A 253,547-nucleotide genomic window follows, 5' to 3' on the forward strand; every position below is an offset into this window, starting at 1 on the left:
CTGCCAAAAACTAAATAAATAATTAAATAAATTAAATGTTAAAAAAAAAATCCTTAGTAAGAAAAGAGAAGCAGGAGGCATCACAATACCAGACCTCAAACTATACTACAGAGCTATGGTAACAAAAACGGCATGGTATTGGCACCAAAATAGACCTGTAGACCAATGATACAGAATAGAGGACACAGAGACAAGTCCATATAAATATAGTTATCTTATAGTAGACAAAGGCACCAAAAACATACATTGGAGAAAAGATAGCCTCTTCAATTAATGGTGCTGGAAACCCCGGAAATCCATATGAAGCAAAATGAAATTAAACCCTTATCTCTCATCCTGCACCAAAAAAATCAACCCAAAGTGGGTCAAGAACTTATGCACTATTAACAGAGACCCTATTCCTACCAGAAGAAAAAGTAGTCCCAAATCTCCACCATGTCAGCTTACAAACTGACTTTCTTTACAATTCCTAAAGCACTGGAAGTAAAACCAAGAATCAATAAATGGGATGGAGTCAAACTAAAAAGTTTCTGCATAGCAAAGGAAACAATAATGTGAAGAGAATCTACAGAATGGGAGAAAATCTTTACCATGTGCACCTCAGGTAGAGCATTAATCTCCAGGATATATAAGAACTCAAAAAACTTAACACCAGAAAAAAAAAAACCCAATCAATAAATGGGCTAAGGAAAGGACACTTCACAGAAGATGAAATAAAATCAGTCAACAAATGTAGGAAAAAATGTTCAACCTCTCTAGCAATTAGAGAAATGAAAATTAAAACTACACTGAGATTTCATCTCTCTCTAGTCAGAATGGCAATTATCCAGAACACAAGCAACAGTAAATGTTGGTGAGGATGCAAGGGGAAAGGTACACTTGTATATGGCTGGTGGGACTGCAAATTGGTACAACCACTCTGGAAAGCAGTATGGAGATTCATCAGAAAACTTGAAACAGAACCACCATTTGACCCAGTTATCCCACTCCTAGATTTATACCCAAAGGACTTAAAATCAGCATACTACAGTGACACAGCCACATCAATGTTTATGGCAGCTCAATTCCAAAAGCTAAGCTATGGAATCAATCAAAGTGCCCTTCAACAGATGAATGGATAAAGAAAATATGGTATATATGCCCAATAGAATACTACTCGGCCTTAAAGAAGAATGAAACTATGGCATTTGCTGGTAAATGGATGGAACTGGAGGACATTATGCTAAGCGAAATAAACCAATCCAAAGAACCAAAGGATGAATGTTTTCTCTGATATGTGGATGCTAATTCACAATAAGGGGTGGGAGAGAATAGAGGTACTTTGCGTTAGACAGAGAGGAGTGAAAGGAGGGAAGGGGATTGGGATTTATATTCATAGGGATTGGGATTTATATTTGATACAGACAATCATCCCATTTTTCCCATCACCTTTGAGAATAAGAAGCAAGTGATGGGGCTGGGGATGTGGCTCAAGTGGTAGCGCGCTCGCCTGGCATGCGTGCGGCCCGGGTTCGATCCTCAGCACCACATACCAACAAAGATGTTGTGTCCGCCGAGAACTAAAAAATAAATATTAAAAAAAAAAAATTCTCTCTCTCTCTCTCTCTCTCTCTCTCTCTCTCTCTCTCTCTCTCTCTCTCTTCTCTAAAAGAAAAAAAAAAGAAAGAAAGCATTCCCTCTAAAAAAAACTGAATCAAGACAGGAATGCCCTCTTTAAAAAAAAAAAAAAAAAGAAGCAAGTGATAAATCATTTTAAGGCCTTTAAGTACCCACTTGACTCACTCACATATGCCAGACTCTTCCTCCCTTCTGCAGGGTGGGAAGGATAGGAGAAAGAATCAGACATTATGACCCTATGTGTGTATGTGACAACACGACCTGTGTAACTCTGCGTCCAGTACAACCAGAAGAATGAGAAGTTATGCTCCATTTATATGATGGGTCAAAATGCACTCTACTGCATGTATAACTAAGTAGAACAAAATAAAATAAAATAGACCTCTTTTGATACGGTGCCCACCCCAGTAGATAGCAAAATTCCCCATGTATAATTGGTATGCAAAAAAAGTATGTTAAATTCTTATTTCTCACTTTAAGTCTGTGACAAAATATACATGCCTATATTAGTAACTATATCTGTGTAACAGTGTTACTATAAACCTTGTGTCTCAAAATAACTCATCTATTGTTACTCTGTGGGTCAGGAGTCCCATGGCTTATCTGAAGGGCTCATTGCTTGCACCTCACATGGCTGTAGTCAGTGTGTGCTTAGGGCTGTGGTCTCATCCGAGGCTCTACTGGGGAAAGTTCCACTTCCAAGCTCACTTGGACTTAATTCCTTGTGATCCTAGGACTAAGGCTGCATTGTTTTGCTGGCTTTCAGCTAGAGGCTGCCTTCAACACCCAGAGGCCACCAATAGTTACTTGCCACTTGGGATTCCCAACCTCATCAAAGCAGGCAGGCCAAGAAGGCAACAGAGGGTCCAAAGGCGAGAAATAAGTCATGGTCTTACATAAGGTAATCACAAAAGTGACATCCCGTCACCTCTGAGAACCCTTGAGGGGTGAGGAATTTACAAGGCCACAGAGATCAAGGGAGGGTCTCTGATATGTCTGATAATCATGTTAAGGCCTTCACCTACCCGCTGGACCCACGCATATGCCAAACTCCTCCTCCCTCACCAGCCTTGCAGGGACTCCTGGGCTCCTCCCTGCCACGCCTGCACAGGGGCCACCACCAACGCCATCACACCCCTCCTTCACGACGACCTAAACACCTCAGAAACTACTCAAATGACTGTTGTTAAAGCAAAGTCTTGGGGGTTTTAACTGCAAAGGAGAGGGAGGAGGCAAAACAGGGTGTTTCACGTACACTGAAATCATCCTGGATTTTTAAAAAAATATTTCTTTTAGTTGTCAAAGAACCTTTATTTTATTTATTGATACGTGGTGTGAGAATCAAACCCAGTGCCTCACACATGCTAGGCAAGTGCTCTGCCACTGAGCCACTGTCCAGCTCCATCCTTGATTTTTATAGGATGGGGAAAAAGGACCAAAGAATTGGAGGACAAAAAGGGGGGGAAATGAAGGAGTTTACTACAAGTTTATTTACATAGTAAGTGTTAACAGTGCAGTGGATGAACTATAACATCATTTTATGGATTTATTCCATTTTCAGTACATGATCTACAAACTTGAATTCAACTCACTCATAGGGATTGGGAATTGTATTTGAAATAGACCAACCATCCTATTTCCCCCATAAGTAAGGCTTTCCAGAACATGAGGTTTTCAGTTACCCATAACTGCACTTTTAAGTAATAAAAGACAGGCTTTATATACCACCAAGCAAACTCCAAGACCGTGGGTATTGGGACATTTAAGAGAAATAACCTATAAGTGTCCACTTACAGAAAAGCAGCCTAAAATAGAGTGAATGAAGGTTTCAGGGGTGATTTCTTTGGGAAGATAAAATTAACAATATTTTTGAAATATTTGTCTGGAGTGAAGATTGAATCCAATGAAGAGATGAGGATAGGATTAGTGAGAAATCTGAGAAAACACACAATCCAAGGTCATTCCCAGCCCGGGTAAAACTGGAGAGTACAGGGAAGAAGCAGTAGCACATTTAGAGAACTCCTGCCGCTGATTCCAAGAGGTGCTATTAAGGGGCTGGGTTGTGGCTTAGCGATAGCGCGCTCTCCTAGCCCGTGCGAGGCCCTGGGTTCGATCCTCAGCACCACATAAAAATAAATAAATGAAATAAAGGCATTGTGTCCAATTACACCTGATATATATATATATATATATATATATATAGATAGATAGATAGATAGATATAGATATAGATATATAGATATAGATATATAGATGTATGTGTGTGTGTATATATATATACACACACACACATATATATATTTATTTATTTTTAAAGAGGAGGTACTATTAAACTATAGTTATCAAGTGAGTGGTTTATAGGAGAAAAATTCACAAATTCATGTAGCATATAGAGCTGAGGAATAAATAACACAAATGTGACTAATTCATGTTTTCAAATAAACTTTGTTTTGAAAGTTAGATTTACAGAGATATTGCAAAGATGGTTTAAAGAGTTCTCATATACACGCAGCCTGTCACCCCTCACCCTTGTTTTTCCTTTTGTACTGGGGATTGAATCCAGAAGCACTAATCCACTGAGCCACATCCCCATTCCTTTTTATTTTTTATATTGAGACAGGGTCTTGCTGAGTTGCTTAGGGTCTCATTAAGTTGCTGAGGCTGGCTTTGAGCTTGTGATCCTCCTGCCCGAGCCTCTGGAGCTGCTGGGATTACCTTATGTTTACATTAGTATGATATATTTGTCAAAATTAATGAACCAGCGGGACATGGTGGTGGATGCCTGAAATCCCAGCCATTCAAGACAGAGACAGAAGGATCACAAGTTCAAGTGTAATCTCAGCAATTTCTTGAGACCCTGTCTTAAAATAAAAAGGACTGAAGGGGATAGCTCAGTGGTGGAGACTTCATGAGTTCAATCTAAAGTACCAAAAAGATTTACAAAATGAATTAACAAACCAATACCAATGCCTTATTTTTTTAAAAAAAAAATTTTAAAGAGAGAGAGAGAAAGAGAAAGAGAGAATTTTAATATTTATTTTTTAGTTTTCGGCGGACACAACATCTTTGTATGTGGTGCTGAGGATCAAACCCGGGCTGCACGCATGCCAGGCGAGCGCGCTACCACTTGAGCCACATCCCCAGCCCCCCCAATGCCTTATTATTGATTAAAATCAGATCTCATTAGTTATTTCTTAGTGTTCTTTTTCCATTTCAGGATCCTGAAGATCCTTCAGGACGCACCACAGTGACTCATCTTGTATCCCTAGGCTCCTCTTGGTTTTTTTTTAGTTGTTGATGCACCTTTATTTTATTCATTTATTTATATGCGGTGCTGAGAATTGAACCCAGTGCCTCACACATGTGAGGCCCTCGCTCTGCCACTGAGCCATGATCCCAGCTCTCCTCTTGTTTTTGATGAACTTGAGAGTCTTGAGAAACACTGCTGAGGTATTTCGTGGAATGTCCCTTCTCTGGAATTCGCCTGACGTTTGTGTCATGGTTAGGTGGGCCATCTGGACCTCGGGGAGGAAGACCACAGAGGTAAAGGCCCTTCCACCCCATCATATCGAGGGCAGATACCAGGAGCATGACGTTGCCCTGGAGATTTTTTTTTTTTTTTTTTTGGTAACGAACTTGCTAAAGTAATTCAATGGCAGAAAGCAGTCTTTTCTGGAAGACTTGGGAATCCAAATGCATGTCAGAGCTAGAGGAAGTGAATGTGAATATGTAAAACAAAACAGAACAGAAAGAAAATCTCAACCCGCACCTCACACAAAAATTAAAATTGATCTGAGACCTGAGTGTAAAACTATAAAACACATAGAAGAAAACAGTGTCAATCTTCACGACTTCATGATCTTGGATGTGGTTTGCAAAGCATGAAAAATGAAGGAAAACATGGATAAGCTGGAATTTACAAAGAAAATTTAAATTTTGTGCTTCAAAAAATTATTAAGAAAGTGAAAGATAACTCACATTAATAAGGCAGGAAATATTTGCAAATCACATATTTGATGTGTCTATTATTCAGAATATATAAAGAATTCCTAAAACTCAACACAAAAAAATCCCAGTTTATAAACGAACAAAGGATTTGAATAGACATTTCACCAAAGATATACAAATGACCAAAAAAAAAAAAAAAAGGAGAAAAAAATACGTAAAGATGACAAACATCACTAGTCATCAGAAAATTCCTAATTAAAAACTAGAATGAGCCTGGAACAAAGATGCCTATATGTAATCCCAACGGCTTAGGAAGCTGAGGCAGGAGGATCACAAGTTTAAGGCCAGCCTCAGCAACTTAGTGAGACTCTGTTTCAAAATAAAAAGTGAAAAAAGTTGGGGGTGTATCTCAGTGATAGAACACCCCTGGGTTTGAAGCCCAGGACAGTGAAAAAAAATTGTGTGTGTGTGTGTGTGTGTGTGTGTAATGAGACAATATATATAATATGAATTTATTTATATATAATCTTACTTATATTATGATAAATATATATTATTATAATTGAAACAGCTTATATATTATTTATATAACAATTTATTTTATATATATATACAAATATATATAAATAATAAGCATTGTCCAAGTGTTAATGAAGATGTGGAATCTTTGTACCTTACTGACGAAAATGTAAAAAGTTGTGGTGACTTGGTAAAACAGTCTGACAGACGCTCAAAAAGTTAAAGACACAGTTACCATAAGACCCACTGTTACTCTCCTGGGTATCTACCAAGGGAACTGGAAAGGTTCACACAGCACTTGTACATGAGTGTTTACAGCAGCATTTCTGGTTATTATTCATATACTAAATATTCGTGTATCCATCAACTGATGGGTGGATAAAATAGATTTCCAACTGAGGAGTGTGGCATATCATGGAAATGTATCTAGCTATAGACAGGAACCAAGTACTGACCTGTGCTGCAGCATGCATACACATAAACATTCTAGGTGAAAGAAGCCAGTCACAAAAGGCCACATATTAGTCGGGTGCTGTAATCCCAACAGAGGAGGGAGAGGCTCAGGAGGCTGAGGCAGGAGGATCTTAAGTTCAAGACCAGCCTCAGCAACTTAGAGAGGCCCTCAGCAACTTAGTGAGACCCTGTCTCTAAAGAAAATATAAAAAGGGCTGAGGATGTGGCTCAGTGATTAAGTATCCAGAACATTCAATTCTCCCAGCAAAAAGTGGGTGGGGTGGGCATATCACGTATGATTCCATTTATATGGAGTACCACAGAGTCAGAGGGAAGCCGATGGACCAATGGCAGCTCATAGTTGCAAGGTGGGGTTTGACTGCTCCTGGGCACAGGGTTTCTTTGGGGGATGCTGAAAATGTTCTAAAATTAGATAGTGGGATGGGTGGCTCCACAGGTCTGCAACTATACTAAAAACAGCTGAATGAATTGTGGGGTTTGCTTTTTCTTTTCTTTTTTATTGTTGTTTTGGGGGTGTTTGTTTTGTGGAACTGGGGATTGAACCCTGGGGCGCTTTATCACTGGGTTACATTCCCAATTTTTCTTTTCTTTCTTTCTTTTTTCTTTTTCTTTTTTTTTTTTTTTTTGAGACAGGGTCTCTCCAACTTGCTCAGGGCCTTGCTATGTTGCTGAGGCTGGCCTTGAACTGGTGATCCTCCTTTCTCAAAACCTCCCAAGTCACTGGGATCATAAGTGTGCGCCACTAAACTGTTGAATTGTACGCTTTTATTTAAAAGGGACTAGGGTTGTGACTCAGTGGTAGAGCTTGCCTAGCATGTGTGAAACACTGGGTTCGATTCTCAGCACCGCATATAAATAAATAAAATAAAGGTCCATTGACAAACAGAGAGAGAGAGAGAGAGAGAGAGAGAGAGAGAGAGAGCGTGCACACACACTAGGGCCTCGCTAAATGGCTGACACTGGCTTTGAACTTGCAATCCTCCTGCCTCAGCTTCCCCAGCTATTGGGATTACAGGCGTGCGCCACCACACCTGGCTTCACTAAATTCTTTACTACTGGATAGAGTGTCTTTCAAGGAAGTAAAACATACAAAAGACAAGCTCTATCCCTTTCAGGTTCATGGTGCTAGATGCAGTCTTTCACTTAAACCATTTCATTTTGCAACAATTGTAAAAACTATTGTGCTGTGAGGATTAATTCTAGTAGACCTGGAATTAGCCTGAGCTGTTGTGCTCAAGTTCCTGCATGGCTCTGACTCATTGCCAAGGCCATGAAGCACACAGATGAATATTGTTGCCTTTTAATCATGGATTTGAGGAGGTTCAGGGAGATCTGTACTAGCTTGTCAGTAGTTTCTATTAAAAACAGTGAGATAGATACTTTGCACCTGGTCTCAGTGAGCCCCTCAGAGAGCTCTGTGGATAGAGCTGATTATGCCGTAGGTATATGCTGTGAGGCTAGCAAAATGTAAAAATCCTCAACTGAAGCTGGGCATGCCTATGATCCAGCAACTAGGAAGGCTGAGGCAGGAGGATCACAAGTTTGAGGTCAACCTCAGTAATTTAGTGAGGCCCTTAGCAACTTAGTGAGACCCTGTCTTAAAAAATAAAAAGGACTGGGATCTAGCTCCATTGTAAAGTCCCCCCGGGGTTAAAGATTCAGTACCAATAAATAAATAAATAAATAAAAATTTTTAAGAATCTCAGCTGAGCCTCCCTCTTGGACTCCCAATTTCCAAAGTGCTTCATGCACACATCAGTGATTTCTGATCCAAGGGGTAAAATGTGTCAAGGCATATTCCTTACAGAAGGGAGAACAAGGGGTCCTATGCCTGGCCTCTCTAGATCCCTTATGTGAATTGTCTTTGATAATGACGCACAATCTCACTTTATAGCTGTTTGCCATATTGTATCCTTTTCTTAATACAAACTATAGATTTCGGATTTGGTGAATCTTTAGCCATGGAGACCTCTTCTACTTCATAGGACTATGACTGCCGTTGGACACTTGTGTTCAATTCAATAGTCCAAATGGACTGTTTTTCTATGACCTAGTCCCCAAGAACCATACAGCTGTACTCTCAGTATGTTCTTTAGAACATTGAATGGAGTCTCTTCCAGACACCATCTACATTATCTAGGAAACTACAAGATACTTACAATTCCCCTATGATTTTGGCCTTCTGATGAGTTGATTCTCTCTTTTTTTTTTTTTTCCTGGTACAAGAGATTGACCCACTGAGTCACATTCCCAGCCTTTTTTATTTTTTATTTTGAGACAGAGTCTCACTAAGTTGCTTAGGGCCTCACTAAGTTGCTGAGGCTGGCCTCGAACTTGTGATCCTCCTGCCTCAGCCTCCCTGGGATTACAGGCATGTATCACAGAGCCCAGCTGAGTTGACTCTTATTGGCACCATCCCAGTTTCCCAGCAAACTTCAGAACTTGTCGTTTTTCTTTATAACATGTTGCTTAGCACACTGGGGAACAAGAAGGGCACAGAGGCTGTGGTGTTGGAAATCACTCATCTGGAACTGAAACCACCAAGAATTATGACAAGGATAGTGAAGGTAGTGTCTGTAATGCAGGAGCAAGAGGGGCCCCAACGCCTGTAGATGACGGCAGTGAGCAGGGCTGGTCCACTCCAGTGACGGAAGATTTCAAGTCAGAGGCTTAAAGAAGAGAGAAGAGAATGGTCTTGAGGCAAGGTGAACCCTCGCTCCAGGTTCAGGGGCAGGAGGGAGTGAGTGTGGGAGCCACGATTCACCAAAGGAAAACCAGGATGCAGTCATTGGAGGGCTCAAGTATAGATGCTGGTGGGTGACAGCCAGAGTGGTGCAGGCCTTGAAGGGACAGGCACCAGGGTTCATGAGACCGAGGCTCCCTGGTGGAGGGGCCATGTATTGTCTCAGTGACGCATCTCATGCATCCCTCTTGTACCTGGAATTGAGCAGGTGCTCAGTCCATTTCTGTGCAAAGATAAACGAACAAGTGACTCTCTAGCACTGAAACTGGAACAGAGCCATTTCATGCACACTGCCATTCTTAGTCTCCTGAGCCAATCCAGGTGTCTGAATGTCAGGTCATCCGTCTGTACTATGAAAAAGTGGAATCGGTGGACTGGAAGCAGGAGTCAATTACAGGCCACGGCTGGGGACAGGTGGGTAGGAGAGGGGCAGGAGACAGTGGGTAGGAGGACAAAGAAGAGCAGGGTGTGGGTTTAGAATGGGGTCATAGAGGAGACTATCATTTCACGTATGATGTGGTGTGCTCCCATGGATCTTTCAATGGGAAGTCTAAAGTCCTGTCACTGATGTGCTGGACACGCTGACTCATGGACTGAGATCTCAATGCCATTTCATTTTAGTTACAGACCTCTGCACTTGAATCAGCAGGGATAATCTTCCCCACCCCTGGATGAACACTACTCCCGGCCCTTGCCATCCCTCTTCCTTAGCTAAGGAACAGCAGGTGCTCCCACATGTGACATACAGTTCTAAGCTGGTACAGAACATGGTGGGCCTTGTAGTGTTGATTCAGGGGAGTGCCAGGTGTCGCTCTGGGGGCAGAGATCCTGTACACATAGAAAGAGTTGTGTAATATGGAGTCTGTTTTTCCCCCTCCCATTTCCTTTCACATATTTTGATCACTGGCATGATTAGGACGTTAAGTTGACACGTAAGGGCGTATGGCAAAGATGAAACTACAGCTGCAGAGATGAGGTCCCACATTTATTCAGTTTTTGGTATTTGTGGAGATTTTACAACAGAGCTACAAATTCTTTGGCACACCTCTAATAAGGAATTTGGGGTGTAGGGCTCCTCCCCCTGAGGGTAGGTATATGACTGCTTCCACCAAAGAGCGTGGTACTGTGGAGCTTTGTCACATGAGGTCACACAGCCTCTGCCTCACTCACTGGAAGCTGGCTCTGGGAGCCACAGCTGCCGTGCCACGTAGCCACCTTGGCCTCATTCAGACCCTCAACCGAGAGCCCTGTGTCTCATCATCCAGTGAAGTGGGCACAATGCAGATGAACAGACCTGGGTTGGCCAGCTAGGAGAAGGCCATACCACATGGGTTTGTGGGCTATGCAACATCACGACTGCTTGGTTTTGCTGCTGTAGCACAAAAACAGCCATAGGTGATACTCACATGGGTGACTCTTCCTGCAGGGCACGATGGCACATGCCTATAATCCCAGCAGCTCCAGAGGCTGAGGCAGGAGAATCAACAAGTTCAAAGCCAGCCTCAGCAACAGTGAGGCATTATACAATTCAGCCAGACCCTATATAATATATTTTGAGAAAATATATTATAAAAAAGGGCTGGGGATGTGGCTCAGTGGTTAAGTGCTCCTGGGTTCCATCCCCGGTACAAAAAACAGCAGCAACAACAACAAAAAAACCCACCAACTATATTCCAAAACCACTGACACATAAGAACAGGCCACAGACTCTCTAGTTTGATGACTCCTGTGTTAGATAACTCTAGATACCAGCATTTGAGCTTAAGGCTTCCTGGAGGACATCTCTGTGCTCTGTCCATATCTCTGACCCACAGAATGCTTGAATCTCATAAAGTGACTGATGCTTTACTCTTACTATGTTTGGGGTGGCATGTCACATAATGACAGAAAACTAGAAGAGCACTGTATAAAGCAAGCCTCATTAAGAAAGTGAGATTTGAGTATCTGCATGTATATACTCCCTGCTACTTGAAGGCTAAGGCAGCAAGATCTCTGGAGCCCAGGAGTTCAAGGCCAGCCTAAAGTAACATTGGGAGACACTATCTCTAAAAAATAAGAAATAATAATAATAATTTTTCAAAATGTACTTAGATGAAAGAGTGCCTGGTGTGCAGAGGCGAGGAAATGACAGATCAGCTCTGCTAAGAGGCGCTGGAGACCTGGTGATCTCCTCCAAGGCCACACAGATAGGTCTGGCCACAGTCTGATCCAGGCTCGCTGCACTGCAAGGCCATTTGCCCTCCTCCAAAGCGTCAGCACAGCACTTCCCGCACCTTCCCTCGGTGTCCATCTCAGCCAAGGCCAAAGCGGCAGCATCCTGAGGAGTCTGTAAGGCTGCGTGGCTCCAGAGCTCTGCTCCACAGCACAGCCGCCGACACCTCCTGTGGTGGGTTCCTCTGGCTCCTGGTTTGGTGTCAACCCGAAGGACTAGGGTCACAGGGAGCTGACACCACACTGGCTTTCCCCTGCTGTCAGTGTCATGATAAACCATGGAGCTCCCTCTGGGCAGCTTGTCTCCTTACCTCCAAATCTACAGGACGTGGCCAGGGCCTGGAGGTGGAGGACTGCTTGAGAGGCCAGTATCACTGAAAGTGGAGTAACACGAAGCCAGAGAGGAGAGGGGACCCGGTCGTGTAGGGCCCCTGGGCCACCCACAGGACTTTCACGCCGAGACAAAGCAGAAGCCTGAGAGTATTGGGGAGTTTTAAGCGGTGACATGACCTGGCTCTTTGCTGGCCAAAGGCTCACAAAGACATTCTACCTGTGTTCATTTTAGGAAGTACTGTAGAAATGTGAGGCACTGTTGCCATGTTGGCAAAAGCCGTTCTCGTCTCCGTCACCACTTTCCCCGCTGCGGCGCTCGCGAACCTTCAAACTTTGCCGCCACGATGCGCCGCTACACCTTTCCAGGGACTCTCCGAACCTCCACGAGTGTCACTTCTCTTAGACTCGTTGCTGGGGCGCTGCGACCGGCCCTTCCCCGCGGCGCGTCTAGGTCCCCAGTCCTGGACCCTCCTGATGGGTCTGGGGGCTGCTTCCGGCGTCCTCCCCTCACCTCCTCTTCTTGCCTAGGCACACGTGGGAAGCGGGGCCCGCGGGGCACCCGGCGCCCCTCTCCTCCCACCTCCGATATGCCCCTTCTTTTATTTCTCTGGATCTCGCTCCCTCCTCAGCCCCTCCCTCCGCCCTCCGCTTGCGCTCCGCCCTGCGGGTGGCCCGCCCCCGCTCCAGCCCCCTCCCCTTCCTTCCCCTTCCCGCCCCTCCCCCAGGCCTCGAGCTCCGCAACCTGCCTGGGTGAAACCCGGATCGGCCCCCGCCGGCACCTCCCCTCCGCCCGCACCCGTCGCTCGGGGCTCGGCCCCGGACCCGCCCCTCCCCGCCCGGTCTCCAGCTTGCTCCTTCCCTTTCCCAGCCAGCGCGGCCCCCTTCCCGCCCCTTTTCCACCCCAACCTGCTCCGGTCCGCCCCTTCCAGCCTCCGGCGCCTTAGGTCGGCGGCTCAAATCTGCCACTCCGGCGCCTGCTGCCCGGGCCGCCGGGACTGGGGCGCTTCGCTGGCGCGCCTGGCTGGCGACTGAACAAGTTCGGAGCGTCCCTCCTCCCGGAGAGAACTTCCAGATCCGCGGCCCCAGGATGGGGCTGGCCCCGCTGCGGCTGCTGCTGGGGCTCTTGCTCCCGGCGCTCTGGAGTGGAGGTGAGAGCTCGGGACCCGGGCCAGGCGGGCGCTCGAGTCGGCAGCGCGTCCACCGCGGCGCTCGGGCTGCCCGACGAGTTTGCAAACATCCCGCAGCCCCACCGGGCCCGAAGTGGGGAGCGGTCGAGGCCACTCACTCGCTGACCGCACGCAGTCCCTTAGAGAGCCTTCGGAGTGTCCCGAGGGCTTCCAGGCCAGGTCCGGGTGCTTGTCCTAGTAGAATCGGTGTGGGTACTGGGGGAGCGGGTGCAGAGCTCCCCTTCAGCGCAGAGGAGGGAATCGAGCTCGGCGGGGCGAGCTTCGAGTCCCCGAGGTTTTGTTTGTTTGTTTGTATTTAGTTGTAGGTGGACACAATACCTTTGTTGTATTTTTATGTGGTGCTGAGGGTCGAACCCAGTGCTCACACGTGCCAGGCGAGCGCCCTACCACTGAGCCCCAGCCCAAGTCCCAAAGTTTTTGGCGGAGAGGAGCGTGGGACGCAAGTCTGGTCTGGACCGAGGCAAGAACTTTCCCCTAGCCCGCGTTGCGCAGTTGGGCCCTGTTCTGGCGGGATTTGTGGAAGCTGCAGACCTGGTCTCCCGGGGGACCCGCGCCCAGCGAGCGAGCTGGCTGCCGGTGTTGGAGTCGCCGGACTGGGAGGTCGCGATCGGCCGAGCCTGGGCGTCAGGCCAGTGGTGTTCTGGCGACTTCCACTGGGCCCTTACCTGCCCCGCTGGCCCGCTTTCGCACGCCCCCCTGTGATGGTGGGGGCCAGGGAAAGGGGGAGCATCCTTTTCACCCCTGTTGCGGCAGAGGAGGATCTATTGTGCTCGGGCGGCGTCCGGGTCCAGAGTGTCTCGGGCGTTTCAGTAAAGCTTTGCGTTAGTAAGCGGAGCCAGGCAAGCCAGGTTCCAGCGGAGCCGACGGCTGGTTTGGAGGGTACGTGATTGACAGATTTCAAAGGATCGCTGATGCTCTTCCGAGGAAGCTGGAAGAAACTTACCAGGCTTTACCCAAAAGAAAAAGAAATGGAAGGGGTGGAGGAGGACTAAACAAACACATCCCTCGGATTTTCCCTTCCCTAAAAGGTTTTATTTCCATTCAGCTTGCGGTTTTTGTCTCATTTAATCATGCATATGGTTGGCTAACCTATTATTCTCAGCGATGCCTTTTAAGAATACCTGGAAAGTTTCCATTTATAGTCGAGCAACTAAGTTTTTTCCTTTGAGGGTTCAGTTGCTTAAATGAAAATGTCTTTCTTTCTTTTTTTAATACTAGGAATTGAACCCAGGGGTGCTTAACCACTGAGCCACATCCCTAGACATATATATATTTTTTTTTTCTTTTTTTTTTTTTTAAGGCAGGTTCCCCCTAAGTTGCTTAGGATCTTGCTAAGTTGCTGAGGCTGGCTTTGAACTCAAGATCCTCCTGCCTCAGCCTCCCAAGCCCCCTGGGTTACAGGTGTGTGCCACCACGCCCAGGTTAAATGAAAAATTCAACAACACATTCTTCTTATGCACATTCAATTACATAAGCTTTTCATAATACAAGGCAAGAGAGCAATTTGAAACAAACATCAAGAGCCAGAACCAGGCAAAGAACTGAGGCACTTCTGTTCTCCACCCCCTGCCCCCACCAAATCCTCAAAAATTCCTCTGCGTTTCTGCCACATCCATTTTCTCATAATCTGCTGCAAATATGGTGTATTTTGCTTCTAACCATGACTGGCCGTGAACAGTCTTGGAGGTAGTGAATGTGGTAGACATAACGGAAAATGTAATAGAAACAGTAGTTTTTTTGTGTGTAAAGATATTTTAAAAATTGGATGTTCTTCTTTCCTAAATTTTTAAAAAGCTGTAATGAGGAATTTTTGTGGCCTATGATCAGTGTTAGGCAGGTAATCATAGTTCTTTTAAGATCCACCCATCAGGAGAACAAAAAGGCTTTCCAATTTCTCTGATCTTTTGATATTTTTTTATCTTGAAGTTTACCTGTGAGATTTCTGAGTAATCCAGCTCATCTTGTGCAAAGCATGAAGACTGGGATTTATTTATTTATTCATTCTTTTTTGAGGCGCTAGAGATAGAACCCAGGTCCCCCAGTATGCCGGGCAACTGCTCTACCACTGAGCTATACCCAGTTCCAGGATGGGACCCTCATGGGCTGGGTTAGAACAGAGGGAAGAGTGTCCTAGAACAAGATTAAGAATGGAAATTAGACTCTGTCTAGTTGTAAGACTTTCAGATTGCATATTGTGGGCCTGCATGGTTTGCTGACTCAACAGGAAAAAAGCAAGGTGTGAATGTGTTCAGAGTCTACATTGTACAGGAATGGATGGATAATTTTTTTTTTATTGGTTGTTCACAACATTACAAAGCTCTTGACATATCATATTTCATACATTAGATTGAAGTGGGTTATGAACTCCCAATTTTACCCCAAATGCAGATTGCAGAATCATGTCGGTTACACATCCACAATTTTACATAATGCCCTATTAGTAACTGTTGTATTCTGCTACCTTTCCTATCCCCTACTATCCCCCCTCCACTTCCCTCACATCTTCTCTCTCTACCCCATCTACTGTAATTAATTTCTCTCCTTGTTTATTTTCCCATTCCCCTCACAACCTCTTATATGTAATTTTGTATAGCAGTGAGGGTCTCCCTTCATTTCCATGCAATTTCCTTTTTCTCTCTCTTTCCCTCCCATCTCATGTCTCTGTTTAAATTTAATCTTTTCTTCCTGCTCTTCCTCCCTACTCTGTTCATAGTTGCTCTCATTATATCAAAGAAGACATTTGGTATTTGTTTTTTAGGGATTGGCTAGCTTCACTAAGCATAATCTGCACTAGTGCCAATGGATGGATAATTAAAACTTAAGCATCACTTTAACCCAGAAACCTCCCCCCATCTGCAAACACAGACATAAACACAACCCACAAGAACCTGAACAATGCAGACCTTAAAACTTCTCATCCCCTGGCATTGCCAATCCTGCCAACACTTCCTTTCTGCTTACTCTCTCTTGGGGGCGCCAGTGAGCAGCAAACCCAAGTACCAGGAGGCTTCAGGGGAGGGCCCCAGAGAGGACGGAGGAGAAAGAATAAACTGGACAAAAGTGAAGAAATGGTGAAGACCTAGCCCGAGATGGAGCTGTGCGAACTCTTAGAGAAAATTAGACTTTCATAACTGTTTAGTTAATAATAATTCTCTCCCAAGTTGATATTCCAATATATTTGTAAACATTTTCCCAGGGATAACTTTTAGTTATCATGTTGCTTATGGGCTTCATCCCAATGGCCTCAAATGCCACTCAAATGCTTTTTTGGAATAAGCAGACCTTTTCTTTCCTTCTTTTGCCGTGTTGGAGAGGGAACCCAGGGCCTTGCTCATGTTAGGCTAGTGCTCTACCTCTGAGCTATATCCCCAGCCTTGCAGGCCATATTTTCATGAATGGATGAATTTAAAAAATTTACTCTGACCCATTTTCTTAAAGTGCTGAGTGGAACATAGTTATTTTTTTTTTTTTTTAAAGAAAGGAAGACTTTTTTTTTTTTTTTTAAAGAGAGAGTGAGAGAGGAGAGAGAGAGAATTTTTTAATATTTATTTTTTAGTTCTCGGCGGACACAACATCTTCGTTGGTATGCAGTGCTGAGGATCGAACCCGGGCCGCACGCATGCCAGGCGAACGCGCTACCGCTTGAGCCACATCCCCAGCCCGAACATAGTTATTTTTTTAAATTGACAATAATTATGTTTGTAAATCTTCTTCTTATTATTATTTTTTTTTTGTGGTGCTGGTGATTCAACCCAGGGCCTTGTGCATAGGAGGCAAGCACTCTACCAACTGAGCTACATCCCCAGCCCTGTAAATCTTATTTTTTGAAATAATTTCTAGATAATTCCTGGAGAAGGGCCAGTGAGTAACTGTGTCGTCTGTCGCAGGAACTAGTTGGTGTTGGTGATGAAGAGGTTGGCTCTGAATTGCCAGTGAATTGGGAACAGGCTGCCTGGTAGCAAAGCTGAGCTGGGACCTTGGCCACACATCTGTCCCAACCAGTGCTCACATCATAGCCAAAATGGGATCTTTGAAAATGAATCTGCTGGTTTAAACATCCCCAATAGCTTCCCTTTCCTTCCCCCAGGCAAAGACTTTGACTCATTTCTAGTCATTTCCCCCTGTTCCTGCTGCTGGGCCACCTGGGAGGGTACATGCCTTCACCTGGTACTTGGACGGATCCTCCGCCAGGGCTCAGTGTGCTGGCTCCTTCTGGACCTTTGAATTTCAGCTCAGAGTTCACCTGAGAGCGTTCCCACTGTCCGTCACAGTTACTAACCCTTCTTCTCCAACTAGATTTAACTTGCTGGTGACAGTAATCTGTACCTGATTTGTTGCTACTTGCTCTTCTCTTGATTGGCTTTTCTTCCACTGTCCCCCCACTACGAGATCAGCTCTGAGGGCAGGGGCATCCACCCGGTATCCACCCTTCCCTCCCAGCACAGTGCAGGCCAACAGGGGCTGGGGGGACACAGGAGTCTCGTTAGGTGCTTCTTCCTGGTCTCTCCCTACCGACTTTTCCAGAAACAAAATCACTGAATCTCTTGCCTGAAAGCTTTTAGCTTGATTCACAGGAAATTCTTATTTTACCTACACCTCCCCACCCGGCATCGAAGTGATTGCATTACGGGAGAAGTTAGGTAATGAAGAGAACGTAGATCTTCAGACTACAGAAACCCCCAAAGTATTTTGTATTCTAACCATTCCACCTAGGAAAGTAAGTCAAAAACTGGTGTGTGTGTGTGTGTGTGTGTGTAAAGCAGTTTTTACAGCTCCTTGGCCAGGGGCACTTTGCCTTGAGTGCCTTGATTCTGACCCATGATCACTAGTTTAATCTTAATCCACAGCACATGGCTATGGGTTGGTATGCGTCTCTGCAGAGGAGTTTAATTATTATAAACACTGAAAAAGAGCCTTCCCATATGTGCTTCTCGGAACTGGAATCAAAACACTGAGAGGCCTGACCTCTGTGGGCCCTGGGGAACCAGCTGACCCTTAGGACCTCCAGTTTATTTTTGGTGCAATGGGATCCATTTCATGCTGTCAAGAAGGATGAATTGAGCTAAGGATATATAGTAAGTGCTCAAAAAATATTAGCCATAATTTCCCTCTCCATTTCTGAACTCAAATTAGAGGTAATCGCTTTTCCTAGACAAAAGGTGTTCGGCAGAAGGCTTTTTGTTTTGTTTTGTATCAGGGATTGAACCCAGGAGCGCTTAGCATCCCCAGCCCTTTATGTTTTTTTATTATTTATTTATTTCATACCAGGGATTGAACTCAGGAGCACTTAACCACTGAGCCACATCCCCAGCCCTGTTTTTATATTTTATTTAGAGACAGGGTCTCACCAAGTTGCTTAGCAGCCTTGCTTTTGCTGAGGCTGGCTTTGAACTTGCGATCCTCCTTTCTCCGCTTCTAGAGCCGCTGGGATTACAGGCGTGCGTCACTGTGCCCAGCCATGTTTTTTATTTTGAGACAGGATCTCACTGAATTGCCAAGGACCTCCCTAAATCGCTGAGGCTGTCCTCGAACTTGCAATCCTCATGCCTCAGCTTCCAGAGCGACAGGGATTACAGGAGTGTGCCACCATGCCCTGCTTAAGGGTTCTTTTCTCACTGAAATGTATCCTAAATTAAATCTTGAACTATGAAGGCACAACTGGGGGCCACCCTCTACTGTCCACAGTGCTTTGATGAAGGGTTTTTGGGGTGCCCACCCCCTACTGCTGATGCTGTTGCTGTAGCTCTTTAGGAATCTGTTTCCTGGTAATTCTGCCAGCAAAGCCCACCCAGGACTGGACAGTTCTCGATGCCACTGGCTCTCCCCATCCTCCATATCTTCCCCTTGACATGGTGCAGGAATAGCTTCCTGTCACGTGCCTCTCAGGAAGGTATAAAAATAAGGTCCAATTCCTGCCCGGCTTTTCCCACACAGCCCCACTCTGGAGGGGGTGTGGTGGTTTTGTTTTTGTTTTCTGGGGGCCTTTTGAGCCTGGGCATTCCACATCCTTCCTCTCCTTTCAACGAGCTCCAACTCGTTTACCAGTGCAGTCTTCTGGCCGCAGAGGGGGGAAAATGAGCCCTGTTTGTCAGGGGGCACTCTGGGCGTGTATGAGTTGTGTGCAGGGTGGGCTCGCAGGAAGTGCACGGGGCGGGGTGCCCCGAAACACGCCTGTTCCCTGAACTTCCTGCCTGGAGCTGGCCAAGTATCAGGGACACCGGGGGACTCCTCTCTTCTCATTGGGCTTTCCTGGCCCTTGCCTGAGGGTAACCTGTTCCTTCTCCATACTCCTTCCTTGTCACCAGCCTCCAGCTAAGATGCTGAAAGTGCAGTCTGGCAGGGGTGGAGAATTCCTTCAGGGACGGGGGCCCCTTAGGGAGAGCAGGAGTCCTGGGGGGACCCTCCAGCCCAGCACTTTCTCCCTCCTGGGCTTTAGTGCTCTCTATCTGAACTGCGGCTCTTGTACTGTGCGGAAGGTTGTTAACCACAGCCCCCAGGAGCATCCGGGGCAGGTGGCAGCTCCGTGTCCTTGGGTGTGCACCCCTTACACTCTGGCTGGGCTTGTGGGGCAGCAGGATCCAGAGGATATGGCCTGAGTGGAGGGAGCCCGGAGCTGCCCTGACCTGGCTGCCCTCGCAGGCTGCCGTGTTTTAAAATGATAAAAGAAGAAGGGTGATTTATTAGCATTTCGTTGAGAAGCCTGCGCTGAAGTCCCCTTCATCCTTGCTCTTCATCTCTCTCTGCCTTCAGAGCTTTTTTTTTTTTTGCTTAAGGAAAACATGGATTTTCCCTGAGTCTTGAGGGTGGCAGGATGGGGAAGAGGCAAAGGGACAGGGGAAGGGGATCAGAGAGGTATTGGCTTCATGTTTGGACCAAACTCATGCTGAGAAGTTTTCCACCCAAAGCTGAGGCTATTGGGCAGACGAATGCGCCAGAGAAAATCCATCTTCTTGTGTGAATTAGGGTGGCACTCCAGTTCACACCTGTACATTCTCTTTGTACTTGGGGTCTGCTACATGTTTCTCACCTTCCGATATCTTCTAGATATTTCTCACTTGGCATCTGCCGAGTTAAGCCATGGTCCTGGGCGAGCTCTGATCAGCCAGGGTTAGTTTCCTGCTGGCCCTGCCCAGGAGAGGCCCGTCCTCCGTCCTGGGTCTCAGGTTGGCACTTAACCAGGCAAACGCACTCTGACAGACCCCTTTTCTGCGTGAACTGCTTTTTCTTGGGGACTCTGGTTACCTCAGCCTTCAGGGGCCGCAAACATCTTAGAACAGCCTCAGCTGTGGTCTGGCCTCTCATTAGTTGCACAAAGGAAAGCCTTGTTTGTTTTGGAGCAGGGGCTGTTCAGCTATTTTAAGCCTTGGGGGCTTCTCCTTGAAGCTCCTAATGGGAGCCGGGCTTCATTACCGTTTTGAAAAACAATCATTTTCACAAGTAAGAACAGGCTGTCTTCCTAGAGAATATTAGGAGGGAGACCCAAACTTGCTGAAAGCTGCTTTCTGAGACTCCGCTGCTTCTAGAACCCTCCGGGGAGGTGATGAATATTCATGACCTCCCCAGCGCTGTGTGCATCCACAGGCTGCCCTTCCGTGGCACAGTGAATGGCAGGCTGCCCCAGCGAAGGAAGTGAGGCCAGCCTCCAAGCCTTTTTTACAATTCTGGCACGTGATCTGGAGACCTGAAGATGAAAGCGGGGTTCTTTCAAAATTTGGGAGCAAAGAAAAAAATAAAGAAAAGGAAAAAAAAAAGGAAGCTCATTCGATGTAGCATTTGTTTAAAATAAATAAATAACCACTGTGGGAGAAGGAAGAAGGAAGATCTCCCTCCAGTTTAGATGTTACCCTGCACCCCTGGGGTGGTGCCTCAAGTAGGAGAGCAGATGGATGATTCTGGGGCTCTTCTGGGCAAGGACTCCTCCGCCTGAAGGGGAAAGGAGGGGACACTTGTTCACAGAGAGGCTCCATACCCGGTGCCTGAGCCCCGTCCCTCATTCTGGATGTGAACAGCCTTGGGCATCAGCCTAGAATGGGGGCAGAGGCTGAGCAGAGTGTGTCTTAAGAAATGCATCGTGCCCCACCTGGGCTGTCCGTGCCCACAATGAAGTGTCTGCCAGCTCTGGCTGGATCAGTAGAATAGAGTAGAAATGCAGGGATCTTTTTGAGAATGGTGGACATCCTCAGGTTATGGCCCCTTCCTGTCCAGTCTGCTGGGAACCTGGACTCTGGGGTTCTGGGAGGCAGGGAGATGCACTAAGTCTTCCTGGGGGGGGTGTGTCCCCCAGGGGCCGCAGCCATATGGGGAGAATGATGTCAGGTTTTTGTGGGTTTTTTTTGTACCAGGGATTGAACTCAGGAGCACTTGACTACTGAACCACATCCCCAGCCCTTTTTATGTTTCATTTTGAGACAGGAACCTGCTAAGTTGCTGAGGTTGGTTTGAACTTGCAATCCTCCTGCTTCAGTCTCCTGAGCTGCTGGGATTAAAGGCATGCACCACCAGGCCTAGCTCATTTTTTAAAAGTCTGTTCATTCAATGTTATGATATAATTTTATATTTGAAAATTTAAGAATCTGTATTTTGTGATACACATTGCAGCATGTACACCTCCTAAGTCCTTTGGCAGGAGGATAAGCACACAGACAGCTATAACGGGGGTCTCAATAGGGGGTGTGCTCTGGACCCACCTGGGAAGCTTTTTCAAAACCCAGAGGCTGCCAGGTACAGTGGTGCACTCCTGTAATCCCAGCTACTGAGGAGGTTGAGGCAGGAGAATTGAAAGTTTGAGACCAGCCTCAGCCAATCAGCAAGATCCTTGACAATTTATCAAGACCCTCAAAATAAAAAATAAAAAGCTCAGTGGTAAAGTGCTTCTGGGTTAATGCCAAAAAAAAAAAAATGGGGGCTGTACCAGAGGGTACAACAGTTAATAGAATTCACATGTGTGATCATCACTCAGCAGGAGAAGTCAGACATGAGCCACATAGTTGAAGTACTCCATGGCTTCCCGCCAGGCTTATCCCCTCAGCCCACCCAAAGACAACTGCTACCTGACATTGGGTGTTTTAGTTCCTGTGCATTTCTTTCTTTGGGGACAGGGTGGTACCAGGAATTGAACACAAGAGTGCTCTTCTACTGAGCCCCAACCCCCCCCACCCCACCCCCCTTTTAAAATAACTTTATTTTTTTTATGTGGTGCTGAGGATTGAACTCAGTGCCTCACAAATACTAGGCAAGCGCTCTACCACTGAGCTACAGCTACAGCCCTCCCCAGTCCTTTTTATTTTTATTATTATTATTTTTTTGAGACAGGGCTTTGCTACGTTGCTGAGTTGAACTTGCAATCCTCCTGCCTCAGCCTCCTGAGTTGCTGGGATTATAGATATGCATGACCGTGCCCACAGATTCCCCTGCATTTCTTTATCTTTTGGCCACATGTGGGTGTTGAGAACACTCTAGTATTGTCCTGTACTGTGTCACTTAGGGTATACATTTAGCTCCCTGTAACAGAATACCTCACTTTGGTTTCTTAACCAAGGAGTCTGAGGGCATCCAGGCCCCGTTGAGACAGTAGCTCCATGTTGGAGTCAGAGAACGGGCTCTTTACTCAGCTGTCTTTAGTGATGGTTTTAGAATTCATTGTCTCAAGATGGCTGCTGTGTCTCCAGGCATTTTGTTTGCCTTCCAGGCAGAAGTAAGCCAGAAGGACAAAAGACTAACCATCTCCTACCAGCTGAGTCTGGTGATAGCTTTATGTGATGTTCCATGCTGCAGACTTCTGCTTACATTTCCCTGGTTACCCCCAAACAAGGAAGGGCAGCAAAGCAAAGTTTTAGTGGGTCAGATGGCTCCTATTTAAGGAAGAAAGGGAAAGGGGTATTGAGGATGCTTACAGGAGCTTGCAACATGCACGTTATAAAATTGCATGTACAAAGGGAGCGTTCTTCAGTTTGCTTTTTTAATATATATACATATATATTAAATATAAAATATATATATATTTTTAAGTTGTTGATAGACCTTTATTTATTTATTTTATTTATTTATATGTGGTGCTGAGAATTGAGCCTAAGTGCCTCACACATGCCAGGCAAGTGCACTAACCGCTGAGCTATGATCCCAGCCCCTCAGTTTGCTTTTTTTTTTTTTTTAAAGAGAGAGTGAGAGAGGAGAGAGAGAGAATTTTTAATATTTATTTTTTAGTTCTCGGCGGACACAACATCTTTGTTGGTATGTGGTGCTGAGGATCGAACCCGGGCCGCTTGAGCCACATCCCCAGCCCCTCAGTTTGCTTTTTTTAATCCATGTTGAGTTCACTAGATTCATCTAGTTTGAAAAGGGTAGCCCTGGTTCATTATCTTCATAATCAAAAAGGTCACTGTACCATAGCTTTGTTCATCTTATCTCTAGGACGCACTTGGGTTTTCCCCCAGGGTTTTTTTCATAAGCCGTGTGGACATGAATGTTCTTCTCATCTTTTCTGTCCAGAGGTTCCATCTGTTGTAATAAAATATTGTAATAAAGTGTGGGGTTTGATGAGTTTTGTCAAATGCGTGTGGCAAAAGCATGACCTGAATCGAGGTGACCCTGCCTTCCCGCGGGTTGCCTTGTGGACAGGGGTGGGAATGCCGGGTTGCGGGTTGTGCAATTCCAGCTCCTGTTGCTAGTGCTGCTCCACATCTGGGATTTCTCCCGGAGAATGCTCTGGGCAGGTCCGGAGATGCTCTAGGGCAGGTCACAGCTGGTGTGTAGCTGTCCTTCTGCCCTGAAGACCCCCTGTTCAGCTCTCAGGACCAGCTGAGCATCTGGAGCCTGTGTGTGGACATCAGGCAAGGCAAGGGGGGGCTGGCCCGGGGACTCCCCTCCACTCCTTCCTAGCCATGCAGACCTGGGCAGGTCCCTTAGCACCTGTGAGCCACACAGTCCTCCCCTGTGAAGCAGGGACAGGATTTTCCCTTCACAGGATTAGAGATGACTGTGTAGGTGAGAGGGCTGAAGGAGAGTGAGCGAGTGTATGTGTGTGTATGAGTGTGTGTGAGTGTGTATGTGTATGTGTATGAGTGTGTGTGTGTGTATGAGTGTGTGTGAGTGTGTATGTGTATGAGTGTGTGTGTGTGTGTGTGTGTGTGTGTTGGGGAATGCTGGGTCCTTTGTCTGTTTCTAAGTGGAAGAGAGGGGCCATCCAGAGGTTCTTTGATGTATCAGTGTAGGTCCTGATAAACTCATCGTTAAGTTGGAAACATGGTCAGTTGGCAATGCACGTGACAACAGACCAAACACCTGGCTTGGCCCCAGCACCCCAGAGCAGCTTGTGGCTGATGGTGGCAGAGGTGCCGCTGCCCCACATCGTGATAGGAGGATCGTGCTGCACACCACCATCCTGGGAAGCATCGAAAGCCAGAATTTAAAGCAAGGTTTCTACTGAATGTGTGTCACTTTCACCTCATCTAAAGCCACACAGTCCTAAGTCCAGAATCTGTGGCGGGGTGCCATCTCTTCTACTTCCTGGAAGAGCGTATGTGGAATTGGTGCTGCTTCTTCTGTAAGCATTGGGTATAATTCTCCAGTGAAACCATATGGGCCTGAAGACTGGGTTTTGGAGTGCATTTTTTAAATTATGAATTCCATTTCCTAATTCCACTGGAGTAGCCCTGGAGCTTAATAGTTACTTACTAGTTACCGGCTATTTGGCAGCTTACCTGTTCCGTGTTACTAGGTTGTGGTAGTTTGTGTTTGTGGAGGACTTAGTCCATCTCCCCTGACTTCAGATTTGGGTGTAGAATTCCTCATATTTGCTCATCACCCCTTTCTTCTTCTTCTTCTTCTACTGTGATGCAGGGGTGGAACCCAGGGCCTTGGATGTGCCAACTAGGCACTCTGCCACTGAGCCACACCCCAGCCCTCCCTCATCCTTTTGCAGCCCAAAGAGACTCTAGTGATGTCCCCCCTCCCCTCCTAATGCTGATCGTTTGTGTCTTCTCTCTGTTTGTTTGCGCATCTTGCTAGAGATTTGTCAATTTTATCAATCCTTTAAAGCAATCAGCTCTTTGTTCCATTGCTATCCTTTTCAGTTTCCTTCCTTCCATATTTCCTTCCTTCTGCCTGTTTCGGTTTGTTTTGCTGTTTCTGGGTCCCGAGCTCAGAGCACGGGCTGCAGACTTTTCCCTTTTCCTGTTGTATTCATTTGGTGCTATCACTTTCCCCCTTCACGCTGCTTTAGCTGCATCCACAAAGTTCTGTATGCTGTGTTTTCATTCAGTTCAATGTATTTTTAAAAATTTCCCTTGAGAGTTCTTCTCTGATCCATTGATTATTTAGACATTTAGTTTAAAAATATTTGGGCAGTTTCTAGTTACCTTCTCTCATTGGTTTCTAATTATGTCCATTGTGGTCAGGGAACACAACGACATGATTTCCATCTGTCGAGATTTGCTTTATGGTCCAACAGACTGCTTGCCTTTGTTTGTGTCCCATTGTCCTCTGGAGAAAATATATGTTCTCTTGTTGGGTGGAATGTTCTGCAAAGGTAGATTATTTCCCTTAGCCATGTTGTTGAGTTCTTCTATGTCCTTGATTATTCTCCATCTCGTTGACCTATCACTGTTGAGAGGTGGTACCACCTATAACTATAATTATTGATCTATTTGCTTCTTTCAGCACTGTCAGTTTTTGATTCACATAATTTGCAACTCTTTGCTTAGGTTCATAATTATTTAGGAGTTCTTTGTCTTCTTCACAGATTAACTCTCTCATCATTGTATCATGTACCTCTTTGCCTCTGATAGTTTTCTTTGCTTTGAAATCTACTTTACCTGATATTGATGTAATTATCCCATTTTTCTTTTGATTAATGATTACATGATACATCTTCTCTTTTTAATTTCAACTTGCCATTTCATGGAGTGAATTTCATATAAACAGCAAATAGAATGTTTATAAATCTACTCTGCCAATCTGTCTTTTTAATAGGTGTGTTTAGGCCATTTACATTTAGTGTAATTATTGGTATGTGGGGTGTTGATATTTTGCCATCTGAAAGGAATGATAGAATCCCTTCCTCCTTTCGACTCCCTTTACCTCCCCCCACCCACCGTTTGTGATGTGATTGTCTTCAATATTATCATCTCATGTAGAGAACCACATCTGTGTTGCAACGTTTCTTCAACCATCACATATAATTTAGAAAACGCAGAAGGAGTCTGAGTATTTATTTGTATTTTAGCTTCCTGTGTTTTTCCTCCCTCCTGAGATTTCAACCTTCCTTCTTTTACTGTTTGGTTTGTGTCTGGAGGACCTCCTCTGGCTGTCCATAGCAGATCTGCTGTTAGGTTTCTTCATCTTGGAATACTTTTATCCCCCCTCGCTTTGCGGATAGAGTTTGAGTTGATGGTTCTTCATTTCAGCATTTGAGAATCACTGTGACTCCCTTTTCTCTCCTTCTGTGTTTTGTTTTGTTTTGTTTTTTAGAAAGAGGGAGAGAGAGAGAGAGAGAGAGAGAATTTTTAATATTTATTTTTTAGTATTTGGCGGACACAACATCTTTGTCTGTATGTGGTGCTGAGGATCGAACCCGGGCCACACGCATGCCAGGCGAGCGCGCTACCGCTTGAGCCACATCTCCAGCCCTGTGTTTTTTTTTTAATACTTATTTTTTAGGTGTAGATGGACACAACACAATGCCTTTATTTTTATGTGGTGCTGAGGATCGAACCCGGGTCCCGCCTGTGCTAGGCGAGCACTCTACCGCTGAGCCACAATCCCAGCCCCTCTCCTTCTGTGGTTTCTAATGAGAAATTCATGGTCTTTCAATTGCTTCACCCCTGTAGCAAGGTGTTTTTTCTGCCTCAGTACTTTCAAAATGTTTTGTCTTTAGTTTTCAGATGTTTGACTCTGATGTATCTTGGTGTGGATTTGGAGGGGGGGGCTTTATCCTATTTGAGGTTCACACAGATTCTTGAATCTAGGTTTGTGTCATATTTCTTTCTTAATGTACTCTTTCAGCTTGCCCTTCCCAACAACATCATGAATGTTAGATCTTTAGTAATAAAGATCTAAAGGTCCCAGAGACTATTTTGTTATTGTTCTTGTTTGTTTGTTTGTTCTCTTTTTTCTTTTTTGTTCAGATTGGATAATTTTCTCTTCTTTCATTTTCCAGCACACAGATTCTTTCCTGTACCCACTTCCTTCTGCTGTCCAACCCATGTGTTGTGTTTTTTATTTTGGTTATTGTATTTTCCAGTTCTAAAACTCCCACTTGGTCCTTTTCTGTATCTTCTGTTTATTTACTGAGACTTGGTGTTTCTTTTCTGAGGCTTTCTATTTTTCTCATGTGTTTCAAGCACATTCATAACTGCTCATGGAAATACTTCTATGATTGCATCATTAAAAGCTTTTTCTGGTTGGCTTAGGCGGTGTAATCCTGTAATCCCAGCTTCTCAGGAGGCTGAAGCAGGAGGATTGCAAGTTGGAGGCCAGCCTGGGCTATTTAGCAAGACCCTGCCTCAAAATAAAAATGGCAGGGGCCTAGGGATGTAGCTCATTGGTAGAACACCCCTGGATTCAATTCCGGGTACCCTTGAATTAATTAATTAATTAAAAGGTTTTCCAGGGCTGGGGATGTGGCTCAAGCGGTAGCGCGCTTGCCTGGCGTGCATGCGGCCCGGGTTCGATCCTCAGCACCACATACAAAGATGTTGTGTCCGCCGAGAACTAAAAAATAAATATTAAAAAAAAATTCTCTCTCTCTCTCTCCCCCCCCCACTCTATCTTAAAAAAAAAAAAAAGGTTTTCCAGATAATTCTGTCATCTTGGCATTGACATTTCATTTGGTTTGCGATCAGAATGTTACTGTAACTTGGCTACTAGGGGTATTATGTTACCAGGCTCTGGATCTTATTTAAATCTTGTTCCACCTGGTTCCCTCTAGCTGTTCTGGCTGGAGATCATCTGCTGCCTTGGTCTTGCTGCCTTGGTCTTGCTGCCTGGTCAGGACAGGTAGGAGTGCCTCCTGGCTATTCTGCTGACTTGAGGAGAGGGATGACTTCACTGGTTCATAGGGAAAGCTGATTCTGGACTCTCCAGGAGGCCTCAGATTCTCCCCCCCCCCAGTGTGAGGAGGGGTGGTTTCATTGTCCTTTGATGTTAGTAGGGCAGAAGTCAAGGATCCCGCAGGTTCTTTGCTATCAGCCTCTGGGGTGACCTCCAGGCCCTGGCTGCTCCTGCTCCCTTCGGTGTGGCTGTGGCACCCTGTACTTTTAACCCTTGCTGATATGGGTGGAGACTGAGCCCGGGGGCTTTTCTGGGTGGGGGCTTTTCTAGGTTCCTCTTCTGGCCGAGCTTTCCCTGGGTTTTCTGTCTGGCTAAGCCCCCCTTTTCCTGGTCTTTAGAAAGGGCAGGCTTTTGCTATTTGATTGATTTGGTTTGGTCTTTGCCTCTTAGCATTTCCAGCTTGCTGACTTTTGGCTCCAAGGGTGGAATATGTGGGGCAAAAAATAAAATCCAGACCCAGTTGTTCTTGGGCCCCCGAGGTCTCTAGCTGGTGCACTTTGTTTTCTCTCCACCCTTCATCTATTTTTTTTTTTTAAATTGTGGTAAAGTACGCCTGACGTAAATTTTACCGTCCTCCCCTTGTTTAAGGGTACAGTTAGTTCTGTGGTGTTAAATACACTCAAGATGTCCCACTGTGGCCACCGTCCAGTCCCAGAGCTCTCTTCATCTTGTAAAATTGAAACTTGACTCCCATTAAATAACAGCTCCCAAGGTTTTGGCAGACACCACCTACTTTCTGGTCTCCAAGTCTTTCAGAATTTGAAGAGAATGTTTATCTTATATGTAACCCAGTGTCTTAAAGTTACACTTTGTGGGGGGGGAGGAAATAGAGAAAAGTGCACCTATTGTGCTGTTGGAGGGGATTTCTTTACCTTCCATCACTTAGCAGATTTTTGCTAGGTGGTTTGGTCTTCCAGAGATACTCAAATTTTACAAGGAAATAATTATTTTTCTTTAAAAAAAAAAGAATGGCATTTTAGTCCTAGGAATTCAGGTATCAGTGGGCTGGAGGATACATTTGTGGGGGCAGCGAGATGGAGGTGGTAAACTTGTAGGCTGAGTCTTTCCTGGGACTCCTGAGGCTGCAAGTGGACCCTGAAGAGAACCAGCCCCAGACCTCTGCCTCCTGACCCCAGCCAAAGTGTTGTCACAGCTCCACTCCTGACACTTGGCAGCCTGCCAGGGGAGAGCGCAGGAACACCCCCTGTTAAGTAAACACTGCGTGTTCACATTTCACTGCCGGGGGTTGGAGGGCTCAGTCAGTGTAATGTGTTCCATATGTTGGCCTTGCTGGTCCAGGCGTGACTAGCTGCACCTCTGATCAGATGTCTCATCTCGTGTGATGGAAATAATAACTGCCATTCATTGTGTGTCTGTGCAGGCCAGACCTTGTGCACGGTGTGTTTTATTTGCAAGTCTTGCAGAATACTTGTATGCATTTAAGAATGTTTACACCAAATTTATAATTATTCCTATATCACCAGGTCAGCACATTGAGAAAAGGTTTAATTTTTTACGAGAGCACTTTCTATTCATCATTCCAACATAGATAGGAAATCTATAAGTACAATCTTGGCATGCTCTCTTGGCAGGTGCATTGGAATTTAGAATACTTTTCCACTTGCCTTATTCTGCCCAGTCCTACTTTGGAGTGGTTGCAGATCCCGTTTGCACATTTGTAAGTTCTTTTTGAGGATGAAGACAGAGCTAGATGATGCTGGCAGTCTTGCACCCAGGACCTAGCAGAGCACTGTAGCAAGCAGCAGTGTTTGTCAATGTGTTCACATGGTCCTTGCTTCATTTTGGTTTCGGTGCTGTTATCTGCAGTGCGTGGCTCTTCTCTCCAAGAGGAGGTGTCGTTGATCTCCCTTCGTGATGAGGACACTCAGTCTTGGATGGACAGGTGACTTACACAAGGTCGTCTGGCTTCTGCATGGCTGAGCTGGGGCTCACCTTTGCCCCTCCGACTCTGGGGTCCTTGTTCTCACCCCACCCCTCCTACAGCCCCCATCGCCCAAGTCACACCAGTCAGACCCGAGCCTTCTGGGTAGAGATTCTCGGGCTTAATCCAGGACCCTCAGGACCAGCTGGGGGTGCTTGGTGCCTCTGTACCCGTTCCCTAGAGCAGAGGCCTGATCCTGGCTGCATAGCAGAATCACCAGAGGAGAGTTTTAAAAATCCCAGTGCCCAAACTGCACCCCAGGCCAATAAACTCAAGCTCTGGGTGGGATCCAGACATCAAAAGCTTAAAAACCTCCCCTGGAAGATTCCAGTGTTCTCTCAGTTTGAGGTCATGGCGGAGAGTTGGAGCAGGCTGGTGAAAAGTCATGGATTCTGGAATGCTCTTTCAGTTCCCTGGGTGACCCCCTACAGCAGGGGCCTGGGGGCTGTAGGCTGCTTTGGGAAGCTTCTTTTTTAAAGTACTTATTTGGAAAAAAAGCCAAATACCTGTGTTGAAAAGTAGGGTGCAGGCTGAAGGGGGCGGCAGGGGCTGCCTATGGCTCTGAGGTTCCTGGTTTCCGCTGTTGAAGAGTGTGCCCAAGGTCAAGGGGAGGGGCGTCTGCTCTTTTATTTTTTTTATTTTTTAGCCAAAATGGATAAGTGGGGTCAGGGCAGTAAGGAAGAAGGCGCCACCTGAGAGGCCCAGGCCCCTTCAGACCCTCCCAGCCAGGGCTCAGAGAGGCAGGACAGCTTGTCTGCTGTGGGGCCCCCCTGTGCCCTCCAGACCCCTCCTCCTGCTCCAGGGCCCAGAGGCTGACCTGTGGCCACAGTGGTCTGCCATGAACTCCTTGGCGCTCGGGCTCCAGCTGGTTTCCTGCGCCACATAATCATTGTTTATCTGGAATTTCACTGAAAAGAGGTGTCCTGGTTTTATCTGGCAGCTCTGTGGCAGCTGTGATCCACATGAAGCATCTGCCCGGCCAACACCAAGTCTTGTCATTTTTTTTTCTCTGTGTTCGGTATTGGGGTTTGAACCTGGGGTGGGGTAGGTCTTAGCCACTGAGCTACATCTCCAGTCCTTTTTTATTTTATTTTGAAAGAGGGTCTTGCTAAGTTGCTGAGGGTGGCCTCAAACTTGCAATCCTCCCTCCTGGGTCTCCTGAGTTGCTGGGATCTTCGGCATGTGCCACGGGGCCAGGCCCATACTTCACCCTTTGTCCACTGTGCCTGGGCCTTTGCCTCCTGTTGCACCTCAGCTGAGACCTCTTGGGGCACGCATGGCCCCGCCACCTCTCCCCTTCCTGTGCCCTCAGCTGGCCCTGCTTGCCCGCGCAGCATTTTTCTGCTGGGCCCTGGTGCACTTGTGCACACGCCAGCCGGGTCCCTTTCCTCCTACAGTGGCCTTCATTTCTTTTGCTTTCTCCAGGTGTTCTGAGGGCATTGGCTCCAGCCAAGTTAATGATTTACAGTTTAGGACTGGTCATTCAGGTCAAGTGATGGACGGTGGTATTTTTCCTCTCTGGATCAGTCCAGAACCTTTGCATTTATACAAACTCTGACTCTACTAATAGAACAATGCCAGTCTAGCTGGTCTAGCTATTAACCTGGGTAACAGGGAAGCCGCCCTGGGACAGAATCCACATAGTGGCCTGGTGGTGAAAGTGAAACAGAGGTAAGGCCACCCAGGGTCTGGCCCTTTCTCCTAGGGAAGGTGGGGCACAGGGCCTTCCTGTAGACCGCAGCACACCCCCCAGGCAGGCCCTCCTCCCCCCAACCACAGGGGTGCTTGGTAGCCAGAGGCTACACCCGGTGAGACCCAGCAGGGTGCCGCCCCTCCCCTCTGACTAGTGCAGTGACTGGGGACCTGCACCCAGAGGCTCATCCGATCCTCTTCACCTCCTGAGGAGCCCACCACCAAACACCATCTGCAGAGGAGATCAAAGATTCAGTTTGGGAGCCATTGCTCCTCCGTTCTGCATTCAGCCTGTAGCCAACTCCCGTCTCCGCTTTAACCCCTGCGGCTCTGCGCCTGGGACAGACCTTACTTTACCTATTGGACTATCGGGAACCTGGGGATGCTCTGTAAATAATCATTGGCAGTTGAATCATTCAACCAAGTTCTGGCCCATGGAATGCGAGGATGAGTCGTCTTTCAGGCCATCCCTAGTGCTGGGTGCCCAGGGGTGAATTGTCCACTCAGGACTTCAGGGACCTCCTGAGGGCTGGTCTTCCCAAGGCAGCTAGCTCCTTGGCGGCTGGACTCCTATGGATCTGAGAGTTAGACCCCAGTTTGTAAAGAGGGGTTGGTTGTCTTGCAGGGCTGGGACTGCTGCCATTTTATCTAAGCACTTTGATACATATTTGCATTTTTAGTATAACCAGTTACCTTATCTTTATAATCAGAAAGGTTTAGTGTTTTTTTTTGTTTGGTACTGGGGATTGAACCCAGGGGCACTTACACTGAGTCACATCCTCAACCCTTTTTTATTTTTTATTTTGAAACAGAGTATCACTAAGTTGCTTAGGGCCTCACCAAGTTGCCAAAACTGGCCTCAAATTTGCAAACCTCCTGTCTCAGCCTCCCAAATCGCTGGTATTACTGGCCTGCACCATTGTAATCCCAGTTTTCCTGGGTTTTTGCACTGAAATCTCTTGTCCTCTCCCTGGCATTCATCCTGCCTCCCTAAGGAGATAGGTCCCAAAGGCACCGCCCTGAGAGTGGGCCCCAGCAGGGGGGGAGCAGTTCCACAGTGCCTTACTGAGAGCTCCTATGCAGGGATGCCCAGGCTGAGAGATGCTGGCCTGTCCTGAGTGACAGGGCATAGAGGATGCCAGAGGAGAAGTCCCCAGGTCCCCTCTCTGCCTCTAGGTCTCTTGCTCCTCTCTTCCTTGGTCTGCTATCTACTGGCTGACACTGACACTAGCAGTTATTTGTTATTCATTGGAAACTCCAGTTTGGGGGGGGGTGGAGGGGTGGAGGGGGTGTGTGTGTCCTTGTTCTTATTCACCAACTCTGGCGTGACCCAGGGCTGAGGCCAGCTGCTCCCTCAGGCGCCTCGGGAGCCCAGCAGGTATGAGGTTCTGAGCTGAGTGAGTCAGAGGCACAGCCCTAGGGCAGGTATGGACCCTCTCTGTGCTCCACCTCACTAACCCAGGGTGCGATGCGTGGCCCTGCATTTCCCTCATCTTTTTGCTTGAACCAATAACAACCAGCTTAGAATGGACGTTCCAAACGTGCCTTTCAAAAAACCTAAAGTACAACTAATGTGAGCCTATATTTTTAGAAACAGTTGTGAGCCAGATGAAATGAAAACATCTCCCGGCTCATTCCCGCAGGCAGGCATTTTCTGGAGGCTCCAGCTCTGGTAACATAAGCACTCCTCTCCCCCGCCCTCCCCCCAAAACCCATAAACTCATCTCTTTGGACCAGTCAGTCTCTTCAAGACTGTTGGCAGGATTCATAGCACAGTCTGAGATGGAGCAGACAGCAAGAAAAGGGATCTTGGCTCTCCTTGCTGGCCCCTTCCTGTTGAGCTGGTATGAAGGGCTTGGAATGAGTCACCTTTTAAAAGATTTTTTTTTTCTTTGCGGTACTAGGGGCTGAACCCAGGGCCCTGTGATGCTCTACCACCGAGCTCCATCCCCAGCAAGATTTTTTTTGGGGGGTGGGGGTTTCTTTTCCTTCCTTCCTCCCTCCCTTCCTTTCTCCATCACCCCAGTTCTCCCTGGGGATTGAACCAGGGCCTTGTGAGTGCCAGGCTAGCGCTCTACCACTGAGCCCCATCCCAAGCCTCTGTCTTATTCCTGAAGCTGTCTTCAGAAGGGGGCTGTGAACAAGTGCATGAACTTGGACATGAGACCTATGCTGAGCTGCGTGTTGAGTGATGGCTGCGCATCTTGCTGAAGGCACTGAGGATGCCCTGCTTCTTCCCATCCAGCTGGGAGGTGGAGCATCTTTCCCAGACTAAAGACTAACACTCAGGCTCTCTGCTTTTCAGCCATTGCTGAGGTGCAGGAAGACACCAAGCTGTCCCCAGGACCTTTCCCCAGGAACCTGCCAGCTGACCGCGTGCCACTGTCCTCTGTCCACCGCCGCGGGGTCCAGCCTGCCTGGATGTTTTCACCAACCCAGGCTGGAATACCACATCCGGGGAACACGGCTGTCCCCCAGGCGACCTCAGCTGCGTCAAAGCTGCCACCTATTGCCTTTAATCACACGGTTGGACACATAATACTTTCTGAACACAAAGATGTCAAGTTCAATTGCTCCATCAGTGTACCTAATATCTACCAGGACGTTGCCATTACTTGGTGGAAAGACGGGAAGGAGCTTGGAGCCCATCATTCCATCACCCAGTTTTACCCAGATGACGAAGTCACATCCATAATTGCATCCTTCAGGTGTGTGTGCTTTCTGTTTTTCTTTTTAGATGTTATTATATTGAAACAAAGCCTCCTAATTTAAAACAACAAACCAAACAGCCTTTCTATTCCTTCGGTTGTCTCAAATAGGTGAGCACCTGTATTGTTGACTTCTTTTAAACTGAGCCCCACTAGGATTGTTAGCGGATAATTGGGGGTGGGGGATGGTGGCTACCTGTCCCCTGAGCTATAGGTCAGCGTCCAGTGCAGCTAGGACAAGAGCTCACCAGTGCCAGGAGCAGTGGTGCACACCTGTAATCCCAGAGACCCGGGAGGCTGAGGCAAGAGGCTCCAAAAATTTGAGGCCAACCTCAGCAACTTAGCAAGGCCCTAAGAACTCAGCAAGACCCTGTCTCAAAAAATAAATAAAAATAAAAAGAGCTGGGGATGTGGTTTGGAGGTTAAGCACACCTGGGTTCAATCCTCTGTCCTGTAGGGGAAAAAAACAGACAAACAAAAAACTTCCACTAGTGAGCAGAAATAGTGCTTGTTTCTTTGCCGTGGTGGGGATCAATCCCAAGACCCTGGGCATACTAAGCACAGGTTCTGCCCCAGCTCATGGGAAGGTGTTTTTCAAGGAGCTTTAGAAGGTATCAAGGTCACCATTAGTGGAGAATTTAAAACAGTTGGCCCTCCCATTCCCTGTATTCACCACATTGCCCTGCCCTCCTCCCCCAAGGATCTGTGTGCTGCAACCCTCAGGCAGGCAGGCAGAGGAGGTGGAGGGTCAGCAGCCTAGGACATGAGGCAGGTCTTTGGCTGCCCCTCACACCTCAGTTTTCCACTTTGTTCAGCAAGAGCTAGCAGGAGGAGCTGGGGAGCCAGGGAGCCACCAAGGCGGGAGGTGTGTCGGGACTGCTTCATTCTACTAGAGATGGAGCTGCCCGGTTCATGAGCCAGCTGCTGCTTTCTCATCCACCCTGTGGTATCGTGCGCTTCTTCTGTTATGCTCGAATTCGGGACCCCCAAAAGACCACCAGAGACCCAAGATCGATGTAAACAGCAAAGAGGTGTTTATTGCGAGCTAGCTCGGTCCTCCGCGCGCACACACAGCAACTGGTGGCGCTGAGAGGCCCCGAGCCCAGGGTTTGCAGCAGTTTTATACACTCTTTGGGGAAGGCAGGGATCCCAAATACATCCTAGCATCTCTTAGCAAATCATCACACACCACGGGAAAATCATAAAACAACTCTTAACGTTGATTAGCACATTCACTGGCGGAACAAGTGATTGGTCAGTACAAGAGAGGGATTCCTTTGAACTGATTGGTTTAGGCCACAAGGGGTGTACGTGCTGAACTACATGGTTTCCCAACATGTTATCAACCACCATAAACTACTGGGGGGTCATCTGGCATCCCAGGTATTTTCCCTGTCTCATGCTGATGGGTGGTTGCTAGGGGGTTGCTATGGGTCCTCACCTAGCCTGACTGAGTCAGGGATACCTGGGGCAGCAGATCTCTCCTGTTATTTGTAGATAAACAACTCATCAGGGTGGATATGTGCCTAGGAGTGCTCTGTGGGTTTTTCCAAGGACAAGGGTCACGCCCCCTTCCTTGGACAGGCTTTGCTCTGAGACAGAGGCTGGTATTTCACTTCCTCTGAAGTGCTGGGTTGTTGGTTTGCTTCTCCCCACTTCTCTTTTGTGTCTTAGCTTTATTTATTAGCATGTATTAATTTTACATTTGTGTGTGTGTGTGTGTGTGTGTGTAACTGGGGATTGAGCTCAGGGGTGTTATAACACTGAATTATCTACCAGCCCTTTTAAAATTTTACTTTTTTGGGCTGGGGATGTGGCTCAAACGGTAGTGTGCTCGCCTGGCATTCGCGGGGCGCTGGCCTCGATCCTCAGAACCACATTAAAAAAAAAAAGATGTTGTGTCCATCAAAAACTAAAACATAAATATTAAAAAATTCTCTCTCTCAAAAAAAAATCTTCTCTCTCTCTTAAATTTTTTTTTAACTTATTTATTGTAGCTGGGATTAAACCAGGGTTACTTAACCACTGAGCCACATTCCCAGCCCTTTTTATTTTTTATTTTGAGATAGGGTCTCACTAAGTTGCTTACAGTCTCCTAAATTGCTGAGGCTGGTTGAACCTGCGATCCTCCTGAGATCACAGGCCTGTGCCACCGTGCCAGGTCCTTTTTTAAATTTTTGGAACAAGTCTAGTCTCACTGGGTTGCTCAACACAGCCTTCAACTTTTGGTCCTCCCGCCTTAGCCTCCTGAGTAGCTGGGATTACTGGCGGGGACTGTGCCCAGGTTAATCTGACATCTGGATGAGGTGCAGGGTGATGTTTCAGCAGCACACAGTGCACTGTCCAATCACTTAGTTAACATTTCCATTTCCTCATGTGTTTGCGGTCTTGGAGCCTCTCCTAGGTCGTCCTCAAATGGACCACAGGTTATTGTGACCTGTAGCCTCCCCGCTGCGCTGCAGGCGGTAGAACCCCTCCTCCAGCCTCATTTAGGTTTTGGTGCCTGCTCTCCGGGTACAGTGGGAGCGCCCGCCAACCTTCCGGGGATCCCCAACCTTCCGGGGATCCCCCCTCCCCAGCGTAGCTGCTTGGACGTGTCTTGTTTTCACTTTCCCTGACCTGTCGCTTGGCAGCGTCCCGCACTGGGTCATGCCTTTCGGTGAATCATTTTGTTTCCTTTTCAGAAAGCCACCTTGCACAGGGTTGAGTCACTGTCAGTTTAGTCTGTCAATACTTGCATGGAGAGGTACTTCTCTGCCCTCTTGGCCCAGGTCATAGCTTGCTCCTGGGTCTGCCGAGGTCCCCAGGCAAACAACATGATTCCATGTCTCCCCTTAGTTGTCTTAACTCTGGGTTTTTTATTTTCTATTGTTTTGTTTTGGAACTAGGGATTGAAACCAGGGGCACTTAACCAGTGACCCACATCCCCAGCCCTATTTTATTTTTAATTTTGAGACAGGGTCTCACTAAGTTGCTTAGAGTCTCACTGAATTGTCAAGGCTGGTTGGTCTCGAACTTCTGATCCTCCTGCCTCAGCCTCCTGAGCTGCTGGAATTACAGGATTACAGGTGTGTGCCAGTCCACCCAGCCACGCGCGACATTGGACTTTTTATTTTTTATTTTTTTGCGTTGACTACAGAATGCAGATGCTTTACTGCTGATAGATGCAACTTCCGATGAGAAAAGTGAAATCATCATTTAGTTATAAATGAGGGAGGAGTTGTTTACAGGCTTAAAGAAAGAGAAGGCTGGCACATGGGTCTCACTGGGTGTCATCTGGGGGGAGTGCACCCCTGTGGCCTCTCTGGGTATGGCCAGCCATGTGTCCCTGGGTCCCTGGGTCAGCTGCCACATCTCCCAGCCTTCTTTCTATAGTGATGGACCAGTGCCTGGCAGCTGTGGGAGGGTTCCAAGGATCCAGTTGAAGAACATTTGAGTGGGAGAGTTTTGAAGCTCAGCATAGGTCAGGGTCTTAGTTGTTAGGGCTCAAAAGGAACTGGGTGATGTTTTGAGATACTTAGAATTAATTTTGTTGCTTGTATTCAACTTACTATGTGTACACTCCATTCTAAAGGAGAATAATCTTATCTACCTCAAAACCAAGCCTTAAAGCAGGTTTCCTGGTCAGAAGTCATAGGAATGATGAACACTCAGCTGAACTGGGTGGCATTCATGACATCAAATCCATCTTTATGATATACTCCAACTTTATGAAGGTCGGGTTCAGGTGCCCCAGTGTCTGTCCAGTGTGATTCCAGGAAGTCAGTTAGAGTGACGTAATCAAAATTATAAATGTGTATGTCATTGCTCGGCATTGAAGGACATTGAAGACCCTAAACTTGCTATCCTTCAATTGAGATCTCTGAAGTCCCCATTTGTAGGGTGACTTGCCTAAGGTCAGGAGACAGCCAGCTGGTTATGAAATCATAGGAAGAGGACACAAAATGGAGAGTATGTCTTGGCAAGGGTTAGGGGACCCAGCAGAGAAACACAGCCTACAGAGCTGGTCAGGGGCTGTTCTCCTATGAGATGTCACTGTCATGTATGGCAGTCCCTGTAGGTAGGTGTGGGTGGAGTTTGCTGGATTTTGGAAATGATGAGGTCTCCAGACTGAGGGCCCCACAGTTTGTATCTGCACTCATCTTTTAAGCACCAAGACGTTGTAGGTGGCTGACCAGCGGCTGCAGCTGGGCCTCTGCCCGGGATCACAAGAGTTATCAATCACAATGCTATTGCTGTTACCAGCCTGGAGAAAAGGTCAAGATCCAAACCAAAGTGCGGGTCTCACTGAGTGAGAATTGCTTTCACACCATCCTGCAGTCAGAAAAATCCCAAGTCCAGGGCCGTCCCTATTTAACCTTCTTAGCTGCACTGGTCCCTGGTTGTGGCTGCAGATGGACCGGAGGGAAGGGGATCCCGCTGCAAGGGCAGGGATGGTGAGGTCCTGTTAGTGTGCTGAGGTGGAGTGCCCTGGGACTTCAAGTCTGGCCATGAAGTGTCATTTTAAGGGAGAAGGGCCCAGCCTGAGGACCAGGGGGAAGGAGCTTCTGACCCTGAGTGACCGCATCCTGCAGTCAGAACTCCGTTCACTGGAGGGGAAGAAAGATGGATAGGTCAGGAGTTCAAGAGCATTTAAGTACAAATCCCACATTCTCTGGAAAGATTAGAGATTGGGTACTTCTTCATGAGATGATTCCTGAAAGATTTTCACAACTACTTGGGCTTAGCGTGTGTGTGTGTGAGTGTGTGTGTGTGCGCGTGTGTGTGTGTGTGTGTGTGTTATATTTTTTGAAAATGATAACATGTATATTTTAAAAATCCTTGGTGGGACCGCAAATTGGTGCAAACACTCTGAAAAGCAGTATGGAGATCCCTCAAAAAATTAGAAATGGGCCAGGCTCAGTAGCACACACCTGTAATCCCAGTGGCTCAGGAGGCTGAGGTAGGAGGATCCTGAGTTCAAAGCCAGCTTCAGCAAAAAGCTGAATGGGACCCTGTCTCTAAATAAAATACAAATTAGGGCTGAGGTTGTGGCTCAGTAGTCGAGTGCCCCTGAGTTCAATCCCTGGTACCCCTGCACCCCCCAAAAATTAGGAATGGAATCACCATTTGATCCACTTATCCCACTCCTTGGTATATACCCAAAGGAGTTAAAATCAACATACTACAGTGAGATAGCCATATCAATGTTTACAGCAGCTCAATTTACAATAGCTAAGCTATAGAACCAACCTAGGTGCCCTTTTACAGATGAATGGATAAAGAAATTATGGTATATATAAAGAGTGAAATATTACTCAGCCATAAAGAAGAGTGACTTCATGACATTTGCCAGTGAATGGAACGATCTGGATCTGGAGACTCTCATGCTAAGTGAAATAAGACAATCTCCAAAACCCAAAGGTCAAATGCTTTTACTGATGTGTGAAAACTAAACCACAATAAAGGGTAAAGGGAAGGAGAGAAGTTCAGTAGATCAGACAAAGGGGAACAAAATGAAGGACGGGATAGGAATAGGAAAGATGGTAGAAAGAATCTAACATAAACTGGGCATGGTGGTGCACGCCTGTAATCCCAGCGGCTCTGGAGGCTGAGGCAGGAGGGTTGCGAGTTCAAAGCCAGCCTCAGCAACAGCGAGGCACTAAGCAACTCAGTGAGATCCTGTCTCTAAATAAAATATAAAATAGGGCTGGGGATGTGGCTCAGTGGTTGAGTGCCCGAGTTCAATCCCCAGTACCAAAAAAAAAAAAAAAAGAATCTAACATAATTTTCCTATGTACACATATGAAATATACCTAAGTGCCCATCCACAAGAATGGGGTCTTAACTAGAATAAGGTATATCCCATGCTTGTATAATTTTATTGAAATGCTTTCTCCTATCATGTATAACTAAAAAGAACCAATAAAAAAATAGGGTGATGTAAAAAAAATTTTAAAAGCAATCACCAGGAAAAAAATATATATAGGGCATTATATATATATATATATATCTCCATAATCTTACACCCCCCCAAAATCTTTTCAAGCATATATGTTTAGTGTTCTTTTTTTTTTAAGAGAGAGTGAGAGAGGAGAGAGAGAGAGAGAGAGAGAGAGAGAGAGAGAGAATTATTTTTAATATTTATTTTTTAGTTTTCGGCAGACACAACATCTTTGTTGGTATGTGGTGCTGAGGATCGAACCCGGGCCGCATGCACACCAGGCGAGCGCGCTACCGCTTGAGCCACATCCCCAGCCCCTGTTTAGTGTTCTTGAAATAAATTAGTCTTTTATTATATAGATGATTTTATATAGCCTCTTTCATTCAGTTTGTTATTAACATAATCTTATAATGTCATATTCATTATACTCGTTAACATAAACATTTCCCTAGATTATTAAAAGTTTTCAAAATACTTTAATGGCTGCCCTTATGCCTCTGTATTTTGTGATTGTAAAACAGAAGCAAATATAGAATAATGCAAATAAAATTAAAAAGGGAAAGCAGTAAGTTATGTTCCAAATGCCAAGGTCAAGGGCATATCCATGGGAGGAAGTAACTAATGCGCTACTTCCTGCCAAGTGCCCCCTGAGCTGAGTCTACTTTATGCTAATAATTCACCTTTCATTTGTCTTTTTCCTGTTGATCGTGGATGTCTGGTGGTGACTGGTGGTGACGGAGCCAGGAGTCATCTTCCTGGGGTCGGGGTACTGCATTATAATGGATGGCTTGGTGATTAAGGCTGAAAGCCCACCCCGTTCTCTCCTGTCCAGTCCTGGTCCATGTGAACTCCAGCTGCAAACTCTCCCTTACCAGCCTCCTTTGCCTGAGTCACTGGGATGAGCTTCCTCCTGGGTTCTCTGGCCCGTTACGCTCCTCATCTGCATCCAGTGCCAGCTGGGCGGGTAGGGTGTCTTTCAGCCAGGCCCCGGATGCTGCTTGGCCCAGACCTCTTCCTGGAGTCTCCAAGGGAGGGTGTAGTTTGTGGAATAATTAGCCCTGAACTCTAGTATAGCACATAGAAGGGCTCTAGCTTAGATGGAAAGGCCCCTTTCCAGAGTCAGCATTCTAGAAAGGCAGAGGCCACCAGACAGCAAGACCGGGGATACCTCAGTCTCTCAAGTGCAAACAGGAACCAAGGTTCTAGGAATGGGCAGATCTGGCTGCTGGGGGACATGTGGTGAGGGGGAGTGTTTGCTTTCTGTTTGGTCGGGGGTCTGCTGCAGTCCCAGTGCTAAAGAATTATACTTTCTCAGTTTTCTTTGTTAAGATGTCAAGTGGGTAGTTTGGGTCCCCTGAATCCTGATTCCCTTGGGGTCCCCTGTGTCCGAGCAGGCTCTTGGCTGCATGAGACTCCCAGTGCTGTGCTAAGCCCTCCTGCGCTTGGCCTTTGTGACTGATTGGTGCGTCGTGACAGGTCTTCATCTTGATGCTTTTGGTAGTGGTATTGTACATGAGCAATCAGCAGAGGTCTAGAAAATGAGAACTGAGCCAAACCAGTGGCAGGCAGGTGGCCGCAGAGGCCCGATGGTCACCGACTCACTTCACACCCCCGAGATCCTTGGCCCAAAGCCCTTGCCTGGCTTCTCTGGCATCTCTCATCAGCCCTGTTCCAGAAGCAGGAAGCTTCTCAGTGGGTCTTTGTGCTTCTTTATTACATCATTTTTATTTTTTTGTTTTTTATCATGGTGAACGACCCAGAACATTCCACCCCTTTTTGACCGCGTAAGTCACCCCCATCCACACTGATGTGCCGCCAGCCAACCATAGAACTTTTCCACCTTCCCAAACTGAAACTCTGCCCCCCTTGAACATGAGCTCCTCATTCTTCCCTCCCACGGCCCCTGGGATCCACCTTTCCTTCCCTCTCTAGAAGCATATAGGTGACATCGTACATTACCCCCCTGCCCCTTCTCATTGCTTTTAGAGATTCCAGAGCTTAGCAACTACTTAGGAGCCTTTTCCCAGCAGAGCAGCCCAGCGTGGCAAGACCGAGGTCCAGGGACTGCTGTGAGTTAGCAGAAGGTCCTGGAGCCACCAGCCGGACTGCCCTGAGTGAGCGGTGCAGCTACCAGGTGGTTCCTGTTTAGACACCGTGGCTGAGTCCATCGTCCCTCTTCTCCTCCCTGGTTCACATGTCTGAATTTGACCAAAGCCTGATGAGATTTCTGTGTCATTTTTTTTTTTTAATGCAGCGTGTACATATAATAAAACAGTCTGACTTTTTAGAATTTCTCTCCTCTGCTCCAGCCCCCAGCCACCTCCCCATGGAGAGCTGAGGTTGCCCCTCCCTTGGGTGTCTTTCCAAAGATGGTTGATGCCATCCCAGGCATGTTTGTGTGTATGTGCCAGTCCCAGGAGGGGTGTTAATCTAATATGGTGTTACTCATAGCTGTGGTTGAATCAATACCCAAGGGTCACATTTTTGGGTGGCTATGGAAGTTCTGTTTTTGGCTGAGTCATGCACTGTGCTATAATTATATTTTACTTCTTGAATGGCTTTTTTTCTTTGTGGTTTTCATTTTGATTATTGAGTAGCGTCTTGATTTCCCTGAATGCAGCAGTTTCCTTGCTTGCTGGTTTGTTCAATACTGATGGCTCATTCTTCCCCAAATTGGAGAGGGAAGTCCTACGTCCTGTCCTGTCACAGTCGCAGAACTCTCAGCTCTGATTTCCTCCTGGGAGACACCTGTCCTGGCTGCCTGCCATCTCAGGCTTCAGTGTGGAAAGGATCCCCTCCCGCGGGGGCCCAGCTGTGCCTCCTCTGTGCTGTCCCCCGGGACCCCACTCCTCCTGTGTTCCTTGTGCTGCTGCCCTGAGCCCAGGTCCTCCTCTTCCTGGCTTTCCCTCTGGCATCTCCAGCCCTTATCCACTAACTTTTGGGGACACACGTGTCCAGAAATGCCCCTTTCTCCATTCTGACCTTAGGGTCATTTGGATAGATACGGAATTCAAATAGGAAAATCACTTCCTGTTGTAATTTTTTTTTGGGGGGGGTACTGGGGATTGAATTCAGGGGTACTCAACTACTGAGCCACATCCCCAACCCTATTTTATTTTTTTTTTATTTTTTAGTTGTAGAGGGACACACAATATCTTTATTTATTAATTTATTTTTTACGTGGTGCTGAGGATTGAACCAATGCCTCACACATGCTACTGTGGCAAGCACTCTGCCACTGAGCCACATCCCCAGCCCTATTTTTTTAATATTTTATTTGGAGTCAGAGTCTCACTGAGTTGCTTAGCACCTTGCTTTTGCCGAGGCTGGCTTTGAACTTGAGATCCTCCTGCCTCAACCTCCCAAGCGGCTGCACCTGGCACTAAGTTCTTTTTTTTTTTTTTTTAATTTTTTTAAAGAGAGAGTGAGAGAGAGAGAGAGAATTTTTAATATTTATTTTTTAGTTCTCGGCGGACACAACATCTTTGTTGGTATGTGGTGCTGAGGATCAAACCCGGGCCGCATGCATGCCAGGCGAGCGCGCTACCGCTTGAGCCACATCCCCAGCCCTGGCACTAAGTTCTTAAAGGCAAAGTTTGGATCGGTTTCCCTTTGTGCTCTGCATCCTGGTTTTCATTCCTGGGCTGGATTTCCTTGGTGGTTGGCTTCAGGTATTCCTGGGCATTTTGTGTAGTCTGATTCCTACAGTCCCAGGTGTGTGGCCAAACTGACACTTAGATCTAATGGTTTTTCGGGCTCTCAGAGGCTCTGCACAGGTGTGCTCCGCATCCCGGACTGGGTGTACCCCATTTCAGCAGCCTTCCTGGTGCCATGCCCTGTGTCCCCCAAGAGCTCCTGTGTGAAGGCAGGAAGATTCAGAGGCGATGGGACAGGTCAGGAGAGCTGTAACCTAACTGTGCATCCTAGTTTGAATGAACTCACTGGCTGGTCACTGTAGGCAGGTAGGGCGTGGCCAGAGGAGGTGGGTCCCTGTGGGTGCGCCTTGGAAGGGAGCCCCTGCCCTGTGGCCCCTTCCTTCTAACCCCTACTTCCCGCTGCCATATGTGAGCAGCTTTTCTCCACCACGTCTTTCCGCCATGATGCTGTGCTTCACCTTGGGCCCAGAGCAATGCACTTGGCTGACCATGGGCTGAGACCCCTGAGTTGTGAACTAAAATAGACTTCTTCAAGTTGTTCTGTTGGATGTTTTGGTCACAGCGAGACAATGCTGACTGAAGCACTTTCTCGCTGGGTCATATGATAAGCTTGTTGCTGCTGTGAGGCCCCCAGCTTTGGCAGAGCCAGTTTTCCAAGGCCTAGGTGTCCTCTGCCTGTGCCATCCCCCAGTGGGCTCCGTCAAGCCCTGGGCCCTGCCTGGAGAGCAGGATGGGTGGGGTGTGGAGTCTGTGGGAACCATGCCTCTTCAGTGCCATGGTTTGCCTTGGAGCTGCAAAGCCTAGACTGGTCAGCTGTACAGAACCCTCCGGAACTGCTGAAAGGCAGGGTTGCTGAGCAGCCAGTGGTTTTCACCCTCAGTGGCCAGGTGCCATGAGACAGGAGCCTCCGTGCCTCCTGCTTCAGCCCCTTCCCATCACCATGACATGTAGGGACTTACGGGGACTCAGCTAGCCCCTACTTGGAGGAACTTGGCCTGCAAGGTCTCTTTCGTCTCTGGTACCCTCTAGGTATTGGGATATGCAGCTACAGCCCTAAAGCATGGCAGGATCTCGCCTTTCCTTGACCCTGACCCCCCACATGTGCACGATGCCGTCACCTCACCTGGTGCACTCCAAAATCATGCTCCCACTGGAAGGGGAGGGAAAGGAAGACAGAGCATCCCAAGACAGAAGAGTACTGCTGGGGCCTGTTCATCAGGCAGTGCAGGCAAGAGCCCTGTGGTGCTGCTGGACACCAGGAACGAGAAGGAGGTGCCACAGTGGCCCTGACACCCCACACCCACCCCAGTCCTCACTGATGCTATTTTTTTGTTCAGTTTGGTTTTTTGCACTGTGGATTAAACCCAGGGGCACTCAGCCACTGAGCCACATCCCCAGGATTTCTTAATTTTTTATTTCTCACTAAGTTGCTTAGGGCCTCACTAAATTGCTGAGGCTGGCCTTGAACTTGCAATCCTCCTGCCTCAGCCTCTCCTTTACTCAGAGGCTGCCAATTCAAATGTTCATGACATCTGAGAAATACCTTATAGCAGCCTCTGGAGGTGTGAACCAGACAGCTGGGTACCACCGCCCAGCCAAGCTGACGCATCAAGTCAACCATCACAGCACGCGGCAAAGAAGTTCAGGAACTGCATGTTCCTATAATAGGGGCTCAAAATAATCCTGCAAATATCTTGATGTATTTTTCTTTGCAGTATAATCAGTGTTCAGCGTTCAGACAATGGGTCGTATGTCTGTAAGATGAAGATAAACAATGATGAGATTGTGTCCGACCCCATCTACATCGAGGTACAAGGTAAGGCCAGAGGCCGGGGGTCCCATTGCCCAAGAGCTGTTTGTTTTAAGGCTTATAATAAACATTTTGTGTGCAATGTCTGGCGTTTAGCCTATCTCCCCCACCTTTTTCTTCTTCTTCTTTTTTTTTAGTTGTAGATGGACACAAATATCTTTATTTACTTATTTTTATGTGGTGCTGAGGATTGAACCCAGGGCCTCATACCTGCAAGGCAAGTAAGTGCTCTACCACTGAGCCACAGCCCCAGCCCCTGGCCTATCCCCTTTTTGACTCTGTAAACTTTGCAAATCCGTCAGCAACGAAATTTCACAAGATCTTCTTTTTGGACTTTAAATCATAGTGAAATTAATTCAGTCATTAAAAGCCTGAGCTTTATACTAGCACCAGAGGAGAAATCAAAAGGGACTGTGGGCCTCCTTGTCCACAGTTGTTTACATTTTTAAAAACCTGAGGTTGTCTAGGCGTAGTGGGGCACACCTCTAATCCCAGCAGCTTGGGAGGCGAGACAGGAGCATTGAGAGTTCAAAGCCAGCCTCGGCAACTTAGTGAGGCCTTAAGCAACTCAGTAAGACCCTGTTAAACACCTTTGGGTTCAATCCCTGGTACCAAAAAAAAAAAAAAAAAAAAAAAGGCTGAGGACTTTTTTCGTTGCTGTCCACTTCTTGGAGCTGGCACAGGTACTGCCCCCCTGGGCAAGTGGCCCTTTGCGTGCTACTCGGCATTCTTTCCTGTCTTGCTTGTGTTTTGGTCTAACACTGGAGGGTGACTGGCTAGACTGGGTTAGCAGCTGAGCCTGGACTATTCTTGGGGCTTCAGGCCCCCACAAGTTTCTCTAGGTACATAGCTTGAAGAAATTCCATGCCCTATTTCACAACATCACATGGGGGTTGTCGGACACCAGATAAGGAACAGCCCGTGTCTGCCTTTGAGGAACCTGACTGTGGTGGGAAAGATGGGCACAGGTGACCCTGGGGTCCTACATGTAGGGTTGGCATGTCTGGGTCTGCAGGGGCATGCTGCTCCCCTGGGTGCTCCCCTCCCAAGCATCTGCATCCCTGCCCTCAAAAGTGCCCGGCCAGCAGAGCCATCAGGTCCCCTCTGTCTTTTCTACTTTTTCCTGAGCCTCCCCGTCGCAGGCTGTAGAACAGGCTTTTCAGCCACAAGCGTTTCCCACTAAAGGCTCAAAGTCTCCTCCGCTACCCATTCTTTTGTGAACCTGAACTTGATACCCACTAGTGCCGCAGGAGGGAGGCAGGAAAGAGGAATGGGTAGAGGGTGGGAGAGGTGGAGACCGGGAGGGGGCTCCTCTGGGAAGTCCCTTTGGACCGCTGCACTGGTCTGGCTGTTAGCGCACCAACTAAAGGGGAGGGGGTCTCCTAGATTTGCTGCTAATCTAGGGGAAAAAATTCAGAGGACATTTTACTTATTAGAATCCCAGGGGGTGGGGGGAAACCCAGGACAGAAACACATTAAGTTTTGGAAAACCTTGAAACAGGAAAAGGAATCCTATTTCACAAATGTCCCACCTCAGATCTGTGAGATTCCAGCTCCCAAAGAACACGATTTGAATGCCTGGGGACAGTGGGTTTGATCTGCTAACATTTTAGACCCATGCCCCCAGATGGTACTCACCGCCTTCTCAGAGATATTTTCCAAGCTTCCTTGTAGCCCTGAGTCTCGAGTCACGGTAGGAATCTCAGGATCACAAAACCACGGAGCTGTGTCTGTCCTGTTTACCTGAGAACGTGCTTTGGAAAGTGTGCTGCCTTACACAACTGTCTGAATTTTGTGGGGTGCATGTGCTGAAGCGCCAGCCCAGGGCCTGAGTGTGCCAACCACTGTCCGGTCTGGATTTCAAAATCCGTTTTCACACACAGGAGACTGGCCTCCACACTCGGCCGCTGTATTATGTAGCTTCTCTGTTTGTTCTGGTGAGAAACCTGCCAACTGGTCCAGGCTTCAGAACAACACTTAAGAACTGTCCCCTGCTGGTCAAATCAGTTCTGAGTCACCTTTGGGGACTGTCCTAGAAAGCCAGCTAGAGACGGACTGGCAAGAATGACCCTCTGGGCTTTCTTATCCAAATTTAGGGAGGCCATTTCAGCCTCAAAGTGGGACACAAGTCTCCTGTCCCAAGTGCTGGTCAGTTGGGAACCCCCATGGGCTCTGCTTCTGATCTGGGTGGGAAACATGCTGTGGTCTGAACTCTGTCTGCAGGACTTCCTCACTTCACCAAGCAGCCCGAGAGCATGAACGTCACCAGGAACACCGCCTTCAACCTCACCTGTCAGGCCGTGGGCCCCCCTGAGCCCGTCAACATTTTCTGGGTGCAAAACAGCAGCCGCATTAATGAACAGCCCGAAAAATCCCCCTCCATTCTCACCGTGCCTGGTAAGCCCAAGCAGGTGCTCGTGTATTCATTCATTATTATTACTTTTCTTTAATTTATGTATTTATTTGACCTCGGGCAGAAGAGATCAAAAGCTTGGTGACCTGGTGGCTCACCATCCATCGGCAGGACATAAGGGTGAGAGGCGCGGGTATGGCCACCGAGGTTAGGGGGCCAGGTGGATGGGCAGGCAGGTAGGGACCACTGTGGGAGGGTATCAGGGGCTGGGCTTGGGAGTGGGCGAGCGCACTGCTCCCGTGGTCAGGTGGCCAAGCAGGTGACTTTGAGCATGGGCGAGCCATGCCCAAGTCCTGCTCACCACCCCGTGGGAGACGGCAGCCCTGGTCCTGCTGCCCCTGTAGGAGCTGCACCTGCAAAGCCACCAAGGTGAGGACCTCACTGAGATCAATAGCAAGAAAGTGGCCACTGGGCTCTGCAGGGGCAGGAATCTGAGTTGCTGAGGGACTGGGGCTGACCTGCCTGCCACTCCTCCATAGGCTGGATTTCCACGCAAATGAGGGTGCCTCAGCTTTGTTCCCCATCCTGGGGACAAGGCTGTTCACAGAGTTGGTCCCCTTGCCCCTGACTGCCCCTTTCAACAGCATCTGGAAGTCCCCTCCCTGCTGAGCCTAAGGGTGTGCTGGGCATTGGGGACACCCTCCTCCTCTGTATTAAGCCTCCTTCTGGGCGGGGGCTGGGGGTGGGGGGAGTTCTGGATGTTAGCACCCTCCCCCCCATCCTGGCCCTGCTGCTTCTCCCACAATGGCCTTGAACTTGAGTCTCCAGCCCCAACCCCCTGGCATTTCTGCTTGCTGAGTATGTGGACATCTTAAAATGCAACCCTCCATCACCCCAGACTTGTTCCGCCCCAAATTCCCCTTCTGGGTAAATAATGTCACCCACCGCCCCTGCTTTCTTCCCTTTCCTCTTTTGTCACGTTGAGTGCCATCAGCAGTTCTGAGTTCTGCCTGCACAGTACAGCTGACTCGGCCCTTTCTCCAGCCTTACTGCTGATCCTGTGATCCCGGTCACCGCCAGCTCTCCCGCACTGGCCTGTCCCCACTCCTGTCCTCTCTCCTTAGCAGTAGACCATGTCGGTCAGCCATTTGCTGAAAACCCTGCCGTGGCTTTAGTTGTCTTGACTGTCGACCAGAGCCCCTCCTGCCTTGCTCCTGTACCCGGCTCCTCCCTCTCTCCTCTACCCTGTCATGTTCCTTTCTGCCCCAGGACCTTTGCACCCTCTCCTTTCTGCCTCAAGTGTCCTCCCCTCTGCCCTTCCTTCCATCCACAACTGGAGACTCCCTCTCTGATTACCCATCCCCACCCTCCACTGACTCCTCCTCTCAGATTCTTCCATTGCAGCTGTCCAAGTCCTAGGTCTCCTTATGGGTCCTCTCCAGGAGTTCACCTGTGTACCCAGGGCCTGAGGCAGGGCCAGGCCTGCAGCAGGGCTCAGCGGCTCCTTAGGCTGTGGGTGGTCAGCAGGGGAATGCCAGCCCTGGGGACAGCCCCTGCGGTGGGCTTTTCCAACCCTGACTGCAGGAGGAACTGAGGGGTTTTTCTCCCTTCATCTGAGTTTGAGTTTCTCCAGGTGGTTGATAACTAAGGAAATTCTGTGCTCAAAATCTACTTAACATCAGGCTCTCTGCCCTCTGTAGGGTGACTGCTCTGAAGTCCCCTAAGAGACACTTTGTCCATCCAGGTAAAGTTGACATACAACGCAGTGTACGCATTCCACACGGCGAGCGCAGAAACCGGGTAACCAGCAGCTCAGTGTCACTGTCCTCTCCAAACGTCCTCGCGGTCCCTGCTGGGCAGTCACAGGCAGCACTGCCCCATGTCTGTCATCTTGGGCTGGTTTTGCTTCCTCTTGAACTTCACGCAGGCTTCCCTCCCAGGCACGGTTCTGTGACCATGTTCCTTGCTGTGGCACTGTGTTGTCGGTGACCCCATTCCTTGCTGTGGCGCCGTGAGGGTTATTTTTTACTGCTGGTAGTCATCCACTGTATCATGCGTGGACTGGCTTATCCATTGGTTGAGAGAAGCTCGGGCTGATAGTGCCTGTTGGCTGTGATGGATACTCGAGCCAAGCGCATTCATTTGTAAGTCTTTTGGTGACTTGTGGTTTTTACTTGTTCTTAGCAAACACCTAGGAACAGAGTGGCAGGGTCACACGGTGGGTGGGTGCGTGTTGAACATCTGAAGAAACCACCAAACTGGTTTCCCAAGCGACCGTACCATGTTCCATTCCCTGACACAGAGGGTGAGATCCGGTTGCCCCCGCTGTCACAGAGCCAAAGCCACCCGGCTGGTCCCTTCCCACCAGTTCTTGTGGTCCCTGTAAAGATCAAATGTGTTGCACATAGTAGGTGGCATGAGTTTATTCAAGGGATAGGAACAAAGGAAAAGGGGACACTCTTGAGGGAGAGAGTGGATCCTCCCAGGGAGGAGAGGGATGACTTGCCCTCTACCCTCCAGTTTTATTGACTTTTGGTTCTGGGGATTGAACTCACGGGCACTCCACCACTGAGCCACATCCCCAGCCCGATTTTTTGTTTTTATTTATTTATTTATAAATTTTTTTTTTTAGAGAGAGTGAGAGAGGGGAGAGAGAGAGAGAGAGAATTTTTAATATTTATTTTTTAGTTCTCGGCGGACACAACATCTTTGTTGGTATGTGGTGCTGAGGATCGAACCCGGGCCGCACGCATGCCAGGCGAGCGCGCTACCGCTTGAGCCACATCCCCAGCCCCCGATTTTTTATTTTGAGACAGGGTCTCACTAAGCTTCTCAGTACCTTGCTAAGTTGCTGAGTTTGGCTTTGAACTCTCGATCCTCCTGCTTCAGCCTCTAAACTGCTGGGATTACAGGTGTGCCCTGTAAAGCAGAAACCAGGGAACAAGAATGAGGCACCAAGAAGGTTTATTGGGGGGCGTTCCCGGGCAAGGTTCACTGGGAGGTAGGAGGCCCAGGCCATCTAAATTGCAGCTATGGACAGCAGGTTGGCTGAGCCGAGTTTAGGGTCATCGTGTCTGTTGCAGGTTGGTCAGGGCTGATGCAAGTTGACAGGGCGATGGCTTCAGCCATGAACTGTGGTGGTAGGGGGTCCGTTGCCATGTCAGCTTCTGATTGGCCATTTCGGGTCTCCTCCACCAGGTGGAAAGTCCCTGGCCACAGCCCCCTTGAAAGGGAGGGGGAAGGGAAGGCTGCAGTCCGCGTGCACCACCACCACATCCAGCTTGCCCTCCAGTTTTATTGGGGGGTCCCAGGGACGTTTCCCAGGAGTCCCACTCAGATCCACTCCTTGGCTTTGACTGACAGCAGGATTGCCGCAGACTTCAGAGACCCCACAGCGAGACCCCATTGCACAAGGTCTTACCCAAGGAGGGGAGGCTTTCCTATTACACGCGAAAATCCAGGACTCTGCCTAAACTGGGCCTAGAACTCCTTCTTACAGGTGTTGTGGTTGAGGGCTTGGCTCTGAATTACCCCTACTCCCTGAGTCCCAGAAGCTGGGCTGAATAAAGGTCACAGAGGTGCCCCCTGTAGGGTACCTTTTGTGCTGCTCATTTGGGAGGAGCCTGGGCCTGCATTTCCCTACCTACCCCCTGCAGATAGGGGTACTTGGGTGAGGAATGCAGCCTTAAACCAGGCTGCAGGGAATTTGCCCTTTCAAAGAAAGCACATGCAGGTCGGCACCGGCACCTGGGTCCACTCTGGGCTCATCCCCTCACCTCAAATTCCTGCTGCTCCTAGTTGTCTGTTCCCTGTCACCACCACATCCTTGGTGACACTAGATATGGTCAGTCATCTTAATCCTAGACATCCTAGTGGATGTCAGGTCATCCTGTATTGTGATTTTAATTTATTTTCTTGACATCTGATTCTAGATTAGACTTAGAAAAGATTTCTGATCTTGTGCCCTCCTTTCTTTCTTTTCTTTCCTCCCTCCCTCCCTCCCTCCCTCCCTCCCTTCCTTCCTTCCTTCCTTCCTTCCTTCCTTCCTTCCTTCCTTCCTTCCTTTCGGATTGAACCCAGGGGTACTTAACCACTGAGTCTCATCCCCAGCCCTATTTAGTTTTTATTTTGAGACGGTCTCAATAAAGTGCTTAAGGCCTCACTAAGGTGCTGAGGCTGGCTTTGAACTTGTGATCCTCCTGCCTCAGCTTCCCAAGCTTCTGGGATTACAGGCATGGGCCATCCCGCCCGGCACAAGATGAAGTTTTGAGATATGTGTACGTTGTATAATGCTATTGAGTTAACCAAGGCTTTACCTTATACAATTACCAATTTTTGTGTGTGTGTGTGTGTGTGGAAAACCATCTGTGTATAGGAAAGATTTCTGAAAGAGTTCAAGGACAACGTGGGCATATTTTAAACTCCTCCTCAAAGGACCTTGGCCGTTTTGCACTTTCCTAGAATAATACATGCAACGGTAACAGCCTTTGGGTTTTGCCAGTCTGATAACTGTCTCAGAATGCACTAGTTCCCCCTTCCCTGAGGTTTTGCTTTCTATGGTTTCTGTTATCCATGGTTAACCAAGGTCCAAAAATACCACATGGAAATTTTCAGAAATGTGAGGGAGAGAAAGACAGAGAGACCACACTCACATAGTTTTTATTGTAGTACATTGTGGTAATCCTCCTATTTTGCTGTTAGTTGCCATTGTTAAGCTTGCAGTGTGTCTAAGTGGTAAATGAAGCTTTACGATCAGTATATATTCTAGGAAACCCCAGTGTAGCAGGGGGCAGTACTGTCCACGGTTCCTCGCATCCCCTGCAGCGCTGAGATCTCTCCCGCTGGTAAGGGGCACTTCTGCATCAGATTCACCCCTCCATCTATTTCCAGGAGATGTCTTTGAGGCAGGACCTGAGATGATTCTGGGCACATCCTCAAGAGCTAGTTCAGTGGCTGGTGCAGGGAGGGCAGCAGTGACCAGCCGGAGGGCTCACAGGGCAGCATCGGCAAGAAGACACCTGCCCGGCACCAGGTGGAAGTGGTCACTAGCATTTCATAGAGAGCTGGACTCAGCTGTTGTAGAATTTCCAGGGTAGAGACAGATGTGACCTAAATGAAGAACTCTTACTGAAACCACTGAGTGGACGTTCTGCCCTGGTTTCTAAATGAACAGCACCCGTTGCTCAAGCACCCTTCCTAGTTGTGAGGCCGGTGAGTAGCTGGCTGCTGACTTCTCAGCAAGAGTATTTTTTTTAAGAAGGGAGACCAGGAGAGGATGGGGACAGGGGATCAGGGTGGAGGGGAGGGAAGGAAGAGGTAACAGAAAACAGAATTCACCAAATTATGTTATGTGCAAATACAAATATATCATGGAATCCCATTATTTTGTATGATTATAATGCACCAATAAAAAAGCATTTTGTTGTTGTTTTTTTTTTTTAGAAAAGAATACTTTTACTAGGATTCAGATTAATGATATCAAAAGAACTTGTTAAATGTACATTTCGATCAATTCTATTTTATGACAATTTCCATCACAATTCATATGGCCTGGGCCAGGCATGGTGTTGCAGGCCTGGAAACCTAACGGCTCTAGAGGCTGAGGCAGGAGGATCAGGAGTTCAAAGCCAGCCTCAGCAAAAGCAAGGCCCTAAGCAACTCAGTTTTGTAAATAAAATACAAAACAGGGCCGGATATATGGCTCAGTGGCCAAGTGATATGTGATATGTGTACGTTGTATAATGCTATTGAGTTAACCAAGGCTTTACCTTATACAATTACCAATTTTTGAGTTCTTTCTCCAGTGCCCCACACCCCCTCAAAAAAAAAAATTGCCTGAGCATGAGGCTGTGCGCCTTTGCTTTGGCTCCTTGGGAAGGGGGGTGATTCAGCCGGCCCAGAATCCCACAGCTCTCATCAAATGCCCGTTTACTGCAGAACGGGTAACTGGTGCTCTGCTGTGAAGGTCGGGTGATGTGATCTTGCAGCCATGGTAGACACCTGAGGCATCACCAGGTTCTTCCCTCTTCCCAGACACCTGGCAGTCACCAAGATCTGCACGTCATCGTTCTCAGATGCCAGCTCAGCCCCTCCCTCCCTCCCTCTGCTTCTGCACACTGTGGCCTTGATTCAGACTTTCCTGGCTCCTCGCCAAGACTTTTGCTGTCACATCCTAACCACGGTCCTGGGCTGCATGTCCTCGTGCCCTGTGCCGCCAGCCACCTATATAGTGAGTCATTCTCTGCTTCAGCAGAGGGATTCCTCTAAAATACCAGGTTATCGTTTCTGGCTGGACTTCCCAGTACCTGCGGGTTACTACCACGCAGTGCCTAAGGGGCGGGGGTGCTGCTCCTGAGGCCTAATGAACCTCCGGTGGGACCTCGAATGCACCACCTCGAATGCACCGCGCCCTCTTGCCAGGCCTTTGCCAGTTCTGTGAAGTTACTAGAATGGGGTTTGTATTTTTTGTGGTGCTGGAGGTGGAATCCAGGGCTCCACCTCTGAGCCCCGCCCCAGCCCAGGACTTCAGATCCCTCATGCAGAACCAGAGGAGGCTTGGGTTAGTCAGGGAGAGCCCTGGTGGCACAGGTCACCGACCGCCCGCAGGGACTCTGTCAGGCCAGCTGCTTGCTGAGTGTTCCCAGGCCTTTGGATTTTGTAACGCTGTGCAAGAACTGCAAAAAAACCCTAGTTACATCCATTTTTAACCTCGCCCAAGCTTTGGTTTGATGCCTGAGTCCCTCCCCCGGGCGCATGCTGGGGGACTGGGTCAGAGACCCCTCTGTCTTGAGCTGCCTGTGTCCCCCATCCACTGAGGAGGCTCACAGGGGGACCCAGTCCCTCTTGACACTGACCTCTGGGGGCTCTTGCCCCGTTCCTTCTACTGAGAGAATTCCACCTGGGGACGTGGGTTAGATGGGCCTGGAGGTTAAACTGCTTTGATCAAGTTTATTTATTTTTTAGTTTTTTCGCTGTGTAAGCATGTTTTTTTATTTGTTCTTTTTAGATGTACGTAACCCTAGAGTGTATTTTGACATATGCTACATATATGGAGCATAACTTCCCATTCTTGTGGTTGGACATGATGTGGAGTTTCTCTGGTCGTGTGTTCATATACGAACACAGGAAAGTGATATCCCATTCATTCCACTGTCTTTCTCTTTCTCATCCCTTCCCTTCATTCCCATTTGTCTAACCCAGTGAACTTCTCTTCTTCCCTCCTGCCCCCATTATTGCATGTTAGTATCCACCTATCAGAGACAATATTCTGCCTTTGGTTTTTTGGGTCTGGCTTATTTCACTTAACACAATAGTCTCCAGTTCCGCCCATTTACCCGCAAGTGCCATACTTTCATTCTTCTTTATGGCTGAGTAATAGTCCACTGTGTATATGAACCACATTTTCTTTATCCGTTCATCTGTTGGAGGGTACTCAGGTTGGTTCCATTGAAAAACTCATTTTGAAAAGGAAGGCCATATGCTTTTCCCCTCTCGATACAAATTTTCCTCCCCTCTGTGATGTAGAGCTGTCTTTAAGGGACAAGAGCCAAGGAGCTTTGTCTCTAGAACACCACTCTGAGGGAACCTAGCCAAACACAGGTTGCATGCGTGCTATGGAGATCACTTTCTGCCGCTGACCACAGGACCCTGGTGGAGAACAGACCAGTTCTTCCCAGGGACTCAGCAAGGGGACAGGCTGTTCCTGTAGGAGTGACTCAAGGGAGCTCCTGTTGGGTGACAGACAATTCTCTGGCCATAAATCTGTACCTGGGAGTAAAACTAGAGCCGCTTCCTCCTCCCCTCCTCCAAGCCACACGGGGCGCGGTCTCACGGGGTCTGCCTTGTGGTGAACAGCAGTGTACCCAAGCCTCTCCTGGTTTTGCTTTTTGTACCAAGAGGATGTAAGATCCTGTAACCCGTGGGTGGGGACTGGGTGAAGGGTGCACGCGGACTCCGCTAGTGTTGCAACTTCTTGTGAATCTGAAAGACTTTCAAACTAAAAAAATTTTTTTTTTCCTTTTAAAGAAGCACTTTGTGGGGGGCTCTGGGGGTGTTGCTCAAGGATGAAGCACTTGCCTAGCGTGTTCAATGTCCTGGCTTGGATCCTCAGCACCTCAAACACAAACAAACAAAAACACCCAACACCAAAAATAAATAAGTGGATGGTGTTTATTTAATAACCAATGACAGTGGAGCACATCACAGCTTAGTGCTGAAGATCTCTGGCTTGGGTGGGCATGTAGACTGGTGCCACCCTGCTGTCGTGGGCCCCTGGGCAAGCACTGAACTGTTTTCTATCAGTTAGGGACAGTGGTGGCTACTTAAGAAAATGTTTGTAAGGATTCAGTGAAATGAATGTAAAGCCCTTGTCCCAGGGGCAGTCTACAGGAATGGTTGACAGGGCTAGGGGTGGCTCTGTAGCAGGGCATGTGCCCAGCATGTACAGGATGTGCAAGGCTCCAGATTCCTTCCCCAGAACTGAAGGGGAAAAAAGGAGCCAGGCACCATGGTGCATTCCTGTCATCCCAGCGGCTTGGGAGGCTGAGGCAGGAGGATCGTGAGTTCAAAGCCAGCCACAGCAACTTATTGAGGCCCTAAGCAACTTAGCAAGACCCTGTCTCTAAATAAAACATATAAAAGGGGCTGAGGATGTGGCCCAGTGGTTAAGCGCCCTGGGTTCAATCCATGGTACCAAAAAAAAAAAAAAAAAAAAGGACTAGCATGCTTCCTGTTGGGATTTCCAATTTTTTCATGTTATTTTTGTATGCACTGGTTATTGTCCATTTCCAGCTGCCCTTTCCTTGACAGTGATGGACTTGTGCTGCTCTTACTTTTTATTTGCTAAAAACACTCGTTTTATGTTTAAATCCACATGCAGAAGATGGCTAAGCTAGTTTTCATTTTATTTAGTTGGCTATAGTATTAACATTCATTGTGATGATAGTAACAGTTACAATAGCCAGAATTTATACAAATCCATATGGAAGTTTCACAGTGCTTTCTGTAAAGATTTACTCTGAGTCTCACAGACAGCTGTGACATAGTTAGGCTTTTTTGTGGGGGATACAGGGATTGAGCTCAGGGGCACTCAGCCACTGAGCCATACCCCCGGCTTTCTTTTGTATTTTATCTAGAGTCTAGATATGTATTTTATCTAGGTGGACACCAGAAAATTTAAATGGAGGTGCAAACTTGTTCCAGGGTCTCACTGAGTTGCTTAGGGCCTCGCTTTTGCTAAGGCTGGTTTTGAACTCATGATCCTCCTGCCTCAGCCTTCTGAGCCCCCTGGGATTACAGGTGTGTACCACCATACCCCACATAGTTAGGCATTTTTAATATTTATTTTATAATCAGGAAATAATTTAGAGCTATTAAGAGACATGCTTGCTTAAAGTCTGTGCTCTGTGTAGCCCCTGGAGAGGTCCTAGTAAAACACAAGTCAGATCACATCAGTCCTCTGCTCAAAGCTCCAAGTTTCTTACCCCAATCTGAGAAAAAAGTGAAGTGAAAAAAGTGTTTCCTTTGCCAGGAGACTCCCAGCTCACCCCCCAAATTTCCTCACCCCAGGTCTTTCCCCAGAGTTCATTTCTCGAAAGAGCTGCCTCTAGCCCCTCTGCCACCTGCAATCACAGCCTGCTTTCCCACCTACCTTGACCCTCTGATCTTCTTCTGTTCCTCCATTGTACTTACCACCTTCTGACACAGCATGCAACCGACTTATTGAGATTATTGTTCATTGTCCATTTTCCTCCATGCAAATGTGAGTTCTGTAAGGTCAGGGACCTTTGTTTTATCCATGGATATCCTCAGGTCCTGGAAAAATGGTGGCTGGTGAGGACTCCGTGAGCCCTTGCTGACTGCCTCAGGCAGGACGGGGAGAGTTCCAAGTTCTGAGCCCCGCTCTTTGTCTCTGGAGGGTGTTCTTCCACTGCTGCTTTCTTTGGTGGAAAGGTGGATACCAAAAAACTTAAATGAGGCACAAACTTGTTCCTGTAGTCATTTTGCAGGGTTGCTTACTCCCCCAAGAATTGGCCTGTCTTCCTAGGAACTCAGCAGTTCCGATTGTCCTTCCCTCGAGGGGACATCCTGCTTATTGAATGTTCCTTAACAACTTCTTTTGGATCTGTGTCACAGCCATCTTTTTTCAAACTAGCAGAGGACCAAGCAAGGGGGGGCGTGAGCCTTGATCCTGGAGTTGGGCAGGAGAACTGGTGGCTGTGAGGGGGTGGCCTGGAGCAGAGCCCTGGCTCTGGCAGACTGGGGGCTTGGTGGCCTGGATGTTCAGGAGAGAGTGGGAGGCAGGGTGGAGACTTCAGAGACTTAGAGGCGTGGATGGTTTTCTCCCTGGAAAACCACAAGGGTCTGGGCTATAAAACAAACAGATCTATTCCAGTCTGGTGGTTACTGTCCATCCACAGAAGGGGAACAGGCCAGTGAGAAGAAGCCACCTTCCTAGTGCACACTCATCCCTGGTCCTTCCAGACTCAGAAGTGAGCCTCTGGGTGGGGAGCTAGTGTTGTAAACCACAAAAGTCTAACTCAAAAAACTGAGCAGGGGGGCTGCTGCTCAATGGTGGAGCGCCTGCCTAGCAGGAGCGAGTTCCTGGCTTCCGTCCCCAGCAACATACACACACAGAACATGAAGAAGTCTGTATTGGGCCCAGCAGGGTGGTGCACCCCTGTAATCCGAGTGGCTTGGGAGGCTATGGCAGGAGGATCGCACGTTCCAAGCCAGCCTCAGCAGCAGAGAAGCGCTAAGCAACTCAGGGAGACCCTGTCTCTAAATAAAATACAAATAGGGGTTGGGAATGGGGCTCAGTGGACCAGTGAGTGCCCCTGGGTTCAGTCCCCAGTAAACCCCGCTAATATGGAAGTCTGTATTGGGCTTTAAGGGTGTGTCTGGCTTGCAGGGAGGGTGCCTTCGGTTTGGTTGGGTTCTGCGTCTCTGCGCACCGGTGACCTGTCTTTGGTGTGGGTGTCCGCCCTGCTGCAGTGGTTGGCACTTCTGAGCTGGTGTGGGTGTCAGGAGGCTTGCTCTGAATTGTTGTCCTGAGCTGTGGACACTTTGCAAAGAAGCAGAGAGAAAGAAAACGCCCTCTCTCCTGACCTCCAGTGGTGCGCCCCCCCCTTCCCCTCTCCCAGGCCCAGAGGGCGTGTCCTTCACCTGCTCTAAGGACCTGCGGCTGCACCGTGGTCTTCCACTTTCTGCTCCTCACCAGGTTGGATAGATTTTGTTCTTTGTAGTGTTTCCCAAGAGTTTTGATAAGAATAACTGAAGTCCAATGGTGGGTTTCACCTGCGTGTCTGTCCCCCAGAACATAAAAAGTGTGGGTGAGTAGGTCCTGGGGCCTTCTGAGGGAGTCCCTGTGTCTCCTGGACAAGAACCTAGCCCGCAAGTTCGTGGGTGACCTGGGCATCTCCTTTGGGATCTCAGGACCTGGAAGGTTAAAAGTGACCCCTGTACAGTCTTAAGCATTATTGAGAACCCAGCCAGCTGTGGGGGCAGATGTAATGCCAGTGGCTTGGGAGGCTAAGGCAGAAGGATCACAAGTTAAGGCCAGCCTTGCAACTTAGTGAGGCCCTCAGCAACTTAGTGAGACCCTGTCTCAAAAAAAATTTTTTTAAAGGCACTAGGGATGTAGGTAGTGGTTAAGCACCTTGTATTAAATCTACAATATAAAATAAAAAAATTCTTGAGAACCCAACAGCTTTCTTTTATGTGAATTGCATCTGAATTAGAAATTAAAATGGAAAAATTTTAGAACACAAGAATACGCAGCACCTATTTCTTTTGGCTAATGGAGAGAGTTATGAGGTCATCATACAACATACAGCCTCTGGAAAACCCTTCCGGAAAATTCCATCATACATTCCTGAGACAATGAGAGCGAAAAGAACAGACAACATGCTATTATTATGAAAATGGTTTTTACTTGAGAAAGACTGACTGTGGGGAAAGGTGCGTTCTGGAAGGAGTCACTGAGCTACACTTTGAGAACGGCTGCCCTGCTATGTTGACTTGGAGCTAAGAAATTCCTGACCACTGTATCGACAGAAAATTCCAACTTTATCCAGCAAAAAAGGTGCACTACTAATAAAGTTGTCATTTTTAAGTTTAAAGATTACTTATATTGTTTTAAGCAGTTGAATCCTAACAATAAATAGAATCAACCCAGAAGTGTATTTTTGATGTCAAGAAATATCCTAGGGTTATTTATCAAAGACTTTCAAACACACACAAATGCTCTTAGGATGGAATTCTCAGGGAGAAGTACATGACTGGCGAAGAAGCTGAGCAGAATGGTGCATGCTGTGATCCCAGGAGCTCTGGAGGCTGAGGTAGGAGGATCACAAGTTCAAAACCAGCCTCAGCAACATAGTGAGGCCCTAAGCAACTCAGCAAGACCCTGTTTCCAAATAACATATAAAAAAGGGCTGGAGATGTGGCTCAGTGGTTAAGCACCCCTGGATTCAACCCCCAGTGAAAAAGAGTGTTTTCAATGGGCAATGTCAATGTTAGTGCCAAGATATTCCAGGTGGGGCTGGGTGTGGCTCAGTGGTAGAGGGCATGCTCAGCAAGTTCAAGGACAGTATTCAATACACATAAAAGATACCCAAGGTCCTCAAATTATGTTTCTTGCAACTGCTTAAGTGCCGCAGTCTGGCTGGGCACAAAATCACAAGCCACTTAAGCAGGAACAAACTTTTTGAAACTGCCACCAATGCCCCGTACGCTGGGGGTGGGGGGTGGGGGGTGGAATTGCCAACCGATGCACGTGGCGTTCTCCCCATCCCCAGAGGAAGTTCCTCCTCCGGAATTCCCTCCTACTGCACTTGTCCAATATCCATATGAATGTAAATCTTAACATAATCATATCATCTCAATGGCTAGCTGGCGTCACCTTTCAACCAAAAATGCCATGCATCATATTACTTGGCTGTGGCTCTTAGCACTTAAGTTCTTTTTTTTTTTTTTAAGAGAGAGAGAGAGAGAATTTTTTAATATTTATTTTTTAGTTCTCAGCAGACACAACATCTTTGTTTGTATGTGGTGCTGAGGATCGAACCCAGGCCGCATGCATGCCAGGCGAGCACGCTACCGCTTGAGCTACATCCCCAGCCCCTTGCAACTGCTTAAATCATGAAAATTTTTAGAATACAAGCCTCAAATATCTAAGAGGTGATATGTATTTTTCACAATTCTTTTTTGGTACAGGGGATCGAACCCAGGGGCACTTAGTCAGTGAGCCACATCCCAGCACGCCCCCCCCCCCTTTTTTTAAGACAGAGTCTTGCTAAGTTGCTTAAGGACTAAGGCTGGCCTCAAAGTTGTGATCCTCCTGCCTTTGCCTCCCAGGTCACTGGAATTATAGGCCTGAGCCACCACACCTGGCTTTTTTCTTTTTCTTTTCTTTTCTTTTTTTTTTTTTTGGTACCATGGATTGAACTCAGGGGCACTTGAACTCTGAGCCACATCCCAGCTCTATTTTGAGATAGGGTCTTGCTGAGTTGCTTAGAGCCTTGCTTTTGCTGAAGCTGGCTTTGAACTTGTGACTCTCCTGCCTCAGCCTCCCGAGCTGCTGGGATTACAGTCATGCACCACTGAGCCCAGCCTCCATATGTTTTAATTGGTGCATTATAGTTGTGTCTATGATGGGATTTGATGTTACATAGTTGTACATGCACACAATGTAACTATATTGTAAGGGTCCGGCGAAACGTCGGAGAAAGAGACCACGAGACTAGCTTCATGCAATGGCAAGGGGGATTTATTGGATCCATTCCAGCGCGCTGGGACTCCGTGCTCACTCAAGAAGGGAGAGCAGCCCGGAGCCCAGAGCAGAGGTCAAGCAGAGCTTAAGTACACTTTTTGGAGAGGGTGGGGGGCTTTGCATACATCAGAACAAATCATCATGAGGCGCGGGAAAATTGAACAACAACTCTGAAACATGATTAGTACATTCATTGGCGGGAACATGCTGGGCAGGGGTGATTGGTCACTTCTAAACTGGGTACACATTCAAACTGATTGGTTCGGGCCCTGTGACGAACTGCACAGGGCCCTAGGCTGAATGGCCAGTAGGGCGTTGTCTTAACTATCTCAGGAATCTGGGTGTAACAGAGGAACTTAATAGTACCTAATCTTTTACATTTTAATTCAAACTTTCCAGCTTAGAAACTTTACCCTTTCAATATAATTTGGCCAATATCACTCCCAGCACCCCCCCCCCATCTCCTACGTCCTGATCCCTCCTCTACTGACCTCCGTTTGACTTTCTTGAGACCATCCCACCACCACCACCATACGGTTCTTTTCCTTTTCCTCTCTGGTTTCCACATACCTTGAGGTTTCCCAACCCTTGACCTTCTGAGTTTGGCTTATTTTACAAATATAATGATCTCTAGGTCCATCCATTTTCTGGCAAATGACATAATTTCATTCTTCTTTGTGGCTGAATGGAGCTCATTGTGTATATATACCTCATTTTCTTTACCAGTGACACTTCTGTGTGCCAGAGATGCAGAATCAACCAAAACAGTAGACAGAGCTGTGTTTTTAAAACATAACCTTTTGAATTTTAGCACAGTTTCAGATCTAAAGAAAGCGGGGGGATAGGCCAAGGGATCTGGGTAAATCCCACTTTCACTTTTGCGGTCCTGGAGAAGCCAGATTTAAAGATAGGTAGTCAGTGTAGTTAGGTAAATTGGGTCTAATATGGAGTAAAATCGAAAATGAAGGCCATGTTGAGAATGGAGTCCCGGGAAAAGCAGAGCAGAATGTTAATGTCCCCAAGGCCCAGAGCCCATCCCAAAGAAATGTTTTTTTTTTTTTTTTCAGTGAATGAATGAATGCTTTTAATGATTAAAATCTTCATTAACAAGATAAACCATGATAAGTCAATATGCTATATGAGTACAAGATACTGAATCACTAACAAAGCAACAGTAGTCATGACCAACATATTATCAGCATTCAATATTTACTTATATAAATAAAAATCTGATTAAAATGGATTGGCCAATAACTATATTCATTCATGCATTAGATGGTGTATCTAAAACTCTTCTATAATATATGCTCAGCAGATAAACTACTTTTGTGATTTTTGAACAAATAAAATGAAAGAACTCTAAGGAAAATCATTTGTAGAATTTTGCCCCAGTTGATTTTACCATCAAATCTCAGCATTGAGAGATGACTATTTTCACCAAAGAAATGTTAATGAAACAGCTTTCAGCAAACTTGGAGATGCTGACCCCAAAGTCCTTCCTGCCCAGATTACTTCTTTGGCCCACCTGTGCCCCACCCTTCGGGCCTTCCCACCTACATGCCATCACTGAAACATAACTGAACAAAGGACAGGAATGGGGGGGGGGGCAGATGAAAACCTTAGCTGTAAAAAAGGGAAGAGTTCACCAAAACCTTAGCTATAAAAAGGGGAAGACTTCGCCCTTCCACGGATTCCACCTCTTGGGTCCCCTTCTTCCTCCGGGAGAAGTCTTTTCTGCTGTCCTTAATAAAGCTTCTACTTTCCACTCTGACCTTGCCTCGGCTGCTTCTCTGGTGTTATACTTCAACATTGGGGAAGCAAGGATGCTAAACAACGGTAACACTGGCATCACCATCACGTGGGACGTCTGTCACAACTGATGCGCCATTCCTGATGCCTCCTGGTGACTGAGTTCAGGTTTCCTTTGTCACTACCTCTGTCCTTTGCTTGTCCCAGGATTTCATTCACGATTCCACATTCCGCCCTCTCCCCTGTACCTTTCTGTTTCTCAGACTTTCCTTGTGTCCTTGACCTTGGCCCTTTCCAGGTGTTTGCAGCAGGTTGCACTTTCCTTAGGATCGCACTGGGCTTTCTCCTTCCAGGAGGAAGCCCCGGCCGGAGGTGCTGTTCCCATATCATGTGGACTCCGAGTGCTGATTTTATACTTGGGGTTATAATGCAATGCTACGCTATCTTCTTGCTCAGATTGTTCCAGTTTGGCCGTTGGAAACTCTTTCAGGGCCATGGTGGTGCACGCCTGTAATCCCAGCAACTCGGAGGCTGAGGCAGGAGATTTCCAAGTTCGAGGCCAGCCTCAGCAATTTAGCGAGGCCCTAAGAAACTTAGACCCTGTCTGAAAAGAAAAGGAAAAAAAGGGCTGAGGATGTGGTTTGGTGGTAGAGCACTTGCGGGTTCTATCCCTGGTACTATCAGAAAGAACTGCTTGCGTGGGCTCATCCCTTGGATGTGCCGTCGAGTGGTACATGCCCGGTCTGGGTGATTTCGCTCTGCTCCTGCCCTGACCGAGAGCCGCCCTTATTCCACGCAGCCCTGGTTCCTTTGGTTGGAGGGTGGTTTTAAAAGCCAAGATCCATTTCTCAGGTGTCTCTCACCTCTGAAGTGATGGACTCTTCTTCCTTTGGCTCGGCGTCTTCCCTCCCTTTAGTTACAGGGCCTGTGTTCACTTAGCAATTCTCTGGGAACCCATCAGTTGTTGCTGGTAGCAGAGGCTTCACGGCTTCACGGCAGAAATGCTGACCCTGTGCTCTCACCCTGCTCTCCCTGGTATTCTGAAATGTCCCCCACAGAGTGACATGGGTATAGTGGAACCGGCTGACCAGCCTCAGAACCCACTCTTCTTGGTGCTGGGACAGCGAGTCTGCCCTCTCCCCGCAGTATTGCAAGTCTGACCAACGCTGCCGCCTCCCCAGTCAGAGCCTGGAGGGGAAGGAGCTGCCTTTGGGGTGCAGGGCTGCCTGCCTTGGGACCAGGGGCTTTTCTGTGTTCATGGTTTGGTCGTCTGCAGTCTGCACACCTTCTCACTGAACTCTGTGCTTTGGGCTTGAAGCGGTGAGCCGAGAAATGGTTGAATGCTGAGCCCAGGATTCCAGTAGGAGTGGCCCATCCCCTACTCCAGGTCTCATGGTGCCTTCCCACTGCAGGTCTGACGGAGATGGCGGTCTTCAGTTGCGAGGCCCACAACGACAAAGGGCTGACCGTGTCCGAGGGCGTGCAGATCAACATCAAAGGTGAGCAGCATGGCCAGGGCCCGCGGGCTTGGGGCTGGGGTGCCCGGGGTAAGCTCCTGTAGATAGCTGCTCCCGTCCAGCCCTGGCTTTCCACTGACTTTCTTTATGGCCTCGGACAAGTCACTTCACCTTTGTGACTTCAGCCTTCGGTTCTGAAAAACGGAGATAATTATAGAACCTACATATTGTCCAGGCTTAATGATCGAATGCAAATAAAGGGCTCACACAGTCCTAGCACAGCCAGGCGCGGTGGCACACGCCTGTAACTCAGCAGCTGGGGAGGCTGAGGCGGGAGTATCGTGAGTTCAGCGTCAGCCTCAGCAACTTGGCCCTAAGCAACTCAATGAGACCCTGTCTCTAAATAAAAAATAAAAAGAGCTGGGGATGTGGCTCGGTGGTTAAGTGCCCTGGGTTCAATCTCTGGCACTAAATAGTAATAATAATAATACCTGGCACATAAGTCTTTGGTAAACACAGCAGCTCTGACATGTTCACCTCTGAGCATAGTAGCTCCTACCTCCACCTCCACCCTGAGCTTCTCCCAGCAACTTTGAAGAGCCCTGGAGGAGGGATTGCTTGAGGAGTCAGTCCAGGGAGTAGACTCTGTCCTTCCTGGGCCACCTGGGCCTGACACAAGTGTCCCCAGCTGTTGACTTAGAGGGAGGAGCCGGGAGGAGAGAGCAATCACAGTCTGTCTTCTGTGAGGCCCAGCTCCTGCTCCTCCTCCTCCTCTCCCTGCTTCCTGTGAGCTTGGATTTCAGTGGGGCTGAGTGTCCTGCACTGGGAATGACAATGACAGAAACAGGTTGGGGAGACCTTCCAACCCTCCACATGGCCTCCCTCCTCTGGAATCCAAGGGTGTGGTAACCAGAGGAAGGGTCACCCTAAAGCCACCGTGTCTCTTCGCACGTCTTTTTCCTTACTCTTAGAATCCAAGCACACCTCGTGTTTTGCCATCTGATCATAATTTAGATATATATTATAATAATGTTATATCATATATCATATGCATAATATATTATAAATCATATACATAAAATATATTATAATTTATATAATAAATAATGTGTATTCATATAATATATGGAATAACAACTTATTATTAATCATGTTATTAATTTTAATATAAAATTAATACATATCTGTTACTAATTATATTACTAATATTATTAATAAATAACATAGATTACATAAATGCATCATATGATGCATATTACATATACATATATTATATAATTTGGATACATCGCATACACTGGAGAGGTAATATTGGGACCGTGTTTCTTTCATCTTATCCTTGGGGAAACAATGCAGGAAAGAAGCAGCTTGTTTGAGCTGGTGCTGGTCGAGGTTGGCACACAGGAGAGGGGTGCAAAACTACAAAAGAAACTCTTCTTCTCTTTTGCTGATTTTAGTTTCAGCAGGTCGTCTGTCCGGACAAAGGCTGTGAAAGTGCCATGTTATTTTTTTGTTGTTGTTGTTTGTTTGTTTTGTTTTTGGAACCAGGGATTGAACTCAGGGGCACTTGGCCACTGAGCCACATCCCCAGCCCTATTTTGTATTTTATTTAGAGACAGAGTCTCACTGAGTTGCTTAACGCTTCACTTTTGCTGAGGCTGGCTTTGAACTCACAATCCTCCTGTCTCAGCCTCCCAAGCGGCTGGGATTACAGGTGTGTGCCAACGCACCCGGCTTTGAAAGGGCGGTTTCTAAAAGTTCACTGGAACTTTTTTAAAAGTGAGCAAACTCAAAGTGATCCCTGGAGGAAGGGTTTAACTTCCTTCCTTTTTTACAAGTCCCATTATGACAGTTCCAAAAGATATGTTGGGAATTTCAGAAATCTGTGAGTGGGTGTAAATTTGTAAAGAATCTTGTTTCCCAAACTTGTGTTTGGGCTTTCATTTATTTTAAAATTTATGTCAGAGCAACCAAGATCCCCTTTTTCTGAATTATTCTTGCTATGAAGCCGGGCACAGTGGTGTTTCCCTGTAATGCTAGCTCTCTGGAAGCGGAGGCAGGAGGGTTGCAAGTTCAAGGCCAGCCTTAGCAACTTAGTAAGATCTTGCCTCAAAAATGTATATCTGTATAAAGAAAGTGCCGGAGAAGTAGTTCTGGGGTAAAGCTCCCTGGGTTCAATTCCTGGCACCTCCTGCAAAGTGTTATTGCTGGAATGTATGTGGTCAGATTTGGATCTAGAAGAGGCAGGTCCATCAAGGTTCCCTGCTGAACGTGGCCCAGGCCACCCCCTGCTGTCCCCTGTTGTTCCTTCCCTCCCCACCTAGCTCAGGCCACACATTTGACCTTGTCTTGCCTCACCCCAGCCTCACGGAGCAGGTATTCCCCGTCCCCATTTACACAGAAGGGACTGTGTGTAGAGCAGGTATGTCACAGTGCCCAGGCCATGCCTGGGCAGGTGGTGGACTAGCCTCCCGGGCCTGTGGGTGCTCCCGCCCGTCTGCCTATGTCACTCACAATAGGCCTCCCTCCTCCTGGCCGAGGACACAAGCTCTGGGGTCGTGCAGTCCTGAGCTCAGGGCCTTCTGTTGCTTATACCCCTCTGTGACCTGTGGCAAGTTTTAATTTCTCTGTGCAGTTTCCTCATCTGCAGGAAGGGACTGTAAGGCCAGCTCTCTAATAGGGTTTTAGCTACAATCAAATGACACAAAATGGCCTATGGTAAGCTCACAAGAATGCTGGTCATCGTCTTGTATTAGATTAAATTTTACTGACAATTAAGTTCAATGTGAAAAGACGAGATGCCCCAAGCTTTCAAATCTCCTTTGGATTGTCATTGAGATAGCCCTCCCTGTCCCACAGGGGACTTAGGTGGCTGCAGGCACACTGTGGCAGGAACCTGGCCCCAGCAGAAGCAGTTGCCCTGTCCTCTGATTCTCACCTGTGGCCTAGTGGAAAGCTGATCCCCTACACAGGCACGCGTCACACGCACACACACACACACATGCACACGGACACACACGGACACACACATGCACACGCACACACACGGACACATACGGACACACGCACACACACACACATGCACATGGACACACACGCACACACATGGACACGGACACACATATGGACACAGACTCGCACACGGACACACACACATGCACACGGACACACATATGGACACAGACTCGCACACGGACACACACACATGCACACGGACACACATGCACATGGACACGCACACTCACAGACACATGCACACGGACACATGCACACAGACACACACGCACACACACACACCACACGAACACACACGCACATGGACACACACACGCAGCCCTGTGCCACCCTCTCGTCTACTCACAGGGCCCTCTTGTCATTGGTGGTTGCAGTCAGCTTTTGTGTTGTTGGGACCAAAATGACCGACAAGAGCGACTTAGGAGAGGAGTAGTTTATTGGGGACTCAGTTCTGGAGGTCTCAGTGCCTAGATGGCCGACTTTGTAACCTGGGCCCCAGGTGACGCAGCACAGTATGGTGGAAGGGTGTGGTGGACAGAGAGCTCAGGTCACAGCCACCAGGAGAGAGAGAGCTCTGCTCACCAGGGACAAAAATATAAACCCCAAAGACATGTGACCTGCCTTCTCCAGCTGCACCCTACCGGCTGCAGTTACCACCCAATTAACCCAGGTCACTGGATTAATCCACTGATTAGGTTCCGGCTCTCACGATCTAATCATTTCGCCTCTGACTATCCCCACAGTGCTTCACACCTGAGTTTTCTTGGGATCCCTCATATTCCAACCATCATGGTGCCAATGTGGGCCTCCCTACGGGGCTGTGCACTTCACAAAGGCAGGGCTGTGGCTCTCGTCCCTGTTCACTGCACCAGTATCCAGCCAAGTGGCCTCACAAGCAGTGTCAAGAATACGCACTCAGTGAAGGACAGGAAGCCCTCCACGTGGCTTCTCAGGGATGAGAGAAGTGGCCGAGTCCTACTTCCCAGGCATAGGCAGAGCCCTCCCATTGCTGGAGGGACGTTGCCCTACAGTCCAGCTGGCTCCTCTTGGAAACGGGGTCCTCGTGCTGATCGCAAGACACAAAGTAGTAAAGCGCACTTGTTCAGTGGCTTTGGCCTCCAGGGCTCACGACTGTGCTTGTGCCTTTGTGTTTCCCTAGCAATTCCCTCCCCGCCAAAAGAAGTCCGCATCCACAAGAGCACGGCTCACAGCGTTCTCATCTCCTGGGTCCCAGGTTTTGACGGATACTCTCCATTCAGCAATTGCAGCATCCAGGTAAACCTCGCAGAGTGCCCTGCAGGACTTGCTCCCCGTCCTGCCTCCTGAGCCCCGCTCTGCCAGCTTCCCCTACGGGATCCACATGCCTCGACTCCCCAGCTAGTGTCCACCACCCTCTGTCCACCATGTGCTTCCTTCTCTTTCACTGCCCAGCACCCAACCAGAAGAAGGCTTGTTTCCAAGGGAGAACATCATGAGACCAGGGAAAATTCTTTTTTTTTTTAATACCTGGAATTGAACCCAAGAATGCTTTACCACTGAGCCACATCTCCAGCCCTTTTTTATTTATTTATTTTTATTTAGAAACAGGGTCTCGATGAGTTGCTTAGGGCCTCACTAAGTTACTGAAGCTGACCTTGAACTTGCCATCCTCCTGCCTCAGCCTCCCGAGTCTCTGGGATTACAGGCTTTTGCTATCTCGCCCAGTGAGATTCATTTTTAATTACAGAAACACATTCCTGATGAGAGAAGCCCATTTCTCCTGGGCTGGTGCTGTGAAGGACCAACAGGCCAGCAGCACACAGGTCACCCGCTGCTGTTAAAAGTAGCACCTAGCCAGTGTCTCCCAGGGGACCCTGGGGATTACAGGCCTTGGTGACTCTTGAGCCATTTTTAACCACTACTTACAACCAGCATAAAAGAGTGCTGTCAGAAATATAGGCTGACCGTCCTAAAATGGTACCTTGGCCTGATGTAAGCTCTGCTCCCGGGCATTCCTTTCACAAAAATGGAAACAGTGGCATTAACACTACTGTTTACCCAGTGGCCACAATGGCCCAGGGACTTTGCAGACGCCTGACTAGAAATACAGAGTGCTTCAGGGTCCGAGCCCTTCCACAGCCTCTGAGCGGCAGAACTGAGTGGCATCCTGGGCACCTGTGACACCCAAAGCAGAGCTGGGACCCCTGTGCTCCGCAGCCCGGGGAGCATCTGCGTGGAGCAGGTCACCAAGCACCAGGGTCATCTGCTGATCACGAGAGTGCATTCTGCCGTGCGTGTCACCCACGGGGCAGGGATGGTCCTGTCTTCTAAATGCCTTGTTTATTACTTAAAAAGTCTCACCCTCACATAGGCCAGCCTGCCAAGTCAGGGAAGTGGCTTCTGAAGAATGTTGTCAACCAGATGTTTTTGATAGCAAACAATTACTTTCTCTGCCCTTAGTGCCTCCTACTCTATTTAACAGCTGTCCCTTCTCTGAGGAATAAAAATAAGCATTATCCCTAAAAATAACCTTCACCCTATCCCACCATTGGAAGCCTGGCTTAATTTTTTTTTTTTTTTAGATAGATTAAGAATTTTTGTTGTCAAAACTTTAAAAATTTCAGTAGAAAATTTAGGTTCATATATTTTGGCTTTGTTGAAGAGTAGACAACATTTTTTTAAACGTGTCAATTTGATTCAATTAGCATTGTTCAAAATTATTAATACATTTCCCATATTAAATTTAAGAACATTTTTCAACAAAAGAAATCTAAAAAATAATAAAAAGACAAATTACAAGTGGGAGAAGATATTCCCAACAATTACAAAGTAATAATATCAGAAGATTTAAAAAATAAAGACGGACCAGTAAGAAATGCAAGATTGACTCAACTGAAAAATTGTGGCCAATATAGATGAGGCCTTGTACTGAATAAAAATAAAACATAAGAATAAAATTATTGGAAATCAGCAAAAATTTTAATATGACACAAATACCATTTACATCCATTCTACTGACAAAGACTATGTGATAATACCAAATGTTAGGAGGGATGTGGCCATGGAGAAGCTCTTATACATAAAAGTATAAATAAGTACAAATATTTTCAAGAGTTTAACATTATCACATATCCTGGCTTAATTTTCGTCCACCTTTTTTTTTGTAAACCTCCCAGGTACCAGCACGCTATCATCAGGGATAGCCTTTTTTTTTTTTTTTTTTTTTTTTTTTGTGGCAGAAGGAATTGAACCCACGGCCTCATGCAAGTACTCTACCACGGAGCTACATCCCCAGCCAATAGCCACCTTTCTTTAAACACTTTTTTTTTTTTTAGGTTTATTTCATATTCTGTAACAGTTACCCATCTAAAGCATACAGTCCAATGGTTTTGAGTATATTCCCAACCACACCACCATCTAATTGCGTCTATAGTCATAAGAGCTTTTTATTCAGCTTTTTATGCTTTCTTATGATAGCTCTTTTTGATTTTTGTTATTAGCATCTTGCTGGCTTAATGAGTTGGGAAGTATGCCTTATTTCTTGAATATTTAAATCTTTTAAATGAATCCATCAGCAAAGCCAGCTGGTCCCTGGTTTTCTTTCTGGGAAGATTTTTAATATTAGTTCGGTGTTTTTACTTGGTGTAGGTCTACTCAGATTTCTATTTCTTCTTGAGTCAGTTTTGATAGTCTGTGTGTTTCTAGGAATTCAATCATTTCATCTAAGTTTTCTAATTGTTGGTCTACCATTATTCATAGTATGCCATTATAATCCTTTTAAATTCTTTGAGGTTCATAGTAATGTCCTTCCTTTCATTCCTGATTTTAGTAATTTGCATCTTCCCTTTCTCATTTTTCTTGATCAGTCTAGCTAAAGATTTGCCAGTTTTGCTGATCTTTTTTGAACAACCAACTTTGTTTCTTTGAAATTTTTTCTGTTGTTTTTCTGACCTCCATCCTATTCCTTTTTGCCTTAGTCTTCAATTTCTTCTGTTTGCTCCAGTTTAATTTTCTCTTTATTTTCTAATTTCCTGAGGTAGACCATTAGGTAATTGATGGGAGATTTCTTTTTAAGTAGAGGCATATATGCTATGCATTTCCCTCTCAGCACTGCATTAGCTGCATCACATAAAGTTACTTTTTGTTGTGTTTTGAGTCATCTCAAGTTTTTTGTTTTTGTCTTTTTCCCTGGCGTTTCATCTTAGTCCTCTTGGTTATAGGAGTATGTTGTTTAATTTCCACGTAGTTGTACAAACTTCACATTTTCTTCTTTTGCTGATATCTAATGGAATAACATCGTGTCTGGAGAATATACTTATTATGATTTCAGTAATTTTAAGTTTGTTAAGGAGACTGTTTGAGAGGCACTCGAGAAGAATGTGTATTTGGCTGTAGTTGGTGGCGTGTTCTACACGTGGTGGGTCAAGTTGGTTGGTGGTCTCATTGGTCTTCTGTTCTCTTGTTGCTCTTCTGCCTAGTAAGCCTATCTGTAACTGGAAGTGGAAAATTGAGGTCTCAGCTTTTGTGAGGGGGGACCCCTGGGGATGGAACCCTGGGCCTTACGCATGCTGAGCACGTGCGTGCTCTGCTGCTGAGCGACTCCCCCAACCCCTCAAGTTTTATTTTTGAGTTGTCTATTTCTCCCTTCAGTTCTATCAGTTTCCTCATCATGTGTTTTAGGCCTCTATTATTAGGAACATGCAGAGCGTGTTTCCCTAGAAGTCGACATTTTTCATTTATAACGTCACTGACATGTGGACCAGCCCTTTTCAAATGGGCCCCGCTAAACGGGGGTTGCCTTCTCTCCTGAGGGCTGTTAACTTGAGGGGGGCTCTGAGGAAGACCCTCCCCACACCTCGGGGGGGGGGGTGTCAGGGTAGATGTGAGGTAGGGAGGGATGGCTGGAAGGACTGGGAGTGCCAGGCACCCCTGAAGGTGGGAGATGGTCACAGAGAAGCCTCCCCTGCTCTGTCTGTGCCGTGGCTTTTGTATCGTGAAACGTCACCCTAGGACAGCCCGAGGCCAGGCCCTCTTGCCCATCTTGGATCCTGTCCTCCTTTCCTCTCCACTGGGACTGCTAGACTTAGCACACAGGAACACAGGACACAGTGCTCTATGATTTATCTGTACTAAAAATTATTTGAAATTCGTATTGAACCGAGTGTCCTTTTTTCCTTTAGCAGGTCTGGGTTAGTGGGATGGGCCCCAGGAGTTACCCTTGTACCTTTTGCTGATGAAGAGTGAATCCCCATTCCTGAAACCACCAAGTATGGCTCTGTGCTTTGCTACAATTTTAAACTCTGACTTGGTAACAAATGAATGTTCTGGAGGAGATTCAGATCCACACACTAGCAGGACACACCCTTCTGCTTCCTTTGTTCCTGACGTTAGGCCCTTCCGTCACCCATTTTTGGGCCACATGCTCCATGTCTAATTTTAGCTCTGGCACCTAGTCCTTGCCGCTCCAGGCCCTCTCCCCAGGGACCATGAGAAGGACCTTCCAGAAGCTCGGCTCCTTCCAGGGGCGTGCTGTAGGAGTGTGGGTGCCTGGGGATGCTCCACCTGTGGCTCTGGAAACCGGGTGGGGACAGAGCCAGCCTCATCCTCATGGCTTGTCACAGGAAGGAGTGTGTACTCCAGTGCGAGAAAACAAAGAGTCAATTCTGCCGCCCAAGATAAGCACAGGGCCCTGTTTCTCTACCGGTGGCTCCTCGGGACAACTGGTACCTTCCTGTTCCCCACAGGATCTGAGTCAGAGGTGGAGCTCGGCCCCCACCCCCTCACGGCACCCACCAGGGGATGTAGAGTTCCAAAATGGTCATTTCTGGCCTGCTGCCCTACACTGCAACCCGTATCCTGAAATTACAGCACCGTGCATTCCCATCCCATAATTGCACGCCTGTTATTAAGGGCAAGCAATATCTTATGGAGTGGAGATTTTTTTTTCCACATTGCTGTTAGTTTTACATGGTACTGTCTGTCTTTTCAGATTTTATAAGTATTCATGTTGTAGAAAAAAACATGCAGTGGGAGAAAAAGAAATCTCCTATCACCCCAACCCCAAACAGGAGGTGTGCTTGAGGAAAAGAGGTAGCTTTGGCCCAGGACTGGAGTTTTTCTGGGTCTCTTGCTGTGCACACAGACATTTAGAGAGAGGTGTGGGGAGGCTTGTGGTGTGTGCAGGAAGGGATGAGGAAATCCGTGTTTAAAGGAGATTTGGAAAAACCTTCTGGATGAAATGTAAATGGTCCTTTGCTGTATCTCCCCCCCCCCCCCAAATGCCATAAAATTTGCATTACCTGTGTGTGCTTGTGGAGTTGAGTTTCTATTTGAGTGCAGACGGGAAAGAAGAAAGGGCACACTGCTGAAATTAGCTTCAGAAAGGCAAGAGTGTGGATTCTCAGGCTACATCATATAAAGAACATAAATTTTAAAAAGTGAAGCCAACAAATCCATCTACCCAGAGGAAGATCTGGAAAGCATTGTCTTTAAAGGGCCAGAGGGTAAATATTTTAGGCTGTGCCAGTCATATGCAGGGTATTGCCTGTGTTGCATATTCTGTGAAACATCTGGAATATGAGATCAGGAATCGAGGTGGGGCCAGGTGGGGCAGAGGGACATGCCTGTAATCCCAGAAACCTGGGAGGCTGAGGAAGGAGGATCATAAATTCAAAGCCAGCCTTAGCAACTTAGCAATGCCCTAAGCATCTTAGCGAGACTTTGTCTCAAAATGAAAAATAAAAAGGGCTGGGGATGTGGCTCAGTGGTTAAGCATCCCTGGGTTTAATCCCCAGTACCAAAAAAAAATTAATAATAATGATAATAATAATAGAAGTGGGTCTGGGATGGGATGGGGTTGTGGCTCAGTGGTACAGCACTTGCCTAGCATGTGTGAGGCCCTGGGTTTGATCCTCAGCACCACATAAAAATAAATAAATTAAATAAAGATATTGTGTCCAACTACAACTAAAAAATAAATGTTAAAAAAAAAGAAGTGGGTCTGGGAGAGGAGGGATTACCTTATTTTATCTTCTAGTATAATGTGAGCTATAACCATTATGATATAATCATACTTAGTTGCTTTGTTAACTACCACAGTGAGAATCTTTAGGATAGGCATTTCCCACCATCCCCAATGGCTACCCCAGTAGCTTGAGCAATGGTGGAAGAAGTCGTGTGTGCCCTGAGAGGAAGCAGATCTGTCCCTGTCCAGGTGCAGAGGAAGGGCCATGTGCAGAGGATGGCATTTGTGCCAGATTGAGCATTCCCACCCTCTGACTAACGCTGGTCCGTACCTTCACTTTATTCAGGTCAAGGAAGTTGACCCGCTGAGTAACGGCTCGCTCATGACCTTTTACACCTCGGCCACCCCACATCTGTATCAGATCGAGCAGCTGCAAGCCCTGGCTAATTACAGCGTTGGCGTGTCCTGCATGAATGAGATAGGCTGGTCAGCAGCGAGCCCTTGGGTTCTGGCCAGCACCACCGAAGGAGGTAATTCCTGGGACTCACGGTGGACACTCCCGGGGTGTGTGAACACTCAGACCTTTTCCTGGGGCCTGGTTTTTAGTGTTCACTTTAAAAGGGGTTAGGGGAAACATCCATGCTAACCTCTGGTAGTGTTTTCTTTTACACAGGAAGATAATGCACACTTTTAAAAACCAGTGTCATTTTAAATTAAAATATGATACACAAAAGTTATTATTCATAGCATTAAACTCAAGAAACAGTGACCTGGGTCTGGCTAACATTTGCTCAGCACCCATGAGGTGCCGGGAGCCCAAAGGTGCTTTCCAGGCTGTTCTGCATGAGGGCCTACCCCAGCCGCGGGCACTAGGCACTATCTTTACCTAGGTACTGTTCCTAGGTAATTTCTTTACCTAGATACTGTACCTAGGTACTATCCTTACACTTTAAAGACTCTTCTCTGTATCGCTTTTGATTTTAGATTTCTTTCCTTTTCTGTGAACAAGGGAATGGCCGTGGCAGTTCTGTCCCCTTCCGGTCACGTAGTTTCTGTTGTCCCCAGTTCAGGGTCCTCACTTCACCTACACAGGCTCTTCCCCGCCCTGTGTCCCTCCTTGTACAGTCAGCGTCACAGTCAGTACAGATGGAGAGACGGGTCTGGATCTGAAACTTTTGAGGGCTTGAGGACGGGGGATTGAGCTAAATTAGAAATCAGAACCACAGCCAGGCACAGTGGTGCACACCTCAGGAGGCTGAGGCAGGAGGATCACAAGTTCAAAGCCAGCCTCAGTGATTTAGCAAGGCCCTAAGCAACTTGGAGACCCTTCGTCTGGTCATCTTGGTAACCATGTTGCTCTCACAGCAGAGAGTGACCTATAAATGACAACTAGGTCCAGTTAGCTGATGGTCGTTTTCAACCTGTATTCCTACTGATTTTTTTTCCTGCTTGTTGTATCGACACCTGTTTCATAAGGTGGCATATACTTTGTTTTTACATATATTTTACATGTATGTTTGTGTAGATGTGCACAAGTACAGAATACACATTGCTTTTAGAGGGGAGTAGAGATTGAACCCAGGGCCTCACACATGCTAAGCAGGTAGTTTACCACTGAGCTCCACCCCCAACTCCCACTGAGTTTTAATCCTTTCACAGTCTCTGCCTCTAAATTGGGGCATTTATTCCATTCAAGTGTGGCACTGCCATTTGAGTCCGGTGGACCGAGGTACATCACATTTTCTCTGTTCTTTGTGTATTTGTTCTCCTGTTCTTCCTTCTTTTGGGTTAGTCAAATATTTATCTCCATTGTTGATTTTTTTGGCTTTAACTCTTTGTCTGTCTCTTTGTTGTTGTTAGGAACAGGTTTTACTTTATTTTTGTTTGTTCTTTTTAGTTATACATGACAGTGGAGTCTATTTTGATCACATACACAAAGAACAGAGAAAATGTGATGTACATTTTCCCATACCTGCCCCATTTTAGTACCTGGGCCCTCGGCTACTGAGCTTCCCCATGTTCTTTGGGGAGAATAGACTTGCTGAGTTACAGCTCTCAAATGTGTTACAATTTCTCTTCTACCATTGACAATTTTTTTTTTTTTTTTTTGGTCCCAGGGATTGAACCCAGGGGTGCTTAACCACTGAGCCACATCCCCAGCCTTTTTAATGTTTTATTTTGAGGCCAGATCTCACTAAATTGCTTAGGGCCTCACTAAATTGCTGAGGTTGGCTTTGAACTCATGATCCTCCTGCCTCAGCCTCCAGAGTTGCAGGGATTATGGGCGTGTATCACTACACTCGGCTACCTACTGACTACTTTTTGCCCTTAAAATTCCTTCTTGTCACTGTAGAGGAGTTCTAGGAGGAGGCAGACACAAAGGCCTGCAGAGTCAGCATGCTCACTCATAAATTCTGCAGCAGACTGCAAGGTGTGTGTCTTATCCCATAGGCACGGCGCTGGCAATGTGACTGTGATGGTTCCCAAGCTGAGCTGAGCTTTACCTTCATGGTTTCTGCTCCCAGAGTCAGTAGGGATGAGGAGGACTATCATGGTTTTTTGTTTAATTTTGCTTTGTTTTCCTTTCTGACATATGAGAAATATGGAGTCTTTAAATACAGTTATAGGCAACATACAGTTTGGTGTATATTATTCCAATTTTTAAATTCCTTCTTTATATAAATCACTTTTTTATTTCTAAAATGGTCCAACATGTACTTTTTTGCAATCCCCCTGTTGGGTTTTTTTTTTTTTTTAAGTATCAATGCACATAATATACCTCATTCTTTTCAGTGACTGGGTAGTTAGTATGCCATTGGGAAATGTATCAAAATTTATATTATAATTTACTGACCAATGGCATTTATTCCCATTACATTGCAATGAATGTAACTCCAGCTATAGATTGAATTTATGGAAATAAAATCGTTGGTCAAAGAGCTTGTTTTCAATTTTAATAGACACTGTCAAGTTCTTCACTCCCCAAAGAGTGTAGTAATGGTCTTGACTTGTGTCCCATGCACCCATGCACTTGTGTCCTTACACCCACACACGCTTATAATACACACTCGGCGGGCCTCCCGCATCCGTGGGTTCAGCATCCTCAGATCGAACTAACGAAGGATCAGAAACATTTGAGAGAAAAATCGCAACTGTGCTGTTCTTGGTATCCTTATTCCCTAAGCAATGAAGCAGAACAGCTATTTATGGAGCGTTTACCCTGTTGAAGGTACCACAAGTCACCTAGAGATGACTGAGAGCAGGACGAGGGTGTTCTGTGCAAATCCTGCATTTTGTGGGAGGGACTTGGGCATCTGTGAGTGTCAGTGTCTGAGGTGGTCCCCAGGCGATGGATGGCTTGCAGACCCTGGGGGCTGCCTAACACTTTTCATTGACTGATGATCTCTATTCCGATCAGTAACCTGCCTCTGCATGTGGTGGCAGCTTCAGACTGACCTCAACCCTGCCTTCAACATCTTAGAAACCACAGAACTGCTCCCCAGTCGGCCTGGGGACTGTGCAGCCCTCAGGTGTCAAGGCCACCCTGGGGGTCTCTCCAGGAGCCCACGAGCGCCCTCTGCCTCCTTCCCGCCCTTCTCTGTCATCCCACTTCAGTGCTTGTGGCCTTTTTAGCTTCAGAAGTGAATCTTGAGGCTCCGGGAGCCTGGACCACGTACTGGTTGGGGCTCCCGTCATATTTCATGAACCCTAAGTGACGACAGAAATCTGTTTTCAGTTTCCATTTTTTGTGTGTGTGCTTTTCATGGGACACTTGAAGGCCAACCCCTGGAAAACCAGGAGAGTGGCTCCACCGCGCTTGTCCCTGTGGCTCTTTACCTTCCTCTGCTTTTCTTTGCAGCACCATCGGTGGCACCTTTAAACGTCACTGTGTCCCTGAACGAGTCCGGAGGTTACCTGGACGTCAGGTGGACGAAGCCCCTGATCGCGCCGCAGGCGGGGCAGCTGGTGGGCTACCAGATATCACACGTGTGGCAGAGCTTGGGGACTTTCGTAAGTCAGAGCCTGAGTCCCCTACGTCGTCCCTTTTCGGCCTGCTGATTCACTTCTGTTTCAGAAGCTCTGGTTTTGCTGAGAAGACCTGGCCTGATGGCATGAGGCCAGGCACCTCTTGGTGGGACTTGAGTGAGCATCGGTGGTGACGGAGCAGGCCTCCGTTCAGCAGATGGGTCGGGAGATCCTCCTCTGTTGCCACCTGTGGTGCTGAGGATGAACCCAGGGCCTTGTGCGTGCGAAGCAGGCACTCTACCAAGTGAGCTATCTCCCCAGCCCCGGGATTTAGTCTCTTACGGAAAGATGAGAGGGTGACCCAGGCAATCGCAGTGTGAGGTCAGGGCTCTGTGGGGTTGGGCAGGCTGACAGCTCAGAGCCTCTGAGGAAGATTGTCAGGGAAGATCCTCAACCTCAGAGGATAAGCAAGTGTGCTGGCCAGTAGGGCCCAGCTCCATAGGAGCCCAAACTAGACCAAGCCACATGGCCACCCATGGCACAGCCAGCAGAGGAGCCTCAGCCAGGGGGCATGAGACCCTCAGGGCCACATGATGGGCCCAGGGGTAGGACATGTGGCTGAGGGTCCCAGGGCCAAGAGCTGATGAGAGCCTTGTGTAGCAGCCAGCAAACAAGCCCTCCCCGGTGCAGTTGCCTCGGAGTCCTGCCGTGGCCACTGACTTCCCTCGTTGCCAGGTGAGCCATCCCGGAATGGCTCAGGGTCAGGGAGGTGAGGCCTTGCAGATTGGCATGTTCTGCAAGGCTGTGCAAAGATGCTGGAGGCCCGTGGCACACTGTTCCTCCCAGCAAAGGGGGCACTTCATCTGGGCCTGTGTTAGTCAGGTCAGAAAGAGATTCATTATGAGGAGCTGGCCCACCCAGTCAGAGGCCGAGAAGGCTTCGGAGCTGCTATCTGCAAGCTGGAGCCCCAGGAGAGCCAGGGGTGGGATGGGGGTCTGGAAGCTGAGAACCAGGGGACCCTGTGCATAGACCTCTGGCTAAGGGGGAAGACCACATCTCAGAATCCTCCTCATCCTTTCCTGTGGGGGCTGGACGATGCCCACTCATGCTGGGGTGGCCATCCGCTCTCCTCAGTCTGCTGATTCTATTGCTGATTTCCTCTGGAAACATCCTCACAGACATACCCAGAAACGGTGTCCAGCCAAACCGCCAGGCACTGCACAACCCAGTCGAGGTGACACATGAACCTCCACAGCTTGGCATAACTTTTTAAAAAATATTTTGTTTTTAATTGTAGTTGGACACAACACCTTTATTTTATTTTTATGTGATGCTGAGGATCGAGCCCAGCGCCCCACACATGCTAGGTGAGCGCTCTACTGCTGAGCCACAGTCCAGCCCCAGCTTGGCCTGATTTCGACAGATGAAAATGGAGGAGTTTCCGGTGAAAAAGGGTGTCGTGGAAGGAGGTGTCAATGCAGTGGCTCTGAGGGACTGAGGACTCTCTCGAAGGTTCAGAACATGTGTCCTTTGTGACAGCATGGCAGGAGGTGAAGCTGGACTGGGGAGCTGCGACCCCAATATGGGCAGTGTGGAAGTCAGGCCGAGGCAGAGAGAGTTAGTGGATGGCCAGGGAGCCAGTGAGAAGTGTGAGGCTTGTGGATTATGGACAAGGATTATGTCAGTTTTCGTTTATGGAATAAAGTTGAGCTTATTGATATAAATAGCCTTCAAATTTGCCTTCGTTCCACTAGAGCATCTTGGTGACCTGCCTGGTCTACAAAGAGTAGAGAGGGAGCTCAGCAATTGGCTTCCTGTCTTGGAGGCTCCTTCCTGTCTTGGGAGCTCCTTCCTGTCTTGGAAGGTTTTCTGGCTCACAGAGAATGTATATCACAGATGTCACCAAGGTTTAGTCTGAATACCCACCGGCATGTGCTTGGTACTGGCGAGGTATTGGTGAGGTGCATCGTATGTCAGGTGGCTTCTGCTTCTACCTCAAGGCTGGAAATGATCCCTTTCACCCAGTAATGATTCCCTAGTGTGAGTGCTCATTCCATCCACAAGAGCAAACAAAGGCCAAGGGCATCCTGGGTGACATAGGGACTGCCTCCCTAGCACCAGCCACACCCTTTCTGAAGGTCCCTGCTGCCGCAGGAACTCAGCCCAAGACAAGTAGGGGGCAGCTGGGGATGGAGGCTGAGCGTGGCTGGGTGGGCAACTTCCAGACAGGGCCCCTGCCCACCAGGAAAGGAAGAACCGGGGAGATGCTGACTCTGACGCGCAAGGGCAGGAGCGCTGGTCTCACCAACCAGGGAAAGCAGGCTCCCTTTGTGTGGTCACATCCCAGACCCATCTCACCCTGTGACAGTTTCCTCTCAGCATCTTCAAGGATGTATAGAGGGCCTTGCACAAGTCGTCCTGCTGCATCCAGCTCTTCAGCAGGAGAGGGGGCGGGGTGAATGGCCCAACAGCTACAACCCTCGATGACGGTCTGAACTTTGTTCCAATGTGTTTTGTTTTTGTTTTTGTTTTGGTACTAGGAGTTGAATCCAGGGGTGCTTCACCACTGAGCTACATCCCCAGCCCTTTTTTTTAAATTTTGAGACAGGATCTTGCTAAGTTGTTTAGAGCCTCGCTAAATTGCTTGAACTTGCAATCCTCCTGCCTCAGCTTCCTGAGCTGCAGGGATTATATTCCAATCATTTTTTTTAAGATTTCAAACACATATGAAACGTTCCCATATGCCATATTTTAATGGCACACAGTGCTTTTACTTTATCGTTATGGCACAGTTGACCAGCTGGCACGGTTGCTGGTCTCTCCATTCCTTTAGGGTGACTGCACCAGGGCATGGGTCCAGCCTGCTCCAGTTGGCATTGCTGTGCGTGTCCACAGGGCAGGACAGAAAGGGGCTATGCCGGCTAAGGCAGCATAACCCGGGCTATCTTGGAAGTCAGGTGCACATTCTGCCTTGCCATTGTTTGATGGATGCTTTGCACTTGGGGACAACTTGGTGCGTCTCTGGCCAAGGGAAACCTGAGGAGGAGAAGGTAGAACTTTGGGGCAGGTTTGCTCCGGGTGCTCTGGAAACAAAGATGTGCAGTTATTTTCTCTCTCACACTCTCCATCATTTATCAGAACTGCTTTTCCCAAAGGACAGCCGGGGTTTATTCTTTTTTTTTCCCTCCTGTCAGGAAGCAATCTTCTGGAAGCAGGAGGTGATATAAATAGAGGAAAAAGAAGAGGGCTCAGGCCAGTGTTCTGCCTCACGTAAACGCTGTCCCTGAGTGGGGAAAGCCTGCTTGGCCTCACGCCTAGGAGAGGACGGTTCTACCCAGGCCTCTGTGCCAGCTGCCCCCCGGACCAGCTGCATTTCCCCCTTGGCACTCGGCGTCACATGCCTGTCCGAAAGGCTCAGTAATTGTGGTTCAGTTCCTTAGGAATGTCCTCTTCCTCTGTTGGCAGAAGGTAGGGGTCACCAGCAGACATGCGAGTGGCCTGAAGCCAAGCCAGTGGGTCCGGAGAGCCTTTGTTCTTTCCTCCCAGCGTGACGAAGCCACTTCTCTTGAGCTGAGGCATGAGAAGCGAAGCAGCAATGAAAGCTTTAGGAGTCACTGTGGCCTCATGAGCCAAGTGCCACCAGCACTCAGCTGTGCTGTGTGTCATCAAACCTATCCCCTCTGCAGTGAGAACGATGCCACCACTGTGAGGGCTGTGACCCTTCCCGTCATTCACCTCCCTGCAGAGGCCAGATCATCCCGGCCAGGCGGTCATCTGCCCCTGCACCCACTCTGTACTCCGTGCATCACGACGGACTTTGACAACAGAAGACTTGGTTGCTCACGATACTTTGGGAACAGGCCCTGATGCAGATAAGCTTCTGGCACATAATGGGCAACAAGAGGCAGAACATGGATGAAGTCCAGGGCAGGGAGGCAAACCTGTCCAGAGGGAAGTTTGCAATGAGCCCGCATCCATCACTCAGCCTCCAGAGCTGGCCTCCACCTCCAGGGAAACGCTTCGGCACAGCTTCACTTTGTGCACTGATGTGGAAGATGGGCTGTGCCCTTGTCATCCACAACTGTCGTGTTGTGTGCAGACTAAGAACCTTTGGTCTTCACTAGATGGATGTTTATTACTCTCAATGAAGATTCTACCTTTTTTTTTTTTTTTTTTTTTTTTTTGGTACCAGGAATTGAACCCAGGGGCACTTAACCACTGAGCCACATCCCCAGCCCCTTTTTATATTTTATTTTGAGACATGATCTCACTAAGTTGTTGAGGGTCTTGTTAAATTGCTGAGGCTGGCTTTGAATTTGCAATCCTCCTGCCTCAGCCTCCTAAGCCTCTGGGATTACGGGCGAGTGCCATTGCACCTGGCTGATTTCTACCTTTTCAAATTCTATTTTTCTTGATACCCCTTGCCTTCTAAAACAGGGCTCAAAGTCCAAAGGTAAGGAGCAAGTACACATTATTTATTTTTTTAACTTGGAGCCCTGTCTTGCTCATCTTTTAGGGGCCTTGAACTTGCCTTGTAGGCACTGTAGAACCAAGGAGTGGACCCCGACACACCACCCAAGCCAGCTGGAGACATTCTGTGAATGTGCCTCTGATGAGATGTGGGCTCATTTTTCCCCACCCCATCCCTGTTCCCATTCCACGAAGAGAGAGTTCATTCAGCAAATAAATTTAGAACATATTGCATGGAAACCACCTCCTTGAAGACCCAGAGTGTATACTGGCAAGTTCAAGGCCCTTGAATGTTCTGTAGCAAGTCAGTTTTGACCCAGGATTGCCCACACGTTCCATAGAACTCATGTTTTTATGTGTGGTTTTTCTGGAGCTCATTGGTAGGGATTATGACCCTGATGCTGGTTTAGTCTGTTTGTAAAGGACAGAGATCTTAGCAGGAAGCCTTACAGCAGAAATCGCCATCGCCTTGAAAGTGACTTCTTCAAAGACCCAGAGAAGCCTCCTCCTGAGCGGGCAGTAGCTGCCAGGGCAGCTGAGAGGCACCTGCGTGTCGGCACCTGCCCACACCTCCTTCATTCCTCGTCTCCTCTCCCAGCCAGAGGAGGCAGAGCATTTGAGCTGGCGGTAAGGCATGAGTCATGAGCCAGGTTCTCATAAGACAGGCCACTTCAGGGATTCATCAAGGGTGGTCCACGTTGCCAGGAGAAGCCAGGAGATTGCCAGGAGGTGATCTCCACAAACAAGTCCAGCCAGCTTCCTGGTTTGGGACACTGACAGCTTGGTAATTTTCTCCTCTGCAAGAAGACTTGAAAGATACCCAGGGTCAGCCTGGAAGAGGGCTTTCTGTTTACAGCGAGAAAGACCCAAGAAAAGCACCTTGTTACCCACAGTCGAGGATACCAATGACTACCATTGATTGTTTGCAGCATACCAGGTTCTGGGGTGTTTACCTACAGGAACTCATTTAACTCAAGAAAGATGGTATTCTCCGTTTTCAGCCAAGAAAACAGAAGCTCAGAGACATTGAGTAACCCACCCAGAGTCACAGAGCTTGGCACAGGCAGAGCTGGTATAGAACCCAGGTGTGACTGACTCCAAAGCCAGAGCTTCCCTGAGCCCACTGCTTTTGCCAGAGACCTTCAACCCTCTTCCCAACACAGTGTCTCTTATTCAGGCTCCACAGTGTGGCCCCTCAGCAGGAAGAAGTAAGAACAGATACAATCTGGGCGCAGTGTGGGCTCACGCCTGTAATTCCAGCAGCTTGGGAGGCTGAGGCTGGAGGATGGCAGGTTCAAAGACCCTGTCTCAAAATAAAAAATGGAGTGGGAAATAGCTCAGCGGCAGAGCAACCCTGGGCTCAATCTCTAGTACTGCAAAAAAAAAAAAAAAAAAAAAAAGGACATGTTTCAGAGAGGAAGATGTGAGGGTTTGGGGCTGGTGCCTGAGAGACTGCTTGCAGCCCTTTTGAACAAGTCACCTTGGTGATCATTGTGTGACAGCAACTTTTTTTTTTTTTTTAAAGAGTGGGAAAGAGGGAGAGAGAGAGGAGAGAGAGACAATTTCAATATTTATTTTTTAGTTCTCGGTGGACACAACATCTTTGTTGGTATGTGGTGCTGAGGATCGAACCCGGGCCGCCCGCATGCCAGACCAGCGCGCTACCGCTTGAGCCACATCCCCAACCCTGACAGCAACTTTTAGAATCTGATGGTTCTTTCTGTGTTGAGCATTACTGTTCTTTGAGGCTATAAAATGGGCCATATTCTTAAATCCAGTTATGAGTCACAGGGCTGTGAATTCTCTCAGAGCCTGGGGATAATAAAGCCTTTGGATAACTGTGAACAAATCACTGCAGTCACCCTGCCTAACTTTAATGCCACCCACAAGAAAAAAAGACATTGTCTTGCCAAAGGTGTACTATTACTATCCTGACCCACAAAGTTCCTTATGTCTTCTTTTATATGGAAGTGAAATTGTAATCCAATGTCATATTTTAAATTCAATTCCAGTACCTGAAAAGGCTCTCAGATTTCTATAGCCTGGGGATATGATCCTTATGTTGGTAAAAAAAAAAAAAAAAAAAAAAAAAATATATGGAGGCTCTTTAAATGAGAAATATGCAGTTGGCCCACGGCACGTGCCCCACCACCAGACCACCTGTGTCAGGGAAACAGCCCTACTTTATGTAACCCGCACCCTGATAGTAATGAAATGTTAGCTCTTTCATAATCCAATCTGAAATGGGTTTCTCTGACAACTTTCAAAAATCAGAATGAAAATAATCCCTTGGGGATACGGATACAGGAGCATCTTTCTTTACATACTTGGCATGAAAACAGTCATGCACACCTGTAATCGCAGCAGTTTGGGAGGCTGAGGCAGGAGGATGGCAAATTCAAAGCCAGCCTCAACAACTTAGCAAGGCCCTAAGCAACTTAGCATGATCCTGTGTCAAAATAAAACATATATATATATATATATATATATATATATATATATTTTTTTTTTTTTTTTTTTAAAAGGCTGGGAGGGCTGGGGATATGGTTCAAGCGGTAGCGCGCTCGCCCGGCATGCGTGCGGCCCAGGTTCGATCCTCAGCACCACATACCAACAAAGATGTTGTGTCCGCCGAGAACTAAAAAAAGAAAAACAAATAAATATTAAAAATTCTCTCTCTCTCTCTCTCTCTCTCTCTCTCTCTCTCTCTCCTCTCTCACTCTCTTAAAAAAAAAAAAAAAGGCTGGGAATGTGGCTGAGTGGCCCTGAGTTCAATCCCTGGTACCCAAAAAAAAAAAAAAAAAAAAAACCCCAGTAGGGATGAATTACATACATTTACTATAGTGGGGATCTAGAACCAACCTCTTATGGACACAAAGGATGTGAATTTATATTTATGAATTCTTCAAAAGGATGATTTGGTTTTTGTTATGATTTCTGTTCTTCTGGGCATTTAATTGTTTCCCAATTGTGCATCGTGCTTTTCCTCTTATTTTGAGAGAATTCCTCATGTTGATGTATTGTATTTGAGTCTTTATAGGAAAAAAAAAAGAACCACAGCCAGAAACAGGCCCAGGGTTCCTTATCAGCCTTGAACTTTGAGGAGCTCTTAGGCAATAAACTGTGGCGTAGACGTGCTATTTATTTCTCGGTGGTAGACCTGAGTCACGGCAGGGCTCTGGGATGCAGACCCTGGAATTTCTCTACCCCCAAATTAAAACAGAATGACAAAGTGAGCCATCATCAAAACTGGTCTGCCATAAAAAAAATTGCTTTATTTCTAAAAAAGATATTGCCAGAATGTATCTCCCAATTGAATTATTCCTTTGTGTACTTAATTAACCACAATAGCAAAAAGTATGGCCAATCTTGCAGGTTCCCGGTTGAGAGGAGTAGAAAACCCCACATTTTTGAAGGTCACGTTTTGTTCTTTCATCCCTTATCTTTCTTTCTTTCTTTTTTTTTTTTTCTTGTACTGGGGATTTAACAGGGATGCTTTACCGTTTGCACCACGTCCTCAGCATTTTTTTAAAAATTTAAATTTAAATTTTTTTTTAGTTGTAGATAGACACAATACATTTATTTTATTATTTTTTTATGTGGTGCTGAGGATTGAACCCAGTGCCTCACACATGCTAGGCAAGCGCTCTGCCACGCAGTCATAGCCCCAGCCCTTTAATTTTTATTTTGAGACAGGGTCTCGCTAAATTGCTTAGGGCCTCCCTAAATTGCTGAGGTTGACCTCAAACTTGCCATCCTCCTGCTTCAGCCTCCTAAACCACTGGTATTACAGGCGTGTTCAACCACGCCTGGGTGTCTGGGGCATTCTGAGCTCTGATGGTCACTTCCTGTTTAGATTGAGGAATGATCTCTGATAGCAACCCAGGGGCTGCTTGGTCACACCCTGTCTGTAAGGGCTGAGCTGGCTGTGTCCTACACTATCTCTAGAATGATGGGCAGGAGACTGACTGACCAGGAATAAAGTTCCTTCCAAACTCTGCCTCTGCTGTTTATTGATGATGGATGGTACCATGAGACTGATATTTCTCTCCCCTCTCCAAACTAATATTCTCAAAATTCAGAGCTTCAGCCATGTTCCAGGGCTTGCTCTCAGCCTTCACAACCTTACAGTTTTCATTCAAGAGCCAGCCCCACCAGCAGAATCGTTTTCCTGCATCAGTGAACATCCTGATCTTGGAGGTTGGGAAACAAAGGGGAAAGTGTCATGTAAACATACTTTTTCCCCCTGTGTTTTAATGGCTCAGGGTCACATAACAGTGACTTTTAAAAACAACATAAATAAACGTAAAACAAGGGGCTGAGGCTGGGACTTAATGGTGGAGCACTCACCTAGCATACACGAGGCACTGGGTTTGATCCTCAGCACCACATAAATGTAAAATAAAGATATTGTGTCCACCTAAAACTAAATAAATAAATAAATATTAAAAAATAAACGTAAAACAAGGTTTTGAAAATTAAACCAATTGCGTATTTGTCACACTGAGGGCAAAAAAAGAGTAGCATTAGTAGATTGTACATAGATTTTAGTCCAAATTCTTAAAATTTCAAAACTCTGGACCCTGCTTGGGCAGTTACCAGGTTTGCAGTGTCGAGGGATGGTGTGACTCTGAATTGTGCTCTGGGGGACCCTACAGGGGAGTCTCAAGGACTTCACCTTGCTCTTGCCTTCTGAAGGTAGTGCTACATGCTTTGCCCTTTCTGGAAGCTTCTTTAAGGACCACCTTAAGTGCCTCACCCTCCTGATCCTAGTTTGTAAAGCTTGGTGTTGCTGCCAGCCCCACCCCATGTCCCTGCCTGTGTTTGGGTTCACTCCACCACTGTGTCCTGAGTGAGGAAGGAACGCTGTGGAGCAGAGATGTGGCCACTGTCCCCGGGACATGGGTGGGATGGCCTCCCACAGAAGGAACCCCATGCAGCTGGTGCCTCCAATTTCATTTCCTTTTTTTTTTTCTCTATCCCCAGAAGGAGCTCTCTGAAGAAGTCGGCCAGAATGGCAGCCAGGCTCAGATCCCTGTTCAAGTCCACAATGCCACCTGCACCGTGAGGATCGCAGCCATCACTAAAGGGGGCGTTGGGCCTTTCAGCGACCCAGTGGAAATATATGTTGCTGTGTATGGTGAGAGCAGGGCCCTTCTTGCCTGATGGGATGCAGCGGTCCTGGTGGTGCACATACTGCTGTAGTGACCTATGGGATGACTCCCAGTTAAGGGCCAAAAAGCATGTTCGCGCCGGGTGCAGTGGCGCACGCCTATAATCCCAGAAGATCAGGAGGCTGAGGCAGGAGGATCCCAGTTTCAAAGCCAGCCTCAGGAACTTAATGAAACTCTGTCTCAAAATAAAAAATAAAAAGGGTTTGGGGATATAGCTCAGTGGTTAAGTGCCCTGGGGTCAATCCCTGGTACAAAAAAAAAAAAGATGTGTGCAAGGATCAGGGTCCTCAGTATGGTGACACGCTTCACAGAATCCCCACACTGCCAGGTCCTCCTGCCATTTCTACCAACATTGACTTGTTGAAGGTAGTTAGAAGAGGCGCTTGTGCTTGAGCTGGATAGGCCGTGTGACTGAGCCTTCTATTATGTGCATTTGCAGGTGTTGGCTTTGCTGTTCTAAGCAGCGCTCTCCGCCTAGTGTTTACCCACCCAGCCCTTGGTAGTGTGCTTTGGGATCTGCTCTGCACAGAACATCTCCTCTTTCCTACAGAAGCCGTCTTCAGACTGCCCTGGGCTGACTGAGCTAAATGCCCAACCACGCGTGCTGGCTTTTGCGGGTTGCTGGAATGTTCCTTGGCAAGGTGCCACCGTGGTACCCCGAACAGCCAAAGTGCTGGACTGGCTTCCACAGACCAGTGGAGCCACCTTTGTCCTAACTCTGACCGGCTCTGGGCTGTCTGATGGTAATAAAAATCCATGCGCAGGCATCTGTATCCCAGTGAGTTACAGATTTACAAGCTCTTGCCAAGCCTGGCCTTGTATCCAGTAGCAGGACTTGAGAGCACATAATTGAGCTCCTGTCTGTTCCCAGTGACCCTCAAACAGGCTCTCTCCCTTTGAGTGGTGAATTGAACCATATTACATTCCTGCAGCCCGAGGCCTCAGTATCTGGGAACATCAGTTACAGATGATGGGAAAACAAAGGTGTATCTACCTCCTACATGATTCAAAGACAATGAGAGATCCTCACGCTAAAGGCATAGCTTAAAACAGCTTATTTAAGACCGCAGAACTTTCGTCTCATACATAATAAACTATGATCTATTTAAAAATTTTGCTGGCTCTGCACAGCTCCGGCATACATAAATGTCAGTTATCGCAGCTTAAATTATACCATTTGCCCAACAGCGGTCAAGTTTTAGCTGCCCTCGGGTATGGACTGTAATTGCATCAAGCATGAACTCAGCCGCTGGTTGTGCAGTCCTCAAGTCTCCTTATCAATAAGAGACGTGCAGATGATTGCGACCAATCAGATGGCTCCTTTCAAACTCAATCGCTGATTGGCCACTGCGCAACCATTGTTTGGTTCCTTGGTGTCCTTAGAGGGCGACGCGCTTCCTGTAAAGGGAAGGAAGTGGCTGGATTGCCTCAAGCCTCCCAGTGACAGGCACACCTGATTCTGCAAAACTAGAGGATTCAGGGATGAAAGTACACAAAGAAAGAGAAGCGATAACGTTGGGAGTGAACTGAGCGTTGAGGGTCAGCAGAGCAGCAGTCTCGACGCTGACTCTGCGGTTGTTTGGAGGCTCACTGTGCAGCCTGAGGAATTTAACGAGGTCAGCTGATTAACATAAATGCAGTGGTTGTGAGGAAAAGGCTGAAAGGTTCCAAAGAAAGTGACACCAGCAAAAAAGAGACAAACAAAAACCCCTGCACATTCTGGACTGGGATGTCTATCAATGGCAGAGTGCTTGCCTAGCACATGGCCTGGGTAGTTCCACTGGAGTGGGGGGCTCAGGGGGTGTGAAGAAAAGAAATCTTCATATTAAAATAATTCTCAAAGTGACTTTGCAAAATTAAAATCACAAAAAAAAAAAAATAGAACATTGGAAGTTGATCCAAACTTAGAAAGGCATATGACAATTCTCCCAAAGATGCAAAATGTGTTTTCTCTGTGTCATAAAGTTACTTCACTAGAGCAGATTAACCCTGTTCAAACTACTCAGTGGTAAGAACTTTTGCTTTGTTTTGTTGTGGTACTGGGATTGAATCCAATTGGACCACTATCTCTGAGCTACAACCGCAGCCCTGTTTTATTTTAAGACAGGGTCTTTCTAAGCTGTCAAGGCTGGCCTTGAACTTGTGCTTCTTCTGCCTTCGCTTCCTGAGTAGCTAGTATTACAGCCTCAGCAACCTAGGAAGGCCCTGAGCAACTTAGCAGGACCCTGTCTCAAAAAAACAAAACAAAACAGGAAGAGCCAGGGATGTGGCTGAGCACCCCTGGATTCAATCCCCATTACCCAAAACAAAACACCCCGAATGGTCTCAGATTATACCAGTGAGGGCTGCCTGCATCTGTAGAAGACTGAAGGTGAGCTTAAGACTGAAGGTGAGCCCAGTTCTAAACGCTCTTGACTGTTTGTCCTTCCCTATTACAGGCCGTACTTCTTAGGTATTTAGGATCCCAGAGAATCACTTTGCCTTGACCTTTCTGGTGTTTTATCAGGTGAAGTGGATTATGCCCCCTCGTCAACTCCGGCGCCTGGCAACACAGAGCCCTTGCTGGTCATTCTCGGCTGCTTCTGTGGATTTATGTTGATTGGGCTGGTTTTATATATTTCTATGGCCATCAGAAAAAGACTCCAGGAGACAAGGTTTGGGTAAGTTTCCCAGTGAAAATTTGTGGCCCAGTGATATTGATGAGGTTGTTGGGTCAGGCCATGATGCTGGTCCTGCTGGCCCTGCTCTTCAGGCTGCCCAGGATGGGTGCCCTGTCTTATGCAGCTTGGAGCAGTTCCTAGGCCAGTTCCTACCTACCATGGCAGCCAACAGCAGAGCCAGCCTGGTGAAGGGCTGTACAGAGGAACCCTCCAAAAGCCTTCACCACTTGAACTGGGTAGCTGTTACATGACGACCTGTATCAGTAGCCTTAAAAGTGACCCTGTTTTTTGTTTTTTTTTTTTAAATGAGCATCCCTGCTCTGCAAATCCAAAATCTGACATGCTCCAAAGACTAAAACTTTCTAAGCACCCAAATGATGCTGCTCCGTGAAGCTTCATTTCATGTACAAAATTATCACAGATATATAAAATTATTTTCAGGCTGTGTGTATAAGGCATGTATGAAATATAAATTAATTTCCTGTTGAACGTGTGTCCCATTCCCATGATATCTCATTATGTATAAGTAAATACTCCAGAGTTTGGAAAAGAAAAAACCGAAATTTGTAATACTTCTGGTCCCATTTGGTCATTTCAGATAAGGGATACTCAACTTGTATAAGTAGATAAAAATATAGGGGGGGAAATTCACCAAAGCTGGTATCATTTTGGGTAGCTGGGTCCCTCCCTCCCTCTGTCCTTTCCTCCCTCCCTCCCTTCCTTCCTTCCTTTCTTCCTTCCTTTCTTTTCTCTTTTCCTTCTTTCTTTTTTTCCTTCTTTTAATGTATTTTGTTCATTTTCTGTAGCAGTTAGTTGTTTTTCAAGTAGACAAGACTTGAATACATGGAGAGAAATGTACCATGTTCATGGATAGGAAGACTCCATATTGTCAAGAAGCCAGGCCTGGTGGTGCACACCTGTAATCCTAGAGGCTTGAGAGGCTGAGGCAGGATTGTGAGTTCAAAGCCAGCCTCAGCAAAAGCGAGGCACTAAGCAACTCAGCAAGACCCTGTCTCTAAATAAAATACAAAATAGGGCTGGGGATGTGGCTCAGTGGTTAAGCACCCCTGAGTTCAGTCCCCAGTAAAAGAAAGAAAGAAAGAAAGAGAGAGAGAAAGAATATTGTCAAGAGCTTGGTTCTCCCCAAAGTAATCATAAATTTAATATAAACACCATCAAAATTGGTGCTGGGTTGTTGATAAAATTGACAAGCTGATTTGAAAATTCCTCTGGAAAAGTAAATCTGCAATTTTGAAAAACACAGAATTTTGATGGAGGGTGCTGATCTTCATTAACATAAAAATATGCCTAGTGAACAGCAAGGTATTGGTGCAAGTTGAGAGAACTCAGTCCATGGACAACACAAGGTGTCCATTTATAGGTAGGAATTGAAGGTATGTTGAAGATTACATTTCATATCTAGAGAAAAGAAGGAATGTTCAAAAAATTGACCCTGTGATAGGCACTGAATAGAGAGAGACGCATGATACTGGCATGGAGGCTGCCCACATGTGGCTTATAGTCCTACAACTGAGAAATGTAGAAGAAGGGCTTCATTTGGAAGTGCTTCTATTAGCTACGCCTCCACTGACTTATAAATCTAACACTAAAACGGATGTTAGATATTAGCTGATTGAACTTTGGTTGCAGTAACCTAGGAAAGGTTAGGGTTGAAAGCTACAGAATTTACCAAAAAGTAGGGCTGCTAAATTCAGCAAATACATTAACAAGGTCACAAAACTATTCTAACATTTAGGAATACAACTATTTCCAAGAACCATTAAGCTCAGCAAAAACTAATAACAGGTTATTTTTATGTTTACTAGAGCCAGTTCCCTTGGGTCCTCCCAATGAGACCTATTCATTTGTTCATTTTGTATAGACACCTTTTTGCACCTGTTTTAATGAAAACATCTTTATTTTCTAGTTATAAAATTAACATTCTTATAGTTTTAAAAAATCAGACTGTGTAGAATAATCAGAAGTAGAAAGTGAAACCCTTTTGTAACCTGGGCTCATACATGGTTATAGTGCTATTTTGGCATATTCCTTCCTTCAAGCTGCCTTGCTTTGCCTACATATACATTATAAATTATTTATATTGTAATATTAACATTTATAAGTTATTTTCGAAACTGTTTTATCTCTTTAAAAATAATTTATATGCCCAAGGTAAAATGAAAGGAAGCCTATTGATTGACACTGTGATTGAACCCAGGGTGCTCTATCATTAGCTCCATCCCCAGCCTTTTTATTTTTTATTTTAAGACAGGATCTCCTTAGTTGCTCAGGCTGGTCTCAAACTTGTGATCCTCCTGCTTCAGACTCCCGAGTTGTTGAGATTACAGATGTGTACCACTGAGCCCAGCAATTCTACAATTTAGACTAATTAATTCATACTACTTTCCTACTGATTAGTTTTAAATGGACTAAATGAATTTTTTTAAGTTGCAGTTGGACACAATACCTTTATTTCACTTATTTATTTTTATGTGGTGCTGAGGATCGAACCCAGGGTCTTGCACATGCAAGGCGAGCGCTCTACCCCTGAATCACAACCCCAGGCCCTAAATTAATTTTTTATATGGGCTTTTTCCCCCCAGTGCTGGAGATGAAACCGAGGACCTCACACTGTCCAGGCAGAGCAATATACCACTGAGCCACCTCCCAACCTATAGAGTTTATTTTTTTAATTTTTTTTTTTTAAAGAGAGAGTGAGAGAGGGGGGAGAGAGAGAGAGAGAATTTTTAATATTTATTTTTTAGTTCTCAGCAGACACAACATCTTTGTTGGTATGTGGTGCTGAGGATCGAACCCGGGCCGCACGCATGCCAGTCGAGCGCGCTACCGCTTGAGCCACATCCCCAGCCCGAGTTTATTTTTTTAGAATAGTTTTAATTTATAGAAAAATTAAGAAGATAGTACAAAGACCTTTATATGTCCTGTACCTAATTTCCCCTTTAGTAACAGCTTAATTTAGCATAGTGCATTTATTATTATAATTTATAAACCAATATTGTTGCATTATCCTTAACTAAAATCTACAATGTATTCAGATTTCCTCAGTTTTCACCTAATGTCCCTCTTCTTTCCTGGGATCCCACTGCGGCTCCCACCTCCCAACGTATAGTTGTTATCTCCCTAGGCTCCCCTGGGCTGGGGCAGTTTCTCCCTGTCCTTGAGTTTGCCGATCTTGACAGCCTTCAGGAACCTGGTCAGGTGTTCTGCTCATGATTTGCCTGGGGCTGTGGGTTATCAGAGGTGAGGTGCCATCTTCATTACATCAGATCAAAGGGACCCTTGGCCATTTTTCACTGTCCATGTTGACCTCCTTTGCCTGGCTGAGGGAGGGTTGCTAGGTCGCTCTGCTGTGAAGATATCCGCTCTCCCTTTCTACAATTTTCTATGGAAGCAAGTCACTACACAGCCCTCAGTTAACTAGATGAGGAATGAGCTTCCCTCACCCCTGAAGGGTGTAGGAGCCATAGAAAACACTTGGAATTCTTTCCAGGAGATTCATCTCTTCCCCCTGGGTCAGCCATGTTTACATCAGCATGGACTTGTCCGTATTCACTTTATACTGGTCATCCTGTGCTGCTTTATTTAGTTGCTCGGATTGTTTGTCGATTGGGAATATTCTAGTTATTCTCTGCACTTGGTGGTGCCTGGACACAGCCATTTTGATATTGCCAAGTAAACCTAAAATAGATCGAAGGAGAGAAACCTATTTCTCCTTGTGGGAAATGTTTTTGTTGCTGACAGGTGCCTGTGGAATCAGCAGGTGCCTCTGCATCCCTGTTTTTAAGGTGGAATGTGCTTGTTTTCATCCTCCAGGAGTGCGTTCACGGAGGAGGATGCTGAATTAGTCGTAAATTATATAGCGAAGAAGTCCTTCTGCCGGCGGGCCATCGAACTCACCTGTAAGTTGACTTTTCCTTTTTGGCAAAAGGTAAAATAGTGGAGAGGAAAGAATGACCCCCAGACATTCTAACCAAAGCCCAAAAGGTGAAGAGCGGGGACTGCTAATGTGTGAAATGTAGTCAGACATGGTCACATGCATCTTGCCGTCCCAGTTACTGGAAATCTATAGTGAAACTGGGGTTAAGAAACCAGGGGTGCTAGGCACGGTGGTGTATGCAATCCCAGCAGCTTGGGAGGCTGAGGCAGGAGGATCGTGAGTTCAAAGCCAGCCTCAGCAACTTAGCAAGACCCTGTCTCAAAATAAAAAGTGGTTCAGTGGTTAAGCACCTCTGGATTTAATCCCTGGGACAAAAAAAGAAAGAAAGAAAGAAACCAGGGCTAAGGGTTTTCATAACGCCACAAGACGCAGAAAGAGGAACGTTCTAGGTCTGGAGATGGGGTACAGGCCAGGGGTTTAAAGGGAACAGCAGGGCAACAGAGTTAATCTTGAGCCTCATTTCCTGTTTTCCTGGCAAGCAGCTCGGGCTGGTTTGCCAACATGCCAGTAGCAACTCCGGTTTGTATTTTGCTGAATCAGCGTGGGGCCTTGTGGTTTGAAAAGTGGAGACAAACAGATAACTGTGTTCTTGAATAATTTCAGAAACAGTGTAGAAAGTGTGTGCAAATATTATCAAATTCCTTCTTCTGGATATTTGCCCAAACAAGACAAAATCAGAAGGACACAAGGAAGATGGAGCTTGCTGTGCTCCTCTGAAGTGAAAGCTCGCTTGATGAGGGACTTTAGTGTGATGCCTTCACTCTTCTGATCTGTGTGCCTTCTGTTTTAGATGTATCTATCCTGGCATTTTTAAAAAAGCTTCCTGTACACAATCTTTTCCTTCCTTGGAGAGCCCTTTGGGTAGACTTTTTTTCTAAGAGCTCATGTGTTCTAATTATTCAGATCTACTTTTTTTAAAATTCCAAGTCTGGCTTATGCCTTAGCAGCTCGGACTGGATCATTTGCCAAATGATGATTGAATTCCTCCTTTTCTGGTTAATCCCTCTCATGCCTAACACTTAGTGCCACAAGCCCACGATGGATAGACCTCTTTATATTGCACACCTGACTCTAGGTGACCTCTCCCTCTCCTTCCCCAAAGTACTCCGTTCAGCACTTCTACTCCGTTCAGCACTTCCGAGGTCCCATCAGGGGTGCAGAGACATCACAGGATGTCCCCTGTGATTTGTGTGCCTGCTTCCCTGGAATTCGAGGGTGGTGGGACGTCCTTATGGCTCACTTAGTTAGGGATCTAATAGTAAATGATTTTCTAGCAAGTGCCTGTTGACTCATTTCCTTACTCTTTTAAATCAAGAGCAAACCTCTTCTCCACCAATCTGATTCCTGATTGCTGCTACTACTGCATTGAGGGAAAAGAATAGGGGCTTTTTGTTGTTTTTGTTTGTTTGTTTGTTTTTGTACTAGGCATTGAACCCAGAGGCTTAACGACTGAGCTACACCCTAGCCCTTTTTTTTTTTTTTTCTTAAGTTGCTTAGGGCTTCTTGAAGTTGCTGAAGCTGGTTTGAACTCACAATCTTCTTGCCTCAGCTTCCAGAGCCGCTGGGATTATAGGCTTGCGCCACCTGCCCCCCCAAAACAAGGCTCCAAAATTTATAGTTGTTCAGAATTAACCCCACCCTGAAGGATTCATTTAATATTCTGTAATCACCATCAGGTGTGATGTTTTATTAGTGGAATTTTTGGAAAAGAAGAAATGGGTACAAAATGACAACTGCGGAAATGCTATACAGAACTTAAAGTAGAATGCTAATCGTACTTAAATGAAAGAAAGCACAGACTCTTCCTCATCTCTGTTCCTCCTTCTGCAGTGCACAGTTTGGGAGTCAGCGAGGAACTGCAGAATAAACTAGAGGATGTTGTGATTGACAGGAATCTCCTGATCCTTGGGAAAATTCTGGGCGAAGGTGAGCAATTTAAGTTCTCTTAAAACATGCGGTAAGAAGGTAAGTAGTTGGGGGAAATTTTATTTAAGATGTATTTATTAAATAGATTGACATTCTTAGGCATGGGCACTTAGTTCAGTAGTAGACCACCTGCCTGCCATGTGTGGGGTCCTGGGTTCAATTCCTGGCACTGAAAAATAACAAAATATTGTGTAACTTTGAGTTGTAATACAAATAGATCTACTTTATAATTTAAAATGGAAATAGTGATTTTTCACCAAATGAAAAGGCTTCCACAGTCCCTTGATCTCACAGGAAGCTTGAAAAGTATGAATTCCCTTCTTTTATTGGAAATCTCGCAGTTCCTTGGTCAGCATCCCACGTGTTTCAGGTTTATTCCTCTGACTTAAGGGAGTCTCTTGGCACCTTCCTAACTAGTTTAACAGGAACACAATTGGAAACAGGTATTCCATGTGCCAAGTTGTCCTTAGGATGATTGCTAATGATTCGAAGAGTCTATGCTTTGGGCTGGAGATGCTGCTCCGTGGTCGAGCACTTGCCTGGCGTGTGGGAGGCCCTGGCTTCTATCCCTGGCACCAGAAAGGAAAGTCTGTGCTGTGTGAGCTTCAGTAACACGTGCCACGTTCTCCCGTGAGTGCCATGGGTCAGTTGTCATGCCCAACCAAGGGAAGAGCTAAACAAAGTCTGAGCTGCCCAGGGCAGGAGGGAGACCAGTACAGGCATCTGCCCCCGGCCGCCTGTGCCCGGCTGTGCCCACTGCGTGGGGATGAGTCACGTTCACACCACATGAAAGTGTCAGGTCAGCACTATGGGGTTTCTGTGGTGGGGACAGAATCTGCACAGTACCCACGTAGACTTTGTTTCACTTTTCAGGAGAGTTTGGGTCTGTGATGGAAGGCAGTCTGAAGCAGCCAGACGGGACCTCTCAGAAGGTGGCAGTGAAGACCATGAAGTGTGAGTTTTCAATGGATAGACCCCCCTCCTCTGGAGCAGGCAGGCACTTTAACCTGGGATGCTCCCAGGACCAGTGACGGTGTTCAGCTCTCCGTGGCCAGTGGGCCAGAGGGCAGCGTGGGCCACTGGTACTAACGGGGAGTGAGTTCCTCGTGTATGCATGCATTATGTTTCTTTACCCCCAAAGCAACAGCTTGCGGTACCTTTGCCATCTCTGGAATCCTCCCGCCCCCACTGCCTCATCCAGTCAAGCTCAGGTGTAAATTTCTGAGGCAGTGGTGACCTGGTGGCAGCATCCCACCCCAGGGCTCGCTGAGGCTCATCTCTCCAGGATGCTGGGTCACTTCCACATTCAAAGGTGGCTGCATGGGTCCCAAGAAGCTGTGGCTGCTTGGGAAGGAAGTTTCCCAAAGAGCAGAGAAATAATTCCTTGATCAAAGACATGAAGAGCCAGGAATGGTGGTGCACGCCTATAATCCTGGCAGCTCGGGAGGCTGACACAGGAGGATTGCTAGTTCAAAACCAGCCTCAGCAACTTATCGAGGCTTTGAGCAACTCAGTGAGACCCTGTCTCTAAATAAAATACAAAATAGGGCTGGGGATGTGGCTCAGTGGTTGGGTGCCCTGAGTTCAATCCCTGGTTAAAAAAAAAAAAAAAAAAACATGAAGAGGTGCTGACACAAGGTAGACCCTCCAAGCCAGCAGAGAAGAAGCCTCAGGGGCAAGGAGGGCCTCGTTGGTCAGCACAGAATCTGCATTTACCCTGCAAGGAGTAGAGCAAGAGAGGGACAGAGCAGATTGCATTCTAGAGAGTTCCCTGGGTGGCAGAGTGGAGGAGAATGCACTGCAGCCTTCACAAAAATCACAGCAGGTGTCAGTTACAACTCTAGAGTCTGTGCAAATATTTATGCACATAAGGCAACTATTGTGACTTGCTGACTTATCTAAGTCAAAGAGCCAGAAAGGGGACAAGCTGTACCAGACTGTTTCTGTGACCATAAGATAACCACGCTATAGTGGCAAGGTATCACATGTTCCATGTCCTGCTCTCAGGACATGCAGTCCTGGGGCCACACAGCTGAGCTAGATTGTTCAAGAGTCCATCCAGCCATGGCCCCTCACATGGGTCCCCAGGAAAGAGACCGTGATCCTGTGGTAGTCTTCATTGTGATTCTTGTGGATGGACACAGCCTGGTGCTCATTTTGTTCATCTTGATTTTGCCTCCTTATTAACCACCTGTACCTGTTCTATATTATTTTGGGTACGCAATTAACAGTTTGGAACCAGGGATTGAACCCAGAGGACACTTAACCACTGAGCCACAGCCTCAGCCTTTTATTTTTTATTTTATTTATTTATCTTTGAGATAGGGTCTCACTAAGTTGCAGATAGATGCTGGCCTTGAACTTGCCATCCTCCTGCCTCAGCCTCCTGAGCGTCTAGGATTACAGGTGTGGGCTGCCGCACCCAGCCTTCCTAAAAGTTAGATCCACTTTTTACTAGACATGAAAGCATAAATTAGATCATAAGAATGTGTTCAGGGGCTGAGGTTGTGGCTCAGCGGTAAAGCGCTCACCTAGCACGTGCGAGGCCCTGGGTCCGATCCTCAGCACCACGTTAAGAAAAAAATAAACAAATAAAATAAAGGTATTGTGTCCAACTACAACTAAAAATAATTTTTAAAAAATTGTTAAAAATAACACATAATAATCAAAAAGTCACGTGGTAAAGGCACTGCTGGTGGCCTCGGGTGGGCTGACAGTCATTGGTTCTCTCCTGTTGAACAAGCCTGACTTTGTGACATGTCTGTCGTGCTGAGTTGTAGTCAAATACACATAAAATCCACCATCCCAGCAATTTTCAGGTGTGGGGGTCAGCGATGTAAACGCATTCACATTGTTGTACAACTATCGCCACCGTCGTCTCCAACCCTTTTCCTGTTATGAAACCAAAACTCTGTACCCATCGAGCACTAACTCCCGCCCCCTCCCCTGGCTATCACTGCTCTACTCTGATTTCATTACTCCACGCACTTCCTGTCAGTGGAATCGCACAGTAAAGATCCTCTTGTGACTGGCTTATTTCAGTCGTATAAGGCTGGATTTCAAGCAGTTCTCTTAAATTGGTTTCATTCCAAGAACTTGGTATGAAAGTGTACCCGTCTCACAGGCCTGATTGAGCAATGAGTCTGGGTGACACATGGGGACAGAAATAGAGACGTAAGGTATTCTTTCCTTATTTAAGATAAAGATAATTGCAACAGATTAGTTGGAAGAAACTTTAGTTTTTTTTTTTTTTTGGTGGGGGGAGGTGCTTTTTGTTTCTTTTTTCTTTACTAATACTTTCCTCTTTTAGAGCAGTTCCAAGTTGACAGAAAAATTGGACAGAAAGTCCAGAAGTTTCCATGCATTCCTCTCCCCTCCACACACAGTCTCCCCTGTGATGAGCATCTTAGTCTCACAGCTAAGAGCCCAGAGCGACACATTGTTAGCTGATGTCCTTAGTTTCCTGCTCTTGGTGATGTGCAGTGCTGTGGATTTTGACATAAATATGAAGAATGTGCAGCCACCATGAGAGTGTTGCAGGAGAGTTTTATAGCTCTCAACCCCCTCCCTCACCACCTGTGCTCCTCCTCTGGGTGCCTTTCTTCTCTCCCCTCAATGCCCCCAGCCCCTGACAACCATTCACATGTTCACTGTTTCCATAGTGCAGTCTTCTCCAGATTTAGAGAACAGAATTGCAACCACCCACCCTTTTCCCTCCCGAGTCAACGCGTCATGCCTCAGTTTCCCTTTATTTCTGCAGTGGACAACTTTTCTCAGCGGGAGATCGAGGAGTTTCTCAGCGAGGCAGCCTGCATGAAGGACTTCAACCACCCGAACGTCATCCGGCTTCTAGGTACCCCTGGGAAACGCAGGTTGGGGCGCAGGGCGGGCCAAGGGGAAAATCCTCGGTGCCTTAGTTCATAGTCCGTACTTGACCTATCCTGGAGGGGTCGACAGCACTGAGCTTTTTCACCCAGAAGATTTTCCCTTAGGGTTCTGTTTTCAGAGACTGAGTATAAATGGGCTAGAGTTTCTTGACACTGAAGGGCTCAGGGATGGGTAATGTCTACAGAATGCCAGAAGAATGGATGGAAATAGCCCCCAGCTGCTCAAAGACAAGGCACAAAAGCTGGTCATGTTATGATCTTGATTAGTTTAAGGTTATCCGTGAATCAGATGCCATTGGGGGAAAGGAGAGAAATTCCATAAATCATCTTTTTTTTTTTTTTTTTTTTTTTTTTTTTTTTTTTTTTTTATCCATAAAATCTGAGATATTGACAATCTCAGCATTTTATTTATTTTTTTTTTATTTTTTTTTTTTTAATTATTTTATTGTTGGTTGTTCAAAACATTACATAGTTCTTATTATACCATATTTCACAGATTGATTCAAGTGGGTTATGAACTCCCATTTTTACCCCGTATACAGATTGCTGTGTCACATCAGTTACATTTCCATTGATTTACAAATTGCTTTTCTAGTGACTGATGTATTCTGCTGTCTATCCCATTCTCCACTGTCCCCTCACCCCTCCCCTCCCCTCCCCTCCCCTACTCTCTCTCCATCCCCTCTACTATAAATCGTTTCTTCCACTTATATAATTTTTCTCCTACTCCTCCTTTCCTCTTATATGTAATTGTGTATAACCCTGAGGCTCACCTTCCAGTTCCATGCAATTTCCCTTAACTCTCACTTTCCCTCCCGCCTATCATCCCTGTTTAATGTTATTCTTCTTCTCATAAATCATCTTTGAGAATGAATTTATGAACCCATGTGGAAGTACTGATTTATGATCCCGGTACTTGGTCATGGAACATGATTTATCATAATCTGGTTTTGTAGCTCGGTGAGATGGAAAGACAAGATGAAGTGTGGGTGTGGCGTATTCTAAGAGAAACAGCTGGAGATGATGGAATTTTCTGCTCACCTCTTTCTTTTCTTTCTTTCTGCCCTTTAACTTGACACATGATAACTTCTTGGGAGATCTTTCAAAGTTTGATAGGATTGACTCTGCAGAGAGATGCAGAGACTGTTGGATACAATATTTGGTCAAAGAAACAATTGTTATTTATTTGCAGCCCTTGGCTGTAGCAGACTCTGAGAACAATTGCACTTTGTAATCGCCAGAGGGGGAGTGGGCGGGTGCTCTTGCCAGGAGGCTCAGGTGACAGACTCTAGTTCTAGAACCAGGGTAAATGGTGCTTTGGCTTCTCCCTTAGGAAACTACTAAAATTTAGAAAAGTGGATTTGAATTATAGGCCCTCAAAATTCTTTGAATAGTTTTAAGCGGAGTTGCTGTGGACTTCCTCCCATGATTAACCCACTGTTCCATGAAGCTAGGTTAGCATCGGAATCTAATGAGGTTACAACCTCTTACAGGGAGTCCAGCAGAAACACAAAGAATGACCCTAATTGGAAATAAAAAACAAAACGGGAGGCAGTGGAGCCTGCGTGGGTTCCGGATCCTACAGCACAGCCAGAGTTAGGTGCTTTGGGGTTTCAACTGCTAACTTGGTGGCACCTGGTTTCAGTGGTAGCCCCCCAGTGCTTCTTCGATCCTGTATAATGAGGCACTTTGCCCTGCTCCTGTTTGGAATTTCAGGTGTGTGTATAGAGATGGGCTCCCAAGGCGTCCCAAAGCCCATGGTGATCCTGCCCTTCATGAAGTACGGGGACCTGCACACCTATCTGCTGCATTCCCGTCTGGGAACAGGGCCAAAGGTAAGTGGGCTTGGTCACCCCTCCTTTATGTCAGAGCTGGGAAAGCCCCAGCCTCATAGTTCAAAACTGAGGAGAAGGACAGTAAAAAGGACCTTGACCTTGACCTCCGTTCAGTGGCCACTGTGTGTCCGTCCTCTGGGCAGACCTGCTCATGGGCAGTGTGGTTCCCATATATGGTGGGAGCAGGCTAGCTGGTGCACTCGGGCCACAGCCTCCTAGACTCTGGGGCCAGGTGGGCCTGGCCCCCAGCCTGCACCCCGAGTCATACACTCTGCAGAGATCACCGATGTCGGGAAGGCCACCTAAAATAAACTTACAGGGCCATCCTCAATGTCACGACTGCAGCCTGAGAAGTGTGACTAGTATTTAGGGAACACACTTTTATGATCATCTTAATCTAGTAAAATGAGTTATAATCACACCTGGAATCCCAACTACTCAGGATTCGGAGGCCAGAGGACAGAAAGTGTGAGGCCAGCCAGGGCAACTTAACAATATCCTGTGTCAACATAAAGAAGTTTGAAAAGGGAACAGCGGCACAGCTCAGTGTCAGAGCACTTGCCTAGCATGCGTGAGGCCCTGGCTTCAGACTCCATCTATGCACACACACACACACACACACACACACACACACACACACACACACACGAGAGAGAGAGAGAGAGAGAGAGAGAGAGAGAGAGAGAGAGAGGGAGGGAGGGAGGGAGGGAGGGAGGGAGGGAGGGAGAGAGAGAGAGAGAGAGGGTGAGTCCAGGGCACTGCGTAGTAGCTGTCAGCTAGATATGTTTGTGATATTTCACCTCCTATGTCGGCCCACCAGCAGTCAGGACTGAGAGGCCTGGTAATTTTGGATGTGGCTGCAGAGGCAGTTAGAGATCCCCAGAAAACTTAAGACCACAGATTTAGAGGCTGGCTTCCTTAGGGCTGTTTTAGTGGCGACTGCCAGGATTGTGACTTCGGGAATCCGTTGATGGAGGCATAGGTCTGGGCCTCCTGATCGGAAATGAAAACCCTCGCACGGTGTTTCTTGTGGACAGACGTGACTGTGAGCAGGTCTGTGGGGTGTCCTACTGCGTGCCTGGCTGGCCCCCACCCTTGCTTTCCCTCACTTGCCTTCTCTGTCAGAGAGGTGATCGTCCTTCCCAGTTCTAGTAGGAGCATGCAAGGACAGCGAGGGGCTGGCCTGTCAGGAGTCACCCTGTATTAGGACAGAAGTCACTCGGGCTGGTGTAGCCTTAAATCACTGCAGGTCCTAGGGGGACCAGCACCTTGCAGTCTGCACCTGGGCTTTCTCCAACAATTCCCCTTTGTCCCCTCGGCTGCAATCCATAGCAAGACTCTGGGTGCAATAGAAACACCTGCTTCCACTTCCCTTCCATAAATCATGCCTTTTGCTGTCATGTCTGAGAACTCTGTGCCTAATAGCCTCTGGTTAAAAAAAGAAGTTTTTCTCCTGTTTTCTTCTAAAACTTCTGTGCTTTTCGATGGTATATTTCAGTGTATGACCTGTTTTTAGTTCGGTGTAAGATTTAGTTCAAGGTCTGTGGGGTTTTTCATGCAGGACCACCCTTAATCCCCTGAATTGCCTTTACGCCTTTGTCCAGATCGACTGGCCGTACACACTGCGTGTGCTTCCGAGTCCTCTGTCTGCTTGTCTGACCGTCTGTCCTCCTTCGCCCCGACCGCTGGTTAATCACTATAGCTTTGTTGTAAGTCTGAGATGGCAGACATACCTCCTCCCACTTTCTTGCACTTCTTCAGAGTTGTCTTAGCCATTCTAGTTTTGTGCCTTGCCCTATAAATGTCAGAATGCGCCGGTCTGTGCCTGCCAGACGTTCTCCTGTGGTCTCCTAGGCTTTTGGACAAGTGAGGGAAGCAAGGACCCTGCTTTGACTAACTCATGAATAGTTTTGTCTTTGCAAAAATACAAGAATATCTTCAAGAATGGAGAGTAACGCCCACGGGCTATAAATATCAGAAAGGACTGTGCATTCATACTTGGTGGCTGCAGACAGAGCAGCGAGACACAGAGCGCACAGATGGACTCGGTTCTCTTGTCACTGCCTGGGCAGCCGATTTCCTGGGAATAAAGACCCCTTACCCCTGCTAGCGTAGTCCAGGACCAGGTCTCAGGGCGCGTAAGCTTGCTTCTCCAGCAGGCCCGGGTGCTGGGCCTCTGGGGCCACTATCTCCCCGGTGTGGACAGTCTGACAGATGTCCCCAGTTCTCAGAGAGGCTGACGTCACAAAGGGTAGCAGCCACAAGAGAGACGAGCCACCTGCCTGGAGCTTCAGGAAGGGGTGAATGAAGGAGTGAAGGAATAATGGAGACCCACGGGAGGCCCAAGACCAAGACCAGAAGGAGCCATCTGGGACACACGTGTGTTTTAGGAAGAGCAGGTCGTCCCGCGTGGCAGGGGCAGAGCGCCGGGAGGAGAGGAGGGTGGTGGAGCAGGGAAGATAGCTGGGTGACTTTGGGTCGGTTCCCGAGAGGGGGAGCCCAGCGGCAGCCTGCTCCGGAGTTGGCCACTTCTGCCCTCAACGTTGAGTCTCTGGAAATGCTCCTTTCCTTTGCTCTTCCTCTGCGGCCACCTCTCCTCATGGTGACAAGATGGCAGCAGCTCCTCCAGGCATCACACCCTCCCATGCCAGCCTCCAGAGACAAAGGAGAGAAGCCCACTTTTTGCCCAGTCCTTCCCCCTTTCTCCCCTCCCTCTCTCCCCTCCACCCTCTACTCTGTCTCATTTCCATGTAACAGGGCTTTTTTCTTTTGGTAACAGTTTTACATATAATTCAAACACCATATAATTTTATCATTTAAAGCGTTTAATTCTATGGCTTTAAATATATTCGTAAGAGTCGTAAAACCAATATCACAATCAATTTTAGAAGATTTTCATCATCATTAAAAAAAAAATCACCCCATTCCTTAGCAGTTGCCTCCCAGCCCTTCCGTCCCACTCACTCACAGCTCTAAGCAACCATTCATCTACTTTATGTCTCTCTTGGCATATTTTTGGACATTGCAAATCAATGGAATCAGATTGACTTGTAGGCTTTTCTGCTTGGTTCCTTTCACTAACGTACTATTTTCAAGGCTCATTCATGTTGCAGCACATATCTGCCTGTAGTTCATTCCTTTTCATGGCCCAGTAATATTCTACTGTATAGACATACCACATTCTGTCAGCCCATCCATTGATGGATGTTTGAGCTGTTACCCTTTGGCTTTATGAATAACACTCTAAGAATAACGTGTACAAATTTTTGAGTTGACATAGATTTAAAATTTTCTAAGGTCTGTACTTACCTGTAGGATTACTGGGTCAAGTGTAACTGAATGTTTAACTTTTTGAGAAACTGCCAGATTGCTTTCTGAAGTGGCAGCCCCAGTTCACATTCTCCCCAGCAATGAAGAAGAGTTCCAATGTCTCCACATCCTTACTAACACTTTATTATTATTATTATTATTATTATTATTATTATTATATTATTATTATTATTATTATTATTTGTTCCAGGAATTGAACCCAGGGATGCTTAACCACTGAGCCACATCCCCAGCTCTTTCTTATATTTGATTTTGAGATAGGGTCTTGCTAAGTTGCTTAATTTGGCTTTGAACTTGCAATCCTCCTGCCTCAGCCTCCTGAACCACTGTGGTTACAGGCATGCACCACTGCACCCAACTGATCCATCATTTGGTAATTTGAGTTAGTTTTTGTGTGTGATTTGGGATAGGGATCTAGTTTCCTTCTTTTGCATGTGACTCTTCAGATGTCCCAGAACCATTTGTTCAAAAGACTCTTCTTTCCCTGTGGTCAATGGTCTTGATGTCCTTTGTAAAAGCTACTTCCTGGACTCTCAGTGCTATTCCATTGATCTCTATGTCTGTCCTTGTCCCAGTTCTGTGTTGTCTTAATGACAGTTGCTTTGCAGTAAGTTTGAAGTCAGTCTGTGTTGTGTGGATCCTCCAACTTTGTTCTCATTCCGGTTGGTTTTAGGTGTTCTGGATTCTAGGAGTTTTCATATGACTTAAGGATCAGCTTGCTAATTTCTAGAAAGAAGACAGCTGGTGTTCTGGTCGGACTTATTCTGAATGGATGGCTCAGCTGGGGGGTGTTGCCATTATAATAATATTAAGTCTTGCAATCTATGAACTCAGAACTCACTCTTCCTGTGAATGTAGGTCTTTGATTTCTTTCAACATTTTGTGGTTTTCAGAATTGAAGTTCACACATCTTTTTAAAAGTTATATCTAAATACTTTATTCTGAGTCTATTATAAATGAAGTTTTCTTAATTTCATTTCTGGTTGCTCAGTGCTAGTGGACACAAATACAGTCGATTTTGTATATCTTGTGTCCTGCAATCTCACTGAACTCAGTGATTGTGGTGCACAAGTGTTCTTTGAATGACTTTTAGTCATGGTCTTCAAAAATAACATAGTGGGCTGGGGATGTGGCTCAAGCGGTAGCAAGCTCGCCTGGCATGCGTGGGGTGCTGGGTTCAATGCTCAACACCACATAAAAATAAAATATTGTGTCCACCTAAAACTAAAAAAATAAATGTTAAAAAAAATAAAATAACATAGTGATTCTTGGTACAAATGAATAGGTCCTGATACTTATTACCTTGTCATGAATGACAGCACATTTGATATTCCTTAGGATCCGAGTCCTTTTCTGGAAATTAGTATCCAGAAAACCAAATGCCCTGAATATACTGAGCAGAGACATAAAATCTCCATGCCTGGTTCGTGGGTGTTTTCAGTAACTGCGTTACTTATGGGCCAGGATCATTGAGGCGTCTTAGTTTTATGTGCGGTGCCTAATTGACGTGAGTCTTGGTTGGGAAACAGAAGTCATTAAAAATGCAGAGTCTTGTGAGTATCACTGTGGAACACTCTTGTTCCAAGGAGAGCCAGCCGTGACACGTCCCCTGCCTCAGGGAGGGCACACCCTCGCGGCCGCTCGTGGTTGCCAGGAACTTGTGGTGAGCCCTTTCCTTCAGGGCAGTGACCGTGTTAAAACGTTTAATTATTCCATGGAGGTCTTCCCTGGTCACCTTACTCGTAGGCAGCTCTGCCAGGGCCAGATGGCCTCTCACGGCTGTCTAGCCTGGTTTTTATGACATGGAGAAAACCCTGGATGGTGGAAAGGCACAGGAGGAGGGCCCTCAAGAAACAAAGTGAGAATCCTGAATGAGTACCTGAACTCTGGTCCATCACAAGGGCTGAGGGCCAGCCACTGGTGCCTAGAGGAAGAGAAGTGCCCTCAGAACATCTCAGCATCCAGTGTGGGTGGAAGAGCTGGGGGGGTTCACAGTGGAAATACCTCCAAAACGTGAGGCCGGCCATCTGGGCACTCATCCGCCCTCCCTGGGCCAGACCGTCCCTCCCCTCGTCCTCCTGGCCTCCCACAGACTCTTAGGACACTGAGGGTGGCCTTTGGCCTCAGAACCTGTGAAAAGAAACAATGGTATTCACTGTAAATGGTTTTAAAGATGGAGAGAAGAGATGTGGTATTTGCCAAAAGGTTTTCAGGTTTTTAAAAATGTCTTTATTAAAATCGTATTTGTGGGCTGGGGTTGTGGCTCAAGTGGTAGCGCGCTCTCCTGGCATGCAGGTTCCATCCTCAGCACCACATACAAATAAAATAAAGATGTTGTGTCCACCTAAAGCTAAAAACTAAATATTTAAAATAAAAAAAAAATCATATTTGTGATGTGGGTGATGTGAAATGAAATATCTTCCTGCTCTGCCACCCCATACCCTAACAAATGAGAACACCTCGGGTGGAAATATCCTGCCGAGTTTTCCTTCTAAAAGACGGTCTTCCTCTGCCCGCAGCACATTCCCCTGCAGACCCTGTTGAAGTTCATGGTGGACATCGCCCTGGGAATGGAGTATCTGAGCAACAAAAATTTTCTTCATCGGGATTTAGCTGCTCGGAACTGCATGTAAGTGTCCCGGGTCATCCTAGAGGGCGCTGGACTTCTGGCGTTTGATCTTTGTGAGTCTGGGGAGTGGCCTATTGCTGACCAGGAGGAAGTGAGATTGGAAGGGACAGGGGGGCCTGTTCTGGGAGGGGTCTCCATGGCCCCGGTTCTGGTGGGGTTTTGCTTGGGGGATTCATGTCTGCCTGAACCCAGGGTCTGGTTGGCCTCCAGAGCGCTCTCGAATGTTGGCGTCTCTATTTCCACCCTGTCACTTGCCTGGTCCTTCCCATGGTCACCAGCTAGCTTTGGACCTGGATCCCCGTGTGAGTCACCTGACTTACATGACACCATGACAATAAAGACGTGATGACGGGGAATGGTAAAGGTCGTGTCCCGTGTTCGTGCAGCTTCCCAGTGAAGGAGCCTTGAACCTTGAACCCCGGGAGCTTTGCCCTCACAGCGGGTGAGGGTCTACCCTACAAGAACCTGGACTTGAGTCCACCCCTCTGATTCAGCCTGACGGAGACATCATCTGTGACAAACCTGCACAGACAATAACTGTGATCCTTGGTTTTGTCACTGTGTTTTTTTAATTTATTTTTTTAGATGTCGATAGACCTTTACTTTATTCATTTATTTATATTCCGTGCTGAGAATCGAACCCAGGGCCTCACACGTGCCAGGCAAGCGCTCTGCCACTGAGCCACAGCCCAGCCTGTCACTGTTTTTTCTTTAAATACTTCTTCTGCCATGAAGGGAGAATCATGAAAACTTATTTTGCTCTTAACATTTCCTTTCTCCTTTTCCTACCAGCTGCAGTGACCAGCTGTCCCGTTTGCCCTAGACTGAGATTTCCCAGAGTGTGATGTGTGACCTCCAGTTTTCAAATCAGTGTCAGGCAAACAGGGACAAGTTAGTCACCTACCTCCAGTTCTCTTCCAGCTCCCCACGTTCCCCCGTTGCCTCTCCTCCCTTCTTCTTTTCCTCCTTTTCTCTAGGACCTGTTTTAATAGCTTGGGCCATAAATGCAATCGTGTCCCTTTCATTTTTCAGTTAATTCCTCACACACCCATCTCACTGTGTTAGCAAGAAGTCCTGCATCTTGAGCCAGCCCGGTGGTGCACGCTTGCAATCCCAGTGATTGGGGAGGCTAAGGCTAAGGCAGGAGGATCACAAGTTCAAGGCCAGCCTCAGCAACTCAGCAAGACCCTTAGCAACTTAGGAAGACTCTGTTTCAAAATGAAAAATAAAGACGGGCTGGGGATGTGGCTCCATGGTTAAGTGCCCCCGGGTTCAATCCGTAGTGCAAAAACAGAACAAAAATCCGGCATCTCTTGTTCGGTTTACTGCCCTGCCTCTGGTGCTTGCTTAGCTCATGGGGCCAGCACGGCTTCAGGACACCAGGCAGGACAGCTAGTGGGGCTTTAGCTCAGTCCACCAGGGCCTGGGCTTTGAGCTGTGGTGCTGCGTCTCTGCCCCCTCCAGTGTCTCCTGCCACTGGGCACAGCCCTTGCTGGGCTGGTCCCCACGCAGGCCAGAGTGATGCAAGATGGTAACCCCTCTGGTCCCCTCTCTTGTTGTGCTTTGGCCCAAGCAGGACCCCTCAGCTTCACGGGGTCCTGTGTCTTCTTCGGTCATTTACGAATGTTTTCCATGGCATCTGTGTCGACCTGGGGTGAAAGGTCTGCTTCCAAGGTTGCTGAGGACACAGACTTGCTCTCTGCAGGTTACGAGATGACATGACCGTCTGCGTGGCGGACTTTGGCCTCTCCAAGAAGATTTACAGTGGTGATTACTACCGCCAAGGCCGCATCGCCAAGATGCCCGTGAAGTGGATCGCCATGGAGAGCCTCGCCGACCGAGTCTACACCAGCAAAAGTGACGTGGTGGGTACAAGCACGGCTCTGCCTCGGCCCCAGTGCAAAGATGGGGACGCATGGGAAGAAATGACAGAGGCCGCCTCGCAGGGCATTGTGCTCTTTGATAATCACATTGGGAGCCTGCTGGCACCTCACTTTAATTTCATGCTAAATCTTTTAATCCAGGCAGAACAGTCAAGCCTAGTGGTCTGTGCTCTGCATGGGACCTTCCCGATTCCCATTTTCCTTTTAAGGAAGAATGAGCTCCTGCCTGCAGCTGAGACGTCTCATGTTCACATTGAGGGGGATGAGCTCAGGCAGGGGCTCTTTGGAACCCCTGTGTTGTGTGATTACACCCTGTGCCCCAGGTTGGGAAAAGCCATGCCCACAGCCACCCAGAGCTGGCCACTAAGCAAGGCGAGGCTGCGTCTGCCTCTGTGGCATTTTCCAGCACAGCTTTCGTAAAAGCGAGGAGCTGTGTCACTCCGACCCCACGGTTTTGCAGGGTCAGGAGACAATGGGTCTCAGACATAATTGGCAGCTTTGTGTACCATCTTTAGCTCTTCAAGGAAATGACCTTTCTCGATGAAAAAGTCCATTCAGCCTCTGTGGAAGGACTTTGTGTCCTGACTCCTTGCCACTTTGTTTGCAGTGGGCATTTGGCGTGACCATGTGGGAAATAGCAACGCGGGGAATGACTCCCTACCCTGGTGTCCAGAACCACGAGATGTATGACTACCTTCTCCACGGCCACAGGCTGAAGCAGCCCGAGGACTGCTTGGACGACCTGTGAGTAGGGTCTCTGGGTCACTGGGCATTACCCAGGGGCGGCCACTTGACTGCAGAGATGGGGTGGGGGGACGCAGCCATGGGGGCTGGCTGTTAGCAGGTGGGGATGCAGAGCATGGCCAGCGGCCGTTCCTGGTGTGGGAGCAGTCCATGAGCACCCCCAGGGATGTGGCTCACTCTTCCAGATGGTCTTAGCCTCCACCAGTGGACACATCCAAACAGGGCAACCGCATGTTCCCAAACTCCTAAGGCACCTCCAAGAAATATATCCCATCAGTAAACAGATTTCTTTCATGGTGCATGAGGTTCTAGAATGGACTCCTTGGGTCCAATGTCCTTCTGTTTCTACGCAGCATGTCAGACACACCCATTACATCTATATCTTTTGTCAGTAAACTTAGAAATCTGAGCCCATGACTTTGAGATGGGCTGGTCATCAGAATGGTCTGGGGATGGTCTAACAATGCAGCTTCTCCGGCTGGAGACTGTGATGCTCTTGGTACAAACCAGGACTAGAAATGTATGTTTCAAGATGCTCCCTGACACCACTGTGAGTGCTCCCAGCTCCTGCCACGGTGCATGTCCCGTCCCCACGGGTTCCTGTTTATCTTCAAGGTGAGGCAGTTTGGGGAAGAGACCCTGGCCCTGGGTCAGAACAGACTGGGCTACCTCCTAACTAACCACGTGTGACCGTGACAGTGGACTTGACCTCTCTGTACTTCATTTCATCAGCCGCAGGAACAGTTAGCTAGATGGTCTTCAGAGAGCTATGATAAAGGCTCAATAAGACAATGGACGGTGCCTAGCGTGGGGACCACAGCTGGGATTCCAGCCACTGGGGAGGCTGAGGTCCAGGAGGATGGCAAGTCCAAGGCCAGCCTCAGCAACTCAGCAAGGCCCTGTCTCAAAATAAAAAAAATAAAAAGGGCCGGGGTTGCAGCTCAGTGGCCGAACACTCCTGGGTTAACCCCCATCAAGAAAAGAAGAAGCGTGTGGAGGGTTCACCTATGGGAGGCTCACAGAGGAAGTATTCACCTAATGCCAGTTGTGACAGCAGCATTGCAAATCTATCTCCCAAGCACCTTGCCGCCCTGTCCAAAGTAGTGACCGGGACCTGTAATGTTGCCCATGTCTCAGTGACTTGACCCTTTGTGGCACCAAGTCTGCCCTGTGCAGTGAGGGCCATGGCTTGGAGAGGGACATTCTCCCCATAGTCAGCAGGAACATTTCAGGAGCCTGGCCCTGCGCTGGCATTGCCCTGGGACGCCATGGTGGGCGCTGGGGCAAGGAGCATGTGCAGGACCCAGAGCCGCCCCACTCAGCCCCTGTCGCTCCCAAGGGAGGGAGGCCAGGTGGCCCCCCAGGCCTGTCGAAGGCAAACAGAAGGAAACGGTTTCCGCCCAAGCCCCCACCCCGCCGGTGGTCATGGTGGTTCTGCCTGTGGTCACGGTGGTCTGACACTGTGAGTCTCTTAGAGAATCCTGAAGTCCTGAGTGGATCGGTCCCAGGGCTCCATGTTGAGGAGTTGTTTGCTTCTGGAAGCCCCCCCCCCCCCCCCACTGTCAGTGGCACAGCACTGACTGGGAGAGTTTCACCAGGATGTCTCCCTTAGCTGTCCCCAAAGCAGTTGACCTTCGTGGTGCTTAGCTTGGGTCTTTGCAAGGCCTGAGCTCTGTCCCATTGTGACTCTAAGATGTCTCCATAGACCCAGAGTACAGAACTACAGAGTCACTGTTCTTTGAAACGTTAGGGTGGCAGAGTTAGCACCTGCAGTGTGGCTGGGGAGCCAGGCGGGGACACACGGGCCACTGTTCCCACATCTGGATGCTGGCTAGCAAAAGTGTCCCCCCACCCCCAAGGAGACCCCTGTGCTTCCTTCAGGGGCATTTCCTTTTAAAAGCCAAAGGAATATCCTAAGCTTCTCATCCAGGATGCTGTCTGGACTCAGCGAGGATGAACTCGCTCCTGTTTAGTTGCTCTTTGGTTTTTTCAAGTCAACTCTGAAACATAGCCATGTCAATCACAGAACTGTCAATCACACTGCTCCCTCCCAAGTCCTGCCCTTCACAGGCCACTCCTCCCCACACCCTGCAGGCCCTGCTCCCCACTCCTGGGACGCTGCTCTCTGATGCTTTGTGGACCTCTGTGGGACATCTCCCCAGCTGAGCTGGTCATGTCCCCCACAGCCCTCAGGACCTTCCCACCAACTGGTTGGCACCATGGTGTGCAGCACTGATGCTGGTCCTGCTACCTGACATGACACTTAGGAGCCACCTCATTCTGTTCTTGCCCTGCTGGGTTCCGCCTTCAGATGTCCTCCAGATCCCTGTCCTCCTCTGTTCCCGTCACCAATACTGTCAGACCATAGAACCCAAGGCCTGGACAGGGCCTGAGCTCATCCGCTCCCTGTCCTGCGTCACAGTGGTGTCACAGAAGAAATAAGTGGGTAACTATGCGTGGTACCTGTCCTCTCTCCTTCCCCCTGCCCCCAGGCCCCTAGGACATGCTGGATGCCAATCAGAGAGATCTCTGTAAAGTATAATCTGAGGCTTGGTGTGGCTCAGTGGTACAGCTCTAGATTCCCATGCATGAGGCCCTGGATTTGATCCCCAGCACCATAAACAAATAAATAATAAATTTATCAGCTGGTCACGGAATGCTTCTAGACATGACCTTTCCACGTTCCCATTGCCTTGAGGGTCAACCCCAAATTCAGGATCTGACCTGTGACAGGCAGGGTGTTTGAGTGGTTAGGAAGCTGGGCTGTGGCGCTGGGCACCCCTTGATCTGATCGACGGCCTCACCCTGTCGGGTTCTTCCTTTGAGTGGGGTCGTGTACCTGTGTGGTGGGTGGCTGGCCGAGGGAGCAAGCTATTGTCCACAGATACATGCCGCACAACGGCTTGGGTTGTCAATGCAAAGGACAGGTCAGTGGTAGGAACAGGCAGCTGGTGTCCCAGGGGCTGGACGCTCACTGTTAGTGGAACCTAAGCCGGACTCTCTTCACACCTTCCCACGAGGCTGCAGGGAGGAGTGAAGGCTGAGGCACTCAGCCCACGCTTGGCCACACCCCAGAAATGCTGGCTCTGGGTCCTCATCAGGGTTCCACCCTAGGCTCCCCCCACCCGTCACAGCGCTGCCTTGTCCTGTATATGCCCACCTTTCCCACGGCTAACCTCCAGCACCTGGGCACCCGGGCCCCGGCTGCCTGTGTGCACTGAGGACCCATTGCACACCACCTGCCCCTCGCGGAAGCCCCCTTTACCTGCTGACTCCCCTGTTCCTCCACTTCCACCCAACATCGGCCAGTCCCAGAAAAGAAAAAGGCTGAGAGTTTCCGTGGGCCGAGCAGCCGAGCCGGGATCAGGCCTGGCTGGGCAGGGTAGAGATGCGCACCCAGCCAAGGAAGCTGGGGACATTTCTCAGCAGGCTCCCAACACTGCTGTCCGTCATCCTCAGATTGAACAACTATGAGTAAATTCAAAAATGCATACATTTAGCAAGTTAATCTGATGGCATTTTAAAAATTATAGCAAAATATGCATAACATGGTCCATCTTATACATGTGGCATACGACTCAGTAGCAGTGTGTGACCCAGGTCACCCATCTCCTGAGCACTCCTCATCCTGCACAGCTAGAACTCTGTGCCCATTGAACAGTCCTCTGGCAACCTATAGGGCCACATCTTTTGTAAAATGTGAACCGAAGAACAAAAATGACCACTTCCAGTGGCAATGACCAAACGTTTCTTTTTCCATCCATAAAATCTAACTCACTCAATGTCCCAGCCTCCTCTTCCCCACCAGGGCTGGCGTCTTGTCAATCACCTTGATCCACGCCCTGAAATCTCCCTTGTATAGGAACAGGAGAAACTGTACACATGCTCACTGTGTCTGTAAATGTTGTATTTATGTTTTTATGTTTCGTTAAGTATTGAATACAAAAGGAAAATAAGTCCTAAACGATATCACTGCTCTTCTCTGTGGGGGAGGAAGACAGATTAGACACTTTGTCCCGAAACGTGGAATCAAAGGAAGTGAGTTGCATAGCAGCAGCCCCTCGATGGAGCAATGAAAAGGACATTCTGTCCCCGGGGATCGAGTCTCTCAAAGCTCATCTCAGGCTGCAAACAGGAAAGGCTCTGTGGAAAACAGAGTCATGCAAATTGATTTGTACCATGAAAACCTCAAAATTACAAATAAAAATTGACTGCCAAGTCTAAATGACCATCTACTGAGGGTAAAACAGGGAAACTAAAAAGAACTCCTAAGCCTAAGATGAGGATCAGGACTAGGGGACCAGGGAAGGTGCCCAGGGTCATCTCAGGGTCCTGTGCCCAGCCTCAGGGCCCCTATGTGCCGTGCTCTGAGAATCTCCACCTCCTGGAGGCGCGTGCCAGTGTCCACAAAGGCTCAGAAAGCAGACAGATGAGAAGAGCTGTTCCTGGCCTGCATCACTGAGCGCTATGGGCGCGAGAGGACTGCCTGTCAGTGGAGTTGGCCAGAGGTCAGCAGGATGGAATTCAGTGTGAAATATCAGAACCGCACCTTTCTGTCCCTAAGATACAGTAATCTACTGCCCACATCAGATGGAATGGGGTGAGTGACACTAACGGTGCCAGGAGGTAATTCTCTCTTTTGCGGCTTTCAGGTATGAAATAATGTACTCCTGCTGGAGCACTGACCCCCTGGACCGACCCACCTTCTCAGCGCTGAGGCTCCAGCTGGAGAAGCTCTTGGAGAGTCTGCCTGAGGCGCAGGACAAGGCGGACATCATCTACGTCAACACCCAGCCGCTGGAGGGCCTCGAGGGCCTGGCCGAGGAGCCGCCTCCCGCTCAGCTGGACATGCACATCGACCCCGATGCCATCATTGCTTCTTGCACCTCCGCCGTCAGCGTGGTCACCGCGGACGTTCATGAGAACAACCCGCAGGAAGAAAGGTACATCCTGAACGGGGGCAGCGAGGAGTGGGACGATCTGGCATCTGCTCCCGCCACCACAGACTCAGCTGGAAGGAACGGAGTTTTACCCGAGGACAAACTCGTGAGGAATGGGGTCTCCTGGTCCCACTGTAGCACGCTGCCCCTGGGGGACCCATCGTCAGATGAACTGCTGTTCGCAGACGACTCCTCCAGAGACTCAGAAATCCCCGTGTGAGGCGGGCAGAGTGGAGACAAGCGGGAATCAAATAGGTGCCCACGTCGGGGGATCCAGTGCCTTTCCAAGTCAATCCCACGGCCCCCCAGCACCGGATGATATCATCAAGTAAATCTCCATTCCAGATCCAGAGTAGGGTCGGAGTGTAGCCCAGGGGCAGAGCACATACTAGCCTGTCCGAGGCCCTGGGTTCCATCCTCAGCACTCCCCAAAAATGAAAATGAAAATACATAATATATATTTATTTAAAAGAGGAAAAAAATATATATGTATATTGTGAAAAGAGAGAATGTTATATTTTGATAAAAGAAGACTCCCTTCATTTCACTTACCTTGCAGATCTTAAAAGCTAAGCTCCTGCTAGTCCTCGGTGATCGCTTTTGTACAGAGTCAGAGTTGTTTTTTTTTTTAAAGTTCTTTTCATGACTCTGAAGTGTAAATATATTTGTAAAATGAAATGCCAAATTTGACTTTGCTTCTCGTCTTCCTGAGAAATCTGATGTGCCTCTGTGAATCGTGTGATTCATTTAATATTTAAATTTTTGTAACTGATTAGTTTTCTGATGTGACTTTCTAATAAAACATGAATGCAAAGGGACGCATTGGGCTTACTTAAGACCCAGAGAGACACGGTCCCCCCAGCCTCGGTGCCTCCGTGAAGGGATGTGCTGACGGCTGATCTCACAGGAGTTGTTTTGACTGTTCTTGACAGTGCGCTTTAGAGATTTAGAAAAACCACCCCAAGAGTCCACGGATGAGGGCTACAAAATAATAAAGGGTTAAAAACCACAACCTGATTGGAGAGATTTTAAGTAATCGAGAAGGGAACTGATAGGTGAGGAGGCACTTCTCTGTTTGGGAGATGCCTAGTTCTAGAACTCAGCACACCCTGGTCCACGTCCTGCCACTTCATGATAGCCATTGTTTGTTGGGCTCTTGTCATGTTTCAGGCACTTTATGTGTGTCATTACACCGTGGGTACAGTGCCAGCGTCAGGTTTAGGCCAGAAAACCAAGGCCTGGAAGGATTAAGTGCCCTAGAGAGTGGTAGAGCTAAAATTTAGGACATCTGATTCAGTATATGATTTGAGGCAGGTGCACATCACTACAACTAAATACCTGAGGCAGTTCACTTACAAAGAGAAAAGGTTTGTGTAGCTCACGATCTGGAGATTCAGATTCAAGATGGGGCTGCACAGTGGTTAGGCCCCTGATGAGGGTGCAGTGGCCATGGTAGGAGCACATGGCAGGTCAAGTGCACACATCATGAACTAGGAATTAGAGAGGGAGGCAGGTCAGGGTCACACAGACCCCTTTAGGGACACTCCCCCAGTGACCTAAGGCCCATCTCCCACAGGTTCCATCACCTCCCAGTAGCAGCACCCTGGGGACCAAGCCTTTAACAAATGGACTTTGGGGGGACATTATCCAAATCAAAGTAGGGGGTCACTCCAGATCCTGGGACCTTCCAGTTTGATTTAGTGAACAGATGTCCTTACCACATGCCAGGTAAGATACAACCATCATTGAATCCTCAGGACAACTCCAACTGGTAGGTACTGCCAATGTCCCTGCTCCACAGCTGGTCAGGCTGGGGCTGGAAGAGGTCATTTACCACCGGGCAGTGGATCCATCAATGCCCCTGGGGCAGCTCAGCAGGCCCAGGCCAGGGCATCCCCAGAACCATCTGCTCCCCACTCGTGAGCAGGCTCACTCAGGCCCCTGTAGTCTTCAGGGACCAGCGTCTACACGGGTCAGGGGTCCAGCTGCCACAGCCCTGTCCTGGCTCCCCATTGCCTGCTCCTCTCTAACTGCAAAATGTTCCAAAGGGTTTGGAAACAATCTGCATAGTTATAAGAAATGCCAGCGTTATCTTGGATCAGTGAAAGCAGGGGAAAGACAGCTAGGTCCCACAAAGATGTTCATATTGTTGAGAATTTTTGAACATTCATTTAATTTTTGGGTGAGGGGGTACTGGGATTGAACCCAGAAGCCCTATACCACTGAGCCGCATCCCCAGACCTTTTTATTTTTTTATTTTGAGACACGGTCTCACTAAGTGGCTTAGGGCCCCCCTAAATTGCTGGGACTGTCCTTGAACTCCCGCCTCAGCCTCTTGAGTGGCTAGGATTACAGGCATGCACCACCATGCCCATTGTAAATGGTCATTTTTAAAAATCAATAAAACATCAGATTCAATCCCTAGTTTTATCAGAATAAAACATCCTTGTGCAAAGTTTCTTGTTGATGTCATCAGGGATTTGAAGGACTTTCTGTTAAAGGCTTCATCCGGAATTCAGGGTGGCTAGGTTAGATCAAAAACCTGATATAGGGGGCTGGAGATGTGGCTCAAGCGGTAGCGCGCTCGCCTGGCATGCGTGCGGCCCGGGTTCGATCCTCAGCACCACATACAAACAAAGATGTTGTGTCCGCCGAAAACTAAAAAGTAAATATTAAAAAAAAAATTTTTTAAAAACCTGATATAGAAAGGAAGGGCCACATCTGTGAGCTACATAAGCAGCTAAATAAAATTTGAGGAAAAAATTATTTGGAAGTTTCATGTAAATTTAGTATCAGAGTGATTATGCTTTGTATTTTATATTTCTAATTTTAATTTTATAATATAAAAATATTTAATGAATAGTTCCTCAAATGTCCTGCCACCCCTATAACTCCCCCAAACCCTGTACAGTTGAGTCTGGTTTTCCACCTGACCTGGGGGTCTCGGCCAGTTCTGCCCTAGCAGAACAGAGACATTCACAAACATGGCAGAGATTCACTTCATCCAGCTCCCAGCCATGCACTGGGGTATTGGTGAAAATGGTGTGTTGAGGGAGGAGGACACTGGACGCCCATGACTTGGCACACTTTGGGTCCACCGTGTTCTGAGCCACATTTGAGTGCTTGAAAAATTGGAAAGCAGAAACTTTCAAACCATCCATTTGTCCTGGGTCAAGAGTCTGAGGAGGTCTCTAGAGCTGAGGTGACCTCTTATTGAATCTTCCAGAAGAAAATTTCAGGATGAGCAGTTTCAGTGGCAGAACAAGTTTACTGTGAAAGCAGGACCTGAGTGCCAGCAAGCTCCAAGGTAGAGCCCCACCTGTCTGTTTAGGGGGTGAATATTCATAAGCCAAGGTTGAATAGGCATAAGGTTCTCTGGAATTGAGAGGTCCCCTGCGAAAACCTGCTCAGCTTCATTAGCATCTAATTATGCAGCTAAGTCCATATGATAATCAGCCTGACTGAGTAAACAGGTGAAGTTGCATAGGAGCCTTTTCTCCTGCTCCTATGCAAGAAACCAGTTGGGGCAGGCGGGAGAGTGGCCACCTGGGACGAGGTAGACTGTCACTTTATCCTATCAGATGCTGGCAGGATGCCTGTGGTGGGTGGAGCAGTCCTGCAGGGGCCAGGCTCAGGGTTTCCCGTAGGAGCTCTCTCTGCACACCTTTTCCCCTGCTTCCTGGCTCATGGATATTGGCAACTCTTGGGCATCAATTGAAAACAGCCTTTTACATTCAATGTTGTATAAACTCAAATTACTTTTGTGAGTGGCTCTTACGGGCAAAAAAAAAAAAAAAATGGGAAAGAATACAGGAAGAACCAAGTGGGGTCATTGTCTTCAGCCGAGCCAGGTCTGGGGCTGTGAGGTCTAGGGGACAAGGGAATAAATGTCAGAAACACTACAAGTATTCCTATAGGTTGGGACTCAGGCAGAGAATCTTTCCCTTCTTCCTTCCTTCTTTTTTCTCTTTCTTTTATTTGTTTATTTGAGTACTAAAAATTGAAGCCACTGAGCTCCATCCCCAGTCCTTTTTATTTTTTGTGTAGTCTGAGACAAGGTATTGCTAAATTGCAGAGGCTGGCCTCAAACTCACGATCCTCCTGCCTCAACCTCCCACGCAGCTGGGATTACAGATGTTTGCCACCACACCTGGCTTTTTTCTTTTCTTGCTCTTTTTACTAAGTGAAAGGAGAAGCAAGGTCCCAAGAGCTGGGCCCTGAGCGAATCCTGCCAGATTTCTCGGATGGTCTTGGGCAGGTCACTTGACTTTCCTTGGGCCCAGGATTCCTGAAGTGTGCAGGACAGAAAACAGCACCTCTGCCTCACCCTGTGCAAGGAACAGGGAGGCGAGGCCTCGAGAGAACTTCACACCTGCTAGTGAGGTATTTGAGGCATCACACCTTATGCTGTGCAAACTCACCAACATCGTCACATTACAAACATTCTCCCTGATTGTGTTATCAGCTCCCTCTAGAGTAACACAAATGTGCTCAAAAATAGAACTGAAGGACAGGTTGAGGAAGCTCAGTGGCAGAGCATGTGTGAGGTCCTGGGTTGAATCCCCAGCACCAAAAATTAATAAATAATTTGATTTTAAGAGAGAGAGGGGGAATGTCACCTTAGCCAGTGACACACACAGGCAGGGAGTTGAGAATGCAGGAGGTGGTCCTCATCCCCCGCATCAACAGTGGCAGGGCCAGCCACAGGCCACGCCCTTCCTGGGCAGGCACCTCCTCCTGGGGTTCAGAGGCCGGCCAGGTGAGCCAAAGTGCCCCTCCTCCTATGTGGGTTATGACTGGCAGCAGGGCCTTATCAATAGCATATGGGGTAGTGTCTGTCCTCCAGCAAGAGGAGGATCTCTCTGTGCCTCCGTCACCTCCAAGGAGCATAAGTTCCCCACACAGGAAATGGGCCAAACCACAGCCTCTTATCTGACAGGTCAGACTGATTCTGGCCAGACCAGTCCTCATGTGTGAACCAGCAGGGCGGCTGTCACTTCTCCGCACCCAGGCACAGACCCACTCAAACCGACTCAGAACTCTGCTGACTCCATGGGAAAATAAGTGACCCCAAAATAAACCAGCTGCAGCAGCAAGTTCACTTCTCCAAAGACCTTCAGTGACTTTAGGTGATAAGTGGGAAAACGGGAAGTGCTGTTTTCTTTAATGGGCATCAGTGATGATCCCATATTTAGATGTTCCTATTTTTAGATTTTATTTTCTTGCTTTTAAAACCGCCATGCCGCTTCCCTCAAGAAAGCATGTGTCGTTACTTCATTGGTCTTTAAATGTAATGCTTATTTCAAGAAACTGTAACCCACCGGCCACTACTTTAGGATATTCTCATATGTAATACCCTTTATGAAAATGGAGTTTCATGTATAAATATTTAAAAGAGAAACTTAAGAATTATATATGTTCACTCTTCCTACTCTTAAGAACATGATAGGTTTTTGGTTTGGGTGCTGGGAATTGAACCCAGGGATGCTTAACCTCTTAGCAACATCCCCAGCCCGTTTTTACATTTTTAGTAGACACAGGGTCTCACTGAGTTGCTTAGGGCCTTACTAACTTGCAGAGGCTGGCTTTGAACTCACCATCCTCCTGCCTCAGCTTCCCAAGTCGCTGTGATTACTTACAAGGGCATGATAGTTTTTGATCAACTTATTGAGATTGCACAATTATAAATTTTAACCAAGAAAGTGTTTCTGAGCAACAGTCACATGAGGTCACAGACAATCAAATTGGTTATTCATACATGTTCACAGAGAGGAGGGCTCTGTGCTAGGCATTGGGACTTTACAAACAACGACAATATAGGCTTTGCTGTCTTAAATGATAGTGCAGAGGAGGGAACAGATGGCTTCAAATGAGTCATTTTCTCAAAGAGTGTTGTTCACAGTGCTCCGACTCACACGTTTTGTTGAGGTCCACAAATGCCACTGTGAAGCAGCTCAGTCAGGCCTGCAGATGCCATTTGGGGTCTATAAGAAACCTCAGCACTAAGAGTCACTGGCCTTCCCTGAAGGGAGCTGGAAGGCCCCAGACCTTGGCTCTCACAGTTAACAGGCCAGGACTTGGGGTTTGGAAACCAAAACTCACCACACCAGTGACCATCTGAGAAGTTATAGGAACACAGGCTTCTGCTCTACCCACGTGGTTACCGATGGCTGGTTGCAACAAACACAGTTGCTTCTTATATAAAAATGTGCAGCTCTCCAACTCTCTGTCCTTCCACACTGGAGATTAGATGGTCTCTAATGATCTGACTTCAGGTTTGCTTATTTTTTTCTTCTGCTAGTTCACATATGTTGTTGAATCCCCTAGAGAGTTTCATCTCAGTTCATCTGTACTTTTTCAACTTTGGACATTCCATCTGGTTATTTTAATAACTTCTATTTCTTTATTGCTATCCTTTAGTAAAAACTAAAATGTTTTTCCGGGCACAGTGGTACATGCCTATAATTCCAGTGGCTCAGAAGGCTGAGGCAGGAGGAACATGAGTTCAAAGCCAGCAAGTTAGCAAGGCCCTAAGCAACTCAGCGAGACCCTGTCTCTAAATAAAATACAAAAAAGGGCTGGGGATGCGGCTCAGTGGTTGAGCTCCCTTGTGTTCAATCTCCCATTTAAAAAAAATTAAAAGTTTTAAGACATGTTTTCTTTAGATCTCTCTATAAATAGATGTGCTTTCATAATAAATTATTTGTCTGCTAAATCCAATAGCTGCAGAGACAATGTCTGTCAACTTTGTTGTTGTTGTTGTTGTTTGTTTTGATGCACAGTGAATAACTTTCTTGTTTACTTATATTTTTCATGTATCTTTGGTGAAACTAAATATTTCTGATCACATATTATAGACATTCTGGATTCTAGCACTTCTTTCCTTAAAAGAGGTTGCCATTGCTGTTTGTTTAATGACTACCCTTCATTATTCTGTGGATTGCATTTTTTTTTTCGGTGTATGACTCCAGACGGCTCTGCTCTGTTGCCTTTTAAAAATTACAATTGGTTTTGCTTTTAAGCCTGACCGTCAACAAAGCAGCTTTGGCTTAACACAGCTCAGTACTACAGACTCGACTGGTTGGACAGTGTGCTTAAACATTTCAAGACAGTGACAGTTCCAGATTTTGCCTAATCTGTTTGTGAATTGAATAATATTTTCCAAGGTTAGAAAGTTTACAAATTAGCTTCATATTCACTAAGTTTCTTGTTTATCCACTAAATGTAAAAAGCTTAATCATTTCATTCAAATCAAAAGAGATTGTCAGTTGGTGGGGGGTGGGCGGGGTTGCCTGAACATATAAAGAACTCTTACAATTTAATAAAAGGACAAACAATATATTTTTTTTTTGTACTGAGGATTGAACCCAGTGGTGCTTTACTACTGAGCTACATCCCCAACCTTTTTTTTTAATATTTATTTTTTAGCTTTAGGTGGACACAATATCTTTATTCTGTTTTTATGTGGTGCTGAGAATCGAACCCAGTGCCTCACACATGCCAGGCGAGAGCGCTACCACTTCAGCCACATCCCCAACCCACCCAACTCTTTTTATTTTTTAATTTTGGGGCATGGTCTTGCTAAGTTGCCCAGCTGACCTCAAAGTTGTACTTCTCCTGCCTCAGCCTCCCAAGTTGCTGGGATTACAGTCATGTACCATAATTCCTGGTGTCATGACCCAACCTAAAACTGAGCAAATGACTTGACTATACATTTCTCCTAGGAGGGTATACAAGTGTCCAATAAGCAAATGAAAAATGCTCAGTAGTGTTAGTCATTGGGGAAATTCGAGTCAAAATCACAATGAACTACCAGTCAAAACCAAACGGAACACCCAGCAGAGGTGATGTGATCTAAAAGTCAGGCAAAAGAAGTGCTGGCCAGAATATGGGGAAATTGAAACCTCTGTGCATTGGCATTATGAACTGAGTGTGTCTTCCCAAGGTCATATGTTGAAGCCCTGTCTCCCAGTTGTATTTACTGGAAGTGGGGGGGGCTTCCAGGAAGTAAGTAAGGGTAATGAGGTCATAGACTGGGGCTCTAATCTGATTAGTGTCTTTATAAGAGGACACACCAGACAGCTCACCTTTGCTCTCCTCCTCGAGTGCATAGAGCGGTCATGGTGAGAAAGTGGCTGTTTGCCACCCAAGTGCAGAGCCCTCGCCAGACACCAACCTTGCTGGCACCCTGTTCTGGGACTTCCATCTCTCAGAACTGTGAGAAAACAAAATTCTGGGATTTAAGCCACCAGTCGAAGATATTTTGTGACGGCAGCTATAGCTAATGGGATTGCTGATGGGATTGTAAAACCCTGCAGGTTTGTAAAAAGGTTTGGCAGTTTCTCAAAAAGTTAAACCAAGTTACCAAAGGACTTGGCAATTCTACTTCTATATGTGTGGCCAAAAGAATCAAAACTGGGCCCCAAACAGAAACTTGTACACATATGTTCCTAGCAGTACTATTCATAATAGCTGAAAGGTGGAAAGAAATTATCATTTGTTTGAATTTAAAAAACAACAGAAACTGTGATATCTACACATATACTGGAATATTATTCAACCTTAAAAAGGAAGGAAATTCTGACACATGCTACAACATGGATGAGCCTCCAAGACATCATGCTAAAGGCGAAAAGCCAGTCACAGGACTAATACCATAGGGTTCCACTTATTTGAGGTCCCTAGAGTGATCAGATTCATAGACAGAGAGCAGAACAGTGTTTGCCAGGGGGCTGGGGCTGGGGCTCAGCAGTAGAGCACTCGCCTAGCATGTGTGAGGCCCTGGGTTCGAGCCTCAGGGTCTTGTGTCCAACTACAACTAAAAAATATTAAAAAAAAAAAAAAAAGAATGGTGGTTGCCAGGGACCAGGGACCGGGGGTAGGGGAAATGCAGAACTAGTGTTTAGTGGGTGCCAAGCTTCAATCGGGAAAGATGAACAAGTCCTGGAGAGAAAAGTGGTGACAGTTGTCACACCGTGTGAATATACTTAATGCCACACAACCGTGCCCTTAAAACTGGGCCAAAATGGTAGATTTTATATTGGGTGTATTTTACCACATAAAAAAGGATGAGTTTTATGGTATCTGAATTATATCCTCATCTGTTATAAAAATGGTTTAATTACAACGTACTAATAGCACAAAGGGAAAACTTAAGATTATCTCAGTAGATCCAGAAAAAATGGGAAAAATCAAACATTCCTGACAAAACTCTCACAAAAGTAGACGTTTGTTTGACAGTGATTTCCTTGAATGCCAGGAGAGGAAGCAAACAAACAAAACTGAGAATAAACAAGGAAAGAAGAAAAGTTAAAAATGCAAAACCAAAACCCAACAGCCTCCCCCAGTCTTGGCGGGGGTTTGATGCTGGGCCACTCTCTGAGCCCAGGAGCAGACTGAAGCCTAAGGATCAGTCTTTACTAAGAGCGCATTTTCCCTGCGCATGTGCATGGCTTTCCAAGTTCCTCCTACGCTGCTGCTTCTGGGAGTCCTATTTCCCAAAGAACCAGGTCCTTCTCACCCAGGGCTTAGACAGTGTCAGTGTGCTCAGTCCCAGGTGTGTGGATCTGCAGTCACCTTGCAGTTTTTTGCCTGAGTTCTGAGTTAGAAAAAAAAAAAAAAAAACAGAGAAAAGCACCTATATGAGTCCCTCAGTCACTCCAGCCAAACTATAACCCACATGCACAACTAAGGTCCGGTACACACCTGCTGGTCTGTGGGAAGGAACAGAGCACCCAGCTTCTGCCATTGAAAGACAAGGCTGCAGCTGCCCCCGGACAGAGGCTGTTTCATGCCTGAACGTCATTTCAGAGCCACAATCACACTGAGGATGTCTTTTCCCTGGCTGAGCATTTTCTTGGTTTCTGTGAATTTTTGACACTTTCTGGAGTACCTGTCTCAGACAGTCCTGCTTGTGTATTCAGTATTCTGGGGTGGGGGTGGCGGTGGGGGGGTGGAGGGGGCGGTGGGGGGGGAGCAAGACTGCTGACATCATGGCTCTGCTTTCAATGCTAATTCTGCTGGGTATAGAATTGGAGGCTGAAAGACACGATTGTCAGTGCTTTAAAGCCACCGCCCCCTCCCGCCAGCCACAGTCTTCTCCTTTACATTATTTCAGAGAGGAAATTGATGTCATTCTTATGGCTTTTTATTTTCTTTGTACTTAACACCTTTTCTCCCCTCGGATTGCTAAAAAATTCTTTTTGCTAATTTATGCAATGTGCTTAAGATATACCTTTCTGTTGTTTTATTTTTGCTTACTTTGGCTTCAGCTGATCTTGGATCTCTGTTTTTATACTTTCAATAAGTCTGGGAACATTTCAACTATTATTCAGGTATTTTTTTCTATCCCTTCACTCTTTTGTGGATCAACTAATCAACTAAACATGTTTTAGACTACCTGAATACTTCACAATAGTGTGTTCATTTAAAAAATTTTTTTTCCTCCAAAATGTTGGTTAGTTTCTCCTCCTCCTTCTCCCCCACATCCCCACCTTTTTTTTTTTTTTTTTTTTTTTTTTTGGTCCTTGGGTTGAGCCCAGAGGCACTTTACCACTGAGCTATAGCCTTGGTCCTTTTTATTTTTTTATTTTGAGACAAGTCCTCTCTAGGCTGCTGAGACAGGCCTGGAATTTGCAATCCTCCTGCCTCATCCTTCCGAGTCACTGGGATGACAGGTGTGAAGCTCCATGCCCAGCTTTGGTTCTACTCTGTCTTCAAGTTCACTGATGATTTCTTCGGCCATAGCCAACCTACCATTCACCCCACTCCTTGTTTATCTCCTCATTGCCTTTTCATCTTTAGAAAATTGGATTTCACTTTTTTTCTATTTCCCATGTCTCTGCTTACCTTTTGAATTTATGGAAAACAGTTATTGTGGGGGGGGGCATTCTGACACGTGATTGGGTGACTCCCGTTAAGGGCCTGAGGCGCTTTGGCTGTGTCGAAGCTTTCCCGACCCTTTCCTGATGAGAGAGCCCATCCGTGTGGGGTGTGCCTGACCACTGACCCCGGGGACCCAATCACTGACCCTGACCTTGGAGTACAGCCCCCCCTCAACCTTCATTGGATGGAATTCTCCCCTGAATCTCTTGTTCCCCAAATAAAAGGCTACTCCCAGGCGTGTTCGCTCTCTCTCTCTCCTGCTAGCCCAGAGTAATCCTCGCTGCCCTGCTGGGCGGCTAGAGGCGGGAACCAGGGAGGTGAGCCATCTCGGACCTAGCAATATAAATAAGGTAACTGGTTTGTGTGTTTTATTTCGATCTCTTCTAACTAACTTTATGCCTAGAACCTCATTAATGAAACCACTGTGCAGGCCGCATGGTAGAAGTTATGATAGCTTTCAATGCCCTTTTCAGTTCATTCTAACACGTGTCACTTGTGGTCAGTTTCAATTGATTGATTTTTCTCCTCTGGGTGTCCCATAATATTATCATTCACTGTGTACCTCATAATCTTTTATTGTATGTTAGACATCATGATTTTACCTTGTTGGGCAAAACCAATTTTTGCATCCCTATGATACCCATGAGCTTTGTTCCAGGACGTAGTTACTTGGAAACTGTTTCTTTTGGATTTTCCTTTAAAGATTTGTTAGTTAGAAACTCAAGCCCAACTTACACCAAAACCTATTATTTCCCACTGTTGATGCCAAGACCTTTTGCGTATCCCAGCCAAGCCCTGAGAATCAGGAAGTTTTCTAGGCTAGCTAGTGAGAATAGGCACTTTCCTCAGCCCCTGGTGGCATGTTTCTTCTTGTTCTTTTTCTTGACTTTTTCCCCAGTCTTGTGTATATTTGGCTGTCTGTGAATTCAACCAACAATAGATGAAAAACAGAAAAAAATGCATCTATACTGAACAGGTACAGAATATTTTTCTTGTCATTAGCCCCTAAAAATGCAGTACAGCAAATATTTACCTAGCATGCACATCTGGAGACTTAAAAGCATACAAGAGGATGTGTGTCATATTTGCCAACAGCAGGCCAGCTTATCCAAGGCCCTGGGACATGCAGGGATTTGGTCTCCAATGAGGCCTGGAACCAATCCCCATGAGTACCGAGGGACAGGAATGACTGCAGCTTCTTCACATGCAATAGCTGGAAACGGGGGCCTTCTGCAGATCTCAGGACCTCTTCCTGCAGGCACGCTCCTCCCCATGGCTCATCTCTTGCTCCCTCACACCCAACTCTCAGCTCTGTCTTCTCAGAATCTTCAAGGCTCTGGATTCTTCTTCTTCTTCTTCTTTTTTTAAATATTTATTTCTTAGTTTTTTGGTGGACACAACATCTTTGTTTGTGCGTGGTGCTGAGGATCGAACCCGGGCCGCACGCATGCCAGGCAAGCGCACTATCGCTTGAGCCACATCCCCAGCCCCTGGATTCTTCTTCTTGATGCTGAAAATTCTCTAAATCTAGTAAGCCAGGGCACTCAGGACTCAAGAAGAATTCTCCCCTCTCTCATGGATAGCTGTCTACCCAAATAAACTACTTCCACTAGAATCCTTATTTCAGGGGCTGCTTCTGATGAAAGACATTGATAAAAAAGAAGGATTCAGAAAAACAACCAAATTGTTTCTAGAACATTCCTTATATCCACACTGGGTCACTTCACTCTTTCTACCTTGTGCCATGAACTCTTTCCTGTGTGTCCCTCTGCCAAAGTCATGGCAGAACTGTTCAACGGATCCTGTTACCTAGGCTGCACTTTGGACATAGCACATACCAAATGCTGCTTCATTTGTTTAATGAGTGATGTTAGTTTTAATCTTCCTCAGAAATTAAGTTATAGAATAGACACAAATCTAAATGACAAAGAAATAGCTCTAAAGAGGTAAAATCCCTGCCAATTCTATTACCAGCAATTTATACAATCATGCAATCCCTAGCACCAGGTAAGGTGCAAAAGGTTTTCCAAGTAAATTACTTAATTTATGTATTTATTTATGGTACCAGGGATTGAACTTAACCACTGAACCACATTCACAGCCATTTTTATTTTTTTATTTACAGACAGGGTCTCACTGAGCTAGCTGCTTAGGGCCTCGCTGAGTTGCTGAGGCTGGCTTCGAACTCACGATCCTCCTGCCTCAGCCTTCCAAGCTGCTGAGATTACAGGCGTGTTCTACTGCGACTAGTTCAAATAATGTTTTAATGGTTTAAAGTGGACGTGGACGTATTCACTGTAGTGTGGGATATTGATAGTGGACAAAGGAGGTGGGCAGGGGACAAGGAGGATATAAGAACTCTGTACATTGCCCTGAATTTTGTTTTGAACTTAAAAAGTACTTGATAAATATAATTTATTAATTTTTTAAAATAAATAAATAAATGAAAGATACATATAGCAACACTAATTGAAGTTAGTAGTTGATAACCAGATTTAAAGGGGGAAAGCTACAACTTTATACAAAATCACATCAATCTCTTAGTGCCACCTCCTGGTGAGAATTGGTCACTGTTCTAGAGACAATTTCAGTGCTCTTGAATTTTGATGGTTGTTCTATGTGAGGATATCGTAAATAAAAATTTGACACAATAGGAAAATATTTATACATGTCATTGCAAGCTGCGTGTGAGGAGGAAATGTCAGAAATACAGTCTCTGGTTTTATACATATATGTCTTAAGCCCAAACTAAAATCAGAAATTATTGATTTAGAGGAAAAAAGTTAAATGAAGTATTTGGAAATGGTGCTTCATATAATAATCCTTCAAAATTTCTCCTGAATTCAAATTAAGGCAAAATGGTAAAGATAAAAATCAAATATAGGGGCTGGGGATGTGGCTCAAGCGGTAGCGCGCTCGCCTGGCATGCGTGCGGCCCGGGTTCGATCCTCAGCACCACATACCAACAAAGATGTTGTGTCCGCCGAGAACTAGAAAATAAATATTAAAAATTCTCTCTCTCTCTCTCTCTCTCCCTCTATCACTCTCTCTTTTTTAAAAAAAAATCAAATATATAGAGTTCATCCATCGTCCTGGGTCGGTGAGCCTTCTGGGTCGTGCGGTGTGGCAGAGACTGCAGAAACCGGAGCCTAGATGCTAGGCGAGTTTCTGGAAACCTTCAGGGACACTTCAAATCTACAGAGTAGAAACTATCCTGCCTCAGATCCACACGGCTAGATGGGAAGACACACAAACAAAATGAAAAAACAAACCAAGCTGCTCCCATAAGAGAATCCATCGAAGAAATGTCAGAGAAGGAGTTCAGGATGTATTTAGTAAAACTGTTCTACGACTTAAAGAATTATATAAGAGAGCAGGCACATGAGTTAAGCAGTAAAATAACAGATTCGCTTCAGGAGATGAAAGATCACTTCTGTAAAGATATATTAGAGGTCCTGAAAAGAAATAAAGAAGAAATCCTTGAAGTGAAGGAATCACTAAACCAACTTAAAAGTTCAATGGAAAGTATCACCCACAGACAAGACCATTTGGAAGATGGAACCTCAGGCAATGAAGACAAAATATATAATCTTGAAAATAAAGTTGACCCCCACAGAGAAGATGATAAATTGCGTGACATTCCCTCACCCAGACACCATGCCTGAACAGCAACTGCTAAAGCCAACCGAGTGGAGCTACTGTGACTACTTCTGGGCTGATAAGAAGGATCCCCAAGGCAATGGCATGGTGGCTGGGTTCAAACTGCTGCTCCAAAAGCAACTGAAAGGCAAACAAATGCAGAAAGAAACGTCTGAATTCCTCCAAGAGAGGATAAAGATTGAAGAAGAATATGCAACAAACTTGGCTAAGCTCTCTCAGAACTTCTTGGCTGCACAGGAGGAAGGTTCCTTGGGAGAAGCCTGGGCCCAGGTGAAGAAGAGTCTGGCAGATGAAGCAGAGGTTCATCTCAAGTTCTCTGCCAAGCTTCACAGTGAGGTAGAGAAGCCCCTAATGAACTTTCTTGAGAACTTCAAGAAAGACATGAAAAAGTGTGACCACCATATCGCTGACCTCCACAAGCAGCTCGCCAGCCGCTGCACGTCGGTGGAGAAGGCCCGGAAAGCCCTCACAGAGCGGCAGAGAGACTTGGAGATGAAGACCCAGCAGCTGGAGATTAAGCTGAGCAACAAGACAGAGGAGGACATCAAGAAGGCACGGAGAAAGTCTACACAGGCTGGTGATGACCTCATGTGCTATGTGGACCTCTACAACCAGGCGCATCCGAGTGGTTTGAAGAGATGGTGACCACCACTTTGGAGCTGGAACAGCTGGAGGTGGAGAGGGTGGAGATGATCCGGCAACATCTGTGTCAGTACACACAGCTATGGCATGAGACAGATATGTTCAACCAAAGCACAGTCGAGCCTGTGGACCAACTGCTTTGAAAAGTGGACCCGGCCAAAGACAGAGAGCTGTGGGTCAGAGAGCACAAAACGGGCAACATTTGCCCTGTGGACATGGAGATCTAGACACGCCTGTGCGGCCCCGGGGGTCCTGCCCAGGAGAGGGGCTGGGGGGTCCCATGGAGAGGGGGTGGTGGCTCCCGCTGGGTGAAGCTGCCCTTCCACCCACTCTCCTGTCCACTGAGGAGAGAGGAGAGAGCTGGCAATTCCAGAAGGGTGATCTGGATGGCTCAGCTGGGGAATCCCAAATATTCCCAGACCAAGAAGACAGACCTGCAACCCCGCCCTTATCTCCAAGACTGAAGCCCCCCCAAACCCCTTGCCGTGCTTGTTGCTCTGAGAAAAACTGAGGCTGGAACTTTGTGGTCCCTGCTGAGTTCCATAGGGGTGGCCGTCACACACTTGTGTCCTTGAAAGCCCCAAAGCCCATCCTCCAGCTGGTCCCTTTATCTCAGGGGCTTTGGAAGAACAGGGAAGGGCTGTCTCTGCCTCCAAGCCAATGTCAGGATCAGAATCATGGATAGAAGGCGCCGTCAGCTCAGCCTGCACCTAGAATCCTTTACGGCCCTCTCTCTATTTTTCTCATTGCATTCTGGGAGCCCAAATCTGGCTTTTCTTGGCCACTTTTCATCCCTGTGGGTCTTGGGAAGGCCTGTCTTCTGTCTTCTCTGACCAACCCTGCCCAGAGAGGTCAGGATGGAACTACCTCATTCGGCAAATTAGCCCCAAGTCGGAGCACTGATTCACGGTTCCTATCAGACCATCTGAAATCTCTGGAAATCCGGATCCCTCCATTCCTCAGCCGCTTTCTCAAGGCCGTCCCCACCCCCACCCTGCCACCCCTGCACAGTCTCACTAGAGGGAGCTTTCCAAAGTTCTCCGCCAGGGAGACCACCTCCAGCTGTGTGCATGTCCAAATGCTTTGAGATGGAGATGAGCCAGAAACCGCATGGGGTCTGTCTCCCATGGTGTCCAGTCCAACACTGGGCTACCCTGACCCCCGCTCTCTCAGGCTGCCCACCAAGGGCTTAATAGGGCTAGGTCAGTCCCACATGAGAGACAGGTTAGGGCAAGTCTTTGTCAGACTCCATCTGCTTATCCGTGATAGGGTTTGGACTGCTGTCCCTTGTATGAGCATTGCAGACTCTCTCTTTGCTATCCAGGCGTGGCCTGCCACCTGGGCCTCCAGCTCCTCTGAACTTTCCAGAGCCCTGCACCGAGCCCTTGCTTGGTGCCAGCACCTCCTTTCCCTCTGTCCATCTTCCCTGGAGAAGCCTGAGCCAAGTGTGACTCTGGAAGCTTTTCAGCACTACCCCTGGGTTCAGCCCACCACTTTCTTTCTCTACTACAGCAAACACCATCTACCCCATCTTACCCTAGAGAATCAGCCTGAGGAGGCTGGGAGAAAAAATTGACACAGTGAGCAAGGAACAGCTTCTAGCCAGAAACCCCTGCTCTGAGAGCCCATCTTTCTTCATCTTTCCCATGGATGGCTTTCGGCTTGACCCTTCCGTCTCCCATGGCGGCAGAATTCTACGAGCACAATTCACGGATCTTTCTCTCCATTTTAAGTTGCTAATAACGGATGTTAATCTTGAATCCTTCAGCATCTCTTCCATTGAATTAGAATGGCTTTCTCATAGTTTATTTTAGAAAGATGTTCAATATACTAAAGCAAACCAGAAAAAAAAATCATATATATAGCTTTGATGAATTCTATCATGTTTCTCCCTGAGTTTTCAACTCTTAATTTTTGTTGCTTATTCACGACCCCTATCATGTTCTTAATTTCTCTCAATGCCTTTTCTTTCAGTTCTTTGGTGGTTTTTAGACATGGTTTTTAGACATGCTTTCATTTTTTTGAAGGAATGTATTCTGTTCCATATTCTCTTTTTAAAAAAATATTGTTTGGGGGGCTGGGGTAGTGGCTTAGTGGTAGAGCGCTCGTCTAGCACGTGTGAGGTCCTGAGTTTGATCCTCAGCACCACATAAAAATAAATAAAATAAAGGCATAAGAAAAAAATATATTTTTTTAGTTGTTTCTAGACCTTTCTTTTTTTTTTTAATTTATGTATATGTATTGCTGAGAATCGAACAAGTGACTCACACCATGCTGGGCAAGTGCGCTATCACTGAGCCCAGCCCATATTCTCCTCTTTATAGTAATTTTAAATATCTTTACTATTTCTTATCTCATGTGAAGCTAGTTTTACTGAACTTGGATGAACGGCTGAGCTGAACACACCCTAGCCTCACCCTGCTGTGCTTTAACAGCTTTGATCCTGCTCAGGTCTGTTGGCCCCCCTCAGCTCCTGTGCTTGCTGGGTGTGCTCCTTTGCCTTCTCTTCTGTTGGCCCTGTCCTGCTGAACTTTAATTCCTCTTCTGGTGAACTCTCTCACCTGCTGGACTTTGCTTTAGATGGAAGCTTCACTTGTCAGGTGAAAAATTTCCAAGGCCCAGGACAATTGGCCCTTTTCTTATGCCCCTCTGCCCTCCCTCCCTGGGTCCTTCTAACTTCCCTCTCCAGGCTCAGGCTGCTGTTTTTTGGATTTCCAGAATACAGGCTGGCAGGCGGGATTCTTCTGTGTTCAGGTCCATCTGATTATTTGTTTCCCCTGATTCTTCCTTTCTAAATGCTGATAGCACCCACTTAGATTTGAGATTTCGTGGTATATGTTGTCCTGACTGTGAGGAACATACTGTCTATGGGTTTTTGGTTGCACTATCTTGGTGGATGTTTAAGGGAGAATTCAGGTAGATTAAACACTACACAGTCTGTGTGACAATTTCACACATGTATATAATGTGCATTAGTCAAATAAGTCTAATGAGCATTTCCACCTTGGTAAATATTTTCAGTTCTTTGTGTTGGGAACCTTTAAATTCTTCTCTTCTAGTTTTTCATATCCCATTATCCAATCTCCCTTTCTGCCCCCTCTTCCCTATGCTTCCCAGCCTCTGGTAACCACTATTATTCTATTTTTATGAGATCAACTTCTTTAGCTTTCATATATGAGTGACAAGACAAGATATTGATCTTTCTATGCCAGATTTATTTTCCTTAATGTCCAGCAGTTCCATCCATGTTGCTGCAAGCAAAGGATTTCATCCTTAAATTACTGGAATATTCTTACCCAGCCATCCCATTGCCCATCTTAGCACGGGTTTCATATGACAACCAAAATGATTTTTCTGGTCATCTCATCCCTTTTGTTCAAAAATCATCATTGCCTTCCCAATATTCTTAGACTAAAGCTCCATCTTTGTGACTTTGTGCAGGGGTCCCTGTATGCTATGGTACTGGTACTGTTAAAGATGCCCAGTCTTGCCCCTCCCATCTCACACCAACTCCAGCCTCCTGGAAGGTCTTTCCATTCCTCCCGCCCTTGATACAGGCCTTCTCTCTTCAGTGTAACACATCAAACCTACCAAAGGCTCCCAGTTAACTAATCCTGAACTATTCCCACACTTAACTCTTGCTGCAGCCTTAACTTAAATGTTATCTTGTCTTCTCTTATTCGACTTACCTCCTCAGTCTCTAGCGGATGTTCCCATGTGATCCCGTGACTCAGTTTCCCCTGCTAACTTAGAATTGATTGCATTGCTTTCTGGAAGGGCACATGTGCACAGGCAATCTCCAGGATGTGGCAGGTAATTACTGAAAATGACTCTGAGTCTCATCATTACTGAGAGTGATTTGGGTGACTAGTAAGGCAGTCAGTGCTTCTTGACAATAAACAAACCCTACTTTATGTAAATGACAATTGGTAGACCAGGATTCTGTCATCCTACTGGATGTTACTTACATCTGATAATGTATGAGCTAGTTCTCATTGACACCAAGCCAAGAATTCGGTTTTCACAGTAGAAATCCCAGGCAAGGTGCACAATAAGGCAGATCTGAGCCCTGCCGTGCATTTTTTTCTGAAAAATTATATACTGTGCTATCCACATCAATGCTCACAACACAATGGCTTGTGTTCAACTGGCCTCGGCCTCAAAGCAATTTGCTGGTTCTTCTACATAAATTTCCAAAAGGGTTTGCTTGCCTAGAGCTGAAAGACTTGGAGCAGGGGCAGGGGAATAGGATGCAAGAGACTGAGACACCTGGAGCAGAACTTGAACCCACACTCCATCCACAGCTCTCCTTGACAGGACAGGAGCGTGGGATCTCTGGCGGGCTCCACCTCGCGGCCTCGCCCCCACGACCGTACCGGCCCACACCAAAATCCACGCCCCCTCCCCGCCCCGCCAGCACGCAGGTCCCCGCCCCATTCCGGCGCCCCGCCCCCACGGCGCGGCCCGCCCCTGCGCTCCTGTTGCCCCGCCCCGTCCGCTCGGGCCGGCTTGAGCCCGCCTCCCCCCTCGTCCTAGCTGCCGGGTTCCTCGAGCTGGCCCGGCCCTGGCCCCGGTCCTGGGCTCGCGCCGCGCCTCCTCACGTCCCGGCCCGAGCCTCTCTTGCCCGCCGCGGGCCCGCCCGCCTGGGGCGGCTGCGGCAGGTGCCGGCGCGGGGCGTGGCGGGCGTCCGGGGCGCCAGGTGCGCCCCCGCGCCAAGATGGCCGCCCGCCGCCGGCCCGCCGCGGCCCCGCTGCTGCGCGCCGCCCTCTGCCTGCTGTGCTGCGCCCCGGCGGCCGTGCGCGCCGTCCCGGAGCTCGGGCTCTGGACCCAGGCGGTCGACGACGTAAGTGGGCGGTGGGGGCCGCGTCAGGGTCCCGGGCCTCGCGGGGCGCGCTCGCCACGGGCCGGGGCTGCTCCCCTGGCCCCGCCGGGCCCCAGGCGCCCGGGGCCTCTGTCCGCGGCAGCGGCGGCCAGGGGCTCCCGACCCGCGCCCAGGAAGAGCAGGCTGGCCCTGCCGGCGGTTGTCCCTACCCAGCGCCCCCAGGCCTCGGGCCACGTCCTGGTTACTCGAACCGGAGCCCGAGTCTCGGCGACCCGGCGCACCTGGGCCACCGACCCGCCGGGCGGGCGCAGCGTCTGCGGCCTGCTGTTCAGACTGAGCAGAGCGCGCTGGCCTCCGCCTTTCCTTCTCAGATCAGAGAGGGGTCGCGCAGGTCACCCCTCCTCCCTGGCCTTTCCCTGGCCGTCGGGTCAGTTCCCGGACCTTGTGGCGCGGGGCGGGGCCGTGGTTCTGGAGCCTTGGAGGGGCCGGCTGCAGGAATGGGTGGGTGGACACGTCCCTGTTGCAGAACTGGCGTCCTGTGGTTAGGGGAGATGCTGTGGGAGGAAAGCAGGGGTATAATTATGGAAAATCTTGCAAAAGAGAGACAGAAAGTCGGGAAGAAGCATTATTTCCTTTTCTGAGATCAGATGACTCATCCAGCTCTGTTTGTGATGAGTATTTTCCACATGCATCGAAATGATGTCCAACTAAAGATGAAATTTACATTTTAATTTCCTCAAACCGCCCCCCACCCCCGCCATGAACAAAAGCTACACAGAGGAACAAATGTGGGCATTTTTCTGTTTTTTTTTTTTTTTTTTTTTTCAGACCCAATGCAACTATTTCTTCCAGGGTTTTTCTAAGTTTGTGCTCTGTGTTGTGCACCTGTATGTATCTGCTTTTTTGAATTTCTCTGGACAGTAAGAAACAAAATTTAGTAGACCACACTTACGGTTTCCTGCTGTTCCTATAGTGGAAGCGATTAAGAAAGTCATCATAAACTGAAGCAAATTTACTGTGCACATTGTTAATCTACTTGAGCATATCTCCAAAGCTATTTGCCTGGGTGTTGGATGGTGACAATCCAAAGGCCACAGGGGAAGAGTGACTTTGATCCATGAAGAGAAGTTTTGTTTCTTGGATGCCACATAATTCAATTAGGCTAACATTATTCTTATGTAACTGGCAAGTAGTGGTGGGTCCATAGGGCCATCTTTGCAAAAAGTGGGCTGATTTTTTTTCCCCATTTTAGGTGGTCAAAATTCTCCCCTCAGAAAAGGAAAAAGGAGTGGGGCTTTCTTTGATTTGTACTGCAAATCCATCAAGAAATGTTCTTTTGATTAAGTTTAGCAAACAGCTAGTGTGCCTTGCACTAGACCTGTCATTGTTGTTACAAAGATGAATTTTACACACTGCCCCATATCTTAAGAAGCTCATGCAATATTAGGGACAATTGATTCATGAGTGGATAATTATGTATGTGGCAGCATGCCCGGGATAGGAGTGTCGAGTTTGGGTATGTTGAAATTATAACAGGAAGCCATAACACTTTGGGAAGGAGATAGTTTATCAAAAGTACATTCACTTTGATGCAGGCTGGGGTTGTGGCTCAGTGATAGAGTGCTTGCCTCAAATATGAGAGGTACTGGGTTCAATTCTCAGTACCGCATATAAATACATGATTAAAATAAAGGCCCATCAGCAACTTTCACTTTGAAACCAAGCCAGCAGCATGCAGTTGCGTAGACCCTGCATGTCACATCCCAGTCGTACTGATTGCACAGTGCCCCAGCTCTGCCCCCACCCCAGCTGGGGCACTTCTGATTCTCACTGAGGGCAAGTGCAGAATAGGCTTGCTAGACAGGACTTTAAGCAAGTGAGTGATGTGATCAGACTTAAATTTTGAAAGATTCTCTCTGGTTAGACAAAGGAGTTCAAGGATCAGAGATCTCTATTTTGTAGGGTAAAACTATTCAAACAGTAGAGAAAAAAAATTTAACCAGATCTTTTTATGTTTGTTTTCCATTTTAGAAATCAGGACCCTTGATATTTAGGAAAACTATGTTTAACTCTACTGAGATCAGGTTTTCTGGTAAGCATAACTAAATAATATACTAATATAAACATCTATAAGTTAATCCATTAATTTAATGTAAACTAATGTAACAGCATATATAGAAAGCTAAGCAAATATTTTGTTTTTAAGTGATCCTGACGTTTTAGTGTTTGGTTTCAGTCAGACTTTGGTTATTACTGAATGGTTTTTTTCTCATCCTTCAGAAAATGGAATATGAATCATTCTTTAAAAATTATAATTAAGGTCTAATAAAGTAGCCTTCAGCAAAAAAATATTTGTTTTATGTGATATTTGACTGAGTCCCAGATTTCAAAAGATAAAAATCCAGGCTAGGGTTTTGCTCAGTTGGTAGAATGTTTGCCTTGCATACACAAGGCCCTGGGTTCCAGCACCACCACAAAAAAAAAAAAAAAAAAAAAGGTAAAAATCCTTTGAATACGTGAAATGTGATTGTGATAAGCCCTTAATAGTCCTGAAATTTTCTAAGTATGCATGGTTCAGTACAAAAAAAATAGCTGGACACTACCATTTTCACTGTGAGTTCTAGGACTTATGAAAATGAAAATATTTGTTAAGTGCTGTCTTCTCTGTGTAATTGCTGTTGTACCCACATTTTTGTGTACTTTTAATGGATCCTATTTACTGTGGTCGAATTCTAGGAAAGTTCGTTACCAGAATTAAAGAGTCAGGATAAAGCATATTCTTAGGGTAAAGCAAACTGGCTTCCCTGAGATCCAAAATTAGGCCCCTTTCCTCTATCATGTGTTAGGGGTGAGTCTGCAACTCGTGGGTCTCTCCCCCGGAAGCTAGGCCAGCCAGCAGACAGGGAGCAGAGGTGGTTTAGAGAAGTTCTGGTTTCATAGTCTTCCAGGTGACCAGCATGTGAGGAGGAAGTTGAAGTCTTGGGTGGGTGAGAAAAGGTTCTGCCCTCTGTTTGCTTCAGTGAATTTATGTCTCCGACTAGGCAAACAGGCTTTCAACCTCTGAGTGGGGCTGACAGAGACTATATGGGGGAGGAAATAATGTGGTCCACTGCAGGTGTCTTAAAACTTCTCTGCATAATGCCTAAGACAGTTTAAGAATAGACTGTAGTCAAAAAGTGATTTTAGCATATCTGAAGAAGGAATGGGGCAGGACAGAGGATGCAAGAGCAGAGTGTAACCCGGCTGGGATTTAGTAAGACTCTGAGTGACTTTGTCCAGCAGCGCTGTAGGGAGAGAGAGTGCTGGACCACTGCTAGAGCTATAATGTGGCTGGCCCCTGTGGGGGAAGCACCCACCTGAACCTTTGTCCTGGTGCTACGCTCACCAGGCAGCCTTCCTGTCACCAGGGCGCTTCCAGGGAAGAATTGGCCGTCAATGCATGTCCACTCTGCAGCTCCTCGTTGTTGAGAGTGAGTAAACGGGCAGTCTAGTTTATCCGTTGACAGGATAGGATCCAGTGTTGGTGTTCTCACAGAACAAGTTTTAGTGCCTGCAGAGTTAAGTGTGGTCTCAGCTCTTAGATGTGTTCTTACTGTTATGGGACATCAGACGTCTGGCTTTCTGTTAGGTGACTCCTCTTCTGCTACCCAGTTCAGGATGCAGTCATGTGGAGCATGTGTTGAAAATATCTCAGTGCAATTCACCAGCTGTTGACCTCATTATATCTAGAAAAAGCATTTGAAAAAATGCAACACCCATTCATGATAAAAACTCAGAAAACTAGAGATAGAAGGAAACTTCTTCAACCTGATAAAGGGCATCTATGAGAAGCCTGTAGCTAACATGGCACTGTCAGTTCTCTCCAGATTGATCAATCAAGTCAATTTAATCCCAATCAAAGTTAAGAAGGCTCTTTTACAGAATTAACTACCTGTTTCTAAAATTTATATTAAAATACAGAAGACCTGGAATGGCCAATACAGTTTTGAAAATGAACCAGGTTGAAGGGCTTTTGTTGTCTGATTTCAAAACTGTAGATTCATGGTGTAGTTCTGGAGTAGGAATGGGTGTGTAGACCGTGAAACAGACCAGAGAGCTCAGAGACAAACCTGAGCACAAGGGTTTGATTTTCTTCTAAGGTGCAGGGTTGTTCCTAGGAGAAGGGAGCAACGAGTGGACATCCACATGGGAAAAGGCCTCTCCGCTCTTCAGACATGGCGCCCATCTCTCTCCAGAGCTTCCATCGCACACTAGATCACTCTTCATTCAGTGCTTCATTTTGAATATTCTTCTGCTTTCCTCCTGGCTTCCTTTCTGCATCCCGTTCCTTCTCAGCAGTCCAAGCTTTTCCTTGACATCTTCAAGCTAGTGAAACACTCTGTCACATGCTTGTTTGCTCGTCCCTCATCTTTGTCATTTGGACTGATTTATCCATGAAGGCTACAGGACAGCTCTTCCTGTATTGTGTGTCTAGAGTCTTTGTTTCGATGATGGGTGTTGTGAATTGTACACTTGGAGTGCTGCATGAGGTTGTGGCAGGGTGTAAGAGCTCTCCTGAGCTTCCCCTGCCCTCTACTCTTCCCTTTCTCCATCTGTGTTCTGATCCTAGCAACCCTTCTTGAGGTGGTCAGGTCATGCTCATGCTCACCCCGGGCATTTGCATGTACCGCCTCCCCTCCTCTCTGGGTCTGCTCCAGTTCTCCTCCGCCTCCAGCTCACCTCCACATAACTATACTTCAAGCTTTGTTGAATGGCATCAGGTGCCCTGCCCAGTGCTCCTCCACACCCCTTTGTCAGCCTCTGAGCCTGTCCCAAGTACCTGCTTGTTGATCCTTCCCTCCCCAGCACCTCCTAGGTCATGGATAGGAATTATTCTTTTTTACCATTACCACCGTAATGTACAAGTGCCCTGTACAACAAGGCACTTAAGTATATTTTGAATGATTGAGTAATAACATTTTAGACTGATGTAGGTTCTGCCTTCACATAGCAGGCTAGTGGGTTGATTCTGACATTGGAGTTACAGTGACAGTGGTATAGTAACTTTTGGTTAGCTGTAATAATTCAATGAATGTATCTGTGATTTCACAATGACTTTCTGGGGAAGTTAATGTTTTACTCATTGTTACATTAAAGTCTCCTATTTAAAATCACATTCTCAAAGCCTTAAGTTTATGCTAGACTATACATTATTAATATAATATGAAACTTTCTTTTTCTAAACAGTTAAGTCATTCAGTTGTCTGAGGCCTGTGAAGTTTACCATAGAGTGGACCTTGAAGTATCATACCTGTCACAACGAGTACCCTGAGCTGGAAGTAAGTAAAGCGCAGTCTCGGTGTGAGCAAAGCTGTGAGGGGCCGCCTCTTTCTCTGCAGGTGGCCCACATACTCCCTGGAATGTGTCTCTACTTTCCTAAGTAAGCCTTGCATCTCTGAAAAAAAGCTACCAAAGAAAAATTTTAAGTATAAAAATTTATTAGCTTATCAGGAGGAGGCTAGAAAAGGAGATTGTAATTTTAGAAGTGCCCCAGATTAATGTTGGGACTTAAGCAACAAGTCGGAAGTGTATGCATTCTGAGAGGACTATATGCCTTATGGTTGCCTTGTCTCTTATCAAAAATGTCAGTAAATGTTGAAGGTAGGCTTGTAGGGGCCATGGATAGAGGGACTGTGGGTTACACACAAGTGAAAATCAACTGACACTTGAGAAAGAAATTTTAAGTTTTACTTCTTTTAAAATACTAGCTTTAGGGAACCTAGAACTTTGTGAGAACAAGTAGGTTCAGTGAGTTCAAGTCTATCTCAGAGAAGGGTGAGGAGGAGAAGGAAACATGGGAAGATGGGAGGGAGTGAGGGAGAGGGAGGAAGAGGCCACACTCAGGAAGGCCTCCGCGCCTGGTTCTTCCCGCCTGAGGGCCTAGGACTCTGGTGTCTCCCTGACGGATGGGTCCTAGGTGGCTCTCTTGATGGTCACCTGGAATCATTTCATTTTAGCTTCATTTTCATTTTCACCTTCTCCAATATCTGTTTGGCTTGTATCATGAACAATGCTTGTGTTCCCATATTTTATTTGTATTCTCTTTTCATTCAGAATAAATGGCCCTTTCCTTGAATACTGCCTTTTTTACTTTATCTCCCAGTTTTTTATCCCTTCACACTAAACTCTTCAATATATTTCTTAGGAACAGGTATTCACGTAGATTACACAGTATAATTATTTAATTTGGGAAATTTAACATGGATGTGGTGCCACCTGATGTGTTATTAGATCTTGCTTGCACTTCCCCTGTGTCCCAGTCGTGTCTTTGTGGTTTGGGGAGAAGCGGGAAAGGGCCATGTCCAGCATCACAGCGCATCATCCTTCCTTGTTTTTGTTTTTCGTTGCTGATAATCTAGAATGACATTTTATTTTTGAAGCGTGTGAACACATTTATTTTTACAAAATACCCCTTAGTTTGTGTATTTCTGATACTACCTTATCAGATTCAGATTATTTACTTTTGGCCAGAATGCCACAGAATCTTGCTTTGTCCATTTTTGGTGATGTTATTTGGTCAGTTAAGGAGGCATCTGCCAGCCTTCTTCAGTATAAAGTTACTACTTTTCTCTTTGTTATTAGCAATAATTTGTAGGGACACTTTTTTCCTTTGGTATTGGGGTGCTTTACCACTGAGCTACATTCCCAGCACTTTTTAAATTTGATTTTGACACAGGGTCTCTCCAAGTTGCTCAGGCTGTCTTCAAACTTTGCAGTCCTCTGGTCTTAGCCTCATGAGTTGCTGGAATTACAGGCGTGTACCAGTATGCCTGATTGGGAAAGTGATTTTGACACTGTAAATACCCTATCTTTTCATCAAACATTCGTCATTTACTTTAGCATTCTTTTTACTTGCCTGTCAATAACCCAGTCATCAGAATGTACATAATAATTTTCCGTTTTACTTGCCTGTCAATAACCCAGTCATCAGAATGTACATAATTTTCTTTTGTTATATAGGTTATAATCTATTACTACTTTTTAAAAATTTATTTTCTCAAATTGGCCTATATTTGGTCTATGAGAACCTTTTTTTTGTACTGGTGTTTGAACCCTGGAGCACTTTACCACTGAGCTATATCCCCAGCCCTTTTGTATTTTTTTCAGTTTGAGACAGGTTCTTGATAAGTTGCTAAGGGGCTCACTGAATTGGTGAGGCTGGCCTCAAACTCTGGATGCATCTGCCTCAAGCTCTGTTATTTTAGGCGTGCACCATGTGCCAGATGAGAACCAGCATTCTCAGTGGCTGAGCGCTGCCATCAGGAGCTTGGCTTATGCCTTTGTTCAGGATGCAGGGAACCTCAGGCTGTTGACTTGTAAGCACCTCCTCTGTGTTCAGTGGTTATACCTTTGCTTTGGGTAGCTGTTTGTTTTACCTTTCTTTGTAATTTAGTGCTATTTTCTTTGTAAAATCTCTTATACATAGGATAAGGTAGAAGTTGGCCAAGGACAAATTATGCTCTAGTTTCCTATGAACGATTTCTTTGTGGTGGCATCCTAATCAGTCATTTTCATACAGCAAGATTATGATTATGCAATGAATTCTATCAGTATGTCCAACTACAGTGTGCCAATAAAAATGGGAAAAAATTGATCGTAGTTCTGTGCAGTGGCATGCACCTGTAATCCCAGCTATTTAGGAGGTGAACACAGGGGGATTAAAAGTTCAAGACCAGCCTGGACAATATTGCAAGACTCTATCTGAAAATAAAATAAAAAGGCTGGAGCTCAATAGTAGAGCACTCATTTTCAATGCTATATGTAACCTATTTATGTAGGTATGTGATGGGATACCCATCACATACCTACATAAATAGGTTACATATTATTGTATCTGAATACATTGGGATGGCTAAAATGTTGTGTGTAACCTCAGTTGTACTTAGAATTATGTTCAAAACTTTATCTCTTGCTTTTTTTTTTCCTGCATATTTCCAAGTCTTCCAAACTGAATAAACTCTTGGTATTATTTATATATTAAGTGTTAATTATCTTCTAGGAAAAGAAGCATTGAAATAAATTATAACAGAATTTTACCTTGGGTAGGAGATGTCCCAAAAACACGAACTTGAAGAAGACTTTTGTGGTTATTTGAAGAACATCAACTGCTGGACAACAAAAAATGAAAACTTAGATTGCAACAGTGATTTACAGGTGTTTCCCTCATTGAATGTGAGTAACAGCTGTGTTAAACAGACTTAGATTGCAACAATGATTTACAGGTGTTTCCGTCATTGAACTTGAATATCAGCTGTGTTAAAGCTGAGTCTGTTTTATTTGTAGTAAACAATTTTGTCAGTAGTAAAGTTCTGTCAGTATCTTGATGGAGGAACTTGATTCTAGTTTTAGACGTTCTGTGTGTAGTAGTGTTACGTGGAAAGATCCTGTTCCTTTCTCTGTAGCCCTTTGTAGCAACAGCCTTGCGGAGTCTTTTATGATCCGCTGGATTCAATTTACCTCCCATTTGTTCTTCTCACTGTCATCAGTCCTTTGCCCCTGTCCTTCCATGGGATGAGCCCTCATCAAGGTCACCAGTGACCTCTGTGCTGTAAAATCAGTGATTCATCATGGCTTGTCAGCAGCACTTCACACACAGGCACCCTCCTCTTCACATCCCCTCTCCTGTGGGGCATTAGAGGGCAAATGTTAATGGTAGTCTTCACGGATCAGGAGGTTATGGGGTAATTTTGTTCTGAAAATCCTAAAATGAAGATGTGTCTTTAGTAAATCTTTGAAGAAGAGTTCTTTTTAAAATGTGTGCAAGAGTATAAACGGAGAAAAGTTCATATAAGGACATGTGGATGAATTTTCAAAACTGAATACACCTTTATACTCCCAGATCAAGAACAGAATATTTTAGTACCCAGAACCTGCTTTTATTTTGTGTAGGTTATATGAAAACACCATGCTATTTTATATGAGGGATATACAGATATGTGGATTTGGTATCCACTGGGTGGGTAGTGAGGTCCTGAACCAGTACCCCCAACAATAACCACTATCCAGCAGTAACCACACTGTGAAGAAAGTGTTTGTAAAAAGCAGAATTTTGTTACTTATTTTCAGAGGATGTTCTCCAGTGTTTGGTTTTCAAATCTTTATTCTAACATATTTTTCTTACTTCCTAAAATTACTTTTACCCATTGACGTGCAACAATATATAATGGGGTTATTTTACTTTTTTCCCCTTTTTCCAGAATAAAGAACTAACAGGTATCAGAAATGCTTCGAATCAGGAAGGATCAATGGTAAACCATTTTATTTGTCTTTAAATCAAATGTGCAAAACTTATAGTAAGATTGAGGAAAAAAAGACAGTAAACAGATAGTTAGAGATCGGTGTTATGAAAATCAGAAAGAAAAGCATCTATATAAATTGGCATATGCTGTTTCTGTCTTTGTTTAAAGATCTCTTTACAGTTGTGATTTAAGATTAACTTCTCTGCAGCCTTTCTTTTCTTGAAGAGTAGAATCCCCCTTCTCAATGTGTAAGAGAACATAGCAGGGGACTGCTGTCCTCATTAAGGACACACAGACAGGAACCACAGACGGACGAGAGGGCTGGGCGCATGGCTCAGTGGTGGAGAGCTCACCTGTTGATCCCAGGAGGGAGGGAGAGGAGGAGAGACTGTGGGGGGAGTCAGGCAGTGTGGGTATTTTGGGGTGGCCAGGATACTACACAAACCGCCTTGCGTGGAGAAGAGAAGGAATAGGAGCTGCTCAGGAGTGGCATGTGTGGGATTGTGTGCAGCCATAGGGAGGTTCCTAGTGAGTACAGTGGGCAATGTTGCTCCTTAGCAGGCTGCTGACCTCGGAATCCTTTAGTCTACATGTGGTTGGTCCTCACATCAACTGCAGATCAAAAATATTTGTAAAAATGAATTTTGTACTGAATATATACAGAGTTTTTTTTTTGTCATTTTCCCCTAAACAATACATTAGAACAACTATTTGCATAGTGTTTACATTTCATTAGGCATTATAAATCATATAGAGATGATTTTTAAGCATGCAGGAAGATGTGTGTAGGTTATATGCAAATACCATACCATTTTATATAAGGGCTATATGGACCCATGGATTTTTGTGTCCCTTGGTTGTGAGGTCCCCTGTAAGGGGCCACAATACTCAGTCTGACTCCTTTCAGACAATGTTATCTGACTTCCTTTCTTCCTCAATTCAGTGTTTAAAGAACACATTTAATTCAAACAATGCTTGATGATATTAGAGTAAAATATGAGAAGTTATATTAAGAAAAAATATTCATGTAATATTAAATAAACAGATCAAATTTTTTATTTTATTTTATTTTTTTGGTACTGGGAATTGAACTCGGGGGCCCTCCACTGCTGAGCCACATCCCCAGCCCTATTTTATTTAGAGACAGGGTCTCACTGAGTTGCTTAGTGCCTCACTTTTGCTGAGGCTGGCTTTGAATCCTGTCTCAGCCTCCCAAACAGCCGGGATGACAGGCGTGCACCACCACACCTGGCAACAGGTCATAATTTAAGGGGAACCTATAGAAATAAGAGGTAGAGTAGGTTGAAGAGTGAGAAAAGCCTTTTTTTTTTTTCCTCTGCCCCTTTTGAGTCTGGGAAGATCGTGGTTTTAAAAAAAAAAAAAAGGGAGCAATATTTGTCCTTTGCTGCCTACCCCTCCTTTTTGCTGTTTTATCTGTTCGTGTGTTTAAAAAGTGAACCAACTTAGTTACCAGGAACTGTTTTAACGTATGGTGCACAACTGTTCAACTCTGTCTTACACAGTAGCTTGTTAAGAGTAACCTCAAGGATTTTTTCCCCCATTTCAGGATATTGTAGCCAGAACACAGAGAGATGGGTTTCACATCTTTATTGTTTCTATTAAAACGGAAAAAACAGACGCCAGCTGGAATTTGAATGGTAAATTACACTGCATACACGCTTCTTTACTGTCTGCATTTTCTGTATTCTTCATCATCACTGATCTGAATCTACATTCTCTGTTAAAAATCTCTTTCAGAATTGGATCTGTTAGGCATGCATTTTGAGGATTTAAAATTTCCTACTTCATGTACCTTTTTTAAATGGATTGAAAATTTTATTGCTAACCAAAGATACTTTTTTAAAAAACATTTAGTTGTAGATGGACATAATACCTTTGTTTTATTTATTTATTTATGTGGTGCTTAGGATTCAACCCAGTGCTCCACACATGTGAGGCAAGCACCCTACAATTGAGCCATAACCCCAGCCCAGGAAATAACTTTGTATAAAATGAATTTTTCTTTAATTGACAAATAATTGTATATATTTCAGGGTTTTTTTGTTTGTTTGTTTTTTGGTGCTAGGGGTTGAACTCAGGTATGCTCCACCACTAAGCCACATCCCCATATCCTTTTTTTATGTTTTATTTAGAGACAGGGTCTTGCTGAGTTGCTTAGGACCTTGTTAGGTTGCTGAGGCTGGCTTTGAACTCACGATCCCCCTGGGATCCCTCCCAAGCCACTGGAATTACAGGCATGCACCACTACGTCCAGCTATTTCAGATAAACTTAAGAAATTTCAAACTTCAAAGAGCAATATAAATTTTTCCATCCTGTCAGATCAAAAAAATCTTAACATATGGAAATGGGTATGCAACTTTTAACAGTTGTCATCAGGGGTTTTAAATGATTGTTATTTGAAGAATGTATTTTAAAGGATCCATTTTCTGGGGGTGGTGGCACACACTCTATTCCACTAACATGAGAGGCCAAGGCAGGAGGATTGTGGGTTCAAACACAGCCTGGGTAACTTAGTGAGACCTGTGTCAAAAAATAACAAGGGCTGGCTGGGGATATAGCTCAGTGGTGGAGCACTTCCCTAGAGTGCATGAGGCCCTGGGTTTGATCCCCAGTACTGCCCAAAAATAAATGTATCTCTAGAGAGGCTCTGTCTACAGCCTAAGAGTGGAAGTAGCCTGACAGCTGTGGCTTCTACAATCTGTGACACCCGCCTTTGCCCCGACCCTGAGTGCCTCTTAAAGCAGTTCCCTGGTGCCCCATGAGAGCAGGCTCACAATAAACTGTTTTCTAGGGAGTGGACACTGGCTAGAATGACCTTGGCTAATGTTCTCCAGAGTGGGTATCTGCTGGATCACAATGGTAGCTAATAGCCTGTGGCAGCCCTGGGCACATTACTCTGATTCTGCCACTGGGGACCTGGAAGGGCTTATTCCAGTGGGGAGAGAGGAGCAGGTGAAGTCAGTGAAGCAAAGTGTCCACCAGCACTGAGGAGGCACTCACCCAGAGGCTGGAGCAGTGGCTTCCTGATGGGGACCGCATCCTGGGCAGATAGTCCAGACAGAAGGAGCAGGGACCTTGACCCTGCCCTGCCCCCCCAGCTACAATAGAATACCCAACATTGGATGATTCACAAAAAGTAATAGTGGTTCCTTTCCTCATAGTCTCGGAGGCTGGGAAGTCTCAGATGAAGGCCGTAGTAGTTTTGGTGCCTGGTGAGGGTCTACATCTGCATGTAGGGTGGCATCTTGCTCTGCCCTCATCTGGCAGGAGGGAGCGAATGCCTCCTCCTCTCCTGGAGGGGCAGAACAGCTAGAGGAGCCTCATCTGTTCCCTCCAACCCTTTTCCAAGGTGTCAATCCATTGAGTGATGCCCGCCCTCTTCTTTTTTGGTGCTGGAGATGGATTCCAGGGCCTTGCGGCTGAACTGCACCTCAGCTCACCACCCCGCTTCTTAGTGTCCCAACAGGGGGAAGTAGGTTTCAGCACATGGATTTTGGGGGGCATTAACACACCAGCCCTTCACCCCTTTCCCAGGTGTTGTCCCTTTTCCCTGACACCATGGGCAGCATCGAGTCCCTGAAGGCTAGGAGCTGGAACCCTGCCTGGCCCTGGGTCCTGCACTGTACACGGCATGCTGCTCATCTCCTCAGGCAGAACCCAGTCCAGGCGCTTGAGCTCAGCAGCTTATGCCACATTGCATGAAGGGAGGGGTCCTCAGTGAGTTCAGCCATCACGACGGGGCCAGTGGCGGGTCTGGTTTGTAACTAGTACTACTTTGCTTTCTGTATAGGATCAGTTTTAGTTCAAGTTAAAGGTATTTTGCTTGATAAGATTACATAATCAAATAGTTACTAATTATCCATACATCCAACATATGAGAAGGTAAAAATTGAGCATTTGTTGGCATGGTTTGTGTTTTTGAAGCCTTTTTGGAAGTGATCTTTGTTTGTTTGTTTGTTTTTGGCACTGGAGATTGAACTCAGGGGAACTCGACCACTGAGCCACATCCCCAGCCCTATTTTGTATTTTACTTAGAGACAGGGTTTCACTGAGTTGCTAAGTGCCTCACTTTTGCTGAGGCTAGCTTTGAACTCACAATCCTCCTGCCTCAGCCTCTCCAGATATTGGGATTACAGGGGTACACAGCTTCACCCAGCTATTTTTATTTATTTATTTATTTATTATAATGGGTGCAAGATTGTATTTTAAGACTTAAGATTGTTAACTAATTTTTAAATTTCTTCTTCTCTGATCCTATTGTTACCAGTTTCTCTTTCAATGATGGGGCCTCATGGATATATCTCTGCATCAGATTGGCCTCTGATGATTGTAAGTATTTCTCTCTTTGTTTTTTCCTTTTGAAAAATGAATTTTGTGTCCTAATTGGGAAGTAAAAATTTTAAGAGTGTAAGGGTACTATCATTGGTAGCTAATGCTTTTGTTTTGTTTTGTTTTTGGTGCTGGGGATTGAACCCAGGACCTTGTGCATGTGAGGCAAGCACTCTACCACTGAGCTCTATCCCCAGCCCTGGTAGCTAATGCTTTGACATATCCTCTATTTCCGGTTCCAAAGTGACTGGAAAGTAAAGGATTGAATATTCAAATGTAGAAACATCAACTTCCAAGTGGTTAGAAGCTATAACTGACTAAAATTGCTTTTCTTTCTACAGTTTTACATGGTGATGTGTATTGTTTATATATTATATGGTATACTCTGGCTGACGTGGTCTGCCTGTTACTGGAAAGATATATTAAGAATTCAGTTCTGGATTGCAGCTGTAATTTTCCTAGGAATGCTTGAAAAAGCAGTTTTTTATTCGGAATACCAAAACATCAACAGCACCGGATTATCAAGTAAGTATTGAGGGTCTCCATACCTATAGTCCTGCCTAGGAGTTGCCCAGCATCTGGGAGCAGAGCCTGGAAGGTGCCCCTTCCTGCAGGGGTTGGGAGGAGCCGTGTTGTAGATGAGGAGGAGGGAAGCCAAGAAGAGGCAGTTGCTGTGGGTCCCTGGTCTGGGTGAGCACGCCTCTTCATTTTCTGTTTTCCTTCTTGATAGCTTTCCCTCCTGGAAAAAAGAAGATTCCCTTATTCCCTTTCTCTAAGGTTCAGCTTAGATTAAAACAACACCAAGTTCTGGACAGGAGGATTGAGAAGAGGCTAGTCCTTTTAAAATAGCCCCTTTTCCCAACCATCTTCTTTTCCCTTTTCTAAAAAAGAACAAAGGACACGTGACCACAGGGAATAAAGTCAGTGACATCAAGGTGGACAATGACTGGACCTTGCTGTGTCCTTTCCCACTTCTTCACTCCTGCGGGAGTGGCACCATCACTGTGTACACAGTGGGATGTGTGAGGCAGGGATGGCGTGTGCTAGGCCTCCCCAGGTGGCCTCCACAAGGCCAGGGAAATAGAGGCTCGGTTCCCCCACTGAAGCTGTGGAAAGGGGGAAGAGCTCAGGATGGTTGGATGTACTCCAAAATGTACTTCTTTTTTGTTTGTTTGTTTTGTTTTGTAATTGTAGACAGAATGCCTTTATTTTATTTGTTTTATTTTTATGTGGTGCTAAGGATTGAATCCAGTGCCTCACACATGCTAGGCAAGTGCTCTGCCTCTGAACTACAGCCCCAGTCCTGAAATGTACTTCTGTGTGACAGTTATAAGTGATCCTGGTACAGAGTTTCATGGACATCATTGTCTGCTGTTTATTTAAAAATACTCCAGGAGAAAAAAACAGATGAAACATTTGTGATAACATTGATAATTACTGAAGCCGAGCTGGGGTTCATGGGAATTCACTCTACTGGTTTTTCCCTTTGGGGAATATGTGAAATTTGCCAAAATACGGCATTTAAAAGGGTTATGGAAGAGAATAAAGAAAGGCCAAGCGTACAGGGGTGCCTGGTGGGGGAATTGCTGCTGTAGAAGCATGTGTGGTGTGGTGTGGTATGGTGTGCACACGCACATGCTCTAGCTCAGGATGAGGGACCGGTGGGTCTGCTACTTATGGTGAAGCATTGCAGACTGCCAGAGAGAGCAGGTCAGCTGTGGTCATGCAGAGCTGAGAGTGCAAAGGGTGGCCTGAACCTGGGTGAGGAGCAGCGGAGGATGGAGGCCCGTGAAGAGATGAGAGGTCATTCGCCATCCTCCGGAATGCCAGGTCCTCCTGTGACGTTGCACCAGAAGGCTTGGAATAGAAACCCTGTGCTGCCGTTCAGTGTTCTGTCGCGTAGCAGAGGTGCCTGGAAATTAGGCATGGGCTGGTGTCCCTTCTGATGTTCCCAAGAGGGGATTCTGTAAGGTTAACTGTCTTGCTCAGCATTGTTCTGGAAAAGCCACTAACAGGGTAGGAAGCAGTGGTTGTCAGGGCCCCTGAAAATAGGTTTTTGTCGGGCTGATTTCTATCTGGTGAGCAGCTGGACTGGCAGCTGAGAAAATGTAATAAACTTAAGATAGCTAGGTTTTCCCAATGTATTTGTGGGGTCTCTTGTGATTTCTTACAGACAAGATAGGAATATGAACTGAAACTGGTTATCAGAAGAGGTCATGCAGTCAGTCTTGTCCATTCTATTCACTTCTTTTCAGTTTTGTCACATTCTATTCAGTTTTGTGGATGAGAGCCTGGCAGGAGAATAAATACTTAAGAGGCCTAGAGAGTCATTTTAAGTAGACCCTTTTCACCTGAAGATATATGATGGGACACAGAGACATGACATCCTGAACAGGGAAGTGGAATTTAATGGGTAAGATCTTAAACTCGGGGTTGGAGTGCAGATTGCAGAAATATGGATGGCAAAGTTTTTAGAAGGATTTGAAGGTTGAGGCTGACGCAAAACAAACTGGGCATAGGCAGTTGAGAGGGCGGTTGCCTCCCACAAGCTCCTGCGGCCCTAGAGTGGCGTGGGAGCAGTCGCCGGGGTGGAACTGAGAACCTGCTGCAGGTCAGGCTGTTCCAGGAAGGTGTATCTGCACTGCTTCGGAAGGGGCAGACGGTTCCGATGGAGTAGCGGGGGATTTGAGAGCACACCTGTCTTCCAACCTTTGTGTCTAACCCCTTCCTCACATTCTGGCCTCTCCTGGAGGCCTCCTTTCTGGTTTCTTGTAAAGCTGTGTCTTCTGTCAGGATCTCTGTCCCCAATATACAGACCTGCGTGTCACCTACCAACCCCTGAGGGCCTTACCAGCTTGCTAGCCTCTGTGTGCAGAAATGACATTCATCCTTTCTGCCTGTGAACCTGCCTTGTCTAATCCCAAGCTCACTGCCCGTCCAGGCTTTTCTCCTGCTGCTGCTAGACCTCGGCTGCCTCCTTGCCTTCTTCCTTGCCCTCCAGTGCCCTGCCTATCTGAGATGTTGGAAAGGCTCTTTTTGGGCTTCGTGCAAGACAGAGCTGAAAACACCATGAGAGAAAGTGTCCGGGGCCTTGTTACTGGCCTTGAGCCCCAGCTGCTCTCTGAACATTTGCCTACTTCTGTCCATCTTTGCTGCCAGGACTCGCCCTCTCCTGCCGAGGTTTCAGGATTGACTAGTCGAGTGTTTTTCTTGCCCTCAGCCTCTGCCCCCCACCCCCCCACCCCAGCCCCTGACCCCCAGCCCCTGACCCCCAGCCCCGACCCTGTTGTGGGCCGAGCATCTTGGGAGGTCAAGCTGTCCCTTTTGTTGCAGTAGTCTGCCGATGTTTTCTGAGTGGCCAAATGAGTACATCGTCTTGGCTCTGCAGCCTGTGTCTATTCTGACTTCTCAGTTCTGCTGTGGAGGGTCAGGCCGCTGCAGAAGACACGCAGGCATGGGGCACAGCTTTTCAGTAGAACTTTACCAAAACAGAAACAAGGCTGGCTTTGCCCCTCTTACTCCCGGGCCCACTCGCCGTTACTGACTTCCCACTGCACAAGCCCAGACTCCATAACAGGGCCAAGACCTGCGTGAGAGGTCGTGCTTTGTCGCCAGGCTCTTTTCCCAGCATCCACATTCCACGCCTGCTGTCAGCATGCCTATGTGCTAGCTTCTCCTCCTCCCTCCAGCTCGCCTGGTGCATGCCATTATCTCTGGGTCACCCTTTCTTTTCCCACCTACTTATGCTTAGCCTTCAAGTCCTATTGTGGATCAGGTTGGGCTTCCTCCAGTCCCAGGGTTACTGTGTCACGTCCACCATGCAGGAAATAGGGTGAATTCTGTTTACTTGGGCAGAGTACAGGTCCCATGCAGGTGGGGAGCAAGGTTTCTGTTCTGTTATAGCCACCCAGTGGGAGCATAACATGCGTATGTGCATGCGATGCTGGAGTTCGAACCCAGGGCCTCAACACGCTGGCCAAGTGCTGGACTCCTAACAGATGCGTTTTACATAAATAAGTGATGAAGGCATCCTGAGAAAGAATTCTGGTGGGTGTTATGACTTTCAGGTAGTCACAGGACAGGAAGAGGGAGAGTTGTAGGTAACCTCCAGGGGGAAAGAACTGAGGATGCTCAGGAGACAGGCATTGGGTGACAGAAGAGCACTGCCAGCAGAGCTGAGCACATTTGGAGCGAATTCTTCAGAGGACTATGGCTTCTCCATCCCTGAGGTTTCAAACATCAGTTGGCTTGGAGAAGAACTTTTAAAGAAAATCTGGCTAATTGTTCTGAGTTCAGACTGTAGTTGTTCATAGCACTCGTCTAACATCTTGGGTGGAAGGCCTTCAAGGTACACACAGTGAAGTACTTTCTTTTTTCCCCCTCAGCCCAAGGCTTATTGATATTCGCCGAGTTGATATCTGCAGTTAAGAGGACGTTGGCCCGCCTCCTGGTGATCATTGTGAGCTTGGGCTATGGTATTGTGAAGTAAGTAGTGGGGTATGGGAAACATACCCTGTCTCTTACCTAGTACACATTATGATCTTGGTGGAACTGGAACCTTCTCTGTATCATTATGCAAATCCCCAAAGGGAAAATCCGCAAGAAAATGGTTTTAAGAGACTTCCCGGACTGGGGCTGTAGCTTAGTGGTAGAACATTTGCCTAGCATACGTAGGATCCTAGGTCCCATCCTCGGCCAAAAAAAGTAAAAAGATTCCCATGTACTAGTTATTTTATGTTATTTTCAAATAAGTATTCTGTATTTGAATTCTAATAACTCTATAGTAGGTTAACAAAGTATTAACTTGAAGGATGATGGAAAATCTAAAATGATTCTTGAAGTTCAAGCCATTTTGTTTTCTAGCCAGTACAGGAAAGCTTTTAAAATCACATTTGAGTATTATAGAGTTGATTAGACACCGTGTCAGCAGGATTTCTAATGAACCTGACCATTCCCTGAGGACCTCGCTAGCCTGGAGCCACCAGCAGGCCTTTCCTCTCATGTCTGTAACTCCCTGGGCATGAGTTGGGAGAACTCGTCCTCTTTATCCTCACTGCTGTTTTCAGACCATTGTTCTCCCTGCCTTCCTAAATTCTCTTACTTCCAGCAGCTCACGCCTTCAGATGGTCCCCTGCTGCATCTTCTCAAGGTGCTCTGTGGGCTGCCAGACTCCTGCCCTTCATCTTCCTCCCCAGCGCCTCCCCTGCTGGAGTTTCCTATGCTTCCTGGTACTGGGCAGATGGGCTCACGCCCACCTCTCCTGCCCTTGGCTTCAGCTCCTCCCACAGCTGGTCCCCGTGGTCTTTTTCTAAACTTCACTGTCATGGTTAAGCGCACCCTCTTCATAGTTTTAATTTTGAACATACCTTTTCAACTGCCGTCTCCTCTTTCCTGTCTCTCATAAATTGGCTTCTGTTCTTTCTGTCCCCAGTGTGCCCTCTGACCTTTGGGCCCTAGCACCTTCAGTGTCCCTTTGCCTGTGTATCCTCACTTGGCTTCTCTGGCTTAGCTTCCTTGGTCCCGCAGGGTTCTTGCCCCTGCTGCTGCCCTTTCTCTTGGTTGGCCTTCTTGACAGCAGCCCAGTCCAGCCGGGTAAGTCCAGTTTTGCGACTGTGTCAGGCTCACCCCTGCACAGGGACATCTGCCTGGGATGGCACTGGACTTCACTGCCCTGTGCACTTGAGCTACTGCTGGGGTCTCTCCTAGACCCCGTTGCAGAGCAGCTTCACCCCTCTTCTCAAGTCTCCACCTTCGCCCACCCCCTCACAGCTGCCCCTGGCTCTCTCCTAGCTGAGAGTCTTCTGCACTGTGGTTCTCAGGTCCTGGCTTGCTGGGACACCCACTACAGGTGCCTCTCTTGGCCGTGCACACATCTCTGCCCTGTGCCCCTGCAGCAGTTCCAGTTTCCCTGTCTTGATTTTCCTCCCCGGTTGGTTGCTCTGTTTCTACCATTTTTAAAAGCAAGGTCCCCAAATCCCCCCATGGCCCTCCCTGCTCCTACCTCACTTCTCGTCACCATGTGCGGTTCGACTTCTCCTGTGAGCATCCTGCACTTGTCACCCCAACTTCCGGTGTAATCTTGACATCCCCAGGGAAGGTTCTGCCCCCACTGATCCACTGAGACCCCTCTTGTCAGGTCACCATGACGTCCCCTTGCCTGTCCACGTGGCCCTGCTTAGGCTGGTCAGGGGTCCAGCTGTTAGCTTCTGTTCAAGCCCTGGCTTTGCTCAGTTTGCAGAGTGCCTCGGGAGTTCTGTCCTCAGTCGCTGGCTGTTCCTTCCTCGGCTCCCTTGCTGAGCCCCAGCCTTGGAGTGCCCACATTGGGCTTCCGACTCCGACTCCGCTTGATTTTGCCTTGGTCGGCCTCTTGACAAAATCCCAGCCTTGACAGGTCCAGCTTTCCCTCTGCACCAGGCTCCAGTGCTTCCTCCCCATCCAGACCTGTGCTCCTCTACCATCTCCCAGGACTCCAGTAGTGCATGCTGGGTGGCCCCTGGCCCTTCATCTTTTTTATAAAGCCACCCATTGTGGCCATTAGTATTTATTGCCTGTCCCCCTACACTCAAGTGTGAGTCCCGGGGGCAGGAGCCTTGCTGGTCTTGGATCCTTGATTCTGAGCCCCAGTGCAGTCCTTAGCACGTGCTCAGTAACCTGCACCGAATGCCTGCTTGTGCATGTGAGCTTGGGTTTCAGGGAGTTGAAAAGGCTGTAGGCAGGAGGCCTTTTTTTTCACTGGGGTCACTGAGATTCCTTCTCAAATGCTCTGTGTGGCCTGTGCGGTAGACAGCATAGACCCCGTGGCCAGGGTCCGGCCCTGCAGTGCAGGTCTGGTAGTGAGCTTCAGCACCAGCAGTGTGTTGGGGCTTGGGTGGGGCGGGGCACAGGCCCTTGCTGAATAGCCCTCCACTGCTGGCTTCTCCTGTTGGACTCTCCACTCTGGTTTTCTGGTTATAACTAGAAGATTCACTAAACTAGGTAAATAATTTTAAAGATTAATTATGGACTTTAATCTTTATTTAGATTTTATTTCAAAATGACTGCCTTATTTTTTTCAAAATCAGGTTTTATTCTGGTAGATTCAGAAAAGGGTTTTTTTGTATTCTAAATGTATGTGCTGCAGTCAATTCTGACTTAAAAATGTCATGAAATGTTTTTTATTTTCATATTACTGATTATAAAAAACACTACCTTTGCATTTCTCTAGTTCATTTGTGTTTTACAAGTCAGAAATGTTATTTTTAATTTCTCAGTTTAAAGAATGAAGCTAGATTCTGTTAGTGCTCCTGTTCCAAGTGGCACAGGCAGAGATCAGAGGAAAGCCTTGGAGTCCGTCTGTCCTCCAAGTCAGAAGAGCAGTGAGAGGCCTCCAGGCAGACCTTTCTCACAACAGTTTGTAGTAGAGGTCCTGCCAGTGGGCATTGGAAGTGGTCACTTAGCTTCTCAGTTTCCACAGCCTTCTGGTCCACTTGCAGAAACAGTATCCGATTGTGGTCATTGTGTTGCTTGAAGTTGAGCAGAGTCCTCTGGCACTCTGCTGTCCTCCAGCTGTGCTTCCCTGGCCTGTGCAGCTTCAGGTCCTACAGGAAGGGACCGATAGGAAGACCACTGCATCCTGGGACAGTGCCTCCAAGGCTGGGGCAGACTGAGCTGCTTAGAGGTGCCCTTCCCGTGTGCCATGCTCTCACGGCCTTCCCTTCCTCTGTCTCCCTTGGCTGTAGGCCACGTCTAGGAACCGTCATGCACCGAGTGATTGGACTGGGACTGCTCTACTTCATCTTTGCTGCTCTGGAGGGTGTGATGAGAGTCATTGGGGTAAGAACTGCATGATTCCCACCACCCCTTTTATTCTTTTTAATACTTATTTTGTTTTTTCAGTTGGACACAATAGTTTTTTTGTTTTTTGTTTTTAATTTTGTTTATTTTTATGTGGTGCAGAGGATCAAACCCAGGGCCTCGAATATGCTAGGCAAGTGCTCTGCTGCTGAGCCACAACCCCAGCCTCCCACCAACCCTTTATTATTGTTGCTGTGAAACATATTTTAGCTCCTGAGATGATTTTTTTTTAAGATCCCAGAAATTTTATTAAGAAAGACCCCAGCAGAGCTTTTTTCCCTGAGATATTTACCTTTTAAGACATGATGTCCTCCCCAGAATCAGCTCCATCTCAGACTGTCCAGTGGTTCTTCATAAAGAACATTGTCTGTGCCATTTTCAATCTGCACACATTCATATCTTCCTTCATTCTGGATTTTAAGATGTGTCAAGTGGACAAAGTCAGTGACACCCTCCAGGCATATCAGCATGACATCTCATCGCTTCCCTAAGTCTTACTGGTTGTGAGATTTCTCTGTCTCTTGTGGCTATTTTGGGGGTTCAGCAGGCCCTATTGTTAGGCCCAGGAGGTACGTTGGGAACAGAGACTTGAGCGACGCGGGCAGCAGTGCTGCTGGTGAGGAAGGGATGATGTCTTCATCTGTGAGGACCTCTCCATGTCCCGCTTTGGCTTTTCTTAATACTCGACTGGGCTGGGTGATTAAGGTGACTGTACCCTACCTTGTGATGCCACCCAGAGTGACCTTTGGGTTAGATGTGTGAATCAGATCATTGTGCATAGGGGGGCATGTGTGTCACCACAAAAGCTTCTCTCACATACTGAATCTGACCCCAAAGCAGGACATCTGTCCAGTGAATGTCAAAGCCTCATTTCTCTTCCTCTCATGTGATACATCCATACCTGTTAAATACACCTGCTCTTTTTTTCTTTTAGTAGATTTATTTTTTCATAATAATAATGAACTCTGAATTTACATTTATATAATTCACATGAAATTTTTCTTTGCTAAAAAGAAAATAGAAAAGATACCTATTCCACATTTAAGTGGAGCACATAAATTGCATTTCCTTAACCTTCTACCTAACATTTTAGTGACTGTTTTAAATATGACTCGTCAGGGTGAAGTCTCGGTTTGTGTTTGCCTCAGGTGCAGCCCTCCTTGTTTTACTTCCTGTGCCTCTTCACACAGTGGGGAGTCTGGTTCATTAGCAGTACTGGCCGGAGATTTGCTGAGAGTGAGGAGATTGGCAGCTTGGGACTCAGTGCTTTTTATTTGCTAGCCCATAATAGTTTTGCATTGCTATTATCAAGTGAGCTGGTGACCAGTTGACATTTGTTACTGCCAAACAGATCATTTTCACATGCTAAACACAGTTCTCTTAAGAGAGAAAATTTTTTATGTGACATCACACAGTGATAAAATAAACTGAATTGTTTTCCTTTATCAGATAAAAATTGCTAAACTGTGATAAAACTTACATTCAGGCTTCCCTGTTTTTATCTTCCAGGGTTCTAACCACTTAGCTGTTGTCTTGGGTGACATTATTTTAGCAGTTATTGACTCCATTTTTGTGTGGTTCATATCCTTTACTGTGTCCTTCTAAAACAGTTTGTTGTATCATTAAAATCAGATTACTTTTAATTCGTAATAATGATAGAATGAAATGTGGTTATGAATTATTGTTATCTTAGTATATAAGTTTAGTTGAAGGTGAAGAAGTCCCCAGATAAGGACTGTCTTTGTGTTTAATTTTCTGTTTAATTCCGCCAAAATTTAGATGCTTTGTGTGTACCTTGTACTGATGAGAAGAAGACTGTCCCTGCATCCCTAAAGAGGGGACAGATATATAACTAGCAGTAATACTGCAGTAGCAATTGCCCTTTTAGAGTGGTTAATATGAACAGAGGGAGGAGAAATTAATTCTGGTGTAAAACCAAGGAAGCCTTCACAGGAACGATAACACTGACTTTGAAACCGACAGGACAGGGGGCACTTATCAGGAGGACTGGGAAAGGCTTTCAGGAAGAAATGAGGGGAACAGATCGTAGGAAGAGAACAGTGGCAGACTGTCTGGGCAGCTTTCCTGCTGGGCACGTGTGTTGTGAATTGAGCAGGTGGGACAGAGGAAGGACAGCACGGGGTGCAAGTCCCTCTAGCAGCTGCCGTGGAGAGCGGGAGAGTCACGACAAGTGGGTGGCATGACTTGGGAGTGCTGCGAGGTGACCTGGAAGAGGAGACAGGAAGTCTGGTCAGGAGTCACTTGCAGGGCACTCAAGACCTACCAAGGGTCAGAAAGATGTAAGTCCAGCAGTAGCGTTGTTAGAAATGGGTTCTCAAAGGTCTCAGGTGTATCCTTGGGGCTACTGGTGGCAGTGTGGCAGTTCTCGGGGTGGTGAAATTGGAGAATGAGCCAAAATGAAGGTGGTTTGGGTAGCCTAGGGTGTCCTGGGAAGAGAGTTGGCGGTGCCAGCCCGGGCTGGACGCAGCTCTGAGGTGGAGTGCTGGGCCTGGTATGCAGGAAGCCCTGGGTCCCACCCCGGCACTGCCAGAAGTACAAATAAAAACATCACAGCTTCGATTTGCAGAGGGGTCGAGCTGGAGCCAAGGGTCAGATCAGAAGTCGTGTGGTGGGAGAAGGAGGCAGCTGTGACATCACCCAAGAATAGGCGGCCCAGTGAAGTAGGGAGCTGGGCTGGTGCCTCGCTGCAGGGGAAGACGAGGCTGAAAGGGGGAGCAGAGCTGAGGGAGGTGGCAGGGCAGGGGACCACCCTGGGGAGACAGACCTGTGCTGTTGAGATTGCCGTGCCACATGCAGGGCTGGGAAGGGCAGGCATGGAGCAGGCTCTGGTGGAGGGGCTGCGGCATGTGGTAGTGGGGGCACTGTGGGGACAGTGGCAACTGGGTCCTGCAGGGACCTGAGTCATAGGTTAAGGGTGGAGATCCCTGTCTTTTTTTCCTCTGTGGTGAGACTGGGGGAAATGGGAGGAATTCTAGAGAAAATGTGAGCTGGTCAGAGCAGAGTTGAGGTTGTGCGTACCCTGGACGTGGTCTGTCTCTCCCACATTACATCCTTGTTGACACTGTCCTGGTCGATAGGTTTCATGTTTTACCATGTTCTTTTTGTTTCCACTCTGTAACACTTTCGTCTTTCTCCATTTAATTTTTTTTACTGTTTCCCTTGCATTCTTTTCATTTTCTCATCTGTTTCTCACAGGAAGGCCCAGAGGGCTTGAGCTTGCCTATGTCTCTTCCCTACAGGGAAGACCTCCTTCTCCCAGGTTTGCTGGTGGAGGGAGCCCTGCCCGTGGCTTCTCTGAGCCCCATGTGGGATGTTTTCTAAGCCTGGCCTATCTATTCTTCAAAGTCCCTATTTGTGAACTGTGTTTTTGTAAACTTTCAAATTGAAAAAACAGTTATGTATTTGTGAACTTCCAAGTTGAAAAAACAACTCTGGACTTAATTCATTATCCTTTCTCTTCAAAGCAGTGGTTCTTGACCTTCTTTGAGCACTGGATCAGAAATGGCTTTGGAAATACCATGAAAGCCGTAGGAGCTCCCCCACAGAACACGCCCCACTCCAGGAGCCCTGCCCACAGGGGCTGTTGCAGACTCCTGAATTATACTCACAGGCCCTCTGAGGTGCCTCGTTAAGAAATAGCACCCTCTGGGCTTGGGGCACACTCCTGCTACTCGGGAGGCTGAGACAGGAGCACTGCAAGTTCCAGGCTACCCTGGGCACTTACTCGAGGCCCTGTCTCAGTCTGTCTCAGGCCCTGCCAAAATGTGCTCATGGGTTCAACCCCCAGTACCAGGAGAAAGAAAACAGAAGTCCAGAAATTAGAATTGCCTTGATGAGAGGAAGGAAATCTAGTATCCATTTCTGCTGGATCCTGAACTTTTGAGGTTCGCCTTCAGATTGCTGTTGGCTAATTTCCACTATTAAAGCAGAAAGTCTGCTGTAGGTATAAAACCAAAAACAGAACAGACCCCAGTGTATGTCCCCAATGATCACAGATGACAAATGAGAAGTAGGGCACGATAGATACAGAACTGAATGCTTCGACCAAAGACTGCTTCCTCTGAATCTGAGGAACTTACGTGGCTACTCATGTAAGAACTTGACCCTCAAAGAAGACAGGAGAGCCACAACTCTCCTAAGCCCAGCTTTTCTCCTGTGTGCTCCCACTTTCTCTGCTGTTGTGTTTTGCTGTTTTGCTGCAGGCGAGTGATTCTGACCTTGTCCTTCTGGCCAGCCTGCCTCTCTCCCTGCTCGACTCGGGCTTGTGCTGGTGGATATCCTTTCCTAGCACAAGCTGGGACCTCACTGGGGACAAGCCTGTTGCTCTTGCTGCTGCTTTCCTATCACGGGAGGAGTGGTTTAAACTGTACCCCAAATAGCAGTGTGTTGGTAAGTGAAGGCTTAGGCAGCTTCCCTTTTACTTTTGATATTTTTATTCCCTGGTTTTTAAAAAACATTTCCAAATGATTAAACAAGGCCAGGTTTTTTCATCTTGCTGTTTAAGGAATAAAAGCATTTTTGTAAGTTCTAACAGTAGCTCTGGTGGACTGGGTTATGTTACTTTAGAAATTGATGTTCTTTGTAATATTCATCATTCAGGAACACTGAAAAGCAGTTTTGTAGCTTTACCAACTACTTTAGTTTTCATATGAAAACCAAGTTTTTGATTTATGAAATATTTAGAATTTAAAATAGGCATAAATGCTCCCTTCTAGTGCCCAGCTCTGCCCGGGCAGTGTTCAGTTCACAAGCAATGCTGGCTGGTCTGCTCCAGAGGAAACCAGGGTCAAGGCAGAGATCTGGCTGCAATCCTTGCTTCTGAAAGGCGACATTACCTGAATCCAGGTTCAGAAATCCCTGCATTTGTGTTCTGGGAAAAGTCTGCTACAGAGAAGCCCCCTCCACACAGGACGTGAATGCCTAGCTGACCTCTTGTTATCTACTGGCCAGTCTGCACCAGATACTGTCTGGACCACACTTTAAGCCCTCTCCTTCCTGATGGCCCTGAACTTTGACCCATAGCCTGAGCCTGCATAGCCCTCTGGAAGGCCTTCTCTCACCTGCTGACCTCAAGGAAATCCCCAGTCAAATCCAGTCCCACACCCACTCCTGTTCCCTTCTTGCTGGCCTCACCCTTCTCTGCCTGACCTTTGTGACTCTTAGAGACCTGTAGTCTTCTTCCTCCTGTACAGTAGCCCTCCCCTCTTTGGTAGTGTGTCCAGGAAGGTCTCCACCTACTGAAGATCTAGTTTATACTGCATACGTTTTTTTAATCTATAGAATGGAGCTGGTAGATGACCTAACTTCCCAATTGTGGTCTTTCAGAAAATAAAAGGAGAATAGACCAGAAAAAAAAAAAAAAAAGGAGAGAAGCAAACAGGCAAGCTTGAGCCAAACAGCACATCCAGGGGCATCTGTGGTGTGTCTGACCTGGGGTCTCAGCGTGCACAGCTTTCTCCTGGGCTGCACACACTTGGCTTGGAATGAGCATGAACCAGGTGTCTTTGCCAGTGGCTGTCTCTTGAAGTCTGTTCATTCTTCTCAGTTGTGGTGAATTTTGAAGCAAATTCTGTATAATATGTCAGGATTATATACTATTGGTTACAATCACATTTTCTGTGATAAAATTTCTTCAAATTTTAGGAACTGCATTTAGCACTATTAATTTTGGAATATATAAGATTCTTATTATGGTTTTTAGCTATTCATTACTATTTAAAATGTTTTCCCTTAACTATTCTCACATTTTTATAAGTTTGGCACAAACGATGAAGACCCTGAGGCTAAGAAAAAACACAGTGAAATTTTCCTTATATAGGCACTTTACAAATACTCTCATATTTGCTGTGTTGGGTAAGTGATTGACTTTTTCTCATTATGATAAAGCATTTCAATATTTCATGTTCTGTCCTCCAAAGGTGACTTTTTAATGTGTGTTTCAGCTTCCATAGTGTTTATGGTGTGGACAACCAAGACATTTAGAATTGCAAAATGCCAATCAGTAAGTAAATCTTCCTAGTTAAATTGCCATTAATTTTAGTTACACTATTTTGTGGAATTTTGAAGAATTTAGTTTGTTTACAAATAGAGGTAATTTTGATGGAAAATTTCCTTTTACTTTGAATGATATTGTATAGAATTAGCAACACTTTACCTCTTTTAAATGAATCTGAAAAAGGAATTTCCCCTAAATCTCCTTTTTCTATCATGCTTTTTTCTAAACTTCTTACATATTTTCAAAAAGAATTTCCTTCCTGTAGTTTAAAATAATAGGAAAGGACTGTAGCCGTAACTCAGTGGTAGTGTTTGCCTGGGTTCATCCAAGCACAAAAAGTAATAAATAAATAAAAAGACAGGAAATTTTTTTCTCCTTGCATGCATACCATGAAGTTGGGTGGGCTTTTGTTCTTTTTTTTTTTTTTTTTTTTTTTTTGTGCTTGAGATTGAATCCAGAGACCTGTGCATGCTAAGCCCACACTCTGCACTGAGTTACACAGCAGCCCAGGTCTGTGTCATGGTGGGCTGGAGTCCTTAAGCTGGGCGTGTGTCCGTGATGGTGTTTTCAATGTGAGCCTTGAAGAGCTGCTCCCAATGAGTGTTTTAGTTGGAAGAAAATGCCTTTCTCAGACTTGCAATGTGAAAGACCCTCTTTTAGGGGTCTCTTGAGATTTGGTGCTAGTCTCTAGTTCTGCATAAATAATCACAAAGTGCCCCCGCAAGTCCTGAGCTGCTGCTGGCTTAAGGACAATGTAATGAAATAAGAGGTAACTTTTTTCTTTCTTCCCTCATCTTAATATTTTATACTCAAAGTTCTAAGTGTATTTTTAGGATCTTTTGTTTTCTAAGTCTTTCTGTTCACTCCAAAATTTCATGGAAAGGCATGTTTGTAAGAGAAAGTAGCCCTTTATAAACACTTCAAACAATATAGGTTGCTTAAAAAATAGGCACTTATTTATTTGAAAGACTTACTTGTTGGAGAGATGCCATTAGTCCTCGTCATGGTGCTCTGTTTGGAAGGGAAATCTGTATGTTTGTCAGAAAATTAACTTCTCCTGTTTGACGTGCTCTTCTTGTAGGACTGGATGGAACTCTGGGTGGATGAGGCCTTTTGGAGCTTCCTGTTCTCACTCATCCTTATTGTAATAATGTTTTTGTGGAGACCATCGGCAAATAATCAGAGGTACCTAGCATACGTAGTTGAAGTTGGCAGGCATTTGTTGACCCCTCCTAGAGTCAAAAACACTTTGAGAAACTGGGGAAGTAGTCTTTGCTTTTAAGCAGTATATAGTCAAGTGGGGCGACAAACATAAAAAATGCGAGACAGTGAAATAAGAGGTGTGTAAACCAGTCTAGAGGGGAGAGGGATGAGGACGATACCAGGAGGAGGCATGCTGCTCCTTTAGGAAAGGAGCAGATGGTGGAGGATTGAGCTGGGGAATAATGTGCATCTTCTGGGTCGGGGAAGGCGCATCAGGCAGTTTGGTCAGAATTGAGGTTGAGTGTCTCCTCTTTCTTTTTTCTGTTTTCACATGGTGCTGGGCTTGAACTCAGGCCCTCATGTGTGCTAGGCAAGTGCTCTATCACTGAGCTACAGCCCAGATGGAAGGTTGAGTATCTCTTATCCAACACGCTTGGGACAGGAATGTTTCAGATTTTGGATTTTTTCAATTATTAAGCGTTTGCATAGATTTTACCAGTTGAACTTCCCTAACCTGATTATCTGAAATCCAAAATCTGAAACTTTCTGGAGCACTGACATGATGTTCAGAACATTTTTAGATCTTTGGATTTGGGGTGCCCCACCTGTGCTTGTAGGGGAGTAAAGCTGGAAAGGAAGGGTGGGACCAGAGTGGTGCAGGCTTCAGTGTCACGTTCAGAAACTCATGCCTTGGGATGCAGTGATGGGAAGACCACTTCCTGCCTCACCTCTCAGCCTACGGAAACAACTATTATATTCCTTGTCTGTCCTTCAAGGAAAAAAGGAAAAAGTATGTGTGTTGTTCTCCCCCTTTTAAAAATGGCAGTCATACAACCATGGCTCTGTTTCATACCTTTTTGTGTAAGACGTATCTTTCCATGTTGTCATTTGTAGGTCCAGTACTTTTTAAAAGCTTTTTGTTACTGGGGATTGAACCCAGAGGTGCTTTACTACTGAGCCACATCCCTAACCCTTTTTACTTTTTGATACAGAGTCTCACTAAGTTGCTTAGGCTCTCACCGAGTTGCTGAGGCTGGCCTTGAACTTGTGATCCTCCTGCCTCAGCCTCCCAAGCCACTGGGACTGCAGGCATGCGCCATCATAGCTTACTACATTATTTTTTAAAGGCTCTATGGCATTCCACAACATGCCTACAGCAGTTTATATAAGCAGTTCTCGTTATTAGACACTTTGTCTTTAGACTCTTGCTGTTATCAAGAACAAGAATGCTGTTGGACATCTGTCTGGGTAAACTCTTGTTAATGGAATGAATGGCAGGTGGAACTGTGATAGCTAGTACCAGAAGGTCTTGAGGAAAGGAGGCTTTGATTAATCACCATCAGCAGGATGTTTGCATCCACAAAAGTGTGACTCCACCAGGGGTTTTATTTTCACCAGTCAGACTTTCTCTTCATTAGGGGACAAGCTGGAAAGCCGCGGGCAGGAAGGAGAACCTTGTGGGGAGACAGAAGTACTGCAGGGCATAACCTGCCTGAGCACATAGATTGCATAGATTGTGGAATTGCTTTCCAGAAAGATTTTATCCACTTCTGCTTTCACCAGCATAGCTTCACGGTGATTCTTGCTGACTCGAGAATAAAATAATTAAATTTTACATTTTTTATTAAAGAACCTTTCAAGATGTAGGTTTTTTTTAAAATTAATTTACTTTTTTAAACCTTTATTTTATTTATTTATTTGTTTGTTTGTTTATTTATTTTTATGTCTTGCTGAGGATCGAACCCAGGACCTCCCACATACTAGGCGAATGCTCTACCGCTAAGCCACAACCCCAGTCCCAAGATGTAGGTTTTTATATATAATGACTACTTTAGATATAAACTAAAAATTGAACAGGTTTAAGCACACTAGTGACACTATCCTCCTTCTTTATACAGATATGCATTCATGCCCTTAATAGATGATTCTGATGATGAAGTTGAAGAATTCATGGTAACGTCTGAAAATTTAAGTGAGTGTTATGTTTTCTCTTTAAGTGACGGTTGTACTTGCTGTAGCAGGTCAGATCCTTCCCTGATGTGATACACAGCCACATGCATCATTTTAAATTCTCCTGTAAATATTTGTAAACATCTAAAGGAACCTTTTCTTATGATAGGCGCTCATAAAAAGAAAAGTCAGCGATTAAATTTGGGGATTGCCAAATGTAGCTGGAGCCTTTATTCCTTATTTGCACTTAAAGCATTACAGTGGGCACATGGTTCTCACATCGTGGTCCCAACGTGTGGTGCTTAGTCTGGAGAGGTGCTGGTCTTACGTGGTGGCTGGGTTTCTGTGCCTTGTCTCTTCTTGCTCTTTTAAAAGCATGCACACCTATTGTTTCCCAGTTATGTCCACAGCATGTCTAATATGGTTCCAGTACCGTGTATTTTCTCTCTGTTGGTCTCCGCATTGCATTTTGCAGTCTGGTTTGTCTGCCATGTGCTCTAATGAAGCCCTCAATAAGGCAGCATCAAGGTGTAATTCAGATACTGAGAGTGACTCTACCTGTTCTGTCTTGCTTTCCTCCTGCTTTGATTTCTCTTATTAGTAACATTCTTTCTCATAATTGATTTTGATTCTCGCCTCATTGTCTAAAATTCTTTGAAAATGCCTGGTCAGCAAACATCATGGCATGACCATCATGCTTCCAGTGCCCCTTCCTTTACCTCTTCTCATCTTCCTCTCACCAGCAACCCACTCTTTCATGTTTTTTTTGACCCTCCTGTTAAGAAAGTTCAGAAACCCGAAAAGCTTATTCACCATTAAATTATTATTATAATTAATTAAATTATTAGTATTAGAATTCCATGCACTGAAGTTCCAGCTTCCGGAATGATGGGGTGAACTGTAGCGACACACCTTTGTGTTGATGTCTGACCAGTATCGACTCAATGGACACTGACAACACGGAGCACTGGAGAGCAACCAAACCCAGAGCAGAACCCGGGCAGTGGCCCTCTTCAGAGTCCCCGTTGACAGAACCTGTCCTGTCACATGGCCTCTGGGGACGCTGCCCTGCCCACGAAGGGGGAGTGGAGAGTGGGGCTGTGCAATGCCTGAAGACCGCAGGGGGAACTCTGTGAAGGGGAGAGCAAGCCTCCACTGATGCTGAACTGGGCCTGTGCTGAGCAGGACTCCAGGATGCCAGAGAGGGAGGCCATTTGCTTGAGGAGTAGAGCAGAGATGTGGGGGTTGCCCACTGCGGCTTTCGAAAAGTGAGTCTCAGCAAGTGAAAGGGCTTAGATGAACACCTTGGGCTTTCCTCAAAACCCCTGAACAAACCATGCTCTGGGATCTTCGGTATTCACCTAAAACTAAAGCAGAGCTAGAGAAAACCACCCTTCTGAAATCTAGCGAGGTCAGTACAGGTCAGCGATCCATGGGAAGTTCAGGAGAGAGGGAACCTGGGAGAAAGGCATAGGCACGAGAGGAGAAGCGAGAACCAGAGCACTACAACTGAAGATCTAATGTCTGACGTCACTCGCTAGGTTGGATTAACAGGAGACGTGCAGGTTGGACGCACAGAAGGGAAGGGTGAACATTTGGAGACAGATCAAAAGACATAAACTGAAAATTAGAAAGGCTAGAAACAAAGTGAATGTGACCTGAGTGACCCGTGGCCTTATTGAACATTCTGCACGTGCGTAACTGAGCTCCAGAGGAAGAAGGGATGGGGAATGAAAATATTTGCAAAAACACAGAAATGATTAATAACACTAACCTTGGATCGGCAAAGCTCTAATGAGAGGCACAGAGGAAGTGTTCAGAGACCTTAGAGGCAGACTACTGAAAACCAATACAGAGCTTTCAAAAGAAGCCATTGGAAGAAGGTACTTTACACCCAGAGACCAGTGACAGCAGACTGAAAATCTTGAAGACAGTGGAATGACATTTTTAAAGTAGTTTTTAAAAATTGCCAACCCAGAATTCTGTATCGACAAAAATATTTTTCAAAAATGAGAGTGAAAAAGGTATTTTCAAGTAAATAAAGCTCTAAGAATTGGTCATCAGCAGAGCTGGCCTAAGAAAAATGCTAAGGGAAATTCCTTAGACTGAAGAGAAGTAGTATCAATTTAAAAACTAGCTATAAGAGAAACAGAAGGAAAAGTCAAGTGATCTTTTGAAGCAAAAATAGTGAGGGTACATTGTGAGGTTTGTAAGATAAGTGGAAGTAAAATATATGAATGTCACACGAAGGACAGGCTAGGTGTAAATGAAATCCACAATATGTTACAGTTTCTATGTGCAGAGTAGATTGTGATAAGTATGAAACATTTTGGAATCTTTGGAGCATCCAGTTAAAAAGCAGCCAACAGAAGGGATAGAACAGAATATTAAAACAACCCAAAAGAAAATAGGAAGGAAAAGACAGAAGGGACCAACATAAAACAAATTACAGTGTGGTTGATGTAAATCTAACTGTTTTAATAATTGCATTAAATGCAGGTGGACTGAATATTCAAGTTCAGAGATTGTTAAACTGTTCTTTAAAAAAAAAGTGAAATCAGGTTATGGGATATCTGTAGGAGATGCTTCAAAAATGACACCTGGTTGTGAAAAGTGCATAAAGTGAAAAAAGGTGTACAACGAAAACACTAAGCATAGGAGAGTCAGGGTAGGTTCTGATGAAGTACACCTCAAGACAGAACCACCAGGATTTTAAAAAGCATCTTTTCAGCCAGGCACAGTAGTGCACCCCTGTAATCCCAGTGACTCAGGAGGCTAAAGCAGGAGGATTGCAATTTTGATGCCATCATCAGCAACTTAGTGAGGCCCTGTCTCAAAATAAAAAAAATACTGGGAATGTAATTTAGCACCCCGGGTTCAACCCCCAGTACCTAAACAAATAAAAGTTTAAAAGCATAATTTCTTAATTGTAAAATGTTGAATTTACCAAGAAGCCATATTTCACATATTTTAAAGTTACATAGACAAATTTGGTCATAATTATCTATTTGAACATTCCTTTTTCAGTCACTAATAATGCAAGTGGACATATCAGTTATGAGTTGAACAAAGCCTTAATTGACCTGTTCAAGTCCACATTGAACAAGATAGACTATAATATGTGGCTTTGAAAAGTCTTTTCAATATTCCCACAAGGGCTGGTGGTTTAACTCAGCAGTAGAGCACTTGCCTATCATATGTAACGGCCTGGGTGTAGTCCCCAGCACAGCAAAAGCCGAAAATTCAAAGATTGCATTTCTGCGGAGAGGGAACTGTACCATGATGGAATTAAACTAGGCACTACTGATAGTAGATACCTAAAAAGAATCCAACATTTGGAAGTTGGTAGCATGCTCCTGAGTAACTAACGGGTAGAAGAAATCACAAGTGCTAATCTAAAATGTTTTCTATTAAATGATAAAAATAGCATATCAAACTTTGTGGGACTAGCAAGTCCCCAGAAAATGGATGGCTTCAGTGGCTGGCAGTTTTTGCTAAGAAAGGAAGCATGTAAGACTAGTGACTTGTATGTCTAAGAACTAAAAAAGTAAAAAAAGAAGGGCAGATCAACCTAGAGTAGTTAATGAAAAGGAAGGGAATTTGAAGGTTAAGTGCCTATATCATGAAATGGAAAGCAGGGAGAACAGAGGAAATCAACAGAGCCCTCCAAAGGGGCTTAGTAGAAATGGCATTTACTGCCATCTGTTGTCAATGAGAGAGGAGGACAATAAATACCAGTGTAGGGAGAGACTTCCAGTGTTGGGAGCAGTATTTGGGGTATACAGGTAATGTCACCACCAGCTCTGTGGTAGTCAGTGGGCACCTTGAATGGAGTAGACAAAGTCCTTGAAAAAGAACACACAACAAAACTACCCTAATCTTAGTTCTAAATTTATGCCACCAATTCTGAGTAGCCCTTTATCAAAGAAATTTGGTTTATAATTTAAAATCTTCCTATAGAGTACTAGATCCCTGGTGAATCTTTCAAATATTTCATTGAGGAAGAAATATTTCAATCCTATACAAACTCTAGGATGTAGAGGAGATGAGAAACTTTCCAATTTGTTTTATAAAGCCAGCGCAACTAAGATGCCAAAATCTAACAAAGACATTACAAGAAAAAAAATTACCAATATCATTGAGTAGAGACATTAAAATTCTTTAAAAATATTAATGAATAAAATCTAGCAAAGTATGGAAAGGCAATCATCATTAAGGGATCTTATCCCAGGGTTGTTAGCCTGTTTTAACATTTTGGAAATCACTTAGTGTAATTCATCATATTAAAAGAACGAAGAGGCCAAGTACAGTGTCGCTCACCTGTAATCCCAGCTCCTCTGGAGGCTAGGCAGGAGGATCGCCAAGTTCAAGGCCAGCCTTGGCCACTTAGTGAGGCCCTGTCTCAAAAAAGTGATAAAAGGAGCCAAGGAGTAGCTCAGTGGTAAAATGCCTCTGGGTTCAATCCCCAGCACCAAAAAAGAAAAGTATCTCACTAGATGCAGATCTTATAAAAACCAACTCAACAAATTAATTTTGAAATGGCATGAAAAGGCTATACAGTAGCCATACTCAGTGGTGAAACAGCCAGTGCTTTCCTCCCAGGCCGGCGAGCACAAGGGTGCTGGAGAGCGGGAAAAGCAGGGGTGCGGGGGAGTGTTGAGACTCCTTGTTTGTACACTTAGAAAACCCTGCAGCCTGTGTTCAAGTAGAGGAGAATCAGTAAGTGACGAAACAAAATCTCACCAGTTGTTTTTCTGTATATTGACTGAAAGCAGGAAAGTTAAATCTTCAAAAATAAAATATTTAGGAACAAGTTTATTGAAAAAATGCAAAGAATCTCTGCACTGAAGACCACAAAATAATGCAGAAAGAAATTTTAGGATAAAGAAATACAGAGATCTAACATATCTATGAATTGGAACTTTTGATATTAAACTGTCAGTACACCAAACTGATAAGTAGATTCAGGGCAATCTGAGTCATAATTCTAGCTGACAAAAAAATAGACACAAAGGTTAAGCTGAGGGCTGGGGCTGGGGCTCAGTGGCAGAGCGCTTGCCTAGCATGTGTGAGTCACTGGGTGCCATCCCAGCACCACGTAAAAATAAACAAAGGCATTTGTCCATTTACAACTATAAAAATTAAAAAGGGTTAAGCTGATTTTAAAATGCATATGGAAAAGCAAAAGACCTGAAGGAGCTTAAACCTTCTTGAGTCATGATGTGGATACACCTTGAAAACTCATTAAGTGAAAGAGACCAGTGACAGAAGTGAGCCCACCCACGGGTCAGTTGACTGGCCCAGGCATTGTGGCTTTTATAAGGAGAGGCAGTCTTCCACAGAAAGTGCTGGAACAACTGTTGGAACATATGGAGAAGTTACCTAGATGGCTAGCACACATCTAACCATAATTAGTTCAAGGTGGATCACAGACCTAAGAGTAAATCATTAAATTATAAATCTTCCAGATAAAAACAGACTCTGTCTTCATGACCTTGGATGTGGTAATTTCTTAGTTCACAAAAGACAGTAACCATAAAATTTTTAAAAATCAATAAAATAAGCTTCATTGAAATTAAAATTTTATGTTCATCAGTAGAAACTTAAGAAAATGAAAAGACTACCTATAGTGTGTGGGATAAAATATTCTCAATAGATGTATCTGACACCAAGTCATAAGGTAAGAATTCTTGCAAATCAGTCAAAGAAAACCCACGTTGTAAACAGGGACAGGAGACTTGAATGGACATTTCACCAGAGAAGACAGCAGTAGCATTAAGGTACAGGTACTCCATGTCCTTGTCACCAGGGAAACACAGCTCATGCTGTAATACGATGCCACCACACCTCCCTTAGAGGGCTGAAAATACAAGGCCCGCAGCAGCTGGGTGTCTCCTGCACCACTAAAAGGAAGGGAAGGCGGGAAGAGTGCTCCAGAAGCAGCCCCACAGTTTCTTAAAAGCCCAAACTTAGAGCTGTCAGGCAGTCCAGCCATTCCACTCTAAGAGGAAATGAACCAGGTGTCCACAGAAGGACAGGACTGTTCACAGCCACTTGATTATTCCTCATCATCCAAAGTTGGAAATAACAGACCTCTATCAACAGGTGAATGGATGAAGATACTGGGCTGGGGATGTGGCTCAAGCGGTAATGCGCTTGCCTGGCCTGCGAGGGGCGCTGGGTTCGATCCTCAGCACCACATAAAAATAAAATAAAGATGTTGTGTCCACTGAAAACTAAAAAATAAATATTAAAAAATTCTCTCTCTCTTTAAAAAAAAAAAAAGAAATTCAATACTATCCAGTAACAGAAGAAATTCAATACTATCCAGTAACATTCTATACAGGAGTGAATCTAAGAACTTTACATTGCACAAAAATACCCAAATCCAAAAGAGCATAGATGATAGTTCTGTATATGACATTTATAGGAGAGGCAAAAGGAGCCACGTGATCGTCTCAGAACAGGATTGCTAGGATTGATTGGAAAGGAACATAAAGAACCTTTTGTGATGTATTCAATGTCTTGATTGGGATGGTAGTTACATAAAGGTATGTGTTTGTCAAACCTCTTTAGTCTGTACACTTAAAATTTGTGTATTGTTATATAAGTGTACTTCAGTTTTTAGGGATTAGCATATTGTACCTCTTAAAGAAATGCTAGAATTTACAGTGCCCCATGGAAACATTTTTTAGATTCTAGAACTTCATCTTATTTCATTATATCATCTTACACTGTTTTTTTATTAATATATTTTTTAGTTGTCGATCGACTTTTTTTTTTTTAATGTGGTACTGAGAATCGAACCTAGTACCTCACACATGCTAGGCAAGTGCTCTACCACTGAGCTACAACGCCCCCATCTTACACTATAGATCTCACAATAATGTACCAATTGTCCTAGATTATGGAGAAGCAATATTTGTAAATTACTGTAATAACAAATGTGAATACTTACTGGGCATAAGTAAGTATTTGTGTGTCAGGTACTTTTTATGTGCTAAGTTGTGTAATGCTCCCAGAACTCTATGAGAGAGAGACATTGTAATCTCCATTTTAGAGTTGGAAACACCAAGTCATCGCTTTACCCAAGGTTACATAAGAAGAGCCAGATTATAAGTGAGCCAGTTTAGTTCAAGATCCAAGCTCTTGACCTTTGCCACACTGAAACTGCTGACATAAAGAAGAATCTAGGTCATATATGAACAAAATGTTTTTCTTCCTCATCTTATTTCTACCATAAGCATGTTCCAACAACTTATTTATCAGCAAAGTAAAAATACCCAAATGTGTGTTTTATTCTTGAACATGATGCTGCAGATTCTACAGACGTTCAAGTCCGGAAACTGAAGTGAATTTACAGGAAATAATGCGAGCGTGTGCGCGTTGCACTCTAAAGCTAGGTTTCAGACTAGTAACTTGTACTGGTTGTTCTGATGAACAGTTGTCAAAAACCCAGCCTGGAGGACACCTTGAAGTGAAATCCACCCGGGCAGAGGTCATGAGGCCTCACTCACAGGAGAAAGCTAGAAAGGCTGGTCCTGCAGGGGTGGAGAGTGGGCTGATGTTGCTGGAGGGGAGGGGAGATTGTGGACGGCTGGTTAACAGGTGCAAACTACAGGCAGGTGGAAGGAGTTCCAGAGGGACTGCAGTTGGCCACAATCACTGCGTGTTTCACAGTGGCTAGAAGAGAGGACACCAGTGTGTCCAGCAAAGAAATAGTGACTGAGAGCATAGATGTACTTGTCACTCTGGCCGATCACAAATTATACACGTGTATTGAAATGTCCCAGCCACCCATAAATATATATTATCTTTATATCAATTTTTTAAAACTATTAACTTTTTCCATACCTCTTTCCTATATCTTCAAATGGCATAGTAAAGCTAGCACTCTGCTCAGAGTTTCCACTGTTAACTTTCCTTTAGGGGAAAAAATCCTTTTTCTTAATGGGTTATTAAATGTGAAGTAATAAAGGAAAATATTATTTTATAATTTACATATATGTATAATGTTTCTCTTCACAGCTGAAGGAATAAAATTAAGAGCCTCAAAAACTGTTTCCAATGGAGCAGCTAAACCTGCTACTTCTGATAATTTTGTGAGTATAGTATGTATTTAATAGAATCTCAGTCTTTAATGCTTCAGAATCTGTGAGTGTGCTATTCATTGATTCTCAGAACAGTTTCAGCCATGGTTTTTGATGTAACTGTATTAATATGGCAATACTAGTTCAGGCCCATAACTCTGATACTTGTCAAAAGTGCTTTCCTGGGGCCAGCAGCAATGAGCATCACCTGGAGCTTTTAGAAATTCAGAGTCTCAGGCCTGCCCCAGACCTGCAATGCTGAATCTGCTTTCTAACAAGATTCCATGACTGATTTTGTACATTAAAGATTGAGAAGTAGGGGCTGGAAATGTGGCTCAGTCAGCAGCGTGCTTGCCTGGCATGCGCGGGGTTGTAGGTTCGATCCTCAGCACCACATAAAAATAAAAATAAAGATGTTGTGTCCACCGAAAACTAAAAAAAAAAAAAAAAAAAAAAAAAGATTGAGAAGCTTTTTATAATTATAGGTTGTGTTGACTTTTCAGTGTATTAAAATGATTCTTGAATCCATCTTTTTTTTTTTTTTTAAGAGAGAGGGAGAGAGAGAATTTTTAATATTTATTTTTTAGTTTTCGGTGGACACAACATCTTTGTTTGTATGTGGTGCTGAGGATCGAACCCGGGCTGCACGCATGCCAGGCGAGCGCGCTACCGCTTGAGCCACATCCCCAGCCCCTCCATCTTTTTTTTTTTAACATTTATTTTTTAGAAGTAGTTGGACTTTTATTTTGTTTATTTATTTTTTTATGTGGTGCTGAGGATTGAACTCAGGGCCTTGTACATGCTAGACGATTGCTGTACCACTGAGCCACAATCCTAGCCCCTCTTGAATCCATCTTAATAGCATGTGTTATCTGTTGGGAAAAGAATTGTGTGTTATATGCAGTTAGCAAAATCAATAGATTTTTTTAAAATGAACTATGGAAGTTTGAATAAAATGGTATGATATATAATAGGGATATTTTGTGCATAAAAGTAATGATTTTGAAGATAAGCAGGTTTACACTCTTAGAATTATATTGGCTACAGATAATACTATGTAAAAAAGTGTATATGCATATAAGTTCTAACAGGACAGATGATGTATGAAAATGTTCTCTGTTGGGTTTGGTAAATTCTCTGATTTTTATATTTGGTTAATTTTTTAATCCTTTAAAATATGTTCTTTGAGTAGTTTCATGGCAATTTAACTAAGCATTCAAAATATACTATAGTTTTCTTTATCTGGTGTTAGAACTACAGAGTGAACATCAGTAAGCCAAACATTCAAAATCCAGAATACTCCAAAGCAACTGTGACACAAATGGAAAAGTCCACACCATCACACTTTTTTTCATGCTCAAAATTGTTAACAAACATTGTATGAAGTTACTTCAGGGCTCTGTGTATAAAGTGCATACAAATCGTAAATGAATTTGGTGTTGGGACTTGGTTCCATCTCTAAGCTGTCTTATCATGCATATGCAAGTATCACAAAATCTGAAAAGTCTGAAGTCTGAAACACTTCTGGTCTCAACCATTTTGGATAGGGATACTCAACCTATATCACAATTTCAAATTTCTTAGTTTTTTCTATTTTAGTTATGTATCTCAGTGTATTTTTAAATTCATTATTTGCAAACATAGCCAGTCCTGATGTTGCACACCTGTAATCCCAGCAAGTTGGGAGGCTGAGGCAAAAGGATCACTGACTCATTTGAGGCCAGTTTGGGCAACTTAGTGAGATTCTGTCTCAAAATAAAAATTAAAAAGGGTGGGGCTAGAGCTGGGATTGTGGCTCAGCGGTAGAGCGCCCGCCTAGCGCATGCGAGGCCCTGGGTTCGATCCTCAGCACCACATATAAATGAATAAATAAAAACAAAGGTATTGTGTACAACTAAAATAAATAAATATTTTTTTTTTTAAAGAAAAAGGATGGGGCTAGTTCAGTGGTAGGGTGCCCCTGGGTTCAATCCCCAGTACCACAAAGAAAGAAAGAAAAGTTTTTGCAAATGTGTTAAGAAAATAGTTTTTCATTTCTGTAAGTTAAGTGTGATCAGGGCTCAATCAGAGATTGTGGGCTTACTCTCACTGGTCTATTTCTGCTCAAGACCCACTCAGAGAACAGGGTTCCTATTCATCCTGGCTATTGCTTTGTCTCTCTGTTGGTAAGCATTTCATGTAGCCAGGTAGATAATGAAGAAAATTTTGATTTGTTTTACATTATAAAGTAAAATATTCAGTATTCCTTATATTTTCTCTTCTCTCTGAAATGATTATGAGCAAGTTCCCATTTGGGAAAAATTGTAGCTACCCCAGCCGGCCTGCTTCTTTTCTGGTCTCTCTAGGGATGTGAGCATGTGCACAGTGACACTTAGTTGTTGCTAAGGTAGATTATTTGGCCCATCATCCTTTTCTGTTGAAAAATTATTAGCTCATCAGAACTTTCAGGGGGATGGGGAGTACTAGGGCTCTAACCCAGAGGTGCTTTACCACTGAGCTACATCCCCAGCCCTTTTTTTTACTTGAAACAGGGTCTCACTAAGTTTCTGAGACTGGCCTCAAACTTTATATCTTTCTGTCTCCGCCTCCAAGTTGCTGGGAGTGTAGCTGTGTGCCACAGCACGGAGCTAATTCATAAGAACTATAACAAATAGGGAAGCATCAGAGTGTGGAGAAGGAAAAAAAAATGCAAATCATGCTCTTGCTGTTTTCTATCATATATATCAACTTTGTTGTATTGTGGTTTCTTAGGACAAAACAATAACATGGATATATCTGACTAAAACCAAGAAGTGAAAAAACCTGAAATCAGCATTTTATTTGCCTGTTTAAGAAACCACTGTCTTAACTTCTGTGTGGCATATGTACCAACTTGTTAGGACATAGCAACTAAAAGAATGTCATGGATTTGAACTTAAATATTTACACATTTATCCTTCTAAAATATTCTTTCAAGTGATATTAAGCAAATGCTAAATATAAATATCTATTTCTACAGGATGAAGATTTGAAGTGGGTGGAAGAAAACATCCCCTCTTCATTCACCGATGTGTAAGTATCCTCTGTTACAGTCTTAGTGTAGGCTGTGGTTTAACGGGTCATTCTGCTGTCTCGTGCTTCTCAAACCTCACCGCTCCATGGGTTTTGTGGGCTCCTCGCCTGGGCATGGCTGTTTATTTCTTAAGAAAAATCAACAAAAACAAAGTTCTGGCTTAGTTTCTCTTTCCTTTTTTCACTGAACAGGAAGTTTAATACCAGTGACCTGTGACAAAGGCCCACTTTTTCTGATCTAGTTATCAGTATCATTATTTTGACTTAATTTTTGTTATGGAAAAGTTCAAACTCATGTAAAAACTTTTTATGAACATAACTCACAACACCGAGTATCGTGGGGAAGCTTTTGGAGGAATGATGTGACCCTGGAAAAAGTAATCCATAGGGATCCCTTTGGGGAATTTTGAGCTGTTGACATTCCTCTATATCTTTGTCCTGTTCAACACGAGAATTCCACATAGCAGTTTCCCCAGTCAAGACAGGACAGCCAAGCATGGGGACGTTTCCTCATACTGTTCTGTCCTCCCTGCTCCCATCTGTCCCTCTCAAACAGTTCTGTCTGGTCTGATATTCCCTTTACCTGAAGAGTGTCCTATTTCTTGTAATGCAGCTGTGCTAGAAGAGAATCTGTCAAATTTTTGTTTGTCTGAATAAGTCTTTGTTTCTTTTTTTTTAAACAGTATTTTTCTAGGTATAGAATTCTTGGTCAATAATGTTTTTCTTTTATCACTTCAAATGTTGTCACTTGCATGTCTTCTAGGTTTCAGAGTTTCAGAAAAAGTCTACTTTAGTTTTTTTCCTTGTTCCTTCATGTTATATGGGTTTTGTTTGGTGGTTTTAGTTTTTGTTTTTGGTAGCCTTAGACTTCCTCTTTAGTGTGTTTTTAGAATATGGTAACTGTGTGTGTGTGTGTGTGTGTATGTGTATGTATATGTGTGTGTACACATAGGTTTCATTTGTCTTGGCTGTATACCTAGAAGTGAAATTGATGGATCATGATAATGTAGTGTTCAGCATTCTGAGAAATGGAAAGCTGCTGTGTTATTTTACATTCCTATTAGGGATATATGAAGGTAACAGTTTGTCTGTGTCCTTGCCAGTACTTGTTATTGTTCATATTTTTTATGTTATCTCTTTCAGTGGCTATGAAATAGCATTTCATTTTGCTTTGAGAGATTGATGTTATTTAAACTTTGGTAATTGAAATTGATGCATATCAGGTCTATGAAAAATAGGAATTACAACCAACTATTATATTTTTTTCTTTTAAAAGAAAATGTGTATATATTCTTTTATATTTACTTACATATTTAGTATTTCTTCTTCCTAACATGAAACATGAACTAAGAGCCTTCTCCTGTGGGTCTCTATTATTCCTTACAGTATGGGTTTGCTGGCAAAAATTCTGTTTTATTTATATGAAAATATTTGTTTTGCCTTCCTTGTTAAAGGATGGTTTTGCTGGATATAGAAATCTCTGTTGACTTTTGAGCACCTTCATATCCTTCATGACTTTCACGTTGTAACTTTAGCATATTGACTTCCTTCAGGTTCTTAAAGCTCTACCACACATCAAGGCTTGGTTAAGCTTGCTGAACATTTTTATACATGTATCTTTTCTTTTTATACATACTGTCTCTCCTAGGAAAAGGATATAGGTCTTTTATTTTTCCTTTTTTTTTTTTTTTTTTTGGTACCAGAAATTGAACTCAGGGGCACCTGAACACTGAGCCACATCCCCAGTCTTATTTTGTATTTTATGTAGAGACAGGGTCTCACTGAGTTGCTTAGTGCCTTGCTTTTACTGAGGCTGGCTTTGAACTCGCAATCCTCCTGCCTCGGCCTCCCAAGCCGCTGGGATTACAGACGTGTGCCACCACACCCAGCTATTTTTCCATATTTTTTTTATCGGCACATTATAGTTGTACGTAATGGTGGGATTCGCTGTTCTATATTCATACATGCACACAATATAACAATATAATTTGGCCAGTATTATTCTCAGTAAGTCCCCTTTCCTCTCCTTCTTCCCCTGCTCCCTTTTCTTTACTGATCTCCCTTGCACCTTTATTTTTTTTTCCTCTCTCGTTTCCTTGTATGAGAGAAAACACACTACCCTTGACTGATTTGTCTTTTGTTGCTTAATATAATCTTCTCAAGTTCCATTCCATTTTCCTGCAAATGACATAATTTTATTTTTATTTATGGCTTAATAAAGCTTAATAAAGCTCCATTATGTATATATACTACATTTTCTTTATCCATTGAGCAACACCTAGGCGGGTTCCATAGTTCAGCTGTTGTGCTACTACAATATGGATAAGCACAGATCACTGTAGTATGAACACTTTAATTCTTCAGAATAAATAACGAGGGGGCTGGGGCTGTAGCTCAGTGTAGAGCGCCGGCCTTATATATGTGCTGAGGGTTTGATCCTCAGCACCACATAAAAATAAATAAAGATACTGTATCCAACTTCAACTGAAATATTTGTGTGTGTGTGTGTTTGTGTGTGTTATTTTTTTAAAGAATAAAAAACGAGGAATGGGATAGTGAGCTATAATGAGCTCCTGTTTCTCCACATTCTTTCCAGCATTTATTGTTTGTATTCTTGATGGCTGCCATTCTAACTGGAGGGAGATGAAATGCAGTGTAGTTTGATTGTATTTCCCTAATTGCTAATGATGTTGAACATTTTTTCATACTTTTGTTGGCCATTTATGTTTCTTTTGAGAAGTGTCTCTTTAGTTCTTTTGCCCATTTATTAATTGGGTTATTTTGGGGGTGTTAAATTTTGAGTTCTTTGTACCATCTGAATATTAATTCTCTATTAGAAGAACAGCTAGCAAAGATTTTCTCCCATTCAGTAGGTTCTCCTTTACCATGCAGAAACTTTTTAATTTGATGCCATCCCTTTATTAACTTGGCACTATTTCCTGAGGTAGGGGTCTTATTGAGAATGTCATTGGCTGTGTCTACACGTCAGTGCTGACCTTACAATTTCTTCTAGGAGTTGCATAGTTTCTGGTCCAGTCCTAGATCCTTGATCCACTTTGTGTTGTCTTAAGTGCAGGGTGAGTGCCGGTGATCTAGTCTCATTCTTCCACATATGGATAACCAGTGTTCAGCACCCTTTGTTCTTTTCTCCAGTGTATGGTTTCTCAGGAATCAGATGATTTTATCTGTGTGGATTTGACTTCTAGTCTGTACCATTGGTCTGTGGCTGTTTGGATGCCAGGACCATGCAGTTTTTGTCACGGAAGCTCTGTTGAATTCAGCTATTTTGATTCCTCTAGCGTGGCTTAGAATTGTTTGGCTAGTCTGTCTCTTATTCTTTCAAATTAATTTTAGCACTTTTTTTCTAGTTCTGTGAAGAAAGCTGGTATTTTAATGAGGATTGCATTGAATTGATTTATTATTTTTGGTTATATGTCCATTTTAACAATCTTAATTTCTGCCTATCCAAGAACATGGGAGGTATTTCTATCTTCTAAGGACTTCTTCAGTTTCTTTCTTCAATGATAGTTTTCATTGTAGAAGTCCTTCATCTCCATGTTTAGATTTATTCCTAGGTATTTTTTTTCCTGATTTCTTTTTCAGCAGATTCATTATTGGTGTTTAGGAAAGCTGTTGATTTTGTATGTTAATTTATACCTGCTACTTTACTGAATTTGTTTGTTAGCTCTAGAAGTCTCTTGGTGGGGCTTTTGGATCTTCTACGTAGAGAATCCTATCATCTGCAAACAGTGGTAATTTTACTTCTTCCTATCTAATTCTTATTCCTTTTATTCTCCTCCCTTGACTAATGCTTCGACTAGAATTTCTAGTGCTATATTAAATAGGAGTGATGAAAGTGGACATCCTTGTCTTGGTCAGATTTTAAAGGAAATGCTTTGATTTTTTTCCCCCTTTTACTATGAGGTTGGCTTTAAGGGGGTTTGTATATAGCCTCTGTAATGTTGAGGTCAGTTCCTTCTATCCCTAATATTAGTTTGTCGTTCTTTCTGTATCTTTTGAGATGATTGTGATTTTTTTATGTCCTTATTTCTATTTATGTGGTGAATTAATTTGTTGATTTGCATGTATTAAACCATTCTTGCATCCCTGGGGGGAAAAAACTTGAGCATGACACGCAATCTTCTTAATATGTTGTTGAATATGATGTGCTAAGACTTTTAAAGGATTTTTGCATCTAAGTTCATTAGGGAAGTTGATCTGTAGTTTTCCTTCCTTGATGTGTCCTTATCTGGTTTTGGTATGAGGGTGATCCTGGCTTCATGAAATGAATTTTTGTGTTCCATCCCTTTCTAGTTATGGAATAGTGTGAGGAGAATTGGCATTAGTTCTTCCTTGAAGTACTGGTAGAATTCAGCCGAGAATCCATCTGGTTGTTGGCTTTTCTTTGTTGGAAGACTTTTTATTACTCTTCTGTTTTATTTCTAGTTGTGGGTCTGTTTGGGTTTTCTCTGTTCTCCTGATTCACTTTTGGCAGGTTGCATGTGTTTAGAAGTGTATTCATTTCTTCTAGGTTTTCCAATTTATCGGAGTTTTCAAAAGAATCTCTAATGATCTGCTGAATTTCTATGATGTCTGTAGTGATTTCTTCCTTTTCATCTCTAATTTTATTAATTTCGGTCTTTTGTTTTGATTTTCGTTATTTGGCTAAGGATTTATCAATCTTTTTATCTTTGTTTCACTGATCCTTGTATTTTTCTTAATTTTCAATTTCATCAATTTCAGCTCTGATCTTAATATTTTCTTTCCTCTACTGGTTTTGGAATGGGTTTATTTTTTCTTTTTCTCAAGGACCTTGATTTTCTCACATGGCGCTCATAGCTGTAAACCTGCCTCTTACAACTGCCTTTGGAGTGTCCCAGAGGTTCTGGTGTGTTGAATCTGGATTCTCATTCGAGTCTAAGATTTTTAAATTTTTAAATTTTTCCCCTGATTTCTTCTATCACTGATTCATCATTCAAAAGTGTTTTGTTCAGTCTCTGTGTGTTCATGTAGTTTCTATATGGTTTTTTTGGTGTTGATTTCTATTTTCTTTCCATTATCATCAGATAAAATGTAAGGAATTATATCAGGGTTTGTTTTTTTGTTTTTATTTTTTTAATTTCCTTAGTTGCCTATGGCCTAAAATATTATCTGTTTTGGAGACTTTTCCATGAACCCCTGAAAAGAAAGTGTATTTGTTAGATGAACTATTCCATAGATGTCTGTGAAGTCCATTTTACTTCTAATATTTTACTGCATTTCTGTCGGGATGACTCTGTGTGATAGTGAGAGGTGTGCTGCAATCACCCAGGATCATATATGCGGGGTCTCACTGAGCCTTAATTTGAGTGGTGTCTGTTTTATGTGATGAGGCGCACCCATCTTGAGGCATAAATGCGTACCATCGGAGTGTTTTCTTGTTAAGTGTTTCCTTTGCCAGCGTGGTGTGACTGTCTTCTGATTAGCTTGGTCTGTCTGCTGCGTCGTGTGAGAGTATCGACTCCTGCCTGTCTGTAGCTTTCCTGAGCATGTCCAGGCAGCATGGGAGACTCTCCAGCACCTTTCCCAGCGTGTTGACCCTCTGCCCTAAGAGAGCACTAACACACGTGAGAGGAGTGTTCTGACCAGATGGCACATCACCACTCGGGTAGTTTCCCAGCTCTTCAGAGAGAAACATAGCAAGGAAGTGACAAATAAATCTGGGTGTCAGTCATGTTTGGAATTGCTCATTTGTGTATTTTTAGTCATTGATATTTCTTCACCGCATTAAGCTCTAGGATTGCTTATCTTATATTGAACCCAGGGCCTTGTACAGTTTCCTTTCTGATATAGAAATAGCCTGTGGTCCACTTCCTTTCTGAAGTTAAGATTATTCAAATTTTTCAGTTAAACTTTTGACAAAACAGTTTTTTGTTTTGTTTTGTTGTTTTTGGTCCTGGGGTTGGAACTCAGGGGGCACTCAATCACTGAGCCACATCCCCATCCTATTTTGTATTTTATTTAGAGATAGGGTCTCACTGAGTTGCTTAGCGCCTTGCTTTTGCTAAGGCTGGTTTTGAACTCGAAATCCTCCTGCCTCAGCCTCCCGAGCCACCGGGATCACATATAGGCATGTGCTACTGTGCCTGGCAACAAAACAGTTTTTAAAGGAACACACATTCCGAAAACTGTTCATATCCTAAGTAAGTGTATAACCCACTAAATTTTTTAAATGAGTACATTTGAGTAATCAGCATCCAGATCAAAAAGTGGAACATGACTAAGCCCTAGAAGCCCATGTTCCTTTCCACATAGGGGGCCACCTTCCCATAGGTTCTGTCGTCCCGACATCTGGAACTGTAGAGCCTGTTCATTTAAAAAATTTTCTCCCTCAGTAGCTCGTCCATCTTCTTGGTTGTATGGTATTCCATTGTTTGAACATGCCAGTTTCTCCAGCTGGGCTGTTTCTAGCTTAGGGCTGTTGAGCACAGTGCTGCTATGAAAACCCTCCTCCTCCTCTGCTACAACCTGGGTGTCTCCGTGTCTCAGCTGAGCGTCTGCAGTGGGAATTGTGGACCACAGGCTATTTCTATATCATTTTCCTAGATTCATTGGCCTACTTTTAATAACACTGTCACTTTTTTTTTTTTTAGAGCACTTCCAGTGTTGGTGGATTCGGATGAGGTAAAATATGTTTTTGCTTATTTCCTTAGAGCCGGTATTGTCACAAAATAGAAATGTACTTCAGAAAGAGATTCTGAAAGTCACTTTTTAAAATGAATATGGGTTGAAGAGACGGAAGGACATTACGAATTGACTTGTGATGAGGCACAAAGGACTTCTGGGTGAGGTCCTCCTTTAGCCAGAAGCAAGATTAATGCTTGTTGGTAGGAAAGAGTGGGGGGTCTCACTTTATGAGACGTTCAGTGAATGATTCACTAAACCCATGTCTAGGTAGGGTTGAGAGGATTTGAAGGGGCAGCTTAACCTCTGACGTGCATATTTTGTTGGGGTAGTAAATAGTGTTTGTTTGGTCTCCTCGTTCTTCACTTACCAAACAGGAACTCTGCGTCAGGGGTATGGCCTAGGAAGTTCAGGGGGAGGGTTGGGGTCACAGGATGTTTTAGGTTGCCTCAAGTTTGAAGTGCCAGAATGAAGGCTGGAGGGGGGAGGCCAAGTTCAGGTGGCTGTGGGAGATGAGCTGCTGCTCTGTGTTCACTGAGATGCAGGAAATGACTTTGCATCAGTGTCATTGGGGTTGGCGGCAGGGGAAAGTTTGAGAAGGCTGTAACTTCAGGCCTTAGGACTCTGCTGAAAGACGCGCCTAGAATTACTTTAAGAAGATGTTTAAATTATTCACTTGATGGCAACTGATTCGTGATCTCAAAAAGACCTGGATTCCGTGAGGCCAGGCAGATCCAGACAGATCCCGGTGGGCTGTGCTGCGCGATCCGCCGGCTCCTGCCTCCGCTCCCGGGGCTCTGAGCTCGTGTTTTCTGGGCAGCCAAGGGCTGGTGCTTTGTGGCCGTCACCAGGTCCCTGGGCATTCTGAGTGTGTGTGGACTGTACTTTCACTGTCTATATCTGATACTTTCCCAACATGGAAAGCGTAAATCGTGATTTTTGAAAGATTAAAAAATTCCATCACAGTCTTGGAAGCAGCATTTTGACAGTTTTTCTTCTCCCTCCAGGAAATTATGACCAGATCTGAAATAGCTGAAAAAATGTTCTCTTCAGAAAAGATTATGTGATCGGAATGAGTATAAATAAAACCAAGGTCACGGCCTCAGACTGTGATGAGTGGGAGCTTGTTAGGGGGCAGCCAGCAAGCTCTGGCCCTGCTGCCCTGGACATCACATGGTAAAGGAAGGACTCGGAGGAGGCTGTGCATCCTCAACAGCTGACTTCTCCGTGTCTGCCGGAGTGAGTGGCTGGACTTGGAAGTCATCTGAGAAGAGCACGAGGAGGAAGCCATGTGCACAGACACCTGCTGGTGACATGCCAGCATCGGATTGGGGTTCTCTCTTTTCTCTGGAAAAAAGGATCATTCCAGGTTTCTTTAAATTATATAAAGTCTCCTGCTGTTCTTTCTATTCACTTTGAGATAGATAATGTGATTCTTCTGAAGTATAGCGTGTCCGTGTCCCCATCTTTGGGATTTATAATTACTAGAAGCAGTAATGATTTTTTGTTTTACTTTTATACTGATGACTTAACATTGGAATGTGGGCATGTTGATATGTCTCATTTTGCTTTTTTTTTTTTGGTCTGCACAATGCCATTTTTTGTGAATACCACCATGAGCATCAGATCATGGAGTTAGGTCTTCTCTGAGCTCAGGGGAACACATGTGCACAAAGAGAAAAGTCTTAAGGGTTCCTTCCACAGATTTGCTCTGCCACTGCCCTCCTCGGGCCACGGGTACGCGAGCTACTGCTGAGTCTGCTGGGCAGGTGGTGGACAGCTGGCCACGTGGTGCCCCACAGCACCTCCTGCCTGGCAGGTTGGGAGGCCCATTACTGCTGAGCCTGGTGGAAACTAGATCTGTGTCTTGTACACAATCTTGGCATCTTCGTCTTATAATAAAGGCACATTGAACTGCAGAGTACATCACTGCTGATCTGGTAATTGCTTTGTTAATCTTCAGCCATGTTTTGCTGCTTTTTTGTCACATTTCTTGGTGACATATGGGTTGGCAGGGGTTTTTTTTTTTTTTTTTTTTTTTTTTTAGTGTCTTTCTTTAAAATAGTGTGGACATATGCAGTTGGACATAGTGTGATGAAACTGTGAATGTGCCACTCCTTCCATGACCAAAGATAGAGGGCTGGCAACCTGTGAGGCGGTGATGAGGGGCGCATCTCGCCTGTCCTCTGCAGGAGTCCAGCCTGTGAACTGAGAGTGACTTCAGAGCATTTGAGAAGACAGGAAAATCTTGACCATCACAAATCTTTTTTCTTCACTGTGAAGCCTCAGAATGGTTTTCTTTCCTCTCAAAAGCCTTTCTGACCTGCCTCCTGTGGTCAGAATGGAGGTTAGTAAGAAGACTGCCTTCAGGCAGCAGCTTCTCCTGGGAGGCCTCGCCTCACAGCGGTGCTCAGCGGGGAGCCCTGGCAGGACCGCGCTGCTTGCCCCTCTGGGGACAGGCAGGTTTGCCAAGTGTTGCTCGCTCTGGACACCCTTCCTGGGAGGAGAGGGGCTAGTTGAAGGGTTCTGGTTCCATCCTTCGCTCAAGTTTCTGCCAGGGTGATGGCCGCCCACTGAGCACCTGGGTCTGCTCTGGTTTGGGTTCTCTGCCTTTGCCCAGCTGGTTCAGGACTGGAGGTGTCTGCTGACCTCCTACCCCACGGTTTGCAGTGGGTTGACCCCTGACTCGGCACACAGCTGGGGTTGACCTCAGAGGCCGAGTCCTGGGCCTGCAGCCAGGAGGCACGTGAGCATGGTGGATGGGAGTGGGGGCCGATGGCAGGTGTCACACTAAGGGGAACCAGCCCCCACAGGCCTTGCTGCTGTTCATAGGGACAGTTCTTTCTCCCGCCATGTAGCTCAACAGGGACTGAAGGGCAGCCGCTGCTCTCTGCCCTCAGGAGGCAGGTTCCCTCCTTCCGATGCTGCTGAAGGGCATGTGCAATGTCTATCCTTCCTGGTGGTGGTGTCATCTGTATTTCTGGGGAGCAGGAGGGGCCGCCCTGGCACTTGACTTCCAGGCCCAGGGAGGATGGCGAAATGTCCCCAGGGCGCACAACTCCTTCCTCAGGGGCCTCCAGGCCTGGGGCCTGCTCTAGGGGTTGCTTTAGGAAGCCTTGGCGAGGCCTAAGGGAAGGGCCCACTTTGGTATGAAGTGTGAAATTTGCCTAAGAGGAAATTTTCATGATTTGAAGTAGATTAAATATCTCCTTTAAAGTGTAGTCACTTTATTGCAAAAACTAAGGAAAAATAGCTGATTATTTTATGCCTTGAGGTAATATTCCCTTACTTTCTTGTAAAGGAAATATTTTTTCTAATCTTTCATATCCCTTCCCCTCTGTATTACAGAACATTAGATTTGCACTACTATAACGTCGACTCAAAGTATAAAAGTGTATAGATAAGTTTGATTCTATATCTTCCTTTTGAAAGCGGTCTGGGGAGCCTCCCTGGCTGTCACGCTAGGGAGGTCTCTGCTCCTAGTCCTTGTCTTTCGTGGCAGCAGCAGGAGACAGCCCTGCCCAGCACCGCCCTGCACGACAGAAGCTTGACACGGGCACGTTTTGAACATATCAGCTGTATGTATGTAAGTGACAGAAGTCGATTTTTAAGGAAGTGTATGTTATGCCACAAGAACTCATGGCTGGGTTAAGAATCTTCTTTAGAACTAGGAAAGTGTTTTATTCATATATTTGGGGAGAAAGTTTGGGGGCTTAAAAATTGTATTTTTTATTTAAAAAACTTAAATTATTCTATAACTTGAAAGAAATTTCTTTGAATATAGGACATGACTATTTGAAGGATTTTTGTTTGAAATATTAATGTATTTTTGTGCCTTAAAATTGGTTCTTTTAATAAAATGCTTTCTGAAAGTTTAGATGATTGATAATTGATATTATTTGAACGATAGACTACATGACTCTATAGGAAAAACAGACTTCAGTAGATGGCAGGACTGAAATCCTTCAAAGAGGAGGTATATTCCATTAAACAAGAAACTGTTCAACCTCAGTAGTGATACAGAAATGCAAAACAAAAGGTTGGGGAAATTTCTAAAAATCTGGTTAACCTAAATTTACGTTCTTTATAGACATCTGTAAAATCCCTTTGCTATCAAGGTCTGGTGAACTGAGCAGACTCATTAATGATGGTGAGAAATGACTCATTAATGATGGTCTTTGTGAGAAGAAGTTCATGAAGTTTGGATGGTATCAATTTTGGTGATATTTTAAAGGACGGCTCAAAATACAGAATAAAGTTTCCGCACAAGCGTGTATTGTAGTATTCAAGATGAAACTAGAGGCAAGTTTAAATGTGAACAATAGGAAAATTATTGCATTATGGTTTAACTGGCTACTTTGGGGACACTGTGCAATCATGAAGTTATCACAAAGAATTTATAACAACAGACGAATACATGTTACTTACATAAAAACAAAATCAAGGATTGAATAGCAGTGAACCAAAGTGGCACTGTGGTCAGTGCTGTTGGGGTTCCACCCCAAAAGTGGTCCCCATGTGATCCCAACCCTTCAGAAGACTGAGATAAAAAGAAGCCGACTCTTGTCCCAGCCCAGATGGGCACAGAGGTGGGGAGGCTGGCCTTCCAGGTGGTCCCTTAGGACCCCCAGTTTATTTCCATCCGAGGCCACCATTTGCACCCAGCCATCGGAAGGAGGAGCGACTGCTCAGAATGTTCTGGGACTGGAGCAGGAAGTGGCGAGCATTGCTTCTGAGCAGTCCCTTGGCAAAACCTGGTCCTGTGGTCACACCAGACTGCCAGCAGGCAGGGTAGTGCCAGCAGGCAGGGTAGTGCCAGCAGCCTGGCTGCCTCCTTCCTGAGAGGGGGACCCCTGGCTTCCTGCCTTGTGGAGCAGTGGACGGCGGCAGGCCTAGGAGCTTCTCCTGCCTTCGCATTACCTAACTTTCTAAAGCTAAGGTGTGAGCTTTGCCTAGGCTGCATGGGAAAGGCTGTGTGGCTTCAGGTCACAGCTGGGTCCCTGAGAGCCCCACCTTGCTGGGACATGTGGTGCAACATGGGGACATTGCTTCAGGGACCTTCTCCCAGCCTGATGTTGGGGGCCAGGACGGGAGCCTGGAGGAGGGCAGGGGCATGTGATGACTTGGGGCCATTCACAGGGCACCAGGCTTAGCCATTGACCCCACAGGAGAGGCTTAGTAGCCTGCCTTAGGTAACCCACCCGGGAAAGTGACCAGTCTGGCCTAGTATTAGCAGGAGTCCTCCTTGAAGGATTGTCCTCAAGTCCTGAGGGGAGTGGAAGCTCCATTTACCACGTCCATGTTTGCTTATTGGAGGGTTGATAACGTGTCTGAGGAACCTGGGGCACTGCCCTCCTTGGCCAGCTGACGTCAAGGTGGAAGGTGCACAGGAAACCCTCTGAAGTTCAGGTACATCACCTTAAGAGTAAGTTGCCCAGAGGTTCCCCATGAGTGACCTGGGCTTACAGCTGAACACCTGGGCTGTGTGACGTAGGCTGGCGTGATAACTCAGATGAGAATAACTTGGGTAGCATTTCCTTAAAATTATTTTGAAGAATAAGAAACTGCAGTTTATATACAGGAAAAAATTCAAAAGCCATCCAGCAGAGGGTGCCAAAGTCATGTCTCCTAGAATTCCTAATCTCGACTCTTTGTCCTTAAATCTTGCCTTTAAAAAAATAAATACAAATATACTTTTTCTTATAAAATGCCATTAAACAGATTTGGGGAGTAAAGAAAATAAACCTTAAAAACATAACTTTTAGGGACTGGGGTTGTGGCTCAGAGGTAGAGAGCTTGCCTAGCATGAGGCATTGGGTACAATCCTCAGCATCACATAAAAATAAAATAAAAGATATTGTGTCCACCTATAACTAAAAAATAAATATAAAAAATAGGCTCAGTGATGTTGTACGTACAATGACATTTACAAACAATAATATTTAAAAAACATAACTTTTGAAATGTTATAAACTAAACATGTGCATAGGGTCTGGGGATGTAGCTCTGTGGTGGAGCTCTTGCCTGGCCTGTGCAAGGGCCTGCTTCAAACCCCACCATCCTAAGAAATCAACTTACAAGCAGCCAGAGAGGTGGGACTGCACCCGCAGGCGTGCTTTGTGTGCTGATCACCCTTGCTGCCTCATTTCCTGTGACCTCATTGTCATTCTAGCCTCCAAATTCAGCTCTTAATGCTGGTGCTCTGCTTTGAGTCCATCAGTAGGGACCTCCTTGGGGTAGAGTGGAGCCCAGAGGGTTAGCGGCAGTGTCTGTCTTACATTGTCCCTACTGAAAATAAAATATCCAATTCCATGAATTTTGGTATTTTTCTTTTTTAAAAAAATAAAGTCTGGGCATAGATGCATTGCATCCAAGAAATTATTTTAGATATTTATATCAAGAAGGAAAGAACAGGTTGCCTTTTCCACTGCCTGTACACTTGGAAACAATATATCCTTATAAAAGGCAGTTGCAGATTTCCCCTTCTGATAATGGAGGAGTGCCTCTGTGGGACCTGCCCTTCCCACAGACCGCTCTAGACAATTAGAGTCACGGCTACCTGGAGACAACTGGACTGAGGAGGCCAAGGGCACCAGAGGGAAGTCAAGGCTTGCATGAAGGAAACTGCAGGCTCCAGTTCACAGGGAAATGAAACCCAGACTTAAAACCAGGTTCACTGGTTTGAAGAACTGGAAGAGCTCAGGAGCAGCACAGGGGCTGGGAAGTACAAGAGGAATTGCTGAAGAAGAATGCTAGCCATGTCCCCAGGGGATGATGGCATTGGGATGGGAGGCCTGGGGAAGGTGATCAGCTGATGAGGGTGGGGCCCTCAGGAGTAGATTAGTGCCCTTATGAGCGAGGCCCCTGAACTCCCTGTGAGTTCCTTCTGCCATGTGAGGACACACGGAGAAAAGAGCTGCCCGAGAAGAGAAAGCAGGCCCTCCCAGACAGCACCTGGATCGAGCCTCCTGGCCTCCAGAGCTGTAAGAAACACACACTTGTTGTGAAGACCCCCTCCTTGTTATAGCAGTACACACTGGTCTAACCAGAGCCAAAGCAGGTAAGCACCAAATTCTGGATATAAAATCTTCCCTCGGCTGCGTCACGGGCTCTCCCTCAGCTGTGTGTGTATGGGGATGACTGCATCCATCTCCGGCTGACAAGTGGAACCTGGAGATCTGTTCACACCACAGGAAACAAAACTAGACCTTGATTCCAACCAAGTAAATTGCCTACTAAACAAGAATGTGAGGATGACATCAGAGAAAATGGCAGAATAAAGACCTGAAAGTTTGCCCCTTCATTAGGAAAAAAAAAAGCTCACTGAGACCCTGTCTCAAAATTTAATAAAAATAAGAACTGGCAGCTGGGTGAGGTGGCGTATGTCCATAATCCCAGCAGCTTGGGAGGCTGAGGCAGGAGGATTGTGAGTTCAAAGCCAACCTCAGCCGAAGCCATAAGGGACTCTGTGAGACCTTGTCTCAAAATATTTTTAAAAGGCTGGGGATGTGGCTCGGTGGTTAAGTACTCCTGGATTCAATCATCCCCCGTACCAAAAAAATAACTCTCAGAATCAACTTTTTCAAAACTTTAGAAATTAACTAATAGCAATCTGAGGAGCATTTACTCAAGAAAAATGGCTGAACCTCAGTAAGAAGAGCAAACACTGTGTTGTTTTAATATGTCTTGAGTCCAGAGCTCAGTAGCAGCCTTGAAGAATAATAATGTGCTCAGGACCAGAATGGTTTCAGAAAACAAAATCTTCAAAAACGAAGATTGGAATATAACTAACAGAACATTGTCAATGAATTGAACAACTTGGGTGAAATAGACAAATTTCTAGAAGACACAAATTACTGGAACTGACTCAAGAATAAACAGTCTCAATAGACCCATAATAAGTTATGAGATTCAATTAGGAATTGTTTTTATGACTTCACCGAAGTCCAGGCCCAGATGGCTTCACCACTGAACTCTACAGACATGTAAAGGAAATTATTATTAATTATTCAAAAACTCTTCCGAAAAACAGAAGAGGGAACACTTTCCAACTTATTCTATGAGGTCAGTATCACTCTGATGCCAAAACTAACCAACAGCAACACAAGAGGGGGAAATAAAAACTGCAGACCAGTGTCTTGCATTAATTACATGGAAACAAATATCAGCGACATATACAGCAACACATAAAAAGATTTATACACCTAACTAATGCAGTTATCGGTAGATACAGGAAAAACATTTACCAAAACTGAACGCCAAATAAATACTCAACAAACCAGCAAGAAGGGAATTTCCTTAGCATGATAAAAGGCATCTACAAAAAAAGAAAGAAAAAAAAAACTTCATAGTTAACATGATACTCAAAGAAAAAAGACTGGCGCTCTCCCTCTGCTGAGGTCTGAAGGTTTGTGTCTGCAATACTAAGATGAAATCTCATCCCCAGTGTAGCAGTGTCAAGAAGTGAGGCCTTTACAGGTAATTAGATCCTGAGGGTGGAGCCTCATGAATGGGATTAATGCCCTTGAAAAGAGGCACCTCTTCCACCGGGGAGGACACAGCAAGCAGGTACCATCCTGGAGGCAGAGTTTGAGCCTCACCAGAGACTGAATCTGCTGGCACCTTGATCATGGAATTCCCAGTCTCTGGAACTGTGAACAGTAAAGGTCTGTTATTAATATACCAAGTCCAAGATATTTTGTTACAGCAGCCTGAGTGGACTCAGACACCCCCTCAGCTCTGGAACAAAACAGGATGTCCGCTCTCACGTCTATTCAACACTGCACTGGAGCTCCTTGTCAGGACAACCAGATAAGAAAAAGGAAGAAAAGTTATTGAGATTAGAATGGAGAAACTATCTCTATTTGCAGATTACATTATCTTGTATATAGAAAATGACAAGGAATCTACTAAAAAAACTATTAGAACAATAATGAATTCAGGGAAGGTGCAGGATGTGAGATCAATGTACAAACATCAATATTATATTCATATATTTACAGTTAATAATTCAAAAATGAAAGGTTAAAAACATCCACTTACAGTTGCATCAAAAGAAGACAATACAGAGCTGAAATATAGCTCAGTGGTAGAGAGCATGTCAAGACGTGTGAAGCCCTGGGTTCTTTCCCCCAGCAGCACACAAAAAAGGTTCCTTTAAAGGAATAAAATACTTAGGAATGAATCTGACAAAAAGTAGTGCAAAACTGTACAAAACATTTTTGAAAGAAATTGAAAAGATATAAATGAACTAAAAAAAATGCTTATGGTAAGATGACCTACCATTATTAAGAGGGTAATAGTCCCCAGATTGACCTACAGATATAAGAAGACCCCAACAGAATCTCAGCTGACTTTGGTAGAAACTGAGAAACCAATTCTAAAATTTATATGGAATTTCAAGGAACCCAGTTAGCTAATTCCTAGATACAGTGGAGGACTTGCTTGTTCGAGCACCCCTTTGATATGCAAACAATCAATCCTGAACCCACTCTCCCACCTACCTCCTTTTATGGAACTCCTGCCTCCTTTAATTGAGGACACTATCCTGCTCAAATCACCATAGGAAGTAGACAACTAGGGAATTCCCTGAAGCCCAGACCCCACCACGCTACTCCGACCATCCCATCAGCCTGCTTAGCTTGCTCACCTTGCTGGGCCCATTTCTGAAGAAGTCACTGTAAAGTTTCTGCCCACAGTTCTCTCTGCCTGCCCCTCTGTCTTGAGCACTTCCCCTTGTGGCCCTGCATCATGTGCCATTCCTCCCACGTGGGAATAAACATTCCTTCCTCCATAACAATTGTTTTCATGTCTACGTGTTACTGTAACTGTTAAATCCCAGGTCCCATTCAAAGATAAGGGGCAGAAACCAATGAAATTGAAAACAGACAATGGAGAAAGTGAACAACGTCAAAAGTTAGCTCTTTGAAAAGATAAACACCATTGATAAATGACTAGCTATAATCATTAAGAGACCACATAAATCATTAATATCAGGAAGGAAATTGGGGCTATAACTACAGACCCAATATACAGTAAAAAGATAATAAGAAAATACTACTACTTTATGCCAATAAGCTTCAAAAATTAGATAAAATGAGAAAATTCCTTAAAAATAACAGTTTGGGGGCTGGGGTTGTGACTCAATGGTAGAGTGCTTGCCTAGCATGTGTGAGGTACTGGGTTCGATCCTCAGCACCACATAAAAAAATAAGTCTATAAAATAAATAAAAATATATTGAAAAAATAATAATTTGTCATAACTGAGATGAAACAATTTATCATGACAGGATGAAAGAAAATATCCAATTATACACACACATTACTTAGTGATGATTTTAAACTTACAAAAAGTTGCACATTAGAACAGTGTTCTTCCACCTTTTTTTTTTTTAAAGAGAGAGAGAGAATTTTTTAATGTTTATTTCCTTTTTAGTTTTTGGCAGACACAACATCTTTGTTTGTATGTGGTGCTGAGGATGGAACCTGGGCGGCACGCATGCCAGGCGAGCACACTACCACTTGATCCACATCCCCAGCTCCTGTGTTCTTCCACCTTTATCCAGGACCCCTCTGTTCAGCATTCGTTCAAACTTCAGCTTGATATTGGGAAACTCCCTGAAGTACTCTAAGCCTCAGCTTGCCCATCTGTAGAGTGGGAATAAGGGGACCCAATTCACCAGGTTGCCATGAAGACCACGTGGAAACTTGTGAAGTGCTTAGCACAGGGATTGGCATAGAATGGGTGCTTGGGAATGTGTGTTCCCTTCTTATGTTATACCTGCATGAAAGACCATCAGAGTCAGTGTTGGCAATGGCCCCTTACCTGTGTGACTACTGTGTGCTGAGGCTTGTTAGGCACTTGATTATTTTGAAATCTCATAATGACTTTTTTTTTCTTTTTTTCTTTTTGGTACTGGGGATTGAACCAGGGCATGTAACCACTGAACCACATCCCCAGAAAGAAAAATGTATTTATATTTTATTTAGAGACAGGGTGTCACTAAGTTGCTGAGGCTGGCTTTGAACTCGATCCTCCTGCCTCAGCCTCCTGAGCCACTGGAATTATAGGCGTGCATCACCGTGCCCGCTGATAAGCATTTTTTATTCCATTACCTAGATGAGGAAGCTGAGAGTTGCAGGTCCACGCTGGCAGCATGGAGGGAGCGAGGCTCGCCCAGCCAGGTCTGACTTCAAGGATTGTGTTCTCGCCTACTTCCACCATCTGTCCCTTCCTGAGGCGTTTGAACTTCTACACACAATGACGTTTGTGGATTTTCAAAGCTGTCCTCCTTTTGACAGATATTAACTGATGTTTGGTCTTTAATTATGGCACAGTGAAATCTGTCTTTCTCCAGGCTTTATCTTCTGAACTGGGAGGGTTTTCTGGGGGAGGTTTCTTCTGGCTGTCCTGACATCATGCACAAGCAGACAGTCTCTTCAGTGTTTGCCGCGGGACTCAAGGTCTCGTTGGCTAGAGCTCCACATACAATGCGAGAGCATAATGTAGCGCCTGGCACAGGGCCGCGCCTGGCACGGGGCCATGCCTCGAGTGGGCACTCAGTAAATATTTGTGTAATGAATGAATGGGATGAAGTCACTGCTCTCCTGCTGAATGATCCCTCCCACCCCCTCCCCGCTGTCCCTCGTCTGTTACCCTGGGTTAGCCTAACATGCTGGGCTTTGTTCCTGGGGCCCCTCGTGAGTGTTTGGGGGCTGATGACATTTACAGCCACAGATACAAGTGGGATAGAGGAGGTAAGAGGAGAAGATCTGCAAACAAGATTCAGCCATAGGGAGGCAAACCAGTAAGAAGTCCCTGAACCCCAAAAGGGTGGACAGCATTAGCAGGGCCGCCAAGAGGGACCCAGAGCACCCTGCGGGACCCCTCCAGAGTGGCTGGTTCCCCCTGGATGCCACCTCTGGTCCAGGCTTAAGCCCAGATTTCTACAAATCTTCCCCTGTTGCTTCGCATTCCTGAACTACCCGGAGAATATGAGTGAATCCGAGAGCTCCTCCCAGGACACGGCAAGGGGTCCTGCCAAAAAAACTTTGGAACTATTTTCTTTGTGCTGATCCCCCTCCCACCACCGCCAAAACCAATCCTCCAGCATTCCAGAATATTCTTCTGAAAGTTAAATAGGAAATAGAAGGAACAGAACAGTTGATAGGTCCATCCAATTAGCTTATATTCACAGACCGTCTACTTTTAGACAGCTGGCCAAGTTTCAACTGTGGAGAGCCTGCCTCAGTCTCTGCAGATCCAGGGTGGTCGAGGACAGAGACGAAAGAGACATCAGACCTTATGCCAGCCCAGACAGCAAAGCACTAAACAGAAGGCAGTCATAGGATAACACATGAAGTTAGTAAGTAATAACAACAAATCCCTGTTGAAACTTAGAAACATTTGAAATTTAAAATATAAAATTCCTGAAATCCTATAATCACAGATTTGATATAAGTAATATTACTGCACCCCAATAGTGAAAGAGGGCTAAGGTCTCCCGTGGGAGCAGCATTCTGGGAGGGGCCAAATTTGCATACCTTGGGACATCACTTGATCATGGCCTGCATCAGTTCGCTCTGATGCAGGAAGCCAAGAGTCTCCTCCAACTTCATGACTGTAGGAAAGGCAGGAGAAGAGAAAAGGCGAATTATCTCCACCAATGTCTGGCTCCCAGGGGACAGCGTTGGACCTTCCAGTGGAGCTTTCCATGTAAATACAAGATGGGGTAAAACACAAACAGCCACACTGACCAGAATGGAACCTTTCATTCACAGAGGGAGAGTACTGCCAGGGAGGGGGATGCTGGGCTTTTGGCATGGATGGCATACACATGGGAGAAAGAGGCTGAAAACCACAATCTCCACAGGCTGCCTTGGATGGGGCCATCGCTGTCCCCTTCTCTCCGTCTGTACAGGGAGAAGCAGTGTTCTGACCAGGACTCTCTTCAGGAATGCAAGACAAGGGAACACAAGCTCTGCTCTGCTTCCCCGAACAGGGACAGGAAGGAGAAGCTCAGCAGATTTCCTGGGTAGCCAAGGCTCCGGTGGCCAGCCTGTACCAGTGAGGTTCTGATTGGTTCCCGAGGACAGGCTATGGGCTGAATGTTTGTGGTCCCCACCCCTACCACCATTCCATATGTTGAAAATCAAATCCCCAACATGATGGTATTAGGAGGTTGGGCTTCTGGGAGATGATTAATGCTATGGTCCCCAAAGTCCCTATGTTCATTCAGGACTGTTCAGAGGGGAAATGATCGGATCACAAGAGCTATGACCTGATCAGTCCATCCTAGTTTGAATGGACTGGGTGTTAACTCAAGGCACGTGGGTCATGGCCGGAGGAGATGGATCACTGGGGGTGTGCCCTGGAAAGGTTCATTTCCCTACGGTCCCCTCCCCTTTCTCTCTCTGCTTTCTGGTCACCATGAGTGGGGCAGCTTTTCCTGTTTCCCACCCTTTCGCCATGATGTTCTGCCTCACCCCTGGGCCAGAGCAATGGAGTCAGCCTACCAAGGACTAAGTCCCCGAAAATGAGAGCCAAAATAAACTTGCCCTCCTCTGAGTTGTTCTTGTCAGGTATTTTGGTCACAGCAATGCAAAGCTGACTAACAGGTCACAAGGGCTCCACCCTTATGAGTGGGATTAGTGCAGTCTGCTTATAAAAGGGGCCCCAGAGAGCTCCTCTGCCTATTCCACCAGGCGAGGATGCCACAAGAAGCTGCCTCTATGGAGCCAGGAAGTGGCCCTCCCCAGCGCAGGACTTTTCCATGCCTTACTTTTGGACTCCCCAGCCTAGAGAACTGAGAGAAATACCAAGACCAGGAGAAGATGCCAACCTTCCTTTCCGGCTGCCAGTGGGAAATCTTCTGAACCCCTTCCTTGAGCTCTTGAGCTCAATGAAATGTGGAGGAGGAGACAGATTCAGGCCTGGCCAGACTTGGTATGCACCACAAGTGGCATCCTGGGTTGCCTTCTTCCCTAAGAGCTAAATCATGTTTTCTAGGAGCCTAAGTGGGAGGCATCTGGTCCCCCCTCAGCTCTTGGGTGCAGGGGACCTGGGACGGCTCCTGCCTGCCCTTCCCAGCTGTTTCCTTTTCCGCCTTCACAAGGTTCTAGAACCTGACTTCGATTTTAAACTGTTTCCCCTTTCCTTGGGAGATCAGTGGAAACCAGGAGAAGGCTGTGGAGTCTTAGTTTCTCTGGGTGCCCTTAAATCCTCAGCGGCGTCATTTAGGGAATTCTAGACTCCTCTCGGTTGGAGAGCTTATTCTAACCTATGCCACGTTTAGGAAGCCCATCACCTGTCCTCACAGTGTCGCGGAGAAAGGTGTCCTTGTTGGAGCTGTGAAGTAGGACCGACCTAGATTTGGATCTTCACTCTGCTCCCTGTCCCTGGGTGATATCAGCCTCTGTCTCCCCGATTGGGAAATGAGGATGGTCTCGCGTGGACCAGCCCAGGATGGGCTACTGGTCTCCGGCACGTGTGCGGGAACCCGGCCGCCCTTTCCCGCGAAGGCCCTGAGGATGCCCGCGCTCGTCCTCGGCGTCGCGCCCGGCCTCCTCGGGGCGCCGCGGCTTGGGCGCGCTCCCAGGCGCATTCCTGGCCGGGCAGCCCCTCCTCCCTCGGTCTTGGCCAAGGGGCTGGCGCCTCCCCGCCTCGCCGGGGCCGTCTCGTGCCGGCGGCTGTGGACGCTGGTGGCCGCGGGGGCTGCAGGGTCCGGCGCGCCGCGCACCTGGCCCAGAGACTGCGCCTCGGCAGCGCGGCGCCGATCCCCGAGGGGCCGCGCTGCGCCCGGCGCCTCCCGGGTCTCCGCGCGCTCGCCGCTCCGGGCCCTGCAGGGGCAGCTGCGGCATCTCCGGGAAGGGCTCGGCAGGGAGGGCGCCGAGTGATCTCCCTTCCCAGGCAGCGAGGTTCTGTTTGGCAAGATGGTGCCCCACTCTTGGCGCGCGCTCTTCCTTCTCCTGCTGCTCCTCGCCTGCCCTGCGTCGCGGGCTTCCCAGGTCAGTGTTCCTGCAGCCCGCTGCTCCCTGTCCGGCTCGCGGGAGAGGCACCGCTGAGGCGGGAGGGACCGGGCTTGCCACATGGCACTCGGACGCTCGGGGCGGGGGCTTGGAGCGAGTGTCCGGCTGCGCTTCAGTTTTCGGAGAGGCGCAGAGTCCCCCATCTGTCATCTCAGATGCGTCTCGGGCCAGGCGCCTGGGAGGACCCGGGCGGGTCTAGCGGGGCAGTTTGCGCGAAGCATCGATCCGCGGGGAGAGGGCTCCGCGTGAGAACCGGGGAGGAGGCAGAGGTCTCCCGGACTTCGGAGACGGGGTCCTTCTGGGTCTCGGTGAGCGCTCCCAGCCATCCTGTAGGTTGGAGAGCGTCCCGCCCTCCAGCCCGGCATTCACACTGTGACTGGAGTGTTCCTGGCGCCACACACCTCAAACCCCACAGAACTTTCTTGGCCGGTCAGCTCTTCCCGGGGGGACTGACTGGGGAGCTTCTGAGTCCGTGCGCTCCGAGCCCGCGACCCGCGTTTTCTTCCACACACGTACAGGCAGCTTGCTCTCTTTTTGCGGTTTATGTTTGTTCAAGTCCCACTGGGTTTATTTACTCCATCAGATTCACGTTCCCATTAACTATTAGGAACTGGTTTTTAAAGCCACAAATGCAGATAAAGATGCATCTTATTGAGGTGGACCTGGAATCGCCAAGTTCAGAGCCAGCATCCAGCAGACAAGACTAACTTGGGCAGTCAGAGATTCCTTCCCTCTGAGAGGGGCCTGGCCCTGGACCGCCCACCAGTTACCCAGACCTTCACTGCCACCGACAGCAAACAAAGTGGCCGTGTGTGGAGGGGAGGGGACAGATGCCACCAGGATTCTGTAGGCTTCTTCCAGGCACTGCATCCTCCTAGCAGCCGGGAAGCAGGATCCTGGTCACCCCCATGTTGCAGATAAGGAAATTGAGACCCAAGGAGTCTGTGACTTAGTCAAGATTACACCGCCAGGAAAGAGAAGTGTAAATCCAGCGGCCCTTGTGAGGCTCCAAGCCTCCCTTGCTTGCAGACTCTTACCTGTACTCCTTGCATTGGGACAAAATCCTTGGAACAAAAATTGGGACAAAAGCCTGGAAGGCATGCCCCAGGCTATCTGGAAACCCCCTGGAGTATAAGAAGGGACTCCCAGGAGGGAAAATTAGCTTCAGACCAGACCTAGTGAGGATAGTGCTATCAGTGGTACTTAGGCTTCTCGGGGCTGCTCAGCAGCTAGGCACTCAGAGGCCCCATTTGGGGCCACAATGAACCCATCCCCAGAGAAATGGAATCTCCCACTAACTTCACAGACACCAAACAAAACAAAATCTGCATCCTGAGTCCATCCCAGCAGCACAGGAGGGTGCATCCTCTAGGGGTTCCCTAGCCCTGGCCCTGGAGGGGGCAGGGTATGCAATGAGAAGCTTGATGCCCAGCCCTGCATCACCTGATCTTAGGTGCTCAGGCAAATGCCTGCCTCCTGAGAGCACCTGGGAAACAGGTGAGACTCAGGCAGCTGTCCCAAACGTTGCAGCTGCTGCACCCAAAATGAACCTTCTGGGGCACCGTCCTCAGGAGATGGGGATCCACTCCCTGCCTGCCACATCCAGCTGTCTGCGATTCTAAGCTGTAAGAGCACCTGACTCAGGGGCAGGGGAGCAAGAGAGACTGTTCATTGATGCTTATTTCAACGTTCATGTGACTTGCACTCCCCACCCCTCCTCCACTCCAGCCTGCCCAGACAAGCCTGAGGGGTGAACCACAGGGAGGCCTCCGGCCCCCATGCTTGCTGGAGTAAGCATTACCTGGCTTCTTCTCATCTTTCAGATCTCTGCTCAGATAAGCACCCCTCTGCCAAGGCCTTCGGGACCTTCTCTGTCCCTGCATTTTCTATTATTAAGGGAAGTGGAAGGTGGCTTTGCGCAGGGTCTGCAGCAGGGACCCTAGGCCTGGCCAGCCTCCCAACGCCCCTGCTGTCTCCAGGGCTTTCAGCTACCTCCCACTTGTGAGCAGTCTGTCTTGAGTCATTTTTCCAGGTGTTTTGTGACTGGTTGATGGAGAGTGGGTGGTTGCTGGGAGGCAGGGGAGGTCAAGCAGCAGGGGGACCTTGCAAGGGTGGCTGTTTCTCAAAGCTGTGCCCTCTTTTCCCACAGGAGAAAACTGGCTTCACTGGGGAGACAGGAAACATGTTTACCCACCCCTGGTACCCCCCCCTCCAGCCCAGAGGTTCTAGAGAAGCACAGGCTCCCAGCTCCTCCTTGTCTGTGAGGTGGGCAAGGTATTAGAGGTGGAGGTGTTGGGATGTTTCAGAGGCTTCCCCCCTCCCCAAACCTTTCTGACCTGAGATGTGTCAGGGTTCCAAATCCCACCATTACAGGGTTATGTTTTGGTCCATCACTTTCTTCTTCTTCTCCTCCTTCTCCTCCTTCTCCTTCTTCTCCTCCTTCTCCTCCTTCTCCTCCTCCTTCTTCTGCTTCTTCTTCATAATGCGGTTGAACCCAGGGACCTTAACCACAGAGCCACATCTCCAGAACTTTTTTAGAGGCAGGGTCTCGCTAAGTTGCTGAGGCTGGCTTTGAACTAGAGATCCTCCTGCCTCAGCCTCCTGAATTGCTGGGATTACAGGCGTTCAACACCACACCCAGTTGGTCGATTGCATTTTACAGTTAAATAAAAACACATGTTTTTAGTGTTCATTTCCATTATTTTAACCATAGATCTGTGGCAACCACACCACTACAATTAGGATACAGAGTTGTTCCACTACCCCCAAAACTACACCATGCCTCCTTGTGAAAAGTCACACCAGACCATCCCCTATAACCATCATCTGTCTTGTGTCACCAAAGTACCATCTTCTCCAGTGTCATAGCAATAGGATCAAGCGGGGCAAAGCCTTTGAACTTGGCTTCTTTAGCATCAGTGTTCCAGGTCCCCCTGTTGGCGTGGGCTGCACAGCGCCCTCCCATGGTGTCACCTCCAGTTTGGGGCAGTTATGAGTAGAACGGCTATAAACATTTAGACACAGCTTTAGTGTGGCTGTAAATTCTCATTTCTCTTGGGAAATACTTAGGAATGGAATTGCTGGGTCATTTGGTCAATGGAAGTTTCACTTTGTAAGAAACCGCCAAGCTGTGTTTCTTTCTTTCTTAATCTTATTTATTTATTTATTTGTTTTGGTGGGGTTCTTTTTTTTTTTTTTTTTGTCTTGTTTGGAACTGGGGGTCAAACCCAGGGCTGTGCGAGTGCAAGGCAGACGCTTTGCCACTGAGCTACACCCCAGCCCAAGCTGTGTTTCTTATCTGATGTCACCTTATACATTCCTGCCAGCATCACGAGACACCCAGTTGCAGGCTGGGGACGTGGGCTCCGTGGTAGAGGGTTTGCCTAGTGTGCTAAGGCCCTGGGTTCAATCTTCATTTCCTGTGCTTATTTGCCACGTGACTAGTCTGTTGGGTGAAGCACCCATTCAGGGTCGTGTTGTTGTTCAGGCTGGCCTCTGACCCCTAGCTTCAAGTGATCTCCTGCTCAGTTGCCACGTAGTTGGGACTACAGGGTGCGTCACTGTGCATCACTTGGCATCACTGTGCCAAGCTTGCCCGCTCTTGTTGCTGTTATTGTTGTTTGTTTGTTTGTTTTGTTTTATACGGAGACAAAGCCAAGGGCGCTTAACCACTGAGCCACATACTCAGCCCTTTTTATATTTTATTTGGATACAAAGTCTTGCTAAGTTGAATAAGGCCTTGCTAAATTGCTGAGGCTGGCTTAGAACTTGTGATCATCCCACCTCAGCCTCCCGAGCTGCTGGGAGTACAGGGGTGTGCCACTGCACCCAGCCAGCTTGCTCATTTTAAAAATGTTTTATTTATCTTCTTGTTGTTCAGTTTTGAGTGCTCTTTACATATTCTGTATACTAGTTCTTTTTTTAAATGTGTGAGTTACAAATATTTTCTCCCAGTTTGTGGCTTATTTTTGTAACTTTTTTTTTAAAACGATGTCTTTTCTAGAATAAAGACTTTCAATTTTAACAAAGTCCTAGTTATTAATATTTTTATTTTTATGGATCAGGTTTTTGGTGGTCAAGTTCAAGAACTGTTGGCCTAAGGTCATGAAATTTTTCTTCTAAAATATTTATAGCTTTACATTTTTACTGTGGTCCATTTTTAGTGACTGTTTTTGGACCAGGGACTAAATTCAGGGGTGCTTAACCACTGAGCCACATCCCCAGCCCTTTTTTTGTATTTTATTTAGAGACAGTGTCTCACTGAGTTGCTTAGGACATCTCTAAATTGCTGAGGCTGGCCTTGAACACTCGATCCTCCTGCCTCAGTCTCTTGAGCCACTGGGATTACAGGTGTGCGCCACCACGCCTGGCTTTTAGTGACTTTTTTAAAAAACTCACAGATGAGGTGTATGCGTCCGTGTGCGTCCCTGTGCATCCCTTGTTTATTGTTCCAGTTTGATTTGTAAACAGATAGTTGGATTCCCATTGATTCTTCCTGGCAAGTTGGTCAGAAGTCAATTCGTCGTCCATGTTTGGGATACTTCTGACCTAACTTCATCCATTGAGAAAGTAAGTCCTCCAGCTTTATCTTTCCTTTTCAAAACTGGCTATTCTCGTTTCTCTGCCTTTTCAATAGAAGTCTAGAATCAACTCATCTGTATCTACAAAAAATCCTACTGATTATTAGTATTGCAATACATATAGATCAATTAGGAGAGACTCAAGATCTTAAAAATATTGCACAGTGGTGAGCACAGTTTATTTAGTCTTCACTTCATTTAATCCATTGGAGTTTTTTTTTTTTTTTTTTTTTAGTTGTAGGTGGACACAATACCTTCATTTTATTTATGTGGTGCTGAGGATCGAACCCAGGGTCTCACACATGCGAGACGAGCGTGTACCACTGAGCCACAGCCCCAGCCCCTCTGTCAGAGTTTTTTAGTTTTTAAGTCAAGCATGGCTCATCAGATTTATATGAAATAATGAATTATTTCATTTTTGAAGCTATTTTAAATGGGACTTAATTTCCAATTGTGTGTTTCTAGAAGATGCCAATCCAGTGGGTTTTCCTGTGTTGTCCTTATGCCTTATGATCTTGTGGAACTCACTTATCCGTTGTAGGAATTTTTTTTTTTTTTTTTAGATTTCCTCATTTTTTAAATACACACAACTGTATTGTCTGTGAATAAGGGTGGTTTTATGTTCCTTCTACTCTCTTCTATGTGTTATCTATTTAGTTTTCAGCCTGACAACATGAACTAAAACTCCCAGTACTACATTTAGGAGGAGAGTGGACAGGCTTGTCTGTTTTTTCATCTTGGGTTGAACCCAGGTTACTCCACCACTGAGCCACATCCTCAGCCATTTGTATTTTATATTTTGAGACAGGGTCTCGCTAAGTGACCCAGCCTGGTCTTGAACTTGCAGTCCTCCTGCCTCAGCCTCCTGAATAGCTAGGAACCCAGGCTTTGCCACTGCGCCTGGCCATGGACACTCCGTATTTCTAAGCAGCTGGTCTCCTGTGGTGACAGACGGACACTTTCCATTGTTCACTCCCCAGGGTACTAACCTATTTTAGCTTTTTTGCTGCTATAACTAAAGGACCCGACCAGAGCTGCTGTAAAGTAGAAAAGGTTTATTTAGGGGCTCACAGTTTCAGAGGTCTCAGTCCATAAGAGGCTGGCTCCATTCCTTGGGCTGGAGGTGAGGCTGAGCATCAGGGCGAAAGAGTGTGGCAGTGGGAAGCAGCTCATGTGATGATCAGAAGCAGAGAGAGACTCTACTCATCAGAGACAAATATATATCTCAAGCCCCACCCCGATGCCCCCTCCTCCCCACACCCACCACCTCAGTTTCCACTCAGTTCATCCCTATCAGGATTAATTCACTGAGTGGGTCAAGCCTCTCACAGCCGAATCATTTCTCCTCCGAACCTTCTTGCACTGTCTCCCACGTGAGCTTTTGGGGGCACCACGTCTAAACCACATCATGAACCTTTCGAGCTGTCTATTGCCTGGTGCCATAGGTGGGTTCTGCTGAGGCCCAGAAACTGGTGGCGGTAGCCTGTGGTTGGGAGCAAGGCCAGCGGGGAGGGCGACGGGGGAGATGACCTCGTGTGCTCTCCCCGACTGACTCAACATCCACTGGCTTCCCGGGAAAACCAGTGGCTCTTGCCAGGGCAGGATTCATGACCTATTCCCCAATTTGAGGACGAACGAGATGAAGAGGGTGGGAGAAGGGGACCCAGAGCATGTCCTTTCCCAGAACGGTGTGGCCCTGAACTTGGCCCTGGACTTGGCCTGTTAGGAGCAACTGATGCCAATGTGGTCAGGCTGCTGGGACCGCCAGGAGTGTCGGTGGGGATAGACTGCTGGTCACTCGGGAGCTCACGCTGATGAGGGGTGTCTGCCAGGGTCACAGCTCCAGGAGTGTTTGCTGACCCTTCAGGAGCCGGAGCCTCGGAGTCTTGTGCAGAGCCGAGACGGGGTAGGTGGTGAGACACCGATTTGGTGCCCACAGTGGCCCTGGCACCGGGAGCAAAGCAGACAAGGGCAGCCCAGCAGTCCAATGCTGAGAGGCCTGGCGAGGCTGCAGGTGGGCATGGCACCTGGACCAGGCAGCAGGAAGTGCCAGGCAAGGTGGCTCCGTGTCAGACAAGCAAAGAGTGTCCTGGCCTCGCGCTCATTCATCTGTGTACTCGTTCAAATGAGCACCTAGTGTATACTCGGGTCCCACACTCAGCAACAAGGTCCTGGGTTATCTGAGACTTATTCTGTGCCCAGGAGAGATGCAGGGCAAGGGAGAGGTGGGATGTGGGACACTCTCTGCAGCAGGTCACATCCGGTTCTGGAGCAGATGCCCTGGGGTCCGAGTCCTGGACATGTCACTGTGGCCAAGAGACATTCTGCCTCCTCAGATACAGAGTGGGCCGTCGTGGCACCCACGTCCTGGGCTACCTTGGGCATGTAATAAAGCATTCATGTGACACATGGTTTAAGTGCCTGCTCTTGGCTCCCACCATGACCATCATCGCCCCTGTGACTGTTTTAGAACACAGACAAGAAGGGGACACAGTGTGAGTGTAGAAACATGAGCAGCCAGAGGAGGTAGAGCTCAAAAACTTCCAGCACGCGGGGCTCAGAGCCCAGAGGGAGGCTCTGTGGTGGACTTCCTGTCCACCTGTCTAGGCCTAGGTATCCTGGTGTTGGTCAACTTAAGTGTGGGTGGTGCTGGGAGGCATTGTTCAGAAGCCACTAGCCTTCAATCAGTAGGCTTTAAATAAAAGAGATCACTCTCATGGTATTATGGTTCGGCCTCCTGCAAAAGACGGATCCACCCCTCCCCCAGAGGAGGGGATTCTACCTTTGAGGCTGCCCTTGGACTTGAGCTACAGCCTGCAGACTTCCCTGGTCTCCAGCCTACCAGCCCAGGAGCCGGTTCCTTACAGGCCTCTGTCTTTCTCCATGTGACTTTTAGCATGTTAAATATGTGTGCTATGGATTACACATGGATGATACTTGAGACATACTAAACACGAGTTCTATGTCACACTTATAGGAAGCAGACATATGTTAAATAAGCTTGTTTTGTGTGTATTCCTACTGCCTGCTTCTCCGGAGCACCCTACCTTACGCCAGGGCCCTGGGCCGCTCCCCTGGTGAAATCCTCTCACTCCCCCAAGATGTGTCCCCTTTCCCTGCTCTCAGGCAAGGATGCCGGGTGGGGTCCCTAGGATGAGGGAGTTGAGGAGCGGTAACCGGCCTCCAGTTTGGCCTGGAGGAAGCCTTCGCCCACTTGGGCGTGACTCCCGCTCCAAGGGCGTCAGGTCCTGGCCAGCAGGCGTACATCTGGCAAGTGCATGGTCCCTAGACCTGAAGACATCCAAACATCTGGGTTGCTGTTAGCAACGCGCTGACCTCACACATAGCTGTGGCTCAGGCAGACCAGCGCGAGAGGCAGCCCCTCCAAGTCTGAGGGGTCATCTGTGGCCATCTGAGGCTCTGGACTCTCCTGCCCTAGATGGGACTCTTGAAGGGTCATCAAACCCAGCCTGACACTGAGAAGGAGACCTTTCAGCCACGCCTCGAGGGCCACCTCCCCTTGTGCCCCCACACACCCCTGAAGGCTTACCCTGCCTGCAGGGCCTTGGGAGCAGACTCCAGGTCTGTGAGCTCCAACAGCAGGGGCACCTGGCTAGGACGGAGGGTCAGGCCTACCAGGGTGGGGCGTGGGGACCAGGAAAGCTGGGGTGTCACAGTGATCTTTGGCTATGTCCACCCCTGGCCACAGGTGGGGTCTCAAGGTCTAACATGCCTCTCCTGGGGTGGCCGTGAGCTCTGAGGAACCTTCCATGGATGCTCTGGAGTGAATATGGTGAGAAATTGGCCTGGGGAAGATGTGCTGAGGAGGGGTGTGGCTGGAGTCTTCTGTGGGCCTCGTTCTTCAAAGAGCCTTAGACCACCCCCCTCCATAGCTATTGGCACTGACCTGAATGTTCCAGAACCAGCTATGTCACCTCCCCCCAGCTCAGGAAGAGCTGTGTGGGCCGTGCCTGCTGTTACTTCTCTAACTGTTCAAAGAGTCTCACCCCAGAGATGGCAAATCTTGACCTTTTCCTCCTCAGTGATGGAAGAGTTTCACAGAATGTCTTTTCTTGACCCCATTTCCAACAAGTGACTACTTCAAAGAGGAGGGGATTCTAGTTTTCATTGCTTACTGTCCACAGCATAAGCCAGGGAAGGAGCCGGGTCTGGAAGAAATGGAAACGTTTTGCGGGGATCTCTTTAGGGAGAAGAGTAGAGGGACCCAGAAGAGGCCGGAGGAGTCAGACTCGATGTGGCAGCTTCAAACCTCCTAGGTGCAGTCCCCTCCAGGTGTGCAGTCCTCCCTGGCCAGGGGTTGACCTCGGCCTGTCCATAGCCCTGGTGAGCTTTCCCGCCAGGGTAGGGTGGCACTGAAGGAAGGGATTTGCTCCCATCGCAGCTCTTCTTGGCTCAGAGAGATGGAGCCAGGGGCATGGGAGGGAGGGGAGCAGAACCGAGGCTGAGGGTTGCCCTGCTCTGTGACAGGTACCATGGCCATGCCAGCCTAGAGGAGGAGAGCAGAGGCCAACCCTGAGTCGCTGGCACGCGCGAGCAAGAGGACATTGAGCCTTGTGCACGTGGGTCCCCCTGAGAGCTGGAACCCAATGAAACGCTCACAGATTGTGGTCCTAGGACACAATCTTTGTTTTGATGTTGTTCCTGTTTTGCACTTGGTTTAGCCAAAAGGCTGAGGTGTGGTGTTTTTCTTTGTTTCTGAATTGTTTTGCAGGGAATATGCTGTCCTTGTAGGATCCAGCAAGATGATAAAGTTTGAAAGGGGAAACACTTGGATTCTCAGTCCCCCTCCTGCAACCTCATTTTTCTCCCTTGCAGAGGGACTCAGTTCCACCAGTGCCCATGCTGAGCTCAGGTGGCAGATTCTGAGCTGGCTCTGATGGCTGGTCCTTGGGGACCAGGGACCTGCCTGTTAGGAGCTGCTGCTGCACAGCCCCCCAGATCCCCTGCGGAAGGCACTCATTCTCTGCTTCCCTGGCGCCTGGCCCTGAACCTGGCATGCTGGCCTCCCCAGAGCACCAGGGACCTTCCTGGTACCACGTTTCTGTGTTAGCATCGTCCCAGGAGATCCTGAGGCCCTGGACTTCCCTCAGCGAGAAGGCCTGCAGCCCTTCCATCTCCCCGCTCGCCTGGGTGCTGCCCGAGTTTGCTTGGTCATGAAGGTTTTAATATTTTCCAGTTGCAACCAGGGACATGAGTGTGTCTCACCCCTAATGTCCATCTCTGGGAAAGCAGCTGGTTTCCCTAGAAACAGCTGTGCCTGGAGCCAGGGGCACTGAGGTTGGAGACACTGGCTGGCCTCTTCCCTCCTCCCGTTCCCCTTCCCCGGTCAGGGTTTGGAGCCTACCCCACCACCCAGTCTGGGCAGCTGCCTGATCTTCCCAGCAGAGCCCTTGGCATTGAGTTCTCTCTGCTTCAAGACAGAGTTCTTCCATGTCCACCAGGACAGCTATGGCCCACAGAGCCCTCTCCCAGTTGTCTGGGCCCTGGGCAGCTGTGGAATTCGTGGTGAGGATGTTTCCTCCACCGCTTCCCTGCCCCCACTGTCCGACCTCAGTGCGCACAGGGTTGACCCCGCTGTGGGACACTGAGGTGCAAACATTTCACTCCCTCGTGCAAATTCATCAGTAAGACCATTCATCATACAGGGGCATGTGAGAACCAAAGAGACCGCCCACTGGGCATGGGGACTGGGCTAGAAGTTGCAGGAGCAGGGGACAGCTCTGCTGCTCCTTGGCTACACCCATCTGGGCCAAGTCACTTGATTCCTAGCCTGCCTGTCTTCATCTAGGAGAAGGAGACAAACATATCACAATAACAAACCCCAGTGGAGACTGTCTTCTCCCAGGGTTGCTGCCAGCTCGTGGCTGCCGGTGTTTCTGGAAGAACTCAGGTATTCTCCCCTGTGAGGCACTTCGCCAACAGGACTGACACACAGCCACGGAAACACCTACGAAGCAGTCCTGTTTTCTGTGAGAGGGAGGAGGTGTGGGAACTCGGGCTGGGTGGGTCTCCCTGCTGGGCAGGTAGGGATGGCAGGAGGTCCCTGCCGGTGCCCCCAGGCCCTGCGGGGGAAGGACTGGGGGGTGGGGGAGGAAAACAAACACAACTTCCATTCCAGGCAAGGCTGTGGGGCTGTGCCTCTGAGGCCCTGGTGTGGTGGGGCCAGGAGCCCCCGTGGATTAATGAGTTCCAGGGGCATTTGGCAACACAACTTTGACAAAAGCGTCCATTGAAACCGGCCATGAGTCATCTGCTTGGTAAGAGCAGCGGGGTGCAGGGGCCTGGCAGTCTCGCAGCCTCCCTGGGAGAGCAGACGTGGCTATGTCCACGTGGCCACCGTGGTGGCGTCCAGTGGGCGAGGCTGGCAGCCTCCCAGGCAGCAGAGGCCTCATGCCTCAGTTTCCCAACGGTGCCGCTGGCTTTGAGACAATTTCCCTCAAATCATAAAACTAATACTCTATGGACAAAAAAAATCAGTATAAGAAAAATAAAACTCAACACATAAATTTGTCCCTAAGGATATCCTTGATCTTCATCTTGACCTAGTTCCTTTCTTCCCAGCAGGTGACACAAGTCAGGTCACAAGAAGCTGTGCCCCAGCTGCGTGTGCACAACCTTAGAAGCCAGTGGCCCCGGATGTCAGGTCCCCCAACTCGCCTTCCCCTCTCCCTCCCACGTCCTGGCACTTAAAGTCAATTGAGATTAGAGACTCTGGGATTTTTATCATTGAACATGATGCTTACCTTGCTTTAGGAGTCTATCGATGACAAGCACAGTTCTCAATTTTTCCTTTTTTTTTTTTTTGGCACTTACAAAATCATCAGAATTGGCCAGAGATGGTGGCTGGTGCATACCTGTAATCACAGAGGCCCAGGAGGCTGAAGCAGGCAGATCCTGAGTTCAAAGCCAGCCTCAGCAACTTAGCAAGGCTCTAAGCAACCCTGCAAGACCCTGTCTCAAAATAAAAATTTTAAAAAGGGCCGGGGATGTGGCTTAGTGGTTAACTACCTGGGTGCAATCCTGGTATAAAAAGAAAAAGAAAATTATCAGAGCTGGTCGTTGACTTTTATGAATGCTTCTTTAACTGTATTGAGCTTTTTTCTTATTTTCCCTGGTACACTCGTGTGCACGTACACACACACACACACACACACACACACGCAGATGCATCAATACTGTTTTTGTGGTACTGGAACTTGAACCTAGGGGTTTGCACATGCTAGGCAAGCACTCTACCACTGATACAATCTCATCCCTTTTCATTGTTTTGAGACAGGGAGGGCCTTGTGAAGTTGCTGAGGCTGGCCTGGAACTTGTGATCCTCCTGCCTCAGCCTCCCCAGCCACTGAGATTACAGGTGCAGTCGGGCCCTCATTTGGTTTTTTTTTTTTTTTGAGAGGTGAACTGGGCTATGATACACGTGCATGGGGCTGTCCTCTGGTGACATAACCAGGCAGAGTGGGGCTGGAGTGCTGGGCAGAGAGGGCATCTCAGGAGGCCACTTCCAAATGGTGCTTAATAAGAGAGGTTTGGACCCTGTGTTTGGGGATGTCTGGAAGTCCAGAGCCAGCGCGTGGGTCTGAGCCCGTCCTGATGCAGGGTGGGCTCTTCTCTCCCCAGAACTGTCTCAGCAAACAGCAGCTCCTCTCGGCCATCCGCCAGCTGCAGCAGCTGCTGAAGGGCCAGGAGACCCGCTTCGCGGAGGGCATCCGCCACATGAAGAGCCGACTGGCCGCGCTGCAGAACTCTGTGAGCAGGGTGGCCTCGGACGCGCCCCCAGGTGGGTCCCCGTGTTAGCACTGCTGGGGCCTAGAACCCACTCAAGCGGCCCGCAGTTCTGTCCCCAGCCCAGGTCACCCCTGCAGGAAGCCCTGGACGGCCCTCCCTCCTCCCTCCTCCCTGCCTCCCTGCCTCCATTTCCATCAGAGGGCACATCTTAACCCTGGCTGGTGTGCCTGTGTGTGTGAGTGTGTGTGTGAGTGTGTGTGTGTCTGTGTGTGTCTGTGTGTGTCTGTGCGCGCGCGCGCTCGTATTAAAACAACGCCTGCTGTCTCCCCCGACCTGTCACCCTCTTTCCTCTTACACCTTCATTCTGGGCTACACAGCCACCATGGCCCTATGATCCTGCAGAACTGCCAAAGCAGTTGCTCAATAAATGTGGATGGCATCAATGAATGGATTCCAATTAGTTAGAAATCAATCGTCAATCACGTCTCCACTTTCCTGCCCCTACCCAGTGGGACAGCAATGGGCTTGTCATTTAACAAACTTTTTTTTTAAGCACTCTTAATGGAAATAAGGGCCTTGCACATGCGCGGCAAGCGCTCTACCGTTGAGCTTTACTCCCCATCCTTAAAGGGCTGTTTTTTAGGGCAGTTTTAAGCAAAACTCCTGGGAAAGCGCCAGAGCGCAGGCGCACGCCCCACCCGGTGCTGGCGTCCCGCAGCGGGTCGGCCCCGCTGCTCTGTGCGGGAGTCGGAGGATCGCTCCGTGTGTTCAGGCGTGAAAAGCATCCTCCAGGGATGTTCCAATGCGGGGAGGCGGGGAGGGTCCCGCTTGTCTGTTGAGGTTGCAGCGCGGCCCGAGGCCCCTCTGCAGGGGACAGCTCCGACCGCACAGGGGCGCCTTCCCCTGGGTGACCCTGCGGGCGGGCGCGCTGGACGCGGGCGGGTGCTTTCCTCTGGCTCCATGTCCTGGGGCGGGCGGGGACCGAGCCTCTGGCCTGACCGCACCTGCTCACCGCAGACACACCATCGGGGCGCTCTTTGCGGTGGAGACCGTTTCCTGGGCCGCTACTTTAGAGAAGTTGTGTTGCAAATCCAGAGGCTCAGCGCGGAGCCCCCTCCTGCTTCCCTTGGCTGGGCTCAACCTGCCAATCAAAACTCACCCTTCCGAGGCAGGTGATGCCCAGCCCTCAGTGGGGTTCCACACACCAACTCCAAGGGGCAGTCAGGGCGTCCTTCTCCCTACAGACGGGGAAACTGAGACCAAGAGAAATGGGTTAGCAGCCCCGGGCCCTTGATCCAGTGATTCTATTTTCTCTTGTTAAAGGCTGGACTCCACAGAGCCTGTTCCACGGGATTGCAGAGAACTGCCCGCAGGGAACCCTAAAGCACGCCCTGCCGGTGTCTTCGGCCCCTGTCCACCAGACCCACGGAGAGGCAGTGCTCATGACATAACTCGTCCTCTCATCCCCAGCTTGGGGCTTTCTTCCCTGAGCCAGGTTAGGTTTTTTAAAAGTGGCAAGTTCTCTTTTTAAAAAGTGCCCATCGTGTACTGTGCCTCACAATAGATGCTGGACACAGTGCTGGGTGCGTCACAGGGGTCCAGCCCCGGGACAATCCTATCAGGTTGTCTTGAGGTCCCTGGGCCTCGGGAAGGCCAGACATTGCTCCAGATCAAATGGCCAGTAGCGGGGAAATTATCTTCTGCTTTGTTGTGGGGGCAGGGGCATTTGCTGGGGGTGAGCAAGAATAATTGCTGGTCTTCCTGTTTCTGGCACCAGGCCCTGTGTCTCCCTGACCCCAAGCTGCTGTGATTACTTACCTGCTGATCTCATTCCTTACACACTAACCTCATTCCAAAAGGTGCAGGGAATTCATGTGGCCCTATGTACTCACCAGGACATGCTCATAAAGTGGATCGACCCAGGGGTTCCTCCTCATCCTCCACTAGAGCAGTGGCCTTCAGCTCTCTTTGGGGATGTGATTGACGATTGATTTCTAACTAATTGGAATCCATTCATTCATGCCACCCACATTCATTGAGCAACTGTTATGTGCCAGATACTATTCAAGCTATCTAGGTACAATTACTTGTGTTGCCCCTACAAGTGATTTTTCTTTCTTGAGGGTTTTTGTTTTGCTCTTGGGTTTTTTGTTTGTTTGTTTTTTCAGTACTGAGCATTGAACCCAGAGGCTCTTTACCACTGAGTTACAGCTCCACCCATTTTTTTAAATATTTATTTTTAGGTGTATGTAGATGGACATAACACAATGCCTTTATTTTTTTATGTGGTGCTGAGGATCGAACCCGGGTCCTGCCTGTGCTAGGTGAGCGCTCTACCACTGAGCCACCATCCCAGCCCCAACCCCCCACCCATTTTTATTTTTTATTTTGAGACAGAGTCTCAGTAAGTTGCCCAAGCTGGCCTTCAGCCTGAAATTCTCCTGCCTCAGCTTCCCAAGTCACTGGGATGACAGGCATGTACTATAATGTCTGGCTCTTTCTTGAGGTTTTTAAATATTTCTTCTTCCCAAAGACACCCTATTCCTTTCCCCCTACAGTATTTTAAACTTTGTCAGCATGATAAAGTTATTTAAAAATAACCATGGAGTCACCTATCTCAGGCTCTGGGCAGCACCCTGTGGGCCTGCCAGCCTCTGGATGTAAGCTCCCTCCTGCTTCAGGAACTCCCCATTAATAAGAACCCCTGAGAGCTTCAGGGATCAGCTCCTGCCCTCCTGCCCCTCCAGGCTGCCCTGTGGAGAACCCTTGCTGAGTCTGGCCTGGATGGAGTATCAGGGCACCGTGCGGTGGCAAGCGTGCCCTCTGGGCCTCTTGAGGGCTGGGTTTTGTCTGTCTTGGTCGCAAGTGGCAAATTCTCTTTTTAAAAAGTGCGTTTTACCTGGGGACGCAGGGAGAGCCCAACACATGATGTGTCATTCATCTGCTTGTTCAAGAACCATTTATAGGTCATTCACTAAGCGCCAGGTATAGGGCTGGGGCTGAGGACACAGCAGGGACCAGGCCAGACTGCACCCAACAGAGAATACTAACCCCAAGGTGGAGACAACCCGGCCAGCAAGGATGTTCAAATGGTTGCAAATCTAAGAAGAAAGTCAGGGAGCTGTGGGGCGAGGTGCCCTGGAGGTCTTGGCTGGCCATGGTGGCCGGGGAGCACTCACTCTGGGAGGTTCTAGCATTTGAGTAGAGACCTGAAAAGCAAGAAGGGGCCAGCTGGGAGAAGTTCTGGGGAACATTTCAGGCAGAGAGGACAAAAGCCGAGGCCTGGAGATGGCCTGAACCCAGCCTGTTCAGGACACTTAAAGAACCCTAGTGAAGCCAGGGCTGGTGGTGGACACCTGTAATTCCAGTGTCTTGGGAGGCTGGGGCAGGAGGATCACAGTTCAAGGCCAGCCTCAGCTACTTAGTGAGGCTCTAAGCAATTTAGGAAGACCCTGTCTCAAAAATGTCTGGGGATGTCGCTCAGTGGTTAAGCACCCCTGGATTCAATCCTCAGTACCAAAAAGAAAAAGAAAGAAAGAAACCCAGGGGGCTGGAGCTCCCAGAAAGCAGAGCCAGTAAGTGGCAGCCAGAGAGCGGGGCAACCACAAGAGGGCGGAGTCTGCCCCTCTCTTAGGCTCCCACTTGGTGTCACTGAGCCTTGTTGCGCCTTTCATCAAGCAGGCACCCCAAGAGCCCCTGAGGACTGGGTGAGAGGTGTGTCCTGCACGGCACAGCCTGCAGCGGGACTCACAGAGGTCCACCTCTGTAAGCCAGGAAGCCGACTGTGGCCCGGAGGAGGGCTCCTCACCCTTCCTTTTCTCCTTACAGTTTCCTGCCCGGCGCTGAGCGCCCCACCTGACGGCAGGAAGTTTGGAAGCAAGTACTTGGTCGACCATGAAGTGCATTTTACCTGCAACCCTGGCTTCCGGCTAGTGGGGCCCAGCAGCGTGGTGTGCCTTCCCAATGGCACCTGGACAGGGGAGCAGCCCCGCTGCAGAGGTACGGCCTGCCCAACGCACTGCTCGGGTCTGCTGGGTAGGAAGGGTTGCTCCCTGGGACACTTTCGCTTGATTCTTTAATCATTCCTGGACCACAGAACATAGGGAACTTGTCTTGACTCCAGGCCTGGGCTGATGTCTGCATGAGTTTGCTAAACCCTCACAACAAGGTCATGTTCTTGCATAGAGGGAGATTGAAACCTTGTGGTAAGGTCACACAGCTGGGAACACTCTGACCCCAAAGTCTTTGTTCTTCAACACCTTCCTCTGCCCTGGATTCTGGCAACTGGGTCTTATTAGTTGGGGGCAAGAAGCCACCCGTGCTTGAGGAGAGGGACAAGAGGCAGGGCCTGCAGTGGTCACTCTGTTCTGGGGTTGCAGTCTGCTTGTGAGCTGCAGGGGTCCCTCAGGATGGAGGAAATCCCTCTGGTGTCCTTTGTGTCTGTAGACAGGCTCAGGGAGAGTGCTTTGAGATGTGTGGACGCAGGACACGATTTTTTTTTCTTTATGCTAGTTTGAAAACAGAACTTTATGATGTGGAGTGCCGGGTTTCAGTTCTAGCAACTAAAAGGCTCAGGGGTCATTCCAGTTGAACTGGGCTGACTGGGCTGTGCAAAATAACCACACAAGAGACACAAATACCTTTTTCTTTGGGGGTCTCTGTGACAACTCCTCTGACCTTAAGGGTCAGCAGGAAGAGAGAGAGTGAGAGCACATGCTGACCCCTTTTATTGAGAAGAAGCTATTCAAATGAGGCAAGAGAACAGGTTTCAGGGGGGCTGAGTCTATCTTCATGATGTCCACTGTCAGCAGGTTGACTGACACCTAGGTAGGCCAATCAGGTAAATTCCTGCTGAGAGCAGAGTGTCAAGGCAGCTGCAGTCCGCTAACTTGGGAGAAGCCGTGTCCAGCAGCTGCTGAGAGATGGGTAGTGACCTACGAGTACTTCACTGCAGCCACCACAGGGTGACCACCATGCCCAGTTTATACTTAGATGAAAAATACCCTTATCTAACCCATTCTAGGACTTGCCACCACCTTGCTCCCTATGCCAACCCTTCCCAAATGTTAGTATACGTGGCCCTGGATAAGTCCAGGTGGGCTGCACCATGTGGTCCTCTGGTGGGGAAGGACAAATGGCCAGGAAGGAGGCTGCAGAGACAGAGCTCAGGATAAGTCTGGAATGAGTGGGGAGTTGAAGATCAAGAATCAGAAGAGCACCACGTGGGACCATGGAAGAGGTCAGCAGACTCACCGCCATGGTTGGCAGGCAGGACCGTCCACTCCACACAATGATCTTCCAGGGAGAATCTGACTTCGGTGAGGGGCTACTTAGCTCTCCCAAGACATCAGGCAAAAGGCAGTGAGCCTGTTCGGATGTCCCCCCTGGCCAGTGGGTACGAACCCTCTGTCTAGTGTAGCTTGCTTGTGACTGGCACCACACTGGCTGGTTAGGGCCCCAAATCCATCAATGCTCTGAAACTCTCAGGATCTTCTCTGCTTCTAGTAATAGCAGGAACAAATACAGGGTGTTTCTCAAAGTTGAGTTAATATCAGTAATAACTAGAGAATATACTAAAAGTGCCGATTTCCTTGGTCTCCAGCTGGGCGGGTCTTTGGAGGCCTCAGTGCCTGCTTCCCGTGAGCTGTCTGGGTGGCTCTGGAGCACACTGCACAGAGTCATGGAGGAGGTCCTGCTCAGCGTGGGGAGTCCTCCCTCATGACGAGAGCACCAAGGTGGAGAAATCAGACAGGCCCAGGATCCCTGGAAGACACCCTCTTCAAGTCGCAGAGACAGAGCTCAGCTGGGGGGCACCAGGGGTCCCACCTCTGTCACGCAGCTCTTTTCCATGCCTGGGCTCCTGGCCCCCACGTTTGTAGCTCTCTGCCCGAACACATCCTCCCAGGTCTCTTCTCTGATCCACTCCTCTTGTCATCTGAATCACACGATGCTCACCATAAATGCACGCTCTCTTCAAGGACAGAGAATATGGGTGGTATCCAAACAGTGAGCCAGCAGCACCAGGCCATCGAATGCCTCTGACTGCACCTCAGATTAGAAATGTGAGCGGGCGTTGTGGTGCACACCTGTCATCCCAGCTCAGGAGGCTGAGGCAGGAGGATCACGAGTTCAGAGCCAGACTCAGCAACTTAGCAAGGCCCTAAGCAATTTAGCAAGACCCTAGCTCTAACTTAAAAATAAGAAGGCTGGGGATGTGGCTCAGTGGTCAAGCACCCCTGGGCTCAATCCCTGGTACAAAAAAAAAAAAGGTTAGAAATGTGGGGAGTTTGTATGGAGCCTGTCAATAAATGAGCATCCTAGGCAGATCCAGAGAAGGCAACAGGACGAGTCCAGGGGCACCTGTGTGTGTATGTGTCTGGCCACTGAGGCCCCAGCACCCCTCCCACAGACTCCAGGTGGAGGCCAGACTCTGTATCTTCCACTGGAGGCCCCCAAAGAGAGGCAGTGGCCCCCAGCCCTTGGGGTCAGGCTGAAAGACACCAGTGTTCACACCTCTTGACTCTCTGCCCACCTCTCCATGGCTTAGTGGTGGCCCACTCTTGGAGTGGGCTGGTGGCAATGATGGGGCTGGACCACAGGTCCACACAGCAGTCCAAGCTCCATGGCATTTGTGAGCAGTTGTTCCAGCTCCAGTCCTGGAAACTGGTCACCTGAGAACAGAATGGCTGGCGGAGGGCACAACCAGGCTGAGGTTACAGAGCCATGGAAATGGGTCCTGTCCCCTGGGCAAGTGACATCTGCACAGTCTGGGCCCTATGGACAAACAGAAGCCCTCAGACAGTTTATATAACAAGGCAGCCCCACAGGAAGCCAAAGTCCTCTTGAATCCCCCCAAACAAGGCTATGATTCTCCTCAGGCAAAGCACCTCCCTCTTAGAGGGGGCTCTTACGTTGATGAGGGCAAGGGTTCAAGTTCCCATATGCTGCCAGCAGGTCAGCAGGCAGACCTCTTCTTCCTGCGCAGATGACTTGTACCTGGACTGAAACCCGTCTTAGGAAATCCATAACAAGCACACAGCCTGAGGGCTTTGAAAATCATCTTTACATAACTAAGATATGCAAATGAGTGTTGGGGAAAGTGGACGCATATTAAAAGCTATAAATAAGCCAAGAACAATCACCTAGCACTCAGAGAAAAATGCAGTGCACTTTTACAGTCCGTGTGTCTACCTAGAGCTCTTCCACAGACCTGTCGAGGGCATGAGCAAGGAATGGCATTACTGAAAAGTCGATCACTCCTACCTGGTGAAGCATAGGAGAGCTTGCGGCTGTGAAACTGGGGGACTCATTGTTCCCATTCCCAGCATCCTGCTGGGCTATCCCTCCCCTTGACAACACCCCTGAATTTCACTCCTGTTTAAAGGTTGTTCCACTTTGATGCTGGCTAATGGGGACAGAGGGAGTGGGCAAGAGGACAGAGGCCTCCGCCTGGTTACAGCTGTCTACACTGCAGCTTTGCACACTAAATCAGTGCCTCCAGTGGAGCACGGCCGAGTGCCAGGCCCACTCCTCACAGAGAGCAGGGTTACTGAGGAGAGGAGCCAGGGCAGCACATCAGCCACGAGGCCCCCTCACAGCAGGTGGAGAGGGCTGCCAGGTCAGGTGGGAGTAGACAGCTGGAGGAGTGCCGCGACAAAGGAAGTTGGCTCATGATTGCCTTTTGTTTTAGAGCTGGAATCACATCTGTGTTTGGGAATCCCTTCTCTCCTAGGTACCAGCGAATGCTCCAGTCAGCCTTGTCAAAACGGCGGAACGTGCGTCGAAGGCGTCGGCCAGCACAGGTGCATCTGTCCCCCAGGGAGGACTGGGAGTCGCTGTCAGCATCAGGCTCAGACTGGTACGTAGCTGCTGCTGGCTGGTGGCAATGCTCCACTGCAGGGAGGTGAGGACCCTTGTCACTGTCACCAAACACAGATGTGTTGGGAGCTCAGTGCCCCTCAGTGGAGTGTGTCTGTCCTCTCTGGTGGATATCCTCCCGTCCCTAAGGTGGTCACTTGGAGGGAACCTGGCTCTTCCGTGCAACCCAGTAGCTCCGCCCGTGAGGATGTGGCTGGGAAGCCTCACTGTGGTCCTCTGCTCCATCAGCATCTCAGCCAGCAGAAGTCTTTCCTCCAACCTTCACGTGCTACAAGATGGGCAGTTTCTGATGCAGTTCAAAGCATTTGAAAATCTCAACAGCCAGACATTTGAGTAGTGAGTCCCAGTATATTCCCAGCAGAGGTTTAATGTGCCACACGGTGGCTCGTTTTGCACATGGCAAGAAAACCTCATGACAAGAGACCTGTGGAGAATGGACAGGGTTCCCATGCTCTGCTCAATCAAGACTTCTATTAAAAAAGAAAGAAAGAAAGAAAGAAAATTCAACCCAAAGATGTTCTTTTCCTTTGCCAGAAAAGCCTGGTGGGGTCTCTGTGGGGGAAGTGTACTGGTGGATGCCCAAGGTCAGGTTTGAATAGTGCCCCCGGGGATTTGCCTCTCACTGTGCCTGAACTAGGCTAGTGAGTCAGCCTGCTGGGTGCTTCCTCTAGGGGAGCCCAGGGCCCCTGTAGCTCCTGTCCTGGGGCCGATTTCTGGGAGAGGGGGGCAGAGGCTTCTTGGCAGCCCCACTGTCTCTGTTTACAAACAAGGGGAGAAGAAACGGCCCCCACCCCAGTCTTGGTCACTGAATATTCTACCCACCCACCTCATGTTGAGATTTCTTTTGCTGTAGGACCTTCAGGAAATTGTCCCTCGGGTCCAATGGTCACTGTGAAATATCTGTATGACCAGAATCCTCACCATGTTAAGGCTCTTAAAGCAGGAGACAGAAATGTTATCCACCAGTTGGTGGTCCGGATCCACCAGCTGGCGGGCCAAGCGGGAGGCTGCAAGTCTAACCTTCTAGCACCTCCTGGGGTTTGAGTACACCCTTTATAGTCCAAAACCACATTAAAACATAAGTGGCTGTTGCTACGATTCAAAACCATGAACAAACATCATGAGATCTAAAATCATAAGCGGAAAAGGGAGTGGGCCCAAACCTCCCTAGTTGAGTACAAATTAGGGAATGGTTACTAATGTGTAGACAATCAATCTCTTTCAGGGTACATAGTCCAAATTTAAAAACCGGGAACCAAAGGCAGAGGACTTTTACATTATGTAAGAATTGTCATTTTGTGTTGCCAAACATGCTTTGCTAAGGAACCGCTGATGGGCACAGAGGCAGGGCTTTCCCTGGGAGAAGCATTTCTTACATGACGTGGAGTCTCAGGGCAAAATGGAGTCTGTTTGATTATTGCCCAAGTAGCCTGGCCCATTACAACCAGGAAGGTGAAAGCGGTCGTTAGTAGGTACATCTATCTAATGCCAGCTCTTGTTCTTACAGTATCTGTGAAAGGCCAGCAGACATCTGAGCTCTTGCTCACCTGCCCGGAGCTAGAACCTTCTTTTCCTTCCCCTCAGGGGGCCTGTGTCCTTGCAGCTGAGGTGGGGGAGCCTGTCTCCAAATGTGTGTGTGTGTGTGTGTATTTTTTTTTTTTAAGACAGGTCTTACTATATTGCCAGCTGGCCTTGAACTCCTGGGCTCAAGTGAGCCTAGCCTCTTGACTGACTCAGTCTCCCAAGTAGCCAGAACTACAGGCATGTCCCCCAATTTCTTTTTAAAAAATCAATTCATCTTATTTTAATTGTGATAAAATATAAATGACATTTGCCATTAATCACCACATTCACACCCTATTGCTTGCTACGCCAACCAGCCATCTCCAGGGTGCTTTCATCTGCTAGACTTGGAATTCTGTCAGATTCCCCCTACCTCGTTCCTGCCACCAGCCCTGCCCACCTCGCCTGCCCCATGGACTGGACAGCAGGTGCCCCCTGTGAGTGGAGTCACAGGGGACTGTTGTCCTCCTGTGCCTACCAGGAGTCCTCCCACTAATTCCTCTCCAATTTCCCTTAACCACATAAGAGCTCCAAATCCTTTGAAAACTTTGTAAAAATAGTTAGAAAACTAGTTTCTGTTCTTGGTAACACACACACCCACACACACCCCAAAAAAATAGAGACCCAAAGTTTTGAACTCCAAGGATCACTGTTGTCCCTGGAGTTCAAGTGTTTTTTAAAAAGAAGGGAGCAAAAATTTGCTCCCCAAATGTAGGCTCTCTCTTCACTCATTGCTTCTTTTGCTGAGAAGAAGCTTGAATGTTCTCTCTTATAAGTGGATGCTGATCCATAATGGGGGGGGACATGGGAAAAATGGAAGAGCTCTGATGGAACAAAGGGGAGGGAGGTGGAAGGAGGAGCATGGGGCAGGAAAGGTGGTGGAATGAGATGGACATCATTACCCTAAGGTACATGGATGGCTGCACGTACGGTGGGACGCTATGTCGTGCACAACTAGAGAAATGAAAAGTTGTGCTGCAGTTCTGTACACTGGATCAAAATGCATTCTGCTGTCATACCTAATTAAAATACACTGATTAAAAAATAAAAAGCGCTGGGGATGTTAAGCAAATAAAAGGAAGGGGGACTTCGCGCCCTGGCAGGCCTTGGCGGGGACAGTCCGGTGGCCTGCGTCTCCACGCGACATCTCACTCGGGCGCCCCCGGTCCTCGCGGCTTGGGCGCCCTGCCGGGGTCCTGGAGACCTGCGCGTCTTCCTTCTCCACTCCAGGGGCAGCGCTCGGGAAGGGCCGCGCGGGGCTCCCCAGGGCTAGGCCCCGCCGCAGGTGCACCCGGCCGGCACTGAGGAGTCCCGTCTTCTCCCCGCAGCGGCCCAAGAGGACGAGGACGAGGGCGACGTGGCCGGCGACCCTGCCTTCAGCCGCGCACCCCGCTGTGCGCAGGTGGAGCGGGCGCAGCACTGCAGCTGCGAGGCCGGATTCCACCTGAGCGCCGCGGCCGGCCGCAGCGTCTGCCTGGGTAGGCGCGGGCTCGCGGGGACCCCGGGACACGCGGGGAGTGGGCGGGGCTCCCACCGCAGCCCGCCCACCTGCAGGGAGCACGCCCCGCCCTGGGCACGCGGGAAAGGAGAGGGTGGGGCGGAGGACGCTTCCTGGGCGTGGTCTCGGAAATCCCCGCCCACTTCGCTGTTTTGATGTTAAACAAATAGATGTAGCTTCTGGGTAGACCGTGGGGGTGCTCCTCAGAAAGCCAGCCTAGAGAAAGCAGCGGGGCGGGGTGGGGATCCCAGGCGCCTCCCCTTGTCGGATCCCGGCCCCGCCTACGTGCCCAAGCCACGCCCCTTCGTAGCTTGAAGAGCTCTGAGCCCTGTTATCCCTGTGCTCTACTGCGGCTCAGGCTCAGCAGCTACCCCAAGTCCAACAATAGCCTCAACTGCTAGAGAATGGGGCCACCCTAGTTGGTGGCTGGATGACACCGGCTTCGTGGCTCCTGAAGTCAGCGGCCTTTCTCTCCTCAGATGTGAACGAGTGTGAACTCTATGGGCAGGAGGGGCGGCCCCGGCTCTGCATGCATGCCTGCGTGAACACCCCGGGCTCCTACCGCTGCACCTGTCCCAGTGGATACCACACCCTGACTGACGGGAAGACCTGTGAGGGTGAGTGAGCTGCAGCAGGGGCAAGTGGCCCTGGGTCTGGACAGTACCATCTGTACCTGATCACCACCTGCTGCCGCCACTCATCCTAGCCCCGACCTCACAATCAGGAGTCCCTCCCCCCTCACCCCCCCCCCCCCCCGTTAGGGGAGTCAGTGTCTCAGGTCCATTGATCTTTAAACACAGCAACAAAAGGGCCTCTCAAAACCAGACCATGCCATCTAAATAGGAAATGAGTTGCTTAACCTGTGGGAGTGACTGTTTTCAAGGTCAGATCATTTCCACCCAGCTGGGGCTGGACCCAGAGGCAGAGCAGCCAGTCAGACACTTCTGATGTACAACCTGGAGAAGCCCATCAGATTCCAAGGCCCTGTATGGGCATCTGCAAGGCCACCCTTAAAAGGGATGATACCTTACAGTCACTGTGCCTCCATGTGGCCAGATACACAATGCTGGCCATGTCCATGTCCTTCCGAAGGCGGAAGGCCCAGGGACTGGCAAGAGTGAAGACTGCCACTATCCTTGGGCTTGAGCAGTGAGGAGAGGATGGGGTTTATCAGAGCCTCCTAGATGGCTGGGGGGATGCAAATGGCTGGGGTGGGGTGCAGATAGCTGGGGGGGCTGGTGGCCACCACCAGATCTGGCCCCAGGCAGGGACCCTTCAGAGGAGCACACACCCACCCTCCTGCCTCCAATCTGCCAGCCCAGCTGAGAGTCCAGAGGGCTGAGAGTCCAGAGAGAGCCCAGGCCAGTGAGCCTCCTAGAACAGAGGGGGTTGGATGGGCACAGGTAAGAAGGACATGCCTGGCTTAGGTTCTACCCCGTGTTGAATCCTGTCCCTCAGTCCTGGGGGACTGGGTTGAGCTTTCTAAGGCTGGTTCCAGGAATGGTGACAAGGGGCCTTCATGGACAAGTGGGAGTGGGAGGCACCCAGGGGGCAGGGGAAGAAGTGTAAGTGGGAGTGGCTGGCAGAATGGAGAGGCTGAGAGCTCTTGCAACAGTCACTGTTGTCACCAGCCCCAGGGACAGGGACATACCAACAGCAGGCCTCCTGTGACCCCACCTCTCAAGTGTTGACATTAATAAACACAAATAGTCCAGTTCTCCACAGCAGCTCGTAGTCAGAGCTTGGTAGTCTCCGTCATCCCTGGAGGGTACGTTCCAAGACCCCCAGTGAATGCCTGCAGCCAAAGCTGGTATCCAGTCCTGTGTACATACCTATGTTCAGTGCAGCTTATAAATTAGGCACAGTAGGAGATTAACAGTGAAAACTAATATTAGAGCAATTATTAAAATATACTCCAATAAAACTTATCTATAACATGAATTATTTCTAGAGTTTTCCATTTCATATTTGTGGATCATGGTTGACCACTATTAACTGAAACTGAAAAAAACAAAACTGTGGATGGGGAGGGACTGCTGTAGACAGCCCAGGCTCCTCCGGGTGCCAGACCCTGAGCTCTGGTGCTGCAGCAGGCCTCTGGCGAGAACTGAATCTACTGACGTAGAACCACCGCACACTGGCAGGACCCACAGCTCTGCTCTCCCCCCATGTATCCCCGTGGACACAGTACACTGAGGGCAGTGCTGCCCTCTAGGGCAGTGGCAGGGGCCTCCTCCATGTGCACACCTGGGCATGTTCAGGAAGAGGTGGCTCCCTGCTAACTTCTCTTGGGGGTCCCCTGCAGGCTCAGGGGGGTCCACCTCTGGGACTGGAGTAGCAGGAGGCATCCAAGGAGCCCCAGCCCATCCCACAGCTCATGGAGGCCCACAGAGGACTGCTTGAAGTGGGGAGAGATGGTCTTCAGCGGGGGGACTCCCTGGGTGCTTGGAAGGAGAGCAGAGCAGGGAGTGTCTGCATCTGGTGGAGGAAGAGCCCAGGAGGAAGGTTTTTCTGGAGATTTGAACCTCAGCATGCAAACACCAACACAGAGGCCTTTGGGCTGAGAGGGAGGGAAGGAGGTCAGACCTTGGGGAGCGTGCTCCCCAGTATGGTTCTGCAGCATTTCTGCAGGCCCCTGGTCTAGATGGCTGGGGGTGGTTCCTGCCTGAAGATAAGTGCCATTTGAAAGTCCGTCCACCTTGTGTGGAGTGCTGCACTCAGAGCCTGTTGGGGCCGCTCCTGTGGTTTGGTGATGGAGGGAAAGTCAGGGGTGGGTGGATGTTTACCCTGGGTTCCTGTCTTGTATTTCAGATGTTGATGAGTGTGCTGGTCCACAGCCCGTGTGCCCGCAGGGGACCACATGCATCAACACTGGGGGAGGCTTCCAGTGCGTCAGCCCTGAGTGCCCCGAAGGCAGCCACAATGTGAGCTACGTGAAGACTTCTCCCTTGTGAGTACAGCCAGGGCCACCCACAGCTCTTTGCACCCAGGCTCCCACCTGTACTTGTGGCAGGGCTGGATGCCTCCAGGCCTTGGAGGAGGGAGCAGCTGTGTCACAGGAAGGATGAGGGCCAGGGAGCTGGGCAACCAGCTTCTCTGAGCTCCCATTTCCCTTTAGGGGTTTGCATTTAACACTTTGCCATAAGAACCCATCTTGTCACGGGAGAGTAATGCACCAAGGGCTCCCCTGCCACAGATGATGGTGGCACTACAGCCACCTGTGGGCATGGCCAGGGAGGGCGACCAGACAGAAGCAGCTGCCTCTGATGTTACCTTGAATCCCACAGCAGCCAGAGGCAGGTATACATGACACGATTTGGAAGATGGTCATTTTCTCAACTCCACGTAGCTGGTAACTAATGGACCGAGTCATGCTGTGATTCCCTGCACTTTGTGTTACATCATCTGCTTTTCCAACAGTGCTAGAAGGTTCAATGCCCAGTATGCTCCACACTTAAACAGTAGAATTGCCTTTTTATGGGAGATGGACATTTAAGGGGAATAACTATCCCTAGCACAAAGCCCCCACACTTCTCAAAAAGATCCTGAGAGCCCTCACACTATCTTTAAGATGCAGAGAAGTGACTTCATAAGCTTAGTTATTTAAGTTGCTCTTTGGATCAAAGCAGAAATTAGAAGCATCAGGAAAAATGTGTGGCACCTAAGAGTGACAGTTATAAAAGAGAATGAGGACTCCAGAACCTTCCTAAAGGAAGGGACCTGTCTGTTGTGGCCTCCAGGGACATGAGATTAACAGGTGAGTGTGATATTTGATCTGCAAAATCATGATGGTCAGAATCACCAGACACTAAGTTTTATTTGTCTTTTGTGTTTGATAAGATAGAGAAATATGGAAAACTTTTCTATGGGACCCTGATTCCAAGTGGGTAAGGAAGACAGGGTTTCCTGCTTTAAGAATAAAAGTCATTGTATTTGGAAAGCTCGTGTGTTGTCCCACACTGCAGCTGACTGTGGGGGTCCCTCCATGACAGGGGGAGGTCTTCCCACCTGCAGAAAGGGGACCTGGTTTGAATTCCAGTGTTGCTATCATTATGAATCTTCCCAGGCTTCGTTTTTCTTTAAAAACTAAAATAATAGCACTTCAATATAGACGTGTATACACACACACACACACACACACACACACACACTCCCCACATGAGTCAGCATGGCTCCCAGGACTGGAATAGATGCAGAGTCCCTTCCCTGGACATGCCTGACGCCAGCCACATTCACTTGCCTGCAGCTCCAGAGCTCCTGGGTGAGGGACTCAGGGCTGGGGAAGGCCCCCTGGTGATTTTTGCAAGCTGGCAGGTCAGGGAAGGGGGCCCTCTAGAGCTTCCCCAAGTCTGACTGCGTCCATCTTGCCTCTGCTCCAGCCAGTGTGAGCGAAACCCCTGCCCCATGGACAGCAGGCCCTGCCGCAGCATGCCCAAGACCATCTCCTTCCATTACCTCTCTCTGCCCTCCAACCTGAAGACACCCATCACGCTCTTCCGCATGGCCACAGCCTCGGCCCCCGGCCGACCTGGGCCCAACAGCCTGCGGTTTGGGATCGTGGGTGGGAACAGCCGTGGCCACTTTGTGATGCAGCGCTCAGACCGACAGACGGGGGAGCTGATCCTCGTCCAGACCCTGGAGGGGCCGCAGACGCTGGAGGTGGACGTTGACATGTCAGAATACCTGGACCGCTCCTTCCAGGCCAACCATGTGTCCAAGGTCACTATCTTTGTGTCCCCCTATGACTTCTAAGGGTTGCCTGGGGGTGGGGAGCGGGGGTGGAGATATGGGCTGATTCCTCTACCCCAAGGACTCAACTGTGGGCACTGACTGTGACAGATGTCTCTTCCCTCTGCCTTGCCCCTGCCCTGTCACCCAGGCTCAGGAGGGTGACCACAAAACTCAAACTGCCACATCCCATTTTTGTCTTGCTTTAAGGCTCTCCCCTTAGATGATGCAGTTTCTCAGATCTGTCTTGTTTTGTTTTTCTTTTTCTTTTTTTTTTTTTAAGAGGCTGGGCAGCTTTTCAAAATGCTGCATGAATGGCATTGAATTTGTACCATCTGGGGAGGGGACGCTCATGGCGTGTGTCCCAGATGGTGGCCAACCATTCTGCATTATTACAGACCTTGCTAGGAACAAAGTGCGTCTACCCTGTGCACTTGGCGGAGGTAGTTTCCTCCCACCCCAGCCTTATGGTGTCCCTCTCCCTTCTGTGGCACGCCTGCCAGCCTTTGTACCCGAGAGCCATGGGAGGGCCTGGACCTTGATCCTTCCAGACCAAGGAACCGACGTTAAAGCTGGATTCTGCCTGATTACTTTCCCTTTTGAGAAATCACATCTCAAAAACACAGCCTGGTGTCAGAGCTGAGGAAATAAAATCTGTCGCTCCTCCCTGCCCCCTCTGACTTCTCGCTGAGCACGCTGAGCACAAGACAGCCCAGTTCCTTCTGGGAGGGGACAGTGGGCTCTCTTCCTGCCTGGGGGTTGGACACACTGGAATAAATGAATAAGAGAGAAAGCACAGGGTAATCCTTGGGTTGGGTCCACCAGTCTCATTTGTCTTGGCTGCATGAGTGACTGGAAGGACATTGGGCACGGACAGTTTAGGAAAATGCTCACACCGACTGGATTCTGTGGCTTCCTACTTCTGGCAGAAGAACTGAGGGGTGAGACCCTTCAGACGACCAAAGCAGGAAGATTGGCCAGGACGGAGAAGGGGTGGGGAGGGGCCGCTCCAGTGAAAACCCCGAGGCTAGTGGGGCTGGGCGGAAGGTCCATACCCAAGCTCCTGGTAGTCCACTGGTGAGTTTCCCTCATACATATTTTATTTAAAAACTCTGACCTGGGCATGGTGGGCATGCCTCACGAGACTGAGGCAGGAGGGTTGAAAGTTCAAGGTCAGCCTTGGCTATTTACTGAGATCCTGTCTCAAAGAGAAAAGATAACAGCTGGAAGTATTTTATAGAATTGGAAGAAAAAAAGCAAAAATTCAAAATGGCAGCTGGGATTATAACTCACTGGTTGGGCACCCCTGGGTTTAACGCCCCAGTACTGCAAAAAAGAGAGAGGGGTGGCGAGACGGCGCCAGAGGAAGTGTGTCCTTAGTTTGCCAACCAAGCTTCTTATGAAGGTGGTTTCTGGCATGGTCTGTCCTTGTTCTCTTTGTGGGACAAAAAAATGAGACATGGTCAAGAGTTGCTTTTGAAATTTTCCTTCTCCCATGGGCTCAGCAATTCAGCTGCTGTCTATCGGCAGAACAGGGATCTGAAAACCTGCTTTTCTGGGTTGATACAAGACTTACTCATCATCATCCGCAGCCCTGTACTTCCAATGGTGATGTGAGGGTCCAAAGCCCACACCCCAACCAACCAGCTGTGCAGAATCCAGGCAAGAGAGCCCAAGAGCCCGCCACGCGCCTGCAAGTGAGAGTACTGTGCCGCTCCTTCCTCCGCCAGGGTTGGGGTAGCTGGGAGAGACAAGCCTTTCACCTCCCAGCACACTGGCAGTGGTCTGGGGGTCCACTGAGCAGGTGCCCCCCTAAACCAGTACATGACTAGTTTGACGCCAGCCAGGCCCAATGTAAAGCAACATGTTCATCACCAAGATGGGCCTTCATCAAACCTGCTGCCCATTTATGAAATTACATGCTAAGCCCCAGACCCCGTAGCACCCAAATATGAATGCCTGACTGCTTGGGGCTCGTGGATAACAGCTGAGACTTTCCCTCAGGCAATGTCTTGTTCTTTGTGCTGGGCTAGTCAGCTTTTCATTACTGTAACAAAATCAAGTGGTAAGCAGAAAGGGTTATTTTGGCTCATTTTTGGTTTTTTGGCTTATTTTGGTTTTGGAGGTTTTAGTCCAGATCACTCCATTGTTCTGGGCCTGTGGCGATCGAGGCAGCAAACCATGGCAACAGCGCATGTCACAGCAGAGCCAGGAATCAAGAAGGGCAGGGGACCAGGGCCCACATCCTCTTCCAGGGCATGTCCCCAGTGATGTACAACCTCCTCATTAGGTCCTGCATCTTTAGCTTCCACCAACTCCCAATAGAGTGCCAAGTTTGGGACCAAGTCTTGAGCACACGGACTTTGGGGACACTGCAGATCCAAACTGCAGCAGCACACCTCTCCTCACTCTCCCCAGTGGAAACCTACCGCTCCATCCTCCCTGGCTTCAGTCCAGGCTGGCTAGGGTAGCCAGCCATTAACAGGTGTTAATGTTCACCTCTTTCCTGCTGGTAAGTTTCATATGCTCTGGGGCGAACTTTAAAACATTTACATAAACTTGCAAACACATAAAAAAGCAGAGAGCGTAGTATAATGCATGCCATGTGTCAATCGCCAGCTTTGACAGTCAACGCGTGACCTCTCACCCCACCTCGGGACGATTTTGAAGTAAGATCCTAGATATCAGTTCATTTCATCTGTAAAGTTTTCAGCACGTGTCTCTGAAAGATAAGGACTTTAAGAATAACCTCAATACCATTCATATCTGAAAAATGAACAATGGGGGCTGGGGATATAGCTCAGTTGTTAGAGAGCTTGCCTCGCATGCGCAAGGCCCTGGGTTCTAATCCCCAGCACCACAAAATAAATAAATAAGTAAAAAATAATGGTTGCTCCACTCCTTCAAATAATCATTCTTCACATTTCCGAGTGATTCAGATTGCTTTTTCTTTGCTTGAATTAGGTGTCCTTCAGTCTGTAGCAGGGTTCTCACACTGCAGCATGGATAGTTAGAGAGGAGACCACCGGATTATCCCTACTGTGGACTCCTCAGTCTGGGTTTTCTAGAATGTGTCTTACAGTGTCTTTTAACATGTTCTCTGTTTGTATAAACCAGAGATTTAACTAGATCCGAGTGAGCTTAGTTGTTCAAGCAAATTTCATTGGTGGCAACAGGTACGTCCAGCAGGAGGCACCCACTGTCCCTCTTTCTGATGTCATCAGCCTTGAGAATCATTGCATAGCCCTTACTTTAGGGTCCAGTGATGTTCTAGTGCTACTTTCCTCGTTTATTAGCTGACATGATTTGTGAGGAGGGACTTCCTTTCACCAATTCTGTGGTTACCCTGAGATGTGGTTTGTATGAGAAGGGCAGGACAAACTTTTGATCTCCCCTTTATTTTCCAATTTTCAAAACGAGGTGATTCCCCAGCATCTTTGCAAGGGGACCAGGGCAGCTGTCTTCTTAAGTCACCGTGAATTCGTGTGCTCAGAGCTCGGCTGTTGTGGTCCTTCCTGTTGCCCACATCGTCTCATCTTCTGCTCTGAGGAGCTGCTCTAAGTTGGCTGATTCCTTTTGACAGGACCCTACTCATCTTGCTTGTTTCCCAGTTATTTTGTAGGACAAGATGTTTCCAGCACATATCCCATATTTCCTGTCTGAGACCTGAAATCAGCCACTGCTTTCCACAAATCCCTGGTTCCTTCTGGAAGGGAATGGGAGACAGAGATCAAGATCTTTGTTCTGGTGCAGGTCTTTTGGCTTCACTGTGTACAGCTGAGAAATATATTTTATTAGTACTTTTGAAAGACAAAACACAAGTCTATGCTGATTCTTCCAATTCAATTCATGACTGTTTTTTTAAAATACAACAAAACCTTTCAATATCACCAAAATAATTTGTAAATTTAAAAAAATCTTCTGAATGACAATGTCATCCTGCAAACGTGATTACTGAAGACAGTTAAAATGCTTCTTTTGTGATTCTTTTTTTTTTTAGTTGTAGTTGTACACAATACCTTTGTTTTATTTATTTGTTTTTATGTGATGCTGAGGAGCAAACCCAGGGCTTCACACATGCTAGGCGAGCGCTCTACCGCTGAGCCCCAGCCCCAGCCCCAGCCCCTCTTTTGTGATTCTTTGTGTCCTAAAGTTTGTGCTGTTTGGAAATTTTTTTTTAACCTTTTTAAATGTGGTGCTGAGGATGAACCCAGTGCCTCACACATGCTAGGCAAGCACTCTGCCCCTGAGCCACAGACTCGGCCCCTCAACTTGCTGTTTTTATATCACTTGGAATAGTTCCCCTCTCTGTGGTTATATCCCAAATTACATTCAGGATAGTTTCATTTCATTTTGCTGAATAATTTTAGAAATGGCTTGTAATTTTAATTTTGTCTTATAATTAAGCAAGCTGTTACATTGTTCCAAGGTCAAGTCCACAAAATAAGGGGCATTCAGAGAAGTCTGCCTTCTAACCGAGCCCCTTCCATCCATTTCCTCCTCTTGCTGTAAATAATTTCCCCATGTACACTTCTATTTTAAAGTGTATACATAGACAAATGATGTGTCAGCATATATTTTACATTCTCCTTGATCTTGTTTTTTTTTTTTATTTTTAACTTTTTGGCTGGGGGCTCAAGTGTCCCTCTTCATAGAGGCCCCCCCACCCACCCTTGCCAATGCTGCCCACCCCCTCCAGTCTCTCTTAATTAACTTACCCTGTCTCATTTTCTTTGAAGGTACTTTTCACTATCTAAAATTATCATAAATACTTTTCCCCAATATCTTGGACCCTGTTGACACCCAACCAGTATCCGTTTCCATTTCCCACCTTCTCAAAGGAAGTCTGTTTGGCTAAGCCCCCTCCCAAGCTTACCCTCAAATTCATATGTTGAAGTCTTATTCCCCAGTGCCTTGGAGTGCTCCTGTGTGTGGAGAAGGTCTTTAAAGAATAATTAAGATAAGGCATTTAGGGTGGGCACCAATCCAAAATACCTGGTGTTCATGTAATAAGGGGCTAGGACATAAACACACAGGGAAGACCACAGAGAGACAGAGAAGACAGCCATCTGTGAGCTAAGGAGAAGCCTCAGGGGAAACTAGCCCTGCCAACCCCTTGATCTTAGACGTCTAGGCCCTAGCATTGTGAGAGAACCTATTTTCTGTTGTTTGTATCACCAGGTGTATGGTATTTGTTATGGCAACTCTAGTTTACTAATACACTCCCCATTTCCAACCTGTATCCTAGGGGGAGGCAATGACCCACATCCCAATCTCCAGGTGTGAGGAGGGGCTGGGGCGGCAACCACTGTGAATCATCCTTGGCCAAAGGGTGGTAGAGACCCAGAACAGAGCAGCTATGAACAATGTTCCTAGGGTGATCCTATCAGCAGAGAGGAGGGAAGGGCTGCCTCCTCACAGCGTGACTGGAACAGGCTCTTTCTTTTCCACCAATGAGACTGCTGGAAGCCATTTTTCTTGACAAGGAGGGAAGCTGGGAGAGGGAAAGACTCCTGGTGAACGGCAAAGCCCAGGAAAACAGAGCTGGGTTCCTGGCTGAAATCCTCCAGGGTCTCTTTCTGTTCTTTTTCCTGTTATGTGAGATAATGCAGGTGTTAGGGTTTGGATGTGAGGTATCCCCAAAAATCTCACATGTGAGACAGTGCAAGAAGGTTCAGAGGAGAAATGATTGGGTCGTGAGAACCTTAACCCAATCAGTGCATTAATCAGGCAGGTGGGGTGTGGCTGGGGAGGTGGGCATGGGGCATAGCTTTGGGGTATATATTTGTATCTGGGGAGTAGAGTCTCTCTCTCTGCTTCCTGATCATCATGTGAGTTGCTTCCCTCTGCCACACTCTCTCGCCATGATGTTCGGCCTCACCACCAGCCCTGAGGAATGGAGCCGGCCTTCTATGGACTGAGACCTCTGAAACCGTGAGCCCTCAATAAACTCTTCCTCCTCTGCAGGTTATGGTCGGGTCTTTAAGTCACAGCAGGGAGAAACCCGACTGAGACAGTGGGTCTCACCTGGAGCTCTCTTGTCTGCACCTAGAGCTTCCTTCTGGGTCTCAGCAGCTCCAGAGGGTAGGCCTCCTGTCTGCAAGCTCACAGAGGAGCTCCAGCACCTGCCGCCCCACAGCAGGGGATCGAGGATCCACACTCTCCCTGCTCTGGGACTGTGAGGGGCGGGCCCTTCTGCCTCCTTGGGTGGATGCAGGGGGGGGGGGGGACCAGCCTTGGTTAAGAAGTGGTGCAAGTCTCTCCCAGGCCAAATTAACCTGTTGCTGGTGTCAGAATCCCCACAGTCCCCTCCTCTGTCATACAGCAGCTGGCTCCTCCGTTATGGGGCTGCCCTGTCCTCCATGCCTGAAGGATCAGTGACCTGCTAGTGACTTACCGGGGGTGAGCAAAACCTGGTCCTCTGTTGTACATGGTGGAGGTTTTAGGGTTACTAGCTATCCTGACTCAATCAGGCCAGAAAGGGGAAAATGAAATGGGGGGTTCCCTGTATCACTGATCATATCCTGCGATGGACGGAAGAGTATCATGCCTTCAGCTTCTATGCCTGCTTTACCCCTCCCCAAAAGAATCTGCCCCAAGATGACCCGAGTCAAAGGCTGCACTGGCCTTCCCAGCATCACGGTGGCCCTCGGGCAGAGCCCTGCTCTCTCCCATACACCTGCCTTGGGAGCACATCAGGCCTCACGTTGACGGTTGAACTGTGTTCCCCAAGGATCTGTTCAAGTCCCAACATGAGCACCTGTGAGTGCGAGTGTGTGGAAACAAGGTCTTTGCAGATGCACCTGGTTAAAATGAGGATTAGGGTGGCCCTGAGTTCAATGGCTGCTGTCTTCAGTGTCCTTACCAGAGAGAGACAAGGATACCCAGGGAAGGCCGGGGCAGAGACAGGAATCCTGCTCTCCTTGCCCAGGAACACCAAGGCTGCTGGTGTTCCACAGAGGCCAGGAAGTGGTAAGGAAGGACTACCCTGGGAGCCAGCAGAGGGACACTGGCCCTGTCGAACGCTGTGATTCAGATTCTACCTCCAGGACTCGGGGAATACACCTCTGTTGTTTCCAGCCAGCCACCTACTGGCAGTGCTTGTGACAGGGTGAGACCAGCATGCTGAGTATCTACCTGCCCTCTGAGCGTCAGCTGGGGCCGGTCACCATGCCCTGCTGGGGGAGGGGCTGCCCCACCCTGGGGCACAGGGACAGCCACCAACTGTCACCAAGCAGACACTTTCCTCTCTTCAAAAGTCCACTTTGCATCTCAGGCAGCTTTTTTCTGCCAATCATCTTGAAGCAAGAAGATGACTTTGTTAGGGTGCTGCTGCTCAATTCAGTCAGAAAGGCCAGCCGTGTGCCATGAGCGCAGTCACCGGGACGCCTAGGAGGCTGCTTTCAAACAGTGTGGTCTTTTGACAAGTTTTGTAACTAAGAAGGACATAGTTCTACTTGCTTCGGCAGCAAAGGCTGAAACCCGGGACTCCATCAGCATATTTCATAAGGAGGTTCATGGACTCCAGGGACAGGAAGGAATTTGGACCCTTAATCCCAACCCTGGATTAGCCAGAGGCCCACAAACCCTCCAAAATCCAAACCCTCCTTCCCCAGGGTCTGCAGGACTGAACCCCGAGTCTCCCATCTCTCCAGCCACATTCCTGTGGCAGGTAATGCGGCTCTGTCCCCATGTTGTGGCCTGAATGTTTGTCCCTCCCCAGATTCGTACGTTGACACATAACCCCAGGGTGGTGGCCTTAGGAAGCGGGGCTTGTGGTGAGTGACCAGGTGATGAGGGTGGCCCTTTCATGAATGCCCTCTAAAGCACCAGCCTCTCTGCCCTTCCATCATGTGAACACCCAGCAGGAGGCACAGCCTAGGAGCCAGGGAGGGGCCTCACTGGACACTCACTGCTGGCACCTGGACCTTGACTGCCCGCCTCCAGCACCACGAGAAGTGTGATTCTGTTGGGATCCGCCATCTACTCTTAGGTGGTTTGTTACAGTAGCCTGCACTCAAGATCCCCCGGACAGCAAGCCGGGGAAGCCTCCCTCCTGTCTTGTCCACTGCGAATGAACCAGCTGGAGCTCCCACCTGTCTCTGCTTCAGACAGAGCTAGTGACAGACAGAGCCTGGGTTCTAGGCCCACGAGGAGGAGCCAGGCTCTGCTCTAGGGCGCAGAATGCACAGCCGCGTTTCCTTTTCCAGGCTGCAGGGAGAACAGCATATAAACCAGATCAAAAGTCAGTCTGCAATAGTCCAGGGTAGGGCCTTCCCCACATCTGCAAAGTCCCCGCGGTGTCCCCTGGCAGTCCACGTACAGCAATCCCTCCCGATGCTGGTGGGGTCAGCTGTCGGTGGGCAGGACACTTCCCGGTGTCCCTCCATGGCTCTCATTTGCCACACTCTCCTCAGGATAGGAAAAGCTGCCCTGCTGTGGTGAGACTGTGGGGAGAGCTGGGGATGGCCACAGACTTCAGAATGGGCTCTCCTGGGGCCATCAGAACACGGACACCACACACCATCCAACATCTAACACCGCACACTCACAAATGGCCAAAGGCAAGAAGAGTGACGGGCCACCGCTCGTCGAGCAACGCCCTAGGCACAAAACTGGCCCAGGGACTGCTGTCCTGCTCCTGTCAACAGCCTCCCTGGCTACCTCCTGGTGGGCCCCGAGGCCTGCTGAGTCTTCACGGAGCCCAGGCCATGGGCACCAGCAGGGTCTCCCCTTGGCTCCAGGAAACCCTCTTCCTGGCCTTTCTGCCCTTGGCTGATGGAGAGGAGTCTGCACATTCTATTTAAAAAGCCAAGGGGTTCTCTCCTGCCCTCCTCTTTTCCTAGCTCAGATTTAGCCATGGGGTGCATCCCGAAGAACACAACCCTCCAGAACTCCTGGCGGCCCAGCAGAGAGTCCTCCTCAGGGCTGGCTCACACCACCTCCCCAGCCGGAGCGAGCCTGGACCCCGCTCAGCTTCACAAGGACAGGCATTCATGCGGCCTCCCAGACAAGAAGGAATTCAGAGCAGCAGCCCGTCCTCCTGCAGGGACTGAAATGACCATTTTATTTTAAAATAAGGCCCGTTTCTGTTGATTCCGGGTTTACCTAACTGAATTCAGCTACACAAGGAAGTTTAAATTGGCCTGCAGTCCATGGGCCACGGATGGCTGGAAAGAGCTGGCCTGTCAGCAGACACCAGTCTGGATCCCACACTGGTTACGAAGTCCAAGACGAAAGTCCATTTAAAATGGTTATGTAACAAAAATACCTGCCAAGCAACACATCCAGGCAAATAAATCAGACATGTCTGCATGGGATACAGCTGGGTTACAAAGCTTGTATTTACTTAAGTCTTACAGGAATGGGAAATAAGACCACCCAAAAAAAAAAAAAAATTCCCCAGAATCCCTCACAAAGGTAGTTTAAAAATTTGGAGCAAGGAGTGAAGGTCCCAAATAGTGATGAACTAGGAGCTTCCTGCCAACAGTCACATGCCCGTGCCTGGTCTTATTGCTCTGGGTGCAACTGCACTCCCAGGGAGATGGGTCCCTGGCATGCCAGGCAGGGAAGGGAGGTTTTGAAATAAAAGTCCTAGAGGATGGTACCTGTTGTCTTCATGCCAGTGATAAATACACATTTATTTTATTTACATAATATATTTTAAAAGTGCAGTTGTGTGTGTGTGTACACACACACACACACAAGCTATTGTGATGTCAAACAACACTTAAATGTGAACTGGAGTCTCTGCTTCTGGAATGACAGAGTAAGATCTCCCAAAATCCACTTATCCACAACTGGCATGAGAACGCAGGCCCAAGTTGTCAAAATTAAGTTTTTCAGAACTCTGGAAACTAAAGGTTTACAACAATTTGAAGACAATTTATTCAAGTAAAATAGCTGAATCTTGCTGAAATGCCTGCCCTCCTCTCCCCTGCCCTGCTCCAGAGCGCCCTGCAGCCTTAGCTGTGACAGCCAGTACCTCACAGTAGTCACTAGGGTGGGGAGACAGGTTTGTAGCTCCAAATGTCCAGCCCGACTGTCACTGTCGGACCCATATGATGGCCCCAAGAAAAGCTCTTTCACAGGGCCCATCTTCATTTCACCAGACTCAAGAGCTCACTCTACATGAGCAGCCCGACAGGCAGATATGTGACAAAAACATTGACAGAGGGGGGTGTGGTGGTGCACACTTGTAATCCCAGATACCCAGGAGGCTGAGGCAGGAGGATCAGGAGTTTGAGGCTGGCCTGGGCAACTCAACAAGACTGTCTCAAAATAAAAAACAAAAGGGCTGGGGTTACAGCTCAGTGATCTCAGAGCACCCGGGTTCAATTCCCAGTACCAGACAAAACCAAACCCCAGGCACCATCAACTGTTGAACACTGTAACTGCCCGAGGTGGTGTCGCCAGTCAGAAGCCAACAAGAGGCTGACCAGAAAGCAGCACCAGCCAGGCCTGGCAGCATGCGCCTGTGATCCCAGCTACTGAAAAAATACCTAAAAGGAAAAACTGGGAAATGAGATATCCATAGGGGGCTTGGAGAAGCTCTAACACATTCCTAGGAACCCAGACGCCCGTGTTGCAAGGCCTGGGAAGGCCTGTTCTTACCTCTGCTCAAGCAGCAAGTAAGCCTGAGGGGAGACGTAAGCTACCAGCCCTAATATCATGGGTTCTTTTTGCTTTTAATGCTGGGAATGGAACCCTGGGCCTCACAATGCTAAGCAAGTGCTCTGCCACTGAGCTACATTCCATCCCTTTTTGTTTGATTTTATTTTCAGACAGGGTCTTACTGAGTCACTGAGGCTGACAATGAACTTGTGATCCTCTTGCTTCAACCTCTGAGTAGCCAGGATTACAGGTGTGTACCACTACCCTAGCTTGAAGGCGTATTCTTTTCTTTCCTTTTTCTTTCTTTCTTTCTTTTTTTTCTTTTGGCACCAGGGATGAAACCCAGGGGTGTTTAACCAGTAAGCCACATCCCCAGCCTTTTTTATTTTTATTTTTTGAGATGGCCCTAAGCTACTCAGCAAGACCCTTTCTAAGTTTCTGTGGCTGGCTTTGAACTCGCTATCCTCCTACGCCACTGGGATTACAGGGTGTGCGCCACCAGGCCTGGATTTGAAGGTGTACTCTAACACAAACACAGAACTCCTCTGCAAAGACTGGAAGGCTTATGGGTACAAGGTATGTAAGGAAATTTCTGTCCACTCATTAGCTGACTCACTCAGCCAAGCACTGACTTCAATGATCACATACAATAAAAATTAGATTTTACCAAATTACTCCAAAAACATCATTAAGCAATGATAATAATAATAAGCAGCAACAAGAGCAAGGTAGGGTGGTTTGGTTTACAGAGCTGACAAACTGCAATGCATTTTTAAAATGTCCAATTTGGGGGCTAAGGAAGTAGCTCAGTGGTACAGCACATACCGAGCATGCACAAGGCCCTGAGTTCAATCCCCAGTGCTGCAGACAAATAAAATAAAATGTTCAGTTTCAAATAAGAAGTTATATAAGCATGCATTAAAAACAGGGAAGTATGGGGGCTGGGGTTGCAGCTCAGCGGTAGAGCGCTTGCCTAGCACACGTGAGGCTCTAGGTTCGATCCTCAGCACCACATAAAAAAATAAATAAAATAAAGATATTGTGTCCAAATACAACTAAAAATATTGAAGAAAAACAAGGAAGTATGGCCCACATGCACACGTTTGTGCACGTATGTACAGGTATGTGCACACACACAAATCAATAAAAACTGTCTAAGGAAACCTAGATGTTGAATTTACCTAAGAAAGACTTTAAATCAGCTAAAAATGTTCAAATAACTAAAAGAAAATGTGAGGATAGTCTCACTAAATAGAGAATGTCAATAAAGAGATAGGGATTACATTTATTGATTTATTTTTGCAGTATTCGGGATGTAACCCAGGGTCCCTGAGCAACAGAAATATATCTTTAGCCCTTTCTATTTTTTATTTTGAGACAGTGCCTTGCTATATTGCCTGGGCTGGCCTTGAACTCATGATACTCTTGCCCCAGTCCTTGGAGCAGCTGGGATTACAGGCATATGCCATCGTGCCTGGAAAAGTATTAAAAAAAACTAAACAGAAATACTGAATACAACTGAAATGGAAAATTCACAAGAAGGCTCAAGAGTAGATTTGAACAGCTAGAAGAAAGAATCAATGAACTTGAATATATACAGGTCTGCTGCAGTCTTGGCTGGGCACTGAATCACGAGCCACCACACACCTTGTAGATTCAAACAGCAATTCTTTATTCCCGAACTCACACCGGCCTCTACACACGTTCTGGGGAAATCCCCAGTCCTGGGCCCAAATTCACGTCCCAAATACTTTTCAATTCCACGGGAACTCAACGGGAACTCAAGGATTGGGCGTGCCTGAGGCAGCAGGATACGCCCTATTCCCAGCAGCAATAACCTTAAACCTAGAACTTCCCTAAACCCAGATTGTCTTAAACCGGGAACGCCTTAAACCCAAATTGTCTTAAACCGGGATACTTCCTAAAACCTGCAGGATACACCCTAAACCTGGATCCACCCTCGTCCTTGAGCAGGGTCACCTTTCTCAAACACACATGCTGGGCTGGGGATGTGGCTCAAGCGGTAGCGCGCTCGCCTGGCATGTGTGGGACCCAGGTTCGATCCTCAGTACCACATACCAAAAAAGATGTTGTGTCTGCTGAGAAGTAAAAAATAAATATTAAAAATTCTCTCTCTCTCTCTCTCTCTCTCTCTCCTCTCTCACTCTCTCTTAAAAAAAAAAACACAACATGCAATGTCACAGCGAATTTCCAAGGCAAGTCCATTTAACATGGGGTACGCTGGCAAGGAAATTTCGATGCGTCATTCCTATTTGGCAATGGCCCTCAGCACAGGTCAACCCATTATCCAGGTTAAAGAACAAAAAAATAACGAAAAGGAAGAGTCTCAGATACCTGTGAAGTCATCATGATGCATACCAACATAAACATGAAAGTTGCAGAAGAGAAGACAGGGAAGAAAGGATATTTGAAGAAATAATGGCTGAAAAGTTCCCAAATTTAGTGGAAAACATGAATTTGCATATCTAAGAGGCTAAACGATTGCCCACAGGATAAACTCAAACAGATACACACTTAAATGCAGGTTGAAAGCTAAAAACAAAGAATTTTTAAACTAATAAGAGAGAAGTCTTCAACTGCAATTGAGTCTTTTTTTTTTTTTTAATTTTTTTTTAAACAATTTTTTAATATTTATTTTTTAGTTATAGTTGGACACGATACCTTTGTTTTATTTATTTATTTTTATGTGGTGCTGAGGATCGAACCCAGGGACTCACACGCGCTAGGCCAGCGCTCTACCACTGAGCCACAACTCCAGCCCTGCAATTGAGTCTTGATAAGCGTTAGAAGCAAGTTCTCGCTGGGAACCCTGGCACCAGGGATGGGGACAGCCGTCAATCAAGCAACGCTATATTCCTCAAGAGAGGAGACATTTAGATATTCCCAGATACAAAATAGTTTGAGAAAATGAATATCTAGCACCCTCCTTATGAGAAATATCAGAGGGAGTCCTTCAGGACACTGGACAGTACCCAGCTTTCACCTAAAGAAAGGACACTATGTAAAAGTGACCATGTAAATAAATATGAAATATGAATATATTTTTGTTTGTAGCAGTTTTAAATCCTATCTGATTTAAATAACAACTCCATAAAGCAATAATTATAAAACTGTCAATGAGCTCCTACTACATAAAAATTTAGTTGGTATAAATAATATAAAGGAAGAGGGAACAAAGCTGTAGTGGAAACAAGATTTTCACAGAAACTAAGCTGGTGTCAATCTGAACTAGGTAGTTTCAAGTTTTAACTTTAGTTATCCCCAGGGCAATCATCCACAAAAGAACTCAAGTGCATATGGCAAAAGAAACATCAAAGGAATTAAAATGATAGTGTAGAAAATATTGAACACAAAAGAAAGCATCAATGGAGGAAGAGAGGAACAAAGGGACATAACTCAGAAAACAAACAGAATGACATAGATGTATTTGGATTGCTCTAGATGTACACATTTTATATGTGGTTGTTGCAGCCACCCAGAAAATCCATGCAGTGAGATACACTCAAAAGCACTATATATATAAATCGAAGTGAAATTCTAAAAAAAAAAAAAAAATGTTCAAGTAACCCATTGAAAGGCAGAAAAAGAAAACAGGAAAAATGTGGTGAGCCGTTTCTTCAGACCGGTCGCCATTACAAGATGGCGCCGGCCTCGTTGTGGTCTGTGACAAACAACTCCTTCTTTGGGAGAGTTGGCACTTGGTTCTTTGACACCCTATGAGAAAGCTCCACGTGGCAGCTTCACATTGGGTGTTCGGATACTTTATTAAGGCTGGGAGGGGCTTCCGGGAAAGAAAGAACTCTGCAGAGCCTGAATAAACAGCTGTAAGAAGATTCCCGGTGTTGCGTCTTCCTTGCGGGCAAGGGGGTCGCGACAAGTGGTGCCGAGACCCGGGAAAATCAAAACTTGCAAGTCGTCAGAGGTGGTGCACTGAACAGTCCCGGTAAGTGGGACCCCACAGTCCCGTGGGTGGGACCCGACAGTCCCGGTGAGTGGGACACGATAGTCCCGGTGGGCGGGACCTGATAGTCCCGGTTAGTGGGACCCGCGACCAAAGCGGAATCAGCTCCTCTACTAAGAAAGAGAGAGCCTCATATTTTATTGCAGCTGCACTGTGTACTTTCACTTTTGTTTTCTGTGTTTCTTTTGTTGCTGTGTCCTGTTTTATTTGGCTACTGTCTGAAAAGATCAGCACTCCAGGCGCTAGACACTCCCTTACTAGTTTTTCACACAAATATGTAACAAGGCCTCTGGCCTTGAGCTGGGCTTCACAGTGCTGAGTACATTTCTAAGATAAGGGAGTTACTAACTGGGCTCCATGGTAACAGCTGGCAGGAGGAGGAACTGGAAAGGGAGATAGAGGAACTGGAGGGTCGAATGAAGAAGTCAAGATTTAAAGCATCTACGGCCCCGATCCCTGTTGCGCTCCCTCCTTATAACCCCGATTGGAACGAGGACAACCCCAGAAGGCAGGGGGGGTGTTCAGTGGCAGCCTAAGATATCCCAAACTTTTCCAGTAATTGAAAACCTGGATGCCGATGGACAGCCGGCCAGAGTGTATGTTTCTTTAGCCTTTAAGGACATTAAACAACTAAAGGAGGCAATTACTAATTACAGACCCCATGCCCCCTTTACATTGACTCTCTTCGAGTTTTTCTCTGCCAATCAGCTGACACCTAGTGACTGGCAACAACTTTGCAGGGCTGTATTGTCCGGAGGGATTTTTTTTGTTGTTGTTGTTGTTGTTGTTGTGGACAAGTGAAAATCAAGAGAGGTGTCGTGAGCTAGCCTGAGTCAATCAGGACGCCGGCTTCCCACAGTGTAACCTTGAAATTTTAACAGGCTCAGGACAATATGCTATCATAAATCAGCAAATTAATTATGGTCCTGGGGTCTATGCTCAGATAGCTACAGCAGCGAGCGTAATTCCAAGTTTGATGCTCAGGGACGCCCACTGCAGCCGGGAAACGGGAACAGGGGCCCACCCCGGGCCCCGGAAGCCAGAGTGTACGGGGCGGTCCAGAGACAGAACAAGCTGCTACCGCAGTAAGATCTTGGCCAGGCGGGGAAAAATGCAGACAAAATCAAACAAAATGCAATCGGCTAAGAAACCTTGGGGAACTTTTGCCTCCAAAATGAGCAGCGGACTCCATGTTGCTTGCATCACCATGGTAACCATGGGGTGCCTAGCCAGAAGAGCGGCTTCCTGGTCCCACCTCCCACACTTTTGGGGGCTGCCGATTGGTTCTTCCACAGTCACTCAGACAGGACTTCTAGTCCCGCCTTCCAGCCACTGACCTGTTTTGCTGTGTTTCAGATTTCTACCGGAGCTACTCAGAGCCTATATTTTTGAAACATGCCTGCCTATCAATGCTAACAAAAGATATCTTTTTCAGACAAAATTTAATTCCACAGCTTTCTATGTTACAGTCCTAAATTTAAGCTAGTTCCAAGTTAAATAACCTGACTTTTCTCTGTAGTTGTGTTACTAAATAATGTTCTATTGATGAGAGATATCAAATATGCTTCTTTATATTTTACTTTTAATTTTGGAAGTTATGAGGATGCATTTGCTTGCCACAGGAACAAGCCGGCAAGGTTCCTGTGATGACCAAAAAATCCTTATTCTAATTGCTAACTATAAAAATAAAAATGTATACTCAAGGATCTTATTTCAGTACATCAAGTGACGTCACATAGAAGAGTGCACTCCTAGTTAAAAATAAATTAACATGGATCCAAATATTTTAAGACCACGTGGTTACATAAAGTTAATACAATTATAAGTTAAGTTCTTATTCTTAATATATATTTTTTAGATATTTAAATAACCTATATTTGTTAATCTATAAATTAATTAGCACATGCCTAATTGATTAATTAATATATATTTGCCTAATTGTTTTTCTTCAACAGGAAACCCATAATTTATGTTTTATATTTACATTTATCAGATACTCTGCCTTTTCAGTTACAGATATTTGAGATAAATGTGTTTACTGTAAATTTGCTTTTAAGTGAAAATGCAATCACGTAGTTTCTCCTTCTCAAAGTTACTGTTTAAACTCATAAGATGATAAATTATTATAATTATTTCTACAAAATATCTAAGGGTTTTAACTATATTTTCATTGATATTTCTTATCAAAGTATAATAATTTGTTTATGGATCCTAAGGTTTTCAGAAATTGTTCCAAAGTGTATTTTTTTTAAAGAACAAGATGTTCCAACAAAGACAAAGCACACATGGATCCTAAGAAGAAGAAAGAAATCATCTTTGGGTAAAATAAGGTCTTTCTATTCATTTCCCTAAGTAAAAAGATTTTTATATTGTTATCTAAACAAAAAAGAGAGAAAAAATTTCATATACTAAACTGACTATAATTAACTTAAAGATATTTCAGTTTATTTTCCTAATTTAACCATACTAATGTGAGCTAAAATTTTGTCCATATTTTGACATGACAAACACCTATTGGAATGTGAGTTTATTTCTTTACAGAAAGATCCTTGTTGCCTAACAATTCTTACTGTTTAAGATAGGGATTAATTTTGGTAAATAAATTCACATTGTTGATTAAACATTAAGTATATTAAACTACTAACTTAAACCCCTGTATGACCTTTTGAGAGGAGGCCCCTCACCCACCTCCCTGCGAAAACCTACTCCAAAAGCCTTGAAGGCACTCAGGTTAATAGAAACAGCCTTACAAGAGATGCAGGTTACCCAGATAGATTATTCTATACCCCTATCATTTATAATCCTGCCATCAAAATTAACTCCTACTGGAGTGTTTTGACAGACTAGTCCCATCTATTGGGTCCATTTACCTGCTTCTAACTCTCGGGTGATAACTCCCTTTTATGAACTGGTGATAAATCTGCTCTGGAAAGCCAAATATTTGGGTGATGCACTATTTAAAAAGACTCTTGACATTCTCATTCAACCTTATACCCAAGATATGATTTTAAAATTACAACAAAAACATGATCTTTGGTGTCTTTTTCTTTGTACTTTCAAAGGTAAAATTGATAATCACTTTCCCCGACATAAACTTCTAGAAGGCCTTAAGAGATGTCCTATCATTTTTCCTAAAATTATTAAAAGAGAGCCTATTTCGGGAGCTCAAACTGTTTATACAGACGGAGCAAAAAGGGGGGTTTGCTGTTGTTTTTGATGGATCTCAAGTAATTTGACACCCTGTTCCTAAACTGTCTGCCCAAAGATCAGAAGTTGAGGCTCTAATTATGGCCCTTAAACTATACAATTCCATCCCACTTAATGTGTATACTGATAGTCTCTATGTTGCTAATTTAGCCTCAGTTATTAAAACAGCCCCTTATATTGGCAGGCAATCCACTATTATGGAACAATTACAAACAGTTCAGCTCCTTGTTTGGGCTAGACGAGATCCTTTATTCATTGGACATGTCCAAGGACACTCAGAGCTCCCTGGGCCTCTGGCGGAGGATAATGCTAAAGCAGATGCTACCACTCATAATATGGGCCTAGTATACACTATAACCAAGTATGATGAGGCCTCACAACTCCATGCTAAATTCCATCTAAATTCACAATCTTTACGCTTCCGCACAGGATGCTCGCGTGATCAAGCTTTACAAATTGTCTCCCTGTGCCCAGTATGTGCTCCATTTCTTCATTTCCCCAGTTTGGGTGTTAATCCTAGAGGCTTACACCCCAATGATATCTGACAAACTGATGTTACCCACTTCCCTAGTTTTGGTAAGCTGTCTTTTGTACATGTTTCTATTGATACATACTTTGGCTATATCTTTGTTACATTACACACTGGAGAAAAGGCCAAAGATGTTATTGGACATCTCTTAAAAGCTTTCTCTTGCATGGGCAGTCCACGTTGTCTCAAAACAGACAATGGACCCACATATATAAGCCAAACAATTCAACGGTTCTGCACCCAATGGGAGATTGAACACAAAACAGGTATTCCTTATAACCCCCAGGGACAAGCTATTGTGGAACGAGCCCATCAACATTTAAAAATTTATCTACAAAAAATAAAGGAGGGGAAAATATATAGATGCTGCCAGGGACCTAAGGCCTATTATTGTGCCTCCTGGGGATGTGAAACCTCTAGTAATGGGTATTGACTTAAGAATTCACCTAGGAATGACTATGCCCATTTCTGGCAAACAAATATTACTATTCAGTTTACTTCCAATGGAAGACAACAACCAGATTGGACTTAAGGATATCTCTGGGGGCTGAGTATTTACACCCCCGGACAGTACAATCCTGGCCTGCTTTTTCGGCTCAAATTGACCACAGAACAGCCTACTGGAAGTCTAATAGGACCTAATCAGGTGCTCGGAGACCAAAAGGCCCCATCTGGACCCAAGCAGCCCATAGCCCCAACAGTAAAACCTTCCCCCAGCGGTCAAACAAAAACTATGGGCTATCAAACCTTTGATTATGCCCCTGAGCCCATATACCCTGGAACTGGAGATCGCCTTCTTAATTTGGTCCAAGGAGCCTTCTTCGCTCTCAATGCCACTAATCCTAACAGGACCCAAGATTGCTGGCTATGCTTGACCTCCAGGCCGCCCTATTATGAGGGGGTAACGATACTGTCTAATTTATCCTCTAATACCACTGCAGATCCTAAATGTTATTCTCTGCCCAACTATAAGTTGACTATCACGGAGGTCATGGGGCAAGGGGTTTGCTTGGGAAAGGTGCCGCTTTCACGCCAACATTTCTGCAACATCACCCGACCAATAAATCAATCTCAATCTGATTATTTGTGGGGTCCCAAAGGGTCCTATTTTGCTTGCAATACTGGGTTAACTCCCTGTGTTTCCATGGCAGTCTTAAATACAACTACTGATTTCTGTGTGTTGGTACAACTATGGCCGAAGATATCTTATCATGGGTCAGACTACACCCTGGGACACCTTGAGGGACATACTCGGCTCCCCAGAGAACCCATAACTATGACTATTGCCCTCCTATTGGGCATAGGTGGAATAACAACTGGAATAGGAACCGGGACAGCCGCCTATGTGCAGGGAGGTCAATTATTAAATCTACAAATGGCTATGAATGAGGATTTAACAGCCATGGCCAAGTCTATTACTGCTTTGGAAAAGTCCCTCACTTCCCTCTCAAAAGTTGTGTTACAAAATAGGAGGGGACTAGATTTATTGTTCGTAAGGGAAGGAGAACTATGTATAGCTTTATAGGAACAGTGTTATGCTTATGCAGATCACACTGGGGTAATCCTAAAACTATAGAAAAGGTCACGGAAAGATTGGCTAAAAGACAAAAGGAGTTTGAAGCACAACAAGGATGGTTTGAACAATGGTTTAAAAATACCCCATGGCTGACTCCTTTGATGTCCACTGTAATGGGACCGCTTTTCGGTCTCCTTCTTGTAGCTGCTGTAGGCCCCTGCCTTGTCAAGAGAATGACACAATTTATTAAAGACCAAATTAACATTCTGACTTCTAAGCCAATACAGGTCCATTATCAACGCCTACAAACCAAAGATGATCTTACTGAAGTTTGTCTCCGACCAATTCGAAGATGATTTTTCTACAATGATTCCTGCTTCATGCCTTTCTCCTTTTGCCCCCTTTTCTTCCTTATTTTTATTATTCCTCTCCTCTGACTCTATGCCCTGTTGAACCGGAACCAATTAAAGACCTAATAATGACTGGCTGAATAGATACCACTAAACGCCTTGGCAACAACGAGCTGATCTTGTAGTACCCAGAGACGGGCAACTTTCACGCTTGCACTGCAACCTAAGACAGGGGAATGGGGCCTCCCCAGAGACGGGTAAGCACTGTAAGGGCAGTGAACGACCTAAGACAGGGGCTACTTGATTCCCTTTGACGTGCCACAAACAAAAGAGGGGGAACTGCTGGCACGGACTCCCCCCGGCCCCCAGGGCTTGGATCCAGCCCTGGTTTCTTGTTGTGCACGTCAAAGAGGCCAGCTCACAAGGCCTTGAGGCAGCTCACCAGGCCTTGAAGGACTTGTGGTGTCTGTTTTCATATTATTCAGCCTATAACGGTCATGTGGGAACGTCTTGACCTGCTTGGGTCCGATAAGGTTCCTGGTTGAAGGCTTGGTATGAGTTAACAAGAACTTTCTGTCTCCCCCCGCCCTTGCTCCCGCCTACTGGTAACTTTCCATTCTATCTGCAAGTAATATATAAGTATGTGCTGAGCCATACTATGCAGCCACTTCTGCACAGTGGGATAGGACCTCTACTCTCGCCTGTGTTGTTTTTAGAAAACAAAAGGGGGAACTGTGGTGAGCCGTTTCTTCAGACCGGTCGCCATTACAAGATGGCGCCGGCCTCGTTGTGGTCTGTGACAAACAACTCCTTCTTTGGGAGAGTTGGCACTTGGTTCTTTGACACCCTATGAGAAAGCTCCACGTGGCAGCTTCACATTGGGTGTTCGGATACTTTATTAAGGCTGGGAGGGGCTTCCGGGAAAGAAAGAACTCTGCAGAGCCTGAATAAACAGCTGTAAGAAGATTCCCGGTGTTGCGTCTTCCTTGCGGGCAAGGGGGTCGCGACAGAAAAACACAAAGTACAAACAGAAAACAATGGGCTGGGGATGTGGCTCAAGCGGTAGCGCGGTCGCCTGGCATGCGTGCGGCCCGGGTTCGATCCTCAGCACCACATACCAACAAAGATGTTGTGTCCGCCGAGAACTAAAAAAAAAAAAAAAACAGAAAACAATAAAATGGCAAATTTAAGCCCTGCCATATTGATAATTAGACTAAATAAATGTGAATGGTCTAAACACACCATGTGTGCAGATAGAATCTCCTCCGATATAATGTGATGAAAGTGCTGCTTCACCTCTATCGTCTTCTCCCAAGATCACAGTCCCAAGCTCACCATGAGCAAAAGACCAGCCAATGCCAAGTGAGGGTCTTTCTGCACAACACCAAAAGGACCTCTCAAAACTGGCAGTCATCAAAAACAAAAGTCTGGTGGTGCACTCCTGTCAATCCAGCCACCGAGGCAGAAGGATTGCAAATTCAAGGCCAGCCTCAGCAACTTGGCAAGACCCTGTCTCAAAACATTAATAAAGGACTGGGGATGTAGCTCAGTGGTAGAGCACCCCTGGGTTCAATCTTGAGTACCCAGGTGGTGGGTAGGTGAGTGGGCAGGGAATTTAGTGCAACAAATTTTCCTTTAAACACTGCTTTAGCTACGTCCTACAAATTTTGATTGTTCTATTTTTTTTGTTTTATTGATTTTGTTTTTTAAAATACATGACAGCAGAATGCATTATAATTCTTATTACACATATAGAGTACAATTTTTCATATCTTTGTATACAGAGTATGTTCATGCCAATTCATGTCTTCATACATGTACTTTGGATAATGATGTCCATCTCATTCCACCATCCTTGATAACCCCCTGCCCCATCCCTTTCCCTCCCACCCCTCTCCCCTATCTAGAATTCATCTAATCCTCCCATGCTCTCCCTCCCTACCCCACTGAGTCAATCTCCTTATATCAGAGAAAACATTCAGCATTTGATTTTTTGGGATTGGCTAACTTCACTTAGCATTATCTTCTCTAACACCATCCATTTACCTGCAAATGCCATGATTTTATTTTCTTTTAATGCTGAGTAAAATTCCATGGTGTATTTATGCCACTTTTTTTTTTATTCATTCATCCACTGAAGGACATCTAGGTTGGCTCCACAGTTTAGCTATTGTGAATTGTGCTGCTAGAAACACTGATGTGGCTGTGTCCCTGTAGTATGCTGTTTTTAAGTCCTTTGGATCTAGTCTGAGGAGAGGGGATTGTTCTATTTTTATGTTTCCAAATGTTTTCTAATTCTTTGCAATATGTTGGGCCTTTGGATTAATAAGGTTTTATAAACTAGGAATGGTTTATCTTGGTGACTGTTCCACCAGTACTTGGAAAGAATACGAACTCCACTTGTTTGTGAGGGGCCCAATGTGTCAAATAGACCAGAACAACAGTGTTGGCCAGTTCTGTACCCTGCTCTACTGCTCTGTAGGGAGAGGTGTGTTCAAGTTGTAGCTGTACCTGTGAATTTGTCAGTTTCTCCTTTCAGTTCTGTCAGCCTTGGTTTCACATAAGAGGCACTTTGGGGGCTGAGGTCTGGACGGGTTTTTCCTGTGTGGTGGGGAAAGCTTGGAGAGGTGAGGTCTCATGTGAGGTCATAGGTCAGGAGCACTGCACTGCCTTGTCTTGTAGGGTTGTGTCAAGAGAGGGCTATTACAAAGCAAGGACACCCACAAGACACACTTGGACTTTCTACACGCAGCCAATTCCCTTTCTGCTTTCCCGCCATGTGCGGCCCACAGGGGTCCTCATCACAGGCCAAACAAATGAACTTTTTAGCAGCTTCTAAAATTGTGAGCTAAACCAATCTCTTATTTTTTGAAAGTTTTTCTCCATATTTTTATTGGTACATTATAGTTGTCGATAATGGTGAAATTTGTTACATATTTGTACATGCACACAATATAACAATATAATTCCCAGTATTTCCTCTTTCTCTTTCCTCCGTCTTTTTACTCTACTGACCTCCCTGCCACTTTCATGAGATGTCCCCCCCTCCGCCATCTTTCTTTTTCCTCTCTAGCTTCCATACGAGAAAAAACATACAATCCTTGACCTTGTGAGTCTGGCTTAACATAATTCTCAAGTTCCATTTTCCTGTAAATGACTTAATTTCATTCTTTATTACTGAATAAAATTCAACTGTGTCTACATACCACATTTTCTTTATCCATTCATCTGTTGGTGGACACCTAGGCTGTTTGCTGAGTTGTGCTGCTATGATCAACAGGTATGCACGTATCACCACAATATCATGACTTGACTTCTTCAGGATAAACACTACGGAGTGGGACAGCTGGATCAGTGGTGGTTCCACACTTAGTCTTTTGAGGACCCTCCATACTGATTACTGTAGTGGTTGTACTAATTCACAATTCCACCATCTGTGTAAAAGTGCTCCTTTTTCTCTATATCCTTTCCAGCATTTATTTTATATTCTTAATGATTGCCATCCTGACTGGAGTAAGATGAAATCTCAGCATAGATTTGATTGGCGTTTCCCTAATTGATAATGATGTTGAACAAATTTTCGAGTATTTGTTGGCTATTTGTATTTGTTCTTTTGAGAATTGTCTGTTTTTCTTAATTTGCCCATTGTGTTTTGAGTTCTTTATGTATTCTAGATGTTAATCCTCTGTCCAAAGAACAGCTAGCAAGGATTTTTCTCCCATTCTTTAGGTTCTCTCTTCACATTCTTGTTTCCTTTGTTTTGCAGAGGCTTTTAAATTTGATGCTATCCCACTTATTAACTCTTGGCATTATTTCCTGAGCTTTAAGGGGTCCTATTGAGAAATTGTTGCCTGAGTGTTGACTCTATATTTCCTCTACAAGTTGCATAGTTTCTGGTTTAATTCCTGGGTCTTTGTCCATTTTGAGTTGGAGGGTGAGAGATAAGGGTCTAAATCTCTTTTAAAAAATGAAGTACACAGCTTCAGGTATTAGAGAGCAAACAGACTAATACAGATACATACATATTTTGGGCTGCAAATTCTCGGTGGATTGTCTCATCATCGTGGCTGCTATGGCCAAACTAGAGTACTTTGAAAACCAGGCAGGGGGTTGGGGCTGAGGCTCAGTGGTAGAGCGCTTGCCTCACATGTGTGAGGCACTGGGTTTGATCCTCAGAACCACATAAAAGTAAATAAAGGTATTGTGTTTACCTACAACTAAAAAAAAAAACCCAAAAAACCCCAGGGCAGGCATGACACAGAACATGGGGAAGTCTGCTCTGAGGAAACCAGGGTGAACCTGCAGAATGGAGAATGGAGAGAGGCGATCAGCTTAAGGTGCTGCACCAACCCACCTGAGAACCACAGCCCAGTGGGGTGAGCAGGGCTCTCCCCTAGCTCATTTTAACACAAGCCAAGAGACTTCATGGAGGCAGGTATATTTGTCTCTTCAATACAACCCTCTGGAACATGAGGTTTATAAACTTTTCTTACACACACAGTTTATATGTTTTTGTACATATTTATATGTTTATGCAAACATATACATACATCAACATCCATACTTCATAAGTATTAAACTATACCAAGTAACAGGAATTAAATTTCTAATTATTATATGATTAATTACAATTATTTATAGGGCCCATGAAAATTAAAATTTAAAAAGGAGATGTTCCTATTTATTTCCTTTCTATGCAGCTGATCCCATTATCCACCTTTCAAGGTTGTTACGCAGCTTACAGAAGAAAGGTAAACAGTATAAAATAACAGCACACAACCTGACGCATGGTGGGTGTGCCTTAAACTCAGCTTATGGCTTATGCTGGTCAAGCCAGCTTACAGAATGCCTGCTGCAAATGTGAGCTGACAGGCCCTGAATTCCTTACACTTGACGTACTCTCTAGAGAAGGGACAGAAGACCATTCTATGGGTAACACCACCATTCCTTTGCACGACTTCACCACTTCATCAAAGACCCTTTCAAGCGCCAGCTCAACCTCTAGAGGTCTCTGGAAACCATATTGCTCTCCTCCCTAGTCACAGCTGGAGAGTGGGCAGCGCAACCTGGCAGGCACCAACAGGACACTGAGGGGTGGCTCAGCTCAGTCAGTCTCCTGCTTCTGAGGGCCCTGGATCCATCCTCAGTTCCTCCTTTCTTAGGTAAAATTTTGCTTAGAGCATGTACAATTCCCCTTCTTGCTTTTTGCAGGGTGGATTTACAACCAAAATAACTTTGACTCATATAGGATTTGCTAAGAGGTGTCACTAGCTTTGGTGTCCTCTGTAGGTACAGCAAGTTAGTTAGTTATTTTTACCAGCAGTAGGACAGTGTGATGATGACAGCTTCAGTTTTACGGTATTTATCTAATAATAATTAGCA

At 46.7% G+C, this 253,547-nt stretch overlaps 3 protein-coding genes and 1 pseudogene across 7 annotated transcripts; all 4 read left to right on the forward strand.

The window, feature by feature from the left end:
* The first annotated feature begins 12,793 nt into the window (after window positions 1–12,793).
* On the forward strand, window positions 12,794–117,328 carry MERTK (MER proto-oncogene, tyrosine kinase). The gene is made up of 19 exons (XM_081264787.1): window positions 12,794–12,993; window positions 34,020–34,422; window positions 45,717–45,817; window positions 48,035–48,208; window positions 65,097–65,183; window positions 69,316–69,431; window positions 75,446–75,629; window positions 78,959–79,110; window positions 88,522–88,675; window positions 91,216–91,369; window positions 95,204–95,289; window positions 97,158–97,253; window positions 98,127–98,207; window positions 101,014–101,106; window positions 102,857–102,975; window positions 108,825–108,934; window positions 110,640–110,799; window positions 111,425–111,561; window positions 116,214–117,328. Exons 1-19 carry the CDS (start codon window positions 12,933–12,935, stop codon window positions 116,719–116,721), a joined length of 2,976 nt encoding a protein of 991 aa, XP_081120913.1. The 5' UTR covers window positions 12,794–12,932; the 3' UTR covers window positions 116,722–117,328.
* A 13,678-nt stretch (window positions 117,329–131,006) lies between these two features.
* On the forward strand, window positions 131,007–131,914 carry LOC308632472 (growth arrest-specific protein 7-like; annotated as a pseudogene). The gene has a single exon. The product of its transcript is annotated as a growth arrest-specific protein 7-like (transcript).
* Window positions 131,915–136,254: 4,340 nt separating this feature from the next.
* On the forward strand, window positions 136,255–188,815 carry TMEM87B (transmembrane protein 87B). 2 transcript variants are annotated; one of them, XM_081264686.1, is made up of 19 exons: window positions 136,255–136,530; window positions 138,541–138,601; window positions 141,736–141,827; window positions 144,595–144,720; window positions 145,746–145,796; window positions 147,355–147,445; window positions 150,077–150,138; window positions 150,480–150,663; window positions 154,524–154,623; window positions 157,857–157,950; window positions 159,481–159,551; window positions 163,736–163,845; window positions 163,935–163,993; window positions 165,069–165,172; window positions 167,089–167,162; window positions 175,169–175,242; window positions 178,229–178,281; window positions 184,914–184,944; window positions 185,952–188,815. In XM_081264686.1, exons 1-19 carry the CDS (start codon window positions 136,405–136,407, stop codon window positions 186,009–186,011), a joined length of 1,623 nt encoding a protein of 540 aa, XP_081120812.1. In that variant the 5' UTR covers window positions 136,255–136,404; the 3' UTR covers window positions 186,012–188,815. The 2 variants fall into 2 exon arrangements, with proteins under 2 accessions (XP_081120812.1, XP_081120811.1); XM_081264685.1 differs by lacking the exon at window positions 159,481–159,551 and adding an exon at window positions 162,195–162,266 and having other exon boundaries at window positions 163,737–163,845.
* A 10,782-nt stretch (window positions 188,816–199,597) lies between these two features.
* Window positions 199,598–229,914, forward strand: FBLN7 (fibulin 7). 3 transcript variants are annotated; one of them, XM_081264671.1, is made up of 9 exons: window positions 199,598–199,950; window positions 211,849–211,929; window positions 212,193–212,352; window positions 216,129–216,299; window positions 220,033–220,158; window positions 223,070–223,219; window positions 223,719–223,856; window positions 226,051–226,189; window positions 227,619–229,914. In XM_081264671.1, exons 1-9 carry the CDS (start codon window positions 199,876–199,878, stop codon window positions 227,989–227,991), a joined length of 1,413 nt encoding a protein of 470 aa, XP_081120797.1. In that variant the 5' UTR covers window positions 199,598–199,875; the 3' UTR covers window positions 227,992–229,914. The 3 variants fall into 3 exon arrangements, with proteins under 3 accessions (XP_081120797.1, XP_081120799.1, XP_081120798.1); XM_081264673.1 differs by having other exon boundaries at window positions 227,623–227,858; XM_081264672.1 differs by lacking the exon at window positions 211,849–211,929 and having other exon boundaries at window positions 199,599–199,950; window positions 227,619–229,912.
* The last annotated feature ends 23,633 nt before the right edge of the window (window positions 229,915–253,547 follow it).

Source organism: Spermophilus citellus, assembly GCF_964194105.1.
Source record: "Spermophilus citellus genome assembly, chromosome: 13".
Taxonomy (NCBI): Eukaryota; Metazoa; Chordata; class Mammalia; order Rodentia; family Sciuridae; genus Spermophilus; species Spermophilus citellus.

Excerpts from the sequence above, each read along its gene's own strand:
- MERTK (XM_081264787.1), top strand. The coding sequence starts at position 12,933 with ATGGGGCTGGCCCCGCTGCGGCTGCTGCTGGGGCTCTTGCTCCCGGCG. Across the intron at positions 102,976-108,824 it reads GTCTGGGAACAGGGCCAAAG|CACATTCCCCTGCAGACCCT; the intron begins GTAAGTGGGCTT and ends CTCTGCCCGCAG. Across the intron at positions 108,935-110,639 it reads TTAGCTGCTCGGAACTGCAT|GTTACGAGATGACATGACCG; the intron begins GTAAGTGTCCCG and ends TGCTCTCTGCAG.
- TMEM87B (XM_081264686.1), top strand. The coding sequence starts at position 136,405 with ATGGCCGCCCGCCGCCGGCCCGCCGCGGCCCCGCTGCTGCGCGCCGCC. Across the intron at positions 147,446-150,076 it reads CGCCAGCTGGAATTTGAATG|TTTCTCTTTCAATGATGGGG; the intron begins GTAAATTACACT and ends TATTGTTACCAG. Across the intron at positions 163,846-163,934 it reads TCTCATATTTGCTGTGTTGG|CTTCCATAGTGTTTATGGTG; the intron begins GTAAGTGATTGA and ends TGTGTGTTTCAG.
- FBLN7 (XM_081264671.1), top strand. The coding sequence starts at position 199,876 with ATGGTGCCCCACTCTTGGCGCGCGCTCTTCCTTCTCCTGCTGCTCCTC. Across the intron at positions 211,930-212,192 it reads CCCAGCCACTGAGATTACAG|AACTGTCTCAGCAAACAGCA; the intron begins GTGCAGTCGGGC and ends TTCTCTCCCCAG. Across the intron at positions 216,300-220,032 it reads GGAGCAGCCCCGCTGCAGAG|GTACCAGCGAATGCTCCAGT; the intron begins GTACGGCCTGCC and ends CTTCTCTCCTAG.